Source organism: Ambystoma mexicanum, chromosome 8 (genome assembly GCF_040938575.1).
Source record: "Ambystoma mexicanum isolate Mex_15411 chromosome 8, UKY_AmexF1_1, whole genome shotgun sequence".
Lineage (NCBI taxonomy): Eukaryota > Metazoa > Chordata > Amphibia > Caudata > Ambystomatidae > Ambystoma > Ambystoma mexicanum.
In genome coordinates this window covers 1068190930-1068447956 of record NC_090929.1, presented here as the reverse complement: position 1 = coordinate 1068447956, position 257027 = coordinate 1068190930, and the positions used below count along the sequence as shown (strand labels likewise).

The 257027-nt window shown below is 46.0% G+C and overlaps 1 protein-coding gene across 1 annotated transcript; it reads left to right on the top strand.

The window, feature by feature from the left end:
- The first annotated feature begins 21154 nt into the window (after positions 1-21154).
- LOC138472731 (uncharacterized) lies at positions 21155-167618 on the top strand. The gene is made up of 6 exons (XM_069611049.1): positions 21155-21329; positions 91208-91260; positions 146327-146438; positions 148625-148737; positions 156114-156228; positions 166906-167618. Exons 1-6 carry the CDS (start codon positions 21176-21178, stop codon positions 167088-167090), a joined length of 732 nt encoding a protein of 243 aa, XP_069467150.1. The 5' UTR covers positions 21155-21175; the 3' UTR covers positions 167091-167618.
- Positions 167619-257027: the final 89409 nt, after the last annotated feature.

Below are 257027 nucleotides of genomic sequence, written 5' to 3'. Positions count from 1 at the left end.
CATTAGTTTGGGGCCAGGGGGAAGCGCTTTCACCAGCTCAGAGGAGCCATCAGCGTTGTCCAGCCAAAAGGAGATGCACCCCCCCTGACCTTACAGTGGTGCACCTGGGAGGAAATGATTTGGCGTCTGTGGGAGGGGAAGGGATACAGGAGCTGCTCATGGAGGAACTGGAATGGATTGCACAGAGGTTTCCAAACACTGGTGGCTTGGTCCCAGATGATTTCCAGGAGTTTTTTTGTTGTGCTGGGGGATGCCATAGACCCACTGGTCTTATTTCCATTTCCAATCAGTGTGCAGTCCAGCCTTCCATGGTGGTAGATGACTGAGAAGTGTCATGTATCTGGTGGAAGGAACTGAAAAATGTACAGATAGCTGCCAGACAGTTTGGATGTGTTATTGGTAGGCAAAACACTGAATGTAATTTTTTTATGTTTCTTTTGCAGTTGCGGCTACTGAAAAGTTATCGTTGACCTATGTAAGTACTACATATATTACTTGGTAATGTGGGGGTGGAGGGCTACTGTGGTGGGAGGAATTGTGGCTGCAGTGTCAGTGGTATGGGTGGGAAAGGGTAGTGGGGTGGTTCGGGGGCCAGTAATGGGTGTGCCTTGCATTGAGGAAGGTGGCTGATTTGCAGAAGGAAAAGTTTGGCCGACATAAGTAGCAGCAAACTTTCAAAAATGTTTCCGGTAGTTATGCAGATGGTAATTTTTTCTTAGCATGCTATGCACACTTGGTACAGAGCGCATTCCTTTTACTGCAATGGCCACCATTTCTGTGGTCCAATTTGAGCAGTGGTCCCAGTGAGCCCCACCATGGTCCCCATCCTTTTGCAGGGCTAAAAGCTGTAACACAGGGTAGCTAGAGGGGCGGGACGTTGGAGGGGTGATGTCATTGGCCTTGGGCATCCGTCTCCCAGGTGGATATTTTGTCCCCCAAATTCAGCAGTGGGTGCAGGGTGCCCCGGCAGGGTCCCCATCCCTTCCTGGAGGGGAAAGCTGTAGTGCTGGCCAGGCAGAGATGTAGGGAGGTGGTGTTTGATGTGTGTGACCTTGGCCGCCTCTCTGTCTTGGTAGTCGAGTGCCCCCAAGTTTACCAGTGGTCCTGGAGCTGTGGCTGAATCACTCCCAATCAAAGTGTCTAAAGTTGCATCCATTTGTCGTAAATGGGGCACATTCTGTCTGGGTACCTATACTCAGAGAGTGTACAAAGCACACTTGCTGTGGACTTCCTCTGGCAGAGTAGTCACCCAGCCAAAGTATAGTGGTGTAACATGTGCAAGTCACCTTACCACCGTTCAGTGCAGTTGGTGGCCCACAGCAGTTGAAACCTTCACTGATTACGATTGCGCCAGCACAACTATGTTATTGGCACAAGGTGACATACTGTCTTCTTCACCTCTTTCCCCTGAAAATAATGTGCCAATTACTTATCGACCTACTGTTATCTCACATGGGAGGTGCATGTCCGATTGGGCGAAGTATGTGTCTGGGATTGTTACAAGAGCCATGTGTTGACGCACTTGTTGTGCTAATTGGTAAACTGTATGTATGGCCATATTCATGGGGGTTTTCCTGTTTCCATTTCCTAGTGAGGATGAGGGTTGTATGGATTTTCGGCCACTCTTTCATCAAAAGGGCAGCACGACTTGTTCTAGGGCCAACCACATCTGGGTCTGGAAGGGATGCCCTCGCGGTGCATTGCTTTAGGGTCGGGGGGATGCGCCTTCATCAGCTTCGAGGCACCATCAGCGATGTCGAGGCCAAAGGAGATGTCCCCCCCCCTGGCCTTATAGTGGTGCACTTGGGAGGAAATGATTTGGCGTCTGTGGGACAAAAGGGGGTACGGGAGCAGCTCATGACGAAACTGGAATGGAAAGCACAGAGGTTCGCAAACACTGTGGTGCCCTGGTCCCAGATGATTCCCAGGAGGGATTGGAGAACTCCAGGGAATGCAAGAGCTATCAACTCCTCGGTGAGGAAACTCAATGGGGAGCTTGCCAGACTGGCCAAGGGGAATGACAGAATTTGAACTATACACCATGGCTTCATCAAAGGGGAAGTGATGTTTCACAGAGATAGGGTTCACCTTTACAAAAGAGGCATGGACCTTTTCATTGAAGACATTTTGACCTTTGCCCAGCCGCTATTGTGCATGAGGGAGGCCAGTAACTGATGGACTAAAAATGCCAGTAAGTATGATGACTGCGATACTCCCACTTCCTTGCAATTGATTTCTGTGCATGGCATGTCAATGTATTTTGTATATGTCGATGCTGCTTATTTCTTTGCTACCCATCATCACTTTGATCAACCTAATTCCAGTTGCTTGCCCTTGCATTAATTCCGTCCTTGTGACTTTCCCCTTTCCAACACAGAACCCTATGTGAATGTGCAGGTGTTTTTGTCATAAGTGTGCAAGCAATTGACTGGAAGGGCCTGCCATGTAATTTTTTTATCTTCCCTGCCTGTGTCTTGATTGCCTCTGGCTTTTCAACTCACCCAATCACTTATATGTTGCATGGTTGCTTCTCACCTCCATTTCCCATCCACCAGCATCCCATGGAGGAGGGCATGGTGCAACGCACGTTGGCTGTTTGTGCATTGGCAATGTGGGTGCAATCTTCGTTCCTACACTTTTATTTGTGTAATGTATAGCGCAAGAGTACATTGTCCGTAGCTTTTTTGTTGTCTTTGTTTTAGGTGCAGGTGTGTTGTAGCTGTCTACCCACTTGTAGGAAAGCAGTCAGCTGGTCTTTAGCATTTCACGTGAGTGTTTGCAAAATAGTACTCCATTTCTTGTACGGTGTTGAGAGTACCTCATATTGCAGAGGGCTACTACAGTTTCTGAGCAAAGTCTGGACCTTTTGGCGTACTTGTGTGGTGTAGGTTTGTGGCACTGAATACCACTAACTGCACTACGTTCCATACTTTGAGAAGCACACATACTTATTGTTTCAGTCTTCATCTGGTCTTTGGGCAGTGAAGGGTTCCATAGCGACAGCACTCATGGCTTCTTGTCGATCAATGTCTGATGAAGAGGCTTTAGCTGCAGTGATGGAGTCTGCCTCGGGCACAGAGGTGGATATGCAATCTGAAACAGATAGTGCTTCTGAGGGTCAGCAGCAAAGTGATTGGGGAAGTGAGTTTTCAATGGATGAAGGTTCCGGCGCCGCCTCCTCCTCCTCATCATCATCATCTGATGACGAAGAGGATGACAGAGTACATGTACCTTTGCACACACTTCCCACGCGCAGGGGATCAGGAAGGGGGAGGGGACGTGCAGGAAGTCCATGCAATGTGCCAGTTCCTGACATGGCTGAGGAGTCGCAGTGGGTGCCTCCAGCAATGGCTCAGCCTGTTGTGCCCCATTTTACTGGGTGCACAGTGAATACAGATGGGTTTCAGCCTATTGATTTTTTCAACCTTTTTGTTGATGATGGTTTTATTGCAGATGTGGTTGAGCAAACCAATTTATACGCTGCACAGTTCTTGAGGTCAAGGGGTCCCACTCTGAAACCCCAGTCGAGAGCACATGCATGGGTTCCCACAACCGATATTGAGTTGAGAAAATTTTGGGCTCTCATTCTGCTCATGGGAATATCGCAGAAGCCAAATGTCTCAATGTACTGATTTACTATAGCGGCGCATTCTAGCCCCTTTTTTCCAGCTATAATGAGTAGAAATCGGTTTTAAGCACTGCACCATATGTTGCATTTCAATGACAACTCGGCAGCATTACCCAGAACTGACCCAAACTTTGATAGGCTCTTCAAACTGAAGCCATTTCTGGACCACTTCACCCACTGATTTGCAGAGGTGTATGTTCCTAGCCAGAACATATCCATTGATGAATCGTTGGTGTTGTTCAAAGGTCGCCTAGTGTTCAGGCAATACATTCCTAGCAAGAGAGCACGATACAGGATCAAAATGTACATGTTGTGTGAAAGACCCACTGGGTATGTCAGCAGCATGAGAGTCTACACTGGCAAAGACTCCACCCTAAACCCTCCGGGCTGCCGAGCCCATTTAGGGACATGTGAGAAGATAGTTTGGGATCTTCTCACACCATTGCTCAACAAGGGTCACCATTTGTATGTAGACAATTTCTACACTGGAATTCCACTGTTCAAGGAATTGTTGAATGTGGGCACACTGGCATGTGGTACAATCTGCAGTAACCGGAAAGGCTTCCCCAGACAACTTCTGTGTAATAAGTTGGCCAAGGGAGAATGTATAGCATTGCGGCGGGATGAACCGTTAGCAGTGAAATTCTGTGACAAAAGGGATGTGTACATGCTAAGTACTATTCATGATGAAAGTACTTCAGCAGTCACTCCGCGCGGGCAGACCCAGCAAGTGTGGAAGCCCAACTGCATTCTGGACTACAACAAGTACATGGGTGGAGTAGATAAAACTGACCAAGTGCTTGAGTCGTACTGTGCTGAGCGCAAGTCGCGCTTCTGGTACAAAAAGCTGGCCACACGCATTGTGCATATTGCAATGTACAATGCGTATGTGGTGTACCGGGCAGCTACTCCACAAAACAAACTTTCTTTTCTGAACTTTGAAACAGAAGTTGTTAATTCTCTGACTATGGGCCATGTGGAAATTCCCTCCTTTCAAGAGGTAGAAGATTCTGGCCAGAGAGCGACACTTTGTTGATTATGTTCCTCCCACAGCCACAAAGTCACAACCTTACAGAAAATGTAAGGTTTGTACAAAACAAGGAAAGAGGAAGGTTACTCGGGTGTACTGTCACCAATGCCCTTCCCACCCAGCCCTCTGCTTTCAGCCTTGTTTCCTTTTGTATCATACAAAGGAAAAATATTGGGAAATCGACTGATTTCCGGAAATGCCCATTATTCCTTGAAGGGGACCCTTAGGCTCTGAATTCGTGCATGCCTTATAAAGGAATGGCACTCCTGCTCCCTGGACTAGAGGTGTACCTTCAATACAAATGCAACAGGATTTTAACTCACTTCACTAGATTTAGCGTGCTTTCACAAGCATTGCTAGTCCTGCTCCCTCTACTTGAGGCCTGCTTTGGAAAGGCACACCACTGCCGTAGCTTTCCCTTGAGCCGTGCCTACGAAATAAACGTCAGTCCAGCTCCCTCACCTCAAGGCGTGACTTGCAAAGGAACGCAAATCAGGCTCCTTCCATTACAGGCCTGCCTCTCAAAGAACATTCATTATGGATCCCTCCACTTGAGGCGTGCCATGAACAAGAAAGGAACTCCATTGTGGTTCATTCCCCTTTGGTATGCTTTGGCAAGCAATGCTAGTCCTGCTCCCTCCACTTGAGGCCTGCCTTGGAAAGGCACTCCATCCCGGTACCTTTCACTACAGGTCTGCCTCAGAAGGAAACGTCAGTCTAGCTCCCACTGCACGAGGTGTGACTTGAAAGTAATGCCAATCAGGCTCCTTCCACTTCACATGCTTCTTGGAAAGGAATGGCACTTCAGCTCCCTCCACTTGAGGCGTGCCATGGAGAAGAAGGGAACACCGCTCTGATTCAGTACCCTTTGGCGTGCTTTGGCAAGCTATGCTAGTCCTGCTCCCTCCACTTGAGGCCTGCCTTGGAAAGGCATTCCATCCCGGTACCTTTCACTCCAGGTCTGCCTCAGAAGGAAACGTCAGTCTAGCTCCCTCTGTGCGAGGTGTGACTTGCAAAGTAACGCCATTCAGGCTCCTTCCACTTCAGGCGCATCTTGGAAAGTAATGCCACTCCAGCTCCCTCCACTTGAGGCGGGCCTTGGATAAGAAGGCAACAGAACTCTGGGTCACTTCCCTTTGGGGTGTCTTGGCAAGGCACGCTAGTGCAGCTTGCTGCACTTCGGGATTACCGTAGAAAAAAACGTCAGGGAAGCCCCCTTTGTTTCCGCCGTACATTGGAAAGGAACCCGATTCCGGCTCCTTCCACCTAACGTTGGGCATTCAAAGAAATGCCAGTCCCGCTCCCTTCACTCGAGGGGTGCATTGGGGAAGACCCGAACACCATTCAGGTTCCCTCCACTCAAGGGGTGTCTTTTGAAAATAGTACACGCCACTTTGGCTTCCTCCCTTGAGGTCTAACTGTCATGAAAGTGGTACTTGGACACAAACTGTATGGCGGTGGTGTCTTGCATACCTTGTAACATCCTGCCATGTTTATTGTTTTACTGTAAGTAATGTTATGTGTGGTGTGAGTGACATGTCTTCTGTAGGAATTAATTGAATACGATTGGTGTGTGAATGAGGTAAAGCTAGGTAGAACGTGCAGACGTCATTTCTGTGAATGCACTTTCCCAGCACTGCAGAAATGATTGCCATGTTTCAGGGTTTGTGTTTTGTGTGGGTACGGTTGAACATATGAATGTTTGAACTGAGTGGCTAAGGCCATACTTGAAGTTGGTGTGCAAGACAGCGCCTGTAGGGCAGGTAGCAAGTGAGCCAATATGCACTTGCTATAAGTGTCCACATACCATTGGAGGCACATAGAGATTGAATGCAGACACAGTTGCTATGCAATTGCTGACAAATGATGTACAAGGTATTGCTAGAGACACAGTTGCATTGTGAGTAGATGTGCACGTGCTATAAGTGTGTAGATATGCTCAAGTGTAGATACGCTTGCTCTGGCACAAGTGATTTGGTAGAAGTGCAACTGCTGAAATTAATGCCTACTGACTGCAGACACGAAAGGGGTACGAATGGCCAGTGATCCGGTGGGTGCCTTGTCGTGGCATCACTGCTCACAACGACGATCCTCCTTGTGCTACACAAGGAGCTTCGTCCTTGTGCTAAATCCCACCTTGCATGTGCAATAGCATTGTGACTGGTATGTATGAGAAGTGTGAGGAAAGGTGCATGTGAACTGGCTTTCTGACAGTACTTTACTGTTTCCTGCACGCACTCAAGAGAACTTACTGTACAAATGATGTTCCCATTGTCACTGAGGAACGACACCAGCGCATGAGAGGTCTCCCTCTCTTTGGGACACCTGTGGGAATGCAGGAAGGTAGGATATGTGTTGTTGGCAGCCTATTTCGATGGGTGCCGAGAGTGAAATATCTGAGAATTGTCTACATTTCCAGCCAATTTCAGAGACATTTCCCTGTGTCCACTCACTGAAAGACATCGCTAACAACAGATGTCATGCCTTCTGGCGTTCCCACAGGTGTCCCGATGAAAACGGTACCTCACAGGTATGGGTGCACCAACCGGGGGCGCAAAAGGAAAAGGGTACCCCGATGGTAACCCCAGCCTTTCGCCACAGCACATTTTGTTCATGTGGGCAACGTACAGATTTGGGCCTAGGGTGTCGAAGCCAGCAAGCAAAACAGGGAACCCCATGCATTTCCCAAAAGAGGACACCCGTGGGAATGCACAGAGGTCTGACCTGTGCGAAGCGGCCCAGAATTTATTACCCAGAACCCTAGACAAAGTGAACATTGTGTTTTTTCCCAACCAAATATCACACTTTGTCGGGTATTGTGCTAATAAAAACTGGGGCAATTTGCGCAAGGCAGACCTCTGTGTATTCCCACAGGTGTCCTCTTTTGGGAAATGCATGGGGTTCCCTGTTTTCCTTGCTGGTTTCGACACCCTAGGCCCAAATCTGTAGGTTGCCCACATGAACAAACTGGGCAGTGGCGAAAGGCTTGGGGTTACTAGTGGGTTACCCGTTTCCTTTTGCGCCCCCGGTAGGTACACCCACACATGTGAGGTACCGTTTTCATCGGGACATGTGTGGGGATGCGCGAAGGTAGGCCATGTGTTGTTGGCGGTGTGTTTTGGTGGGTGGCCAGAGCGAAATGTCTGAGAATTGTCTTAATTTCCAGCCAATTTCAGAGACATTTCCCTGTGTCCACTCACCGAAACACGTCGCCAACAACAGATGTCATACCTTCTCACATTCCCACAGGTGTCCCGAAGAAAAGGTACCTCACATGTTTGGGTGCACCTACCAGGGGCGCAAAAGGAAAAGGGTAACCCGCTGGTATCCACAAGCCTTTTGGCGCAGCCCATTTTGTTCATGTGGGCAACCTACATATTTGGGCCTAGGGTGTCGGAGCCAGCAAGGAAAACAGGGAACCCCATACATTTCCCAAAAGAGGACACCCGTCGGAATCCACAGAGGTCTGACTTGCGCAAATCGGGCCAGAATCTACTACCCAGAAACCCGGCAAATTCCAAATTTGGGGGTAAAAAACAGAATTTCCAGATATTTCACTCTGCTCAACCACCGAAACATGCCGCCAACAACAGATGTCATACCTTCCCGCGTTCCCACAGGTGTCCCAACGAAAACGGTACCTCACATGTGTGGGTTCACCAATCTAGCCGCAAAGGGAAAAGGCTAACCCACTGGTAACCACAAAAGGGTTTGGGGAGATAACCTACAGATTTGGGCATAGGGTGTCCAAGCCACCAAGGAAAACTGGGAACCCCATGCATTTCTGAAAAGAGGGCACCAGTAAGAATCCACAGAGGTCCAACTTGCACGTAGCGGACCAGAATGTTTTACCCAGAACCCCCGACAAATTGAAAAATGTGTTTTTTTCAGCACATTTCAGACTTTGCCAGGGCTTCTGAGTAATACATTCTGGGCCGATTTACGCAAATCATACCTTTGTGGATTCCCACGGGTGTCCTCTTTTCGGAAATGCATGGGGTTTCCTGTTTTCCTTGGTGGCTTGGACACCCGAGGCCCATATCTGTATGATGTGCCCGTCTGCAGAGAGTGTGAAATTCAGGTGTGAAAACAGATTTGGGGTTACTTGTGTTTTAGGATTTCCCCTTGGCGCCCAGGTAGGTGCACCCACACATGTGATGTACCATTTTCATCGGGGCACCTGTGGGAACGCGGGACAGTAGGCCATGTGTTGTTGGCGGCGTGTTTCGATGGGTGAGCCGAGTGAAATGTGCGGACAATGCAGTTTTTTTCCCACATTTCGGACGTTGCGGGGGTGTCTGGGTAATAAATTCTGGGCCGATTTGCGCAAATCATACCTCTGTGGATTCCCACGGGTGTCCTCTTTTCGGAAATGCATGGGATTCCCTGTTTCCCTTGGTGGCTTAGACACCCGATGCCCATATCTGTATGATGTGCCCGTCTGCAGAGAGTGTGAAATTCAGGTGTGAAAACAGACTTGGGGTTACTTGTGTTTTAGGCTTTCCCCTTGGCGCCCAAGTAGGTGCACCCACACATGTGAGGTACCATTTTCATCGGGACACCTGTGGGAACGGGGGACGGTAGGCCATGTGTTGTTGGCAACGTGTTTCAATGGGTGAGCCAAGTGAAATGTGAGGAAAATGCGTTTCTTTCATCACATTTCGGACTTCGCGGGGGTGTCTGGGTAATAAATTCTGGGCCGAATTGCGCAAATAATACATATGCGGATTCCCACGGGTGTCCTCTTTTCGGAAATGCATAGGGTTCCCTGTTTTTCTTGGTGGCTTGGACACCCGAGACCCATATCTGTATGATGTGCCCGTCTGCAGAGAGTGTGAAATTCAGATGTGAAAACAGACTTGGGGTTACTTGTGTTTTAGGCTTTCCCCTTGGCGCCCAGGTAGGTGCACCCACACATGTGAGGTACCGTTTTCATTGGGACACCTGTGGGAATGCAGGATGGTAGGCCATGTGTTGTTTGCAGTGTTTTTCGATGGGTGAGCTGAGTGAAATGTGCGGAAAATGAGTTTTTTCCCCACATTTCGGACTTTGCGGCAGTGTCTGGGTAATACATTCTGGCCCGATTTGCGCAAATAATACCTCTGCGGATTCCCACGGGTGTCCTCTTTTCGGAATTGCATGGGGTTCCCTGTTTTCCTTGGTGGCTTGGACACCCAAAGCCCATATCTGTATGATGTGCCCGTCTGCAGAGAGTGTGAAATTCAGGTGTGAAAACAGACTTGGGGTTACTTGTGTTTTAGGCTTTCCCCTTGGCGCCCAAGTAGGTGCACCTTCACATGTGAGGTACCGTTTTCATCGGGACACCTGTGGGAACGGGGGACGGTCGGCCATGTGTTGTTGGCGATGCGTTTCAATGGGTGAGCCAAGTGAAATTTGAGGAAAATGCATTTTTTTCCCCACATTTCGGACTTTGTGGGGGTGTCTGGGTAATAAATTCTGGGCCGATTTGCGTAAATAATACATCTGCGGATTCCCACGGGTGTCCTCTTTTCAGAAATGCATGGGGTTCCTGTTTTCCTTGGTGGCTTGGACACCCGAGGCCCATATCTGTATGATGTGCCAGTCTGCAGAGAATGTGAAATTCAGGTGTGAAAACAGACTTGGGGTTACTTGTGTTTTAGGCTTTCCCCTTGGCGCCCAAGTAGGTGCACCCACACATGTGAGGTACCGTTTTCATCGGGACACCTGTGGGAACGGGGGACGGTAGGCCATGTTTTGTTGGCGACGTGTTTCAATGGGTGAGCCAAGACAAATATGAGGAAAATGTGTTTTTTTCCCCACATTTCGGACTTTGCAGGGGTGTCTGGGTAATAAATTCTGGGCCGATTTGTGCAAATAATACATCTGCGGATTACCACGGGTTTCCTCTTTTCGGAAATGCATGGGGTTTCTGGTTTTCCTTGGTGGCTTGGACACCCGAGGCCCATATCTGTATGATGTGCCCATCTGCAGAGAATGTGAAATTCAGGTGTGAAAACAGATTTGGGGTTACTTGTGTTTTAGGCTTTCCCCTTGGCGCCCAGGTAGGTGCACCCACACATTTGAGGTACCATTTTCATCGGGACTCCTGTGGGAACGCGGGACGGTAGGCCATGTGTTTCGATGGGTGAGCCGAGTGAAATGTGCAGAAAATGCATTTTTTTTGCCACATTTCGGACTTTGCAGGGTTGTCTGGATAATAAATTCTGGCCCGATTTGCACAAATCATACCTCTGCGGATACCCACGGGTGTCCTCTTTTCAGAAATGCATGGGGTTCCCTGTTTTCCTTGGTGGCTTGGACACCCGAGACCCATATCTGTATGATGTGCCCGTCTGCAGAGAGTGTGAAATTCAGGTGTAAGAACAGACTTGTGGTTACTTGTGTTTTCGGATTTCCCCTTGGCGCCCAGGTAGGTGCACCCAGACATGTGAGGTACCGTTTTCATCGGGACACCTGTGGGAATGCGGGCCGGTTGGCCATGTTTTGTTGGCAGAGTGTTTCGATCAGTGAGCCGAGTGAAATGTGCGGAAAATGTGTTTTTTACCACATTTAGGACTTTGCGGGGTATCTGGGTAATAAATTCTGGCCCGATTTGCGCAAATAATACCTCTGCGGATTCCCACGGGGTGTCCTCCTTTTGGAAATGCATGGGGTTGCCTGCTTACTTGGTGGCTTGGACACCCGAGGCCCATATCTGTATGATGTGCCCATCTGCAGAGCGTGTGAAATTCAGGTGTGTAAACAGACTTGGGGTTACTTGTGTTTTAGGCTTTCCCCTTGGCGCCCAGGTAGGTGCATCCACACATGTGAGGTACCATTTTCATCGGGACACTTGTGGGAACGCGGGATGATAGGCCATGTGTTGTTGGCGGCGTGTTTCGATGGGTGAGCCGAGTCAAATGTGCGGAAAATGCGTTTTTTTCCCACATTTCGGACTTTGCGGGGGTGTCTGGGTAATAAATTCTGGGACGATTTGCGCAAACTATACCTCTGTGGATTCCCACACATGTCCTCTTTTCGGAAATGCATGGGGTTCCCTGTTTTCCTTGGTGGCTTGGACACCCGAGGCCCATATCTGTATGATGTGCCCGTCTGCAGAGAATGTGAAATTCAGGTGTGTAAACAGACTTGGGGTTACTTGTGTTTCAGGCTTTCCCCTTGGCACCCAGGTAGGTGCACCCACACATGTGAGGTACTGTTTTCACTGAGATACCTGTGGGAATGCGGGACGGTAGGCCATTTGTTGTTGGCGGCGTGTTTCAATTGGTGAGCCGAGTGAAATCTGCGGAAAATGCGTTTTTTCCCCACATTTTGGACTTTGCGGGTGTGTCTGTCTGGGTAATAAATTCTGGCCAATTTGCACAAATCATACCTCTGCGGATTCCCACGGGTGTCCTCTTTTCAGAAATGCATGGGGTTCCCTGTTTTCCTTGGTGGCTTGGACACCCGAGGCCCATATCTGTATGATGTGCCCGTCTGCAGAGAGTGTGAAATTCAGGTGTGAAAACAGACTTGGGAATACTTGTATTTCAGGCTTTCCCCTTGGCGCCCAGGTAAGTGCACCCACGCATGTGAGGTACTGTTTTCATCGGGACACCTGTGGGAACGCGGGACGGTAGGCCATGGGCCTCATTCCGAGATTGGAGGTAGTCATGGCGCTATTTGCGCCAGGACTGCCTCCAATAATGGCACCGGCACTGGTATGGTTCAATGGGGATTTACCGGTGTAGTCAGACCTTTACGGGACAGGTAAGTCCCCAATGAAAAAGCCATTCCCCATTCCCATTTGAGTCCCCATAGGGCTCAATGGGAATGGGGAAGGTGCTAATAACGGTACCGCAAATTGCGGTACCGTTATTAGCTCTGAAGTCCCTTAACGGGTCCCGTCCATAACACCTGGTCAGACCAGGCGTTAAAGGAGGGACCTGCTAAGGGACCTCGTAGTAGGGCGGTAAGGGATTACCGGCACCGGTCTACTTACCGGGTCCCTTCATTACGGGACCGGCCCCCTTCATTACGGGAGCGCCGATTACGAGCTTCCCTTTGCGGGACCCGGATAAGACGCCTGGTAAAACCAGGCGTCCTTTCCGGGTCCCGCGAGGGGAAGAGGAAGGTAATAACAGGCCAGATGTAATCTGCCCGTTATGGGGATGGGTTCCTGCAAGGAGGACTTACCGGGTCCTCCTATGTCAGAGTAACCTGGTAAGTCCCCATTGCAGGAACCCAGTAATGGAGCCCGGTACGGAGGCAGCCATGGAGCTGATAGCTCCATGGCTACCTCCATACTCGTAATGAGGCCCATGGTGTTTCTTTTGCTGGGTGCATTTAAATCTTTAAAATACAGTTGCAAAACCCAGATGAGATATTTTAGGTTCACATAAATTAGGATTCTGTTACTCCACTTATCATGGAGAAAATAAAGTTACGATAATGCTGCCTTCAGTCCACATATTTCCATAAGGATTTTTTGTTAATATTGTCACATTGGTTTATCATGTTATTTGTGCTCTTTCCACGTCAGTTCTTAAAAATTGAAGATTATTTTAGTTCTTTAAAGTCAAATGCTCACGAACAGATGTTGTTAGGGCAGAATTCGAATTTGGGGTTTTCTGGGCTCGTTTTGTGGGTCCCCTAAACAGGCTACTTTCGTTTTGCTGGCCCCCCTGCCACTGACATCCATTTTGGCATATGCTTCCCTCTGAGGTCAGGGGTGCATTTCAGCATGTCATGTTGGTCGCAGCAGGGTGATTGTATCACCCTACATGTTTGCTGGGAGCAGGCTGGTGGCAGCTGTAATTTAGGATTGGCGTCATAAGGGCTGCAGTCATTGTTACTGCATTAGTAGCCCAATGCTTCAGTGTGGTAGACTTTGGGATATTAGTGCATTCTTAAGCCCTAATATGGGCCATTATGTTTTGGGATATGCTTTTACCTGTTTAAATCATGAGGCAGGCCTAAAATGGCTATTGTGCTGATGTGGTTTCACTCGAGCCCATCCCTGACTGCAACCGAACAACCAATAGAGTGGATTAAACTGACCTAACCTAGTTTTCTACCCCAGTCATGAAAAAAAAATGCACCCGCTGTGGGAAGGGCTGAGTGTTTAGAAGTTTTTGGGCCAGTCTGATGGGCTGGCTGTCAAACCTTTGTGTGTCTGTCTAGTGAGTGATTGGAGGGTTGATGTTGTCCAGCCCCTGAGTGAATGTGCTTATCTAGGGTAGACCCTACACATTCATGAGCTCAGATCATTCATATCTGAATTGGTGGAGGACTTCTGTGAGGATGAGCAGATGCACAAGAGAACCTAGCTTGGGCATGTGGGCTAGACCCTGGCTCTAGCCCTTGGCCACAGTTTCATCTTCAGTGTTAGACTCTCCCTGGGCTTTTCTGCATCTTCCATTCAGTCCGCTCTTCTGGTTGCACTCAATGCTCCATGCTTGGACCATTTCTGGGTCATTGCCATGCTGCATCCCTGCAAAATCCCCTTAAACCAAATGCTTAACAGGGGAATTTATCTTCCGGGCATGGAACAGTGGTGCATCACCACCACTCCATCCTGGTTTAGCTCCATGCATTGCCTTAGTTATCAAACAATTATTTGCTGGCTCATTGCCTTGTCCTGCCCCTCAAGCTAACCAGATCCCCTTGGTCGTGTTCCTCCGCCTTCGTGGTGCCTTTTCCAACATTGTTGCTGCTTGGAAGGCCATCATCATGGATACCCATAGTTTTCTTCTTTTCATCCCTCTGGGTCGTCACTGGTATAGGGTTCAGGTACCTGAATCCGAGGCCCTTACACCAGGCATTTAAAAAACAAAAACTCTATGCGTATTAGGGTCTCCTGCTGTTTTTGTACCAAACCTTCAGTGACTCCCGCCATGATTGTCTCCAGGTCCTGGGGTCTTGATATATTCCTTAGGTTTGACATCTGGGTTCCCATGGATGAGGGAGTAGTGGAGTTTTGCAGACCGACCCCCCCTCTTCCATATATTACCATTGACCTCCATTGGTCCAAATACTGCTTGGCATTCTTGCTTCTCTGGCTGACTGGGTCTTGAACCTGGAGCTGGAGTTCTTGAAGAGGAGTCTCCTACAGTGTTTCTTGGGGTTGCTTGTTTCTTTGGCTGCATGTGGAGGGTAGAACTACTACTTACAATGCTATAACTCATAACCATGGCTTGCCTGGGGGAATGCATCCCTTTTGCTTTCTATGTACAAAATATTTACAAAGTACTGTAAATGGGTGCTTACCTGGACTTTGGTATTTTTCATGTCTCCTCTCTGGGTCCCTGGTTTTCTCAGCCAAAAACAGCGACAGTGACCTAAAAGGGAATTTAACACATGAATCACTGCAGCTCGCTGTACCCTACAGGATATCATTGGGCAATTTGTGCATTTTTGTGAATGAGTTTCTAGATGTATCTAGGGTTGAACATGGATCTAGATAGCCTTATTACATGTCACCTAATTTTACTGTCTGTGTTTTTGGGTGACCCTCTTGGGGTCTTGTTTGCACTTTGTGGAACACTTTCATTCCCTCTTTGGACATGTGTCTAACGTGTGTTTTTAGGCATGTATGTTTTAGAGGTTGTTGGGAACAACTGTTAAACCCTTCAGCTGGCTTTGTGGTTGCAGGATATATGAATGTATTTGCTTGTCTGTGTACAAATCCATTTTCTTTTCACTCCTTGGCATTAATATGCCCTGAGTTTGCCACCATATATAGGTCTAGGATTATTTATTAGACAGGAAGGATCTGACCAAAGGCCATTTACTGTGTTTTTTAATCTACACTGTGTGTGGTGTGTCCCAGGCCTATAGCACGTATTTGAACTTCTAGTGGCATTTGCGGAATTGTGCAATTCAGTATAATATTGTTCATTATACCTATGTTGTGTCATTTCATGGGATGTCTATTGGGGCAAACCGTATTTAGCCACCACCCTTCTACCCTTCCCTGAGTGAAACCAACACTACTCTCCTACATATAACAAAAGAGAGAGAGTGGGTTATGTGTGTGGTTTCCCTGTCTTACCCTTAGGCTAGGTGGCATCATACCCCTCGCCAGAGGTTGTGTAAAAACCCCCATAACAGGTGCACCTTGTTTAACAACACCAACTTGAGAAGAATGTGGTCAAGTGCCAAAATCACAGACTGGGCGGAAACGCCAGCATTACCACAACGGTGACGGTGGGTTTACTGCTACCGTTATTTCCAGACCGGGTGACTCGTAATGAGGCCCACTGACTTTGGTCACTCCCATAGTACTGCCGTGGCAATTACAAAAGCAAAAGCTGCAAAGTTAGAAAACTGTGAACTGTTTACTTTGTCATTTCAAAACCAGCAACAAAACTGCGTAGTGAGCAGGAAAGAAGATCAGCACGGCTGGAGCATTGCTTTAACTGCTCGAGATTCACAGATCCTATGTCCTGCGTGTCTGTCAACCATACACTTTAAAATGTAACTATTTTCCACTGATTAAACACTGAGCCTTGCACCTACATCGCCAGCCATTGCTGCGTTGCCTCCGAAACAGTAGTTCTGGCTAGATATTTGTCTCATTTAAATCAGAGACCCTAGAACCAGGGACGGCATTTCGCCAAAATGCTAGGGTTAGTGGATGTGACGTCACATAACCATTGACCTCTGATGGCATTTAAAAAAATATATATTGTGCATTTGTAAGGCGCTTATACAGCAAGAATTGTGTTTCAAAGCATCCAAAAGGCAAAAGGAAAGAGAACAAGGTAACAATACAAGACAATGGAATAAAAAATGACAATGAAAAGCAAATGACAACAGAGGTCCTACTGGGCCTCGTGACATTCAGAGCATGCAAGTGCAGAGAGCAAGAGGGGACAGGGGTCAGGGGATGGGGTAAGTGCTGGAGGGTCCCGCATCGGGGGAAGTGCCAGGGAGCCAGTTGCAAGGCAACAGATAAGTGTGAGGCAGTGACCACCAGGTATGAAGAAGATCTGAGAAACACCACCGGTCAGTGTGGGCCAGAAGGCAAGTGCAAGGGAAGGGTGGATGCTGTAGGCAATTGGACAGAAGGCCAGGACCCAGTAGGACTCATAAGGGCCAAGGCAGCCGATGTCAGCTACTATGGGGTTTACCACGGGAGGGAAAGAGGGTAGGAGAAGGAAAAAATGAAAGTCTTGAGATGCTTGCGGAACTTGAGTGGATACGGCTAAAGACAAAGAGAAAAGAGAGGCTGTTCCAGAGGAGGGAGCCAGCTGAAGAAAGAGAACGGCCGCCCGCTCTCTGCTTAGAGAAGCACTTAACAAGCAGACAGTTGGAGCCAGAGGATAATAGGTATCTGGAGGGAGAGTATTTGGTGACAGCGATTTCCAGATAGAGTGGACCCCAGCTCCAGACAGCCTTATGGATGATGCAGAGGGATTTAAATTTGATCCTTGCAGCAATCGAGAGCCAGTGCAGAGATTTTAGGGCTGGAGAGATACGGTCACGCGGCCTATTCTGGATTAGTTTGAGGGGATGGAGAGAAGAGGAAGGTAGATTAAGGAAGAGGCTGTTGCAATAGTCCAGCCTGGTGAGTACCAGAGCTCTGGAGACATTGAGCTTCTGGGGAAAGGTGAGGAAAGGGAGAATGCCTCTGAGGAGGTGAAGTTGGAAATGGGCCTTCTTGGCAAGGTCCAAGATGTGAGGAATGAAAGAGAGAGAAGAGTCGAAAATGACTCCAAGGTTTCTGGCTTCAGAGGAAGGAGAGGAGGGAAAGCCCATAGAGGGTGGACAGAGTGAAGAGAGGAAAGAGGGAACAGGAGTCCCGATAGGAAGGATCTCAGTCTTGCTGGCATTGAGCCAGAGATCATTAGTGGTGCACCAAGACTGGATAGTGGAAAGGCAATCAGGAATGACAGAAGAAGTAGGAAGAGAGGCAGTAGGGAGTTTGAAGAAGAGTTGGGTGCCATCTGCAAAACACTGGAAGTGCAGGAAAAAGATGGAGATCAGGGAAGCAAGAAGGGAAAGATAGATGTTAAAGAGCCAAGGCAAGAGGATAGAGCCCTGGCGAATGCCACAAGTGGAGATCGAGATGGGGGAGGAGAAGGAACCCAGGATCACCTGGGAGGGATGGTGAGTGAGGAAGGAGGTCAACCAGTCCAGTGGCAGGCCAGAGATACCAATGGTATCATGGAGTCACTTTATGAGGATGGAGTGGTCCACCGTGTCAAAGTCAAAGTAGAGATCGAATAGAATGAGAACAGTGGGTGAGTTAGAATCAAGAGTTTCAAGCAATTCTACACAGGTGTTCAGGAGAGCAGTTTCCATGCCTCTGGATGCTTGGAATCCAGATTGATGGTTGTGCAAGCAACCAACGAGCTCAGTATGCTGGGTCAGTTGGGGGAAGACCAACTTCATCATGGGTTTCCCACAGAAGGGAGTGATAGAGATGGGGCGGTAGTTAGCCAGATATGAGGGGTCGACAAAAGGCTTTTTCAGGAGGGGGTGCACAAGGGAGTCATTGAGAGAAAAGGGGAAAGACCCAGATGCAAGAGAATAGTTGCAGAAAACAGCAAGTGTTGGGGCAAGGGAACAGATGTTGTCCTTAATAGTTCTGGAAAAACATAGGGAGACCTGTTTGGAAGAGACTTTCATAGAGAGGACAACTCTAGTGACCTCATCCAATGTGGTAGAAGAGAAGAAGGAGAGAGTGGATGGGGAGGAGGAGAGGCAAGGGTGGCAGGGGGTTGGGAGTAGGGGTCGGGGAAGGGGAGGAAGAGAGAGAAGCCAGGATATCCTGAGTTTTAGCAGTGAAGTGGGTGGCAGTGCAGTGCAGAGGTCCTGGGAAGGAATATGCAAGGTAGTGTCTGCATATAGATTGGCTAGTTCCTTGCAGATTTTGAAGAGTTCATCCATGTTGTTAGAAGCTCCAGAAACACGGGCCTGGATGTGAGCCCTCTTCTTGGAGCGACTAGAGAGACAATCACAGGAAGTGATGTTATTTAACCCCACCCGAGTGACATCACAGGAATTGATGTCACATAACCTTTCATCCCTTTTTAAAACAGGAAGTGGTATCACATAGCATTGTTCCTCAGTACACTTAGAAAAATATGGTTATGATATCACTGTAATATGATATACATTTTATACAAGAATAGATCACCATATGTAGCGTTAATATCAGTGTGTATAGGCCCATATTACCAAATTACTGTGAATGTAAGCAGACGTCCAGCACCACAACCTGGACTATTGTACATCACTTGGGCTAAATTGTAAACAGACAGAACATCTCGAAGAGGCCACAACCCCAAAGCATAGACATTCAGCCTGGTCAAAGACTGGAAACAGCAACTGACCACCACAAGATCAACCAGAAAACCGATGATCTGGAGGGTTGTCCAGATCTGTGTCAGTGGTTATGAATGATTTGAAAACTTCCAACCATCACCTTTCTGCTTTGCTTATTTGGAAAATACCCAGAGTTGTTTCTGTTAGAAGGTAGATAGAGGGAGAGGATGTGTTGCAGGTCACAGTAATTGCAGGGTTTTTGTGTTTTAAAATGTAAACAGCAGCTGCAGCTCCATGACATCACACCTAGAAAAGGGCCATTTGATAATTTTCTTTGGTCCTTTATATCTTGCTTAAAGCCAGCCTCCTCCAGCTTCTAAGCACTGGAACAGGAACTGAACCCATGTTGACCGGCATCCTCTTGTTCCCAAATCAAGTCTGTTGTCCTTGAGCTATCCTTCCAAACATATATTTTTTGGTTTGAGGAAGCAACAGATGGTTTACTCCAAATGCAAGGGCAACATCATGGAAATTAATGATCTCATCTTGCGTCTATCTACAGTGTGCCTGTGATGTAGGTCTTTCATATCTGGGTCAGGTCCAACAGTGCTCAGGCAGGATTGGTGGCAGATGCCACTGGGGTCCACCCCTCTGATCACAGGCCCAGTGTCTCACTGCATGTGCAAAGCACACTAGAAACACTGATAAGATTTGTGTTCATGCTGTGCTGTCACTGAGTCCTGCAGGCTGCTCTTACCCATTCCCAGCTAGCTAGACCTAGCCCCACACCCTCCCTGTTGCTACAGTACTGGGCATGAGCTGCACAGACAGCCCCACCCTGAGCCCAACCATTCACTAATGGACGGCCAACCTGTTAGTGAGGGCGGCTTCGTGGTTTTTCCTGCATCCCTGTTATTTCGTCAGCTAGCGAGATGGAGATTCAAGGTGAAAAAAGCTGTGGCACATTTAGCTGCCTTTACAACTGCCTTTTTCAGGTGCAATACAGATATCTGCTCTTGGCACTGCCTCTTTCTCCAGAGGCCCATGAGTAGCAAGGGCTTGTCTAGGGGCTGCAGAGGGGGAGCTAGGGGTAGGAGCTGCCTAGAGCCTGGAGTTTGTCGAAATCCCCAGTTTGTGTGTCACACGTTCAATCGTGTGTACTCCCAGATGCCTTTATTGCTGCAGGTCCCGTGGGTTCTGCGGGGGCAGAGACCAAATGAGCACCAGCAAAGCGAAATAGGTGAACTTCGCCTCCTATTTTGCTGTGCCGTTGGAGTGGATTTATCTCTGATATGCTATTTTAGGGCACTCAAAATGTTGACCCAGTCGAAATTTTATTTTTGGAGAATTTCTTACCCCAAATCTGGAGGAATGAGGAGGCCGAAACATTTTTCAGCCTCCTAATTTGCCAACATTTTGCAAAGGAAACACCCGAAAGGTGAAATTTCTGGGGGGAAATGGCCAATTTCGTTCTGCAAACGCCTAGAATTCTGCCATTTTTGCATAGTGAATGTGCGAGTGCAGCTGTCCATTATACACATGACACTAGCGCACACGAGCGCACGCACACACAGATGCAAGGGGTACTTATCACCCCACCCCACTTCCCTTCCCCAACTCCCACCCCACTCTCACCAATTAGGCCTGAGCATAAACCACCATTTATAATTTGGTGTTAAAAAAAATGTTAATCAATTAAAGCAAATTTGACCAGTTTGGAGGTGGGTGGTGGAGCAATAGACCTATTACCCATATACAAATTGGCTCAGCCAACTGTCCCTGCCGGAGGATAGCTCAGCGGCAACATGCTCGCCTTGAAAACAAGCCGACACGAAGCAACACAGGTTCCATCCCCGGCTCCTAGAAACCTCTGGTTAATAAGCACGTTATAAATACGCAACTAAAAAATCCTGTAACAGCGCCTCGATGCCCCCGGGCTGTGTGAGCGCTTTAAAAATGCAAGTAAATAAAAATAAGTAAACTGCTGCACAATAACAAAATGCATGTGAACGGCCATCCTCCTCTGTAACTTGAGTGCTTTGGCGTCCATCACTGCAGGAATGTAGGCCAAATTCCTCACTGCTCTCCCCTGACAAATTGGACGTCCCGTTCTGAGCTGCCTTTTTTTCCATAATTACAAATAATTTACTGGTAGCCCTGGCTAAACAAACTCAGAAATTCCCAGGCGGGCTTAAGTTCTGCAAGAATGTTCTTTTCTCCAGAATGCAAAGTACGCAGCTGCACTGACTCCAGATATAAATATGGCAGCACGCCTGGGTTGGTTTCACAACGTGGAAGAGTGGACAGTGGTTTTCTTCTTTTTTACTTCCAATCCTGGAGCAGCGATGCAGTCCCTTTTCAGGCCCTTGTGTGTGCTTATTTTGCTGACAGGCGCAGTATGGAACCTAACTGAAGGTAATTCAAAACAGATGTCATTTGGGGGTAGCTATAGGAAGCAAGGGTGAGCTGTTGCTAACTTGGCAATTTCGGATTTCTGACATACAACGCCTCCCAAATGTTGTTGGGGGCGCTTAGAGAAGTATGTAGAAGGGCTTTGACGTCTGTGTTTTCTTGGGCATGGCTTCAACATGCCAAGGCTCACCATGAGGTGAGTACATTCCAGACACTCCCTGGCGCAGTGTACACCTCCAGGTTTCTCTCCTCTGGGCGCTGCACGCCCCATAGAATACAGCTGAGTCCCAGAATACATTTGGTCCAATTGTGCACAAAGCTCCTTTTCCTTTTCCTTCTCATGCCTTCCTGAGTTTCTTATCTATCCTCCGCCCTTATCCCAACTATCTACCGTACTGTACTGCTTCCTACCACTACTGCATGCTCTGTCATACTCCTCCTTTGCCTCTCTGCCATGCACAGTGCTTCAATGCCGTAACGTGTGGCAGGAGACGCTATCTATACGAATGCAAGATAATATAACATAACTTTGATAATACGTTTGCATTCAGTTTTTTTCTACTATTAATGGCTGGTTATTTGTGCCGGTTTTCAGTGCTTGCAATCTACTACTGTTCAATAACACACAGCAGATATTCGCTTTCAGTGAACAGTGTCAACACTCAATATATAATTGTCGGCCATTGGGGACAGAAAGGTAGGTACCGAAAGAACATTTTTATTTCACCTGCCGAAATGCCATGGGGAGGCTGGAGCATTTAGAATTTAAGGTTGTCATGTCTTTAAGAAGGGTTTCAGGTAAATGCAGTGCGTGCAGTGGTCGGGAGCGGTTTGGAGCGGTGCTCTACTGCTTTTTTTAATGAGGTTTTACTGTTCCCATACTTTTATTTGAAAAAGAATCCGTTCCAGAATGGTTTTGTTTTAAAATAAAAGTGTAGGAAGCAGTTGAAACTTGCACTTCAGTGCACTGCACTAAACGTTCTCTTAAACAACAGGTGCATGTGTGGGTTTGTTTTGTGCGTGGGAGGGGCGTGGCAATGTTTTTTTTCTCGGTAACAGCGGCAGGCCAGCAGGAAACATAGTTCCACTACTTCTTTTCATGCACTTCGACCACTGAGTGCCTGCCTATTGTACTCCCTAAACTCAGGCCAATAGTTCTAACGAAAGAAGGTGGAGAGTAAGGAACACACCAGTGTCTGCTTCTTTATGCCCCCTGCACTGCTCAGGTGATGTGTTTAGGCCAGTGACATGAGCAGCATATTCGTCAAAGAAGAACTCTGCTACAGTGCTCCCTGACAGGAAGATGGCCTCCATGATACAAATGTATCTTTTCATTTACAGGGATTGCTTGCTACAAAATAATGTTTGGATTTCGTTTTATAATTGAAATATATGTTTACTCGTTTCGAAGAACACCAGCCACGAATGAGAACTATGTTTTACTTCTAAATTCCCAAAATACTCTTAACACACATTTAGCGCTCATTGCGAGTTTAGCGGTAATTCTGCAGTATTTGCATGGAATTAATGCCATAATCATTTACGATTACCACTACTTCGTCTTGTGGATTTATCGAAGTATTATGAAGGGTAAAAAGTGGTGTTAATCCCCATTTTGGGGTTCCATAGGGCTCCATCCGGGACGTCATTTGAGAGTCGCAGTTACAACCACTGTGGGACTCATTTGCGACCCCAATTGGTCCCCAAAAACTAATTAAAAGAAAAAAGAAAAAGAAAAGGCACCTCCTGCTGTAGCAGGAGCCCCTACAGTGTGGGGGCCATGCCACAGCAGGTCTGGTGGGTCGCATACCAAGTCCTCACATGTCAGAATGACGGCTGGGCCAGGGAGGTGGGGGGGTTGGTGTTGGAGCTGCTTGTGACATGTGGCACATGTCACATGCCACATTTAGCTCCAACCCCTTCTTCCTTCGCTTCCTTGCAGCTCACATACAGGAACCAGGACTCTCTCGAAGCTTCCTGGTTCCTGTTTGTTAGAGCACGGAGGAGCCGAGGGTGGCCTGGAAGGATGGACTGAAGCAGCAAGAAAAAGGTAAGAAGGCTTTAAAAACATATGAGGTGTATTTTGCATGTGTGAAGTGCGTATCAGATGTATTTGAATGGTAGGTAAATGAGGAGTAACATGATGTGATGTGTTTTTGAATGTTCTGGGTGGGTGTGTGCCTGTGTGGCGAATGGAATGGGTGGAGGTAAGAATAGGTGTATGAGTGAGTGCAGAGGCGTTGCTGGGGGTGGGGGGCTTAAGGGGCTTTAGCCCCGTGTCTTTTGGTCGTAGCCCGAGATAGAAGCTCAGGGTCTACAACCAAAAGGCTAGCTAGCCCTGAGTCCCGACAATCCCGACATTAGTGTAGCCCCGGATCTTTTCCAGACCTAGGAAACCCCTGAGTGAGTGACAGGTGAATGAATGAATATGACTGTGATGGTGTGTTTTTGTATGTCCTGGGTGGGTGTGTGCCTGTGTAGAGGATGCAATGAGTGGATGTAGTGAAGGTGTAAGTGACTGGTGGGTGAATGAGTATGAATGTGATGGTATGTTTTTGAAAGTTCTGGGTACCGTGTGTGTGCCGGTGTAGAAAATGCAATGAGTGGATGTAAGACAAGGTGTGAGTGAGTGACTGGTGGGTGAATGAGTATGAATGTGATGGTGTGTTTTTGAATGTTCTGGGTGCGTGTGTGCCTGTGTAGAGAATGCAATGAGTGGATGTAAGAGAAGGTGTGAGTGACTGGTGCGTGAATGAGTATGAATGAGATGTTTTTTTATGTTCTGGGTGGGTGTGTGCCTGTGTAGAGAATGCTATGAGTGGATTTAAGAGAAGGTGTGAGTGAGTGACAGGTGGGTGAATGAGTATGAATGTGATGGTGTGTTTTTGAATGATCTGGGTGGGTGTGTGCCTGTGTAGAGAATGCAATGCATCCATTTTTGCCTTTTGCCACATTCTTTATTGACTTTGCATGTTTTACTGGTATTTTCGGGAAGAGCCAAGTTCATGTGTGTCATTACCCGGCTACACTGGCAATTTGGTGCAGTCAGTCTAGCCATTGCTTACTGTGGCATGACATTTATTATTCTGCATCTTTAAAAAAGCAAGTATGATAAATAGTGTTACTTCGCTAGACTAATGTTTTGGTATAGCGGCGTGTATATTCTTTTACTGTAGTATGACCTTTCATTAACTGAGCATCTATAATGAATGAAGCATGATAAGTGTTCTTATGGGTCTAGACTGGCTTAACTTGAAACCATTATGGACAGGATTTCATATTGTGACATGGCATTTTTAGTGTCCAAACCAACGGGAGTATGTTCTTACATAGGAGTACTGGCATATATTGGCAGAGACAGTTTTGTGCCCAGTGCCAGTGATGATACTATAAAAAAAATCTTAAAGCTAACATGAGTATGGTCTTATATGGGAATACTAGCATATGTTGGTGGAGACAGCATGGAAATGTATGGGCACAGCCAGCATGACAATGTTTTTTATACTGGCATATAATGCAGGGACATGCATGATAATGCATTGGGAAATGTCCTGTGCACTTTTGGGGACTTGCATCTATTGTGATTTTTTTCATGATTTACCCTACACCCTACAAAGTCGATTGTTGACCTTTTACCCAAATTATTGGCCTTTTACCCACATTTTCTCAGAAAGTGTGCTCTGTAATGCACATTTTTAACCCATTATTCAAAACATGTTCTCAGGGAGGGAGACAAATCCCCCTTGAGCCCCTCAAAAACCATTTTCGTTAGTTCGGGTACCCTCGCTACGCTCGGTCGCAATGACATACTTGTGTCAAATATTACACCCCCCAAAAAAATATCAGCAGCCACCACTGGTAGCTGCCATAGTTGTGGACCAGGCACCGCCCCCTTCTTTCTATGCTACGTAAAATATTTAATCTTTGATTAAAAAACATACTTCTTTCACTTGCAGTAGTGCATGCCCCTACAGCGGCATAATCATCATGGACATTATGCACATGTGGCGGTCCGGGCCCGGCACAGGGTGTGGCTTGTCCTCTGCTTTGTTAAGGTGTTTACGGGGGTCCCCACAGAGTGGCTGTCAAATGTAATGGAAGGTGTGAGTGACTGGTGCGTGAATGAATATGAATGTGATGGTGTGTTTTTGAATGTTCTCGGTGAGTGGGTGTGTGCCTGTGTAGAGAATGCCATGAGTGGATTTAAGGGAAGGTGTGAGTGAGTGCCTGTTGGAGGAATGAGTCTGAATGTGATGGTGTGTTTTTGAATGTTCTGGGTGGGTGGGTGTGTGCCTGTGTAGAGAATGCTATGAGTGGGTTTAAGAGAAGGTATGAGTGAGTGACTGCTGGGTGAATGAGTATGAATGTTATGGTGTGTTTCTGAATGGTGTGGGTGGGCGAGTGTGTGCCTGTGCAGAGAATGGAATGGGTAGAGGTAAGAAAAGGTGTATGAGTGTGCGACTGGTGGATGAATAAGTATGAATATGATGGTGTGTTTTTGAATGTTGTCGGTTTGTGTGTGCCTCTCTAGAGAATGCAATGAGTGGATACAAGAGAAGGTGTGAGTGACTGATGGGTGAATGAGTATGAATGTGATGGTGTGTTTTTGAATTTTCTGGGTGGGTGGGTGTGTGCCTCTGTGGAGAATGCAATGCGTGGATGTAAGTGAAGGTGTGACTGAGTGACTGGTGGGTGAATGAGTATGAATGTGATGGTGTGTTTTTGAATGTTCTGGGTGGGTGGGTGTGGGCCTGTGTTGTGAATCCAATGAGTCGATGTAAGTGAAGGTGTGACTGAGTGACTGGTGGGTGAATGAGTATGAATGTGGTAGTGTGTGTTTGAATGCTCTGGGTGGGGGTTGGGTATGTGCCTGTGTGGTGAATGCAGTGTGAAAGAATGTCAGAGGGGATGTGTGGGTGAGTGACCGGGGGGGGTGAAAGGGGATGCATGAGTGGGTAAGGCCCTGGGAGACTGGGGATCACTTGAGCATTTTTGCCACATCCTTTAGTGACTTTGCATGTTTTACTGGTATTTTCGGGAAGAGCCAAGTTAATGTGTGTCATTAGCCAACTAGACTGGCATTTTGGTACAGTCAGCCTAGCCATTGCTTGCTGTGGCATGACATTTATTATTCTGCATCTTTAAAAAAGCAAGTATGATAAGTAGTGTTACTTCGCTAGACTGATGTTTTAGTGTAGCGGCCTGTATATTTTTTACTGTAGCATGAACTTTTATTAACTGAGCATCTATGATGAAGCAAGGATGATAAGTGTTGAAATGGGTTTATAATGGCTTACATTGGAACCAGTATGAACAGGTTTTCATATTGTGACATGCCACTTTTAGTGGCCAAACCAACGGGAGTATGTTCTTACATAGGGGTACTGGCATATATTGGCAGAGCCAGTTTTGTGCCCAGTGCCAGTAATGATACTATAATAAAAATCTTAAAACTAACATGGGTATGTTCTTATATGGGAATACTAGCATATGTTGGTGCAGCCAGTATGGAAATGTATGGGCACAGCCAGCATGAAAATGTTTTTTATACTGGCATAATTTGCAGGGACCTGCATGATAATGATTTGGGAAATGCCCTGTGCACTTTTGGGGACTTGCATCTATTGTAATTCTTTTCATGATTTACCATACACCCTACAAAGTCAATTGTTGGCCTTTTAGCCAAATTGTTGGCCTTTTACCAAAATGTTCACAGAAATTGCAGTAGTGCATGCTCCTGCAGCGGCATAATCATCATGGACATTATACACATGTGGAGGACCGGGCCAGCACGGGGTGTGACATGCCCTCTGCTTTGTTAAGGGGCTTAGTGGGGGGGAGTTCCAACAGGGTGGCTCCCAAATATTGTGCTACACCATTGGGCACCACTGGGTCTGACAAAGGGGTAGTGTGCAGTGTGCGCCTTGAAGTCTCTGGATGAGAAGCAACAAGTGGTTGTTTTCAATTTAAAATGACTGTGTGGTGTCATGGATTTATGTGTGCAGCAATTATATTACATGAAATGGTGAGGACTTTTTAAGTCCTCTGGCACCCAATATTACACTTATATAATAAAAACTATGGGGGTCTTGGGTATATTTAAAGAACCTTTCCCAGGTTATACTCCAGCAAAGATAATGTTATCAGGTGAACTCACCTGTGTGCACGCAGACCAGTCTAATAGTTTTCTCTTTTATAACCAGGGAATTTTGTTAATACTAAATCCTGTTCAATGATTTAATTTTCAGGCCTTGCTCGAGCAGCATTTTGCTCTTCGGTAAACAGCAGCGCACACCTCCCCAGGTCAGTGCTTTTTTTGGCTTGTTTACCACAGCAACACCACAGATAACTAGTACTTCTGTGTCCATTGAGCTATAGATGCTGGAGGATAGCAAAGGGGCAACGTGCAGGTCTTGGAAGCAAGACCACACAGAGCAACTGAGATTCAAATCCCAGATCAGCGCTTAGAAATTGAACTCAGGTATTAACTGCATTATAAAAAATAATTCAATTAAATAAATAAATACAACAGCTGTAGACTGTATTATTGATTTCGATTACCCTGTAACAAGTACTGCATTATGTATGTTTTACATATAGTCCCCACGTCGAATCTGGAAAATGACATTCCCTCAATGTGTGATCATGGGCAATTCACATCTCCTCTGTGCCTCAGTTTTTGTATGTGGCTGAAATGGGAGCACCTGGAAACACGGGAGCTAGACGCATCTGAAAAATTCGAAGGTCGTTTGCCATCACTTCCCATGATGTCACTTGGGGGTGGGGTCAAATGACATCACTTCCTGTGATGTCACCAGGGGGCAATAGTTGTGTCATGCCACTTCCTACACCTGGCATTTTGGTGAAATTACGTGCCTGGGCTCCATCAGAAGTTTTGGGGATTTACTGCCAGCAATAATTTTGCAGCAGTAAATAACCCAATTTTTAAAAGTAAAGTGGAAGATTACCCCTAAGTAAGTGGAGGTGAATCCTCCATTCACATCAAAACTTGGAGTCGGATTTGCAATACAGCTGGTGGAATTCTATTATTGGCAAAAAAATGGCAGTAACAGAGTTAGTGCCCAAAATGTACCACACCTCCAAACTTGTAATGAGATCCATTGTTATCTGGGGCCCTGCTTGATATGTAATAGAAGGAATACTGTGTGTGAGAGAATTTAGGATGTTGATCTGATGCTTTAGGAAGGGGTGGCATTGAGAACACCGGGTGCTGAAACCCTCCACGTCAATGCAAGCTTCTCACATTACTTGCAGACGAGGATTAAATGTACTCAAGTGGTTGAGGAGGAAATTCAGACACCATGCCAACTCAGCCTTTGGCTTCTGAGCTGGGATTTCCAACCGGACTGCAAGCTCTGTGACAACTGCAGTGGAGGTATTTGTGAGCCAATCTGTGGGAAAGGGGGGTATTGGCAAAGGGCCATCCTGTCTCTGCAATTGTGGACGTTAATCAGCCCCAGCAAACCAAGCAGCAACTCCTAAGTAGAAACCAACGCTGGAAGAAGGTGCATGCCATGCCATTGCACAGACCGGTGGCACTGAAGTGAAGGAGTGTTGCCATTTTGGTAGTGCAAAGTGAGGTGGGACATGTTGCAGCAGGACGCGAGGCGAAGACTGGCCCGACGCAGATTACAGATCCTGGGTGTCGTGCAGTGAATTGTGGAGCTCCTGTAATCTGAGCTCCGGGGACATGGAGTTTCAAAGCCACATGTCCATGCCTCAACCAGCTCCTGGTTTGTAGTCCCCACATGGTGTGTGTGCACAATCCATTGGAGGTGATGTTTGCCTCCCCACCTCCACAAGCATGAACACGTCCAACAGGTGTCCCAGAGAGAGGGAGAGACTGGAACAGTAAGTGGCCCTGACACCTGGCCATGAGTGTAGCCCGAAAGGGCCCTTCATCTATGGCCCAGACAAATATCGCCCTGGGCGCAATTCCTGCCAGCCCTGAGCTCGGAGGTCACCAGCTCAACTGTCCGGCATGGAAGAAGGACTGGTCATTAGTGCTGCTCCATCAACAGCAGTGGTTCCTGCCTCGGGGAGGAAAAGGAATGGCCCAGGCACCCCGTCACCTGTGCTTGGCCAACCAACGTCATGCAGCCCTGACACCCACCATCGGGAAGAAGGGCAACGAGCAAGTAAGGGTTCCAGCTCTGCAAGAGTGCTTTTGCACCCTACTGTACCATTGCAGTAGTGCCACTCCTGCCTGCGAGAGTGTGACAAATGGCAAGGGGGGTATGTATAACAGGCTGTCACACCACGCCCTGTCAGCATCATGTGGCACAGACTAGATGCCCTGCTGTCAGCGTCCAGCAGCATGCCATAACATCAAGGGACTAAGCCGATGTGCCTCCTAGTATCCCCAGGTGCAGCGTTGTAACACCAACAGACCTGGACCCATGGAAATAAACATACTGAACGGACGTTGGTGGAAAGTGAACTGGTCTCCAGCAGTCCTGCAATTGCTCAACAAGGACTCAACAAACACATGTTTTGATGCTGTGAGCCTGCGTATTAGCTATATGCTTAAAGTGGTTTTGGTAAAGTACAGCTATGTGAAGCGGTGATCCGCTGTTTGTAGGTGTGGGCTATATGGTGCCAGCAGCTAACAATGGTGTCATTCAGTGGTTGTAGTCCCCACACCCCAGGTTAATAAAGTGTTTTGAAACATGTGGTTGGACTGCCAACATTTCACTGGCGGTTCACCAATCACGACTGTCACCCGCGAGTTATGTGTATAGTGTGTTAGTATGTATATTATGTCCTCAAACATGTGAGCTCTGTGTGTGTAGCCGTGGCATATCCTACTTGTTGTTGATCCTATGATTCGGAAGTAGCATAAGTAATGTTCTGTAATGGGGAGGGGATCGTATAGGTTTAGGAATAGTTATTTGTTTGTTATGAAAAAGGAGGAGTGTGGTGTGTGACCCTCCCAAGAGTGTTTCCCCTTTAAGGGAATGTGTCCCTCCGCTGTGTATTACCCTTCCATGATTGTGTCATGGCCCAAGCTAATAAAAGGAGGCGCTGCACACACATGAAGAGAACAGCTGCAGACTCCAGAAGAGGAATTACTGAGTCCGTGTCTCATTCCATGTAGGCTGCAGGCCTACACATGGAGGCACAGGCCTGCATGCCCTGATGCCGTGGGACTGTCGTGCCAGGACGGTGCCAGAGGTCCGCATGGTCAGGGGCATGGCAGGCTGTGCCCCCACCCCCATTGATGCTGGTGTCCTGTAGCACTGGGCCTGTGGGACCTGCCGGATGTCGATGGCAGGCCCCCCACAACAATGTGCAACTGGGAAACCAGTTACCGCACAAGATAGCTGTGGATGTTTGAGCCCACCCGCATGAGGGGGCATCACTATTTTGTGTTCAAAAAAGGTCTGTGAGAGACAGATTTATTCACCAAAATAGGTGGGAACACAAAAATTGAACGATTGTCTGGGAATGTAGTTAGAAACAGCCAAACGAATGAGAAAATTCAGCACCAAAAATAAATACTAAAATAAAATGTATGCAATCTATGCATTCACGTAGTTTGCAAAGGTTTGGTGAGGTACCCAGCAATGGGACTGTTCCCCCATGCATATGTCTTTTGAAGCGTGCTTCTTGATGAAGCAGTTTTCATTTTCAATTAACAAGTAGACAATAAAATGCAAACACATACATGCCAGCAAGCCCCATGTTTTTCGGGAAAGGCACATTCAGTCTTCTTTTATTCTTTGCATTGAGAGACTTGTAGTTTTGCATTTACCATTACAAAACTGGTGCTACAAGAAAAAACATTGATGACAAAGCCAATAGGTCCAGATTGATTTGATGCCACTTACCGTCTCATATTCTCAGCCACAGCCATCATATAACGAGGGACAGCTTCGCCTGCAGTTTTACCATTTGCTAGGTGCAGCCTTATATGGTGTAGTCTTTCCATCGTATAATGGGTGCAGCCTCGCCTTGGCTTGGCACAGCCTTGCGTGGCTTGTTGCAGACACATGCACCCATTCGCAGTTAGCCCAGGTCCAGACTTGGGTGAAAGGTAAAGCCATTGTATACTGAAGTGCAGCTCATATTCCAAATACAGCCTTGATGATCACGTAGAGCATCCCATGCTTATTATGCCTATATGGTTGCACAGCAATCATCAAAAAGTACATTATGGGACTCAGACCAAGTCTGGTGGCATCCTGCGGGTAAATCCAGCGGGATACCACCAGATGGTAATACCGTTACTGGCACCTGGTCTACCAGAATTACCAACAGATAACAGGTGCTGGCAAGTGTAGGTAAATCCCCATTCCATGGAGTCCCATGGGACTCCATGGGGGATTGCCGGTATTACCAGCACTGGTAATACCTGTGCCGATAATACCAGCTGTTTTTTGCTGATTGGGAGACTGACTTACCTCCAGCTTCTGGCTGGAGGTAAATTAGGCCACCCCACTGGCAAACCTGTAGTTTGGCTAAGCGGGAAAAGTGGCCGTAACAGTATTACTAATACTTTTTTCCCTCACTGGCAATCTTGGAATGAGCCCCATTGGCCCTTGTTATGAGTTTGGTGTTAAATCGCAGTAAATCCACTGCTTACTGTCAAAATAATTTACTGTTATTGCCACTCAGTGCCATGGGCTTATCATGGAAATACAAGTGGTGGTATGGCAGTGTAAATCACCATTTCTGGGCTCAATAGGAGTCCATGTGGATGTTTGCCAGATGTACTGTGAGCAGAAATTCCATGTGGAAAATCCACTGACTTTTGGCCTTGAAGTTGAGGATGTACTTCTAGCATCATACTGAGGTTAATCCACCACTTCAAGGTAAACTTGGAATTGTGTTGTGCGGTTCAAGTCACAGTAGCTCTGTTACTTCCAAAAAATGGTGGTAGTGGAAGTAGCAGCACTTTGTCACCGGTCTGCCGAACTTGTAATGAGGCTCATTGTTTCTAGTACTAATAGTTATGATGTGATGATAGCAAGTCAAAGGGGTTACATGTGGGGCAAAGGAAAAGTAATACGTACAGATGAAATTCTAATCTGACAAGTTTAACAAGAGAGCAAAGGGCAAACAGAGCTAGGCTCTCCTACAATTATCTTTTCTCTGTTACCCTCTTTGTCTCCTGTTAGCTTCTGTTTGCCACTGGGAGCCACAAAACACGCTTCAAATAAAGCATACAAACAACATTTAAATAAAACTCCAGCACAGCCCTCCACTGAAACAACTAAGCACATACACTGCATTCTGCTTAACTGGCACATTGAAATGCGCGCGCGCACGCGCGTTCACACACACACACGCACTCACACACACCCACACACACCACACACACACACACTTATCTAATTAGCACACACTCCCCAGACATACTAGTTCTAACAGAAACCTGACTCTAGCCCCACCACACACCTATTGTCATTGACATGCTTTCACCACGTTATCTTATCCACCACAAAGACCGCCCCCACAAACAGAACAGTGGCATTGCCATCATTTACAAAGACTCACTCACACAATCTGCTCACCGCATACACCTCTTTCGAAGTGCTCACTCTCACTGGCTACCCTCCATTGGACCCACGCTATACATGTATCCACTTCATTTACTGCCCCAAAATGCCAATCCCAACTTCCACACTGACTGGACTGACTTCACAACTAACCCCTCAGATCCCAAACCAGCCACAACTACCACTGTAATCCATAGTTCAACAGTTTCCTCCTATCTATTAAGCAGCAAACCTGATGCCCAGATGAGCCTGGCTAAATAACCCATTCCCCACCACCAGGACACCCCCCAAACACTTGCATGGCAAATACAAACCAGACATATGCCATGCCAAAGCCACCCGCTACTTCCAAGAACTCTGATCTGCCACCATTCGTACACAGAAACTTTTCATCATTGTCAAGTCCCTCACCAAGCCACCATTCATACCTTCCACAACCCCATCCACTTCAGTATGCAACTCCCTTAAGGACTACTTCAACTTAGTGACGGCTGGTAACATTTTTAATTGGAGGGGCGTAACTCTTTCACATGAAAATATGTAATCAACAGAGCATAGTGAGAGAGCCTGAACCAACCAAGTGGAGCTCTTGGGGGTTGTCCTTCCGAGAACATTTTTAAAATAATGGGTTAAAATCGTGCATTTTACAGCATATTTTCTGTAAAAATGTGGATCCAAAGCCACACAGTTTACATTTGGTTTTGTACGTTAACACATGAACAAATCCAGTAGATGCAAGTCACCAACAGCGTACAGAGCATTTTCCAACTCATTTTATTGATTACTATGCCCACATAAGATGCCAGTTTAAAAAAAAAAATCATTCTTGCTGTGCCTATACATGCCATGCAGGCTGCACAAATACATGCCAGAATTACCATCCAAGAACATGCTGCTGTTGAAAAGTAATAAATGCCATGCCGCAGTTAGTAAACACATCCAGACCAGCTGCACCAATGTAGGCCAGTCTTGCCAGGTAATACCACAGATCACATTTAGTTTACTGTTAATGCCCAGTAAAATACGCAATGCAACAAAAATAAAATTTAACCAGACTGGCTGCTGCAAAGTAGGCCCATCTAGCCTCATAGCAACAATTATGTTTGCTTTAACCATGAAGCCCAGTGAAAATGCCATGCTAGTGCCAAAGTAAAGACATGTAACTAGGCTGGCTGAAGAAATGTAGACCAGTCTAGCCAAATGAATACACTTTTCATGTTTGCTTTAACCATGATGCCCAGTTAAAAATGCAATGGTACAGTAACCAGATTAGATGCAGTAATGTAGTCCTGTTTAGCCATGTTATATCACATGAAACGTTTTGTTACATGGCTAGACTGGTCTGCATTGCTTCAGGCAGTCTGGTTACATTTTATGCTTCTGGCATGGCATGTTTTACTGGACATCAAGGTTAATGCAAACGTGGCTAGAGTGGCTTACGTGGCTGCAGCCAGTCTGGTTAGGCTTTCTTACTGTGGCATGGAATTTTCGCTAGGCATCAAACAAAGTTATAGCAAAGATGACACGCATGGCATTTATTTTTTAACTGGGAATTAGAGTTAAAGCAAACATGATAAGCAAACATTGTTTGCTTTACATTTGATGCCCAGTAAAATAAATCTCATGCCAGAAGCATAAAACGTAACCAGACGGGTTGCAGCAATGACAGTTCCACGTAACAACACTTATCATGTTTGCTTTAACCTTGATGCCCAGTCATGGCCACTAAGGTTGAAGCAAACGTAATAAGCAAACATGTACCTCTTTAAATTTGATGCCCAGTGAAATGATGCCATGCCAGAAGCATAAAATGTAACCAGACTAGTGGCAGTAATGCAGTCCAGTTTAGCCACGTAGCAAAACCTATCATGCTTGCTTTAATATTGATGGCTAGAAAAAATGTGGCATTGCATTGAAAGCAAACAGGATAAGAAGATCTGTGATATGCCTAGACTGTCCGTTGTTGCTGCAGCCATACTGATTATGTTTTCTGACTCTGGCATGGCATTTTTACTGAGCAGAACAGTTAAAGCAAACATTGTTTGCTTTACATTTGATGTCCAGTAAAAGATGCCATGCCAGAGGCACAATATGTAACCAGATTGGCTGCAACAATGCTGTCCAGTCTAGCCATGTAACAACATGCATTATGTTTGCTTTATGATTGGTTTCCAGTACAAAATGCACCCCCTCCTTCAGCACTCCCAAATCAGAGGCCTGCAGCAGTGTGAGCAAGCCTCTGATTTGGGCTTGCAGGGGAGGGGGTGCATTTTTCACACAATCATTCAACACATACATTAATTTAGCATTCATACACATTGCACACCCATACACATTTATAGCATTCATGCCTCTTTCACCCATGCAACCATAGCATACACTCTCTCAGTCATACATGCACCCACACAGCATACACTCTTTCATTCATGTGTGCACCCAAGCAGACACTCATTCCTACACATGCAGCCACACACACATTCACATACACATTTCTTTTTCCTAGCTGCAGCTGCACAGTCAAAGGTATCTATGATGGCTCTATGGCTTGTTCATACACAACATGAACAGGAACTATAGAGAGTTACCTGGTTCCTGCACATGCTGCAGGAGCCAGAGTGCCCCCCTGGAGTATTGCCCATGCAGCTCTGAACATGCGTGGAGGTGCAGGAGCACATCCTACGTGCATTCAGAACTGCAGTATACCAGTCTGCATACCAAACTGGCCATTCAAGGATGGGGGAGCAAAATGCCTCTGGCCTTGCATGTCTTATTGGGCATCTGTACTAGGGGGCAAACTGTGACAGGGAAACCTAGTTTCTCTTTGAAATTTCAAGCCAGACCAGGAGCCCTTCCAATGCTGCATGTTGCAACTGAGGGAGCACTCATCATTTTTAATGAGCTGGCTAGGCAGCTTGTTCAAAATGGGTAGGTCGACACCCCATTACCCATTATGGATGAGCCACCTCAGCTTTAACTGGAAAACACACAACATCAGACAAGTCCTCCCCTCTTTCCTCTCACTCCAATCCCCCACTCTCAAACATTCCAACACATGGGAAACCTTCAACCCCATCAACAGAGACAGCCTCATCACCCTTACTGCCAAAACAAAACCTGCACACTTCCTGGATGATGCATGCCCACTTCAGGCAGCATCCAATTAAATGGCTCAACATATTCATTCCTGCCTCTCAAGTAGTACTAGCTACTCTGACTCAAAAACTGGACATCTCCCTCCCCTTAAAAAAACATTTCTCCACCCCACGCTTCCTAAAAGCTATTGCATCAGTATTATACTGCCATGCCTCATAAGAATCATGGAACGCTTCGTCACAACCCAACTGAAGCAAAACATCACCATAAACAACCACCTCAACCCCTTCCAATCTGGCTTTCAACTTGGACACAGGCCTGAGACCACTACAGTCCACATCCTTAATGACCTACACAACAACACTGACGGACAACATACAACATTACTCATACTCCTCGACCTATGAGCAGCCTTTAACATCTTCCACAATATTCTACTCAACATCTTCAGCTCCAGGATTACAGAATGAAACTCCAGGGTACTGTCCTTGTGTGTAGTCAGCTCCTTCCACAGCACAATGTTTCTCTATGCCCCTTATCATTCTGACCCCACCCCAGTCAAGTAGGGCTCCCCCCAAGGTTCCTCCCTATCTGCACTCCTTTTCAACCTATATGTAGAATCCCTTGGACAGTACCTTAGCAAACACAATGCCCCTTTCGATCAATACACAGATGACATCCAAATATACTTTTGAATTCTTTGCCCCTGCCCCCCCCGCCCGACATCTCCACATATTCACAATCTATCTCTCCATCATAAACACCTGGATGGTCACTTACTTCTTCAAGCTCAACACTTCCAAGTCAGAATTCCTCCTCATCTGCCCCCCCCCAACCCAGCTCAAACCTGACCTCACGCCCTGCATCAAGGTACTCTCCATAACTGTAAATCCTTTGGCTTCACCATCAAACCACACCTTTTGTTCACATGCCACATAGCTGCTGTTACCAAAACATGCAATCTACAGGTACACCTCCTACGCAAGATAAGACACATCCTTCCCCCGATGACTTCCACACTGCAGCCTAAGCACTGGACAACAGTAATGCTCTCCTTACTGACCCCCCCTTCAGCCCTCTTGCACCCCTGCAAGCCATACAAAACGCAGCAGCGAGACACATCCTCCACTTACCCAAACATTCACACATCACTCCAGCCCTGGCCCAGCTCCAATGGCCCACTGTATCCCAAAGAATTGCCTTTAAAGGACTCTTCATAGTATTCAAAACCATCCAACACAAAACACCATATTACGGTCATGACAAAATGAAGCCCATCACCCACACAAACAACTGACAAGCGAGCCAGCATCTTCTACACATTAAACTCTGCAAACTAACACGCACACAAACACAAGCATTTACCCAGTGGGCAGCCAGAGCACGCAGCACCGTCTCACTTCACAACTGTGCTGCTCCGTCCATTGCCACTTTCCGAAAGAGCCTCAAAACATAGCTGTACCCCCACACGTAATCCACCCCCTCCAACTCTCCTGCTCCCACTTATCTATCCTAATCTTCCTGTTGTGAAAAGATTTCGCAATTTCCCTCTGTGTAGGGCCAGCGCTGAACAAAAATTAAAATATAATATTAAGACGGTTCAACTAATTGTTGCACAAGGCTGTACCTTCTTTCATTATGTTATTAAACATGTTCTGTCTCCCGCAGTTATATTTTATGCATGTATAGGCAAATTAATAATGTTGAGTCCTGCAAGAAAATAACATGGCTTTTCCAATTCATCGCGCAATAGCTCAGAAACGTTCAAAATTAACTCAAGAACTTCAAAAGAAAACGGCAACAGTGACATCTAGCGGTCACATATTAACATTAAAAGCTGAAATCAAATTTTCATTCAGCCCCGTGATATATCTTTAAATTACAGGTGGGCGGAAAGAAAAATAACTTGCACCACTTAGCCACAGGTAAAAGAATACAATGTGCTATTCAGTCACAAACCAGATGTGGCCAATGATATAAGACGTAAAATCCATCCGCATTCTGCCCTTCGACAAAAAACGAGTTAGCTGTTGCCCACTCTCGGGTCCAGTTTCACCAATAGCAACATAGTTTACTTTTTATCTAAATTATTTTGAAACATGTTGGCTTTTCTCTTTAGCGCTTCAGTTAAGACATTATCCTGTAGTCACGTTGTTAAGTCGCCATACAGCAACTCGGATTGGTTACTATGTTCTGTTAGTATCACACTCTAGATTCAGACGGAAAGTCCTCACCTGGCTATGGACCAACGACGCCTAACCTGACCTCCTCACTTCCTAACTGATCCCTCCCCCCTACTTACTCCTGAATGCCCTCTTAAGGATTACTATGCCTGACTATTGCCAACGGTATATCCTCTTGGTATCATTTGTCTGTATCTTGGTATATCTATTGGGACCACTTGGTCGCTGCTAACTTGTGGTTGTATCAATGTTATCACTGCCTATAACTTTGTTTATCATTCATTGCATGTACCCACCTACCTATGTAACTATGCTTCTTAAGTATCCTTGTAATGCTCTGTAACTAAGCTTCTTAAATATCCTTGTAATGCTTGCGCCCAGCTACCTGAGGGTTTTGGTCTGCGCTATATTAAATAAACAAACAAACATCAAACAAACAAACAAACACTAACAGTATATGAATTAAGTTCTGCGATCTACGGTAATTAACTCAGTGTATGCCTTGCAAAACAATAACAAAACCATCCGTGTATCTGATCCTCAAAATCCTATATTCTGTACGTTTAGATAATTAAATCTTAAACTAATCTACTGCCCTGAGCAGTGCAGTGCCTGTCAAGTGGAGAAAGTACTCCGAAAGCAGAGATGTGTGAACACAAAAAGAAGCATTTCAAATAACATTTGTGTGTGCTCTTAAAGACTGGATGATGTGGAAATATAGAATACTTTACTCGCAGCAGACCCATATCATAGTCAAGCAATGCGGATAGAGGCACAACATAAGCAACTTATGTGCTTTCCAAGTAATATCTTACCCTCACATAAGAAGGAAGTTTAGTGACAAAAGTCATGAGAAACGAAGTACAGCTCGCCGGTTTGGGTCTGCTTGACCTAAAACATCTGATCTAATCACAATTGATCGAATTTATTTGACCTTTTTTCAGTCTAAAATGTGGGGGGAGACCCCGACTTCCCCCCAACCTAATCTATACCTTTACCTTCCCTATATATATATATATATATATATATATATATATATATATATGGAAGTCCGCACATGTGTTGAGCTAGGTATTAGCATAAATGACCAAAAAACATTTGACCTAAAACATTTGACTTTTTTTTGGTCACATTTAATTATATATATATTATATATATATATAATTAAATGTGACCAAAAAAACATTTGACCTAAAACATTTGATCAAATTTGTTTGACATTTTTTTTGGTCACATTTAATTATATATATATATATATATATATATATATATATATATATATATATATATATATATATATATATATATATAATTAAATTATATATATATAATTAAATGTGACCAAAAAAAATGTCAAACAAATTCGATCAAATGTTTTAGGTCAAATGTTTTTAGGTCATTTTTGCTAATAGCTAGCTCAACACATGTGCAGACTACACACATTACTATGCGCTCATCATCACTTGGGTTAGATAGATACACTGGTTCAGTATGGAGGGCCTCATGCAGGGCTGCATCCTTTAAATCGCTCCTTCTGCACAGTACATGGGTCAGGCTTTAGATTTTAGTCTTTATCCTCATAAAGTGCACATACTGCATCGCACAGGCGCAAGATTTAGACAGTAGCATCATGCACCTAAATCAAGCTTTAGGCAGCAGAGCTATACCTCCAATCGAAGTGCCCACAGCCACAAGAAGATAGAACATGACCGGGCACTAAAGGGAGCACACTTGGCCAAAACATATGTCTTTTGTTGGCTTGTCAAACCAGCTTCAAAAATATGCAAACACAATTCCTTGGCGTTCAGCCTCAGGAATCATACCACGTTTTGTAAAAGTTGTAAATATTAGAGCACACATCAGTTAGCCTCGCCTTAGTTCGTAAATGCAGCCTCTGCCCTTTCCTCTCTTTTGTAGTCTAAATAGCTGTTAAGGGGTGAGGCGGTACCTTCCAAGCTCCAGGATACCCTCTGCAGGGACAGCTCACACATTGTGCATATGCTCATCCTTTGCAGGCCCTCCCTACCCCTGGATGGACAGCCCTAAATCTGGATGAATAGAGAAGCCTGTTTATGTCTAGTTTCATCATTTAGCAATTGCATAAATCTTTGAAAGGAACTGGGGCCGATATCCTTTTCTAGAAATGGGCCAGAGACTGCAATCTCGAGATTGCTCTGTTATTGCACTGTCCCTTGCATCCCCTCTTCCTTTCACTGCCAGCATGCTTCTCTTCACCTTCATGCTACCACTGCACCACCATTAGATGAAAAGATGCTGCACTCAGCTTTGTCAGGCACTTTGAAAACCTGCACTTCACCTTCTATCTTTTCTGCTCCTTGTTTCATTGTGAAAAAACATGTTGCAGCTTCATTCTGACACCAAAGTCCTTGTATGACCTCAACACCTGGTGAGTTGTGGCCGTTGGGCTGGGGCGATTTAATTGAGGACTGGGCCTGTGTGCCTGTGTGCCCTAGATGAGAAGAGTTTTGAGGCTTGTTGGAGACAGCAGGGTAGGCCTCTGGGAGAAATTAGCAGGGAATCTGGACCTGCTGCGACTGCCTGACAAATGCTGGCTCTGTCCTTATGGGCACACGTCCCAGCAGGCTAGGAAACACAGCACCTGCACATGTTAGAGAGAGGCTTAAATTGGCATGCAGTCTGCCAGCCACCAAACTATGGAAAGTGAAATGGGTGGCTGAAGCCATCACATTTCAAGCAGTCCTTTCTCCGAAGTAAATGCTCTTGCCTCTCATGAGAGCGAGAGAGAGAGACAGACAGAGAGAGAGATAGTAGAGAGCGAGAGAGAGTGATTGACAGTGTAAAGGTGAGCTAGTAAAATTGGACCTGTCTGCAAGAGGCCAGTAGTAGATATGCCGAGGTTCAGGTTGTTTACCCTTGTAAGGCCTACTCTCCTCTTCCCCTGACTACCCAACTCTACTCTAAGATGTCCTCCCAATTCCACTACACACAAATCCCCCACAGATGTCTGCCACAGGCTTTGCTATTAACATATCAAACGAATTAAGCCATGACAAGCCATGAAAAATAAATGTTCAAATATGCTTAGTGTACTTCATAGTAACATAGCAAATATAGTTATGCTATATTTACACATTTAGAATGATAGAATGTTCGTATATGACTACACATGAGCTTGCTGCATCTTCAAAAGTAATGATAAAAGCTTCAAAATAGAAAGGATGAAAGACTACCCTGCCTTAGGAATTATGCTGCTATTTCCTGATCTGTAAAACAATTTTACATTTCTTAATGAATCTGCTAATTGATGAAGAGTGAGGGACCTATTGCAATACCAGAAGAGGAAGAGCCTAGCATGGAAGGTGGTAGGAGAGATAATCAACAGAAGTGACATCAAGGAAGTGGGGAGGCATTGAAGTGATGATTTGTGTTGGTTACAGTATTCTATGTTTTCTCATGCAATCGCACTTTAGTGCATAATGAGAATGTTAGTGATGTCTAACGAATATGTGTCTTTCTTAAATGTATGTGTGAAATGTTCAGCATCTGCCCTTTATTTGCATGACATATTTATGTATTGTTGTTTAATTTGTTTCTATAGTTATTGTACTGTATTACCGTGAAATAATTTACAATTGTGCATAAGATGTTGAAATAATACAAAGAACTGAATTGGAATTATGACCTGCACATTGGAGGTTTCTATGTAAAAATGCATGTTTTGTCACAGATGGCTCAACGAATACTCTGGATCTCAGGAAGGGTTCAAGTGTTTTTATTTGAGTTCTCAAGGCCCTGTGCCCCCCCTCCTCTCCCTCATCTAGAAAGCACCAATCCTCCGAAACCCAGGGGTACCTACTCTCCAGGTTAGTGTATACTGAATATTGACCCCTCCCCCTGTATATGTTCTGCCTTATGCTAGAGGCGATGGCCTAATGTCAGAATGCTTTATCTATCTAACCTCCCAGCGACTTCCTGGACTGGGCCTGCTCTATCCAGGTGTTAGATATCTAATCAGTGATATTGGATTGCGCCTTTTAGATACTCTACTCTATTCGGTCTCCTTTCTATTGTGCCCATGTTTCCTCTCCCTTCCTGAAGCTCCCTTCTTACTACTCCCCTTCCTCCAACCTCACCCACCTTCTCTATCCCTTGTGTTTACCTCCTCTACCCCTCCGATGTCTCTCACTCCACTCAAGTCTTGCCGCCAACATGTGATAATATTCCTTCCTCCACAGTACTGCTACTCCATCCCACGCACTACTACTCCCGCCTCTATACTACTACTCTATCCTCCACACTACTACTCTCCTCCACACTACTATTCCCTCCCCATACTACTACTACTCCACACGACCTTCTAAACAAGCAACCTCCTTTCCCTCATACAGGCACTTCACATTCACTCACTTTACTCCTTCTCCTAAGCACACTTGTCCCTCTTACACTCACACTCACAACACAGTACCACTTGCACTCAGTAACCAATGTTTCATCTCCTCCAAAAATCTCCTCTACAATCTGCACCACCACCCTTCCTCCTTCTTGTCTCTTGTTATGCCACCTCCTCTGCATACTTCCTGTTTTCCAGGGTCTCTTTTAACCCCCTCCCTATCCTCTGGTTGGTCTGTTCTTTGTCTTGCCCACCCCGGAGGTGTTACATACAACAGAATCATCATTTGGTGCTTTAACCTCTGACCCCTTGCTCTGCATGGGGCTGCCACGAATCCACAATGGTGTTTGTACCCTATCCCAGTTCATGTTGGGGGACTCTGGCCTGGCTGCCCCTAAGGTAAGCCCAATCTTTGGTTGGGGGGGGCAGGTCATTTCCTATCCCTGGTGGTCTGGGGGTTCTTCCCAGGTCTCTTCATTGAGTGGACTCAGGCTGGTATGCGGTTCACATTTTGATTGACTGCTGTGTAGGAGCTCCAACACTCCTCCTGTTAGCTCTCTGACATCGCTTAACTTTCTAAAGTCCTTGCGTGGGCTGCTGCTGGCTCTCTGTCGCACGTGTGTTTGTCTCTAGACTCTGCGGTTTATCTAGGAAACAAATAAAAAACATGGCCAGTCTATATGGCCATAGGCATGGGAATGCAATTTGGTATTTCACATAAGCAAATTCGAACATGGGGAGATGACAGATATTGGGGTCCTGCCAACTGCCACTGTTTCCCTCTGGAGTAGGTCTGGCTCTGGATCCCTCCCTGGCAGGCCTCCCACCCCAGGCTAAGAGGGGTTCTCAACCCCTAGTGAGGAGGTCAGGTTTCTAAGAAGGTGTAGATGCTGCCCTCATGACAAGGTAACTGCAGCCCAGGTGGAGAAGGCTATACTAAGAATGGATTATGCAGATTCACTCCCATAAGCAGCCATACACAGCGTAAGAGGAGTCTTGCCTCACGCACCACTAAAACCATTGTCTAAAGTCCTTAGCAGGCCTCAAGGAAGCTTATTTGGAGCTTTGGTCGCAGAGGAGTCGGGACTCTTACCTCTCCCTTCTGCAACAGTACCTACACTTTCTTCCAGCTTTCCGTTTGCTAGAACCTGGTTATTTGTGGTCATTCAAGACCCATTGCAGTAAGTAGAATGGCTTTGCTTGTCTGGTTTATTGGAATTGGTTTCAACATGCCCAGGCTCACAATAGCATCCTGGCACTGTGGAAAGCCTAGAGGCCTGAACACTGCTGAGACAATGCACTGGTGTTGTTAAACCTTATCCACAAACAGACACATCTAGATGCTTCGAGACCATTGTGGTGGTGCCGTTTTTGTGCCGAATAAACACCTTGTTGCATAGAAGGGGGGAAACAAAAAAGATAGATTTTTTCTCATTTTTCAAGGAGTTTCAAGCATCACAAACCTGAATTTCTGACATACAATCCCTCCTGAATATTTTCATTGAAAGTGTTCACAGGTGTACAAGCTGCACTGATCACAGTTTTTCTTGCATGTGAGTCTGATTAAGAGCCCATTCACGTCTGTTGAGCACATATTCACTCCACTTTGGCTTAATAGATGATTGGCTGGCTTGCTGGGGATCCCTTCTGTGCTGATCTCTGGGCACTGGTGTTCACATTGTTGGCTTGAAACCTGAAAGATTCCCTTCCTGCACCTAAATTCTCTGCACTGGCCTTTCTGCGACATAAGGTGCTGTAAGGCAACAATGAAAGCATGGTAACATTGCATAACTAAAGATGTTTTTTTCACTATGTGCAACAGCGCCACACTATATTTGTATCCAATAGAACAACTTTCTACTGCATTAACTTGTTCAACACTGCAATGCTATGTTCAATATACATTCAACACAAGCACAACGCCAGTTGCCTGAGTGGGAGGAATCTGGGAAAACCAGGAAAACTCAAAGGTAGTCAAAGTTCCTCTGGATGCAAAGTGCCTCTCAGTTCCCTATTGATTATCTTGTGTTTTTTCTGTGTCACTCAGTCTCAACTTGAAATGTCTTTACTTTGATCAGCTTCCATTGTACTTGTAGCTGGTGGGTGGGTCATTCCCTACACTCCAACCATACCGACAATCTCTGCCAAACATCTGGTGCCCTCCAGTTTTCCTCAAGCTTTTTCACCTCCTTGCTTCGGGGTCCTGACCCTAAGTGTCCATGAGCACCTCTTACTTTCTCTTTCAAGTCTTTCCTCCTGCCTGCTCCTAAGGGACTCTTTCCAAATTAATTTCTCCCCTAACTGCTATTCATAGGCTCCTCCCATGTCTCCTCAATGCCGAACCACAAGCTCACTCCGTTTCCTGTCCCTCTCGCACAAACCTTCTTCATGCTGAAGATTTCTATCAAATGCCCACTAACATGCCCCACTGCCATCAAATACCTAAGGACCTTCCCCATTCCCAAGGAAATGCACAGATACTTGCCACATGGCCATGGATTGCTATCAACTGCTTAGGTACTTACCCTTTTGGCAGGCATTCTCATTCCATTTCCAAGTACTCACCTCATTGTTAAGAATTACCATGAAATCCCCAGGTACCCACTGCACTACTAACAGTACTCTTAAAATGGCTATGACTTTGTTTCACTGCTAAGGTTCCCCATTAACTGCCCAGATACTTCCCCCACTGTTAGGATTTTCATCAATTTCCCAAAACCCTGCCTCCCTGCCAATAATTACCAACAACTACCTAGATACTTGCCTGACTGCCAAATATTGCCATCATGTCCCCAACTACTTGTCCGATTGCAAATAATTGCCTCCAATTGCCCAGGTACTCAACCAATTACAAGAGCTTCCCAGTAGATACCTAGCTACTTATCCCACTTCCGAGTATTGACACCAACTACCAGGTACACACCTGATTGCTAGAAATTCCCACTAAAGGCATAGGCAATCATCTATTGGCCAAACATTGAGACCACATGACCAGTTACTGTCTATATTGCCAAGGTGTGCAATACAATGCTGATGTACTATCCCTGTAATCAATCAAAGGCCCAGGTACTTACTCTGTTGCAGGGATTTCCACAGTATTTGCACAGCGCTAGGGGACCACTCAGCTTGTGATAGTGCATGGTACAAATGTCCTTTAACATTAACATTAACATATCCACACCATATGCCATAACATTCTCAGGTACATACTATATTAGCAGGGATAGCCAACACAAGCTCAGCAATATGTACTGTTGTCAAACATTGTCAGCAAATTCCCTTGTGGTTGCCCCATTGTCAAAGATTGGCATCAAAGGCCTTGATACTTTTCATATTGCGATTTTCATTAACTAGTGTGACAGTCAATTATGGGGGTCATGAAGAAGGACAGTGGTACTCTGGAGGCCAAGGCAACCCACCTGCTGCATGTTTCCCGTGGAGGTGGTGTATAGGGGTTCCCTCAGTGGCTATCCAACATTCTCCATCACCTTTTGCAGGGAACCCCAAAATTCCTCTGTGAGAACCCTTTGACCCAGAGAGACACCAATTTCCTGTACTACTCAAAAGGCACTGCAAGGGTCCTCCTTCTTGAGTCCTGGGAAAATAATACAACACAGGTCAGGCACACAGAACAACATAGCACAGGGATGTGAGCCTCATAGGGACAGAGCAGCCTGTGAGTCCATGTCCTCTTCCAAGTATTGATTGTGAGCCAAATTGTTCCTGACTGGCGCTATTTCTATGAGGGAAGTTCCCTACCTATCAAAACTAAAGCTAAGTGTGCTCATCAAAGTCCAAGATAAAAGTCTTCCACCCAAATCCTAACAACTAACTGGCCCTACCATTTTAGAAAAATCAACAAAGGGAAGGCGACCAGGAGACGGCATCTGGGTTAGACTTCTACCTAGCCCAGCACTTGGATATTCCCAATAGTTCATAAAGTTTGAGAACAGTTCACCTCTTTCTTGCAGATGTTTGCTTGACAGAAAGGTTTCTCAATGTATTTCCTGTTACCCCAAGTCTCTTGATAACAAGTCTGTGGCTCTTGGACTCCCGGAAGTCCTATGGCTCTCTGGCAGACTTGTTCAGTCTCAGCATTGTGTTTCCATAGGGCGTTGGCCCGCTCAGGTTTCTTGGGTTCATGGAACCTCTCAGGTTTCCCTAGCTTAGATGCACACAATGTTTGTATTCAACTGGATTACATTTACATAGGGCACTTCCCGTTTGGGTTTTTCAGGCTCCCATAACTTTGTTGGTTCTCCCAACTTGTATGCAAGAGGTCATATCTCTTTCTATTCTGCTCACAAGGGCACTTGACCGTTCTGGTTTCTCAGGTTCCCAGAACCCAGTAGGCTCTCTCAACCTTGATTCAAAGTGTTTTTTATCTCTCTTGCTTGGATTCATATAGGACGCTTGCCCACTCGGGTTTCTCTTACTCCTGTAACCTTGCAGGCTTCCCCAGTCTTGGGACCACCTCACTAGCCTCAAAGGGGATGACTCACCTCTGGGGAGAAGGGACAAATGTCCAGATTTGTCACAGAGCCCACTCACAAGGAAGAAGAACCCCAAAACTACATAGCTGGAAAGTCTGGACATCAGCTGTTGGTTCCATTAAGTGGCATCCACTAGGAGGATTAAACAAGTCAGAGGATCACACTAAATGAGCAGAGAAGACTAGCCAGGAAAATTGGTCACCAGATGAGGAGGGGTATTGGGCCATGGAGCAGCGTGACCACCATAATCGCTATTCCTGATTCCAAGAAGATGTCAACCTAGATAAAACCTCAGTCCACAGAGTCCAAGCAATAAGTGATCTTGAGACCTTACAACACAAGAGGAGACCAAAACAATAACTTTGAACACCTGAAAGGCAGGCGGGATCACACTGCCCAGACATATACGGTAGCCCAAAATCAAAAGGGCGAGCAACCCACTAATCATAAACTTGATTGAGACTAATGAGGTGGTGCAGACTACATACCATGAGGTAAAAAGACCCCAGAATGAGGGGAATTAAGACCAAATTCCACAGAGTTGGTGTTTTGGCAGAGATAGCGAGAGAAGTAAGTGTGAGGAGCAGATGGTTGAACCAGATGAGATCGTCTTCGAAAGAGTGTGAGGAGAAGGAGGATTTGGTGCAATGAGCAGACTGGGTGCTGTAACCTAGAAGATAGCAAGAGCCAGAGACAATTGAGGAGGTGCAGCATTTCATTCACCTTTTGGGGGGCTATATTCCAGATCCCAGTGGGTATCCCGAAACCACCAGTGTAGAGAAAATAGCTAACCCACTTGGGCTGGAGCCTGGCAGGAGATGGAGACCTTGAAAACCTTGCACTGTTACTCTACATCCTTGCTATGAATGTTAGGTATTTTCACCCTTAGCTCCTGTAAGTATTCCTCCGACATACCCTGCAAGGAAAAACAATGGTGCTGAATTGTTCCTTGCATTTCCGCTTGTCTGTTGCATCCTCACTGTGCCACAGCCCAGGTTCATGCCCGGGCCGTTGACTGCCATCCAATTCCAGCGATGTGTTTTGTTGCCAACAGCTGGCATCAACTGCATGTATGTTCTCCCTTACCAAAGATTGCCATCAAATGCCGAAAATATGTTCGACTGCTAAGAACTGCATCAATGCCCAAGTATTGTCCCCACTGCCAAGGAGATTGTTATCAGAGGCCCAGCTATAGGCCCCACTGACAAATATCACCATCAACTGCCTCAGTTCTTGCCCTGTTGCTAAGGGTTTTCATCAATTGCCCAGGCACTTACCCTATTACCAAGCAGTGCCATCAACTGCTCAGGTACTCACCCTATTGCGGAGCATTGACATCAAATACTAAGTATTTACCTGATTGCCTGCGATTTCCCAAAGCTGCCTAGGTAGTCACTGCAATTGCAGGTATTGTCCACTGATAGCCAGATATTCACCCCATTGCCGGAGGTGGCCATTGAATGTCCAGATAACTAATCTGTTGCCAAAGATTGCCATGAAATGGCCAGGTATTCATCCCATTGCCAGGCACCACTATCAAATTCACAGGTACTCACCTCCTTGGCATGGATCACAGCCATATAGCTAGGTGCTCACTACTGTCAGGGATATACTTCAAAGTGCTAGATCTTCTCCCATTTCCAACCAGTGGTATCAACTGCTAAGGTACTTTCCCCATTGCTAAGGATTGCCATCCAATATACAGGTGCTTGTCCGATTGTCAAGAATTTCTATGAAATACCCAGGAACTATCCCTATTACCAATGGTTGCAACAGAATGTCCAGGATGCTCATCTACACTGATTGCCTTTAGCTATCTGTCATGGTTTTATTACATGGCACACTCCAACCAGGTACTCCTTCCCCGATAATGAATGTGGAATACAATAAGGAACTTTTTATTTTTAATAAACCATGGGTTCTTTTTTTTAAACAGGCCTCCAACCCGTCTCGCACCCAAAATCTACAAACACCCTGGGCCTCATTACGAACCTGGCGCTAATGGGTTAACGGCGCCGTAAAAGGCTACGCCGCCGTTAACCCATTAGCGCCTGATTACGAGGTCCCTTTGCGGGACCCGACCTTAACGGCTGGTCTACACCAGCCGTTAAAGTAGGGACCCGCAAAGGGACCTTGGTGCTAAGTACGGTACCGCAATTTGCGGTACCGTACTTAGCGCCTTCCCCATTCCCATAGAGCCCTATGGGGCGAAAATGGGAATGGGGAAGGGCCATGGTTCAATGGGGAATTACCGCCCTGCCAACCTTGGAATGGGATGGTAATTTCCCATTGAACCATGGCGGACCTGTTACAACACCGGCACCAACCATGGTGCTAATAGCGCCATGGTTTAGCGCCGGTTTTGTAATGAGGGCCCCTGTGTCACAATGGACCAGGAATCAGGCCAGTGTGTATCAATAAGATATTTATTCATCAAACAATTTCACAGCCACCAATGTTGTGGCAACACAAAATGCACTAGTCTCTACAAAACAATCAGGTTAAGATATCCTATTACAATTCACAGAGTCGTTAATGGCAACACAGAAAAATAACTATTTGATAAAGAGATAACACCAACGGTTTAGCACTCCCCCTCCTGCAACACTCATCCCCTTAACATCGGCTAACTTGATTCCTTTGAATGGAAGGCAGTGGCAAGGAGTAGGAATAGAGAGAGAAAATCAGAGTTGGGGTAAAACCCACCACCCCAAGATAAGAAGCCAGCAAAGAAAGTGAAACCTCGTTTTTGGAGAAAAATGACAGAATGGGATTTTGATTATTACTCACAACTGCTAGATGACGGAATTAAAGGAATTCATATTGCTTACACTTGAGGAGATAGGGAAGCTTAGATAATACTAATCAGCACACCAGGGCAAAGTAAGAATTAAATGTAAAAATTGGTTTTGGGAGAAATCAAATGCAAAAGGGCAAATTCTATGGCAAATGGAAATTCATTTTACGCTGTATTTACAAAGACAGGCAGCTCAGGGAAGGGGTTTTGGTTAAAATAGGGAAATTGGTTTTAAATGGCAAGGAAAGAGGCACATAACAGATAAACGTGTAGGCAAAAGGGATTGCTCTCATTGGGAATACGATTTGGGGTTTTAATAGGACCGATGCAAATAGCAATTTGTGGGGTAATGCACACAAGACACTGACAATTTCGGTTTTCAGTTACAAGGAGACACATTCTTTTGAGGCAATACTTTAATGACTATAATAATTAAAGAAATACACCAGGGACAAGGTGGTTATTTTCGAATATCAACCATCTTGTACCGTGAATTTCAATGGGGGAATTCATTGATTTACTTAAAAATATGCTAAGGATTTACACAGACACTGAGAGATTTACCAAAGCGAATATGCTAACATACACAGGCTAAACACCAACTCTTCTATGGGAAAGTGACTGAATTACACTGGTAATTTGTGGTTTTCAATTTGGGAAATGTGGGTGAAATGCTACAGAAAGGAAGGGCTTATGCAATTTAGGGTGAGGGTTATTTGTTTACTTACACAGTAAGCCTTAGTTTGGGATTCTGGAAAGCCAGCTGGATCTCAGGACACTCTGGACAGCTAGGCAAGGGGTCTGGTCACTGCACTCTGCCTTGGATTGGGATTCTGGAAAGCCAGCTGGATCTCAGGACACTCTGGACAGCTAGGCAAGGGGTCTGGTCTCTGCACTCTGCCTTGGTTTGGGATTCAGCAACCTTCTCTCTGTCCTCCTTCTCCTGTCTCCCCACATTATTTTGTGTGTCTCCTGACCTAGTACAGTACCTCTTTTATAGCACAAATGACATCACTCACTTTACAATCTAGGGGGAGAACTCTGTAATTACTGCTCGGATAGGACAGTTTACCATTCCTCTCTCTGCCCCCTGGCATGATTGGTTCAAGGGAAGAGAGCACCATCTGTCTGTTTGCATTATTGTTTGTCCTCCTTGCCACTTTTTTGACAAAAACCGGTTATGTCTCCTAACTTCATAATTCTACTAGCCGCTGACATATGAACTAGATATGTGGTTTTAGTTTGATCATAGGGAATTAGGTAAGCCAATCGCCAACTCTGTACGATGTAGCATGGCCCAGTGGCACATTTATTTCCTTTTCACAAAATATGTAACAGTTATAACTCTGGAAATGATCTAGCATGTTCATAATTTCATTCCCCATCTTTCCACCAATTATCATATTTGTGCCATATTTAGATCAGCCAGAAAACTATTCTAACTGGCCGTTTCAGTCCCCAAAGTCCTAGGAAAATGCACTTTATCTCTTTTGAACCGCCTGGAAATTACATGAGAAAATAGCATAACATGAAATGAATGCTCATTTTAATTACTGCACATTTTTTTTTATGTCAATTGGGAGGATATGTCCCCCTCTGTGGGAGGGGAGCTTCATTCCCCACAACCAACTGTCTTCCCCTGGCTCAGCCGGTGACCAAAGATTTTTATGACCCTGTTTGAAGTTGTCAGTTTTTTCTTTGTAGGGGGTGCAGGAAGGAGCTCACACCTCCTAGTCAAGCTTTAGCCACACTTGCTTTCTTTGAAGTCCCTGAGCCCCTGCCTTCAAGTCTTGTAGAGCAAGGAATTATGACGCCATCAGTAACATCACAGTTTGCTGCGGAATGGTTCACTGGTAGGTGCAACTTCCAGTGGGAAGCGGGGCTTTTAATTGTGAACTTTCCTGCCTTAGTCAAAACTTGGTTTTCTGGTATTGTGTGCCTCTTCAAAGGTGACTGAAGTCTTGGGGGTAGAAACATAATGGACATTGCTTTAGTCAACCCCCCCACAGCATATTGTAATGCGCCCCTTCTGTGTGCACCTCTGGGATCGATGGAGACGTGGCCGCCATGGCATTGTTCCATCACGTTAGCCTCAACGTACTCTGCGGTCTAGTGTTTCTTCCAACATGGCTGCCGCCGGCTTTTTCTGGTGCTTGACGGTGCTCGCGTTGCAACTGTGCTTTCTTTCTGCTTTGTTGTCAGCGCTCCCTGTGATTTCCCTTGGCTCCGTTGAGCCCTCCTATCCTTCGCCGCTCCCTGGCGCCATTTCCAGGTACTGCTTTCTGTTTCATCTCTCGTCTCTTCTGGCTTGCTATTCTGGCTTTCCCCTCTTGGAATTCCCAGCTTGCTTCCCCTCGCTACAACTGGGTCGTTTCTCTGTTACACCTTTCTTTACCTACCATGGATCTGCTCTCAGGACTCCTGCAGTTATTCCTCTGAATCTTCCCAGAGTATTCTTCCTCAGTCCACTTACCTTACATTGGAAAGACAAGACACCCTTCCGGCGAAAGTGTATAGGGGTTTTTTGCCTTGAAGGCTTTTTCCCCATAGGCGGCTGCGGACCGGTGCCCCTGGTGACCGGGGTTTATTCCGGTAACCAAGGTGGCGTCGTTCTGCGGTCGGCCGTATCTACATAAAAAGAAATCTGCCTTCCGAGACAGAAAGAGGACGGGAACACACCAGCCTGAACCTTCAGGTGAGGAGGTTGCAGTTGGGTCTAATACTGAGATTGATATAGAAGATCCTGACAGTCTTGACACATATTTCCCTGAAGCAGTTCTATCTTTTCACTGTGGCTTTTTAAAGTCATTTTCATTTTCACACGTGCGCAAGCCGTTTTTTGCATCTAATGTTTGAAATCCTGTCTTGTAGGTTACATGATTTTTTGATTCCTCCCTTTTGAGTGAGTCTGCATTTGCTGTTAGTCCATTGACAATGAGGGGTAGGCCCCCTTCCACATGGTTCTTTGATTTGACCTGCACAGGAGAACAAGCCAAGCTGTTTTTCGTTTGCAGTGTTTGAAGGGCTGCTGTTCAGGTGAAATGGAAAGCAAAATCTGTGTCTGGTTCTAGTGTTGAAATTCTTGCCCCTCATGTGAATTAAAAATAAAACAAGACCGTTTTTGGATGCAATGTATAACTTCTTTTCATTCATGTGCAGTAACGCCCAGCAGGGTCGTTTTTTTGGCTTGCAGTGTTCAAACGCTTGCCACTCAGGTAAAATAAATGCAAAGCAGGCAATTTATTGATGCAGTGTATTACTTCTTGTCATTCAGGTGAAATGAAAGTAAAACAAGGCCGTTTTTGATGCAGTGTATAACTTCTTGTCATTATGGTGAAATAAAAGCAAAGCAGGGCTGTTTTTGGATGCAGTGTTCAAATGCTTGCCACTCATGTGACAGGGAAAGCAAAGCATAGCTGCTTTTGGTGACAATGTTTAAAAGCAGCTTTTCAGGTGAAAGGGATTTCTGTTTAGGGCCTTTAAATGTACACTGCATATCCATTTACTTTCCCCATTTCCAAGAATTGCACTTAACTGCCAATTACCTTCTCCACTTTCAAAGGTTGCCATGATATCTCACAGTACTTTTTTTTTTCAAAATATATATTTTATTCAATATTGATCAATAACAGAAACAAAACAAAGGAAGAAAACAAATCAAACAATAGACAACAGAATTAGCACAGGATTGTGATGACACAGTTAATTACAGTGGAAGAATGGATATTAAAAGGTGAAATTTAGTATGCAACTCATTCATAGCGATATTCTGATAGGGAGGCAATAGTGGAGCGGGATGTTTCTGAATTGGGCCGAGCTATAGCCATGCAGAGTTCAGTTCAACCAGCGGACACTGGGCGGCTTCAGTGTGAGGGCAGGGTAACGATCCGCATAGTCTATAAATGGGGCCCAAGTGTTCAGGAAGGGATTGAGGTTGCCCAGGCGGGATGCAGTGACTCTTTCTGCAACGATAATCCCACCAGAGTGGGATGGAGGGGCCCTCGTGGTGCTTCCAGAGACGGGCGAGGGCGATCTTGGCTGCCAATAGTAGATGGGTGCAGAGGCGGGCTGCGTTTCCTGACATTGGCAGGTCCCCTTCCCCCGAGTCTCCTAGTAAAATGATTCCAGGGCCCCATGGGATGTTGAGGCCTGTTATTGCTTGGATATGCGTCAGAACCCCCTTCCAATAATGCGCCGCTTTTGGACAGTCCCATAGAAGATGGAAAAGCGACCCCACTTGCTCACATCCCCTACAGCAGTTCGGTGAGGGCCGCACACCCGCTTTATACAGTTGGGATGGTGTAATATAGTACCTAAAGCATACTTTATATCCTCCTTCCTTATTAGTAACGCACTGGGTGCTCCTGTGAAGTCTTGTCCCAGGCTTCAGGGTCCAGGGGGCGCCCAAGATCGTGCTCCCAGTTCAGCATGTACCTTTCCTTTGATTCGAGGTTGGTTTTTTCTAGGAGTTTATAGAGGGTAGAGATCTTACCTCTTGGAGGGGATGCCGTTAGTGATAGTTCAAGGAGTGTTAAGTCCCTGGAGCCTCGTTCTCTGACGGAGCACTGCGAGATCCAGTGCCTGATTTGAGTATACCGGAATCGTTCCTCTTCGGTGATGTTGAACTTCGCTTTACAGTCCTCAAAGGAGAGCAGCTGGCCTTCATTTAAAAAGTCTGAGATTCTGTGGAGGCCGCCCACTGACCAATTGGCGAAGCTTCGGTGGCAAAGGCCGGGGGAGAAGCCTGGATTGCCCCAGATCGGGGTCAGTGGACCCAACAAGCTTTTGATTCCCCACTTTCTGTTTGCAGCTTTCCAATTGTCCACTGTATTGCAGGTTGCTGGAAGCGGAGATATTGTGGGCGGGGTATTCCGGGACTGGATGTGGGGCAGGTCTGATAAGGGGGACGTGCACCATGCTTCTTCAAGTTGCAGCCAGGCTGGGCGATCCCTGAGCAAGTCCAAGTGAAGGCGTGTGCGAGTTGAGCTGCGCGCCGATATCTAGCAATGTCCGGGGCCCCTAGACCTCCGAGTTGTCGGCTGCGGGTCATGATTTTCCTGGCAATGCGGGGTCTTTTGCCTCCCCAAAAGAATTTCATAATATCGCGCTGCAAGGCTACAAGATCCGTTTCCGCGATATGAGTTGGGAGCGCGTGGCAGTGATAAAGCACTCTGGGGAGCAGGTTCATTTTTACCGCGGCAACCCGACCTAGCCACGAGATCTCCTGTTTGTCCCATCGTTTCAGGTCTGAGCCAAGCGTTTTAAATAACTGAGGGAAGTTGTGTTTGTAGATTAACGGGCTGGATTTGGGGATGTGAACGCCCAGGTACTCCAATGAGGTGTGGGCCCATGGGATTGGCAGATCGGGACCAAGAGTATTTGCCTGGCACCTTGGGAGGTTGATCGGGAGGACGGAGGATTTATAATAGTTCACCCTGAACCCGTAACATGCGCCAAATTCTTCTAATTATTCGAGTAGAGGTTGCAACGAGCTGGTTGGATCGGTGACTGTGAGAAGTACATCGTCGGCGTAGAGCGCCACTTTATGTTCAGTACCGCCCACCGTGACCCCTTTAATATTGGGATTGAGGCAGATTCTCGCGGCGAATGGCTCTATCGATAAGGCAAACACCAAGGGAGATAGCAGACAACCCTGGCGGGTCCCTCTGGATATAGAGATGCTTGTCGATTTCCTCCCATTGACTCGGAGTTGCATTGATGGATGTGTGTAGCATGCCATTAGCCAGGTTGTAAAGTTGTGACCAAGGCCCATGTGAGAGAGAGTGTTCCGAATGAAGTCCAAGATCTGTAGATCAAACGCCTTATGTGCGTCGAGGGAAATTAATAGGAGCGGAATTTTCATTCTGTTCGCGGACTCGATTATGTTGAGTGTGCGCCTGATGTTATCATGAGTCCCTCTGCCAGGAATAAAGCCTGTTTGATCTTTGTGAATTAGCTTGGGGAGAATCCTGGCTAATCTGGCTGCTAGAACCTTGGAGTCGATTTTTCCATCGGTGTTCATTAGGGCAATTGGTCTGTATGAGGCTGCTTGCTCAGGGTCCTTTCCCGGCTTCTGCAGTAGGATGGTAGTTGATTCGGCCATGGAGTGTGTTACCTGTTTTGTAGATAGAAATTAGTTGAATAGTACTGCTAATTGTGGGGTCAGGATGTGAGCAAATGATTTATAAAACTTAGGCGTGAGCCCATCCGGGCCTGGGGCGGTGTTTTTAAGTGATTTGATGGCTTCTAGAATTTCCTCTGAGGATATTGGGGCTTCTAGGGAGTCTAAGGAGGAAGAGATTGTGGGGGCGTGAAAAGATTCCAGATAGCGCTGCTGTTGGGCTCTATCCTTCTGAGATGTGGGTGGTCCTTGCATGACCGCTTTATGGTGGTCCAATAGGGTTTCGATTATGTCTGGGGTAGTACATTTGCTTATTCCATTTGGGCCTTTAAGGCTAACTATATTGTTTCTGGTGTGGGTTTTCCGCAATTTGTAGGCTAGTAACCGGTTCGCCTTATTACTTTTGTTGTAGTAAAATTGTTTCATATATGCCAGAGCCTTCGCTGTGCGGTCGGCCCAGTGCATCTCTAGAGCCCTTTTTGCCTTTTTTAGCTCCATGTCCGCCTTTCTAGAGTATTTGGTCTTGAGGTCATTTTCTAGGGAGGGTAGTTTGGACTCTAGTGTTTGTGTGAGGATTTTGGAGACTCGGAATTGCTCAGAGGCTGCACTAATTAATACTCCGCTTATGACTGGTTTCATGGCCTCCCATAGCAGACCAATTGGGGTTTTGGGGTTCTGATTTTCCTTGAAATAGGTGATCAATGCTTCTTCTGCCTCGCCCCTGATTGCCTGATCTAATAATAAGGTGTCGTTAAGTTTCCAGAACCTAGGAGGGGGGTCGGGGCCTTCCAAGATAGAGAGGTCTGCCGAGACAGGGACGTGGTCGGACACCATTCTAGTGTGGATTTCGATATTACTAAAGCATGGGAATAAGGTGCTGGTGGCAAGTAGTACATCAATTCAGGAGTGGCCTCCGTGTGCGTTTGAGAAGAAAGTGTAATCGTGAGCGTCGGGGTTGGCTACCCTCCATATGTCGACCGTGCCTGACTCTTTAAGAAGTCTGGCAAATGCAAGGGCTCGGGAGAAGTCAGGGAGGGATGGGGGAAGTGACTTGTCCTTCGTGGGGTCGGGGACTAAGTTAAAGTCCTCCCCGACTAGGAGATACCCTGTGGTGAAGGTTAGAAGCGGAGGGAGTAGCTCATCTATGAATTTGTCCTGATTTGCATTCAGGGCATAGGTCCCCGCAATTGTAATTGGCTGTACTGCAATGAGGCCTTGGATAAAAAGGTATCTGCCCGATGGGTCCTTTTTGACTGTGGGGTTGGATAGAGGGAATTTGTCACTTAGTAGGATCGCCACCCCCCGCTTTTTTCTCACCACTAGAGGCAAAGAAGCCCTGTTTAAAGCGCTAAGGTTACAAAGGGCTTTCCTTTTCTGGAGGGTTATGCTTGCAAGGTCTTGGAACAGTGCGATGTTTGCACCTCTGAAAGTGATTTGTTTTGAAGACCTGGCCTCTCTCATTATTTCCTCTTTAACCCTGAAAAAATGAATCCGGGCGAGTACATCCGGTGGAGAGGAAGAGGCTTGCCTAGGCGCTGTGCGGTGGACTCCGTCGATTTCCAGCGGGGCGCTGTTGGGAAGAGTTATAATGAATCTGAGTAGGTCATTAACGAAGCTCTCGAGATCTGCGTTGGTGATCGAAGTGTGGATTCCGCGGATGCAAATATTATTGCGCCGGGAGCGATTCTCACTGTCCTCCTGCTTATTCTCCAGTGCGTCACATCTGGCTTCTAGGGTTGCTATTCTATTCAAGCCGCACTCCAGTTCAAAGGTGTTATCACATAGGCCATTCTCCACCTCCTCGGTGCACTTCTCAACTTCCTCCACTCTTTTGTCTAGAGATGCGATCTTTTTGGTGACCTCCTCTGTGCCTTTATGGATCTCCTTGGTAAGGGCTGCTAGGAGGTCTTTTAAGTCTGTTTTGGTAGCGAAATGCACGACCTGCGGCGGCTCCGGTGAAGGGAGGGCACTGGGAGTTGCTGTGGTGGTAGGGTCGGTTTTGCTTGCCTTGTTTTGGCACGGGTTGCACATCATTGCTGCGATATCTGCTTGTTTCGCTGCTTTCCCACTCTTCGCCATGGTTTTGCCGTGTGGTGGGGGCGGATGAGGGGCGACTGCTGTAGCATTGATTAGTAAATTATGCAAGGATGCCAGGTATAGCCCAGCGGAGCAAGGTTGGTGCCAGGGAGGAATGGCGAGCTCCACCTCATAGAAGGTCAGGTCAGCCAGTGCGGGCGAAGAGGAGGAGCATAGGATGGCTTTGTGGGCTGCTCAGCGGCCCGCCAATCTTTGCAGCGCTAATGGGAGGACCCGGGAGGTCAGGATCCGCTGGTGAGGAGGAGAAGTGATTGGCGTGATAGATGGGGACAAGACCCCCCAGAAGTCCGGCTGGAGGCGGAAGCGTAGGCAAGGGGGATCAGCAGGTTCGGAACAAGCCTGCAGAGCAGGGAGTGGATATGATCCAGGCGAGCTTTAGATTGTCTATCGGAGGATGAGAAGATAGCTATGCCATGCGCTTCCCTATGGATCTCCAAAATAGGGTAGGGTGCGCAAGTGCTGCTGTCCCTGGCTTCAAGGGGATTTTGATGGTGGCTTATGAGTTCGCATGTGAGGGTACTGCCTTAGGTGTTACTATTCCCCCAGGAGTAGGTTTAGGCTCCAGGTGGGCCCCAGCTCCTGCACTGACCCTGGGTACCACTCGGGTGGTGGGCGGAGGGCGCCAACGGAGGGATGCGAGTCCAGAAGGAGGCAGGGGTTAGTAGGGCCATCTCAGTGCCAGGCAACCCACATGTAGGCGAGCTCTCGGGCCGCTGAATCCAAGACCGCCCAAACCGGGGCTAGTCGTGTAGGGAAATGCTGGCGGGTGTTCTCCAGGCCTACACTAGAATTTGTGCAAAAGCTGGAGGCGCAGTGCCAGGTGCACTCACCGCAAGAGCTCAGGGCCACTGTGCTGCTGTGCCTCAGGTTCTGATGGATGTCTCCTGGGGTCCACAGGTTGTGGAGGAGATTCTCCTGGTCCCCGCCTGTGGGGATGGATGTCTGTGAGCTCTTAGGTCTGCGGGCTGCGCTGGGTGCTAGTGATGGGGAGCGGAGGAGCGCCCCTCCCCCACCGGGGCCTCAATGCTGCATGGGTCCGCAGGCCAGTGTTGCATCCGGGCCGCAGCGGAGACCCTGGCCGAAGGGTCCCACAATCCTTTCCAGAAGCCCCAACGCGGTGTATGGTGGGGAGCCGCCGCCGCGTCCGGCTGGGTGAAGATATGGGAGCCGGAGCGAGACCCGGCGCTTCCCGCTCCGCGGGCAGGGGGCACCGCGGGTGTGCTTCGGGAGCTCTCCTGGTGGGTCCCGGCCTCCGGGATCCTTGGGTGGGCTGGACTGAGCGTTCAGACGCAGTCTCCGGGGCCGGTTCTGTGTTTGTTGGGGAGCCGCTGCCGCGTCTGGTTGGGTGGGTCTGGCTGGGTGAAGATGTGGGGGGCGGAGCATGACCCGGCACCTCCCGCTTCGCGGGCAGGGGGTCCCGCGGGTGTGCGTCGGGAGCTCTCCTGGTGGGTCATGGCCTCAGAATCCCCGTTCACTGGGGAGCCGCCGCCGCGTCTGGCTGGGTGGGTCTGGCTGGGTGAAGATGTGGGGAGCCGGAGCGGGACCCGGCGCCTCCCGCTTGTGGGCAGGGGGCACCGCGGGTGTGCGTCGGGAGCTCTCCTGGTGGGTCCCAGCCTCAGGGATCCTTGGGCGGGCTGAGCTGTGCGTTCAGACGCAGTCTCCGGAGCCGGCTCGGTGTTCTCCGGCGATGGCTCAGGCGAGGGGAGGTGCACCCGCGTTTGGCCTCGGCTGTGTGTGGTGGCTGCCAGCTCGCACTTTCCTCCCCTCAGTAGTGCCGGCACGGGATCTCCAACTGCTGCGGTGACAGGCTCCGCTCAGGGTTCACACGCTGGTGCTGCACAATGGGGGTCGGATCAGAGGCCCCACATTGCCCATGGATGGTAGGTGTTGCTGGCGTTAATGGAGGTTTGCCCCTCCCCCAATTCGGCTGCGATCACTTGGGAGCCCGATCGCCATTTTGGCTTTCTTCCTTCTGATCTGTTGGGGAGAGTGCGGGGTTCTCATGGCCACAGGGCTGCTCCATGCCGTCCCCAACCCTGCTTATCAGAAGCAGCAGGCATTCATGGTGCAGTTGAGCAAAAGGGCGGCTCGGCGACAGCTTTAATCTGCGGGAAATTCGCTCCGACGACGGGGCTTTCCAGGAGCACTTAAGGAGCCATGCCGTATGGTCGGCTCCCGGCCACGCCCCCAGCGTCACAGTACTTTTTACACTGGCAAGGAATGATATGAAAGGTTACCTGTACTTACCCCTCATTACCTGGAATAGTGATCAAGCGTTCAGGGACTTTCCCCATTGCCAGGGATCACCATACTATTCCTAGGTACTCACAACACTGGAAAGGATTGCCCTGGAATCCATTTTATTGTCAATGATAGCCAGAAAATGGATACACATTCTCCCTATTGCCATTTACTTAATTCAATTACTTCATTCAACTGATGCTAAAGATGGTCACCAAAGGATCATCTATCCCTGTCATTGTCATGGATTGCCATTACATATCCCCAAACCTGCCCTATCAGCAAGGACTGTCGTCAAATGCCAAATAATGTGGCCAATAGACTAGGATTTCCATTACCTGCCCAGGTATATGCCCCCATTGCTAAGGATAGCCATCCAGAGTCTAGATACTTTCACTATTGCCAAGGATCGTTCGCCATTGCCAAGGATTGCCATCAGCTGCCCACATAATTGCCTCTATCAAATATTGCCATCAGCTTGGATTGCTCAATAACTGCCCATGTTCTTGCATCATTATTCACGTCCAACCCAGAGCCACACTCCTCTAAACAGGCATTGTGTAGCATGGAAATAGCTGCATACTCCAATTGTTCACCAAAATGAAAGATGGGCCAGTTGGCAGAAGAGTACAGGAGCGAGAAGGTAGCATGTCTCTGGAAACATAGGCAGTCTGTGCAGGATCTAGAGGATAGCAATGTCGGCAGGAAATCAAGGCACATGGGGCAGGAGCCCCATGCCTATGTTCCCAGCGGCTGAAACATTCTGGGAGTCCCTTCCTTGCCTCAGCACTGGCAATGCCCTGCTGTGCTATTTTGAGTGCAGGGAGGAAACTTCTACTCAAAAGTGGGTTGAATGCAGCCAAGTGACACCCCAGAACAAAATATGTTCAGTGTTCGCTATGGCTTTGAGGTTTCCTCTCTGTCAATAGTTTGGATTTTGCGATAAAAGGAAGTAGCCCATGGGTCAGCAGTCATGATAATCCCAGTGCTGGATAATGCCAAGGGGTAACGATGAAGGGAAAGGGTTCTTGCACCATTGTTTCTTTTTGACTATTGCATGCTGTTTATTATACCAGAACCAGTGGCGTAACACAAAATGTGGGGGCCCCCCTGCGAGCCATGCTGAGGGGGCCCCCCAACTCGGCAACAAATCACAGGTTGCGCCACACTCTGGGCCGGCCTAGACTGTCACGCTTGCACAATACGCATGAACGTGCTGCTGAAGGGGTATGCCGCACACTGCACTAGAAAAAAGATATAAATATGTGTTTTAATGCAATATACAGCACACTTTCTGAGCTAAATTGTCTATAAAGCCAGAGTGTTTGCAATTGTTTTGTAGGGTAACACAATCCAATACATTCAAGTCACCAACAGTGCACAGGAACATTAATGCTTCCAACTGGCTGCACAATGTAGACCAGTGTAAACACGTAATAACATTATAGTACAGAATGCCAGGCCACATTTAGACATACCTAGACTGTTTTCAGCAAAATGCCAGTCAAAGCAATAACACTCATCAAGAAGAGAGCACACAATAAAGCATGTGTCTCCATGGCCTCGAACAACACGGCCAAACTCTTTAAAATCTGAAAGGAACTGGTCAATCCTGTTGTGGTCTATACCTCTTCTGTTCCCTCCCATGCCCTCTGTACAGCTCTGGCCTCTCATTTCTCTGCTAAATCTCAGGACATCCTGTCCTCTATGTCGTCTTCCTCTCTCGGCCCATTTTGGCCATCTCTTCTCTCCTCCTCCTTTTTCCTCTTTCTCTCTGACAACACCTGACGAGGTTTCTAGACAAGTCCGATCTATGAAAGTGTCGTCCAAACAGGTGCTCCGCTGCTCCTCCAGAACCATCAAAGCCCATATTGACACCCTCGCTCCAGCCTTGGCCGATTTCTGTAATCACTCTTTCGCCACTGCAATGTTCCCCTCTCCCTTTGAGCACTCCCTTGTGCACCCACTCCTCAAGAAGCAGTCTGCTGATCCTACCTGCCCGGAAAACTATCGCCCAATCTCCACCTTTCCTGAGCAAACTCTTGGAAAAGCTTGCTATCTCCCAGCTTACTCTCCACACTGAATCTGTTGGTTGTCTCCATGACCATCAGTCTGGCTTCAGAGCTGCCAGAGGCATGGAAACTGCTCTCCTTAACACCTGTGCCGCTCTCTAACCTTGATTCCAGCATTCCTTCTATTCTCATCCTTCATCTTTCCTCTGCTTTCGACAGGGTCAACATCGCCATCCTGATCAATCGACTCTGTGAGAACCTGGGCATCACAGATCAGACCCTAGAGTGACTGACCTACTTCCACTTGGACCGCCCCTCCGCTCCCAGGTCGATCGTGGTCCCATTCTCTCTGCCACCTCTCTCTACCTGTGGCATTCCCCAGGGCTCTATCCTCTCACGCTGGTTTTTCAACCTCTACTTGGCCACTTTGGCCTCCCTGATCTCTACCTTATCCTCTAACTTTCAGTGTTGTGCGGATGACTCAGCTTTCCTTCAGGCTCCCCTCATCCTCCTCTCCTCTCTTGCTCATTCCTGACTGTCTATCCACGATTCAGGATTGGTGCGCCTCCAATGATCTCTGCCTTAATGCCAGTAAGACAGAGATCCTTCTCATTGGGACCCTTGCCACTGCATTTCCTCTCTCACTATAGCAGACCACCTTGGGCCCTCTTCCTTTGCCTTCCTGCGAGGCAAAAAACCTTTGTGTCATCTTCAACGCCACACTCTCTTTCTCTCCTAACATCTCGGACATCACCAAGAAGTCCCACTACCAGCTGCTCCTCCTCAAAGGGACTCTTCCCTTTCTCACTCTCCACCAGAAGCTCACTGTCTCTAGGCTGGACTACTGCAGCCACTTTCTCAATCTGTCTTCCTCTAGTCTCCGTCATCTGCAAATAATCCAGAACAGGACTGCAAGACTTAGCCTTGGCCTCAAGCCCTGGGATTGTATTTCTCCAGCCATGAAATCTCTCCACTGGCTGCAAGGATCAAGTTCAAGAACCTTTGCATTGCCCACAAGGCTTTCTGGGGCCAGTGCCCACACTAAATCCAGTGCTCTCTTCCAAAATACCTTCTTTCTCTAACCCTTCACTCAGCTACCTCCAACTCTCTAAGGCTTAGACATTTCTCCAGGCAGAGAGTGGGGGTAGACCCCTCTCCTCTGCTAGTGCCTCCAACTGGAATGGCCTCCCTGCCCCTCTCAAACTTGAGGCAGACAACCTGAAGTTTCGGAAGCAGCTAAAAGCTTTCCTGTTCTCTGCTGCTTTCGCTCTCTCTCCCCCCTGCTGACCTACCTGACCTACCTGTCTGCTGTACTGACTGGCTGCTTGGCTACCCTCAGAGTCTCTCTGAGTTCAGGCTCTTTCTTGATTGGTCACCTTTGCACTGCCTCCGTGCCTACCATGCACTTAGGGGCTGTAACTGTAACCCTGCAGTCCATTGTTCTCCTTGCACAACCAATAGCTGCTCTGCCCTGGCTGCACTTACTGAGAGCATTGCTGCCCTGTTTTCCCCTCCCCTCTCACTTGCACTTCCCTGCTCCCTTTTCCCTTGCACTTCTCGTTCTCGCAATGACACAAGGCCTAGTGAGATCGTTTGTCTTGTCCTCCCTCTATCATCCCTCCCTTGTGTGCACTTGTGTACAGGCGCGTTATAAATGACTTGAATTACATCATATCATGTTATCACAGATGCCCAGAAAAATATACAATGCCGCAGTAAGAAATGGCTAGACTGGCAGCACCCAAATGCCAATCTAGCCAGGTAATTAAAGTTAGCAGGACTACTTTATCAGAAATGTCCAGTTAAAAGAAAGTCATACCAAACTGAGGAATGACTAGACTGGCTGCATCAAAATGCCTCTCTAGCCACTAATACCACATATCATGCCTGCTTAGCCTGGACATGGACAACCATTATGATTTATCACACACTCCTGCCCCCCCACACATCCACTCTCCCTCCCACCCACTACCCCAACCTCCACAATCAGCTCCTTGGCCCAGAATTACCTCTGCGTCCCTCTTCCTTGTCCCAGAGCTTACGTATGAGGCTCCTTGCCTCATAGGTAAGTACTGGGATGAGGAACAGTGGGACTAGGAGTGATGAAGATTACAGGTAGCTAAATCAGGCATTACCTCCATGTACCTCTACCTCTTCCCAGTACTTTTGTATGAGGCAGAGTGCCTCAAACACACGTACTGCCTCGTATATAAGTACTGGGACAAGGAAGAATAGAGCTAGGAGTAAGCAAGGCATTAAACACAAGTAGTAGCGCAACACCATTGAGTTAACTGGGCTTCAGCACTACCCCCCCCCTGACATTTTGGGCTATATTGACTCAACTTGGCTAACCTTTAGAGCAGTTGCCAGACCGAACAGGACACAGATTTTAAACGGCACCTGGTTTTTGCTGTTAACAAGAACCCAGCAATTACCAACGTAAAGCATTTCACTGTTACTACCTGCATTCAAATGCCACATTGTTTAGGCAATTGAAATCGTGATGTGGGTTTAGTACTTGCATGCCAGGGGAGTGATTGGAAGGGTAGAGAGGGAACAGGAGACTTATAAGAGAGAGTTAACTGCTTGTAACATTGAATCTGCACTAGAATAGTCTCATTAAAATGCGTAAATAATTTGGATGCGCCCACACAAATAAGTTTCCCCCTCCCCACCGCATGTGAAGTTAGCACCTCTCCCAACATTTGAAGAGTTAGCCCCCCCGAAATGAAGGTTTTCTTGTGCCCCTGTACACAAGCACACACACCATTCACCTTATACACACCCAGTCATCCACACATTTAAGTGTGCACCCTTTCACCATACACTCACACAGGTAGCCACCTATACATTTAAGTGTACACCCTTTCACCTTGCAGGCACACCCACACAGACACCCACACATTTAAGTGTGCACCCTTTCACCATACACACACAGGCAGCCAGCTATACATTTGAGTGTGCACCCTTTAACCATAGACTAATACACGCACACCTCATGGAGTTGAGGGGGGCCCTATTACATAAAAAAGAAATTGGGGCTCATTACGGGTCCAGCGGTAACCGTGCCGGTGCTACCGGCGGGTTGCCGGCGGACCCATAAAAAATTACTATGGCCTGACTTCCCGGTGCCACCGTGCTATTTCAAGTCCGGCGGCTGGGAAATCAGGTGCTGGTAATTTCGTTAAACCCCAGACTCCACGGGAATGGGGACACAGAAGCACCTGCACCATTGTTAACGGTGCCGGTGCTTCCGTGACAGGTCTGCCTACCGTGGCTGCTGTGCCTGGCAGGGTCAGACCTGTCGGGCACGGCAGCCCCACCAGGCAGACCTGTAATATGCTGGTCCGGAAACAACAGTGCCAGTAAGCTTACCAGCACCGTTGTTTCCGGACCGGCATGGTCAGAATGAGCCCCATTGTTTCTTTTTTAAGTCACTATAACTTCATTAAGAAATGATTTCAGTTAAGGACCGAACCATAATCAAAATAATTTCTTTATGATGGCTGAGTGGCTTCAAAAACAAACAATTTCTTTTTGAAGGCATAGGGCTCCTCCCCCACCCCATGACATGGAGGCCTCCAACCTAGGGTCTTCCATGTCATGGGGTACGGGGGCCCTCAGACTTCAAAAAGAAAGTTTCTTTTTGTGGTCACTCTGCCTTCATAAAGAAATTATTTCTGTTACAGAAATGTTCTTGATGAATGCAGAGTGAATTTCAAAAGAAACTTTTTTTTTTTTAGAAAAAAATATTTTCATTTTTTTTTTTTTTTTTTTTTTACTGGGGCCCCCTGCCAGCCATGTGCTGGTGGGGCCCCCCACACCGCGGGCCCCCCCGCACCGCGTGGGCTGCGGGGGCCCCTGTTACGCCAGTGACCAGAACCTGGGGGTGTCAGGAGCCATTAAGAGAACTGAATGAGGCAGTAACTGACAGTATTGACCGCATTCCGAGAGTATCCTTACCATTTGAAAAGAAATTGTTTGAGAAATGAGGTGGTGCTTGAGCCATCATTAAGTCAAAACTATTACATTACAGTACAGAAAGGGAAAATGGCATATGTGGAGGGATTTAAGCTTGTAGGTATTAGATTATTTGCCCACCCATTGACTACCCAAGGCCATGCTAATCGCTTTGGCCATTCTCACCCAGTTCCTGCCTCTACCCGCCCAAAACACCTCCTCATTTAAACTCTTTGAGCTTGCTTTAATCAAGCCTTACCATCGAACTTTTCATTCAAAGTGCCTGCTAGTGTTTTTGTCAAAGCAGTTCATGACTTAATTGGTGCTGTAAATACGCTACTGGTGAAATACAAATGTCTGAATCGGGCCTGCCTTCAGCCACTCGATTTATAAGCACTATGTGTGTCCTTCCCTCAAGTCCTGTTAAAAACAAGCATTGGCACAGTCAGCAGTTTTGGCTTGTGTATAAGTATTAGGCATTTGGCATGCCATTTTGTTCCTGCTACCATTAAGGGCCAGTGAATACCAATACAGCAGTGCCTGGCAAGGGCCTTTCCCATGCCTGTACAAAAGCCCAAACTGTTGGCATTTACTTACATGCTTTTGTTTTGTGCATTGACTCCTTTCCAGTGATTCTTTGCTTGTTTCTTTTGATGGCCTTCATGGAAATCGAAAGTGGGTTCATGAGTTTGTTAAGAAAGGCCATTTCTGTTCCATGGCAGAAATTTTTTCTCTTTTGACCGAATGAAGAAAACGTTCTCGTCCTCTGAACGCTTTGCTCTAGGAGTTCAAACTACGTTCCTTCATTTTGAAAAAAGGAAGCATGCATATACTGGGTTGCAACATCCTCATAGCCTGCCGAGAGTAATGGCACATGAGACCTTGTTAAGGGTCCTTGGTCTTAACAGGGTCTTTCCCTTGATCTCGGGCCTTTAACTACCAATAAATCCAGGCCCGGCTGAAGATATGTAGAGGCCCATTTCAGCAGGCTGCTTGGGGGTCCCCTGCTGAGAGTGAAAACAGTCTGAGGCACCCCTCGGGTGTATACATTACAGTGAAGACACAGATAAGGTTAATAGCCGCCGATTATCAGGAGCGGGCCAGTCAGCAGTTTAAAGTATCCTTGAACAACGCGCCCGGTTACCCTCGGGTCTGGCGCGCGCTATAAATAATAAACAAATACAAATACAAGCAGGGAGCTTAAACACTAAATGCCCACTGCAGAGCTATTAACCCTTCTTTGTCAGCAAGGGGCTGAAGTGGAGGAACCAGTGTTAGAAGGCAATGAGGTGATAACACTTCTGTATATCCCATGGGAAGAGTAAACACAACTTGTAATGCAAGCACTGCAAAGAGCACATTTTGAGCCCCAGAATGAACATAGATAAATTAATATTTTGCTGTGTTACTAGGCTGCTGACTGGCAACATGAGGGTAGTTGCTGGGTCCTCCCTGAGGCTCCAGGCCCATTTCATTTGAAAAGGTTGAAAGGCCCTGGTACCTTCCCCGGATAAATCCCACTCTCTGGAGTACGTATATGGCTGTAATATACTACCAACATGTACACAATAAGGGTTCAATGTCAAGACCGGAGGCAAGCATTCTGCTTTAACTTCCTTTACTTCTGCTCTTCCAGCAGATTTAAATCTCCATATTTATTTAATACATTAAAAAAAAAATCTTCTTCCCAAAAACGTCACACCCCATGAATCCCTGTGTCTCTGGTAGTCCCATGTCCATATCCTGTCTCTGGGCTCCATGAGTTACTTCCTGCCCAGGTATCTTCCTCTTCTTTTTCTGCTCTTTCATGAGATAAGTAGCAGAACTTTTAGCTTTAATGTGAAACGTACTATAATGTGTAACGTTCTGTTGATTCAGTTAGTATGTGTGATATAAAACCTTCATAATACTGCGTTAGATACCTCTTTGAGATAGCATTGCATATACAATGTTTTTTTAGGCAAGGTTCGAAAATTCTGTTTATTGCCTCCACGCAGCGTTCTGTCATGGCGTTTCATGGCGACGTGGGCCATATTGTCATAGCATTCCAGATGAGGTATTTATTTGCGCAACGTTTCAAATTCTGATTGCTGCCTTCACGCAGCGTATTATCGTCGGGAGGTGCAGCACGCACACGGTAACTGCTTGTTGCGAGGAACGTAGCCGGCCCCGTGAGTATCACACTTACGTCAGGGCACCCGGCTGCGCACCACAACCCTGCTCACTCCCCCGGCGTTGCACGGCTGAGCAAAGCCTTCCCCGGCTTCATTACAGCTGCACGAGTGCCTGCAGCATGTACACACTCACGCTCAAGCATGGGTGCTCGCGCGCACACAGGAAGCGCTATAGGGTGCTTTTCTTCGCAATGACAGGAAGAATCACTGGGGCATCAGTGAGACACGACCCGGCACACGGGCGGCGCACACTTTCTGATCCTGCCGCTGGGGAACGAGTATTGAACACGGATATATATACTTAAGCTAACATTAACAAGCACAGAGTGGAGACCCAAGTCCAGGCAACATTCATCCATAGCAGCTGAACATTTCCTTATCAGGCCTGTAAGGCCCAACTCGAGGAGGAACATTGCACAGCTTTTTTATATTGTGCATCTCCGAAAAGGCACAGTAAAGCCTGCACATTCCAGATTGTGGAGGTAACAGTTTTAAACAGCCTGCAGAGGCAGTAGCAATAACTGCTGATCTCCATAGGCAGTACTCCCCTGCCCCCCCACCACCTTCCCAGAGGGCGTGACATACAGCCTGCACTGTCCAGGCACAAAAGCACTAGTATATTAACTATACAATGGTGTCAGAGGAAGGGAGCGTGGGCAGCCAAAATCAGGTGTACTCTGCGGAGGATTCTGAACTAACGCTTAGTTTTAAAAGAGTTTTGGGGGGCTCTCTAGTTAATGCAGTATCTCAAGGGGTGCGTCCACTCCAGGAGAGACTCGAAGATCTGGAATGTCTGATTGGGGATGGCCTTAAGAAAAAAGGACCCGAAGTTGAGACCAGCCCGTCCTCAGAATAGCCTACCACAAAGGCATCTAATATAAGGAGAGACCAGACCCGTAAGAGAAAGCACTCTCCGACTCCCCCGGGTCCTATCAAGGGGGGAACTAGAAAGTCTCCTGGGGCTGTTGATATATTAGAGAAGCTAAAAGATGCCTTTATGATCTGGTAGACAGTGCCAAACCCCCTACCCCCTTCTCCAGGGGTGCAAAATATAGTGGATGATGATGACTCCCCTTCAGAGTCGACAGTGTCGGACTCAAAATCCTCTCAAAAGTCCAAAAGTGGGAAGAGGAGATGCAAGCTGAAGCATTTAGAGAAGCCCAAAGAAGAAGTGTCAGACATGTTCGACCCTGAGTCAATCGTGCACCTGAGATCAAATAACTAGCAGCCTTTGCAAAGAGTGGCTTTGTATATGACTCAAAGGCTCCACAAACCCATGCGCTCGGTGTGCCCCAGGCCAGAGTTACCAGGGAAAGTAGCCGAAACACTGGAATTGGACGCAAAAAATGATCAGCTTCATATCCAAAGCCTCTAGAGATCTTAGAAAGGGCAGATAAGCCGCAGATATTCATGCAAGTGTAGGAAAAGACCGAACTACTAAAGAAAGAGCTGAAGCAATTAGTGAGCAAGGGTGAAATAGAACGCAGCAGCAGTCCAGAGACAGCCTTAATGAGCAATATGTTCCTGGTGCACAGGAAATAGAAAGTGAAACCAGTCATCAACCTGAAAGAACTCAATGGGTGGCTGGTCTACAGGCACTTCACAATGGAAGGGGTGCACCTCCTCATAGACATCCTCCAGAAAGGGGATTGGTTAATGAGGATGGATCTCAAAGATTCCTATCTGATGATTCCAATTGCAAGGGGACACTGCAAGTATCTCAGCTTCCTATGGAACAAGCAGATGTGGCAATTCAAATGTCTTCCATTTGGGCTGGCCTCAGCGCCCTGGGCTTTCACAAACGTCCTGAGACTGGTAGCACCGGCCATGCGAGAAAGAGGTTTCTGCATGATCATTTACCTAGACAATATCCTCTTGCTAGCTGATGACCCCGAGTGCTTATAGACTAGATGCAGTGGACAGTTCAGCTGCTGTCATCCCTAGGATTTAAATCGAGAAAAATCAGAACTAGTCCTCAAGCAACGGTTAGAATTTCTAGGGTTGTAGTAGACACAATGAAGGTGACATTGGAGCTGCCAGCCTCCAAGATGAGAGTGAAAAAGAAAGAACCCCGAGCAGCTTTAGCGAAGTCTGTGATATCTCTCTGAGCTCTAGCGAGAATTGTCGGGCTACTAACAGCATCCATCCAAGCCATCTTTACAGGCCCTCTGGATTACAGAGCCCTTCAGAGACTGAAAATGTGCCACCTGCGTGAAGGGCTCTGGTACCACCAATAAGTGCCTCTAGATCAGCTAGGAAGGTTAGAACTAGAATGGTGGCTTCAGAACATGGAAGCCTGGAATGGCCGTGCGATTTCCAGTGAAGTCCCAGAGCTCGTCATAGAGTCTGACACTTGGTGGTGGCACTCTCAGTTTAAAGTTGTACCCATGCCTGTCTCAATTATTTTTAAATATCCCTTTTTCTCGAAATCAAGGAGCCAACAATTATCTACAAAATGTCTTACCTACACAAGACAACCAGACATCTCTTTGTATTGCCTACTTGTCTTCACATCAAAGACCTATTTTACAGAAGCACCTTCTGTGCAAGTGTGCATGCATTACACTGTTTCAGGCTTATGTGGTATAGCCATTTACTATGGAGAATAGGCAGGTTTGGAATGCTGATGGCCCCTTCCCAGTGAGCTGTAACTTGTCAGGAAAAGGGGCCATTTGCACTCTCCAGTTCACATGTGTCTGCCCCAGCTTAATAATTAAAGATAAGACATCAAAGAAACAAACTTGGAGAATGACCTGGAAGCCTGTGAAGCCCAGCTATGTCTTTTACCAGAGCGTAGCTTTGTTACTTCAAAGCCCTCGTTAGAGCCAACCGGCATTATGCAAAAAAAAACAATCCTTTTGTTAAGATTTCAAGGAGGGAGACCTCTGTGTTTTACACATCAAGAAAGCACCCGCTGTTAGGGAGAATTCTCTCTTTAGACTGAATTTCCTAACCTAGTGAGTCCCCCAGCAGCTTTGCTGGATTTCTGGAATTTGTTTTTTTTTCTCCAGCCAAGAGTGAGACTCTTTTTCTCCCACTCTTGGACATGATTTATGGTGTTCCTTTGACTGTTAATGTGTTTTATGGGCTACGGGGTCCTTTACTCCATAGGGTCTCATGTGTCTTTACTATGTGTGTTACACAGCACCCTCTGTGCAGTGACACAGGGGAGTCATAGTGACACCCCACCATAGACTCCATACCCTGGGACTGACTACTGTCTCCCAGGGCATGTAAAGTCACCATTGGCTTTACTAGTCCCAAATTATTAACAGAAACCGGTACAAACCATCAGATTGTGGACGTACTGGTCGGGGCAATTCGATTGCCCCGGGGTCTGTTAGTCGAGGGGGCACGTCTCCGTCCCCCCTGATCGAGTTTTGGCTGGTGGCAGTGGATACTACTTTTTATATTCAACCGCGAATATATCCCTATGGGATTTTCCCATTGTTCGAGGCTACCAACTTTAATTATTTAATTCTCATAGCCTCGAAACATACCGCCGGTTTATTTAATTAATATTAATTCGCCGGTTGGTATTTTTTGCCAGGTCTCGATTCTAAAATGGCGTTTGTGTTCTCTTCTGTGACTCCAACCCAAGTCGAGCCCTTTGTTCCACTTTTTGGCGGGCTTCTCCACAGAAGCCTCCAAAAGTGGTGCCACTCTGTCTGGGTACCACAGGGGGTGTGGGAGGGGGTTTAGGCACCCTGGACTGAGTTACCTTGGTAACTCAAGTCGCACTCTTGTGTGATTGGCCCAAGTACTTAGCATGTTTGATTGACAGCTAGGCTGAGTGAATGGGGGTATGCTGCATAAAAGCAGGGCTTTGGGGACTGGAACTTCAGAAGTCGGCACAGGACCTGAGAATCCGATGAGGGAGAAGCTGAGCCGACCTACCACGACGACACCACCGGTGGAGCCCTGCGGAACCGACTCACCACTTCCCGACGACAGAGAAGATCTCCCGGCTGGAGAAGCTTCTTCCCCTGACTGGTGGGCACAACCAGTTTACCTTCTTCTCTTCGCACCCCAGACCGGTTTGTGGTCGAATTGCCCGTGCCAAGCACCCCGGCAGCCAGATAGCCACTTACCACTGTTCCGCGAATCAACGGACCGCTCCTTGTACCTGAGAAACTCCGTGGCTGGTTTCTTCCCTGGCAGTGCAACGGATTCCTGTCTTCCTCCCCGACGAAGCACCGACTTGCATCCGCTGCCAGGAACAACTGCCCCCGCTGGAGTATTCTCACCACTTTAAGGTACCGTGTCCGCCAGGCCTCCCTTTCTAAAGATTGCTACAAGGTAATAATAATCCCTTAACCTTCTGGACTGGGTTGGCCGCCTTGACCCTCTAACTGGTCCCTTTCTCTGGTCCAACTCCTTTTTGAACCGTTACAAGACTTTTGTGCATTGCAACCGTGTGACCTTGGACACATTTCGTTTTGATCCTCTTAAAGCGGATCCGGGCTACTGACTCTAAATTCACGGTGTTACTTTGCCTTCCTCTCTTGTTGTGTTTGTGAAAAAGTGTTGGGATCTGTTTCAATTTATTCTCTGCTTTTCTCTCCCTTTTTAAAACAAATTATAAGAGTGCCATCTACGTTAAGCGCTCACCGCTGTCTGAAAATCAGTGGGGCTTTACTTAAGACTTGTCTAATATTCTTTTAAGGGAGTGTATATCTTTTAGTGACCGTGTTTTTGGATTGCTTACTATTAGTGCCTGTGTGTTTTTCTAGATTTGGTTTTAAATAAATAATTATATCTCTTTTACACCAAGCCCTGGTCAGTGTTTACTTGTTCTATTGTGTTCTCTTGACCTATTGTGAATACTCTGTATACTGCCTAACTCTTCTTGAGGGAAGTCTGACTGCTCCGCCACAGCTACCTAGTGAATCTGTGTGGTACAGACTGCTACCAAGTGGGTTTACTGCCAAACACCTGTAGTCTTAAATCTTTTGCAGTGGTCCCAGAGGGAACTGCACAGGTTTCTGCCTAACACCCGCTTCCTTGATTTTGGCGACAAGCATGCATACCACCCAACAGTTTGAGTGCCACCACCAGGGTCCTATGCCAGCAGAGCAGGCTGGGGAGTCCAGTGCAGTCATCTGGAGACAGGAGGCAGAAAGTCGCAGTAATAACTGTCCCTCCACATCAATTGCTTAGAACTGCTTGCAGGCTCTTTTATGATGAAAGCATTCACCAAGGACAAGGCGGAGTGTTGCATCCTGCTCTGGGTGGACATTCCTGCAGTATCATACATAAACCACCTGGGGTGTATGCAGTTGAGGATGCTGGTGGGGCTCACAAAAGACTTCTGGCATTATTGCCTCGATCGGAAGATCTCTTTGACAGCGGAGTATCTCTCAGGCATGAAGAACTTAGTGGCTAACTGGAACTCTCGCTACTGGCATGGTACCAGCGACTGAATGCTGCACAGAGGAGTGTTCGCTCAGATAGCAACTCTGTGGAGTCTTCTGGACACCAACCTATTCATGTCCAGATTGAACAATTACCAACGTTTTTCAGCTGGAGGCTTGACCCAGAAGCACGAGGGGCGGATGCTTTTCTTCTGGCGTGGTCTGAAGAAGTACACTACGCCTTTCCCCCTTCTTGATATTAACCAGGGTTCTAGTGAAGATCAGGAGAGAGAAGGCAGTAGCCATCATAGTAGCCCCAAACTGGAAGTCGCAAGAATGGTTTCCAGTTCTGATGGATCATTTGTCGGATTTCCCGCAAGTGCTTCTTCTCAGGGACGGTTTAATTACCCGTCGGGGAATTATGATTCGCTGGCAACGACAGGACAACTACCAATGCTATTGTGTAGTGTATTGGGAGCAGATATAGCCTTGCAGGCATTAAGGAGCAGCTGCCGAGTTTATCAAACAATCCTGAGCCCCCTCTAAGTTCAAGAGCTATGTAGCAGCATGGGGGAGATGGAGCCTATGGTGAAGCCGGAGCAAGCTTCATCCCGTTTCAGCCTGTTTAGTTCAGGTGCTCAACTTTCTGGCATCGTTAGCAAGATGCAGTAAGGCTTTTCGAACAGTCTTGAGGCTATTTACAAGCTGGCCACTTAACAGGGATTTATTGGACCAGCAGCTTTTGGGGAAATTAACAATGCCGTTTTGCCTAGTATTCTCTAGAACAGTGTCCGACATGAAAGTGCTTGAAGTAGATAGTAAGACCTTCGGTCCAGAGAGGGTGACCTTCTCCGTAGCAAGAAGGACTAAAAATCACTTGTCAGTTATTTTTTATCCCTATTTTCGGGATCAGCCTAAGTGGCAAGGACAGACGAGGTGAGACCGGCAGGAGTGTTGCAGTTTTTCATCATGTGCAGGAAGCCATATAAGGCGGTGGCGGCAGCGACAATAGCCTGATGGGTGTGTGAAATCATATCCCTAGCCGGGATAGATGTCACACAGTTCGAGGCTCACTCAGTGAACGGCACCATGGCTTCCAAAGTCTTTGGTGTGGGCGTGGGTCTGCAGGACATCTTAAAAGCGGCATATTGGTCCAGCGTCTGCACTTTTCAGACTTTTCATTTGAAGCCGATAGTGAGTGTCATACCGGCTGTAATGCATAGCTTTGACCAAGCATAATGCTCGCCTCCGTTCTTGGCATAAAATGAAGATTACCCCTGCTCTAGCACAGAGAGTCATGATTCTATTAAAGACACAAAGGCGAGCATTATCCCGCCTGGTGAGGCAAAAGCATTGATGATCAGTTGCGTGTGCTGCTGTTATGGTTTGGTGATGCATTATGTCGTATGACTCTCCCTAATACATGTCTTCACTGACAGGTGATGACCAGGGATGTCCATGATTAGTTTGAATACGATATGTCAGAGATTGAAAAAATGAAATAAATTTTACAGAAAATAACTAGTTTTTTTCTCCCCTGGACATTTCTTGCAGCCCGCTCCCACCTACCCCTTTTCGTACCTTCCTTCAGCACACAGCACAGTGTGCCGCCACCTCTGACATCCCTCTATGATGGCGGTTCCCTTCACGCACCTGGATGGGAACCGGCACTGCAGGGTCCTTTTCTTTTTTTTTTTTACTTTGCTTGTCCCCCGCTTTCCTTTTTATGGAAGCGAGGGAAACCCCTGCAACCCCCGAAGTCCCAGAATGTCGATTAAAGGGAGTGGGAGACAACCCTGCAACCCCTGCTCCCCTTGATTGACATTTTTGGGATTCGTTTTGTTTTTCAGTGCCGTATTCAGCATTTTCTTCCTTTTGTTTTTTTCAGTATTTTATACGGATACCGATGACCAGAAGGCTGGCTGAGTGCCCAGGACCTGATGTGGCAAGATATTGTGAGGGAAGTGGTCAGCATTGGCTGTGAAAAATTCTCTGGCAAACGGTGGCAGTTCAGTCGCAGGCGAAGGCGGCATGTTGGTTTTTGCAGTTTGGAGTGTTATTTGCATTTCTCTCATGATGTTAGTTGGAAGGCATCAAAGAAGAGGAAGGGACTGGGCAGGAAGTAGCTCATGGAACCCAAGGACAGGACATGGCACTACCAGAGACACTGGGGCTCATGGGAGGTGATGTTTATTGGAATAGTTTCTGTTTTAAGGTTGAAAAAAAATGTATTCAAGAAATATGGAGATTTAAATCTGCTGCAAGAGTAGAATTAAAGGAAGTTAAAGCATAATGCTCACCTCTGTGTCTTTAATAGAATCAAGACTCCCTCTGCAACAGCAGGGGTAATCTTCATTGTCAAACATCATCAAGATACTCTATTGAGCTTTCGCTTCACACTCACATTCCATTATTGCTCGTGTACTTAAACGATTTATTGTAGTTTTGCTTGAGTGGATGTACATTGATACACATCATATCACCAAAAAGCCACTGCACATCTTCCCAGTGCTTTACCATTAATTACAACTCAGATCATTCACAAGAATAATCTAAGTGTTTCAAAGGTGAGGTATAGCACAACCAGACATAAACGGAAGAACTGTACCATTCTTTAATGATCAATGTTCCGGTATTAGAGATTGTCATGAGCGTGTCCTTTCTCGTTTGCAGTGAGTTACTGTAGCCACACCTTTCTGTAGTGTCCCCCCTGTGCACTAAATTATCTACTTTTACTGCTAATGCCTTAGCATGTAATTGACATTTAAAAAGATACACAAAATGCAATTAAAGACACAGTTGAAGAGCGGTGGGATTACCCCAACAGCCAATCAAACGTTACCACTGAACAAAGAATGTCAAACAGGAAAAGCATACACATATCAATACTAACGAGGGGGCCACCGAAGCCCAACGAAAGAGCAGAAGCGAGCTGAGGAGGGGGCACTGGTTGGGACGCTGAAGAGAAACACATCCTTCGTCCTCACTTTATGTGCTTGTTATCAATGCAGTCTAACTTGAGGATGCATCACACATACTTGCCAACATTCTGTGACCAAAAAGATGTAGGATTTTTCAAGTTTCAAAAATAATAATTCGCATAACAATGACATCACAGGAAAATACAAAACATACATTGTTGGCAACACTGGAGCATTCTAAAATGCTCAACCTATCAAACAGCACAACATGGAAAGATGTTCAAATGTTAAACATGTATAATTCTGAATCGTAACACCACATTCAATTACACAGAAGGTAATCACAAAGAGCTGGTAGGCAACGTTTGCCACTGCTCTGTAGCAGCAGCCTGGGCAATACATAAGTATTACTGCAGTGCAAGTTGAACACTGAGTGACATGGAGACTGATACCCGCCCAGCCGGATGGGCAGATGCTCTATGATGGTGTTAGGCTCTGCCACTTGCCTTCACTGGTGGTTCACCTAAGGTTTGTACTGTCACGTAGCTGTCAGGTCAGTGGATTGGTCTGAGCCCAATCAAAGTAATATCCTACCAGCCCACTGTACAGGGAGACTCATTAATGTGTTGCATGCTTTGTCCTGGAGCCTGCCTTAGAGTCCCATAAATTACCTGCCACTGTAAAAAGCAGTAGGATCTGTCACCCAAATCTGTAGGCGGTAGGACTGCTGAAAAAGCAGTAGCCTACTGCCTAAATATGTAGGTTTGGCAAGTATGCATCACATCGATGATTTCTCCATGTGCTCATCAACCCTTCATCATCTCTATGCCAACCAGTGAAGCTCAACAATTAGCCTGACCCAAGGAATATGTATGTTATGTTATTTATTAAAGAAAAAAGTCCATCCTTTACTCTTTTCGTTTGTGTTCATTTCTAAGAATATGGCCCTAGATATTTGCTTTTTTCAAGTGAGAATACACATGTTCTGTAGCTAGGATCTTTAGCACACCCCTTTGAATGGCTACGCTATTAGTGCTTTGAAGTGAGTTTCTTTCATGTAGCACTTTTCACACAAAAAATGCAAATAACTCTTCTAAAGCATATGGCAATCAGACGTCCAGCTGGTCTTGGCCCTATATAAATTAGACCCCATGTCAGATGTCCTCTGCGATTTTAGCTCGCTCCTTGTTATAGGGAGTCATCTTTAAATGGAATAGCTCTCTGGTTACTTTTCTGAATGATTGTTGAGTCTGCCCAGAGTTACCTAGTTGATAATTCTCAACTCGTTTTTCTCAAATAAAAAGGATAGATTTCAGATGGGTCTGGGACAGAAGGTTTTGCACTTACCTAGCACACATACGCCAGAACGACCCTGATAATTACAATGCCATACTCTTACTCATGAGTATGAAAGTCTGGTGCTCTCTTGTATTGAAGACAATGTTTTTCTGGATCCTTTTGAATGTTTTGGCAAAGCGAAGGTGCAAAAGTGGCAAGGGAATACAAGCTGTAAAATATGGAAAGTAAAATAGATTTCTATGCAGACTCTTTCACTCAGTCACCCAGTAACTCACTCACATCAAGGCAACTAATATTTGCACGTCATACAATGTTTTGTAGATGAACTAGCTTACAGCTCTTTTAACCGAGTTCTTGTGCTGACTCTTATTAGAAGTTAGCCTTTAATTTAAGTACACTGCCTCATCCACGTGGGTGATTATATGATACCAATGCTTGGATCACAAATAACGGTTCAGCCTATTACTGGCCTGCATCCTCATCCACCAATTGACTGATTGATAGTTTATTTATTATGCGCTTATACACAAGTGCTTCAAAGCGCAACCATGCATGGGTGGGGAAGACATAGGGAAGACAAGACAAACGATCTTACTAGGCATGGTACATTCGATTATGCAGGTGAACAGAAACGCAAGAGCATGGGGTCAATCGGGATAAGTGCGCCCAGTTCCATCAGAACATGGGCTAAGTGCAAGGAGATACCAATCTCATGGGTCTTAAACGAAGTGCAGTAGTGCTGCGGCAAGTGGAAAGCCCGGGGGAAGTGCAGGAGACTGGCGAGGAAAGCTTGGGACCTGTGAGGCTCTGAAGGTACACAAGCTCGCCAGTCAGCGAAACTGAGCAGAAGGAGAGGAGAGGGAGCGAGAGAGCAGAGAGAGGTGGTTAGCAGTGGAGAATGAGGAGGCGAAGAGACTAACAATCTCCCCCCAAGTCTCCTCTTGGAGAAGCGGCTCACCCGCAGAGAGTTGGAGGAAGGCGAGTATTTAGGAAGAGAGTGTTGCCAATAGAGTGGGAACATGCCCCAGAAAGCCTTGTGGACAATGCAAAGGGTCTTGAACTTAATCCTTGTAGCAACGTGGAGCCACTGAAGGGATTTCAGCACTGGAGAGATGCAGTCCTTGGGCCTGAGACCAAGAATAAGTCTTGCAGTTCTGTTCTGGATGAGTTGAAGGGGACGGAGGGTAGAAGAGGGCAGGTTGTGAAAGAGGCTGTTGCAGTAGTCCAGCCTAGAGAGGACCAGGGCTCTGGAGACGGTGAGCCTCTGGGGGAAGGTGAGAAAAGGTAGAATACCTCTCAGAAGGTGCAGTTAGTAGTGGGACTTTTTAGAGATGTCCGTGATGTGAGACGAGAAAGAGAGAGTGGAGTCGAAGATGACCCGCCCAGGTTTTTTGCCTCGTTGTTAGGTGGAGGTGCAGGGCCAAGGGATTCCGGCCAGAGAGAAAGAGGGAACGTGTGGGCAGGGGTCCTGATGAGGACAATCTCTGTCTTACTGGCATTCAGGCAGGGGTTGTTTGCAGCACACCAGAACTGGATTGCGGCAAGACAGTCAGGTATGAGTGAGGAAGAGGCCGAGGGTAGCCTGAAGGAGTGCTGCGTGTCATCTGCATAACACTGAAAGGGTATCAGGTAATAATATCCCCAACAAAAATATCGCCGTAAATATGGCCGTTTGGTTCGCCATAGGCGATATTTTTATTGGGGATATTATGTGGGAGCCGAATTGCGGGGGTGTCACCTGCACATTAAAAAATGATGCAGGAGTTGCGGGGGTGTCCCCCACAGGGTTCATTGTGAATTTCGCCACAAAAATATGGCGATATTTTTGTATCGCAATATTTTTCAGGCGGAATTATCACATGGAACCATTGAAAGTTGGAGGTGAAGGTGGCTATCATACGGGCAAGAGGGACCATGTAGCCATTGAAAAACCAGGGGGATAGGTTAGATCCCAGGGGGATACTGCAAGTAGAGAGAGTGATAGGGGAGAGGAAAGACCTCAGTTCCACCTGGGATGAGCAGTTGGAGAGAAAGGGGGTTATCCACGCCAGGGCCTTATCAGTGATGCCCATGGTCTCACAGAGACGTGCAATCAGGGTGTTGTGGTTCACCGTATCGAAAGCAGGGTAGAGGTCAAGTAGAATGAGGACAGAGGGAGAGTTAGAATCAAGATTTGAGAGCAGATCTTCACGGGAGTCCACATCCTCTAACTCTGAGTGCTGATGAAGATCCAATCACAATCCAATCACATGTCCTTTACCCATTGATATTAACATACTGGCTCCACGACTGTGTTGCCTCTGGCTGTGCATTGCCGGGTATGGTTGGAGGCCCCAACCTGCTGATGAAAAAGTGAAGAAAGAGGAACAACATCCTAGACACTGCAAAAGCAGCTGGCATGTGTGGTGCAGGTTACGGTTCCATCGGGCATCCCTGCATGCCCTATAGCCAGAATTTGAAAATGTTGTCCTCATCGTCGTGCCCCTCCAGAAGACCCCTGCACCTTTCTGGTGATTATTGCTGCTCTGTTGCTACACCTGGATATCCAGCATGCTCTATCCAAGAGATCTCTTGGATAGAGCACGCTGGTGTGGGGCTTCTGCAGATGCTATGACTCAATGCTGGACAACGCTGAACTTTTATAGAGAAGCCTAGCATCATAGGGACTGACAGCTGTTATTGGTTCTCTGCTTTCAACCGTGGATCTTAGTTACTCCTGGTCACTGCAATGCACCTGTAGACAGCGGGAGAAGCAGCCACAACTGAGAGGCAGAACATCCAGGATGGACAGTGGGAAGGTCTACAGGTGAGGGGGGAAAGACCATTCAAATCAAATCAATGGCACTTCAAAAGAATTGGAGATGGAAGTCTGGATCAGCTGTGGAGTAGCAGAGATCGCAGGTGGCTGAGACCCATCGAAAATATGGAATTGTTGGATGAACTCACCTTATAGGGAGTCTGGCATTAGATAAAGGACAGTATCCATTGGCACTGCAAGGAGAAGCTAAAAGCTCATAATTGAGCAAGACATTAGAATCACGATAGAGTCTGGAAAGCTTAAGTTAAATCAGGTCTGGGCACAGAATAACAAAAAGGTATCTGGGCACCTTGAGGTCAGTTGAGATGCGGTGAAATTGACTAGGCGGTGCTCGAGTCACAGCTGGTCTTACAAGACCAAATAAGTCCAAATACTGAGACCTGCCGGATGGTGTAGATTGCCATCCTCCTCCTCCGTCTCAAAAAACCTTTATTTCTGGCATAACCACTGAAAAATACATACAGTTAAAATACTTAAAAACGTTCACAAATACAAAAATAACAATATATAAGCCAAACAAAATCATTTTACAAATATAGAATAATGCACATATAAAAAAGGAGAAGACTATGAGAGTGTTTGTGCACATTTAGGCCAATAACCCAGGACTGTAACAGGTCCTCTTCAGTGCCATGGCCTAAAATAAGCCCTCCTGAAACCACTGTGATTCCACCAAAGGTAGTCCAACCAGACCTTTGTCCCACTTACTCCTCTGCCCGCGCTCCACTGCATATTGGAATAATGGGATGTCAGACCTCCTGATGACTACACAGGCTTACCTTACCATTCCTACTCACATCCATCTCACTGTGGGTTAAGGCACGTTTTCTGCAACTGCTGTTAACCAGGAGAGAAGAGGAAAAAGTGAACGGGGGTTTCTGGCAATTGATTGTCGCATCCACAACGGGCAGATTTGACCCTCCCTTCAGGGCTCGTCCAATGGGTTGTAAAAGGTATAATAGGTAAACGACCCAGCCTAAGCTGTAAGATAAGACATCTCATCCCATGGGGAGATGTTATCGTTAGCTATGTCTCACTGTGCCAAATTCCCTTGGCTTCAAAATAGAGCTACCCCCTGAAACATACCTCTTGTCTTATCTAACCATAATCTGGAACCCCAAATTAAATTCTTCCAGGTAGGAGAAATCACTCTCGCGATTGCTCTGGGTAACTTCCACATATACACAAGAGGGCTCTTTACCGGGACTCAATGTTCTTAATCGATGTTAAGTTGGGAGAGTTACCTAAAGCTCTGACCTCTCTGACATGAGAGTGGAATCCCTGCCCTTCTTCTATATACCCTTATTGCCTTATTTCTTTTGAAAACCTGCTTTTGTGTGACAATGCAATTTCTTTTTTTTATTTTCTTATTTTCTACTACAAGACTGGCATGGCACTGCTTCGCACAATAAGAACAAGAAGTCATTGTAATTTCGTTTTGTAACGTGCATTTACACTTGATATAACGATGGCACATGGCACTTTTCTGCACAAAGTCCAACCTTCAAATCTGATGTCTTCCCTAATCCAGGGACATTTGTACCCAAGGGACGAGCAGAAGTCACAACTGAGAATAATTTAAATTAGCCAGCAAGCCTGAATACAATTGGCTACTATCCAGTTCTCCAACGTGCTTTTGGTCTCCATACCATCACATGTCCCCTTGTGGTTGTTTCACCCTTAAGTCCTTGATTGGCAACAGACATTTCATGTTCGGGACACCGTTGGAATGTCAGGTCTGATCTTGCAATTTGATAAACAGAGTATCTTCAAGGAATGTTGGAGCCTCCACTAGAGTCATGTATGTCATGGGTGATATCCCTCCATCTCTAGTATTTTCCTTTCTCTCACCTCGCTTCCAGGGTTACTCTATGGCAATAGGAGCTACCATATCATCACACTCTCACCCATAGTTTTCTGAAACAGCTGAGCTGATACTCCCAGTGAACTATGTATGTAATGTAATGTAATTGCATTTACAGAGCGCAAACCCCGGCCAAGAAAGCATCTTGGCACTAGCCACTAAGCAGAAAAGACCCACAGGACCCCCACCCTTCTCAAAACAGAAAAGTCTTAAAAGCTCTAGGGAAACACAAATGATCCGAGATCTCTCACAGAAAAGCCAGAAGGGAGTTTACAATGTCTGGGTAAGCACCAAAAAGGAGCGCCCTGCAGCTTGAGCTTTACAAAAACGAGGGACTTACAACAAATTGGAAGAGGATGACCGCAGAGAGTGTCTAGGAAGGTATTGCATCAGTTTGGATTGAAAGAAAGAAGGCCAGGTGTGAAAGAAAGCGCGATGTGTAATGCAGAGTGCCTTAAAGGTTATCCAGCTTCTGACAGGGAGCCAGTGGAGTTTGGCCAGCAGCAGTGAGGTGGACCGCCGTCTCGGGGCATTCAATGCCAAATGTGCTGCAGCATTTTGCAAGATTTGGAGCAGATGGACCAGAAATCCGGGTTGAATTCCATTGCAGTAGTCCAATGAACCCATGATAGAGGCCATGACTACATTAGCACGGAATTGCAAGGCGACAAACGGCAGAACATTTCTAAGGAGTCTACATTTAAGGAAAACGAGCTGCACACTTCAGCAATCTGCCCTTCTCTAGAACCCAAGGGAAGAAGCTTCACCCCTAAGCTCCTAACAGACAGGCTAGAGGCAGGGCATGGTCCCAGGAACTTAAGCCAGAAATCAGAATGCCAAAAGGAATGAGCATTAGCGGGGGCCAGCTATCATGATCTCCGTTTTGTCGCGGCTAATCGTCAACCAGTTTTGAGACATCCAGCAACAAATATCAGCGAGGCAAGATTTTAGTTTGGAAGGGCGGTCAGATAACGGGGAATTCAATTTAAAAATTAATTACGTGTCATACGCATATGTATGAAAACAAATGCCTTATGACGCAATCAAATTCGCCAAAAACGTAAACATAATGTAGAGGTGATACTCCACACAGAATTGGCATGGCAGATGCACAGATACCTGAAAGGGACACAGCCTGCATGCAGTCCTCCAAGAAAGAAGAAAACCAGGCCCGGACTTGGCCTGCCAGTCCTGCTTGTTCCAGGTGCTGCAGAATAATTTGGTGGTTGATAGTATCAAATGCCAGCGAGAGATCAAAGAGAGTCAGGACTCCGACCTCCACTGCGGTCATGGAGCAAAGCCAAGTCATCCAAGATCTATACCATAAGTGAGCCTAAAACTAGACTGAAAAGGTTGCAGCTGCCCATTTTCTTCCAGGAACCTAGAGAGCTGAGGGATAACAATGACTTCGACCAGCTTCATGATAACTGGGATGAGGGAAATGGGATGGAGGCTGGTAGGGTACAAGGGATCCAGTAACGGCTTCTTCAGCAATGGCGCAACTATTGCATGCTTCAAAGAAGCTGGAATTATCTCACTCTCAAAAGACTGTTGAAGCGTGGTAGTAAAAAGTGCAATCATATCCAGAGTGAGGGCCTGGAGCAGAGGATATGGAATGGGGTCAGAGTGCGATGATGAGTTAAACGTACACATAGCCGCCAATACAATCACATTGGTGACAGGCTCAAAACAAGAAAAAGTCACACTACTAGAGGAGGCGAGGGAAAAAGGGTCCATTATACCCAGTCTGGTAACCATGATTATCATCCTAATCTTGTCTGCAAAAAACAGGCTAATGGCATTACAGGTAGCTTGAGAGTGAGAGGGATCAAAACGGGCAGGACGAGGAGCAAGGAGTTTCTTCGTCACTCTAAACAGTTCCTGAGAAGCATATGATGCAGTAGTTAATGATTTGCATAGTGTTGAGATTTGCCTTCACCTCCAATTTATATTGAGATAAAAGCTATTTACACTCAACTTTAGCTAGTATTTCATGACAAATGCACCATTCGCACTCCACCCAACGGTACTGCTGCTTCATAGCTCTCAGGTCCGGTAATAACCAGGGGGAAGAAGGTTTATGATGACCTACTCCTGTCTTAAGAGGCGGTGCCAACAGGTCAGCTGTAAGAGACATACCTTTTATTAAGGTCCCACACAAATCAGTCTGATTTGCCAGGATCACCTTCTGGGCACTATATTTCAGAACCTCTGTGAGTTGCCCAGAAGACAGTTTAGCCCAGTGACGTTGGCTAGCAAAACATTAGGCAGTACCTGCCTGCGTGTGGTTAGAACAACCAAAAATGGAAGGAAAAAATAGTCTGACCAGATAACTGGCAATGGGTGAAACGTCACAGAAAGCAATATATCTGCAAACACCAAATAAAGAATGAGAAGAGAACTGCACACATCCATGTTACTGCGCCACGGTTTGATTTCAATAACCAGAGTTAGTTCATGTATAAAAGTTATCAATTTAGCCGACGTGCGAGACGAATTCTGATGGGACTCATTCCTCAACTACGTTAATGCATAGCTGAAAATTCAGCCGAAGGAAACATTGCCCTGATCTGAGGAAGGCACATGGTTTGTGCCGAAACACGTGTTAACGCAAAGGGCTATCAATAAATTGATAAGTTTTACACATGAACTAACTCTGGTTATTGAAATCAAACCGTGGCACAGTAACATGGATGTGTGCAGTTCTCTTCTCACTTTTTACTAACGGAGTGGGGGAACTCAGCGTCTCCGTTTCCCTGCACACACCATTGCGACACTGCCAAGTTTGGTTTATGGATTTCCAGTCGCGGAAGTTAAGAGTGAGTTTACCAAAAAGTTCCCTGTACCTTTTCACCAAATAAAGAATATGTCCTCTTATTATGGGTCGGAAGATGTAAATGAAAGTCCGACAACCAGGAAATTAGATCAGCCACATGGGTATCAGTCGAATCATTAGCCCAGATATTAAAGTCACCTAGAATAATCAGAATGTGTGAGCAAGGGCCAGATCAGCTACCAATTGAGAAAAAAACATTAATAAAATCATTGGTCAAATGAGGAGAACGATAAACAAACAGTAAATGCACTGATACATTACTCGAAGGCAGAAACCGAATCAGCAGCATCTCACAGGGTACATCGTGATTTATGGGAATCGCTGAACACTTCAAGGAAGTTAAATGAATAAGTGCAAGGTCACCACCCTTCATGGGGCTAGGTCTGTCAGCTCGAAGTATTAAGTATCAGGGTGGCAGGAGCTGGACTATATCAGAGGCAGAAGAATCTGAAACCCATGTTTCAGTCAGCCTAAGGATGTCTGGTTGATGCTCGATCAGCAGATCAAAAATCCTTTGGCTATGTGCCACTGCTGAGCGTGCATTGATCAGAAGACCTGACAAAATGGGTCACCAAGCTCACCCCTGTGCCCAGGATCAGCCACTTTAACGGGAGTAAAATGTTCAGGGTTACTTTCTTGGAGAGTTACAAGCTCACAATACAAACATATCTTTCTAGAACATTGACGGAAGCAAGATTCACTGTAACCCCACTAGGGAAACTCAATAAACTGGGTACATTCAGGGCAGATTTAGGCAATGTTCAATTTGTACAAGCAGAAAAATCAGTGTATGGGTAAGAGAAAGTTGTTTATGCAATGTAAATAGTATTGGGGGTCTTCTGGGGCCATAATGTATGGGGGGTCCTATATCCCCCAATACCCTAGAGACATCGATGGATTAGCATGCTTCTTATCTTTTAAGCAGAGACAGGGAAAATCAGACACCTGGGAGTTTTAAAACGTGTCTTTAATCACAACGATCAAAAATACAAATGCATTTCTGCCTCCAACCTATCTTTATAGAGTTTTTGGGATTACGCAACACTTAGCACCTTGTAAAATGGTATAAAATGTGGCATATCTGGCATCCACAATTTTCTCAGATGCACAAAATTAATATGCGTATTTTAGACTTGGCTGGACACAACTATGAAAGTGCTGAACTCCTGCCAAGAACATTTTCCAGGAATCAATGTCTGCACCTTTATCTGTATACTGAGGTTATGGCAAGTTTTTTTTGGTACTTAACACTGTTGTAGAATATATATCCTCTTATTGTATGGTGCCAAAATAATACAGCTGGTCTCTCAAATTAGTTTGTATGACACACTTCATACCCTTTTCCATAAGAACATATATGAATGCATCGAAGTTTATATTAATTGCCTGACCTAATCTCATTTTGTCTGATTTCTATGCCAATTCAATTTTTCATCAAACAAACCTCATTATCTCACTACTCGATGCTGCCAAAACCTGTTACCTGTTTCCAAGTGTGTCAGCCCCTCTTGCTTATCTGAAAACCCTTGGCATGGTTTACAATTCCCCCCACTTGGCCTAGGACTGGAAACCATTTTATATCTTCTGAGTATTCATTTCAAAAGAATACATATTTATCTGACAATGTGGTTTCCTTGTAATCGTGGAGCTATATTCTGCATTTATTTAAGCTTTTTCACCTTGTAAACACTTTATTAATAATATATCCTTGTGCACCTATGGAGTGTGTGTAATATTAAAGCACCCTCCATTTACCGTGCTCCCCAACCCAAGTGTGTGAAGTGCATTGTGCACTTTTTACTTTTAATAAAGGCAATCTAATCCTAATTTCTACAATGATGGACAGGAGAGTGAACTATTTAATATGCCTATCATTTTATCTATTTTCAGTTGAAACGGGAGGTGTTGGCACCCCCTGTACAATATTACTTGGTGGCATAATGTTGCTATATCATGTGATCAATAAGGCAGCAGAGGAAGACAGGGGACATTTAGTTGCATGAACAGAAGGGAAATTGCATACAGCTTTTAAATCCCTAACAAATGCTAGACATGTTGGGAGAATTGACCGGGTTCACAGATTACAAAATCATTGTTCAAGGATAGTAGGAAAGACCACCAGCACATTGGAGAAGGGGTACTCCAGCTTACTTGGAGAGGTCAGAGAGCTGATGGAAGTCAAGAGAATAAGATAAAAGGAGTTACAAAATCCACTGTGCAAAATTAAAAAAAGAGATGGAAGCGCAGTGAGGCATTCTCATACAAAAGAGAAGAGAAGATGTACAGCAAAGGAAGACCTGTGGAATTAGAGAAGAAGAGGAAAGAGAGAAAATACCATTGGGAACATGGACCCACCCACATAACAGTGAGGATGGAGACAATTCAGGGAGCGATTTTGTGCAGATGTAAACAGACAAAGATGCCTAAAGGATGCTCTGAAACATGTACATCCAGTACAAGAGACGAGCAACAAGTTTAAATTACACACATTGGACTTAAGCTAAACATGTTTCATGAATCTTCCTTTTATAAGTAAAGGACTACTAGGGGCCTCATTACAATTTTGGCAGTGTGGGAAAAAATGGGTGGTAATTTCATTACTGCCACTTTTGTGGTGATAACATAATTACTGTTGTTTTTCCACAGTGCCGAAATACAAAGTTCACTTTAAAGTGGATGCTGGAGGTAAATTCGATACTTTAAGGTAAAAAATCGGCAGAATTACTGCTGCAGAATTACAGCATCACCACGGAATCCCTTGAGCCCAAGAAATAGAAATAGGGATTAACACTGCTCTTCCAGCACTTGTAATCCCATGGTAAATCCACAGGACAAGGTGGCGGTAATGGTCAGTCTGGTGGTAATTTTACAGTTTTACCACCAAACTCGTAATTAGGCCCTAAGTCTTGATTCCTAGACCTTCAAGCGACACATAGACAACATGCAGTCAGGGAACATTACTACTGAAAAATTGGACACAACTAAAGATGTGACTACTTTTAAAGTACAAAAGCAACACATGGGCCCAGATGTGACTACTTTTAAAGTACAAAAGCAACACATGGGCCCTCATTACGAGTTTGGCGGCAGCATGGAGCTATTAGCTCCATGCTGCCGCCAAACCGGGCTCCTTTACCGGGTTCCCAGAATGGGGAATTACCAGGCCATTCCGAGTTCGGAGGGCCCGGTAATTCCTCCCTCTGGGAACCCGGGCCCGGACCTTCCCCATTCCCATCTGAGCCCCCATAGGGCTCAATGGGAATGGGAGAGGGAGCTAACAATGGGCCGATCACGACCGTCCGTTGTTAGCTCCCTTTTCCCCTCGCGGGACCCATAACGACGCCTGGTTTTACCAGGTGTCCTTACTGGGTCCCGTGAGGGGACCTCGTAATTTCGCGGGACGTGATTAACGGGTCCGCCTCCATTAGCAGAGCCTGTTAACCCGTTACACGAAGGCCGTAATGAGGCCCATAAGGTTCAGATACTTTTTAATATTGTTCTTAAAAAAACAGTAAACATAAAATATGCGTGTCTTTTATGCTTGAACAAGGACACGTTTTTCTCCCCATATTCTGAGTGAAAGTACAATTTGTCCACAAAATGAATCTACATTTTATAACTAATGGGGCCACATCCCTGTTGTTTTGCTCCTTGCTTCAATCCCTGAACACATGGGTGCTCCTTTCCTTTACTGAAACTGGCCTTTAAGGCTTTTGATTGCACACACAGTAGGACGGTATGCCAACTGGAAATGATATCCTGTGGGGGGAAAGCCTAACATAACTGAACTGGAATCAGCAAGGAGAACAAGATGAGGCGAGCAAGAGTCCAACACAGAGTTCTAATAAAAAGCTAGAGGGTCAACATTCCACCAGAAACCGTGTCAGATCAGGGTGCCGTGCTGGTGTTAAAAAACACATCACCATACACTCTAGACTACCTCCCCTTTTTCACCAACATAATGCCGAGCGCTGTCAACTGAAAGACAAACGGCTGCCTCAAATTTTGCACCCAAGAAGCATGGAATGTTAGCCCTGTAGTTCTTTATAAGAACGCTATGGAATCCAGTGACATGGTAACTGCATCGCGTTGTGATGCCCCACCATTCCATCCACTGCCGCCTATGTACAGTCTGCTGGCCAATGACAGAAGGAGTGAGTGAGTGATAGACAGGCTATGATAGAGCATGAAAGAAGCAACACATCTAATACTTCAGCTGCAATAAACCACTAACAACCTGAAAAGTCAGCAGACATCTTGACACACAAACATGTCAATCCTCTTTCTAAATCCAAAAGGATCTTGGCAGCCTTACCTGGCCTCATTTTTTGTAACATCACAAAATGGATTTGCATCTGCTGGTTACAATACGATACTGAGATCCAAACCATCATGTGGGTCTTAACACTTCAAGGAAGTGCTCTGAAACTCATGTACGCAAGCACCACACTGCCGCAGATGCCACAGGCCTTCCTTCTGGTCTCAACATTTTCCAAAAGACCCACTGTTTTAAGTATATACTTTCTTTTTTGATTCTAGATGATCTGTGTTCTTCTATTAATAACTGGTGCCTTTTGTGTGATGAACAGGCTGGTTCTCTCTAGGCTGGACTACTGCAATAGTCTCTTTCTAAATCTGTCAGCCTCTACTCTCCGCCCTCTGCAACTCATCCAAAACAGGATTTCAAGACTTGTCCTTTGCCTCAAGCCCAGGGATCGTATCTCTCCAGGACTGAAATCCATGCACTGGCTCCCAGTGGCAGCGAGGATTAAGTTCAAAACACTCTGCATTGTCCACAAGGCCTTCTAGGGCCTGGGGCTTCAATACCTTCAACTCTCTCTTCCTAAATATCTTCCTTATCAAGCTCTTTGCTCATACACCTCCAACTCCCTCAGGGCCAGTCGCTTCTCCAAGCAAAGAGTTGGTGGTAGATTTCTTTCTTCTGCTGGAACCTCCCTCTGGAACAGCCTCCCTGCCTCTCTGAAACTTGAGGAGAACCATCTCCGGTTCCAGAAGAACCTCAAGTCCTTCCTCTTTGCTTCTGTTTTCTCTCCTCCTCTCCCCTGCTGATCTCCTGCCTGAAATTGAAATTGCACTGGTTACCTGGCTACCCCCTTTCCTCTGGCCCAGGTACCCTCCCCGCCAGTTGCACACCTGCACTGCCCCCCGGTGACCCTTGCACTCAGGGACTGTTCTGTATCCCTACAGCCCCCTACCAGCACTTGTCACCTGATGTCTGCACTTACCCTTGCACTTGCCACCAGCTGGCCACACTTTTTATTTATTGTCTTATTATTTTACTGTTACACCATGTACTGCACTGCCCCTCTCCCTATCCCCCTGCACTTTTCCCCTTCCCCGTCCACTGCACTTGCACAATCTCAATGTCACCTGGCCTAGTAAGATTGTTGTCTCTGTTGGCCCTCTGTTCTCCCTCCCTTGCCTTGTCGCACCTTGAAACACTTGTGTATAGGCGCGTTATAAATGCCATATCATATCACAACATATAGTTCAGCAATGTACGTCACTGAATCATATTAGTCAATTTCATCCATAAATTTCCTGAATAATTTTGACAAAAACTCTTTACAGGGTATGTGGTTAATATCGGCAGGAATTGATGCATTATTTAATATAGAGGTGCCCGTCATGAATTAATTGCACTTTATGCTTTCTGTGCCACTCAAAATTCTACTGCGTAATGCCCACTCTGGTATGTTGCAGATCTCACAGAAGAGCACCAACTACTTCTGAAGAATTTAACTGGTCACATGAAGGTGAGTGTATTGATTTTGCATTCTTAGTGTCTCTTGGCAATTGACTATGTGGAGATCACAGATGAGTGAGGTTTAATGTCACCTGAACCCGATCTGTGGGAATGTGGATCTCCTAGGGATGAAGTCGAATGATGTGGACATGTAAGGGGGATGATGCTGTATGTAGGAATGAATTAGGCTGTTGGCGGCTTTTGTTATTAGGGCCTGGTATATGCGGAAATTGACTTTCTGGGGGATGGGTTTTATGGAATGCATTCCTGGAGGAGATGCACCTTGGGCATGATGTGAGGCATTGGAAGTACCATGAGGCACGATCGAGGTGAAAAGGGTGACACCATGGCCAGAAAGTCAGATACAGGAGAGGCATACTCCATAGAAAGTAATACTCTCGCGCAGAGTTTTCTGAATCAGTCACAGCCTTTGCATATTTGCACGCAGAAGAAATATGTGCACCTATACAATGGTGATAGAATGATCACAGGACAGTTACGGCCCATAGAGGACCTATTCCTTTGCCTCAATACAAGTGCAAGACTCACCTCCTTTCTTATGCATGGAAGAATTGAGTTCCTCTGTTTACGTCCAGGTTGGCCACTTTCACTTTCACAGGCAAATAGTAGAGGATTTCCTCGTGTGAAATGTATGTGTTACTGTGGAGCCTACAGGCTCCTCTGGTTCTGCTTCAGGAAACTCTAAGAGCAATACCGGGAAGGGTCTGTAATTAGAGACAGGCTTACCACCTTTTCCTTTACAAGGCATTCACTCAAGATTCTAAATCGTCCTCAGTATCTCCGAACTGAGTTGCAGTATCGGACCATTAACAATACACACATTACCTTCAGTGGTCTCTTGGTGCAGGTGACCTTTCTCACAAATTTCCAAGAAAGTTAGGCTTTAGGTTTCTATCTAAACAGGGGCAAAGAGGAAATAATGAAAAACTCGGTGAGCAGTGTGTGGAGGTCAAGTAGTGACTCTCTGAGTAGGTAAGAGAAGTTACAAGTAGTTTATTGGGTGAATGCAGAGGGTTCCATGTGTTAATATCCCTGCAAAAATATTGCCATACAAAAATATTGCCATATTTTTGCTGCAACATTAAGGCATGGAATCTGCGGGGGATGCCCCTGCATTATTTTCAAAGGATCGGGGGACACCCCTGCAGCCCCTGCTCCCAAAAACCCCCAAAATTATCCCCCCCCCAAAAATATCGCCTATGGCCGTTCCTGATTACCATATATATGGCAATATTTTTGGTGGGGATAATATGTAGTAATACCACGCAGAGAGCAGCCGGCACCATCCACTTAGGCAACAGAGCTCCCTCACACTAACAAACAGCCGTTCCAGAACATGTACGTGTTCTAGAACACAAGTAAAACATAACATATCTTCCCCGTCATGGAGGAACAGAAAACTGAATAAAGAAAAAGGAAACTAAAGGGAATAACAACCCGAAAGAGAAATAATATTGACTTGCAAAAAACATATTAATCATACATGAAGTCTTTGAACTTGGTGGGGAATCTTTTAGTTCTCTCACTCACACGACCCCCAGCAAAGGTTGCTTCTCCCAAACTCTCACCAGTCACTGCTCTTCCATCACCCTCACCGACCACCACTCCATAGTCACACTCCCTGGAAGGCACCAACATCTCCTTGCATAAGACCAACCTACCCTTAGACCATACTTCTCCTCCATCCACCACCACAACACTGTTCCTTACTGCTGCAATCCTTTGGGGTCCCAAACATTTTCTCTCTAAACATTTGAGCCCATACCTGGGATGCTTGATCAAAACCAAATCTCCGACAAGCCACTCACGCTCTTTACCATTGAAATGTTCATCAAACACATTTCTTCCACCATCCTCAACACCTCTCCACGATCCACATCCACGGTGCATGCCAACCCCATCAATCCTGAACACAATTTCGTCCCTGGTTGGCGGCACACAAATGCGGCTACGTGCGTACGCAAGTTAACGAGGCTGTCTATTTAAGACGGTGGAGGGCAGGTATCATTTGTTCGACCGCTCCGAGACGAGAGCAACGTGTGCGAGCTCTACTGCAAGGACACGACTGAATTGCGAGGTAAGACGGATGCGCAATAAGGGAATACTTACTAATGTACCGTGTAAGGGAATCTAATCATTCCTTTTTTCCTTCTTCTCGTTTCTGGCCATATAGACTTTGCAGCAAGAAAATATCGTTGTCTGCAGTGGGTAATCCCCTATTTCCCGATAATGAGGTTATGGGTGAATGATTAAGAGGTAAGCCCCAAGAGCTAATAAGTACAATTACAGTATTATTCAGGAATAAAACCCTGTTTTTCAAGACGCATTTTCGTTTTGTCACAGTAGATTGGTGAAGGCGTCTAGATAGATGATTCCTCCGCCGTCCCAGCTGTAAAAGCACAGCAGATATCCTTCGAAGCTAGGATCATAGAGGGATATAATCAAAGAGTTCCCAATAGGTAAGCTCTTACTTAGTGTGACCGTTGGGATAGTTGCTTTCTCATTACTCGAGGGGAAACATAGAATAAGAATTGTTCCCTGTAGAATCTATTCATGATAAGGAGAATCGAGATAGCAAATAAGTGCATAGTCTACAAAAAATCTTTGAGAGACAGACATTGGCAATTCCCGTTTTAGGATTAATAAACTAAATGTGTAGAAGAGGTGAATTGGGTAAACACTTTGTCTAAATAATGTTGTAACAAGAAAATTGAAATATGCAAAACTTGCAAACATTTAGTAAAAATGGGAAAAGAAATAGCCCGTTAAAGTCATAATTCCCTGCGGTTTTTATGGAAAATAGAGATGAAGTTGGAATAGGTGCTATGTATGACTTGTGATGCACAAAATAATAGAAACCATGTTTTTAAGTATCAATGTCTGTTTGTCTTTTAGAATTGTTGAGATTTTGGCAAACTGAAATGTGATGGGAGAATACCAGAACATGTATAAAGAGTGCCCTGAGGACAGCACCAACAGAATATACAGAGTGGATGAATTTCTATGTATAATTCACATGTTGAATTCTATGTTGGTTCTAGAAACACATTGTTGAAGTGTTGGCACAGCCCTGGTGCCCATAGAAATTAAGGAGGGCATGAATAATAGTGGTGGCTAAAATATAAAACATAAAAATACCCCACATGGAGGCATAGAAAAGGTTTCTCTGGAAGTATCAGTCTCTATGCCATTTGTTAAATATGTATACACGGATATATGTGGTTCATGATGTGTCTAGACCACAATTATGTGTTACTTTTAAGAAAATTCAGTTGTGAATGTGATGTGTTTTTTGATAGACATTAAAATATGTGTATATTTTTGATAAGTACATGGTTTTTCGCTTGTCTTTTTGGATAAGGGGCGAGCACAAGCAAGTTGACATGCATCTATGGTGACTCATTCTGATCAGCAAGGGAAGGAAGCTGTATTGTGGGACTCTTTGTATTTTGGTTTTCACTGTCCTCACCCACACAGCCCCTAAAAAGAGGACTTTTGTAGCTCTTTGAAGTTGATGTCCTTTCAATGAGACAAAAGGAGACACCTTGGTAACTGAGTGAGGTGTGATGCAGTAACTCCACACCATTTCTTTCAAATCCATATGCCACAATAACCCTGAACGTCGCCCTTAAACAAGCTATTGGCACGCGCCACCAGACCATTTGCCATGGGGTGGTTCAAGGCCATGTGTGTGTGCTTAATTCCAAACTGCAGCAGAAATGTCGTCATTACTTCTGAGTAAAATAACACTATTTCCAGTCACTATTTCCATAGGAAACCTCTCATGATAAAACAGTCTTACAAATATAACACTAGTTCTGCAGTAGTTGCCTCCCTCACAGCCTTCCACTCTATCCGTTTCGAATGGTAATCCACCATGACAAAAATTAACTTGGACCCTCACCCAAACCTTGAATGGGTCCCATTATATCCACTGATACTTTTTGCCAAGGCTCCCTGGGCACCTGCACCGGGAGGATTGGTGTATCATGCACTACTTTACTCTTGTCACTTCTCAAACACTCCTTGCAATTCCTTATTTCTTTTTCTACACCACTATCCATTGCTGACCACCAGCAACTCTGCCTCAGCATCCTTTTGGTGCCATTGGCACCAAAGGTCCCTTGAAGGGCAATTTCTATCGTTTTCCCTCTGATGCCCTCAGAGGGAATCACTTTGTAGCCCCTCCTGAGTTTTCCTCCAACTAACGCCAGCTCATCTTTTACATCATATAATAATTCAAATTTTCTTTCAATATTGTTCCTGCGGGAACAGGCTACCACTGTTCACTCTGCCACTTTGCCGAATACCATATGAGCTCTCTCTGCTACTCTCCATTCCTCGTCACTCACAGCACCTTGCTCAGTGCTGGCAACAATCATTTCCTCTTCCTTATCTTCCTCCTTTTCTCCATTGTCGCCACACTCCACTGGAAGGCAAGAAAGACAATCTGCAACCACATTCTTGTTACCGGGTACATAGCAAATCTGAAAGTCATAGTTCTGCAACCCCAATATCCATTTGGACACCCTGGGTGAGCCCTTAGCCCAGTTGCAACAAGCTAACATTTATACCAGAGGTTTGTGATCAGTTTTCAGGATAAACCGTTGGCCTCACAGGAAGAATATAAAATACATAATGGCCCAAAACACAGCCAGAGCCTCTCTTTCAACCACTGAGCAATTATTCTCAGCACCCCTTAGTGGCCTAGACGCAAGAACTACCACATGTTCCTTCTTCCCACTGTCTTGTTGCGACAATGATGCTCCCAGACCCAAGAAACTGGCATCCGCAGTCAGCAATGTTTTACGCCCACTCACATAACCCCTTAAAGAAGGCACATCAGAAATCCCCTTCTTTATCTATTGAAAAGCCTTCATACATTCATCTGACCACGCAAATGTAAGCCCTTTCTTGAGCAATGCCCTCTGTACATTTTCTGGAACACAAGTAAAACATAACAGAACGCATCCCACACTATAGTGCCTGGACTGCAAACTGTTGTTTTCCTTTAGGTTTGGGCAATCTAGAAGAAATCAGCTACTGCTGTGAAGAGTTTCTGAGGGGATGCGTGTTTTTTAATGCTATTACTTGTGAGATGAGGGCAGTCGGAATTGGTACTTGAATAGCAAAAAGGTGATTCTAAAGCGAATTTATTTCTCCGCTATTAGTGCAGGGTAGCATAAACATGCTCATATTATCTCTTAGGCGCCAGACCCGGCAGATAGCCATGTTCTACACCCTCTGCAGTTCAGAGATCAGACCTGTATTCGCAGTGTTTGTTTAGCATTAATCGCTGCCCCAGCCACCAAATGTCTGTGTGACTGAAAAATAAGGGGGTGGGGAGTGATCAGCAGTTGATAGAGCAGAAAAAAAACAGCGACTTGTGTGTCCCTGATGGCTGATATCTTACGGATTCCACGGAACTATGTAACATGTTATGTTATGTTACGTGGCATTTGTATAGCGCCTTATGTATCATTGGTATGACCCCAAAGCGCTGGTAGGTTGAACGCCCTCGGGAACCGCAGTTCAGGTCAGTAGAGAGAGAGATTGTTGTATGGTGCGTGGGCGTGGGTGCACCGGATATGTGTGCAGATGGTGTGGTTGTTGCATGATAGCTGCTTCTTAGTGGTAGGTGTGGTGCTGAGGAAATCAGTTGGATGTGTTAAGTCTGGAGAGCGGACACTCAGACTGAGTTATGGCTGCGTTAGACCTGTGGAGACGCCTAAGCTAGCCGGACTGTGCCCAGCTAGCTGTGTTTTATTAGGATAATGAGGTGTTTGTGGGGTCATGTTAGTATGAGAACAGCTAGGCCGAATGTGTCATAGCATAGCTGTGTTCTAGTTGAATGATGGTGTATAGGAGAGAGTAAGCGTAGTAGTGTGATAAGGTGGTTTATCAGTGAAGCATTTGCAGTCAGGCACAAGAGCAGGACAGGGGGGTGTATATAGTGGCATATGTATATAAAACGACAGGATGGATAGGGTAACATGGGGATACAGATATATAGCAGTCGTTCCATCCACTTCATCTGTTCCATCCACTTCATCTGTTCCATCCACTTCATCCGTTCCATCCACTTCATCTGTTCCATCCACTTCATTCGTTCCATCCACTTCATCTGTTCGATCCACTTCATCCGTCCCATCCACTTCATCCATTCCATCCACTTCATCTGTTTGATCCCCTTCATTCGTTCCATTCTCTTTGTCTGTTCCATTCTCTTCGTCCGATTCCATTCTCTTCATCTGTACCATCCACTCCACCCGCTTCATCCGTTCCATAAGCAGCACACAGTACCAAGATGTACAGTTTACCTCACTCATATGCAGTGCTAGAAAGAGCTTCAGTTTTGAGGTGCTATGTTATGTTATTTGGATTTTGTAACACACACCACTGCCAATTTCATGGTCTTCACGTGTCCACATTGCTTTGAAATGGAAAAGTGGAGTGGGGTTGTTCAGGCACAAGTGACAAAAGACAATGATGTGCTTAAATGTTGGTGTATGTAGAACTAGGAGTAACTGGTACTCTGCAGGTATGTTTTCGACATTGATTGTGATATGGACCCCAGGGGTGTTTTGTTTCCAGGAGGGTACCTCGGTGGTCTGTGCATTAGATGTTTGTTTTGGCCAGTGGATGGGTTTTATCAGTCTAGTGTAGAGTTGCGACTATATTGGTGTGGGCTGAGGGGTTTGTTTAGCTGTTTTGTGCTGGCGAGTTGGTGAGCATGTGGTGAGAGAATGTGGGAGAAAGTAAGGTTGTTTGTGTTTTAGGTTCTATGCACGAAGCTGTGAGTTCTCAGCTTTTGTGGTGGTCTTATATTGTCTATATTCTTGTATATTTGTTCCTTGTTGTATTCCTGTTCCATGCATGATTCCCGGGTTCTTTGGTGGTTGTGGTGGTGATTCTATTAGGGCTAGGCCAATTTGGCTTGATAGCCTGATTTGGTTGGGTTGCTGTGCAATGGGGAAATGTGTCCTATGGCTCCTTGAAAATAGTTGATCCATGTGTTCATGGTGATGTGCTGTTCGTTGAAAAGGGGCAGGGTTGTGTAATGGAGAAAATGTTGAGGCTCTTTGTATTTCTCAGGATTGTGAATAGTTCTCCATTCTGCTGTGTTGAAAAGCCAGGTTTCTATGTGTTTTCTAAACATTAGATGGTCTCCTGATGCGGGACAGAGTACCAAAGTTTTGCTATGAGGTTGCAGAAGGTTGAGCCTCTACATTTATTTTTCTCGTAGAGCCTGGATTAAATAAGTACGTTGTTACTAGGTGAAAGGGTTCTTTATGGCTAGTAGTAGGTCATTTTTTAAGGAACTTCACTCCTTGCCCATGCTGTGAGAAACTCATGGTGATAACAAGTAAGACAGACACAAGTGGTCACAGTTCAAGAGTGTTTATTGTCAATGAATTCTGTATGCGGGTTGGAAAAATGGCTAATCTAAACCTAAATCTAAGATGGGAGCATGCGTCAACCATCAAATGAAAAATAAGGCAGTCCTAGTGGCGTTGTGTTAAACAAAAGGGCCTTTAATAAGAAACCTATTGCCAAATCTCACAACTAATACAAAAAAGGGTGTGGAATATTTCTCAAGAAAAGAAAGAAGAGTTCTCCAATAATATATCACGATGCAGTAGCTTGGGTCTCCTTTCCCCACGTTTTGACCACAGGGTAAGATGGGAGCTATGAGCACAGTACAGTCTCAGGCTTTCCAGCATGAGATGGCAGTTCAAATGGCAGTTGTCAGGAGCGTCGATGGCCAAGTCTTGTTTCCTGTGTAAGTGTCTTGACTTCGATGCATGATGTGATCAAAGAACAAAATCAAAAGTTCCTTTAATAAATGAAGGTTTGTTTTCAATGTCCACTGGGTGACGAGATCACCCCTGGATCCCCCTCTTCTGGGAGTCGACCCTTCTCAATTGCTTATCACAGTTCCACGTAGGGTGTTGATTTCATCCCTGGATATCACTCTTCAGGGTGCTGACCATTCTTGTATCGTATTCCACAAATATATCAAAGTTCCTTTATCAAACAACTTTGGGTGATATCTTCACCCATGGATCTTCCTCAGTTGGGCTTGGATCTTGCAGGATTTCTCCTGCCTCTTTTTCTTAAGGTATTTTTCTTGGGTGATGGCTTCACCCCTGGATCTCCCTCGGTCGGGCTCAGACCCCTCTTAACTTCATATTCACTTTACTCTCAAGTGTTACAGGATTCACTTCCCTTGTTTTCTCTCGATGTGGTTTTCACGTCCCTTGCTTTCTCTTAATGCGGGATTCACATCCTTGCTTTTAAAGTGCTTGTAGATCAAAGTCCTTCGATTGTACAGGGACTTTGATTGATCTTCTGTATGACCACTTTGACCTATTTTGCTGGCCCTCCTATGGCCTTCTCGTACTTGTAGTTTCTCTTATATGGGGCTCAACCAGAGTCTCTTGAATTAGAGCCCATGTGGTGCCTGTTTCCCTTTGCAGCTGGCCTCCCCTTCCACCTTTTTACAGTTCATTCAAAGTTTGTTAAACTTGGTTCAAACTTGCCACTTTGCGCTTCTCATTCAACACAGCCTGGTTCTTATCGATTCTCCCCTTGACTCATCGGCTGTGATGAACCCGCTTGGTTGTTGCCTCTTTGGAGTCAAGGCTGGTACCACGGGCGCAGGAGCTTCCCTCGCTCCTGCTTTTCGGCATAGGCTTGCCCCGTGTACAGTTGACATCTGCTGCAGGACACTTGTGCTATTGTTCAACGTTTTAGGCTTTCTTCCACAAAGGCTCTGCGGGTTTGGGATGAAATGGGCAAGGTCACTTCTCTCCTCGCCACCTTCTTGATTCCTGCTGCCTTTCTCCTTCTCTTGAACTGCTGTGTGTTAGCCGTCTCATTGTGGTGTCTGCCGTGCTCGCCTTGCTCTTACTGTGCTCGCTTGCTCGACCTTTTATCCCTGTGGAGAAAAGTAAGGGCAGTCAGGTGTGTGTGGTTCAAGTTAAATGCCTGACTTTGCCTGACCCACAGGTTGGGAAATGTCAGGTACACAGTGTTAACATTAGTCAGTTGTTTGTGGTGTGCGCAAGTGTTTGTGTCAGAAAAGGGGAAAGTTTGAATGTCAGAGCATCCTACAGAGTCGGAAGGAAAAGAGGTGTTTTATGGAATCATATCCTTCGTATTTGAGTTTGGGGTGCTCTCGGAAGGTTAGGTTTTGGAGGGTTTGTTAAATGGGCGAGAATGCATGGGAACAGTAGTGTTCTGTTATAGTAGGTTGGGATTTTGGGAATTGACAATCAGGGGGACAGGAATGGTAGAGTTTGGAGGGTAAGCGGGATGGCTAGGGTCATGATATGAACAAAGGGGATTGTGGGGATCGTAGTGTTTTGTCTAATCAAGTAGGGAATGCAGAAAATGATACTCAGACTAATGGAAAGAAGAAGGGTAGGGAGTATTCAAATGGAGACCGGAGAAAAAAAGATTGTGGGAGTTATGTTTTTTGGGTGCAATGGAAATTGGGACTTTGGAGGATTGATTATGCATGGTGGGGTTGTTGGATCTCGGCCAGAGAGATCTAGTGGGAAGAAGGGGGGCAGATGTGGCACAGCCCATGAAGGTCTTGGTGTCTCACTCTCCTCATCTTCTCCCCTGGTAAATTACTGCATCTCACCTGGGGCATTCCCCTAAGCAAAACCCTGGGTACCCCTATCCAGATGATCCTCCCTCACTCGTCCACACCCAGGGTTGGGATCTGAGAGCACCAGCCCTCCCCTGGCCACCTGAATAAGGGTTTCCTGAGGTCTACTTGGGAGAACACCCTCAGGTTTCTCACAATGCTCTATGTGAACTGCAGAGTGCTTTAAAGTGGATTATTTTTTTCACTGGTAACCAGGAGAGGATTCCCAAGGCTGGGGTGATATGTTCCCTCCTTTTTAGTCTTAGTAGAAGTCTTGGTGCCATCGTTTGGATGTGCTGTAATTTTTTGATGTGATAGTCTTGCATTCCTAGGTAGAGTTTGTTTGCCTTGTCTACTCTTGACAGTATAAATAGGAAAATGATGAGGGTCCTATGTGGGTAGCTGAGATATGGAAAAACTCATCTGATTGAATTTAAGCGGTGGAAGCATTTTCATACTTTTGCTTTGACTTGTGGTTCTACTGAGAGCTCACTGTCCATGAGGATTCCCTGATTTTTTATCACTGCTGACGTTTCTGGTCTTGCTCCCATTCCTGTGGCTCGGGGAAGTGGTGCTTGCAGCTCCTTGTTGTTATGTGGGCTGACCAAAATGTTTTTTTTTGTTTTGAGTTTTGGGTTGTTGTAGGCCATCCACATGTTTATCTTTTTGAGGTAGTCTTTATTTTTTATTGACAAAGCTGATTACAATCAACTTTTCAATATTATTTATGAGATATAAAATCAAGGGAAAATAAAATAGAATAGAACAAAAAATACTATTCCAAGATTTCAATTAAATTACATTCCTTTGCCAAATCCATTTTGTTTATAAAATTCATTATTGCATAGCCCAACCTCCTGCTGTCAACTCTTATAAGTCTTTGCCACAATTCAACTTTATCAGATATATATACATTTTTAAACAAGTCTTTCAAGTCTTTCAAGTAAAATATTCTGATTTCTGATAAAGTTAAACATTCTGTCATCAAGTGCTTCATTAATTCATTTGATGATTTGCAGAATCGACAAATTTTCTCTTCATTTTCATCTAGCTCTCAGTTCATTTGTATTGCATAGATTTAGTTGAAATTTCATAATGACTGTTCTATACATTATACTAGGAGATTGTGTTAAATATGCTTGGAGTTCTCCATATTTCCTGATGTTAAATGGATTTGAATCAAAGTCCTTATATATAATGCATTGTTGTCTAGTTGTTATCCAATCTGCTTGCCATATCTTCAGTTTCGTTTCATCCAGATTAGTCACAAGAAGCTCAACAGTTATTCCGGCTTCTTGTAGAATTAGTTCTATTGATTTTTTCCATTGGTTAATGAATTTGTGGGTAGAAGTGTTCAAGTATTTTGCCAAAAAGGAGAGAACGTTGTTTGCTTGTTTTGCTGTTATGCATTTACTGTATAACGCACATTTTCGCCATTTGTACATAGCCAACAGCGATAGTAGGCCCAACTCATATTGCAGTACCGGCATTGGTTGCGAATTAGGCATCTTTAAAACAGCTCTCCAATAGCGTGCTTCAATTCTGCCAATGTGCATCAGATCTTTCAGCTTTTGTCTCTGAGCCATATAGAATGGTGGGTATGACCTTTTGTTTGTAATAGGCATTACCGGAATGATTGAAAATTTCCCATATTTCGCATTTATGATTTTTGATTGTGAAATTGCCGTGGTGATTTTACCTCCTATTCTCTCTTCATATGGTTCATCTTTATGATGATTGTTGATATTTAGACCTAAATATACATATTCATTGGTCATGGGAAGTATTTGTTTTTGTAAATGCCAAGTCCCCAGTTTCTTGTCGCTTTTAACTTGACCATACTGCACTATTTCCGATTTATTTACGTTTATGGTTAGACAGTTTTCTTCTGCATATGCCGCAAGAGCATTCAGTAATAGTTGCATGCCTTGTGGTGTTTTTGAAATTAAAACCAGGTCACCAGCATATAATAACCATTGTATATATTCATTTCCCAGTTTTGGAGAATCACTATTTATTCTTGTAAAACTATTGCCTATGTCACAGATGTAAACATTAAATAAGGCGGAAGCAAAAGTACATCCTTGTTTTAAGCCTTTCCTGGTATCAATAGGGCTTGTGAAGCCCCCTATTTTAGTGATTCGAATTTGGACAGTAGTTCTCGTATGTAATTAATAGATGTATTTTATTAGGAATTCAGGGCATCGTGCATCAATACGTTTTTTTAAAACATTTCTCTTGGTTTGGAGTCAAATGCCATTTTAAAGTCTATGTAAGACATATAAAGCATTTGGTTGTTCTGTTCGGCATTTGCTTTTAAGATATTAATAATTAACAAATTGATGTTTGTACCAGTTCCGCGGATAAAGCCTGTTTGAAAGGGATCGCTTATTTTGTTTTCCTCTGTCCATGAGTTGAATTCCTTTGAATAAGAGACGAGTGAAGATATTGCCTGGCGTATCCAGGAGGGCAATAGGTCTATAAACCGCTGAATCTGCTCTATCTCCCTTCTTTAAGATAGGCATAATTGAGGCTTTTTTCCAAGACAGAGGGATAACTCCCCTCTGCAGAATTTCTTTAAAAATAATATATAGAATATCAGCCCATTGTTCTGGATTAGAGAGGAGCTCAAGGTGCAGATAGATTGTATAATGTCTGCTCAATCAAAGGCAAAAGTATGGGCCATCATAGATGTATTAAGTTTATTCATACAGTTCGGAAATGGAGTTTTATATGTGTTTTCATAATATTTCATCCAACTTCGTACAGTCACTGCGTTTACTTGGACTGATGTTTGTCTTTTGTTTGAGGCTATGTTCAACAGTTGCCATACCGCAGCTGATGACTTGGAGATAATTCTTCTCAGCATTAACTCTCCAACTTGTTGTACAGTTAAATATCTCTGATTTCTTATCCAATTTCTGTAATTACATTTCAAATGCTTAGTTTGCAAGATGCTAGTATCAGAGGGGAATTTCAAAAGTTGTTTTATTTCCTTCCTTAGCACACTCTTTTTCGCTTTAATTTGATTGTCAAAATCATGAGTATGTTTAACTATGATTTCACCATTACTCATACTAGATGCCTTGAATAGTTGCATGGATGAAATATAGATGTCACGGTCAGTATTTCATTGATATATATTTTTTTCTAAATTTGATTGAAGGCCTGTTTGTTTCTCTGATGTCCATCTAATCCTGTTTCTTTGGTTGTTTACCGTTATCATGCCAAAGTTTTTAATATTTTCAGTTAACCTTCTTGATTTAGTAGATGAACATTCAAGACAGAGCTGCTTATGGTCACTTTCTGCATTATATTTTATTTCGAGTTTCTCACATAGATGCTTAAATGAAGTGTCACAGTAGATGAAATCTATTGTGGCTTCTTGAATTCCTCTCTGCCATGTTTTCTTCGCTGGGATGTCTCCTGGCAAGGATCCATTTAGCATTATTAAGGAATGCTCCTTCATTAAGATGTTCCATCTTTCTTTTATTTGATGTTCAATGCCCTTCTCTTTTTTCAACAGATGGAGATTCAAATCGCCCGTTATCATTGTGTGTGTTACATCATTGTCCAATGAAATAGCCTCAAATGCAAATTCAATTTGTTTGAATAATTCAGTTGGAGATAGACTAGCCCGGCCCCAGTATATATTCAATAAAGCAATCACATAATACTCTGCGGTTATTTTTACCAGTTGGACCTGATTCCTTATGGAAAGCCATGATTCAATTGCAAATCCTGTAGTTTTGTTAACCACAACTAACAGTACCAAAGTGGGCCTGCCCTGAGTTGAAGTGTCAGCTGGTATCATGCTTATCTCAAATTTATCCCAAATGGGTATAATGTGTAGCCAAGATTCCTGAATAGCTACAATTTCATATAGCTCCAATTCATGTGTGAAGGAGTTTATCAAATGTCGATGTCCCTTTGAGTTCCATGACACCAGATGATACGTTTCTCGTTCATTTGACAGTTATGCCCGGTAGCAGTAGTCATTCTGTAAATTTTTATAGGTGTCAGTTATCTGATCCAGTTTTTTCTCATTCCTTCTGGGCTGTTCTCTCAGAAAGCTATTCTTCTTAATATTATTCATTTGATTGTCTTGCAAATTCAAAGTTTCTTGATGTATTAGGAAGCCTAATTTATTCAACGTTATCGCTTCTTTTAATAGAACATCCAATACCACTCTAGATTTTAGTGTGATACGAGCAGCTGTCAAGTCTTTGTCATCCAGAAAATCAACTCTATCTATATCATTAGTGTCTATTTTCCTTAAATTGGGGATCTCATGTAGTATATTTAATATACTTGTTCTGTACAGGTCATACTGTGGAAAAGGATGACTTCTACAACATATTATCATCTGAGGTTTATCAAAATTCTGTGGTGAGCTCCTGATCCAGATTGTTTGTGTTTCTTGTCTCTGTTTTGTGACAGTTATTCGATCTGTTGATTTATTATTTTTCATCTCTTTTCGTGGTGTTATCCAGTCTTTTACAGGAACTTGTGTTTTCACTTGTTTTTGCGTATTTTGACTAATGTACGGGATGTATATTTTATTTTTTTCTTCCTGTTCATTAATCCTTTTTTTTAGGAACTCCTGGTTAATTGTATTGTATATCACCATGCATCTTTGTACTTCTTCACGTACGTAGTCCTGATTTATTTTTTTAGTTTGACTTGTCATGTCCACTATATCATCTGAGTTAGGCATTTCTTCTTGAACTAAGTTTATATTAGTTCTATTATCATTTTGTTGTACTTGAATCTCCATCATATTTCTCTCAGATCTTTCGTCGTGGACATTTCCACCAAGATACATGCGTGTTTGTAATATAGGAACTTTCAACAGATATTCTTCATTCGTCATGAATAAATCTCGCTGATGGACTTTTTCCTCATTCAAGTTCTTTTCCATCTCCTCTCGTATTTCCTTTATAGTCAATGGAGTCCTGGATATGGAAAGTTTTTCATATTGGCCACAGGTTAAAGGACTTTCAATTTGTTGATTCAATGGGGGTAATTCATAGAATTTAGCGCACAAGTGGCGCACGCGGCTGGCGCACAGTGTGCGCGTGCGAATCCCTCCGCCAGCCGCGTGCGCTAAAATCCATTTCCGCGCACAGCGTATTCATGGATTCCAGCTACCAAAACCAGCCGTGGCGCACAGTGGCGCAGCGACCCTGCAGCAGCGCCAGATACGCCCCCCCGAACGCCTCTCGCGCAGGGAAAAGCCATCAAAATCCCCAATCCAGCGCAAAGGGCTGCGCTAACCCTGTACCAGCACGGCAAGCGGGCTACGTGTATCACTGGGGTGCGCAGGAAGTACCTCACGTCATTTCAGATGGGTACGTGTATTTCAGGGGTGCGCTGGAAGTTCCACACGCGATTCCATCAGGGTACGTGTACATCAGGGGTGCGCGTGAAGTTTCACATGCGATATCAGCAGGGTATGTGTATTCCAGGGGTGCGCTGGAAGTTCCACACGCGAATGTCCTGGCTATGTGTATCTTGGGGTGCGCGGGAAGTTTCACACGCAATATCAGCAGGGTACGTGTATATCAGGGGTGCGCGGGAAGTTCCACACGCAAATGTCCTGGCTACGTGTATTTCGGGGTGCGTGGGAAGTTTCACACGCAATATCAGCAGGGTACGTGTATTCCAGGGGTGCGCTGGAAGGTCCACATGCGAATGTCCTGGCTACGTGTATCTTGGGGTGCACGGGAAGTTTCACACACAATATCAGCAGGGTACATGTATATCAGGGGTGCGCGGAAAGTTCCACACGCGAATGTCCTGGCTACGTGTATTTCGGGGTGCGCGGGAAGTTTCACACACGATATCAGCAGGGTACGTGTATTCCAGGGGTGCGCTGGAAGTTCCACACGCGAATGTCTTGGCTACGTGTATCTTGGGGTGCGCGGGAAGTTTCACACGCGATTCCATCAGGGTACGTGTATTACAGGGGTGCGCGGGGAGCACCACACGTGAATTGCACGTGTGGGTCCTCCCAGGTGATCCCTCTACACCCTCCACGGCCCCTGCAGGTGGCCCACACCACAGGGGCCTAGCCTGCACATGTCCTGCAGGCACCCCATCCACCATGGCCATGCCCCCCAGCCAACCCACATGTCACCTTGCACTACTGCCCACCAACGCATGTCCCCCTGCACCCCCAGCCACCAGGGGCAGCCTCCACCAGGCCCCCACCCATGTCTCCCATCACCCCCACCCCCCAGCCACCAGGGGCAGCCTCTACCAGGCCCCCACCCATGTCTCCCATCACCCCCACCCCCCAGCCACCAGGGGCAGCCTCCACCAGGCCCCCACTCTTGTCTCCCATCACCCCCACCCCCCAGCAGTGCAGGGGCAGCCTCCACCAGGCCCCCACCCACATCTACCACCACCCCCACCTCCCAGCACTGTGGGGAACCTGCCAGCAGGCCTCCACTCATGTCCAACTCATGTTCCCCTGCACCACCACCCCCAGCACTGTGGGGCACCCTCCACCAGGCCCCAACTCATGTTCCCCAGCCAACATGTCATCACAATCTAGATCCCTGGTCCCTATGGTCAGCCTCCAAATACAAAACACCCACCCGAGTATTGCATCCACCCACTTAGAAATGGCAATAACATGATAGAACACCAATTGCAAGTTTGGAAACTAACACATGTCCCTCACATACACCCAATGGGTGTCAGTGAATCTCAAAACCCATATCATGATATGCATGAAACCAATGAGATGATACTACGCATTGAAGTTTGATAAAAAAATATGTATTAAAGGAATCATAAATTGAATCAAAAATAAACAAACAGAAATGGGAATGTAAAAAAATGAAAAGAAGCATGTCCGTGAAAAAAGGCAAATCCAAAAGTCATAATCCAAAGGAATGGTGTCCAAAGTCACAGTCCACAAAAGAAAATCCAATGGAAAATTATAATTGAAAGCCATTGCTCCATGGGTAAATTGTAAAATAAAAAGAAAATCCAACAGTGAACTATGTACAGATGAACAAGCCAGGGTCCATTATCCCAACAAAAGAAATGAAACCTATCTAACAACACTAACTAATAAAAAAAAACTATATACAAAAATGTGGCCCATTGTCCAAAAGGTCCAAAAAAAATGCAAAAACAAAGGAAACCTAACACTAACTACAGAACTATGTACAAGGGCAGCGGGCTAGTCCGACGGCTCACTTTTGGATGTCCCGGGCCAGGGCATCATCGAACTCCTGCTCAATGTCCCGGAGGCGGTCCTCCTCCATGGCCCCGAGGGTCCGCAGGGCCGTCGACGTGTCCACCTCCAACCCCCTGCGGATTGCCTCGAGGCACTCGGCCCGCCTCAGGGCCCTCCGCATGGAGTTCTCCGGCCTGACCATCGTGAGCCGTGCCTCTTCCGCCCGCTGCCGCTCCGCATCTATGGCGTGGCCCAACCGCCGCGGAAGACACTTTCTGTCCTGGGTCCTCCTGCCCTCCGGCCGATGCCTGCCCCTCCGATGTCGAAGGCCCTGAGCCTTCATGGCTCCCACGACGTTGCTGCTGCTGCTGTGCCTCTGCCCGTGCATTGCCTCCTGCTGCCTGCACATCCTCCGCTGGCTGGGGTGCAGTCGTTGATGTGGCCACCCCTGCTGGACGTCCGACTCCCGACTGTGGCAGGGATGCCTCCTCCACCAGCCTGGCCGCACCGTCAGAGGCAGCTCCACAGGGCACCCAGGTGACTGATGGGTGGGAAGATGGCACGGAGGACGACTGGCGCATAGGGGGTTCAGTTGAGGAGGGGGTCGCAGCAAGCCCCATCAAACGGAGGAATCCGGCTTGGGTGACCTGTCCCAGTAGGCCGACGCGATCAACGAGCCATTCGAGATGACGTGCAGTCTCCTCATGAAAAGACTGCAGGTCACCTCGCATGGCCCGTTGCCGCAACGCCACACCAGTCAGGACAGGCTCAACCCGGACCCGGATAGCCACTTCCGCAGGCAGAGGAAGGCCAGTTGTCGTCAGCTCATCCCCTGCCTGAAAACGGGTCTGGACGTAGGCATCCCTGCTGGTGCAAGATGATGCAGGGACAGGATCAGGGACAGGATTGCACACAGGCACCTCCGCGGCGGCCTGTGCTGCCTCCTGTCCCTGGTCCTGCACTGCACCACTAGCACCAGTGGAATCCCCACCTCCAGACCCCGTCTCTGTTGCTTGCACGGCCTCCTCCTCCACCAAAACCCCCACCAACCTGGATGACTCCGTGCCATCTACCCCCGTTGGGCCCTGTGGGGTCCCAGCTGCCCCTTCTGCTGCCGAGGAGTCCAACTCCAACCTCCGCCTCTTGGACCTCCCCCCGGCAGCTGTGGCCTGGGACGCGGCACCGGACTCCTCACTCCCCGACGAGATAACAACATGGGAGGGTAGCCGGGCCTTGCGTCTCCAGCTGGCGGTGGGATCCCTGCCGCTGTGCTCCACAGCACCTTCTCCGCCCTCTTCATCAGTTGACGCTGCAGACAGGGAGAAATAAAACACAGGCATCAGGGCACTGTACAATGGACACATACACACATGACAGTTGTACATGAGTGGCATTGGCAAACCTCAGACATGCCATCACAATCCCCAACACACATGTCATTTCAACTCGCACACATGAGCCATACCACAGCCATATCGCAACTGCCAGCACCATCCATACACATACAACAGCATGAGCAGGCAAAGCTGAGCCAGACATCACATGCAACACAGGAAGTGCACTACACATGTACACACACCACCACACTTGCATGCATGTGTACACCTCTGCCAAGTGTCGCAGTGTTCAGATGGGCATCCATGTCACATCTGCCAATCAGGCTTCCACATCCCGCTGTCACATGCATCCATGTTGCATCACTGTTGCACCCTTGTCAAATACACACAAATGCACATGTACACAGTGCTGATACATGCAGCCGAAAACAACATACATGCGTGACATCACGAACATGTCTACTTACATACACATTCATCCAAACATGTGTGCCCATACAACTGCATTTGGCATGCAAGCCTACACACACAAGCACCATCCATGTCTCACACATTACAGCCCTCGCATGTGTTAGCCTCACGGTCCTGTACACCCCCACCCATACTCGACCCCATACAAACAGATGTGCAAACTGCACACTACTGAAACATCACCACACGCACAGCTCACAATCAGGATGTATGTACACTTACCGCTCGACTCCAGACGGGTCTGCCTCTCAAGGACCTGGACGTGGAGCGCTGGGGATATGCGTTCCAGGACCCTCATCTGATCTTCCGACAAGTGGCCCTGGTGCCCCTTAGCATCCGCTGCCTTCAAGAGGCGCCTGGCCTTGTTCAGGGTCCTGGACCTGAAGTCCTCCCAGCACTTCTTGACATGTTGTAAGTCGCGGACTGCCACCCCCTCTGCGTTGATGGCAGTCACGATGTCAGTCCAGATCCGAGTCCGTCCTTCCTTGTCGGCGCGGGAACTTCCGAAGAGGGCATCATACTGCCCCAGGACTTGCTCTACCAGGACACCAACTTCCCTGGCACTGAAGCTGGTGCCCCTCTGCCTCTCTGGCCGGCGGTTGTCAGTGGTGCCAGATGTTGCAGTGCCCGACATGACAACCCCAGAGGCAGGAGTGGGTGGGCAACTGGGTCCTGGGGCTGGGCTGTGGAGCGATGGAATCCCCGTCGGGAGTCTTCGGTTCCAGCAGGGGTGGTCACAGCAACAGCACCCCTGGCTGATGTGCAGGCAGCAAATGGCAGGGCACGTGGGCAGCAGGCAGTCAGGCAGCAGCAGATGGCAGGTGGGAGCGTGCTCGGGGCTCTGGGGGGCAGTAATTCGGCCTTCTCGGCAGGAGCGTGGTCTTCCAAGTGCTTACGCGTGGCCAGCTTGATACGGAGTGATTTGGCACGTGAAAATTCTGCACGTCAGCGTGTAATTCGAGGAAAGGCCCTTAGCGCGTAAGCGCGTCTGCACGCATACGCAATTTCATTGGACAGAAGGCCCCTCAAGCGCAAGCGCCCCTGTGACGTGACGCGCACAGGCGTGCATGGGCATTTCAGCGCATGTGAAAAACTGCACGTCCGCGTGTAATCCGAGGAAAGGGCCCATGCGCGTAAGTGACGTGACGCGTGCGGGCTTTTCCCTCAGCACGGGTTAAAGGTGAGCGGGCCCAGCAGTTCGCTGTACGTGCCTTTCGTGGAGACCGATGTGTGTTGCTGCTTCGTGTTGTTTCGCGCGCCATCACAACTTCACAGCTATCAAGGACGTATCTCTTCTTTTGGCGGGGGTATTGGCTATGTGTGTTTTTCTGCATCGTGCTAGTCAGACGGTGAGTCGCACACGCTCTTTTTCCCACTGCGGGTGCCCCTGTGTATCGCACCCATTTTCGATGTCATAGTAGCCTGCGTGTCCCACGCGTACGCGTTATTCGTGTTACTGGGTGCCACCGCGTACTGCAGGAGGTTGAATCCACGCACGTAGGCTGCAGGGTTGCGTGCACAGTTTTACTGCAGTTTTGGGGTGCCTGAGCATTGGGTGACCCGTCACTACATCACCGGGGTCACATACAGCCTTGCAGGTGCAGGGGGGCTGTTAACATCTTGCTTCCCACCCCCTTCACCCCAATTGCCCAGGTCAATTGTGGTGTACACCTCCCATTGGCACTACTCCATCTGTGCCGGCACTACTACATCTGTGCCATGGTTGGGAGGCCATCAAAGGTGAGAGGCGCCTCAGCTGGGCGTCCTCCTCGTGGCGGGCATGGTCGGGGACGTGGCCGTGGTGACCAGGGAGTAGGGGGACTCCAGGGTGTCTAGGGCGGCCACAGAGGGGGAAGAGGCAGGGGTGCGCCACTTGAGCACAATGTTGTGCCATGTGTCGGTGCAGTCATGCCACCACCCCCTGTGGTTCCGGGGGATGCAGCTTCTGCATCTGGCACTGGCGCCCGTGTGACCCGGCAGTCCGTTCCATCGACTGCCACGGGCCCAAGGGTAATGGTAGCTGCAGGTGAAGCTGTGGACACCGCCACCCAGGCTCAGGGTCTGCCAGCGCAGGCTGCGTTGGCACTTGAGGAGCCCTTGGTAGATCTCCAACAGGCCAGGAGGGAAACCATAGGGGCAGGCCGGGCTGCTCAGACCAAGACACGTGTCCCTGGGGCAGATATGTCATCTGCTGCCCCGAACAGCCGGGTGTTGGCAAGTGCAGGGGCAGATGCACCCAACAACACCCCGGTTGTGAGTCTGCCAACCAGGACCGTTGCGGTCAATGACCCTGCCACAGCTGATGTTGCTGCGCAGGGTCCATTAGTGGGCACCCAGCTGCCACTGACACAAGTCAGGCCTTTGGTCGTCCCTCCACCTGCCACTCCCTTGGCTCAATCCACCGAACCCACTGGCCATACTGGTCAGGGCGGCATTAGCCAGCCAGGGTCTGCGCCACAGTCCAAGAGGAGGAAGGTTGCACATGCAGCACAGGCTGCGACCCCACACACAGCCACGACCTCCTGCACGTCGAGGAAGAAGCCTTTCTGCAAGCAGGAACTGGACTTCCTCATGGACTACATGCGGGGCCACAGCCGTGACATGCTAGTGGGTGCCAATAGTCAGACTACGGCTGCCCAACGTGACACCCACTGGAAGCATGTTGCGGAACATGTCAGTTCATTCGGCCATGAGGTGCGCCCGGCGCAAGAGTGCAAAAAGCGTTGGAATGACATTAAACACAGCACTAAGGCTAAGCGTGCCTCTAATTACAACTTGACTCTGGTGACTGGCGGTGGGCCTGCACCAGAGGAGGAAGAGCTCACTCCGCATGAGGCACTCGTTGCGGAGTTCATACCACCTGAATTGGTCGAAGGAGTGGGAGAGATGCTGGACTTTGATGCCCAGTCCAGTGAGTGTTGATGCGTGTTTGTTGAGGACGTGTGTGTTTCACTTGTGGGATGTGTTGTGCATGATTGCCACTACATGTGACGTGTACATGGTTCTGATGTATAAGTAATGCAATGCTTCCGTCATGCATGTCTCCTCTGCCTGCATGCGGGGACTCCATGTAGGCATGCTCCCTTGCCACTCCGCCACTCTGCACCCCAGTTCCACCTTTGCACTGGTGTTCTTCAATCTTGCCAATGTGTACTTTCTTGTTCATGCGTCCTGTGTAGATGCTAACTTCCAGCGTAGAATCTGCCAGACATATGCCGTGTGGTACAGCCTTAGTACTTGATGCAGGGTATCTCACTTGTACTGTGCATAGGTCAGATGTCCCGCAGGGACATGAGTGCCCATTCATGCTCCATGTGCATTGCACGCATGCCCCTATGTGTCCTTGACTGGATGATCACTGTAATACAAGTCCTTGGTTACATACATTGCCTGCCATCTCATCAGCCTTCCCATGTCAACTGTGTCTCAGTCCTGCGTTGCACACATGTTTAGGGTCTGAAAATCTCTGTGGCTCACAGGCCTCAGCCTGTTCAATGGCCAATGACTCTGTCCAACTGTTGTTGTGTCTTCTTCACACATGGGCGGAATCCAGAGTTTTCGTCATGTGTCCTGCTTACTGTCCCAGCATCATTTGCAGTGTTGTCACTTGAATCACATTAAGCTGTTGATGCCAGTCAACACTGCCTGTCAATACACAGGTGTATGGTCAGCCTTTTGATACTGTAAAATAGTAGGCTGTAGTCGGATGTAGGTTTAGCAATTTTAAGATTTATTGCGGTGTTAACTTAAACAACAGCTCTCCTTGTGCACATCAAACAGTATTAGTTTTCATGAGGTTTGGTTTCCGTGAAAGGGTTAATGTAGTCCAGAGTTCAAAAGAAGCTCCACTTGGCTTCTCGCATCTTTAAAAGGGAAAATAAAGTCAACTTAATTCTTTTTCTCCACAGACTGACTCACCCTCTGTTCACTGGGTTAAGAAAACAAAAAAAAGACAAAAATCCACATGGAAGGCACAGTCCTTGATTAATGGTTGACGGCTGGCGCTTCTCCTCAGCGAGTCCGCCTCTGATAGGGATCTCCCCTGTGCCTCTCACTGAGCCTTCTAGTACGCCCAGTCACAATCACCTTTCCATTCCTCTCTGGTCTCCGGCTCGGCTTGCAGCTGTAATCAGAAACACCTGGTGAGCTCTCTGTTGCTGCATTTAAGCCCCTCTCTGCTCCTCCCCTCCCTTCAGTCTCCAGCCAGTTTTCCCTCCCATTCCCCACACCTGCAGGGCGTTTTCTTTCCTCAGTCCACCCAGTTTCATGCACTGTTTGAACCCACCCTGTATGTCTCTGGGGCCACCGATCTACATGCGGGCTGACTGCATTATACCAGTGCCAATCTCTGGTACACCTATTTCCATGCTGTATGATTGGGTTGTACCTATGCCGTTTTCCCTTTTTAATTCGGTCTCTGCCCCCTCCTTGGTTTCGTTTCTCGTGGTGGTTTCTGGGACATGTAGTTTTCTTTTGATTTGCTGTGTAAACCTTTTGTTGGCTGGGTCTCATTACTAGAATAGGATCCTCCCTTGATTCTGTTGCCTCTTTGACCACCTCACAGATACCATGCTAGGCATCCCTGCTTTAGTACTGGGGTGGAGGGGTGCTTGGCTTCTAGATATGGTACACATTGAATGCACAATGCACGTGATGTCTGAATTTGACATTGCCCTGCCTTCACATTTCCTGGCACACACCATGGAGTCCTTGTACATGTAGGTAGTGAGTTGCGTACACATTTTCTGCACTGCATAGACCCACTTCCATGGAAACTGCCACCTTTCAACAGGTCTGATCACAGAAGCAATTCAAAGTTGACCCAGCATGCATGGCAGGTTATATGTTGTGTGTCACATGTCTGCCTGATGTGTTTGCTGTCGGTGTGTGTGTGTGTTGTGTGCTTCTGACATGTGTAGTGACCTTTTTTCTCTCTATTTTTCAGGTGATGATGCAATGGAGGCGGAGGATGGTGTTGTCATGCCAGACACAGGGTTGTTACCACTACATCAACCCGGCACTAGTGGGGGTCGTGGGGTGGTAGGTCACGAAAACCCCCAAGTGCTACAGTCCATCTTGTCTCTGATTGCCTATGAGTCCAGCCTTGATGATGACTCTGACGTCCATGTTGAGTTGGATGAGCATCAAGTCCATGTGTCAGGGGTGAGTGATTCTGATGTGGACACTCCTCTGTCTGCGACACCTGCACTGAGGGATCAGACAGTCTTGGTTCCTCCGCCCGTGGTGGATCGGGACGCAGGGTCACCCTCCACACCAGTCACTGGTGTGCCTGGGACATCACGTCGACGCGGGCATGTAGTCCTGCAGCCGCGGGCGGTGCCAACACAGCGAGGACCCCCGGTCCTTGGGTCCCGCAGGGGTCAAGCCCGGCAACGCGGTCACCGCGCGCAACCGCAGTATACTGAGTGGGAGCAAGACATGATTGCCAATGCCAATTCAGAACGGCAGGGGGCAGCAATGGAGAACATCGCTGAGAGCATGGAGCGTGTGGCCCGATCTGTGCTCCCCCCTGCTAGGCAGGTGCTTCTCCAGCAGGAGGCGGCACGGTCCACGGCCCGCTCGCTCAGGCTGGGCATGGCGGCCTCAGACAGGGCACGCCAGGCTGAAATGTTGTCTATGCGTCAAGCAATTGCTGCTCACGGAGAGGCGCACATGGATGCCCTGAGGGAGGAGTATGCTTCCCTGAGATCCAATCTGGGTGTCCTTATGATGTCCCAGAGGCAGCGGGCAGAGGAGAGGTTTGCACAGCTTGAGCGTACCATCTCGGCTGAGCTACAGGCTTGCCGGGAGGTGCAGCGGTTGGTCCAGCCAGGCCTTGCAGGAGGAACTCCGTGTTACACATGCTACCTTGCAAGAGGAAGCACGTGTATCACGTGAGGTTCTGCATGCAGACCTACGTCACATCGCCACACAGGACCAGGCTCACCCGTCCGGCAGACTTGCTGCAGATGAGGGGCAAGCTGCGGCTAGGCGTGGCCAGGCTACTGTGCCACGTCCTCCTTTCCAGGATGAGCCAGACTCGGACGACCATCCATCTCCCACATTGGTCGGGCTGTGCAGGCGTTGAGCCCATGGAGGTTTTTTTTTTGGCTCAGCATCATCGCATGTGGATGTTGAGCAGCACCCTGTACCTCCCCCCTCCTGGGTGCCTCCCCTCCCCCCCGGGTCGTATGTGGCCATTTTTGATTTTTCTTTTAGTTTAGTTAGTTAAGTTTCTGTTTGATAGTAGGTTTAATTAGGTAATGTAGGTTTTCCATAGTTAGTGTAATTAGTTAATATAGTTTAAAATTGCTTGTCTATTGTGCTTTCATGTGACGGTGCGGTGCTTTGTGGCTTTTGAAGGCATCCACTGTCTGTTCCAGCTGGGCCCTTCAGGCTTGTCTTGTGTATGTGTTTGCTGCTTGGGGTCCTTGACTCACATATGCCACTCCTGCCTCCCTTATCCATGGGCTCGCAAGGATGGTTCGGTGTCACAACCTTTTACACAAGGGCTTTGGACTGTCATATCTGTGGCATGTCTGGTGCTGTGTGACTTGTGTTTACACCCCTAGTGGGGATGATTTTGGTGTTATTGTCCACTGTTCAGCTTTTGCTAGATGGGGTGTTTCATGATTAATGTGTACATTCATTGCTATGCATTGTGTAGTATGTTTCTTATCTTTACTGTACACGTGCTTGTTGCAATTCATGCTGTAGATAGTGTTCCACACTTTGGATGTGAAAGACGGACTGATGGTGTGATTTATGATGTGACTCTCTGACATGGTCAAGTAATGAGATGCCTGAAGAGACACACACAGATGACTTTGAAGCATTTATCATGTGTTTCATGCCCTTTCTGCAGGGGGATGAGCCTCCAGAGCACCTTTGCCAGCAGACATGGCCCATTGGACGACGGAATTCTGGACACGTTTGTTGGTGCCCACATGCACATGTGTGCACAAGCAGAGGCACAGGGATTGCAGACCTACATCCTAGAACTGCTGACGTGTTCCAAGGAACTCCAGGCAAGGTGAGCAGCACAGGGGGGTCACAACACAGCAAAGCTTGCACCAGGCGAGTTGCACATGTAGGCTTAGTCACAGCACTGAGGGTGAGCTTGGACGAATATTGGTGTTGAAGCACACAATGCAGCTCAGATGTGTTGGTGGACTGATGGCTGTTGATTGTAAGGTTGTCTGGGACACCTGTAGGGGCAGTGGCACATACCCTCCGGTACATCAAGGTCCATCGAGGCACTTGTATCAACCATGTAGCCTTCCGAGACATGGAAAGGGACAGCTCACAGGGACATACAGCAAGGGACATACTCGGGTGCAGTGCATTTCATTTCCATGTACATTATGATAAATGCACTGCCAACTTTGTTTCGGTCATGGTGGTAAACAACTTGCTCTGAAGTCATGGCTTGCTATATGGGTATGTCTGCTTACCCAGGGAACATTGCATGTTGTGTGAATTGTGACACATTGGTGTTCCATTTGCCATGCACCCACCGGCGGCTGACTTACTGCATTGACTGTGTATGACCCATCACAGGGGTAATGTTATATATGGGTACGGAGCATCTACACCAGATTGTCTGTTTGTAGAGTAGTTTGTTGCTATGGGGCATGTTTGGTGGTGTGTTTTTGTGTAATTGGCACGTACAGGTTGTTGACTGTGGCTCTCTTTGCAGCATTGCAGTGCTCCTGTAACCGGACCTGAGAGTGCGCAGGCAGGAGGCCAGCACTCAAAACCAGAGCTAAGTGTCTTGTTGTTTTTCTTTCAAACTGCTCTGCTTAGGCTTGCTGGGGGGTGCACTAATGCATGGATGAATGTGTAATTCAATTTGGTATGTTTTTTTCCCCCTAATCACCCGGAATCCTATGCAATTTTGAACCCTGTACCCTCTACCCTGTGTTCCTGCTTCCCGTACCTATCCAAGCAACGTTCCCTAACCCTCTTTCCCCGCTGGGGTTGCGGATGCCTGTATAAGCCCCAAACTTGCAGGCGCCAAAACCCTAGAGGGGGTGGTTGCTTCGTGCCACTCCTAAGCCTGGACTACAGAAGGCCATGACAATGATGTCCAAGTTTGTTTGGATTGTGTATGTGTTCATGCAGGTAGTACATTTTCATGCATTCCCTACTTTCATGTGTCATTCCTCCTCCCCTCTCCTGCCACTCATTCCAGTTATCCAGTGTGCCAACACCTGTCCCGACTGCATATCCCGAACCTCCTTCCCCACCAGGGTCTCAGGGGCCTGTGTGAGTTTGACCTTGCAGGCACCCGGGACACGGTGGGGGTGGTTGTTGTGTGACACTCCTGCACCTGTACACGGGACCTGTGACAGTACACATCCGTTCATGGTGCATCATTCTATGTTATGTACCACACATGGTTCACATCCTGTTGTGACATTGTTTTACTGTGCCACCTTGGTTGTTGCATCATTGTGGTAGTACTTGGCCTTTGTGAGGTACTGCTACGTCAAGTCATCTACTGGAGGGTGTTCTGGTTCGTTTTTATGCCTTAGATTTTGTGATTTTGGAAATGAGTGTGGATTTGTGAGGGTGCAGGCACCTTTTTACACACAAGGTGGGAGATGGTGACGAAGGGTAAAGGTGATCCTGTGGCCAGGTGGAATTGAGGGTTGAAGGCTCCATGACCCAGGTGCAGTTGTTCAGTGGGTCATGGTCATTTGTGAGGGAGGGGGGGTTGTTGTTGATAGTTGCCTTGCCCTGCAGTGTGATGGGAACCCTGACATTGTAATGGTGGTATCCTATGTACATGTTGTGTTCTGCTGATCAATGCCTGTTCATGTGTTGTGTTTACCTTTCAGGTGCGAGGGGATAGTTGTGGTTTGACATGCTGGGGTGTACACATGGTGAATGTTCACATGTGATGTGTAGAGAACACTGATGGTCACTTGATTGCACATGCATATGTTGAGTGCATGTCCTTGCTCACCCACACACTTACACTCTGATGCACTACATGTACTACCACCCTTGCATATCCACGTGTACACTGTTTGCCTTCTGGTGCCCATTGTGTCCCTGCAGCACATGTTCTGTGACCAATTATGGATCCTGTACATGCCTAATTTGCTTTTTGATGTGGTCTGTCGCTTAGATGTGATGCTCAGGGTGTGCATCACACACAATGGCTGTTCACTGTGCTGTGCGCTGAGCAGTGTGTTGCAGGAGTAGGACACAGCACACAGAAGCTGCAGTGTTGATTTTGCAATGCACAATGTGCATGTAGACAGGCATTCATTGTCATGTTCCGTCTACAACTCTTGTAATGCATTTGGAAATGACTTATTTTGGGTGGGAGGTTGTTGGTCAGTCATTTCATCTGATTTCAGGTCAGGCATCACTGTCTGTACATTTTGGACATGGCAATGTGTACCTTATTGTTACTGTGTTGGTGTATGGGTATTGCTTGCCATGTCATGTTGTGGTTTGGGAGGGTTTGAGTGACATAACAGTGATGGCCATGGCCTGATTTGCAGGTGTGTGTGATTCACACCTTGCATGTCAGGGTCATCCGCTTCTCAAAGCAACTAGCTGGGGGTAGATCTCTCTCCGCGGCAGGGCCCTCCCTCTGGAACAGCCTTCCTGCCTCACTGGAACTTGAGGAGAACCATCTCCGGTTCGGGAAGCACCTCAAGACCTTCCTCTTTGCTTCTGCTTTCTCTCTGCCTCTCCCTTGCAAAATTCTTCACTGGAACTGCACTGGATCTGCAACTGGGCCACTCTCACCGACCTCGGTCCCTGGCCCAGCCACTCTCCACTTGCACTGCCTCCCTGGCAACCCCTGCACTGCGGTACTGTCTCTCTATCCCTACAGCCCCCCCTTCCCAGCACTTGTTGGCACTTACCTTTGCAGTTGCCACCAGCTGGCCTATGTATTTGTTTTTTGGTCTACTTACCCTGTACTGCACTCCCCCCCCTCCTCTTCCCCTTGCACTTTTCCCTTCCCCCTACCCCTGCACTTGCACAATCTAAATGACACCTGGCCTAGTAGTACTGTTGTCTGTCTTCCCTTGTTCCCCCCTCCCTGCCTCGTCGCACCTTGAAATACTTGTGTATGGGCCATATCATGTCATGTCATATGTGTGCCTTTTGGTCACACAGGATAGCTTGTATTTAAGTAGCTAGGAATGCAGACAATGTGGCACTTCCATGGCAACTATCTCAGGGTGGTAGGGTTGTGACAGTTGACTGTCTCTTTGTCATCATCGATTGTCACCTGGTATGTGCCAGGCCTGTGTGCACTCCGCAGGGGTGGGAGTTTAGGTGAAAAATGTGGCCACAAGCTGGGTCCGGGCTTCCTCGCCACGTACCCTGTCCCCTCCCATGGGCAGCGCCTGTGCCTGTGGTTGGGGATGTGGGGGCACCACCATGTCCACCGGGACGCCCTGCCGTGTTGCAAGATTGTGCAGGACACATGCTGCCACAATGATCCTGCACATTACTGGTGGTGCATAGAGTAGCTGCCCGCCAGAGCGGTCAAGGGAGCGGAAACGTGACTTGAGCACTCCTAATGTGCGCTCCACTATGGCCCTGGTTGCAATATGGGCGGCGTTGTATCTTACCTGGGGTGGTGTGGTGGGGTTCCGGATTGGCGTCATCATGTGGCTGCTCAGAGGGTAGGCACTGTCCCCTGGGAAGGTGTAAATGGTTGTGATTATTGGGGTTTGTTTATTTGTGTGTGTGTGTGTGACATGCATGCATGTGCAAGGGCATTTGTACTCACCTAGGAGCCATGTGTCGCCATGCTGCCCAGCTTCCAGGGCCCGGCTCAGGGCGGTCATTCTGTATATGAAACTGTCATGGGTGGAGCCAGGGTAGTTTGCATAGACAGAGGTCATGATTCCCTTTGCATCGCATACCACCTGTACATTGATGGAATGCCAGTGCTTGTGGTTTCAGTAGATGTGCTCAGTGGCCCTAGGTGGACGTAGGGCCACATGGGTGCAATCTATGGCACCGAGCACTTTGGGGAAGTGTGCCACCCTGAAAAAATCCAGGACAACGGCCTGCCTTTCTGTGGGTGTTCTGGGCATGTATATGTGCCTGCGGACTGAGGGGCGCGCTGTCATGATTGCCAGTACCTGGTGTAGGCAGCGTGACTGCGTGGCCTGTGAGACCCCCCCCACTATGGCAGTAGTCCGCTGAAATGACCCAGTGGCCAAAAAATGCAGGACATTGAGCAGCTTCTCCGAGGGGCTCAATGCTTGGGAGCAAAGGGTGGGGGATGTAAGGTCATCTTCCCACTCCCTGACCAGGTCTAGGATGATGTGGGGTGGAAACATATACCTGCCATAGACCTGGTCGTCAGGCATCCCAAAAAGGCTTGTCCGTGGTGCGAAAATGCATGCCCTGGCTATTCTCCTCCTCCTGCGGTGTCCCACGATCAGTGCTGCGACAAATGGGGCATTCATCGTAGCTGTATATACGTGTTTGTTGTTTGCGCGCACTTTTATACTGTGCGCGGGGACGCTTCCGCCTGCCTTCGTGTGGCGGACGCGTTGACGCCTGTGAGTGTCTTTTGCCGTGCGCGGTTTCCCGTATTCGAATCCATGAATACGGGTTGTTCACATGCGTGTGCGCGTTCCGTGTAGTTCCCTGCAGTACTTCCCCAGTTACGCCTTCTTTTTCACACGTTATTCCCCATTCCGCGTGTTACGCCCACTGTTCCGCCCACTTTGGTTGTGTGCGCCGCGCTATGTGCGCTTTTGCTGTGCGCGTAGCGGACGCCGTGTATGCCTGTGTGCGCCATGGCTGGATTGGGTGCACGGACAGCGGGAAACACGCGCAGCGTCTTCCATGAATCGCACACGTGCGCGTGCGCTATGTTTCTCGCGCTTGCGCTACCTTGCGCCTGCTTGCGCTGGGATTTTCGGCGCACGTTTGCTCCATGAATCGACCCCAATGTTTTATCACTCGATAAAATATATCCTGTTATTGATTTGCATATCTGTTCTCACAAATCCTCAATCGTTTTTTTTTAAGTGTTGGATGAAACGTTTTCTTGATTTACATTTTTTATTTCAAATATATCTTGATTTATTCCACTATTACATGATCCATCATCTGTCTCTTTTATTTGTAGTTCATTTTGAGCAGTGTTCTTTTCCTTTTGCTTAGTGAAGATTGGGGCAAGTTTGAAGGCTGGTCTCAATGGTTTCAGGAAAATTGGCGCTATTTTAATAGCTGGTGGTTCTGTCTAACTGCCTACAGTAGAACTTGCTACTTTACTCCCAATCATTTTTTTTCTTTTTCTTGTGCTGTCTTCATACTTTGTTTATCAGGATTCTTCCTTTCTTTCTTTTTCTTCATTATTTGTTCAACCTGTTTCTTCTTTAATTTCCGGATTAATTTATTAGACTCTCCTGTTTTCTTTTATTTTTTGTGGTAGGAATGTCATCATTCTGATTTTGTTCATCCTCTGTACAATGCAACTCATCAACAGAGGCAAGGTTTTTGTTGTTTTTCTGATTTCTCTTTTTTATACCTTTGTCATGTTTCGTAGTTTCTCCTTTTTTTAGTTTTCTTATCCTTAGCTATTTCTTGGTTTTGACTATGATCTTTTTCTTTTTTCCTATTATTTTCCTCTTCATTTTCTGCTAATTGAGCAAGTCGTATAAATTCTTGCATCGTTGATTCAGATAGAGGTGTATCAACCACTACCTTGTTTTCATCCATTTTATGGTCACAATTGCATATTTTCCCCTGCTTTACAGGAGAACATTTTTCAAGTTGCTGCATTTTGTCGGTTAAATTTGCCATGATCTACTTTAATTCATCATCTCTCTGTTTAAAAGCCTCAAAATTCTTCATTATTTCTTGGTGATGTAACTGAGTTTCTATTTTGTTTGATATTGTGAAATCATTTATTGCATTCCTTAGGGCAACTAGTGTAGTATTATTGATTTCCAAATCCTTTGTAATCTCTAGTAAATGTCGTGTATGTAAACGCACTTCTGAGCGAATCTCTTCGTAGACTTTTAGCACGGATGGCAATACGTAATTCAGGGCTATGATTGTAGATGGACTTGCGTTTTCTTTTGTTGATTTATCTTCAAGTTTTCCCTTAAGGCCATTCTCATTCCTGTCTTTTTCATTTTCAGAAGGATGCGTGTGCAGACTTTTCTCTGCATTTGTGTCGTCCATAAGAGCTGATATGGCATTTAGCTCAAATGACGACCCCATATTGGGCAAGTTGTCAGAATGAACCAGGGCTTGATCCGACAAATCAATTGTTATGTCCTCTTTTTGATTGATATTCTGATCTTGATGGTCATTGATTTTACCAAGTTTTTTCCCCATAGATTGAGTCTCTTTTATGTTACCACTTTGCATTCCATCTGAGTGTTGATTTCGTGGAAAGTAGTTGAGTATTGTATTTTTAATCGTTGTTGTTGTTAATGTATAATCCCTGTGCAAGGGCACATTATCATGACATCTATCATTCTTTGGAGTAGATGCACCAATATTATCATTAGTGGTGAGATGTGATAAGCCAGAGACTGAAGGTAATTTTTCATCATTCGGATAGACACTTTGTATTCTGAAAAAGGTAGACTTTTTCTTGTTTCGCATGGGTGATTTGAATATTGTTCTGTTTATCATAGGTAAATTCTTATCTCCATTCGATGGTTCATCAAATTCTGGTATGCAAGCTTCAAGTCCAGCTATAGTACTTCGCAGATTGTATCCAGTCATCTTAAATAAATTTTACTTTTTCCTAGGATGCTTTGAGATATATTCGGAGCAGCCAACAAAGGATGTAATTTGTAAAACTGTTGAAGTCGGAATTCCCGGAAGTATATTTGTTGGAATACGTGTAACACGATACGGGTCCAAGGCAATGCCTACAGTCTTTATTTGTATTCACCAGCATTAGGGACGTGTATCATGAGACAGGTCAAAGGCAAAGCCCGCAGTCCCAGCTCTGCGTCACCGGCGCTGGTGACAATTGCTGGAGATTAGTTCAGAGGCAAGGCCCGCAGTCCCCGTTCGTAAATACCGACAAGAAAAGAGGAGGAAGGATTCACACGGGTCGGGTCTGGTAAGGTGCCGAAAATCAAAGGTTTTTGCCCCGCTTTATTCACAAACGCTGACTGCAGTTGGGAGCGGGTCAAGAACCAAACATCCGCAGTTACCACTCAGCTCTAAGCTACCAAAGCGACGTCCCACAGAAATGTAAGTGAAGTTCGTAACAGAGCAACTAGTTCAGTTTGTGGAGTATGTACAGTAAATGCAGTACGATACACTAAGTTATTTAAGGTTAAAAGTGTTCAAGCAAGGACAAAACACAAAGTCTTACCAGTGTAACTGTCAAATGATCATACATTTTTCCTTCGTTGCGTGGTAAGAATTGCGCTCTCAGCTCCTCAGACCCAAAGAGCCCAAGACCCAGCCTCCGACTCTGCGGCCGCTCCGCGGCGGGAGGAGGTTTTTAAAGTCTGCTGATAATAGGGGTAGAAAGAAGACAGGAATCAAAAGAACTCCAGTGAGGAAAGCAGGTAACAGGTTGCAGCCCCAAGACTCAGCCTCCGACTCCGGTAGTCAGTGAAGGAGTTGTTTAAGTCAGTGTCGGTGGTTATCCTGAAAATGAATTCAGTGTTGTCTGCATAGTTGTAACATGTTAGCCTGTGCTTTGTTATTAGTTTCTTGAGGGGTGCCATGAAAGTATTTAGAGATTTGATTGTTGTGGGACATCACAACTGACTGTTCTTGTTCTTGAGATGAAAGGAGATAGATCGATTGGGCTATTTCTGTGAGTAAAGATGTTAACCACTGCAGAGTGAAGTTGTGAATACCAGATTCTTGAGATCTCTTGATTAAGGTTGTGTGGCTGAGGGTGTTGAAAGCTGCTTATATGTCCAGTAAACAAGTGCCTAGGTTATGTTGTTGTCAGCATTCATTTTTATACCATCACAGATGGCAAGAAGTGCTGTTTCTGTCCCTCTCATTGGTTTGCAAGTACATGTGATTGGTCCATTGCTCCGTTTGATTCCACATGTTCTTGTAAATGTAGTTCTCTAGGATTTTGGCAGGATATGGCATGTTGGATATTTACGTTTTGTTAGTTGGGTCATCAGCTTCTTGTAGGGATCTTTCAAAGAGGTTTAATGTAGGAATCTTTGTATGCCTTTGGTACAATACCTCTTTCAAGTGATTACTTCATCAATTAATTTAAGGAGAGGGCTGAGGTTTCTTTGTGGAGTTGTTTTTTTTTTTACATGTATAACGAGCAGGAGTTGTTGAGTGATCCTGCCTTATTACTCTTATTCACTAGTTTGTAGAAGGTTTATCTATACATTGGTATGAATTTGTTAGGTCCTGTTGGTGATGGCTGGTTTTCTCTATCTGGTATGTTAGTTGTATCTGAGGTAGTTGTGTCGATGACTTCCTGGAATTTGTTGATTTTGCTTCTCAAGTGGTCTGCGATGCTGTTGCAGAGCTCTTGGGAAGGTATGGATGTCTTGTTGCATGAGATGGGTTTCTCGTATGGTTATTGATTTTGTACATTTCCTTGTGTGGGTTTACTGCTGTTCTGATTCTTTCAGTGAAGTGGAACCTTTTGCCACAGCTGCTTTGTATAGATGCATATGCTCTTGCAATGTGTCTTTGTCGTGTTGGTTGTAGTGTTTCTTCCAAGCTTTCCCCAACTTTCGGTTGTTTCTTAGTGTTCTGAGTTCAGGAGTGAACAATCTCTCTGCTGCTTTTTTGTTCTGGAGTGAACGGTTGTAGGGGCATCACGGAATCCAGGATTTTTGTAATCTAGGTATGGAGTTCATTTGCAAAATTATCTTGCATCATTTGTTTCAGTTGGTGGTTATTGGGCTCCATGTTCTCGATTAGTTGTTCTAGATTTTCTAGGTTACGTTTCTTCCAGTTTTTTCTGGCTATGAATGCTAGGTTTTATGTGAAGTTGGCCTGTTGGTTGAGATGTTGGTTGTGAATGGGATCATGTGGTGGTGGCTCTGTGTGACTGGTAGGGAGGGAGGTAGTGGTGAGTCCTTCCCTTCTGATGATTGCATCCATTGTATGTCAGCCAGATGAGGGGCTTTGTTGGCGGTGGCCACTTGCTTGAGATGAAGTCTTGCCAGGAAGACACTGAGGGAGTTTACTGATGTTTCTTTTATTCTCAGACCAAATGTACAATCCCTCAGTATGACGATGTTCTTGTTTTTCACTGTTTGCTCGCTATTGTGTCTGTAAATTTCCCTGAGAAGCTCTGAACTTGTATGTGGGTGGTCTCTACATGACTAGGAAGACTATGTTTATTTGGTTGCTGAGTTTGAAGTTGACAAGAGGGGATACTCATTCTTCGATGCTGGTTCAGAGTAGAGAAGAAACTATAATATGAGTTTTGTGTGCCAAAGCACAACCTCCCTTGCACCTTCCTTCTCTATTTCCTTGTGTAATTTGAAAGTTATTTGAGAGGGTTTTCTAGAGTACTACCTTGTAGTCCTCTGAGAGCCATGTTTCTGTTAGGTACTCTATCTGATTTCCTCGAGATATTTTCATTGACGCAGAACTAATCACATTTTTATTTTATGTAGTACATTCTACTGCAAATGTATGCAGGGAGAGCCCCACACTCCCCCAAATCCCATGCCCATGTAGCTTCTGTATTACCTTAACCCACCACCATATACAGTTGCAGTAAAATGTGTCGACAAACATTCAATGTGTTCTCCCTCGATGGAAAAAACCTACAATGGAGTCCATCTATGCCTCTGTTAGGAATAGTTGGCTTGCGCCACCTTTGGTTAGAACATCATTGATGTCTGTTTTGTGTTTTGCCATTGAGCATACGTTGACCAGTCTGCAGTATATTGTGTTCTTTTATGTGGGAGGAGAGTGTTTGGAGTTTGTGGTTCTGGTGTTTGTGCAGTAGTGCATGTTGTAGTGATTGCAGAGTTTTCTCTGTTACATTGCTGAGAAGTTCTATATGATCTATGGTATAACCGTTCCAGTCTTTTGTTATGAATGTAGTGCATTATGTACCCCCTTTTGAGCTCTGGGTTACCAGCATGGCACTATCCCACAACATGGAGTAAATGTCGCTGTGAGAGCTGTTGTTGCCCTAAATGATTTAACTTTGTCTCAACTTTGAACAATAGATCATGTGGAGGCTCAAATTGCTGCTAGTGGGGTCAGGCTGATGGGGAAGTTGCTGACAGTGTCAATCTTTAGGATTATGCACCCCCTGTAATCCCATACCCATATGAGCTAGACATATTGGGTGTTTTGGGTCTTAACATTCACTTGATGTGACTGGGAACCCCATGCTTGTTTTCCCCCACACAGTTGCTTGCACTATTCCACTTCAGACCCATCACCCTTTTTACTCATTGGTGGGGCTTCTCTTGAAAGATATCAGGAGTCTGCTTGACCCCTTCATGAACTATCAAGTTCTTGAACTACTTGACATTCTGACATCAACCTTTACTGATACTCAGCGGAGTGCCCCCTCTTGCTTCCAGTCATGTCTTATGATTCCTTATGCAAGAAGTCAATTTTGCTCTGCTATAGAACTATGTAGTATAAACAATGGGTGCACAAAGGTCTCAGCTACTTGGCTAGTAGACAGAAGTGTTATTCTCAGTGTAGATTTTAGGCATCCCTGACTGGTGTCTTCCTCAAAGAAGAGCACAATACACAACCAGCATCATTCAGAAGACAATGTACCTCTGACTTGATCATTATTGCCGTACCTTCCCTGGTGCTCGAGGTAAAATCATATCTCAATGCTGGTTTTATAACAGGGGTAATCTTTGGGTCAGGCAATCTTGCTCATACACTTGAGACACTGGCCCTTTGTCTTCTTCTTTCTGGTGCCTCAACTTTCATATACAGTGCCACACTCCTATCTAAGTAAATACTTGCTCTCTTACATTAGGCATCACCACTGACATTAGCCACCTTTCTTTTTTTCTAGGGGAGGCTTCCTCAGGATGTACATTTCTCTCATGTTCACTCAAACAATTCTCTTTGTACTTATTTCCTTAGAATCTCGATGCAGGGGTGAGAGGTTGTGAGTGTTGGTGTGATTTGTGGCTGTGGAGCTTTGGTAAGGAGAAGAATGCCCCTTTAATCACCCATGCCACCATATTGTGACCGCACCCAGAGTCGTGTCGGGCTAGTATTCATTTACGCTTTGTGAAGATCCTTGAGATGGCATGACGTCTCCCCCTTCCCAGCGGGAGCCCTTATCCATGAGGCTAGGGATGTGCATCCGATAACCAATAGAGCCCTTAGGGGTGATTATATGAAGGAGGACGTCATGGGGAGCAACTCCCCTCCTGGATAGAAAGACGCAGGTTGAGGATATGGCCCCTTTAACTCCAAACTCTGTGAGCTGAAATCAGGGTAAAACATTCCTGCACTTAGGATTATGTCTGAAACAATGTGTTATGGTAATACATGCAAACCTACTGGTGTGCCAAAGTGTTATGGTTGTTACTAGGGAACCAGCCTATGTAAATGGCGTCCCTCAACTGGAGGGAATCGCCGACAATCACCTTCTCAAAATTACACGAGTATAAGAACAAGGCATCTCCTACCTGGTCTTCGGAGGGTATTTGGAGGAAAGGAGTGATTCACCTGACACCCTCTCTCGGCGCTGATTGATCGGCGCAGAGTGAAGACGCCAGGGAAACCCTCAAGGGGGAGAAAACCCTCGCTGGTGGAATCCAACGGAGAAGAGGCTGGACGGGACGGGATGCAGATGCGTTTCCCCGTAGGGTCGGTTTGGCGTTTTACTCCTTTATGTTAAATTCAACGTCTCCTTCCCTCAGCTGTCCGCGTTGACTGAAATAAGAGGGGAGAGATTAAACCTGATAGAAAAGTAAGTGAAAAAAGGAAAAGAGGTTCAAGCAAGTGGAACCTACCCTTGGATTGAGAATGTATGGAGATGCTGAGAGATCGGATCCCACGTGCGGGAGGAAGGGTAATATCTAGGTGGAAACAGACACTTTGGTATGAATGTAGCTTCTAAGAGAGAAGGAATGATGATGACGGAAGTCTACTTTCCTTCCCGTACCGTAATCCCGACTGAGTGCTGGAACTAGTATCTGGAGGCCAGGACTTGGTTTCCAACCGCAGTGGCAGTCGGGAGGTGTAGTCCGTGTGCGTGTAAGATGTGGGTTGAGCTGTACAGAGAGAACAGAGGAGAGGGTTAACAAGCGCAGGTGGAGGGAATATATTATGGAGGACTGATGAGGAATGCTGCCTACCTAATGTGGAAGGGTCCCGGAGGTTTCCGTGTTGAGTTGAGCTACGAAAGGGATGGCTCAAGAGTTCCGGGGAGTGGATGTGAGGATTCCTAACGGAAGGGAGTAGAGAAAAATGGCAGTGAGATAAAGTCCTATTGAGGTTCGGGATCGGGTTCCGAGAAATCTAGAAGCGATACTCACGAAGCGTGACTTCTGTGTACAGTAGCAACGCGATGCTGTGATGGATTCGGAACCGGAAATACGTTCCTGTGATGAATGGGAGGAGCTTGTTCTGCGGTCTCCCGAAACACTGCACTGTTCACTGGTAAAACCCCGGCCATCTTGGATTGGGGGAATTGTATATTCGATATACGTCGCCAACGGCGCCAGAATGACCATTTGCCAAGAACACTATGATTGTTCGTAACAGTATGCCCCCTTTTATGTGCAACAAAGCCGGGTTTACCTGGATGAAAGCGATAAAATGATCGCACCAGTCTAGGGGCGTGAACTGCAGAAGCCGGTTCCCAAGATCGTTCTGCCAGGGAATAACCCTTCCAGTCCACTAAAAACTGTAACCTCCCTCTATTGTAGCGGGAATCGCAGATTCCGGACACCTCATATTCAGGGCCGGTGTCCGTAAGCACGGGAAGAGGATTTTTAGTGGTTTGTAAATGGAATTCATTCCGTTTGTCTGGTTTTAACTGAGAAACATGAAATGTGGGATGTATACGTTTCCATGAGTATGGAAGTTTCAATTGAAAGGCTGCCTGACCCTTTTGTTTGACAACTATAAAAGGGCCAAAATACTTGGGGGATAACTTGGAGGTGACCAGTCTCTTAGGGAGAAATTTATTCGATAGCCACACTTTATCTCCCACTTGTATTGGGGGGGCTGGAGTTCGATGCTTATCTACTTGTATCTTGCCTTTGAGTCGTGCCTCTATCAAGGCTTCCCTTGCCTCTTTCTGTCCTTTCTGAATGATGTCTATCATCCCGTTGATGTCCGGAAAGGATGACGGAGAATAGGAAAGCGGTGTGAATACCGAAGGGTGAAATCCGTAGGTACAAAAAAATGGGCTGAGACGTATTGCTGAATGTGGGGCATTGTTATAAGCAAATTCAGCTAGAGGTAATAGGCTCTTCCAATTATCTTGTGCGGCTGATATATAACATCTGAGGTAGGCTTCCAGGGTTTGGTTGAGTCTTTCTGTCTGTCCATTTGTCTGGGGATGGTACCCAGAGCTTAGAGCTCTGGAGATTCCGAGTATATGACATAACTGTTTCCAGTATTTGGATGTGTACTGCGAGCCTCGATCTGATATGATGACTTCCGGAAGTCCATGCAGAGAGAATATGCGATCCAAGAATACCCTAGCCATCACAGCAGCGGATGGAATATTTTGGAGTGGAATAAAATGAGCCATCTTAGTAAGCGAGTCTACTGTCACCATGATGGTATTACATCCTTCCGAGATCGGGAGGTCCACTATAAAATCAGTGGATATGATTTGCCAAGGTTTGGAAGGTATCTGCATTTGTACCTGTTCTCCCAATGGAGGTCGTCTAGGGCTCTTGGTTTGAAGACAGATAGGACATGATGCTATGTATTCCCGGACGTCCTCTTTGACATTTGGCCACCAGAACTGTCTTTGAATAAGATCTAACGTACCTGCCCAGCCTCGATGACCTGCCGAGTTAGAATCGTGACAGAGACGTAATACTTCTAGATGCAAATCTCTGCGAGGGATAAAGATTCTTTGGTCTTTGAGGAACAGGCCTTGGCGGGGAATCAAGTGGTATTTCCCAATTAAGTCTGACTGTGAGGCTTCCCATTCTCTTGACGCATCTATGATCTTTTGCAGGAAGTCTCGGATCACTGTTACCCTCATGGGTTTAGGGAACATAGGTTCGGACCTGAATGGAGTCTCCTCCACCGGGTCTCTCCGAGATAATGCATCTGCCTTCAGATTTGTTGAACCTGGGATGAAAGTAAACTTGATGCGGAAAGGAGAAAAAAAATGTGCCCACCGGGCTTGGCGACTGTTACAAGTTTGAGCATACTGTAATATGCGGAGATTGTGGTGATCCGTTCTCACCTCAACTGGGAATCGGGCTCCCAACAACAGATGTCGCCATTCCTCAAAGGCACGTTTGATGGCCAGTAATTCTTTTTCCAGGACGGTATAATTAAGTTCAGCTGGAGTAAGGGTCTTTGATAGATAGGCTATGGGTTGTTCCACGTTATTAGTCCCTGGTTGGAGGAGGACAGCTCCCAGAGCCTGATGTGATGCATCCGATTCTACAATATACCTCTTCTGTTGGTCAGGCATGGATAGTATCGGAGCTTTGGTAAAGAGTTCTTTCAGTTCCCTGAATGAGAGTTGTACTTCTGATGACCAATGGAAGGGCACCCCTTTCTTTAGGAGATGAGTCAAAGGATGTGTAAGAGAGGAAAAATGGGGAATGAAACGCCTATAAAAATTGGCGAATCCCAGGAATCTTTGGATGTCTTTGACTGATTTCGGAATTGGCCATTCTGTGATTGCTGAGATTTTTGAAGGGTCCATCGCAATGCCTTCCCCTGAAAGTATGTATCCTAGATAAGCGACAGAAGGTTTATGGAACTCGCACTTCTCTATTTTACAAAAAAGGTGGTTTTGTTGTAAGCGGGAGAGCACTTCCTGTACATGGTGGATATGTTCAGACAATGAGGGGGAAAAGACCAGGATATCGTCTAGATAGATTATTACATAGTGTAGGGAGATATCTGCAAATAGGTGATCCATAAACCGCTGAAACACGGCTGGGGCGTTGGATAAACCAAAAGGCATAACTCTGTATTGGTAATGGCCAAATGGAGTGCGGAAGGCCGTTTTCCATTCGTCTCCTGGCTTAATTCGGATAAGGTGGTAAGCCCCCCGCAGATCGAGTTTGGTGTAAATGCGAGCGCCCCTTACGGCCTCCAATATGTCTGGGATGAGTGGCATTGGATACTTGTCTGGCACCGTAATCTTGTTCAAGCCGCGATAGTCAATGCACGGGCGGAGCTCTGAGGTGTTCTTTTTAGGTATAAAAAAGAGGGAAGCTGCCGCCGGGGAAGTTGATTCCATGATTAGACCATTTTTGATATGGGTTCGGATATACTCCTTCAGCACCTCCTTCTCTTTGGCTGAGAGTATATACATGCGTCCGAATGGGAGAGGACTGTTGGGTACTAAATCTATGGCACAGTCATCTCTTCGGTGAGGAGGTAATTCCGTGTATTCAGAGTGGGTAAAGACAGGTTGGAATTGCTGGTATTCTGGAGGTATAATGGAGATTTGGTTTAGTAGGGTTCCAGGAGGCTTCAAGTTTCCTGCTTCACAGGTTCCAGAATCGGTCTTTCTTCCCGTAAGGCAATGCTGGACGCACCTCTCGGAACCCAAGAATAAAGTCCCTGCTGCCCAATTAATGTACGGGTTATGTTTTTTTAACCACGGAATCCCCAATATGATGGGATAGTGAGCTGTCCGTATGAGGTCTAACACAATTGGTTCTTGGTGTGTCGCAATTGTCAAGACCAGGGAACCCGTATGATCTTTAATGGGGCCAGAAATGAGGGGACTACCGTCTACACTCTCTACAGGGATGGAAACAGTTTTTGCGGTTCTTGGAATGTTATGCCTTTGAGCCCAAGAATCATCTATAAAATTACCCGCGGCTCCACTATCTACCAGAGCAAGAACGTTTTCCAGTCGGATGTTATTCCAGGCGATGGATACTCCCAAAACTACCATACCGTTCTCGGGATTTGGGCTCTGGGGATCAGAAAAAGCACTAAAGAGGGAACTATTTGAATGGAATGGGCCCTGTACCGTCGTTCCCCTTATGGCCGGGCACTGGCGTTTCCCGCCTTTTTGCTGGGGATTAGAAGACATTCTTTGACTGTATGAGTGTTTGCCCCGCAATACATGCAGAGCCCAAGAGACTTTCTTCTAAATCGTTCTTCGGGGGTAAGCGGTCCGCGTGAGGCCCCCAACTGCATGGGTTCTTCTGTGGAAACGGATTTGTGTGGCATAACGTTTCCCTCCAAGTGGTGTCTACTGTTCCTTCCCTTTCTTTTCTCTCTGTTTCTCTCCTGGAGTCTATAGTCCAACTGCATTACCAGGGCTATGAATTCACTCATGTTGTATGGTCGATGTACCCTTGAGACCTCATCCTTTAATTCCTCAGATAGACCTCTACGGAACAACGTTATTAAGGCATCATCTGCCCAGGCCGTATCCGCCGCCATCTGTTTGAAACGGGTGATATATGTCAGGATATCTTGAGAGCCTTGTTTTAGGTCCAAAAGACGTTCTTGAGATGCTATAGTCACCTCTTGTCTGCCAAACATGTTCTTTACGCTATTACAAAAGGCAGTGTAAGAATCCAAAATAGGGTTGTTACTGGTCACTAACGGAGTGGCCCAGGCTAAGGCTGCTCCGGTCATTTGAGAAATCATATGACCTACTTTATCACGGTCTGTTGGGAAAAAGGCTGCCTTAAAGGCAAATTGAACAGTGCATGATTCCAGGAACTCTTTCACAAGATGGGGGTTTCCATCGAACCTGCCAGAGGAAAGTGGACCTGGGGGTACCTCTGAGCATTGAGCCGATCTACCCACTTGACTCTTTAAAGAGGCATTTTCCTGTTTGAGATTCTGTACCTCGGCGGACAAGGCCTGCATGGCTGCCGCGAGTTGTTGGATCTGTTGATCCATGGTTCGTAGAGATTTCCTGCCCGGATACTCGTGGGGAAGGTGATCGAGCTTTTCTTTTATGGGCGTTGCTAACTGTTATGGTTGTTACTAGGGAGATGCTGAGAGATCGGATCCCACGTGCGGGAGGAAGGGTAATATCTAGGTGGAAACAGACACTTTGGTATGAATGTAGCTTCTAAGAGAGAAGGAATGATGATGACGGAAGTCTACTTCCCTTCCCGTACCGTAATCCCGACTGAGTGCTGGAACTAGTATCTGGAGGCCAGGACTTGGTTTCCAACCGCAGTGGCAGTCGGGAGGTGTAGTCCGTGTGCGTGTAAGATGTGGGTTGAGCTGTACAGAGAGAACAGAGGAGAGGGTTAACAAGCGCAGGTGGAGGGAATATATTATGGAGGACTGATGAGGAATGCTGCCTACCTAATGTGGAAGGGTCCCGGAGGTTTCCGTGTTGAGTTGAGCTACGAAAGGGATGGCTCAAGAGTTCCGGGGAGTGGATGTGAGGATTCCTAACGGAAGGGAGTAGAGAAAAATGGCAGTGAGATAAAGTCCTATTGATGTTCGGGTTCGGGTTCCGAGAAATCTAGAAGCGATACTCACGAAGCGTGACTTCTGTGTACAGTAGCAACGCGATGCTGTGATGGATTCGGAACCGGAAATACGTTCCTGTGATGAATGGGAGGAGCTTGTTCTGCGGTCTCCCGAAACACTGCACTGTTCACCGGTAAAACCCCGGCCATCTTGGATTGGGGGAATTGTATATTCGATATACGTCGCCAACGGCGCCAGAATGACCATTTGCCAAGAACACTATGATTGTTCGTAACACAAAGGTGGAAATGAATCAGAATGTAAAACCACTGCTGCTGAATGGGAAATGCACTCAAACAACTGTAGTTCATTTGATTGTTTTCTATGTCATTCCTTCACCTATCCAGCTTGGGACTGTGTGGTACTGGGTTTATGAGAGCCATTACAGAACCAGAAGGAGAAACTGGCATGCAAGGAGACCACTTGGGAGCACTCAAGACTGAACTTGTGCTCCGGGAGACTGTCGCAAAGCCAGTCTCAAAACTTCCCGAGACGAGCACCTTGCGAGTCTACCTGAGGTTGGCACATCAGAAGCAGGGAGAAGGAAAGGTGGTGGCATGACCGGTACTGGGTGGGCCGAGTGGTCCAACAATATGGCAAGACCATCAGCAGCGAAGGGCGGCAGAGAAAAACTGGCCACCCAAAAAAGCAGCCCAGGCAGTGGCTGGAAGAAGAAGCAGTAGTAACAGGAGTTGATCCGCCCTGCTGTGGCCGAGCGAAGAAGAAACTGTTAGGAGAATTGACCCACCACCCCCAGCGAAGCCGGTAAAGCATTCCCTAAGAGGAGGTAAAAGGAATAAGCCTAAGTACGGGAGGGGGCAGGGAGGAATGAACAATAATGAGAACAACAAAATCATGAACCACTTTGTTGAACAGATCCCTGGGCAGTTCCACAAGAGTGTGATCCTAATAAGTCAAAAGGAACTCAGGAACATCGTCTGCATCCCAGTGGGGACCAGCTAAGATAAATATGAAAAGTTGACTGTTTGGAACCTTGTCTAGAGAAATACCAACTGTGTTAAAGTCTGCACCAAACTTTGGGGAATCTGCTAGGAGAAGGGAATCATTCTCCTAGCCCCTTGGAAATCCTACAGAATCTTGTGACCCAACACTTTTGGCCTCATTACACGGATGGCGGTAAGGATTTACCGGTACCGGTAAAATACCGGTACCGGTAAATCCTTACCGCCTTACTACGAGGTCCCTTTGTGGGTTGGGGGATTTAATGCCTGCTTTTTGCAGGCGTTAAAAACCAACCCGCAAAGGGACCCATGGAGCTAATTACGGTACCGCAATTTGCGGTACCGTAATTAGCGCCTTCCCCATTCCCATTGAGCCCTATGGGGCAAAAATGGGAATGGGGAAGGGCAATGGTGGAAGGGGGAATTACCGCCCTGCCAACCTTGGAATGGGGCGGTAATTCCCCTTTCCGCCAAGGCGGTGCCGGTATTTTACCGGCATGAACCATGGCGCTAATAGCGCCATGGTTCACCGCCATCCGTGTAATGAGGCCCTTTGTCTTGTACTTTTATGAACTATCAGTTTTGTTGAAAGACTTTGCATCCAGGGCAAGGGAGTAATTCTCCTGGATTGGAAGAAGACTGTGTTCATTTTGGACTTTGGCTATTGTAGCAATAGGAATAGAGTAGTACCCCTGACCAAGATGGTGCCTTCTTGTTTGACTTCCCTGAACTTTCTGACACTTCACTGATAAGGGCCTACTGCAGAGGAAACGGTCCGAATGTAAAGCACTGGTTAAGCTTAAGAAAGATCTCTATCGTAGGAGCAAATGGGAGATACTGGCATCTGCACTAGACTCCAGAGATTATGTTGCCTTCTGGAAGTTGGTTTCGGCCACTGAGGTAAGGGGAAATGTAGAAATCTAGTGCAGCATAACCTCAGAAACATGATTGGCCCATTACTCACAACTATACGAGGATGAGAGGTTTCAGGATTTGGTAAGGGCTGATATGGCCAACCAAGAAGAACAAAAAGCGGGGAAGGCAGCAGGCCCAGATAAAGTACTGCGTTAGTTCTTACTCTGTCCCTGATTCATGGAGAATGGCAGAAATCGTGCCTATTTACAAAAAAGGGGGCCAAGAGAGTCCCACAAATTACTGTCCCCATCTCGCTGTTGGGCAGCACAGGAAATTAGTTTTGCCAAGGTACTTTTGGGGCAAGTACAGGTATGGATGTCAGATAACGGGAAAATAGGAAAAAAGGCACGCTTCAGGCAGTCTTCCAGTGTGGGAAGGGAACAGTTGATCAGAATTTCCACCTTTACAACATCACCCACAAATACATTGTTCTCAATAACATGAGATTGTATGCCACATTTGTAAACCTACGGATGGCATTCGATTGTGTGCCACGAAATTTGCTATGGCAAGTTTTGGAAAAAAGAGGAATGCCAATGGGGATATTAAGGGCAATCAAATCCCTTTATAAGTATAATAAGCCTGTAATGAGAGTGGGCTTGGGGTGAGGTCACAGATGAATTCAGCGTAACCAAAGGAGTAAGGCATGGTTGCCCCCTGGTTCCGCTGCTTTTCTGTATTTACATAGAAGAGGTGGCTAAAGACCCGCCAAAGTTGGGCAACATGAGATACCCAGGCCTCTTCTTTGCCGACGATGCCGTCATTCTGGCAAGTACCCCTCAGAGCTTAAAGTGGCCATTGTCTGTATTCCTGAAAAAAGGGGATGAATTAAGATTGATCTGGAATACAGAGAAAATAAAATCAATGGTCTTTAAACCAACTTTTGGGAATAATTTGAACCTGGATGTCAGAGCAGGGGGCTTCCATGCGAACAAGTAAGGTATTTTGATTATTTGGGTATACGTTTTAGCGACAGTGGTTCCTGGATCAATCAAATTGCAAAGTCCACTGTCATGTTAGAAATATATAGCGGCGGCACCCATGCCTTATTTAATAGCCTTGGCAGGGGGGCGTTATCCCCAGCCTTGGATCTATATAAAAAGCAGGTGACGGTGGCCGCCGTGCACGGGACAGAGTTATGGGGGTTTGCAAACCTGAAATCACTGAGATTGGTAGAAAATAAGTTCCTTAAGAAAATATTAGGACTCCCTGTATCTATGCCTAATGCCCTGTTGCATCTCGAACGTGATGTATGCCCTATAAAATCATATGCTGCCGCGAAACCAATTCTTTATTGGTTACGGCTCTGGGCAATGCCCGAATTAGAGCCCTTTAGGGTGGACATGATCCATGTGATGAACCTCGAGGGAGCTAAGAGTTTGCCATGTTTGGCACATGTCAGAAAATGCTCTGGTGACGTAGACGAGCATGAAGCTTGGCTCCATCCTCTGTTGATTAGCAAGTCCAAGGTCAACGATAGTAAGGCTAACTTAAGGGATGAGTTGTTCAGAGGACGCACGGTATCAGCCTGTATGAACCTAAAACTGGCGACCGAATATATTTTACTCAAGCCAGATTTTGGGTTCGAGAAATATTTGGATTTGATCAAGCCCCTGTTTGCCCGGGCCCCGTTCATTAATTTTAGATTAGGCTCTTTGAAGGTGGCAAAATTTATGGTTGTATACTAATTGACCTTTTCACAATGGACCTTGGGAGAATTGACCTGGGGAAAATTGACTTAATTTAGAAGGTCAATTAGGACACACATGAAACCCCCTGCAACCCCCCCACCCAAGCCAAAACCCCCAGCAACCCCCTACCCGATACCCTTATATTATTTATAATCCAAAACCAACCCAATACATATATAAAATAACTAAAATAATATAAAGGTCAATTGTGCAGAAGGTCAATTAGGACCACTATAATTAGGTCAATTGTCCAAAAGGTCAATTGTAAAAGGTCAATTTGGGCAATACCTAAATTTACCACCTCTTGGAGAACAGCAAACACGAGTGCTTTGTCCCTTGTGCAATGCAAGTGAGGAGACTGTTCTGCATTTCATGTTCCTTTGCCACTCTACTCAGGGACTGAGAAAGTTGTATCTAAATCCTTTTTTTGAGATCAGCTAGTGTGTCCACAGCGAACAAAGCTCTAGAGTTATGTAAGAATACTGACATTCAAGGAAGAGTCTATAAAGTTTAAAATGTATATACCGGGCTTGGCTGCTGAGGCCTATATTGTGAGATGCTGTCCCATCAATACCACTCAAATTGGAGCCAGCTCTATTGAGAATTGCTGAATCTGTATTGTGACCATTGCGGGCCTGCAAGATTTTAAAAGTATGATACGAATTAGATACTCTTCTCCCTTGTTTCATCAGATAGGTTTTTATAAGATTTTAGAAATTGATATGCTGCTGTTATTTTTATGATTTTGAATCCTTTGAATTTTATCCTTTTGAAAAATGCATTTTAAATTAATGTTGTGTTTTTAAATGAAATGAAGCTCTATGGTGATGTTCTTTTATGGCCTAAAAGCCGAATAAAAAATTATAAATCAAACAATGCAGCTTCCTAACATTACTGGAAGATAAAAGAAATAGGAGTAAAGCATGGTAAAAGAGGCTCCTTGAAAAGAGACTGGATCTTATTACATTTATTTAATTGTTTTTTATAACACGCCTAATACCTTACCTGAGTTCGGTTTCTAAGCACGGATCCGGGATTTGAACCACTGTTGCTCTGTGTGGTCTTGCTTCCAAGACCAGCGCATCCATTCACTTACATTACATTATCTTGCACAAGGGGAAGAGGTTTATGCCACATCTGCACTAGAAACAGAACCCAATTACTATGCCAGGTACAACAGTTTCTGCAGAGACAGCAACAGGAAGTGTTGGGGAAGAGGGTGCACTTCATACATCATGTAGGCCAAGGGAATTAGGACACATTCTGGATTTTTCTTGCTGCACAAGCGATTGTATGTCTTGGAGTCTGAAACACCACATTTCATAAGGACTGTGATAAAGAGGAAGTTGGGCTGCATTGGCAAGCAATGGGGCTGATAGCATGGAGGTTCAAACAAAGACAGGCAGAGATCCAGTAACAGAAGGACCAGAGGTACAGACAGTATAACAGCACAGGGTCCTGATCAGCGCCCCATCTGCATCAGTCTTCCAAGTATGGTTCAGGGAAAATCTCTCTCTCTCTTTCTCTCTCCCTCTCTCTCTCAATCTATCTCTTTTCTCGCCTCAAGTTCAAATGTGTGTAACTAATTCTTTTTGGATTAAGTAACTTGTTTTAAGTCAATTACAAGGGTCAGAAGAACCAGGGTCACTTTTTTCACTAGTCTTAAACTTTTCTTCAGTGTTGAAGTCCATCATGTGCAGGCTAAGGAACCTACTACGACAACCAGTATTTTTATTTTCTTTCTAGAAGCGGTTCTGTTCCAAAGTACCTTAAATAGAGGATATCTTGCCTGAGCCCACAACAAGATTTTTTACGAGCATTTCAGTAGGGAGACCTAACTATCCAAAGGGTTCTCCACACCCTTGCCCCCCCCCTGTAGGAACCCTACCTTCCTCCCCAATAGGGCAACCTGGAAGCCTAGGGCAAGATAGTTGTCTAATTTTTACTTTTGGATTTGGCTGGCTTTTTATGCTTTGAAGTTACCATCTTGGCCTGCTGGGCCTGGGAAGGAATGCAGTTTTGGCTCACAGCTCCTGTACTTCTAATGATGCCCTCACTTCTAAAAGCTGAAAGCTTTGCCTGTCACATTTTCTGGACAAAGCCATCCTTAATGTAGACTTCTGAAGGGAATACTAGGTACATTGGTGGCCTGAAAGAGTAGCCTGGCCCAACCAACTGAAGCAATGCTACAACAATAATATCAGCAGCAGGGTCTCTTAAGCCAGCAGATACAAATAGGGTGTGCAGATATCTTGTATTGGAGCAATTACTATTTCCCCACTGGAACCTTATTCCTCTACCTGAACAGAGGCTGAACCAATCTCTGGGATGTCTGTAAAATAGTTAATCTTCTCAGTGTGAGAAGACGGGCTTAATTATTATTACTATATTTTACTGTACACCGTTTAAATAAACCTTTACAATTAATCAGCTAAAAATAAGACATTTAGAATAATAGTAAAATCTTAAAACCAACATGAACAAATTCATCAGGTTAAAAAGTAAGCCCTCACAACCGCAAGAGACAGTGCTACTGATCTACCCCCCCCCACACTCCCTCTGCATTGCTAACCATACATTCTCTATGCCCACCAGAGCCAGATTATGGACGAATTTACCAAACAAAGTAATACGATGGGACATCAGGTCGGGCAGGTTAATAATAAATGCTTCAGATTTTCTACCTCATGCTGGTTTTTTCAAAACCTGCAAAAAGCCAATCACTCAAACGCTCCAGTTCGTATGCATATTATTTCATTTGTTAACAAAACATTAAACCGAAACCTCATGAAGGCATTCCTGTAATTCCTATCAGGGAATCCAATCAGGGAATCTCTGCAAAAAGCCAACTTTCTTGTGGACACTTCTTTCATGTGCATACAAAGTGAATTCTCCCAAGGTTTCTCCTGTGGCTTCCCAATCCCTCAATAAAACTGCTGTTTTTGCACCTTAAAATGATTTGAAACCAATCTGTCCCTGGACATATCCTGTCCATTTAGCTGGGCCAAACATTGTTCCATAAAATCTTTGCAAGGGTCCCCAGCTTGCATAGATAGAAGAGCCGATTTTCAAATTTCAGCATACATAGAAGACGGCGGGGAGCACAAAAATCTCCGATATAAGGACAAATGCCTCCACAAAATCCTACTGCTGAGCAGTTGTATACCCAACTCATGGTGGATTGACACTAATGGTACACATTTTGGAATGTAGTAAAATACCTTGCTCCACAGCAAGGCTTCATAATAATCAAGCACCTCCACCAACCAATTTGGGAGAATTTCAAGACATAAAGTAACGTTTGCACCATCTTACCAGTGTAAAACTTCAAAAATGGGTCCAGCAAGATGATTCCATATTTATTGCTGATCTTCATCATTTGCGCTGCTAAAATAGTGACTTTCTTTTAAAAAAGATCTCTATAATAGGGGCCTCATTACGACCCTGGCGGAACGGGTTAAACGGCGCCGTAAAAGGTGACGGCGCTGTTCAACCCGTTCCGCCACATTACGAGGTCCCCTCGCGGGACACGTTAAGCACACCTGGGAAAACCAGGCGTGCTTACCGGGTCCCGCGAGGGGAAGAGGGAGCAAACAATGGCGTTATGGCCCGTTGTTTGCTCCCTCTCCTATTCCCATTCAGCCCTATGGGGGCTGAAATGGGAATGGGGAAGTACCGTGTCCGGGTCCTTGAGGGAGGAATTACCGGGCCATCTGAACTCGGAATGGCCCGGTAAGTCCTCATTCCGAGGACCCGGACACGGATGCGATTTCGGCGGCAACCATGCCGCCAATAGCGGCATGGCTACCGGCCGAACTCGTAATGAAGGCCTAGATGTTATTAGGTTGTGCCAATATTAGGAAAACCATTTACACTAGGTTGTCTATAATCTCCAAACAGACCTTATCAACAGAGCAAGCATTTTTACACCTCATCCCCTTTCTACGACAGGCTTAAGGCCTGTATCCTCACTGCTCTTATGTGACACATGGGGCATTCTATGAGAAGATCAGACTTTCCACAGTTTTAGCAAATGCATGGGATCCTGGAATTACTGAGGCTCCACTATTTACCTGACTGGATGTAAGACCACCACTACTTACCATGAGGTACATAGTGCCACCAATCTTACCTCACGCAAGTGGCGTATACCTCTGTTTTAGGGCCCTGCATGGAAGGAGAAATGTCCTCAATAGAACTCGTATTCTACACCACTTTACAAGGAGAAAGGGGTTCTCTTTGTGGCTATTCACCTAACAATGCAAAGGTTTAGAAGACCCATTTTCTCAGTGTACACAATGCACGCCATACTGTTTTCAGCTCCCTACAATTCTTCAGTATTGAGTGGGAGTCTTGTCAAGTTTGAGACTTATAGCCTCCATTTAACTCTGATAGTACACTTGTTTCGGCTCAATCAGCTAAAAAATTGTTTTACATGCACGCTTAGGGCGCCTACTCACATGACACATGGGTTGACATTTACCAGTCAAACCATGTAACTTACATGTCATTACAGACGAGGTATGCCAGGAAAAAATATAAAGCCCTGGCACATACACACTGACATAGTCCTCAGGAAACGTAGGACAAGCAGGAGAGAGACAGCCATTCCTAGATCCAGAACCATTGGTATTGGCCACCCGAGGAGCCTCACCCTAAAATGTGTGTTCTCGCTGTAGATCTATGTCCTTCTTTGTTGTAGCCAATTCTTACAGTCCATTGATGAAGTCACTCTAAGTCATATATTTTAGGTTCTAATTCTAATTTTCTAATTACAAGATCTCTATCTCTTTCTTTAGCAGCTAGCTCGGATTTTTGTAAGTCCAGCTCTCTGTAGTTCAGCCTTTTGGTCTCCAGTTGCTATTCTAAAAGGTTATCCCTTGAAAATGAACCAGATGCAGTGGTACATGGGGGAGAGTTGGTCTCCTCCTCCTGATAAGCTAGGTGCAGGGTGGTAGATGGGGGAGAGTTGGTCTCCTTCTCCTGATAAGCTAGGTGCAGTGGTAGATGGGGGAGAGCTGGTCTCCTCCTTCTGATAAGCTATGTGCAGTGGTAGATGGGGGGAGAGCTGGTCTCCTCCTCCTGATAAGCTATGTGCAGTGGTAGATGGGGGGAGAGCTGGTCTCCTCCTCCTGATAAACTAGGTGCAGTGGTAGATGGGGGAGAGCTGGTCCCCTCCTCCTGATAAGCTAGGTGCAGTGGTAGATGGGGGAGAGCTCGTCTCCTCCTCCTGATAAGCTAGGTGCAGTGGTAGATGGGGGGACAGCTGGTCTGCTCCTCCTGATAAACTAGGTGCAGTGGTAGATGGGGAGAGCTGGTCTCCTCCCCCTGATAATCTAGGTGCAGTGGTAGATGGGGGAGAGCTGGTCTCCTCCTCCTGATAAGCTAGGTCCAGTGGTAGATGGGGGGAGAGCTGGTCTCCTCCTTCTGATAAGCTAGGTGCAGTGGTAGATGGGGGAGAGCTGGTCTCCTCCTCCTGATAAGCTAGGTGCAGTGGTAGATGGGGGAGAGCTGGTCTCCTCCTCCCGATAAGCTAGGTGCAGTGGTAGATGGGGGAGAGCTGGTCCCCTCCTCCCGATAAGCTAGGTTCAGTGGTAGATGGGGGAGAGCTCAGTGGTAGATGGGGGAGAGGTGGTCGCCTCCTCCTGATAAGATAGGTGCAGTGGTAGATGGGGGAGAGCTGGTCTCCTCCTCCTGATAAGCTAGGTGCAGTGGTAGATGGGTGAGAGCTGGTCTCCTCCTCCTGATAAGATAGGTGCAGTGGTAGATGGGGGAGAGCTGGTCTCCTCCTCCTGATAAGCTAGGTGCAGTGGTAGATGGGGGAGAGCTGGTCTCCTCCTCCTGATAAGCTAGGTGCAGTGGTAGATGGGTGAGAGCTGGTCTCCTCCTACTGTGGTACATGGGTGAGAGCTGGTCTCCTCCTACTGATAAGCTAGGTCTCTGGAGATGTGTTAAAGAAAACACTCCAATAAAATAGATATTTCTCATCCAGGGACCTCTGCCGTACCCTCTACACTAATGGCTACCCCAGTGCGGGATGGACTGTTAAAGTGTTTGTAGTTGAAGGTAAGGTTGGGAGAGCAGGGATATGGCTGAAGGCTGTGCTTAGGGTATGACTAGTCTTGCTGAGCCCTAAGTACTAGTCTTAAAACATCACAGTAAGCTTGTGATCCTACATCCAAGATGGTGGTGACAAGTTGTTTGGCAGTGATACAATGATTTCCTTTTAGCAAGGACATTTCAGTAGACTCGAAAGGATCACAGGGCTAGAGACCTCTGCCGACACTGGCATCAGAAGAACATGGGCAGAATGTATGGGGGTAATTGGGATTGTCTGCACTTCTATTTTCCTTTCCATAATTGTGATAGTTGATGCTTTAGGCGAGTGTGTATTGCTTTACCTCTGCAGACAAGAGTGCCTTTGCCTGCTTTTCCCTGAGTATTAGGTCCGACTGCGCTAGCAAGTCTGTGGTGTCCGCTTTGATCCAGGATAGGACTGCAAGTGGTCGTGTACTTGTTATCATGTTAGACTGACCATAAGCAGCTCATGAATGACTCTCACCAACTGCGTGTGAAATCGTGTACTTTGCGTGACCTCCTCGCGAGTAGCAGCCTTGATCACATCTGGAACAGCAGCAGGTAATGCATGTGTCCATTCGAGCACTCTTCAAGGTTGCACATTACAGCAACAGGAATCACTGTCTTTGAAGCTGTGTCCATTGAATCGACCACTCGAATAGGGGATCCCAGTATGAAGGATCAATTGACAATGCATAAGCTATTCCGCTCAGGAGCAATCAAGAGCCATGTTGAGTGTATTGATGTGTGGATTTCACTGGGGTTTGCATGTGTGCAGCCCACATCTGGAGCTCTTTGGAGATTTTCCATTATCTAGTCACATTGTTTCCATTAACATTCTGAAACCATTATAGCTCTGGAGTCGCATTTAGAGTTTATACACCAGACAAGTTGTTAAAGCAGTGTTTTGCCACAACAGTGTAGACCTAGGGCGAGGGGAAATATGTTTGATGATTGCATTGATATGTGAAACGAGGAATACTTATCCTTGTCTGGTGCACTGCCGCAGTTTATGCACAGTTTAGGGCAGGCCTTTGATTCAGCAGATGTATTAGACTACAACTCCCAATATCTCTAGCCACATAGTCTGTAATGAGAGATCATGGGAGCTGGAGTCTATGACATTCAGCGAGCTGCAAGTTGCAGACCTTTGGGTTATGTGCTGAAGGATTACAAGCTAACAAGCAATTGCCAGAGTGAGCCAGAGAAGAAGAACGGAAGGCCTATGGAGTTGCAGTGACTCAGTCAGAGGAAGTGTTTGGTTAGCATGCAAAAACCTTAGCAAATATCCATTGTATTCCAGGAAGTAAGGAGATCCTGAATCTGTTGAAGAGTGTGTGGGAATTTTAAATGTTGTGGCTGCTCCACGTGGACTCAAGACAATAAGGAGCAGGTTTAGGGACCATAGTCTTTTTTCACAGTTACAATAGGATGCTGCAAGGGAGGCCATGGGTTTCCAGGAATCCAGAATTTCAAGGGACTGTTTCCATTGTGCTGTTCCTCTAGCAGTGAAAATAAGAATAATAGTAATGGTAATGATAATAATACACATTGTAATAATGGCAATATTGATATCAACAAAACACATGCATGTAGCCAATAATATAATCTTGAAAGCAAACATGTTTTCATCCATTTTGCTGCACACTTACTGCCCATGGTCCGCTTTGCCCCTGACATACCCTTTCCCCAGAAGGACTCTCTCGTCAGAGACCTCTTTCCTGACATCACCCCCACTCTGAAGCAATGATGATGTTCATTATCATCCTAGACATTCTCTCTATTTTCTGCTTGGTGTCAAGTGGGCAAGACAGGGTGCATTATGCTTTTGTTATGGCGTTGGTTTGCGTGTAGTACCAGTTGGGCATAGTCATCGTGTGTGTTTGGTCTGTCGAGTGAGCGGGTAAACACTCTTGAAACGTCTAATGGTGTCATGTTCAAGCATGTGTGGACAGAGTTAAAGTGGAGTGTGGAGTTGATGGTGTGGGAACCGGCACAGGACCTTGTTCAAGGCTGTGCTTAGAATATGTTGCATGTTGCTGAAGCTCTGAATAAAGTTGTATTCAAGTTACTTGGGGGCTGTGAACTTCCCCTGCACTTTGTGGGCTAAAGGCAAGGCTAACCTACCATGTCCTACGGGCTAATCACTTACCTTCCTTTTTGGACTCGTTCCAGGATTTCTCAAAGCACTCAGAAGACCTAAAAAGTATGAATCGCACTCACATAAACTTACTAGTGTGGTCAGTCCAGGAGGTTCTGGATACCCTGAAGGATTACCAACGAGAAGGTAAGGACGTTCTCTTGTGCTTTTATTTTTTTTTATTTTGAAGTTTACAAGCTTTACACAGTGCTCATCTGCAAAGGGCCAGGATGGATCAAAGACAGACAGAGAAACAAGAGAGTACAGTTCTCACTAAAGACACACACACAGTAAACAGGAAGTAGGCCAAAATATGGGGTTGCACTCTTTCAGATGGACTTCAGTTGATTATTGGGCACTGGAGTATAACAAACACAGAACAGCAATGTTTCTTCCAATGGTGTCTTTTTGGGGAAACATGCAAAACAAAGCAACAGGCAAACCAGCAACAGCAAATCTGCCTTCCTCTTCAACGTCGTATTCCAATGAATCCCACTGGACTTTGCCATTCCATCTCCTGGATTCGTAAGTCTATGCTCTCCTGCATTTCCTCTTGCCAGTCACTTACTAGAGATTGTGAGAAGTTCACTGGATACTACACACCTCTATGTCATTGGTGGACTTCTTTGTTGACTGTAAATCAATGTAAGGCAACTAGGCCTTGTATGTTGCCACTTCTGATATAATGCAGGCCTCATGGCACAAGACTCGGCAAAAAAGGGTGCAGAGGAAAGAAATGGGATAGGTGGGAACAGTAGGATAGATACGGTGTGAAACCTAATGAATGCTAATGTGTTATTGAGGGCAGTTGTGGAATTACCCACTATCTGGGTGCTGTTGAGTCTACTCTAGGCGAATTTGACATGTGGGTTTTCTGCTGCCATATGGTCCCAAGATGTGATGTTGTGGTAACAAAATTCACCTGACCAGCATGGAAAGGTGTGGAAATGATAAAACAGAGAACACCAACTACTGCGTGTGTGTGTGTGTCAGTTGGTTGATGAATTCCGTGTAAACTGGATAAAGCAGCAGGAACACTGAGTTGGCTAGTTGGATGTGTGACTGGTTATTCAAGTCCATGTCTGTGCTGGGAGGCTCCTAGGCACCATGTACGGTGCAGCGGCTCTTGCATTCCTCCAGGTGTCCTTGGGTTACCACCAATTGTTGTATTTGATTGTGTATCAGGTGTATATTCTGGTTTCCAAGGAATGATCACTATCATGTCCTCATGATTGTTTCTCCATTGTATGGGTAAGAGCAGAATGAACCTTCCAAGTTGCAAATGTTTCTGTTTTGCAAACACAAGGCCATTTTGGTCCCTCATAATGGTTAAAATAAGAGCCAACTGCAATGGAATAGTGCCTAGAAAGACGGTGCTGTGTGCCCCCTCAAGAGAACAGTTCTACCCTGAAGAACCTTCCTGGTGTGGTCCGGGGCCCACACAGGATACACAATTAACTGGCCACGATGTGAGTTTTATGTGAGGCTAAATATGTAGTGAACATAAAGCATTACTAGATTTGCATTAAGTAAACAGCTGAATCATTACATACAAATGATTGTAAATAACAAAGAATCGACAACTATGGAGTAGCAATATTTAATGTGTCAATCAGGGAATGGTTAAACAGATCCCCCTCGATCCCCCGCACTGAACTATAGCCTCTTCTTCTGCGCCACCTCTGCAAACCCGCCCATTCCTAACCCTTTGATCTTGCCATGTCCAGGACCCATCATTCCTTCCCCTAATTCTCAACAAGAAATCTGGTTTTAGCAGTGGCCTGCTGAGCGGGCCCCACCCAACACCCCTGCCCCCCCCCCCGCTGGGCATGGGCACCATGGGGCCCCCTGCACAACATGGGCTTGCGGAGGCCCCCGTTATGCCAGTGGGCTTTAGGCAGGGTCAGACAGGGATGGAAAATAGCTGCCAGCACCCAAAAGAAAGTGGTCCTCTTTTGAGAATGCCAATTGGTGACTGTTCATAACAAACTCATTGAGTAGTACCTGGGGCAGTGGCGGAGACAGGGGTAGGGAAAGGTGGGCGGCCGATCCCCTTATGTCCCCCCCGCGCCCAGTGCGCCCCCCAGCCTCCCTCTGGCTCCCAATTACCCGATCCACGGCACGAAAAGCTGCCTCTGCTACTGACCTGGGGCAAACAGTGCATTTTAAAGGCCATTGACCCAGCAAGAGTGGTAAAAAATATCAGCTGCCCAGTGTATTAAGCAATCAAGCTAGCCCCCAATTACCCTTTGAAGTGGTCCACACTGGCTAGTCGAGCTGGCCTTACTCTGGCTCTGACTCTGTTCTCGTTTTGTCTCCCTCTCATTATAAAGCATATAAGGCAGTACATCCACAAACGTGTCCCCTCCCAGAGGCTCCAAGCAATGGCGGCGTGGTGTGCACGAGCATGGACAATGTCCACTATTGCAAGCCAATGTGCAACCAGGTATGTATACAGCAGTGGTGCTTTCACGGTGCACTTTTTAATTGGGAGAGTGGAGGTAGCCATGGCCTCAAAGAAATAGTGAGATTTTGCAATGGGTAAACCGCTTGAAAGCTGTCAGAGATCAGGAGCGCTGATCGCGTGGATGGTCTGCCTAACGTGAGTTTGACTCTGTTTCAGACGTAATCACTGCTCAGAGGCAGAGAGCATTTGGGAAATCCCACCAATTTCTCTGTTAGTCAGACTGTCCGAGTCAGACGGTTTCTGGTTCTACCTGAGCAGCCAAAGTTTGATTTTATACTGCTTTGTACTTTTGTAAAATCATATTATCCATTTGGGTGAATGCCATATACGTGGGCATTAGTATAATTGACTTAAACACATTTGACCTAAAACATTTGATCACCTTTTTTGGTCAACTTTAATTAAATATATACATGGGGTTGGTAAGGGTATGGATTAGGTTGAGGGGAAGTGGGGGGCGGAGTTGCAGGGGTTCTCCCGCTGCATTTTAGACCGATAAAAAGGTCAAATAAATTCGATCAAATGTGAGTAGGTCAAATGTTTTAGGACAAATAGACCCATGCCCTATATGTGGACTAATGTAGATGTTTATGAGTGATTCATGGCCTCATTTCTATTGTTCTTGAACTCCAGTAAGAATGTTTTGCATTTTTGATTTTTTTTAAGTCTGCATTTTTTTTAATATAAAAAGACTGTGAAAATGTCGAAAATTGCATAATTCCTTAGCAATTCCATTAAGAATGCAATAGATTCTGTAGAGGTAATGTAAGTAAATAATTATGTAATGCAATGAAATGAAATGTAAAGTAATTTAATGTAAAGCTGTCTAGCAAAACACACCTCTGCCATTTTGTCTGCCTGTGGCTCTAGTTGAAAAAGGATGGGTAGGGATTGTGATTCAGAAGGCGAAATTACTGCCAGCGGAGCAAAACAGAGAAATACACCTCTATTTTCACTTCACCCGCAGAGCAGATTTTTTCTCTGCTTTTCCACTTTTGGGTGCATTTTTTATGTGTGGAGTTGGGGGCCAATTCGGCAGCTGCAATTTTTGCGGCCTCCAATTCAATTGAAATGGCAGTTGCCAGAAGCAAAACCACCCAAAAATGAAACTACTTGCAGGAAAACGAGCAAAGTGGCTAATTATGTTCTGTGGGCGAAATGAATGAAACTGGCCGATTTTGCCGATTTCTCATTGGAGTGAATTTTGGCCATTTCGCACACCTCTGGCTGCTCGGAGTAGAGGAGAAGGCAGCTGCCAAGCCTGTGCTGTTGATGAGTGCAGGCCGGATGTACTTGGGTGCCAACTGGCACATACGTATGTGTTTTATTAGGTGAGGGAGAGCCCAAGATCTGCTAAATCGCAGCACTGCGTGACTGGGTTAGCCTCTGACTTGTGGGTGTGTGTGATACAGCTAAGGATATGAGTTTTGGCATAGCCTCCTCCATAATCAATGTGGTATGGGTAGGCATAAAGTTTCTTTGTGTAAAATGTGTTTTGTGTGTAGTCGAAGATGATGACAGACATAATTTGGTTAGTTAGGGAGTGAGGAGAGATTTGGGATTATTGCAGACTCCATGTCAATTTTCTGTAGAAAACTAAAGTACTCTGCACAGGTTTTATCCTCTACGGATTGTCTTGATCATGCTCCTAAATTGGCAACTATATATTTATGGATTAAAAATGAAAGGCATATGTTATACGGATGGCAATAGCCTGCCAGCTAGCAGGTGAGAGCTGCCTTGTCATAGCAGGTGGTGATATATTCAATAGTATTCTTTCCCAAGAACACAAGTTACACTCCAAAACCTGCTCTTTGCTAACTTTGCATCCAGCAACGATGTATACAGTACAATGGATGCACTAGGAGACTTGTCGCAATCATTATTGTGTTTGTGAACACTTTTAATTCTGGGCAGCAAGGCTTTCACGGTAGAGCAGTTTTCTTTTTTCCTAGTCAACATGTTTTCACAGTAATATTTAAGCTAGAAAAAGAAATACATCCACAGGGTTAGTGCTAGAGAAAAGGGCGCCAGGTGAGACTTGTAAGTGAAAGTAATTTACTCCCCATTTCCTTTAAGTAAGTTGACATTTCCGCGAGTAAAAAGGTAATTCTCATTGACAAATGAGGGCATTTTCTTCAGGTAAATGAACATTTATTTTCACTGTAAAACCTTTCTTTCTGTTATTTGTACGTCTTTGCCTCTAGAAATACTTGCACATTTAAAAAAATGATTGTTTCCATTAGGTTCCTCTTCAGATCAAACAGTGAAATAAGTGAATAAGTAAATCTCCTCCCTGTGCTGCTGCTCTGCTGTGAGCACTCTTTCGACCTGTGGAGCTGTGTGGAGCTGTGTGGAGCTGTGTGGCTGAAAGCTGGGGCACAGTCTCCTATTTGTCCATTGTTTACTATTCTTTGATGGGAATATGTGTACACCCTATTATTTGTTATTGGGACAATTTGCCTGTTTTTAGGGAGTTAAAGTGGCTCACATTACACTTATCTGTAGCTCTGTTCATAAACCGACCTCAGGGTCCTTCTTTTTACTGATGAGACCCCACACAGCGTGATATCAGGAATTAAGTTGCAGGTAACACAAGTAATTACAGTAGCATTTCCACAAGGAACTGTGCAGGGTCTGGAGGTTTTTGTCTTTTCTTGCCTTTTAAAGTCAGGGGTTGTGAGCTGTGCCTCTCCTAAGCTCCTTAGAGCTGTCCCGTGGGGATCAAGTGTTGCACTCCAAGATACCTGTTAAATGGCCTTAGTTCATGGGTGACGTCTGCAGCCAGACCCGGTTTTGTACCTTGCATGCTTTGACATGTAGGCCAATATTGTCACTGCGAACATTAAACTGAAGATACCAGCATGCAATGAGCGATACCAGTGCTGGCTGAAGGCATCACGCATGACATGGAACCACTATAAAGCTAAGCACAAAGTTTGACGTTAAGCTGAGCAGTCGATTACCCCACTCTGCCTATTTTGAACATTATTTTATTGGACAATGAAGCAGATGTACCAGGATCTGTTTTGTGCATTAGGAGTGGGATGAGTAAATCGTTCTATGCGAAATTCCTGCATTTTGAAGGTTGAACACAAAAAATATGGAATTATTTCAGTCGATTTTGTATGGCCTCCAAAATGGCAAGATATCACACTCCGAACCCCTCCTACCCGCCCCTCGGGAAGACGATCCACCCAACACCGTGACTCCCACCCTCTTCTCTGCTACCTGGATTTCAATTAATTTCAGGGGTTTCACCCGCCAAACCTCCCCTTTCATTCCCTACCACCCCCTTCCCAGCCCAAAACATTCACCCTCACTTTCCACCGCTCACACATGCAAACACACTTTTACCCACCCCTCCCTTCCACACCATAAGCATTCCCCTCCTCTCCCACACCGACAGATACACACATACACACACAAACACACAAAATAACACTTACTTTGCTCCTGCAACTTCCCACGCATGGCCGCGCCTGTCACCCCTGCCTGCAGCTGTGTGTGACAGGGGAATGACAGTTTGATTTAGAAACACCACTCGGAGTGGCCTCAGTGCAGTCTTTATAAATCGATTTTTTTGTCCGGTTCACAGAACATTTTTTTTTCACTCCATACGGAGTAAATATGCTTCTCAAAACAAACATCTAAAAAAAAACCTAGCTTATTGCTCTGTTTGTGGCTGATTTCATGTACACAAAAAAGATTGAAATACCAAGTTTAACGTTTTTATTAAACCTTATAAAGCCATCTAGAGTATCTCATGACAACTATTTGGGTGTTTTTGTGGGATTAAACATTTTAGAAACATCATGTAAAAAACCACCCTTTTATTCCTGTGCCAAGCAATGAGAATGAGCAGGGCACTTCATTGCATGAGTATAACCCAGAGGAGAGTTTACAGAGCTCGCACGTGTTCCCATGTCAGGCGCGAGATGCTCAGGCAGTCTTCAGGTGCAGGCTCCCATCACTTAGCTTTCAGGTGCTTATATTCATGCAGTCATAACAGGACATCACAACTACATGTACAGAACAAAAGTGCAAAATAACATGAACCGATACATATGGAATTTTGTAACATCTCAAACCTGCAGGGGAGAACCTGAAGGCTTTGCTCCTGAATGTTTTCCTAAAGAATGGGTGTACATGAGCAGCCTTTTCAGTGGCGTAGGCCTACCTTCATGCATATTGATTGTTTGGGATTGACAGGTTAGGGAGTACATAGCTTTTTGTTTATCAAGGATCGATAGTGAGGAACAGAAAAGAGGGTCTTCAGAAGTGGCACCTGGAGGCCTGTCAGAGCATGATATCGACTCTAATCGGGCCCAGGGACTGTAACCTGCGCCTCTGCTCCAGGGACGCTATAGGAGAGACCACACACAATTATTCAGCAATGAATTGCTGTGGCATGACTTTAGATGCTTACAGTAAGACACAGAAAGCTCTCAATTAATGGGAGAGAAGGAGAAAACACTGCCAATGAGTAAGTTGCTGCCTATTAGCCCCCAAAGGTCTATCGTGGGTACAGGCAGCTGGGACTGGCATTTACAATGAAGTGTCTGCAGTGTGGCTGGTGATTTTTTTAAGTGGAGGGGCATACCTTTTTGAAACAAATATGCCCTAGCGACCGGGCGTAGCGGGGAGCTTGAACCTATCAAGGGGGAAGATGGGTAATCGGGGTGGTTTCACACCCCCAGAATATTTTTTAAATAATGGGTTAAATGGTGCAATTTACAGCACACTTTCTGAATAATTCACTAGAAACCCAAACAATTTGCTATTGGTTTTGTAGTATGACTCACGAAAAAATCTAACAGATGCAAGCCATCTACAGGGCACAGGAGAATTTCTCCCACACATTTTATGATGCCTTTGCCCACAATACGTGCCACTATGACAAATAAATTCAAGCTGCCTGTGCCCATACATTTCCGTGCTGGCTGCATCATTGTATGCCAGTATTCCCATATGAACATGCTCCTGTTTGCTTTGCGCATAATTCCAGTAATTATACTATAAGAAAACATTTCTATGCTTGTTCTGCCAATATATAGCAGTATTCCCTTGTAAGGACATACACCAGTTGGCTTTACCATTAAAAAAGCATGCCACAGTATGAAAGCATGTCCAAACTGGCTGCACCAAAATGCCAATCCAGCTACTTAATAACACTAATAACACTTATGATGCTTGCTTTATCAAAGATGCCCAATACAAAATGTCATGCCACAGTAAAAAAAGCGCTAGACTGTTTGCATCAAAATGCCCGCCTAGCCACGTAGTAACACCTATAATGCTTGCTTTACCAAAGATTCCTAATACAAAATGCCATGCCACAGTTAGAAATGGCTAGACTGGCTGCACCAAAATGCCAGTCTAGTCACATAATAACACTTATCATACTTACTTATTTTATCCTAGATGCCCAGTAAAATCTTCCATGCCTGCCTCGTGGTGTCTCATAATCACAAGTAATCACATTCACTATGGCATACCAAGTAAAACATACCATGCCTCCCCCAGGACCCCCTAGTGCCTCACACGCACACAATCAATGTGATTATGTGTCTATGTGAGTGCTGGGGGGCCCAGTGGGCAGGCATGGTATTTTATATCAGGCATCCATCATAGATGGCCAGTAAACAAATGACATGCCTGTCCCATCGGCCACTCGGCTTCTCTCTCTCACACACTCAGTGTAATTATGTGTGTATTTGAGGTACTTGGGGAGCCTATCATACATACCAAGTAAAACACATTTTATCTCTATCCCATGGGCCCCCCAGAACCTCAGAAAGGGAGCTGATTTTCCCTTTGGGGAGGGGGGTTGTGCGACAAAGGTATTTTTAAAATGCAATTGTTGTACAACTCCCTCACCTCCACTCGCCAAAATCAGCTCACTGGCCAAGCACAAATGCACACATACACTCACATTTACACAACATTCACATGCAGAATACACTTGCTCATTCACACGTGCACCCATTATCATACACTCACTCTTAACACAAACATAGAGGCATCCATACACATATTTAAATTAGCATTAAGTACCTTCTGCCCTGGTAGTGAAGTTTCCTCCCAGCACTCCAGCTCTCGCATAGCACGAACAGCAATCAGGAAGGAAGCGCTTCCGGGTTGCTGCATATGTGCACAAGAGCCAGGGTGCTGATGACAAAGCAACCCTCTCAGTTTGTATGTGCGGGGATGCGCAGGAGCACCCACTCGCACATACACATATGCAATTCCCAAGCCAGCATTCCAAATGGGCTATGCATCGTTGGGGAAGCAAAACGCCCCAACCTTGCATTGCTTATTGAGCATGCCCAGCAGGGGAAGAGAACTTTCAAAGGAAAACCGGTTTCCCTTTGACAATTCAAGCCAGCCCACAAGCTCTCAGTGTTTACAATGTTCTGGCTCCTCCGCTCATCCATAATGGGCCGGGATGCTGGTGGGTCGGCGACCCCTCGCCCATTATGGAGGAAACACCACTGAGTGTTAGGCTGTAGAAGATTGGCCAGACTTAAACTAAAATTGAGAAAGCGGAGTCAAACGTTACTCTTAAGCAATACTGAGTGGAGTTAATACAAAAAGATAGTCCTTTTTATGTGGGCATTTGTTTAAGTGAGTCTGGAGATGTGAATTCGCACATGCAAAAAAATGCATAGTTTGTACCCCAGGGGTGCTCAGTGTGTAATGGCCTAAGGCCAGCACTAAGAGATGTGTTACAATTGAACTCCCATACATCCCAAGTGAACTTGTGGCAGCTCCAGGCTGGCAAGAGTGAATTGTACAGATCACCTTGGTCAATCTGAAATCCCGTGTTCTGTAGAACATCAATGAGGAGTGGGACTTGTGTTCACATCATCACAGCTTCTTAGTTTGTGTTTATCCCTTGAAAATATGGATATATATTATGAATGCAACAACAACTCCTGCAGCTGGCCCCTTTAAGGTCCAGAGTGTGGCTATCGGCCTGTGCACAACTGGAGCCGTGATCTACTGTCTGCAAACACCCTTTCTTGCACTGGGCGGTGCCAGCAATTTCGCCAAAGGTTTAATTTGAAAATAATGTCATAAAAATGCAATTTGCAGAATTAAATAGTTCTGAATTGTACCCAGTTACATCAGAAGAGTGCACCCTAATGTTTATGAAATATGCACCTCTACACCATTCGCTACATCTAGCCCAATGTTTGTATTCTGGTAGGATGAATTATCCCTTATTTGTGTTTGGCTGTGGTGAGGGACAGAGTGCCAGCAAGTGTTCATTTCCTCTTTTATTCAATCTTCAATGCTCAACCATGCTGCCGCCAACTGACTGCATGTTGTCCCTTTTCTGCTTCACAAAGGGATATGACTTTTCTTTCCTGAGAAGAACCCGTTTATATGAAGAATGCGGGAATCACACCGGCAACACTTGGACAACCCAGTTCATTGGGGGGAAACGTCTGGCAAACTGCATAGGTGAGTGCAACTCTACCTTTTTAACGATCTAGAACAAGTGTGTTCAACATAAACGGTCGACTAAAATCTGAGAGGAACATTGGAAAATCCAGGCACTCAAGGATGTCAACACGTGATTAACCCCATTGCCTTCCCTGGCTAGCTGACTTGTGGCATCTGACAGAGGAAGTGCATGGGGGCTGTTGCTAGTCCAAACTATCTGCAGAGCAAAAGATTGTAGACCCCAGTGCTAGGCGAAAGGGGCTGGAGATGGCAGTGTATGCATTGCAGACCCCTCGCAAACACCATTCACCCTGACCTGGAAGTGTAAGGGGGATACTGCATCCTATCCTTGTTTCCTTCTTCTTCATCCTTCTCCTGCATGGAGGAACCACAATGGTGTGCCTGTGGCCCAGCCACACCCCAGAAATGGGTCTAAGTAGGACATCTAATCAACCCACTATTATGCCCGATAAGTGACACGGCCTTTTCCAGGGGGTGGGTAGTCGGATGAGGGGAGTCAAAGTCTAAGGGGTGCTGATTCTATTTTTTTTAATTGTATTACTGAAAATGAACTGATTGTACGGCAGACAATAAAATAAACAATGTTGCATCACATTATCAGGAAACAACGATCGTCCATTTTCTTACCCCCTTCCCTGGGGATATTCCAAATCTTATTTTCTTTGGAATGTTACTGTTTGGATCATATTGGGATAATAAACCTGAAAGGCAGTATGCAGCAGCATTCATGTTGGCTTCTGATTACTTAATTGATTGGTTATATTAGGGGTCTGCAACCTTTTGCTCTCCAAATTATTTTGAATACATTTCCCATTATCCTTAGCCAGCATAGTCAATGGTGATGTATCACTGGAGTCGTTGTGTAAAACATCTGGAGAGCTGCAAGTCACAGAATGCTGGATTATGCAATGCGTGAGCATCCATGCTAGTTGCATTAGTTACCATAGATGAAGAGATGAGCAAACTTTGCACAATCGACACCATCATTGACAGTTTGCATAACTGAGGGCTCGCTTGTGGCACAATTTCTTTTTACAGTTGCAAACAATTATTTGTCATTTAAACTACACAATCAACTATTAGTTTAACCCTAGAAAGTCATTAGCAAGTGCTATTGGTCTTGAGACATGTGCTCCCATCATTCAAGCTCCTTTAACGATAGAAGCTGCCCAATCCACCATTTCAATTCTTTCCTATCTGTGAAAGGATCCTGTGTGATCCTAAACGCTTATGAGTATGTTTATACCTCTTCTGTCCAATGAAAGATATCCCTAATGCAGAATACGTCCAGTCTCACAATACCACCTTCCTTGTTCTTACGTTTATTTCCTAACTCGGCCAGCCAATCAGAGAACAACTAATTGAAACCTGCCCCCATCCTGTTCTCTGGCACATGTTCAGCGAAGAGATACTGGTATGTCTTAAAAATTGGTGATGAATGTCATGTTGCGGACGCAACCATTAAACCGCTCCACATCATTATGTGGGACGGCCCAGGTTGGGGCCGCTTCCCAAGGGAAGTGACGTTGGGGGTAGGGAGGCGGGTAGAGGGGGGCAAGGGGCAGTTCCTGTTGTTCCAGTTAATAAAGAAGACGTATACCACAGCCGCTTCACCTGCCGCATATTATTAAGGTCCCTGTGAGCCCCCCCAATGTGCAACATCAGGTCGGGTGTCGGGTAGCCCCTGCACACCCTGGACCTCACATTGGCGACAAGGCCACTCAAGGACACGCGCAGTTCTGGACATCCGCAGCGCAGCAGAGGTCCTGCTGCAACATCGAGCTGAGAACTGCGGGCCTAGGGAGGATGCCGTTGAGCATAGACCTTGTGCGTCGGCGCGCCTCCCCGCGGTGAGCCGTCCTCATCCTGGACGGCGCCTGCAGTTCCCTGTCCTCAAAACTAGGTACTGAGGCAAGGGAAGCACCCTGCCTCCTCGTGCATCGCGGGAGGCCGCACTAGGCCAGCTGGGCCGGCGGAGGAGCCCCGGCCTTGTGGAAAGGGCGAGAAGCAGCTTCCGGCCCCCAAAGCACTCAATAAAAGGCACACACGGCCCCTGTGCCACCGCCTGAAAAGGGGAGGGGCACACAGTACCAAAGATAGGCCCATGAGGCCAGCAGCCCATTAGGAGAAGGGACATTTTCCTTGCTGCAGAGGGGAGCCCCACAGTGATGAATACAGACATTTCCCCCATTTCGGAGTAAAGGCCCCGTGAGGCCAGCAGCCTGCTGGGGAGAAGGGATGCTTTCCTTGCTGAATAGGGCCACGCCTGGCCTGGGGACCACACGCTCAACTCGAATGCAGGCTGGGTGCAACGGTACAGGGCCTCAGCACAATGGCTAGACCTCCACAGGCGAAAAGACGTCAAGATCTGCGAAATAACCCAACAAACCACAAGAGTCACCGACACAAACGCTCCCAAAGCCTAAAAGGGGGTCGCCTACAACACTCACCATGTCTGATCAGGAGGCTTCCTCCATGTCGGCCGATGGTGTGCCAGATGGTGCGGCTGGACCAGCAAATCCACCAGGGGGCGCTGCGCAAGTACTACACCTACCTCATGCCTTTGACTTACGAGATACCAGTAATCTGGGGCCCCGAGGGCAATATGGCTGAGGGACTTCAAATTGTACGTGGGAGTCATCAGTCTCACAGACACACGCCTGAACAACACCCTGTCCATGGCAGTAGGACCAGCTGTGCGGGACATCGCGGGAGAGCTACTTGACCTGGACACCGCGTCATACCGCGACCTCCATGGGAAACTGTCAGAATACTTCGCCCCCCACACCAAAATTGATTATGAGAGACACATCTTATATACAACACGTCAGGAGAAAGGGGAGTCCCTTGACAACTATGTCATGGGGCTCTGCATCAAGCTCAAGTACCGTGAATTCCATCGGTACTCGAATGAAGAGGCCCTGCAGTCTCAAGTTATCGCAGGTTGCGAGTCACAAGCATTCAGAAAAAAGGTATTGCAAAAGCAGCGCTCACTGGAAGACATCCTAGCGCTGGCCCAAATGGAAGCGTCTGTAGAGTCCCAGCTGGACAACTTAGGGAAGATCACAATACAACACAAGCCGGCAGATGCAGACACCATCAACAGACTGTCCATAACACTGAATCAACCATGCAGAAGATCGAAAGCCACATGCTTTCGATGCGGATATGAGTATCCCCACACGGGTGAATGTCCTGCCCTAGGGCAGCCGTGTGCCGCATGCGGAGGAGATGACCACTTCCCGGCTGTCTGCCCCAGACAATACACCTAGCAGACAGATTCCAGGAACAACGGAGAAGCTCCCGGGCGAGCCCCCCAACCAATAGATCGGAAGGTGAGCCCAGGGGCCCGAAGGTTGAAGGTCGCGAACGTCGGAACACATACACCCGAGAAGATCGCCAGGCTCCAGAGGGCAGCAGGCGCACTGGCAGAAGAAGATTTATCTGTTACATAGAAATGAGATCTCCATCGAGCAGTGAATCCCCGTCATCAGGAGATGACCAGCGAAAGAAAGGCTACGTGTGGGCCCTAAACAACAGTACGGCCACCGAACACAGCCCCATACTCATGTTACATGTCAACAACACCCTGCTGGAGTTCCTCATTGGTACAGTAGTAACAGTAAATATCATCAGCGAAGAGGCTTACAATGCCCTCGCCCAGCCTCCAAAACTCAAACAGCCAACTATCGACATTTACCCTTATAGATCAACCACGCATCTACCCTGCAAGGGCATGATAACGGCCTGGTGCACCCACAAGACCTATGCAGCGAAGATACCCGTACACGTTCTAAAAACAGAAGCCAAGAGTGGCTGCATCCTCAGCTTTCGGACGGTGGTCGACATGGGGCTGGTAAAACATTCTATATCAGCTGATGGCGCATAAGTACTTTGCCATTTCAGAGGATATGAAAGTGACATTCCCGAAGCTGTTCTAGTAACTGGGAAAACTGAAACACAGGAAGATACAACTGCATATAAATCCCGATGTTCGGCCGGTCGCCCAACACTACTCGGGCATCCCGGTGAATATACAGAGGCAAGGGGAGGAGGAACTTGATAAACTCCTACAGCAGCAGGTGATAGAGCCTGTCAATGGTCCTACCCCATGGGTGTCCCCCATAATCCCAGTGCCAAAGAAGTCGCCAGATGGGTCCATACGATTGTGCGTGGACATGAGGAGGTCTAATGAAGCGATCAAGCGTGAACGTCTCCAAGTGCCATGGATCACTGACATGACCACTCCACGGAGCGAAGGTATTTTCCAAGCTTGACCTCAGAAAAGGGTATCACCAGATGGAGATTGCACAGGAATCCCGATACATTACCACATTTGTGACACACCTGAGGTTGTTCCAATAAAAAAAGACTCAGTTTCGGCATCTCCTCAGCTGCCGAGGTCTTTCAGGAGGAGATACATAAGGTCATAAGGCACATACCCAACTGCCTCAACTACTCGTACAATGTTCTGAAAGTCCAAAGAAGAACATGATCTGGCCCTGCACACAGTGTGTGCCGCACTTGAGGCGGCTGGCCTCACCCTCAACAAGTCCAAGTGTGAATTTGGAAAAGGTCGCTGCGGTTCTTCGGGCATATCTTTTCAGAAAAGGGTATGCGGCCTGAACCAGACAAAGTGGCGGCACTCAATAAGGCACTGCCCCCTCAGAACGCGTCCAAACTATGATCATTCCTGGGTTTGGTGAGCTATTGCTCCAGATATTTCAAGGGATATGCCACCGTAAGCAATCCGCTTTGACTACTCACCGGCAAAGACCAGCCGTTTCAGTGGTCAAGAGACTGCCAGAGCGCATTTGAAACAATTCTTAACAACATCCCCAGGGCCGACGATATGGCGTACTTTGACACGCAAAGGAAGACCAAATTAATCGTAGATGCCAGCCCGGTGGGGCTTGGTGCAATTTTGACGCAGAGAGACCCCGCCAACCGGTCCAACGTGTTCGTCATCGCCTATGTCAGCAGAAGCCTCACGGCCACAGGACAATTGTATTCTCAGGTGGAGAAGTAGAGTCTGGCCGTATTATGGGCCTGTGAATTCTTCCATCTATTCCTTTATGGGAAGGTGTTTACGATCATAACGGACCATCAGGCCCTCCTGACAATCTATGGAGACCCAAAGGCCAGAATGCCCCCCCAGGGTCGCCAGATGGGGACTGCGCCTACAAGACTACAAGTTCGACATCCAACATCGCCCGGGCAAAGAGGATAATCCGGCAGACTACCTCTCCCACCACCCGACAGGCCCAGCTCTTGTAGGGCTTTCCATCACTGACGCATACATCAATTATGTGGTACACCATCTCCAACCACTCCCAGTCGACTGAGCTGACCTGGCGGCCGCCTTTGAGCAGGACAAAGCTCTCAGCATCTTCGCTCACTGCATCCGATCTAACAAACCATAATTCTTTAAACATCAAGCCAGGAATGAGGCGAGGACGTGAGAGATGACATTCAGTGCTTGGATCTGGTACGGGGTGAATTGTCCATGGTGGATGACCATGTTGTCCTCAAAGGCTGCAAGGTGGTCATCCCAGGGGCTCTACGGGTGCAGATATTCGAGCTAGCACATGAAGGCCACTGAGGCGTGGTGCCAACAAAGCGCCTTCTTAGACAAAAGGTGTGGGATCCCAAGATGGACACAATGGTGGAGGACATAGTAGGGGGATGCTCCCACTTGCGCGCAAGTAGCCCCACCACCACAACCAAACCCATTACAAATGTCTCCACTCCCTGAACACGTCGGGGACAAGCTGGCAGTGGATTTCTTTGGTCCCTTTCGGAATGGCACCTATGTTCTCATATTAATCGATAAACACTCCAGCTTCCCGGAGGCCCAGCTGGTGGAGAGCACGTCAGCCACGTGCGTGGTCCTAGTGCTGGACCACATGCTATCAGTCTACGGAATCCCAAGAGTTATCAAGTCAGACAATGGCCCGCCATTCGCTAGTCAAGATTTTCAAAACTTTGCAAAGTACATGGGGTTTCAGCATAGGAAAGTGACCCTGCGATGGCCACAAGCCAACGGCATTGTTGAGAGGTTCATGGCAAGTGTCAAGAGGACTCTGCAGATAGCCTCTATCATCAACAAGCCTTTCGAGCAAGCCCTCTATCAGCTGCTAAGAGAATATCACCACACACCTCATAGCACAACAGGAGTGTGCCCGGCGGATCTAATATTTCGGCGTCCCAACAAAACATGGTTAATAGAAGGACCCACTCCGTCATCACCAACAGCACTTGAACAGCAAGCGAGAGACAAAGATCAGGAAGAGAAAAATAAGATGAAGGACAGAGCAGATACCCACAGGCAGGCTAAGGACTGCATGATTGAGCTGGGGGATCAAGTCTTAGTGCAGCAGACAATGGTCTGTGACGAGAGACTAATCTAATTTCAGGAAAGTCTGCGACTCTCCGGCACTCAGGTATGAAAGGGCGTATGACAGCCCGGATGAAAGACATTCAGATGAACCTTATCTCGGAGATGGGGAATCGTAAGAAGAAGATGACAGCAGAGAGAGAGAGAGAGAAGATTCACCCCCGTCGGTGAGTCGCCAGACCCCAAGGCCTCAGCGATGTCGCATGAAGCCACCGAGACTGATTGAGGAAATGGACTAATAACTGGGGGTGGTTCTCGGCTTAAAAAGGGGGAGATATCATGTCGGACGCGACCGTGAAACCGCACCACATCATTATGTGGGACAGCCCGTGTTGGGGCCACATCCCAAGGGAAGTGATGCTGGGGCTAAGAAGGCGGGCGAAGGGGGGCAAGGGGCAGTTCCTGTTGTTCCACTTAATAAAAAAAGACGTATACCACAGCCGCTCCACCTGCCACGTATTAAGGTCCCTGTGAGCCCCCCCAGTGTGCAACATTAGGTCAGGTGTCAGGCCCCACACACCCTGGACCTCACAATGAAGTGTACAACATGTGCCTTTAAGCGTTGTTTGGATATTTGTAGGTCAGACATAGTAAAACAAACTAAAAACAAAGAGATGATGGCTGGAAGGTTTAGAATTAATCTTAACCACTGGCAATGCTCTGGGCAACCCTCCAGACCACCGTTCTTCGCCTGCCAAGCCATTACAGAAGGGAAAGACCATATGCAAATCAGGCTTGGCCCCACCCCAAAAGGGGCGGTCCAGCCCGAACTGCTAGGCCACATCCCTTCTGCACGAAACCACAAGCATCCCCAAACATGTTTCGCCCTTGTTGGGGCTCATCAGTGAGGAGTAGCTTGGGTCTCTAGGCCCAGCAGGCACGGGACCCACGTCTGGGCATACCCGTCCCACTCGGGGTGACATAGCAAAAACGAAGAGGTGATGGCTGGAAGGTTTAGAATTAATCTTAACCACTGGCAATGCTCTGGGCAACCCTCCAGACCACCGTTCTTCGCCTGCCAAGCCATTACAGAAGGGAAAGACCATATGCAAATCAGGCTTGGCCCCACCCCAAAAGGGGCGGTCCAGCCCGAACTGCTAGGCCACATCCCTTCTGCACGAAACCACAAGCATCCCCAAACATGTTTCGCCCTTGTTGGGGCTCATCAGTGAGGAGTAGCTTGGGTCTCTAGGCCCAGCAGGCACGGGACCCACGTCTGGGCATACCCGTCCCACTCGGGGTGACATAGCAAAAACAAAGAGGTGATGGCTGGAAGGTTTAGAATTAATCTTAACCACTGGCAATGCTCTGGGCAACCCTCCAGACCACCGTTCTTCGCCTGCCAAGCCATTACAGAAGGGAAAGACCATATGCAAATCAGGCTTGGCCCCACCCCAAAAGGGGCGGTCCAGCCCGAACTGCTAGGCCACATCCCTTCTGCACGAAACCACAAGCATCCCCAAACATGTTTCGCCCTTGTTGGGGCTCATCAGTGAGGAGTAGCTTGGGTCTCTAGGCCCAGCAGGCACGGGACCCACGTCTGGGCATACCCGTCCCACTCGGGGTGACATAGCAAAAACAAAGAGGTGATGGCTGGAAGGTTTAGAATTAATCTTAACCACTGGCAATGCTCTGGGCAACCCTCCAGACCACTGTTCTTCGCCTGCCAAGCCATTACAGAAGGGAAAGACCATATGCAAATCAGGCTTGGCCCCACCCCAAAAGGGGCGGTCCAGCCCGAACTGCTAGGCCACATCCCTTCTGCACGAAACCACAAGCATCCCCAAACATGTTTCGCCCTTGTTGGGGCTCATCAGTGAGGAGTAGCTTGGGTCTCTAGGCCCAGCAAGCACGGGACCCACGTCTGGGCATACCCGTCCCACTCGGGGTGACATAGCAAAAACAAAGAGGTGATGGCTGGAAGGTTTAGAATTAATCTTAACCACTGGCAATGCTCTGGGCAACCCTCCAGACCACCGTTCTTCGCCTGCCAAGCCATTACAGAAGGGAAAGACCATATGCAAATCAGGCTTGGCCCCACCCCAAAAGGGGCGGTCCAGCCCAAACTGCTAGGCCACATCCCTTCTGCACGAAACCACAAGCATCCCCAAACATGTTTCGCCCTTGTTGGCGCTCATCAGTGAGGAGTAGCTTGGGTCTCTAGGCCCAGCAAGCACGGGACCCACGTCTGGGCATACCCGTCCCACTCGGGGTGACATAGCAAAAACAAAGAGGTGATGGCTGGAAGGTTTAGAATTAATCTTAACCACTGGCAATGCTCTGGGCAACCCTCCAGACCACCGTTCTTCGCCTGCCAAGCCATTACAGAAGGGAAAGACCATATGCAAATCAGGCTTGGCCCCACCCCAAAAGGGGCGGTCCAGCCCAAACTGCTAGGCCACATCCCTTCTGCACGAAACCACAAGCATCCCCAAACATGTTTCGCCCTTGTTGGGGCTCATCAGTGAGGAGTAGCTTGGGTATCTAGGCCCAGCAGGCACGGGACCCACGTCTGGGCATACCCATCCCACAGGTTTTTCCCCTTTTGTAATGGCTTGGCAGGCGAAGAACGATGGTCTGGAGGGTTGCCCAGAGCAATGCCAGAGGTCAAGATTTATTCTAAACCTTCCAGCCATCAACTCTTTTGTTTTGCTATAGTAAAACAAACTGCCAACGTTTGGAGCTATGAAGTAAAAGACTCATATGCATGGTTGTGTTGTTAAAATATGATATGATAAGGCATTCATAATGCGCCTATACACAAGTGTTTCAAGGCGCGAATATCCCTTCCAACTGCAGAATCTTAGATGTTAGAATCTCAAACACAGTGATGGATAGTTTTCTTTTCCATTGAACATCGTCTTGAGATAGTGGGCCTCATTACACGGAAGGCGGTAAGGGTTAACGGTCACCGGTAATGGTACCGGTGACTGTTAACCCTTACCGCCTTACTACGAGGTCCCTTTGCGGGTTGGTACTTTAACGCCTGCTTTTTAGCAGGCGTTAAAAACCAACCCGCAAAGGGACTAGGGTGCTAATTACGGTACCGCAATTTGCGGTACCGTAATTAGCACCTTCCCCATTCCCATTATGCCCTATGGGGCAAAAATGGGAATGGGGAAGGGCAATGGGGGAAGGGGGAATTACCGCCCCACCAACCTTGGAATAGGGCGGTAATTCCCCTTTCCTCCAAGGCCGTGCCGGTATTTTACCGGCATGGACCAAGGTGCTAGTAGCACCTTGGTCCTCTGCCTACCGTGTAATGAGGCCAAGTGTCTCTTATTTATTTTCTAATAATAGACTTTTTCTGATAGTATATACTGTAACTTAAGGCAATAGGGCATATGGTATGTGAATTAGGAATGCAGGCTATGATAAAACCATATAAACTCCAATTATGTAAGATATCTACTGCTTGAATACGTAAAGCAAAGAGGTTTCACCTTCTCAACCACAAACTTCCTTTTTTATGCCAAGCAAGTTATTTATTTCAAAACTTTTAAGTCTGAAAGTGTTTACATTTTCAATAAAATGTAATGATTTCAAATGAGTTTGTATGGAATTGCATCACCTTCTATCTGCAAAGGATAAGTGATGCCCCGTCTACATAAAATCAAAAGCCAGATGCTAATCTGACGGGGCAGCCTTTACCACGAGAACACGGGGCCTCATCACTAGTGTGGCAGTATCCCAGAACTAAATCTGCCAAAATACTGCCAAACGGAAATACTGTTACCGCCACATGGTCCGCAGATTTACTGCAGATTACAAGTGGTTATAGGGTGTTGTAAATCCCGCTTTCTGGAGTCCATAGGACTTCATGGGGTTCCGCGGAATTACCACTGATGGTAATTCCTAAGCAGTACCGCTGCCGATTTCTGGAGGTAGAGAGGAAGTTTTACCTCCAACTTTTAGTTGGCGTTAATACTTCCACCGTACCATCAAACTCCTACTTCGGTTGTGGGATAATTTGGCAGTAATGGAGCGGTAACGGAATTACCTCCACGTTGTTGCCGTTTTAACTGCACCACTGTACTTGTAATGAGCTCCTCTCTGATCTTTTTTTTTTTAATCATCCCCAAGGATGTTTGTTTTGAGGAGATACATATTCATGTTTTTAGGTGAATTGGGGTTACATTGAGATCATTGAATCCATGTTGTGCTTCTTCAAGTTGATGAAAATGTACTTAAAGGGCAAAAGGCCATTTTCTGATCCGATCCAGGGGACGACGTCTGATGAAATCGGATGGTTACACCCTTTCTTTGTGTTGTTGCAGCCTCAAAGATTGCAGTTAGCGGTGCCCCTTCTGCCTACTTTCCTGCTGACATGAAGTGCCAGAAGACCATCGTCGATTCAACAATTGAAGACCAGCAGATACACATCTTCCTTACTGAGCTGAGAGCCAAGAATATTACGCAGAACCATGACATGAAGACGGACTGCATCATATGTGGCGATTAGTGCTAGTACTAGTGTTATGATATGAAACTCACCGTTATATGTTATCAAGAGCTATGAGTTGGCCCTCTTCGTTTCAGTAATCTACAACCCTATTGTCCTTCCTGCACCATTAGATGCAGCTCTTTCCTCTTGATAAAGTTACCCTGTTTCTGGAGTCAAAGACACAACGACACAGCCTTCTGGATTCTACCCCCAAAGATCCGGAATATCCTCCCATTTAGATTGATTGTGCACTATCACAGAAAGGCAGTCTTCAGGAAGCTGCAGAGGAACCAGCTGTTCTTGCTTTCTTTTCTCTAGGGCCGCAGGCTTTTCTCTTATTCGCCCTAGGTCCATCTGCTGGCTTCTTATAAAATAGAGACCTTCTGGCGAACACACACTCTATAAAACAAGTTGTATAGTACACTAACATAACATTCATTTAGAATGCTATCTCTTACAAATTATAAACTAGCAAGCACTATGACTAATGTGAATTATGCTTTAAGAAATGTCATGTGATGGTGCATTAAAATACTCTACAAAGATCCCCTCTATGTTTTCCGAGATGCCTTCTTTTGTTGGCTATACATAAGTTATTAAGAACTGTAATTGATGTGTCCTTTGCTAATTGAAAAAAACATTTGATGCCATGTATATCTTAATAGTTTGTGTGAAGGATTTTGGCATTTGACTCTGTCAATAGTCCTTTTTCTATATCACCTGATGCTGGATCTTTGCTGTGGATCTTTGTTAGTAGGCCAAGAGAATAATATCCCTTGTACTATGTAAGAACAATTCTCCTGAGGATTGTCTGTGCCAAATCTCTATCTGAGGACCACTCAACCAGCTCCCACTCCACAGCCACTTGGTCCATGCAGGTGCTGATAGCGAGCTGAGCATCACATTAACAGTCTGATCAGGCCCACTTGACTCACCCCCTGCTCTGCCACCAGCCATTGCAATATATCACTGAATAGGGGAGAAACCAATTGAGAGGTAATCCATCACTGGATACACCTGCCCATCAAGCAACCGAGATCTATTTCGATCCAGTAAGTCTTAGAACTCCCATCCAACCATAATGGGACTGCTAAAAGGACAACAATTCTCTAAAGTAAAACGAGCCATGCAGGGCATGAAAGAGCTTAGTTACCATGTGATACAATGGCAAGGAATATAATACCTTAAGCATCATTCAGTCCAGGTGACTGCTAAATTTATGAACCCAGACTCTGCGTGGGCCTAATGTAGAGTAGAGTGGACTCAAATAGGGGATGGTTTGTTGTTATTTGTTTACTGCAGATTTCTAGCCGTAGTACACTATTGCATTACAACAGAAAGCAATACCATTTAATAAAACCACCAAATGGAGTACAATTACTGACAATTCACAATATCTAGCTATCCAGCCCTCATATAACAATAACCGTTATCATAATGATCTTAATATATCAAATCAGTTATATATAATTACCTTTTATAATATTGTCAAAACTAATTTAGGTCCCAAAAATTCAGTTTAATTAATATCACTCTATTTGCAAAACAAATGCAAAATGTTATAAAACTGCTATTGTATCATAACACAGACACAAATCCAACATATGCAATCAATATGTAGCTTGCTTACTTGAAGTATTTCGCCCTTCTAACTGAAGCTCCATTTAAGAAGCTGGTGGCAGATGATACCATGCTTTCAGCTGATGTTCACTTACAGAGATAAAGGGCCCTCAATGAGGGTCTAACCTCTCTGTGTTTAAGAATTGTAGTTAGCTATGCATGTCTATAATTGCTGAGAAAGAGGAATACTACTAGAAAGTGGTATTCGTCTTCACTATGTCACTGACACATGAGGCAAGACTTTTGTTATTCTTTTTTCAGGGAGAAGTGAAACTCATTAAGGGGAGAGTTCCTAATCACAATTTTACAAACAGGTACTTGGCAATCGAATCCAGATGGTCCGTAACTCATGAATGGTTTAAACATAAGGTATTTAGTCACAAGGGGGTTACCCTTAGATTTCCCACGATAATACACGAGCACCCAATCCCTGATATACATTTCGTTACAATGCAAAGTTATATTGATGGTTCCAGGGTTATCCCATAAATGGTCCATGGCAATTTGTTGCAGTGTTTTCCTCACCTGAAGAATCCCTGCAGAAGGTATCCCGCCATTTGATTGTGGCACATCAAGCACAGCAGCCTTATAGTCAACAAGAGTTCTACCACAATTTTAGCCACATCCTTAGAGGTTTGAGTTGTGCTATGCATTTAATCCCCAACTGTCATAATTCCATTCATAAAGGGATTTTTGGGGTTCTGATGGGAGAGCTAAAAGTTTCTTAAAGAATGGGTTCTCGCTTATAGTGAAACACAAAGGGCCTCATTACAACCCTGGCGTTGGACCATGGTGCAATTATGGATGGCGGATTTACCGCCCCATTCCAAGGTTGGTGGGGCGGTAAATCCCCATTCACCGTGGCCCCTTCCCCATTCCCATTTTTGGCCCATAGGGCTCAATGGGAATGGGGAAGGCGCTAATTACGGCACCGTAAATTACAGTGCCATAATTAGCACCAAGGTCGCTTAGCGCCTTGGACTTTAACGCCTGCAAAAAGAAAGAAAGAAAAAGAAGAAAAATCGATATGTATTGTAATCGGCTTTTTCGAGTGTCAGACCATAACTTCTCTAAACAGTATTTTAAGACTCACGGAAGGGTTTGTTGATAAAAGAACAGTGTCCTCCACAATCAGTAATACACTTAATTTCATAATATGAATGCACAGAGTGTCTTTCCCCTTTTGCAATGGCTTGGCAGGTGAAGAACGATGGTCTGGACGGTTGCCCACATTAACAGCAGAGGTTAAGATTAATTCTAAACCTTTCAGCCATCACCTCATTTGTTTTGCTCTTGCACTGGTATACATTGCCTTACAATAGCCGAACCATATATGTTCTGGAATAGACATTACTGGTGACCATGGATTTTTAATGCATCCATGTGACACAATTTTCAAAACATTGCCTGGTTCCATTCTTAAGACGATGCCTGCAGTTGGTCCATTCATGATTTCATTGTATCCCTTTTTTAGACCTTACCATCAATATGTAATTGCATCTAAGTTGTCGGACTTGCAAGATCTTAACATCCACAAAACTTTTCGCAACAGACCGTAATTGGCTCTTACAATTCCTGCACTCTCCATCAAACCATGAAGGATCTCCCCCCCCAGGAAAACTCCTTAAGGAGCTCTATGGGTGTGAAACAAATGGCCTTAAAAGCTCAGCTAGGCCTGCATTAAGCGTTAACACCTGATCGTGTGGACCGGGGTCAGAGTAAAATACTATTAGCACCACAGGTTGCCAATCTGGTAACCAGGAGTGCTGAGAGGAGTGTATTTGGTTTGAATGATTGTGACGCTGAGCGGCGTCCCCTTCATTCAAACAAAATACTGTCCTAAAATGGCCGCAACAGAGAAGGAAGGTGGGGCTCCTTTTGGAGACCCTCTTCCATTTCTGTGGTGGTCTGGAGGGAGTGCGAAGGCAACAGTAGATGCAGTGGTACCCTGCTGCCGCTGCTGCCAACACAAAACGTAAGTGGGGTGGTGGGGAATGGGGAAGGGGAGGGATGATGTTAAAAAAATGGAAGGGAACGGAGAAGGGAGGGTGAGGGGCAAGATGGCAGTGCAGGTGGGGGAAGCAGCCAGCAGGCTGTACGGTACATGGGCAGAGATTAGCAGTTTCAGCCCGCGTCCCGAGCAACCTGATTGGTTGGCTCCCCTGCCCCGCGTGCTAATAAATATTACACTGATCTGAATTGCACAAAATGTCACTATTTTCAGAGTGCAGAAGTACTAGTCTGACACAGTGGTGGTGTGTTTGTTGGCAAAGACTTCTACTTATATAAAAGTAAAGAAAAGGAAACCTATCTTGCCCGAAGTCTAAGAGGGGTTCTCCTATTTGAACAAAAAGACTAAGGAATCTGTCAGGATGTCCAATAAAGTAAATTGTCAACTGTCCTTTATCCAAACCTATTAGTGTCCTTTACACTCTAGATTACCTAAGGAAAAATAGGGTGTCTTCTTGATCCAGAAGGAGGTTTCCCTCATTTTGGAATTTTGGATGTCAATTCAATGTTCAGATTTGATGAGGAAACAGAAAAGTTCTTGAAGTCGGATACTCCTGCAAACGTATTAAAAAAAATAGGATGATGGGGATTTGTCTTACTTCCCAGTGTCTTTCTTAATTAACAAAAACACAGGTCCCAAGTATCAGAGGGAGTGTCTCCTTTCCCCTGTTCTTTCTCAGTTCACAAGTGTAATACCAAGTCTGGCTCACTATCCTGCCAGACCTGTCTGTAGATCCCTTTATTCAAGTAATTCTCTTGTTTTGGCAAAGAGTTCTCGACCCCTTATTTTCACTTAACATCTCTCTCTCTCTCTCTCTCTCTCTCTCTCTCTCTCTCTCTCTCTCTCTCTCTCTCTCTCTCTCTCTCTCTCTCTCTCTCTCTCCCTCTCTCTCTCTCCCCCTCTCTCTCTCTCTTTCTCTCTCTCTCTCTCTCTCTCTCTCTCTTTCTCTCTCTCTCTCTCTCTCTCTCTCTCTCTCTCTCTCTTTGTGTGAGTCCCAGACCCTTCTCTCAGGTTTGTATTATGTAGTAATCAGGCCCAGTTCACTAACCTTCCAAGCACTGTTTCACTGTTTCTCATATGTCTCTTTCTTGGCTCCTTCGAAGTACTGGTATGAGGGAGATGGGTTTTTTCAGCCTTCCCCAACATCCTCCTTCGTTCTGCTTTATCTCTACCACCCGCTACGGTAACTCATGTACCTTTTATGGCATTACCAGCTGTGCAGGCATCTTAGCAGAGCTGCTTCCTCCTGCTACAGGCTTCCACATGCCTTCCAGTGGTCTCTGTGTGCCCTTGTAGTATTCCCAGGTCGGGTCCCTCTCGCGTGTGCTTATCGGTCTGACCACATTGTCCGACTCCCGGTCTCTTGCAGGCCTCTGATTCTCCTTCCTAGATGATGGCAAACACTGTGTGTGTCCGGTGAGGCTCTGTCAGCCTTTCCTTTTCTCTGCGGCGAGCCTCCAGCCGGATCTCAGTTCCTCTAGTGAGGATCTGACAAAATACACAATCCTTGTTCCCTTTTTATCTTTAGCTCTTGCTCTTGTTGACTACAACCTATGTTGGTTCTGCGGTAGGCTTTTCCCTCCTTGCCTCTTCTTTTTGTGTCAGTGGTTGGATGAACACAATCTGTGTAGCACTCACTCTTTCCTGTCCCAGTACGGTGTGTGTGTATGGGGTCTTCTACTCTACACAGATATATAGGCATGTGGGGGACCACAGAGGACTGAGTGGGGCAAGAGGAAAGAGAGGACTGAAATGGCTGGGGAGCATACCGCGCTCTCCCAAGATAATCATCACTGGTCCCATATATGGTTTGCCTCTCTTTGAGATCTGCCTGCTGAGTACCACCCCCTGGGGGACTATCGGGTAGCGCCCTTTGTTAGGCAGAATTATATGCAGTACTCTCTGGGAACACCACACACAATTAAGACTACAAGTGACAGTACAAATTCACCTTTGGTACATGCCTGCACTACACAGTAAAGTGGTAGTAATGGCTGAGAAGCCAGACTTATCTCAAGAGCAAGTGAGCAAGTGAGCAGTATCAATAGTTACACCAAGGACAGCAATTACTATGATTCAAACAAACACTGACTCAAGGAATATACATTTATTTACACATCGGTTATATAACATTTCACTAAAGTAAAGCAGTTTAAAAATCACACTCTTAATACACCACACCACTCCCAATACGTTCCAGACAAGTTAGGCTCACAAAATGAAGTGGGAGCAAAATGGCACTCCAGAAATTCACAAGAGAGGGAAGACAAAGTTAGGCAGAAATTGAACCACACCGACATGTAAGTACTCAGGGCAATTGAGCAAGAGGAACTACAGTGATAGAATCAGGGTAAAAAGACTTAAGGCCAAAGTCACTAGGTCAAAAGTCTTTTGCTCAAGATCACATGGTTCAGGGTAGATTGCGGTAAAGTTCATGCCCCAGGTTCTGGACGAGGTTGGTTGGCAGAAAAGTTAGTTCAAAGAGAAGAGAAGGACAAGCCCTCGGATTGGAGAAAGATTTCATACACTTTCACCGCGGCTGAACGAAACGAACAACTGGTTTTGCACAGTACCTTAAAACGGAGAGGAAACTGTAGCTGAGGCGGACGTTCCTGGTAGTTCCTGCAGGCTTACGGTTCCTGAAGCGAATGTCGGGCTGACACGAAGTAGGAAGACTGGAGGAGCCTGCACCACCCAGGGAAGAAACCAGCTGCAGAGCAAAGCAACGAACAAAAGGTGCGCTCCTTAAAACCCAAGCAGGGTCCGACCTTTCCTGGCTATCCGGCCCACTGTAGCTCTGCACAGCGAATTCGACCAGAGGATGGGTCCTGACTTGAAGTTTGGGCGAACTGGTTGGTCCCACCAGATCAAGGGAAGAAGATTCCTGGAGGATCTTCTCTGTCGCTGGAGTTCGAGAATTCGGACCTGCAGCAGGGCTTCACCGGGCGGCTCAGTCATGGTAGGGGTCCTCTTCCATCAGCTCCTCGTCGGTTCTTTCGTTATAGTGCCGACTCTGCCTTTCCAGTCCCTGATTTTTATGTAGTTTTCCCACATTCACACAGCCTGGCTGCCAATCACGCAGCAGGGTGGCTGTTCTGGCAAGGACAGTCACCCAGCCAATCAAACAGGAGTGCGACTTGGGTTACCAAGGGAACTCATGGCAGGGGTCCTAGACCCCTCCCTCACATCCTGCCTACCCAGACTTTCAGGTGCCTTAAGGAGGACATCTGTGCAGAAGCCTGCGAAAAGACGGTGAACAAAGGGACCAAACCTGGTTTGGCACGCAGAGTAAAACACGAAAAAGACTTTTACAAAAAGAAATGGTGAATAAACCCATCCGGAGCCGAAATAATATATATTTGGTCAAGCAGGTTTATGTTCGAGGCTACTAAAATAGCCTAAAACAATACCATGGTTATTTAAGATAACCGCTGTAGGAAAAATAGGGTAGTTACCACTGCCACCAGCCAAGCCTTGATGAAAAGGGAGCGAAACAGTGCTCCAAGCGAAACAGATAAAAAGGGATAAGAATTAACCCTTTCCAATACTCCATGTAAAATGGGGTGTACTGGGTCTGTGATTTAAAGAGACTAGATAAAGTTAATGGCAACTTTACATGTTTCTGGGAGACAGTAAGTCCCAGAAAAATGGAGTCAGTGGGAAGTCTAAAAGACAACCCTGTGTCACTGCACTGAAGGTGGTGTGTAACACACACAAAAAAAGGATGCTAATGGAGTAGGTGAGGCTCCAGAGACCAAGATCACACAAATGGTAAAAACACACACAGCAAAACACATGTAAGAGTGGGAAAAAGGCTCACACTCTTACCAGGTGACAAGAAAAACCTAGAAATCCAGCAAAGCTGCTGAGGGACTCAGTAGGTAAGGGAAATTAGACGATTATGAGAATTCTCCCTAACAGCCTTACCACCATGGCCTCATGTGAAGGGGTTTATCCCATGGGAGCAGTGACAATACCCTGGGATTCGTCACAATATCCAGAAAAACATCTGTTAGCTGGTTGATGACATTTGTAGCACAAGTTCCTGATCAATTTGGCCATATTTAAGGTTATGAGAACTATCACTTTTCATGACATATGTGCATCAATTTAATCTGTGAGATCCCACTACAGGGGATACATCCACATGCAGAAGTAGTACTCTTGATCGTGGCCACTTTCCACACGTGGTTCCACCTGAAGGCATTTCGTTTTAACCCAATCAGCAATATCAATGAGGATGTTGTCGAGATGGCTCGACATATTTACCACTATGGATGTCGGATTTGTGGGCATGGATGAAGTTCATTGCAAGACCTCAAGCCCAGAATTACAAAAGGGGAACCCAACAATTGAGCATTACCAGAAGTGTAAAGCTCGAGAATCCCCCATATGAGATCCTCACCCTCAAGAATTAATGTTAAACGGCAGGGGATGGGCAACTTGTAGATCAAAGGAACACACAGATAGATGGCAAGCAGCCAGGTCTTTGCATGGCAGTCAGTGAGTGACGGAGGGGTGTTTTTTGCATTTTTTCAAAATGCTTTCCTGCTTGGGCTGCGTGGTGCCTGTCTAAGACTTGCATTGCAAAGACTGTGCTGATTAAGAGGGAGCTGAGGCGTGGGACTATGCTTTTACTCATGACAATCTGTTTGCTTTAATTCTTCCACAGTTGACCTGTGCCCTGTGTAATTATGGAAACGGAACCATTGTTTTATATGAAGAGTAGGTTACCAGGTGTCTTTCTCTTCTTTCACAGCAGTACTCCCAAAGTGTGCATCTTCATGCCCATAGTGTAAAGTACACTGGGCCTGTCCATTTATCCAGCAACCACTGGACAATGTCAGTTGGTGTGTGCCAACGTCAATGTTTTGGTTCCATTTGTTAATATCCCAGCAAAAATATCGCCATACAAATATATCGCCATATTTTTGCGGCAATATTAAGGCATGGAACCTAAGGGGGACACCCCCGCAACCCCTGCTCTCAAAACCCTCCAAATGCCCCCCCCCCAAAAAAAAATATCACCTATGGCCATTCCAGACGACCATATATCCCGCGATCATTTGGGTGGGGATAATATGTAGTGATACCAATGTTTTGTGTCGATGTATTGTTGTGTTTCTAGTTGCATACAGTGAAGTGAGAGGGATGTTTGTGAGCTTTGCATTTAATGTGAGGGAAGGGCACGTATTTTGGAGAGATTTGTGTGTACGGGAGTGAGGTGGAGAGGAGGGAGGATTTGGGGTAAAGAGGCTTGTGTAAGAAATGTATGGGGAGATAAAACAGAGTGCCTAAGGTAAGAAGCAGTGTGTAGTGCTGTTGGTGCTTGCCAATATGCTACACTGGGCTAGGAGGTTTCTGCTCAATAACCTCATAACGACACTCCCTTTCATACATGCAGGTTGCACACAATCCACTCGGAGAACTTGGAGTGCAGGATCATGCTGTTTAATTCTCTTTAATAAATCTTGCTTGGTGCAACAGCGCCACAGTAGTGGTGCTGGACCAACGTTTGGAGTGGGGAGGCAGGACAGTGATGCCAATTCACCAAACTGATGTGGGCTGTGAACAATTACTGTGCCCCTGAGTCCTGATGCTATGTGACAAGGGTAGGCCCGGCTTGAAGACAGTGCGACCTTGGGTGGCTGGTATCGGATTTGCAGAGGCTGTCAGCGCGTCAGGTATGGCTGCCCACAAAAGAGGCTGCGTGCCATAGGGCTAGATGGCAGCACCTAACCAACTTGACCAGCAGGTGGACGAGGACCTCCCTCGCTTCACCCTTAGTGGGAGTTGCGACCCTTCTTCAGTTGCATGTTGTTCTTGTGCTCAAATGCCTTTGGCACAGACTTGAGCAACTGCTTCCTGCTGAGCTCCAATGCTTCCGGCAGGGGAGCCAAGTATTTATTTCCTGTGTAAATGATCAACGCTGGTGATGTGTTACAGTGTGGATAAGGCCTGTCGACACAAAGGAGTCTGCACAGAGCACAACATTCTCACAGGCTGTGGATCCTACCATAACAGCCAAGTCCAACATTTGTTTTCCTCCTCCTATGGAACATTCTCGGCACAGCCCAAGATGGAGCCCAGGAAAAAACAATACCATTTCGAAATAAGCATATTTAACTTGTTGCTGCACAGCCCCTGCAGTTTCCACCTTTATCAATATTTACAGATACATATCACAATTTCTTACATGGAGTAACCCAATACCGAGGCACAGTGAGATCTTGAGTCACAACTAAATATACATGTTATATGCACCTAAGAAATAGTCATTGCCTTACATGTTTAATATCCTGTGCTTTTGCTAGCAATGTGAGAGCATCCCCATCATACTGCCATAACTTTAGAACTGAACAGGGGGTTACATATGTATTGTGCACATGACCCACCACCACATTTTCATTGGTAACATCCTACCCCTCAGCCACCCCAGAATGCGGTACCTGCTTCTCCCTACTTTTCACTGCCTCTCCCTTAATCACCTTCTTTACCTTGCCTCCCAAGTCTCTCTCCAGCCCCTCATCTCTTTCTCTCCCCGGGTTCCTGGGTGTACCTGCCTCTAGCCTCCTCAGTCTGCCTTGCACCCTGACTCCTGAGTCTACCCGTGCCCCATCCTGCCGGATCCCTCCTCCAGCTTCCTATATTCTCCTAACCCCAGCTTCCTGGGTCTTACATTCCTCCTCCTCCTGGGATTCTCCTCTGGCTGTCTGACTCGTGCTCCACGCCCTCTGCACTTTACGCCTACCACCTCCAAACATGCTCCAGACTTCTACAGCCTTCCTCCACAGGCCTTTTCTTTTAGAGGGACTTGACCTTACCTTCCAACCTCTCTCTGGCCTAAAGGATCTCAAATCATATCTGTCTTCGAACTTATTTAATATCGTTTATTACTAAGCCACGTATAAAAAAGGGGGAAAACAGCTTAAATCATCAAACAATATATGTAGTGATACAAATTCAGGGGAATAGAAAAGATGTATGGGAGAATGGAGTGAGTGCTGTGCCTAAACAATAAATATGCTAAGTGCCCAGAAAAAACTTGGTCGGAGATCACAGACGAATTCCACAACTGTTAGAAATACATTAAATATGTTACACAAATAGGTTATTTCGAAATCAACTCGGCAGAGTCAACACAGATGTTTCCACCCTTGTGCATGTTATTTGTCTTGTCTTTGTCCAGACGCAACATCCCTCCTTGTACAATTGTTGATTTACAGTTGTATGTGTGAAGTAGAACCCATACAGGTCAATGCCATACACGAGCCAGTAAAAATTATGCTAGTTCTTAATTGTTTTTCTTTGTTTTTTATTGATATGGCTGATTGTTAACAAATTCAACCTTTCAATAACAAGTTACACAATTTGATGTACAGCATAAATAAAAGGAACATTCTCAGAAAAAAATAGACAATTCCAAATGTCCAGAGATGATTAAGATATTCTAATACAAGACAATTCATAGCATGCTAAAATCAAACATAACATACAAAATAAATGATATCAACATCCTCTAAGTTATATCTAAAAGAAACGTGATTATCGGATCTGCAGTGAATATTCAACCATCCATCCTTGTGTCATCTATGCTTAAAATAGAAAGAAAGATTGGCTTTCAGTGCAAAATAATCTCTGCCAAATTACATCTGCGGTCATAATTATAAAATCTTTGAAATGAGTGCCAAATTCAAACATTCTTGCAGATAATAGTTTCCGACAGTCAGCAATAAAATGTCTTAAAGTTTCACAATCTTGAAAACAAAATTGACAAGTATCAGAATGCGCAATCAGTTGCCACTTCGCAAAACTGTCCTTAGTACGCCACAGATTAAATCTGAAATGCATGAATGCGCATCTGTCACAAACTTGAGTGGTGGATGGTATAACGCACCACTTGGTATAAAGCGACACTTCACTCGAAAGTCCTGGAACGTATAATAGACTTTCCCCACAAGAGCACAGCCTGTAGGATAGTAAATCACCTGACAGGCCAGGAGCGGAGCTTGAGTGAAAAGGCAGGAGCAGCAACAACAGAGCTGAGGGAATAAAGAACAATACAACAGTTCAGAACAGCAGTCCAATATGCCGGACCTTGGTTACAACCACCCTCAATTTCCCACTCTTACCTGCTGAGTAAAGGAGAAGGCCAAAAACCTACTTGGTGCCAAAGGAAAGTGAGTGATGTGTTTGATGTCTTGTTGGTGCTTCAAAATCCCAAAATCCAAAGAAAAGTCTGTGTAGAACCACCTAACCTGAACGGCACGAGGGTGCACACTAACGCAGAGTCCAAAGCAAGTCCTGTGGTAATCAGCAGAGTGTCCACAAGTAATCAGAAGAGCGTCCACAAGTAACCAGCAAAGAGGGAAAACAAATCCACAAAAGTGACCAATAGTGAAGTCAGGAGAGCGTCCAGGAGGTCACCTGCTTTCCAGGGTAGAGTTCCTTGTGGGATCAGCAGAGCGTCCTTGAAGGGTGCAGAAAAAAGAAATCCTTACAGAATGCGGCATGACGTGTTTGAAAGAGAATAAGACAAAAGGGGTTTATGCACGTGAAAGGAATGCTTGTCAGATGAGTGTCGAGCACTTCAAAGATAAGCGTTGACACACAGAATGGAACCAGGAAGCCAAATAACGTCAATACAATAGAGCTGAGCAGGAAGAACACCGTAGATGCGATGGTCAAGTGTCCAGTAACCAGGGGAACCAGTTTAGGGAGCCAAGCGTCGGAGGACAAAAGGGCAAATCCAAAATGCAGACATCCGTATGAGCAAGCAGGTTCAGATAGCCGGAATCACACCAAAGGGAGCAGGATAAAGCGCACTTGAAAACTAGGTGGCAAGAACTCAGTTAAGGAGCACCCAGGCTGCGAAAGCACATTATGTGCACGTCACGTGAACGCTATGGGTGAGGATTGCTGGGAATTGTGGTCTGATCACGACCGCGGATCGTGTGGCACAGAGAGAGACGCCAGGGTAGCCTCCAGATGATGTGAGGTATGCCCAGGTGCCGCCACACAGGAACCCGAGGTGCGACAGCATCTGTAGCTAGGATCAGGGGATTTGACCATGTTTGAAGCCAGTGTGCCACACTTCTTTTGCAAGAATGGATTTTGTTTAATATCTTTAAATAGTAAACACTTCTCCCTTATGTTAATCCAGTCCCGATGCCATCATTTCTCTTTGGCACGGTCTGGATTTGTCAATAGGAGATTAAGCGTTATATTAGCCTCATCTATGATGTATTGTATTTTGAATTTCCATTGGGTGATAAACTGATGGATTGAGGTTTTTACATACACAGACAGCAGGGACAATAGAGAGGTGGTGTTAGTTGAAAGTAAACATTTTCGATATAGGGAACAAAGCTTCCAAGCATACATGCCATATAGAGAGAGCCAACCTAATTCATATCTAATGATTGGCATGGGTTGACTCAATGGAAGTTTTAAAATGCTCTTCCAATATTTCCATTCGAGTTTCAGCCAAAAAGGTTCAGGCTTCTATGACTTGGTCTCAGCCCTGTATAATAAAATGGGAGTAACCTTCTGTTTATAAAATGTAATAATTGGAGTAGTTGGAAATTTGCCATATCTAGCGTTGATTATTCGCGCTATGGCTGTAGACATTTTAAAATTAAGATCTTCCAGGTAGGGTAGATCATAAGGATGGTCATTTATATTGAGTGCCAAGTATATATATTCGTGAACCACCTGAATTTCAGCATTCTGTAAAAAAAACTTGTATAGGTCTTTTTTGTTCTACTTGCTTGCATATTGCACTATCTGTGTTTTAGTTGTGCTATTAGTGAGATGGTTTTCTGGGGCCTACTTATCCAATGCTGTAAAGCAGTGTTTATATGCCTATCAGGGTCTTAGATAGCAGGACTAAATCGTCTTCATATAGGAAACATTTGACTATTTGAGAGCCCAATTTAGGAGAGTCTGCGATTAGACCTAGGAATTTCTTGTTGAGGTCTGGGATAAAGAAGTTTAAGAGGGCAGAAGAAAGTATGCATCCTTGCTTCAGCCTTCGATAGGTGAAAATTGAAAGTGAGAGCTGGCCGTCCAAAGGAAGATGAATTTGAATTGAGGTACCAGTGTGAAATTGATGCATTAGGTTGAAAATGGAAGAGATGGAAGAGGAACAGTGATGAGCGAGCAATTTACGGAACACTATCTCTCTAGGAACTGAAATAAATGCCATTTTAAAATCCACGAAAGCCATGTAAAGTGGTTGCTTCTGTTGCTTTTCATGTGCTTTAATGGCATTGATGGTGAGTAAGTTAACGGCAGTGCCAAGACCACGGATAACACCTGTCTGGAAAGGATCTTGCAATTTCTTGTCCCTTACCCACAAGTTGTAGTCTCTTAAGAGAATGTTTGCGACGATCTTTCCCGGGGTGTCAAGGAGAGCAATGGGTCTGTAACTCCCTTTTTGAAAATAGGCGGAGTCTGCTGCAGAGTCTTTGTATCGGGGACTATGGGTGTTACTGCTGGTTTTGGAGCCGTGTGGACCCAAGTTTGCAGTCCTACCTTTCTTTTCAGTGCACTTTTCCATAAAGAGACTGACCCCACAGAGTCTGCTGCAGAGTCTGCTGCAGAGTCTTTGTGTCTTTGCGACTTCAAGCGGAGACGAAGGGAGGTCTGCGTCCTGATTCTTGGGGGAACAGCTGTGGAGTCACTAAAACAATATCACGTGGACGGACATTATGAGCGGTAAGCGAGAAGCGGGAAGCCGGGGGATCTTTGTATCTCATCTGTGGTGTCAGGACAGCATCCATACTTCGGCCCACACATGCCTCCATACCGCTTCATTTTTTTTCTCATAGCCCTGTCAAAAAGCGCGGCTGGGGATTGTTGTATTCGATTTTGCTTACGTGTCTGGAAGCCTTTAGAACTGAGGCGCCTTTTTATTGTCTCCAGCAAGGCTCCGGAAGGTATTGTAGTACTACACGGCTCTTTTGTAGAATCCAGACCTCGTGTCGTCATCGGGTCGAGCTGGGCGCCCTGGGAACTGCCATCCGTACTCATTCAATTTTGTAGTGAATTGATGCGAATGCAATCTGACATAAACTCAATCCCAGTTCTGTTGCAGTGAAGTACTGAAATTGGCAAAACAGAATGAAGAAGCCGGAAATGAAACTGAGAAGCACATTGTTGTTAGAGGATAAAAGGGCCGCTGAATGGGAAGACTCCATTATTGAACGGGGACCCTTAAGTGAATTGCAAGTTCCAGTGGCACATGAGAACTCTATGGCGCTGAACTCAACATTCCTAAACCAAGCACAAAAAGAAAAGGCCCCTCAAACACCACAGGGGCGGTTAGCAGGAAATGAATATCAGCAACAAATTAGGGGGTCATGGCAACGGGACCTGGAGATCACAGTGACTACTGAGAAAATCACCAAAAAATCCAAGCCCATTTTGGAAGAAAACGGAGCAAGAGTGCTAATGATAGGGAAGACATGCTCTCTGTTTTTTCACCACGAATGAGACAAGAGGGAATCGGAGGAATTATAACGCCCCTTCTTCAGAGGGACTCTCCGACAGAATGGGTCAAAAATATAAGAATGAACAAACAGTCAAGGTTAGTCCAACCTGTCCAGTGGGGTCTGAGTGAGGTAAAGGGCTGCGAAGAGTCCCGACAAATCTAATCATAATCTTACCCATAGGAGCCTCTCAGCTGGCTGACACCTCAAGTGAAGCAAGTGACAAAACACTCTCGGCCATCCACTTTGTTCTAAACTCTCGTCTCTGTTTTTGAACTGCTAAAAACAGAAGTTCAATCACAAGCAGGGGCACTGATTGAATTTCCTAAGGAAATTGGCAACTGTGATTCAACGTTAGTTGGTGTAACCAACATTATTAATTCTGTTTTAGTCCCAGCTGGAAAGAAGTGAGACTGGAAGTCACAAAGCAAGGACTGGATATAGCTGCAATCCAAACATCTCTGTTAAAGGAAAGAAAATAAGAACTCAATACTGCACCTTGTGGGATGTCTCAACCCACTGGTCCAGGCCCTGCAACATTACTGTGCATTGCTGGCAGCAGACACCTCAGATATTGCCACTGGAAAGCATGCTGCTTGCTAAAAATCACCCAAAGGTGCGCAGTAAAAATCTGAAAAATAGGCCGCCATCCACTTTTGCCTATGTCAGTGGTAACACAGGAGAGCACTGCCAAAACCCAACATTGGGCAACCCACAAAGTAGCCTGAGATCACTTGAAAAAGCAATGCTGATTGCCAAAAAGAAACACAGAGCTGTTTGGAAATCCGTTTTCTTGATTGTCAAAAATGTGCAAAAATCATGGCTCACAAACCACCTAAAAGATCCAACCTCCTTGTTGGGTGTTCCGCATTATTCTACTGCAACAATCCAGATAAATACAATGTCCGCAAGAATCATATGTTATCAGAACAAAATCCTCTTTTAAAGATACTTGATGGAAAGTGAGCTGTCAAAAATGGGTGTAGTACCGTTACTCACCTCTGTCAGAAGCCGGCGATTTAAAACCTATTATGTGTAAAGTGAACATTGAACTCAAACTATGCCAAAGAAGAGAGTTCCATCAAAATGCCATATAAGAGTGCCACACATGGATTTTCATGTTGAAAAAGGACTGGAAGTAAAGATGGGTTTGCTTATTTTAAATTTATAAATGTATTTTTTTCACAAGGAACTATGTTACAATTGACCACAAGGTAACCTGATTCAGTTAAAACTTCCAAGAGGCCTTCTTCCCCTGGGAAACTCACACCTTGTTCATTCCCACCAAAAGGAGGATATCGCATCAGCATGTTAATCAGGAGGGGAGGAGATTTCCCCTGCTGCCAGGAAAAAGAAACAATGGGTTCCTTGGGCTGAATAGGAATGCTAATTAGGGTGTAACTGACAACAAACTGCTCTGGCAGGAAGGCAGGCCATGTGACCCTCTGACTCAGCCCAGCTCTTGAGGTGGGCCAGACTGAAATTATTGATTGAAGTTGGTGTAAATGTATGTTTTAGAGAAATGCTTACAGCAAAGTGTTTTGAACTGACAAAAATATGAAAACTTAAGAGTTAAAAGGGAAAATGCACTCACAGTTTAAGACTAAAATGCAATCTGTGCCATGTTCTGAGACTGAACCCCAGAAATTATTCATATTGTAGCCATGGTGTTTATGTTGGGAACATGAAAAATTACAAAAATGTGCCCAGATGGGATGTGCATGCATGTATAAAGATTGGTGCAGAACTAACATTGAGAAACCCACCAAAAGCGTGAAAAGGTTGTCATTTATGAACCATAGCTCGCAGGAAGATGGGAGTTGAACAGAAATGTACCTTAGGCAATCTGTCATGTAATTATGTATTATGAACAACTTGTGTATCTTGGAAATATGTTTTTTGAGGAAAATAGATTTCCTAAGAAAAAGCAAAGGGGAGGGATTTCCTTTGGGCCATAAACGCAGCATCACTCTGACACCTGATGACACACTGCTCCTGTCTCAAATCAGGGGACAGGGAATTCTCTGACCTATCAGATCCTTAGAGGGTTGGGCATAGATAATCAGCCTCCCCACCCACTTGGGAAATACATAAATAGGGACTGCTGAGGACAGGCAGGGACACAGACTTTCCACTCCTCAACTGATTTCTTGGCAAAGCATCCTGCAGGAAGATCCAGGCTCTAGACATAAATCCAGAGACCAGACTCTAGAACCAGACCCTAGAACTTTGAAGCAGAGATGCCTAACCCAAAAAGCTGAACTCTTCTCAGCTGGCGTTCAGAATATTTTGCAACCTGATTCTAACCCCTAAACTTCCATGGAGCCTAATTAAACCATTCAACAGCCTGGCTGAGCTGTTTTGCTTCTGTCCAAGAAGCCTGTGCTAGAACCAAGATTCAGATCCTTCCAGCAGAGCTGTAATCCAGAACCCGTCAGATACAGTCCAAGAGGCCGCGCAGACCAGAGTGCCGTGCTGAGAGCAGAACCCAGTGCCTGAGACCTGTCCAGTGGCAAGCGAATCCCAGCCAAACCCTTGACCAGCAGATCCGTGATGGACCCATTCCATTCTAAAGCCAAAGGAGTGAGTATTTAGTCTAGAACTGTCGATAGTCATCTCTTAATTTAAAGTAATCCTATTCAATCCATTTCAACCTGTCGAGAACTGCATTATAGAATCTTGTTTCTATCCTGAATTCTTCTCATTATATGGTCTGCGATAATTGTAGTGATAAGCATCTGTGTGCTGATATTTTCTGAAGAAAGTCAAGTGTCCTGGCGCACAACAATCAGAGCGGAAGGCGCACTGGTCTGGTGGTTGTCCCGTTGGGTATCTTGTACTTTCATAGCCCCTTAGTATAAGTCCTTATTGGTTACGAATCTTTAAAGCGCAATCTTGAAATCTTGACTCTGTTTCTGAAAAATCTTCCTTCACAAAAACCTCTGTAACCTTTGAAACGTACATCCTAGAGACGAAATTTAAATGTAATTTTGAAGCTAATATCCTCACCATTTCAATTCCTTGTAGTTTGTCTGTAATCACGTTTCCTGCATGCAGAAAAGTTGCCGCAATTTGCAATTTGGCTACATTTCACTCCATAGAAAAACAGCTATTTCTTGCTTTCAACTTCTTAATTTCGTTTTCCACTTGCTAATCATTCTACAATCATTGCTAGTGTTGACCTGAACCAATCCAAAGTAACTTTCACTAATTCTGAATCTTCTTTAGTGAATTAAAGTCATTTTAGCATTTTCCCATTTATTGCAAATCACATTCAAAAGCGATTGACCTGTTTTAAAATCATACCTGTTCTCTTTAGCTTGCTGGGGGAAGTGGGATTGAAACTGCAATTGTGGATTGTTATTCCTGATACCTGTGTGCCCTCATTCTATCTCTTCATATTGCATAGTGGGGGGAGTGAGTAGTCACAGGGAAAGAGTGATCACATTGTCTTTGATTGAAGTCATATCAAGTTTTATTTCTGTATTGCATTTCTTCCTATCATTGCAATCTCTTGAACCCATACAAAGTATTCTCTGCTAGATTAATCCTCCTATTCCTACTCCTAATTGATTAAAGAGATTGTTGATATTGTAATATTACCCATTGCTGATCATTGTTCATATTCATAAGTGTGATATTCAGATATTATTCATATTCATAAAAGTATAATCTCTATTTTGTTCAATTCTTCAAATAAATCTTTTAATTTGCAAAACAAACCTATTTCTTGGTTCAGTGAGACCGGGGGAATTCAAAGAGAGGGGCGTTATATAAGGGTACATCATCCAGAATTAAACAAACTTTTGACATAAAAATATATAAATAAGGGTTTCCAATGGGCATCCCATACTAGGCATTGACTTAGTTGGAGTGCCGGATTGAAGTCACTTACAGATTGGGGGCTCGTAGCGGACTTCTGGATTAGAACTACCACTTGTGCAGCTTAATACAGTGTGCTAACAGACAGGATACATAAATCCTGTTGGGCTACTACGCTGTGTTACACTGTAAAAGCACCCCTCAAAAGGGAACGCTCTAAGGAAACGGTGTGTTTTGCAAAGATAAAATAATAAACTTCTCTAAGTCAGGAAGGAAATCAATTTCCAAAATGGCGACATTGGTCGACATCAAGATAGCTAGAGAACACCTTTTACATAAGTTATTTGTGAGAGGTGAGTGGACTGAGCAGGACCAGAATGTGTGGTTGCAGGCAATCACACAACCGGTCACTGCAACTGGGTTAGATAGCTGGAGAGATCAGGGTCCCTTACATGTGGCCCTGAGTGAACTATATATGGCCCCTGAGGCCAAGGATGAGCAAAATAAGATTGCCAAGATAGCGGCGTATTTATATTTATCTATGGGAGCCATACAGGACAAATATGCTGATGGCCAAGATCCGGCAAGTAGGCAACTGATGGCATTAGAAAAGGCCCAATCTGATCTGGACTCTTCTGAGCAGAGGCTGCAGAAGAGCCAGAAGTCAGAAAATGAAAGCAGGCAGTACATAATTAAAATAGAAAAAGATATGGGTATCCTGCAGCAGGAAAAGGCAGACCAGGATACCAGAATTCTGGCGTTGCAGAAGGAGTACCAAGAAGTTTTGGACTCTCTACTGCAGAGCCAGAAAAGGCTGGAGCAACAACTGGATTTCAACAGGGCATGCGCAGAGCAGGTAGTCACCCTGCAAAGCCACCTACTTAGAGAGAAGGCAGAGAGCAATACATTGATTTTGAAAGACCTGGACACCCAGGCAGAGTTTGATGAAGAGCGCCAGAAAGCTGGTGCCCTTCAAAGAAAGAGGGATGACCTGGCTGCACAGAGGCAGGCTCTTGCTCAGGAAAGGAGCACCTTAGGATAGGAAGTCTGTCACTTAAAAGTGAAGCTGGAAGAAATTCACATGGCCCTCCAGGGACTGGATGACCTCCAAAAAGAGCATGATAGATTGTTAGAGCACACCAGGAGGGTGGAAGATGCTCTGGCAAGAAAGGAGCAGGCCAGTAGGGATGGGACTCAGGAGGTAACCCTCCTGCAGCAAAGATTTGCCCAGTATTCAAAGACAAACCAGGACGCACAGAGAGAAAATGAGGCTCTCTGTGAGAACAATGATAGGCTCCTCAGACAGATAGCCATGCAAGAGAGACTGATAGAGACTAGTAAGGCTTTGATTGAGGAACAGAAAGCTCATGTTCTTGCATGGCAACAGGGAGCAGGGGCTGATAGAGATGAGGTTCACTGGGAAAGGGAAACACCTGAGCATAACCTCAGGAACCCTAGTACCAGAGGCCTTCATCTCTCCCAGTCCCTGGACTCTGCCACCCCATGTCCCCTGGCGCACATGAGCCCAGGGCCACGGGGATGGCAGATTACTATCCAGTTAGAAGTATGGGGCTCATGGACCAGCACCTCCCAGGTATGGATGGGCGGGCATCTATTAGGACAGTGGGGGGTACCCATCAAACCCTGGGAGCAAGGAGGAATCAGAAGACTCCTCTGAGCAACCCAGGACACAGGAGACTAGGTCCCCACATTCTGCCAGCCATTACCAGGCTTGCAGAATCCGAGAAAACCTGGAAGACCAGACGGACACCTCTGAGAGCAGTGCCTCTGAGTCAGAGGATGATTGGACCAGGGTTACCCGAAACAAGAAGACCAATAAGGCAAAAAGGGCCTTGCTTAAGGGCCCTTCAAAACATATCAAGGCAATAACGAGCGTCATACGCCTTATCATAAGAACACTAAGTATTCTGTTGGGAACACTTTCAGCAAATGATGGAGACTTTCCATTTGAAAGACAGCAGTAGCTGCATGCAGTATGTTAAATGGACATTCTCCCCAGAATACTCCAGTTTCTTTGCGGGGCTGGAGGACCAAAATCATTCAAGATGGTCCACATATAGGGCGGGCATCTTGAAGCATTTCTCTGTTCACAGAAATCCCCAAGAGGCTCGCAAGGCAGCCTACAACTTGCAATGTCAGGAGGATCAGGCCCCACAAGAATTTGTGCAGGAGTTAAAGCATGCCTTTGCGCAGACTACCAGAAGGGTGCACACAGACAGCAAAGAATTTGTTAATACTTTTTTCCATGCTTTACCAAAATACATCATGACCCAGCTAGTGAGAGATTTTCATGAGAAAAGATCACTAGACTGGGTCATTGAACAGGCCACCCGAATCTATGAGGTGCAGAAGCCCAAGGAAAACAAAAATAATGCTCAGAAAAGCCCCAAACCAACCAACATGCCTGCTGCTGCTAAGGTGGCAGAGGTAAAGGTTGCCCCCATTTTGGATTTGAAGATGGGGGGGCCTAAAAACCCGCCTGCACAACAGAATAATTCCAAGCCCAGAAGGCCCTCGGGCCAGTCACAGACAGGGAGCCAAGGAGGTAGTCCCACCAATGGGGTCCCTCACTCCCCTGACTATGTAAGTCCCCAATACAAGGGGAACAGACCCATCCTGGGTTATGTGTGGACTCCTCCAGCCCAAGGGGGGATCCAACAAGGTACCTAACCCAGGGAACTTCCCTCCTAACCTCCCCCAGGAGGGCAGAAACTCCCCAAATCCTGGACAGAACTTCTTCCCCAGGTATCCACAAAACTTTCAACCCTGAAATCATCCACCCTTATTTTCCCAATTTCCTGAGTCCAGACAACCTAATCCGGGAGAGGGGAGGCCAAGGTTGGAGGGGTACCCAAATCTTCCCAACCCGGGGTATTACCAGAGAAGGGATAGCTACCCTTCCCGGGATCAGCCTAGGGGAGAAAACAGAACCCTGTATCAGCCTGAGCGGGTTTCACAGCTAGAGCGCCAGGTCCAAAATATGGCACAGGATCTGGGTCGCATGCTGAGGGCTCAACAGAACCCTCAGATGGGCATGTTGGCACAGAATGCCCCAAACTCTGGACCTTGTGCTCCAGAACAATGACGGGGGCAGCACCCCGACAACCCACCGGTTCCCAGGGAGGAGGCACAAGGGGAAGGGGGATGTAAAGTCTTGGAGGAAGCTTCCTTCCCCACTTGTAAACCGCCCCTGGAAACCCAGGAACCGGAAACAAAATCTCCTGCCCCTGAAAGTCTGCCACCGAAGGAGTATAGAGGGGGTAGGAGAAACAAAGGATCCAAACAGACCCATTTTGAGGAGGAGGTACAGATCTTCCAATTTGAAGGAGAGGCATCCCCAGAGGATCCTGGGAAAAGGATCTTCTCCTTCAGAGATGGGGGAACTCCTCCCAAAGAAAAATGGGTCCCAAAGGATTCAAATCCAGACTGGGTAGATGTGGGGACTGAGCTAGCGCCACCATCATCCCATCCCAGAACCAACAACATGAAAATCCCCTGGTGCAAACCCATTCTGGTGAGTGCATCCAAAATGGGGGGGAAGGGGTGGAGTGGCGCAGAACTAGAACCAGGGGAACTCAAAACTTCTCCCATCTCTAGTTGCCAACTTTTCTTTTCAGATTCCCAAGACTCCCCACAGAATTCTGCCCAAATCTCTTCTCTCTCAATGCCAAAACTAAAAAACTCACCCACCAGTTGTCCAAAAATGTACATTATCTGTGCCCCCTTGCAGAGAAGGAGGGAAGATACTATGCCCTGGTACAAATGCAGGGGCAGGGTACAATTTTGGCACTGGTGGACACTGGATCCCAAGCTACCCTTCTGTCCAAAAAGCCCTTTGATGAACTGAAATCAGGAAGGGGGAGGATTACCAAATTCCTCTCACCTCTCTTCCTGGACAACTTCAGAACTTTGACGGGAAGGAAATTCCTGTCGAGGGGACTGCGGATTTGGACATTAAAATTGGGCGACACAAGGTGAAGCACCCGGTCATAGTTGTGACTCCAGAGGGCACCCCTTGTTTACTGGGGAATGACCTCCTGAGAAGGTTGTCACCCCTAATAGACTGTGTAAACAAGGTCCTCTGGACCCAGACTAGCCGACCAATAAAATTGAAACAGAGCATCAACCATGTTAGTTTAAACGGCACATGCCACATGGTTGGACAAAAATCTGACCAAGTAGAATTTCACTTCCAGAACAACCAAATTCCAGACGTGACAGTAATAGCAGTAGGACAACAGACTGGTGATGGGGGGGTCCTCTCTATTTCTGAAAATCAACCTTCCTTCCAGTCTAAGGTGGCATTCCACACTGGAAGGAAACACTCTGAAATTCTTTGCCAATCCACAATCAGACATTCCCACTCCTATAGTCCAGAAAGATGTGAAATCAGCTCAGAGCCTGGCTGATATTCAGCAAATTGGAGAGCAGTTGTTGATCCCTGTACAGTTAAATGAAGGGAAGGACCCTGTTCTCGCCGGGTGTGTGTGAACAGCGGTAAGAGCTTCATCAGTGAAGCCATGTTCCGCCAACTCCCAAAAGATCCAGCCATTCCCACATTTAGACTGATAGACAAATGGGAAATGGATCTGGAACCATCCAATTCCAAACATCTCCTGCCAAGCAGGTGTATGCTCTAAATCTCCATAGGCAACAAGAGGATAGTCCATAATTGTTGGGTCGTGCGAGACGTCACTGCTGCCTTTTACTTAGGCAGTGACATTCTCAATCGCTTTGCCATTAGTTTGGACCTAATAAACTTCAAAGCTTGGTCCCGTTTAGCGGATAATCCAATGGGCTTTGATGACCCAGAGAAAGCATTTAGGTCAGCTCAACTGCTGCCTTATGCAGTTGAAATTCAGATTGGAGAGGAAGTCACCATCCCAGAAAGGACCCGACAATTCTCCCTGGAAGTTAAAGTTAAAAGAGGACAGAAATTGAAAAACCCTGATGCTTATATTCATCTAAATGCTTCTCTCCAACAGCAAGGGTTGGGGTAAACCCAACAACACTAGTCAATGTAGAACATGACACCATTCCAATAGAGGTGGATAAGAGCGACTTAAAGAGTATCACTCTAGCCACAGGCACCATTATTGGAATGGCGGTTGATGACCGACATTTTTCCATTGATTTAGGAAATGAACTGTTAGGACCAATCCCCAAGGACTGTTTTGACAGTAATGACAACACAACACCAGACAGGAACTTTACCCGGCAAGGGGGGAACTTCCTGGTGTACACTTCCTGCCCTTATGTTAAGGAAGATGTGACCTGTGACTTCAGGAGGGATGAGGTGATTTTCCAGGTCCATGAGGGCTGCCTTTCCCACCTGAAGCCACCAGTCCAAATCAGCACTCTGACCAGGGACTTCTCCACCCAGCTGGAGGAGGCCGCTGAGATAGAAAAACCAGAAGTCTTTCCAGTCTTCAGGCAGATGGTTGAAGAGAGAGTCAACCTAGCTGATGCCTGTGAGACTCTGGAGAAGAAGCAAAAGTTGAAACATGTTTTCTTGGATTTTCAAGATCTCTTTGCGGTGGATTCATATGACTGTGTTCGCACCGACATCCACACAACAACAATTCCCACAGACCCTGGCATGACTCCAGTGTTTGTGAAGCAATATCACTTGCCTCTCGCATCAATGGAGTCCCTTACTGAAATAATTAAGAACCTTGAGTCCCGTGGGATAATCCGTCCAGTCCACAGCACCTTCAATAATCCGGTGCTGGGGATATTGAAGCCAAACGGACAGTGGAGACTCTGCGCCGACCTTAGGGAGCTCAACAAACGGGTCCATACTTCCCGATGGCCTCTTCCCTACATTGACCAAGGGCTGGCCCAGATACAGGGGTCACCGGTATTCACTGCAATAGACCTGACCAATGGATACTGGACTGTGCCTGTCAGTAGGGAGGACCAATACAAGCTGGCTTTTACCTTTGGGGGCCAGCAGTACACATGGACCCGGACTCCCTTCGGATAAATCAACTCCGGCAATGAGTTCAACATTTTTCTACATAAGGCCATGCCCGACCTGGGTGAAAGGGGTAACCTGGCTTATGTAGATGATGTCCTCATCAAAAGCTCAACTGTGGAGGAACACATAGCGGAGATCTGTTATGTTCTGACACAGTTGAGGGCTGCCGGAGCAAAACTTTCCTTTCAAAAAGTACAGTGGTGTAGAACCCGTGTAAATTTCTTGGGGCATGAGATTACTCCTCAGGGTCTCTGTCCCCAAGAAAAGAAAGTGGAAGCACTCCAGAAACTGAAAGACCCCACAGCTCTGAAGGAACTAAGGAGCCTCCTTGGACTGACTAATTACAGTAGAAAGTTCATTGAGGGCTATGCAGAGATCACCAGACCCCTGATTCATCTTTTGAAGGGGGGGGTCAAGTGGGAGTGGGGTCCAGAACAAGCCGAGGCAGTAAGACAACTCAAAAGAAGCCTCTCACAAGCGCCTTGCCTAGCTTACCCTGTCAGAAACAAGGAGTTCTTCTTGGAGACAGGGTTCTCTAATACATGCTTGACTGCAGTATTATACCAAAAGCATGACAAGGTCAATAAAGTAATCTCCTATGTGAGTAACACTTTATCCTCTGTGGAGTAAAAATTCAACGATTGTGAGAAGGCACTCATGCCAACGGTGTGGGCATTGAAGAATTACTGCCCGTTTATCCAGGGGGAAGACATCATAGTGGAGACTCCACACCAGCCTCTGCAATATCTCCAAAGCGACAGAATCCCGGGCCGGAAATGTGAGTAATTCCCGAATTACTTCCTGGATTCTGTCAATGCAAGGCTTTCCTGTGGAGGTCAGATATGGCTAAAACAAGAAGAGTCCCCTCGCGCAAGGTCGGGCTGACTTGCATGATTGTGCCAGAGAAAACTGTCTCGAGGACGAGAGTCTAAAAATCAAGGACAACATGGATGCATACCTCAATTCCCCACACAAAGTCTTTGAAGAAGACAAGTGTGAGGGAATGCCCACTGTCTATGTGAATGGATGCTCTTACCATGTTGACAACAACGGGGAAAAAGAACTTGTGGCCGGCGTAGGGAATGCATGGGTGAATGAGATCCCAGAACCCTCCGCTGTGTACAAGATTGGTCCCCGAAGTAGTCAAGTGGTAGAGTTGATGGCTGTGCATCACGAACTGGTCATAATCACTGATTCGGATTATGTACGGAACGGGTTTGTGGTGCACCTGGCTAATTGGAAAACCAGAGACATGCTATGTGCTAATAACAAACCCTTGAAACATGGGAAATTGATTCAACATATTGATGATCTGGTCACCTCGAATGGGATGACCATCTACTGGAAAAAGATCAAGGGTCATTCCAAAGTAGAGGGACCAGACAAATCTGGAAATGACTTAGCTGATCAGCTGGCCAAAACCGGAGCCATCCAAGGGGATCTAATTGAGATCGAGTCCCTGTTGGGGAAAATCCAGGTCACTGCTATCACTAGGTCCCGGACAAATGCTCACAATGATCTCTCAACTGCACAATGGAGTAAGGAGACCCCAGATGCTGATTTGATTACGGCTCAAAAATGGGATCCAATAATTGGTAAGTTTTATCAACACATTGAGGACCCATAGAACTATCCCCTGATGGATGCCGATTACATTGGGAAAGAGGACCTCAGAGTGTTGATGAAATGTCCAAAAATGTTCCGAATCCAAGATGGTTTGTTGGTAAGGAGATCCCTAGCTGCCCATGATCAGTGGGTGGTCCCTACCTCATTCCGAAGTCTGATGTTAAGTCACGCCCATGATGTGGCCACAGACGGTCATAGGGGGTTTCATACAACACTTGAACTCTTAAGAGAGGTTGCATACTGGCCACACATGAGACAGGACCTCGACCAATACTTGAAGGGGAGTCTTGTGTGTGCACAATTTCAGCCAACATCCCTCACACACCGTGCGCCTCTCCAAAAGAGGGGGATGAGACTGCCATGGTCAGATTTGCAAGTAGATTTCATTGGGCCCGTGATTCGTTCCTCATGGGGAAACAAGTACATGTTGACCGTGACATGCTGGTTTACTAATTGGGTGGAATGTCTCCCAGCCCCAAACTGCAAGGCAGAAACAGCAGCTGCCCTGATGATCAATCACATCTTTTTGCGTTTTGGACTACCCCAAAGGATCGAGTCAGACAGAGGTAGCCACTTCACCAGCGAAGTAATGACAAAGATGTGGGAGATACTTGGGGTTAAAAGGAAGGTACATATTGCTTACCGGCCAGCCTCTAGTGGTGCAATAGAGATATATAATAGAACAATTGTGAGCATATTCTGGGCCAAGTTGGATATTCGATTACCTCTTGTCCTAATGGCCATCAGATCTACCCCTTCATCTGCAACTAATATGTCACCGTTTGAGCTGATGACTGGATGCAGGATGGTGCTTCCCCAGCATCTGCTCTACACAACCCAAGAGCACACATTGATCAATGCCTCCACAACTCATGAGTATGTTGAAAATCTAAGAAAACACCTTCAACTTGCTTTTGCCTATGCTCAGCGAAATCTAGAAAGATCAGCCGACAGCATGAAGACCCACTATGACTTAAAGACTACCAGAAAGGAATACAATGTAGGAGACCGGGTCTACTTATACAAGTAACAAAGGAACCAGGCCAAACAATGCACATTTTTGCCTACTTGGAGGGGACCTTTTGAAATTGTAGACAAGATCTCACCAGTCGCCTACAAGATCCGCATCCCCAAAGGCAGTTTGGCAGAGGGGGAAGATAAGTGGGTCCATTTAAATCAGCTAAAGTGTTGCCATCCTAGGCACACTCTGCAGCAACTGGAGGAGTCTTCTGGAACCCCAGAGGGGGCCACACCAGATCCATAATATTCCAACTCTAAAATATTCCACATATAGCCTATAAAATATAATAATAAAAATATCTCCTGATTTATAAAATGTATATGTCCGCCCCACTACATTAATAGTGTTGGGGAAATGTCTACAAATATGTTTTTGCTTTGTCATCCTAGGAGAGATAACCTATAATTGATTGGAAACCATGGAGACTAACCAAGGACGACTACCCGGGGACCGGAAGCAAAGATCCGAGGGGCCCAGAGTATCGCTAAATACTCCCATCAGAACTGGCGAGGAGAACCAATCGATCCACATATGATTGAGGAAAAGATGCTGAACTTTGCCATTTGTGGAATCAGAAGAGATGAGGCTGACATCTCAGTCTTGCGAATTTCCATTGATGGACTCATCCCACTGGTCCAGGCCCTGCAACATTACTGTGCATTGCTGGCAGCAGAAACCTCAGAAATGGCCACTGGAAAGCATGCTGCTCGCTAAAAATCACCCAAAATTGCGCAGTAAAAATCTGAAAAATAGGCCGCCATCCACTTTTGCCTATGTCAGTGGTAACACATGAGACCACTGCCAAAACCCACCATTGGGCTACCCACAAAGTAGCCTGAGATCACTTGAAAAAGCAATGCTGATTGCCAAAAAGAAACACAGAGCTGTTTGGAAATCCATTTTCTTGATTGTCAAAAATTTGCAAAAATCATTGCTCACAAACCACCTAAAAGATCCAACCTCCTTGTTGGGTGTTCCACATTATTCTACTGCAAGAATCCACATAAATACAATGTCAGCAAGAATCAATCCTCTTTTAAAGATACTTGATGGAAAGAAAGCTGTCAAAAATGGGTGTAGTACCGTTACTCTCCTCTGTCAGAAGCCAGCGATTTAAAACCTATCATGTGTAGAGTGAACATTGGACTCAAACTATGCCAAAGAAGAGAGTTCCATCAAAATGCCATATAAGAGTGCCACACATTTATTTTCATGTTGAACAAGGACTGGAAGTAAAGATGGCTTTGCTTATTTTAAATGTATAATTGTATTTTTTTCACAAGGAACTATGTTACAATTGACCAGAAGGTAACCTGATTCAGTTAAAACTTCCAAGAGGCCTTCTTCCCCAGGGAAACTTACACCTTGTTCATTCCCACCAAAAGGAGGATATCGCATTGGCATGTTAATCAGGAGGGGAGGAGATTTCCCCTGCTGCCAGGCGAAAGAAACAATGGGTTCCTTGGGCTGAATAGGAATGCTAATTCGGGTGTAACTGACAACAAACTGCTCTGGCAGGAAGGCAGGCCATGTGACCCTCTGACTCAGCCCAGCTCTGGAGGCGGAAATTATTGATTGAAGTTGGTGTAAAAGTATGTTTTAGAGAAATGCTTATAGCAAAGTGTACTGAACTGACAAATTGTTAAAATGGAAAATTCACTCACAGTTTAAGACTAAGATGGAATCTGTTAGATGTTCTGAGACTGAACCCCAGAAATGATTCATATTGTAGCCATGGTGTTTATGTTAGGAACATCAAAAATTACAAAAATGTGCCCAGATGGGATGTGCATGCATCTATAAAAATTGGTGCAGAACTAACATTGAGAAACCCACCAAAAGCGCTAAAAAGTTGTCATTTTTGAACCATAGCTCGCAGGAAGATGGGAGTTGAACAGAAATGTACCTTTCCTAAGAAAAAGCAAAGGGGAGGGATTTCCTTTGGGCCATAAACACAGCATCACTCTGATACCCGATGACACACTGCTCCTGTTTCAAATCAGGGGACAGGGAATTCTCTGACCTATCAGATCCTTAGAGGGTTGAGCATAGATAATCAGCCTCCCCACTCACTTTGGAAATACATAAATAGGGACTGCTGAGGACAGGCAGGGACACAGACTTTCCACTCCTGAACTGATTTCTTGGCGAAGCACCCTGCAGGAAGATCCAGGCTCCAGACATAGATCCAGAGACCAGACTCTAGAACCAGATCCTAGAACTTTGAAGCAGAGAGGCCTAACCCAAAAAGCTGAACTCTTCTCAGCTGGCCTTCAGAATCTTTTGCAACCTGATTCTAACCCCTAAACTTCCACGGGGCCTAACTAAACCATTCAACAGCCTGGCTGAGCTGTTTTGCTTCTGGCCAAGAACCCCACGCTAAAACCAAGATTCAGATCCGTCCAGCAGAGCTGTAATCCAGAACCCATCAGATCCAGTCCAAGAGGCTGATCTGTTTTGCTTCTGGCCGAGAACCCTGTGCTAGAACCAAGATTCAGATCCGTCCAGCAGAGCTGTAATCCAGAACCCATCAGATCCAGTCCAAGAGGCCGCGCAGACCAGAGTGCCGTGCTGAAAGCAGAACCCAATGCTTGAGACCTGTCCGGTGGCAAGCGAATCCCAGCCAAACCCTTGACCAGATCTGTGACGGGCCAATTCCATTCTAAAGCCATAGGAGTGAGTATTTAGTCTAGAACTGTCCATAATCATCTCAGTTTAAAGTAATCCTATTCAATCCATTTCAACCTGTCCAGAACTGCATTATAGAATCTTGTGTCTATCCTGAATTCTTCTCATTATATAGTCTGTGATAATTGTAGTGATAAGCACCTGTGCGCTGATATTTTCCGAAGAAAGTCAAGTGTCCTGGCGCACAACAATCAGAGCAGAAGTCGCCCTGGTCCGTAGGTTATTCTGTTGGTTATCTTGTACTTTCATAGTCCCTTAGTATAAGTCCTTATTGTTTCCAAATCTTTAAAGCGCAATCTTTCATTTTGAACTCTTGACTGTGTTTCACAAAAACCTCTGTAACTTTTGAACTGTACATCCTAAAGACAAAATTTAAATGTAATTCTGAAGCTAATATCCTCTGCTTTCAAACAAACTAAATTTCACTCCATAGAAAAAACAGCTATTCCTTGCTTTCAACTTCTGAATTTCGTTTTCCATCTGCTAATCATTCTACAATCATTGCTAATGTTGACCTGAACCAATCCAAAGTAACTTTCACTAATTCTGAATCTTCTTTAGTGAATTAAAGTCATTTTAGCATTTTCCCATTTATTGCAAATCACATTCAAAAGTGATTGACCTGTTTTAAAAACATACCTGTTCTCTCTAGCTTGCTGGGGGAAGTGGGATTGAAACTGCAATTGTGGATTGTTATTCCTGATACCTGTGTGCCCTCATTCCATCTCTTCATATTGCATAGTGGAGAGAGTGAGTAGTCACAGAGGAAAGAGTGATCACATTGTCTTTGATTGAAGTCATATCAAGTTTTATTTCTGTGTTGCATTTCTTCCTATCATTTCAATCTCTTGAACCCATACAAAGTATTATCTGCTAGATTAATCCTCCTATTCCTACTCCTAATTGATTAAAGAGATTGTCGATATTGTAATATTACCCATTGCTGATCATTGTTCATATTAAAAAGTGTGATATTCAAATATTATTCATATTCATAAAAGTATAATCTCTATATTGTTCAATTCTTCAAATAAATCTTTTAATTTGCAAAACAAACCTATTTCTTGGTTCAGTGAGACCGGGGGAATTCAAAGAGAGGGGCGTTATAAAAGGGTACATCATCCAGAATTAAACAAACTTTTGACATAAAAATATATAAATAAGGGTTTCCATTGGGCATCCCATACTAGACATTGACTTAGTTGGAGTGCCGGATTGAAGTCACTTACAACTTCTGCAAGAACGCCTACTTTATTGGAAACCAGAGAGTCGGGTGGGCAAATCTCTAGAGGAGGGGAAGGGAGTGCCAGACCCAGGGTCTCTGTTTGATGATACATCCCTATCGGACTCAGTCTTGGAGGAATTCAGAAGGCTGGCGAATGTGATGGAGGGATCACCGGAGGGAAAGAGAGACCCACATCAGAATGTGCAAGCAGTTGTGGACCATATGGTCGAGGGCCCAGCACACGCATGGCCAGAGTCGGGCATTCAAAACTCCTGGGGAAGGAGGAAGATAAGGAGGAAAGAAGCCAGAGAGAAGAATCAACACACGACAAGAGAAAGTTCAATGAAATAACCAAAAAAGAAAACAAAGAATCAAAAGAGTGGCAAAGTGAAAAAATCTGACACAAATGCCTTTTTTAGGGCCCTATCTAAAACAGGGTGAAAGGGGGATATGTCGAAGGATGAAATCTCCAGTTTCTCTGCTTCCCTTCCAGAAGGTCCTTCAGATTGCATGATTGGGGAGCAAACGCAGGTTCCAAGATTCAAAGTCCAGAAGGAGAAAAGCAAGTCTGAAGTAGCTAGACCTGGACAAGAGGCGTGGATCAGCAGGAAAGGAAAGTGCAGCCCATGACAAAAAATGAGAAAAGACAAGACAATACATCAATGGAAAATATAAACTCTTTGGGGGGGAGTGGCCTAGCAGCAAAAAAAGCAGTGTTGCCATTAGCACCAATCTTCCTATTTAATAAACGACCCAATCAATCCTATAGTTCAAAAGAAACTCTGGATATTAAAGATTCAGGAGGTCTGAAGGGCAATATTGCACCAATGTTCCTAAAACAACTGAACAAGGATGTTAAAGAGAAAAAACTGGAAGAAGTTGTGAAGAAGGGCGAGGGGAAACAAACTGCACTTGAATACTATTCAAATGGGTCTGGCAAATCATCTGAGTTAAAGGAAACTACTCAGGTGAACCTGCCCCTCCAGCTATTGCCTCACCTACAGGGGAAAAAAGATGAAGTCATCTCAGCCTTCACAGTGCCAAATGTTTGGCTAACCTCAGTTGCTAAAAAACAGAACTATAAGTCTCTCTGTAGAACTGCAATCTTATCACACTTTAAAAAGGTGTTGAATCTGTATCTGTTTGAATCTTCAGATATTGAGTTTGTCAGATTTCCATTTAGTCAGAATCTGTTTTTGGTGGAAGTCGGTATAACCTCACTAAAAGTGTTGGATGCCATCTTGGGAGCATCAAGGGAACTGATGGACCAAGGTCTATTGGTGTCCCATATGCGCCCTCCGAATTGTAGGAAATCTGCAAGGGGGCAGAGGCGGCCCTCTTTACTCCCTTCCTGAAAGGGTGAGCACATCCAGTAGATGTTTTGTGGGAACCAGCAGAAAGGATAACTAGTCAAAGCCCCAAGATGAGACTATTGCCCTGACACCAGAAATTATCACGCAGGTCCTTCAGAAATTGGGTATGGGGATTCAGTCCCTTTAGTCAGACAGGCCTCCACCTAGTGAGTTGGAATACACAGAGTTCTAACACATTCACATCAAAGAAATTTAAATCAATACTTTTCAAAGAAATGGATGTGTTTATACTTCAAGAAACCTGTTTAGTGAACCCCGTAGCAGTGGAAGAATATGCCATATTTGTACAACCGGCACTCCAAAAATCTAGAGGTAGACCAGCAGGGGGACTCCTTATGGCTTTTAAAAATGCAACCATTGGGAAGGTGAAAGAGATTGCCTCTGACAACATGGGCCTTCAAGCATGTGTTTTTTCACTCAAGGGGCAGCAAAAAGCATTTGAGGTGGTTGTGATAAACATATACTGGAACCCTGCCTGTGCCAAAATTCAACCCTTTCAGGAAGTTCTTTCTATTATTTTGGAAAAGATCAAACTTTCATTTGGGGGAGCACACTTAATTGTGGCAGGGGATTTAAACTCACAGTGTATTCCACTCACCAAAGATCATATAATCCAGAAAGCTTGTAACATATCCAAAAATGGAAAAAGGTGGGTTGAGTTTTTGAGTAGCTGGGGCCTGAAAATGGCGAATGATGCACTAACGGGGAAACACCAATCTGCCACAACATGGTCTTGAGGGAATTCTAGGTCAACATTAGATTATATCTTCATGTCAGCTGATTTATTTACCAGAAAGGTAAATTTGAGGATAGAGGAGGAGGGAGGGAGCGACCATTCCCATTTAGAATTGACAGTCTCAGATATTACCCAAAGTCAAAGACAGTCAGTCAAATATGCCTCTAAAGTAATGGCTAGAAAAGGGAAACTGAGATTTGTAAAGTACATTCGGGAGGGTAGTGATTTGAATGATGCCCTGGCATAGATTCGAGAATCAACCTGGCAATTGAATTGCAAATCTGAAAATGTCAGATATATTTGGTCCATCTGTCCGCCAAGGAGTGTAGGAAGGTCGGAAAAGAGTTTGTAAAGCCATGTCTTTGATGGGGAGACATGGCTGAAGAATAAACTCTTGAACCAACAGAAGAGAAAGATAAAGTCCTCCACTCTAAGCATGGAAGAACAGGGGATAGCGTTGAGAGCTTTGAGTCAGGCCCATAAATATTGGTCATCCAGTAGAAGAGCTTATCGCCTTCAGCAGGACGGCGAATCAATGTTAAAAAAAATTGGGAAGGGGACTCGAGAAATTTTTGGTCCATCATCCATCAACTTGAAGAGCATCCTAGTAAATCTCAACGTAATTTGGTGGCAGAGGACGTGTGGGTTAATTACTTTAGAGCCAATTTTGCATCCGTGGAGGGGAGGATTGATGATATAACAAAAAAAGATACTGGATGGGACCTACTAATTGAGGAACAGACTGTGGAAGATCTGATCCTATCTTCCTCAAGTTCAAAAGCGGCAGGCCCAAATGGTCTTACTTATCAAGTGCTGAAGAACTACAGTACACTTTGTGCCAAAGGGCTTTGCTGGCTTTTCAGAGACATCCTCACTAAACGTACATTTCCACCATCATGGAGATCAGCAATAATCATTCCTCTGTTCAAGGGGGGGCGATCAGTCTTCTCCTGAGAGTTATCGGCTGATCGCCCTCCTTGACATAGATAGCAAGATTTTTATGAGAATTCTCCTTGAAGAATTGGAGGGATGGGCCAAATCTAACAATATCCTTTCCAAATACCAAACGGGTTTCAGAAGAGGCATGTCGACTGAAGTAAATGGGGTAACTCTGAATATTCTGAGTGAAAATACTAGGAACAAAGGGGAGCTACATCTCTATGGGACATGGGTAGACTTCTCAAAGGCCTTCGACCAAGTCAACAGTGGTCATCTTTGGGCCAAATTTAAGAAGTGGGGCATCCCTGACGGTCTCCTCTCTATGTTAATGGAGCTGCAAAATAACACAACCATCAGGGTGAGATTGGACAATGCAGGTAATCTTTCTGATTCCATCAAAGTTGAATGTGGAGTTCGCCAAGGTTGTCTAGGAGCCCCACTATTTTTCAACCTCTACCTGGCTGATATGGGGAACTTCCTAGCCGGGGCAGCTTTAGCCAGTTCGTCAATCAATGGCAACAAAGTTTTTTTGGTTGGCATATGCTGATAACGTGGTCCTACTGGATAACACCGCAGTGGGACTGCATTGTCTCCTAGACAATTTGGGAGAATAAGCAAAAGTGAATGGGCTAATAGTAAACCCCTCAAAATCATCAATTATGATTTTCAAATGTGCAAATAAGAGGGTAGTACGCTCCAATTGGGAACTGTCAGGCCGAAGTATCCCAAGGGTGGAAGAACTTAAGTACTTGGGATATAAGGTCCTGTCAGCTCCTTGTATTAGAAAAATGGATAACTCAAAAGGAAAACATTGCAACTAGTGGCACAAATGAGGAAAGTTCTCTTGAAGTTTTGCAGTTTTTCACTCATCCCTCTAATCAAATTCTACCTAGCCAAGGTTGTTCCAATCATCCTTTATGGTCTGGAGACCAAATCAGTACTGGTCGTTGGAATGTGAAAAACTTGAGGGAAACATTTGGAAGAGTGTCCTTATCTTCCGTTGTGTCTCCCAATAGCAGGTGTAATATTCGAACTGGGCCTGAAGTCATTGAGAATCCAGGCCAAGTGGAAACTTATATCATTATACCGGCTTATAATCACAAGTCAGGAGCCGTCTTTGTACAGTGACATTAGAAGCCACCTTTTTTCGGAGCGATCCATGATGCTGGGAGCACTGGAAAAAAGAACGAAAAGTGCCCTCGCGGGAGTGGAAACAACTGTTGAGACTTTGATCCAGAATCCTCTGAAGGTAAAAAGGGATTTGGAGACAAAGGTTGGATCGACACTATTCAGTCGATGCGATCCTGAACTCTCCAAAACTCATTTATGCAAGTAGATAAGAAGCTAGGGACACTCCCAAGATATTTGGTGAAGTTTCCGAACTGGAAAGTTCGATGTGACTTCATGCGAATAAGACTAAATGTAGTCTACACCGGGGAGATTCTGCACAGTAGGGGCCAGGGCACAATGCAGTGAGATTGTGTAAGGTATGTTCAGATCCGGGAAAGCAAACCCTTAAGAATCTTCTGACAGAATGTGAAGGCACATGGCCCATTAGATTAATGTTTTTTGCTAGGTTTGGATTGGGTCAGAGGGTTTTCTGCTTGACCATTTTTAGGACAGGTTGATTTAATGCTATGAAACATCCTTAACAATAGCTATAGTTCAGGTATTGATCAAATGTGAAATTATGACTGGATTGGACTGATTTGTGTACACAGAAGTTATGTCGTTAATTGCACTCCTTCGTCATAAGTCTATTTTATATGCCTAATAGGTTTTACCATATGTGATTTTTTTTATCTCTTCTTCTTCTTTTATTTTCTTCTCTTTTTCTCCTTTTCTTTTTGAGTTAAGAGTAATGTTGAGCGCTAAGTGTTGTTTATTGAATGGGCAATCCTTTTTATGGTGTGTAATTGAAGTTTTAAGATTGTTTTGTAAAAGGTTCCAGTAACCATATACAATAAAAAAAAGAAAAAAAAGAAAATAGGTATGATTATCGATTTCAACCATGAAGAAGGGATACGCTCCGAGATTGAAACCTGCTTGAATATTAGTATTCAATGAAAAAATTAGGCTCTTATCTTAAAGCTGGTCTGTTTGGCGACACCTCTTTACTTGTTCCTTTTCTTACGTGTATGGAGTATTTGATTGGTAATGTGAATTTTGTTGCCTGTCACGTCTTACTGGAGTATGGTGGTGAAAAGCCAAAAATCGCTCAAAAGGTAAAAGAAAGAAATACTCCTGCAAATCTGTGCCAGTTAGTTTGATATTTTTAGAGTTTAATCACACAATTAGTATATTAGTTCAAGGATGTTGGGCCAGGCATCAGGATGCTGCTTCAGCATGTAGTTATTAAGACCATCGGGCCTGGCACTCTGCAAAAGCTCAATTTAGAGATATATAATAGAATATCATCCTTGTCAAATTGCAGTTGAGCATTAGATGTTATATATTTAGTGTCTACTTGCGCATCAGGTAAGGGAGAGTGATATAAAAAATCTAGAATTGATGCCATTGCTGCTCAGAGTTCGCATTTATTTGAATCGGAAGTTGGGTTTTATAAATAGCCCTAATAAGTAGGGACCAAATCCCTGCACAGGTTTAAGTGGCTATCGCCTTCAGCATGGATTCCCCATCTCTTAGTAAAAAAAGAGCTTTCCTAGCTCATATCCAGTTCTTATAATTCGAATTTAGGTGTCTAACATAAGTACATCTTAAGTAGTTGGATAGTTTAGATGCTCTTCTAAGCCATCTACTTAGCCTTCACTTCATAGTCATATGTGTGTAAATGCTTATAACGGACCTGCCTGAATACGGATTTAATTTGCGTGTATCTCTGAAGGGCTGATACGTAACTGCCTTCCTGTAAAGGCTGGAGGGGGGTAACTGTACTTCTGCCCTCTATATGGCAGAGTAGAGACACAGAGCACCTCAGCCAAGATTCTCTATTTGGTAAATGTGGACGAGCAATCAAGGCTTAAGCTCTCAGGGGGTGATGCAGGCTGGTTCTTAAGTACAGTGCAGTCCTCAAGCACCCACAAAGGAATGTCCACACACTATGTTAGGGAAAACACAGTTTCTATTATATACACAATCACAATAACACACTTTGTGCTGAAGTTAATCTAAAATGGTAAATATATACAGTTTCTATGTGCTACCACAATTACTCTGATTCCATTAAAATACATCAACTGTAGACAGTTGAAATAGCATACAAATCAATTAATAATGTGAACCAACAATACACAGAGGAGGAAAGCAGGTTGGTTAAAACAATAGGCAGAATACTAGGCCCCTACCACCAAGCACAGTTCTGTATGAGGATCCCCCCACTTGGGCAACCTGCAAATAAAGATATAATGCAAGCCCAGTCCATATATTGTTCAATATGAGTCTGAATTCCTTCTAAATAGTACTACCAACCCAATGAACCTGGAAAAGCAGCGTTTGATGTCGGGTCGTCGACAAATTCTTCTTGAGCGGCTCCCTTTAAGGCAGGATCCACAGATCGTCGAGATCCCACGAGGAAAAAGGGTGAACACTGTCGTTGCGGCAGCAGCTTCGGTTTGTGCGGTGCTCTTTGATGATCTGTTGAAAACGTCCTGCAAACTGAGGCGTGCGGTGCACCTCGCCGATGAGTGTTCGTTGCTGCAAGGAGTCAATGAAGAGCTTTGGCCCAGCAAGGGCGTTGAGTCGTCAGTGTCTCTGCGGTCTTCGGGTGGCGGGATTCTCCTCAGTCGTCGGCTGCCTTGACATTCTCTGGCAGGGCAAAAGCGGTCGAGGGTGAGCAAGGGAGTGTTAGGGAGATTTCTCACACAAGTGCTAAATTCCCTCTACCTTAGAGCCCTCCAGCGCTTTTGCTATATTTTGGGGCTTTGAACTTTTCATTTTCAATGGCCCTCATTACAACACCGGCGCTAAATCATGGCGCTATTAGCACCATGGTTGGTGCCGGTGTTGTAACGGGTCCGCCATGGTTCAATGGGGAATTACCACCCCATTCCCCATTGAATCATGGCCCTTCCCCATTCCCATTTTCGCCCCATAGGGGCAAATTGCGGTACCATACTTAGCACCAAGGTCCCTTTGCGGGTCCCTACTTTAACGGCTGGTGTAGACCAGCCGTTAAGGTCAGGTCCTGCAAAGGGACCTCATAATCAGGCGTTAAGGGTTTAACGGCGCCGACACCTTTTACGGCACTGTTAAACCCTTAACGCCAGGGTCGTAATGACCCCCAATGTGTTTTACTTTTGTGGTCTTTGGATATGGAGTTTTAAAACAACTCCAATGGCATCATCTTTTGCTGTGTGTCACACAGCACCTTCAGTGCAGTGGCACAAGGATGTCTTTTAGACTTCCCAAGGTTTAAATACCTTCTCTGGGACTGACTACTGTCTCCCAGAGCATGTAAAGCTAAATTGACTTTACTAGTCTCTTTAAATTTACTGACCCAGCACCCACTATCATTCTATAGAGTACTGGAGGGATTGCCTAGCTTCCCTTGAGTCAAAACACTCATGTAACAGTCAAATGTTACCTTTTCCTACTTTAAATGGCTGGTGGCAGTGGTTTAGATCAAACTACCATGACTTTTCCCGACCGCGAACAACGGTAGCGAAAAACCGTGTCAGCCATGTTTTTCAATAAGGAGCCAAAGTCCTATCTGTAAAAACAGACTCCGGTCAACCTTTTTTGCAATTTCTTTTAGGAAAGGTCCTTCTTGTGTTTCTCTCTGCGCGCCAAACCAGGTTTGGTCCCTTTGTTCATTGGCCTTTGGCGGGCTTCAGTGCTGAAGCCTTCCTCTGGCGCCTGAGTGTCTGGGGTGGACAGAATGTGAAGGAGGTGGCCGAAACTCAATTAATAATGTGAACCAACAATAGACAGAGGAGGAAAGCAGGTTGGTTAAAACAATAGGCAGAATACTAGGCCCCTACCACCAAGAACAGTTCTGTATGAGGATCCCGTAACCTGGGCAACCTGCAAATAAAGATATTATACAAGCCCAGTCCATATATTGTTCAATATGAGTCTGATTTCCTTCTAAATAGTTCTACCACCCCAATGTACCTGGAAAAGCAGAGTTCGATGTCGGGCCGTCGACGGATCCTTCTTGAGCGGCTCCCTTTAAGGCAGGAGCCACGGATCGTCGAGATCCCACGAGGAAAAAGGGTGAACACTGTGGTTGCGGCAGCAGCTTCGGTCTCTGTGCTTGGTCTCCTAGGAGACCTGAATGCACTCTGGCGTGATTGGCCGGCTGTCTGTCCGGCAAGGACAGCCACCCTGCTGTGTGAGTGACAGCCAGGCTGGAATGAATGGGGGAAAACTGTTTAAAAGCAGGTCTCTGGGACTTGGAAAGTCGACCACTGGAATGAAAGAACCGAAGACAAGCTGAAGGAAGAGGACTGCTGCAACTCCTGGATGACCAGTGAAGCCCTGCTGCAGGTTTGAATTGCCTTAAACTCCATCGACAGAGAAGCCCTTCAATTTTAACTTCTTCCCTTATGTTTGGTGAGAACAACCAACTCGCAAGCCACCTGGACACCGTCCCCAGCTGGTCGAATTTTCATCAGAGTGCTGTTGAAAACCGGATAGCCAGAGGGAAGGAAACCAGCTTGTGGACTTTAAGACACTCACACCTTAATCCAACGTCCTGCTAAAGCTTTTGGCCTCATCCCAGGGACTGAAGCTCGGGAACAGCGAGATCTGCTCGAACTGCCAGGAACAACTGCCTCAGCTACAGCTCTTCTTCATTGACAAAGTACTGTGCAAACACGGTCTGGAAATCTTTTCGTCCATCAAGAAAGTGCATGAACCTGTTCTCAACTACGAAGGCTTGTCCTTCCCTTAACATTCGTCAAACCTTTCGCCTAGCCAAATTCTTCTAAACTCTGTGGCAAAGACTTAACCGTTACTTACCAGAACTGTGCTATCCTATACAAAAGATTCTGAACCATTGTTTCTGGCCCAGGCCTATTGAGAAGACTTGCTGGTTGTATTTAACTGAAACCCTTTGCCCTGCCTATGAATCTATTTGGGTTGTCTATTCTTATAACCTTGTCTTTTTACCCCTTCAATAAGTATCTGAAGTGCCATTTTGCTCCCACTTCATTTGGAGCTAAACTTGTTCATTTACTTACCGGTTGTATTTTTGTGGTTTATTAGTGTGTGATATTGAGCTGCTTATGCTAGTGTAATGTTTTCTAACTGACTGAGTAAATAAATGTATATTCTTTTACCAAGAAACCTTGAGTAAGTTTATATTTGAATCACTGTATTGGTTGGTCCTTTGTGTAACTTGTTCTACTGCTCACTTAAACTCTTGAGATAAGTCTGGCTGCTCAGCCATCACTGCCATTTTACTGTGTAGTACAGGCTTGTACCAAAGGTGAAATTGTGTTTACACTTGTAGTCCTAATTGCCTGTAGTGTTCCCAAAGGGTACTGCAGGTGATTCTGCCTAACAGGGAGTCCTTGTTTCAATGTTCTTAGGCAAAGGAGCACTGCGGCTCCGGTCAGCGGCGGCGGTCGTCGATGGTGATGGACTTCAATGACTGGGCGCTTCTCTTCGTGATTCCGCGGTGGTCCCTGTCTAGGGTCGGCAGCCTTTCGAGGGTCTGAAGTCCATGGAGCTTTGGCAAAGACCAGCTGGTGCATGATTGTCCCTCGTAGCTTGGGAAGAGGTCTCGTAGCCAGGTCCTCTCTTGAATCAGTTCCTTGAAGGCACAACAGCTTTCAGATTAGTGAAGGACAGCAGCAGCAGTTCTTCTTCTTCCAGTGGGCTTCAAAGTTAAGCATCAGTTTCGACTTCAACTTCTGAACGATTTCTATCTGAGAGGCCCCCAGATATAATGTTTGGACTCTCATTCATTCTGCTGGGTCACACTCAGGCAACCAATCACTCAGAATGGCATTCAGCAGTCAGGAAGCCAATCAGGTTTACAGTGCATTCAGGCCCTCCTCCTCCCTCTCAGACACTCACAACAAGGAATGTGTATTGGGACAAGTACCCAGCCATTCAGCACTCCACACTGCATTCATACCAGTTTCGGGCAGGGCTGTCTCAGTGTTTGTGTCACAAACCAGAAACTAGAGTGCATATTGGTCATCAACTCCATTCACCCAGGTCCCACCCCAAGGGTGTACCCACAGCATACAGTCACTGGGAAGGTTCCAGCCAGTCTGGCCTGGACTTCCCCACAATACTATATATGGAACTTCCACCCAGCAGCCGGTCAGGTGGAAGGACCAGAGTCAGGACTTCCCAGGACTTTGGGAAAAACAAGGTAACAGGCAATAGAAAGCAAGAGGCCACATGGGTCATTTCGTCTCCTATCAGGAATTGATTCCAATGGCAGGGTCTTGGTATCCCAAAATGGAGGATACTCAGAGCATCTGTCAGATTCAACATGGAGCTGCCACCAGTCCATACCCTGCTCTGTGGGCCACACATAGGTGCCCAAAACATACAGTAGGGGTACAGGGTTGTACCCCCATCCATGGGTTCCATAAGGTTATCCCAAGGGTCTGTACACCAAACCAAAAGGAGGAAGAGCTGCACTGCCAGGAGTCCCACATGGACTCCTGTGCAGAAAATAACACAGAAAATAAACGAAAAAGGACTACAGAACAAGGACAGGGAGGCCCTGTCCCTCCAATGCATTTCCAGCATCACACTTCCTCATTTGGAGTAGTTGCCATGCCCTGAAGTGTCAAGCTGTTCTCTAGCTGCTTCAAGGAGCTATCTGTCCATTTAAAATGATTTCTTCCATTAGCGACTACAAGATTGCCACGATAATATTTTGGAATTTGATCACTAGACTGGCTGGGCCAGGACCAGGTTAGGCATAGTTGCTCATGATCACTTACTCGTTGGCCCTTATTTTTAAAGATTCTGCTATTGCCATGAAGTTTTTGCCACTGTATATATAGTCAATAATAGCTTCTTGTGCTCTGCACCAGGTGCTCTGCGGAGGAATGTCACCCGGGACTGCACCATTAAGCATCACTAATTGTATTTCACTCATGAAGCGGGACCAGTTCTGTTTTATAATTTGCTCCACACCCGTTACCTGCAAAAGACAATGTAGATTGAAATCCCCTAAGAGTATTGTGTAGCTGATAATAGGGTCTAGACTAAGAAGATCTAGGTGGCTTCTAACTGTTGGAAGAAGACATCAGTTTCAAGATCAGCTTGACTCCAGTAGATATTAATTAACGGAATCACAAGTGCATGTCTTTTGATCTTGACTAGCTGGATGTATGGACCTGGGGCTGACCATGGTTCGAGAACTACATTTTTTGATGTTTTCATAGCAACTAAAAGTCCTGCCGTTGGGTGACCTCTAGGAAGTATTTGTGCTGGTACAATCACTAAATCGAGCCCCTCCCAAACTGGAGGGGAGAAAAGCCACGTTTCCTGAAGTGCAATAATGGCAAATGTATGCAGGTTGCTAGTAGGCGAGTTCATCAGGTGAATAAAGCCCTGAGTATTCCAGCTTATCAGTTGGAAAGGTTCAAGATTGATGGATTGTTATGCCTGGGTCAATCTGGAGTTTCCAACAAAGTCAGAATTGAGCATTGGTTTCAGAGGGTCATGGATGAAATGACGGTTAGAGGAACTCGTGATTTTAAGTGGAAAGTCTGGCGAGGAGTGTTGAACATCAGGAGAGAAGGCCAAATGGTCTTGCAATAATAGAAAGCTTAAGTCGTAGAAAGAAGCTCTAGCTTTCCACAGAGTATTAAGAACTACGCCAGAGCAAATAAATAACCTTGCACTCGTTAAATCAGAATCATGTGTAAACTCTACCGTCTCAATATCTGATCAAGTTATATCTTCTAGGCTAGGTGCATCCATGAATATTGTAAGAATGCTTGATATGTTTAGGTCATATGCTGGATATGGTGAGCGTCGAATAAGTAAATGGTGAAAACTTTTATATTGCATTAGCTTTTGCCCTTGTGATGTGTGCGTACATTTATTTTGAGAAGTAGCCACTGATGAGAGTTTCACATTTAGCTATCTCAGTTTGTCTATTCGGGACAGTTAGTGATCAAATGAATCGCTTAGAGCTGGAATGCGATTGTGTAGAGGTCCCCGGTACATTTTTGGACTTTTTGGTAGAGGCCAATGCTTTTGATAATTTTTTCCTTGCAGATGAACATTCTTCAAAGGTCAGCTTCAGAAGAATAGATTCAGCCGGTGGTAATTGTTTGGCTCTAATGGTCAGTTCTTGCATAGATTGTAATAAATCAGATGGAAGATTAATGTCAGGAGACTCACCCACTAAAGGATGAGTATCTCTGATTAACGGTTGTTGTGCCAGGTCTGCAGGACCATTCACATGGTTACATGTATCCCGAAAATTCTCTGTACTCATACTTATACTCATACTCATTGGGCCTCATTACGAGTTTGGAGGCAGCCATGGTGCTATTAGCACCATGGCTGCCTCCAAACCGGGCTTCATTACCAGGTTCCTGCAATGGGGACTTACTGGGTCATTCCGACATAGGAGGACCCAGTAAGTCTTCCTTGCACAAACCATTCCCCATTCCCATTTGAGCCCCCATGGGGCTGTCTGGTGATTTATCTTTTGATCTAGACTCTCAAATAGCTTTATTTCGGATAACAAGGATGTGTTCATGGCCGTGAGGGTGATATCTAAGAAGGAAGTGGTTATGAGGGGAGAGCAATGTAATTGCTGACCTGTAGACGGAACATTTGGTCTTCTGGGATTAGGGTGGGTAAAAGATAACGACAAGGCAAATGCCTGATGAGTCGATAGGGCAAAAATAATAGGAGATTGGGATAAATTGGGTCCATTAGGCATGGTAGGTGATCTTGAACTTGGAGGCACATTTTGGGCTCTTTCAATATATCTGGCATGAGTAATATCGCCTGTTGGCGATATCTCCAACAAGGACGATCTGGAACCAAACTTATCCCCAGAATTGGATCTTCAGAATATCCTGCTGGGGCAGTTGTGAATGAAGCAGTGGCGGATTCTGCATGCATTGTGGCCGTAGCCAGACCATGTGCTAAACAAAGGTCCCAGTGAGAAGTGACTGAAGCCAGCCATCATTCATTATTGAGTCCGGTATGGATTGTGGGTCAAATGCAGGCAGTGTCACCGACCAGGACTCAACAGGATCCTGAGCTGCAGCAGGTTGCATTTGGCCCTTGTTTGATTGTTTTGGGCTGACAAGAGGCGAGGAGTCGCTGACACAAAAAGAACAAATGTTTGCGCCCAGTGACTGAGGCTGGGGCAGGCCATTAAGCAGCAGGTTTTCACAATTGCTGAGACTGAGTTCTTTCTCGGAGGAGTTTGCTTGTCTAAGCAGGCAGTGGAGGATAAGTCCTTCGGTAGTGGTATGCCGTTTTCAACTAATACAAACCCAGTGGAATGGTTACAAGTGTGTATTATTGTCAGATGTTGATGACGGAGCAAACAAATAAAGGCAGAGGAATAACATGCTATAGTCACATGAAATACCTTTCGAACCTGGAGGAATTACACTGAGGAAGAGGCTCCCTGCTCCTGGCTCAGCCGCGAAGCAGCACCTTGCAAGCACTTTCTGGTGCACTTCCTCGGATGCACGCAAGCAGATGCGTGCGAGCTTTGCTAATATATGAAGTTGTAATTGGGGGCGGGGCGTCACAAGCACTGCAGTATTATGTTGCAAAACTATAGTTATTTAACCAGCAGACAAAGCACAAGCAACCAACATGCATCCTTCGGCTGACTGGGCCCACCGGGACATGCAGGAACACGTGGAAACACTTCTGGACACTTTGCTGTTGGCTTCCGAAGTCGTTCGGAAGCTAAAGCAGATTAAATCAGGCTCCTAAACTGAAGCACTCAATAATACGCGGGAGCCGGGGGCTGCAATGTACTTCTCTTTATTAACTGCGCCAGAACTGGCATCCGAGGCGGTAACCCCGCCTCTTCGTACTTCCCGTGGCCACGCCACAACCTTTCATAAACAGGGAAGAAGGACTTCCCACAACTCGATAACTCTTAACAAACATGTCCATGGAAATAGGACACAACATCTCCCCCCCACTTAAGTGAGGAGCTCATATTCTTACATTTCTTCTATCCACCGAGAGGGTCGGCGAATCGTCCTTTTGGATGGGCTTTTCCGTGGTGTCTTCTCCCACCGCACTGGTGTGTCGCTGTCGCTGTCGTCCGCATCTCGCACTTCGATCTGATATTCCGACTCCACTTCTGAGGATTCCTGGTCAGTCATCGAGTGGTCAGTGATCGGTTCCGAGTGTCCCTTGAAGTTCTTGAAGAATGACGAGTTTCTCGTAATGGTCCCTGTGGGGCTGGCTGCTGTTATCATGGAGCCATTAACGTGCGTCACTTCTAATGGTTCAGGCCTGAATGCCGGAGTGTCCTTGGTGCTTTGTTCTTGCCTCACCAACACTACGTCGCCCACTTGAATGTGGCAGGGCTTGGCCTGTCTCTTTCGATCAGTGTAGGTCTTTGTTAACTCTTTGCTCCTCGTGTCTCTTGTGATGGTGTCATCAATGGCCGTTGGTGACGGACGGGCGTGAGGATTGTGGGGCAGTTGGGTTCGTAGGATGCGCCCGAACATTAATGTGGACGGGCACACCCCTGTGGTGCTATGTGGGGTGTTCCGGTACTCACGTAGGAGGGTGCAAATGGCCTGCATGAATGATCGATTTGTGATGGAACATACTTGGAGGGTTCTCTTGAGAGAGCTCATGAATTTTTCCGCCATTCCGTTCGCTTGCGGCCACAGCGGGGTGATTGTTCTGTGTTGAAAGCCAAGGTGTTCCGCGAACATTGCGAAATCATGCCCGCTGAATGGGGGGCCATTGTCTGACTTGACTATCGATGGAATACCGTAGTCAGCAAACGTCTTGTCCAGGGCGGGTATGACCGCTTGAGCACTTGTTGAGTGAATGAGGTGCACCTCCGGGAATCGTGACATTTCGTCTACAATTACCAGCACGTATTTCCCGTTTGCCAGGGGTCCAAACATGTCTACAGCCACTCGGTCCCACACTTGCGGAGGCATCTCTGACGGTTGTAGGGGTGCCGGGAATGTTCGGGGACCCACCGCTTGGCAGGTGAGGCACTTGCCTAGGATCTGTTCTACCTGTTCGTCCAGTTTGGGGAACCAGACCTTTGTTCTCAATTGTCTCTTGGTGGACACTATTCCGCGGTGACCGGCGTGTGCTATGTCCAGTATTTGTTTCTGCAGGCTGGAGGGTATTACAATTCGGTTCTCTTTGAGCAGCAGGCCTTCTGGGGACACGGATAATGTGTGTCGTATCAGTTTGAAAGCGCGGAGTTGAGCCTGTTCTGCTTCGGTCAGTTCTTTGACATGCCACCGGTCTGTTCGCAGACACTCTTTTATGAGGGGCAGCATCTTGTCAGTAGAGGTGGCTTCCACGAGTTGAGCAACGGAGACATGTTTGGGGAGTGCATTATTGACTAGAAAGTTTAGGTATTGGTTTGCTTTCATGGATTGTCGTTCTACTTGAGCCGGTAGTGGGTATCTGGAGAGAAAGTCAGCTGGGTTGTTCTCTTTTCCCGGGCGATGTATGATCTTGAAGGAATATTCCTGTAAGCGTAGACCCCATCTGGCGATTCGGGGTGGCATTTTGGCCGTGGGTTTGCCATATATCGTTGTTAGCGCTTGGTGATCAGTCACGACCGTGAATGGGCGGCCATATAGGAAGAGGTGGTAGTGCTCGCACGCCCATACAACGGCAAGACTCTCCTTTTCGGGTTGCGAGTATGCGCACTCTGCCTTTGATAGACTCCGACTGGCGTAGGCTACTATGCGCTTGGGTGCATTGGGTGGCGCTCCCGGTCTGGATTGAGCTAGAATGGCCCCTAGGCCTACCGGACTGGCGTCCACAGTGAGTTCCGTGTCATAATTAGGGTCATAGTAGGCCATGCATGACGCAGAGGATATGCGCCTTTTGATTTCCTGAAATGCTGCGTCGCATTCTGTTGTCCACTCAAATACCTGGTCCTTCCCGGTGAGGGCTCTTAGCGGGGTGCTCACAGACGCAAAGTCTTGAATGTATCTCGTGCAATAGCTGGCCATGCCCAGGAATGATCGTATGCCGGATGAAGAAATGGGAGTGGGGGCATCCACCAGGGCTTGTACTTTCTCAGGGTCTGGGCGCATGCCTTTGTTTGAAAAGATGTGGCCAAAGAATTTCAGGGTGGTCTTGTTGATCTCACACTTTTCCGGGTTGAGCGTGAGGTTGGCGTTTTCTAGCGCCATGCAGACCCTTCGTAGCGTGTCATCGTGGCTTTCTTGGGAGGTGCCGAAGATGAGAATGTCATCGCTGTAATTCAAGCAGTGCGGGATGTGCTTGATTATTTGGTGTATCTCATTCTGAAAGATCTCGGCTGCAGATGATACGCCAAAGCTTAGTCTCTTGTATCTGAAGAGTCCTAGATGAGTTGAGAAGGTGGTTATGTATCGAGAAGACGGGTGAAGTTCCAGTTGGTGGTAGCCCTTGTTTAGATCAAGCTTCGAAAAGACGGTGGCCCCATGTAGAAGGTGTATCATGTCCGTCATGCGTGGAGCCAGGTGTCGTTCTCTTTCAATGGCTACGTTTGGGGCCCGCATGTCTACGCAGATGCGTATTTTGGAGGTGCCGTCTTTCTTGGGTACCGGTACTATGGGTGAGACCCATGGGGTCGGGCCCGACGCTGGTTCAATTATGCCTTGTTGGAGAAGTGAGTGAATCTCATCTTCAACTTGTCGTTGTATGTTGAGGGGAATGCCCCTGTAGTGTTGAGCGATGGGTTTTACTTGCTGATTAATGTGCAGCTTGATTTGTTTGTCCTTTAAGCACCCTAGTCCTTTGAAGAGTGACGGGAATATCTTTTGTATCATGTCTTTGGCGCCGGAGGTGTATGCAGACATGATCTGATACATGATGCTGATGAGGCCCATTTGTATCGCTATGCGGAAACTCAGGATGCTTCCTCCCGGGACTTCACCTTTGATTACATATATCTTTACTTTCTGGCTCTGCTCCTTGTAGCTGCAGCGTGCGGTGAACATTCCGATACAATCTAGTGGCCTGTTGGATCCGTAGGGGTATATTAGCGTGTCGGCTGTCTTCAGGTCTTTCTTGACTTCCAACGATTTGTATATTATGTCATTGATGACATTCACAGTGGCGCCTGTGTCTATCAGGAATTCTAGATTTTGGCCATTCAGTTGGAGTAGTAGGGTCGGACTGTATTCAGCCGCTGTGGCATTTCCGATGGCATGTACATATGCTCGCTTTCTTTCTCCACTGGATGAGGATGACCTTATTGTCTGTCTGTCCTGAGGCGAGTCATCCACGTACCTGATCCTGTGTCTTGGTCTGCGGTGTGGAGAGTGGCGTCTGCTCTCTCGGTGGGTGGACGTCTCTCTCTCTCTCCTCTCTTCTCGCCTCCTTGACGAAGGCGCTTGTTCTTTGGATGAGCTGTGAGAGCGCCTCCTTCCATGTGCGGAGCCTCGATGTGAGTTTCTGCGCGGGCTTTCCTTTCTCGAGCGTCCGCCTTCTCTGCTGCTTCCCGTGGTTTGAAGGAATTTGATGTTCCTGCAGACGGACTGGAAGTGGTTGTCCCCTCCGCATTTGTCACACTGATGTCCAATCGCAGGGCACGGACCTGTGGGGAAAGCGGAAACCACATCGATAGCATTTCTTTTGGTCCGACGGGCTGACAGGCGTACGGATGGGGCAGAGGGAGGCTGCTTTGGCATTATGTGTGATGGAAATGTTGCCTAGAGATTCCGTTTGCAGGGTTAGTGCAGCATCAGCTCTTGCAATTTGAAGGATCTCCTCTAGTGTTCTGCTCTTTTGTAGCAATTTTTTGCGAAAATCAGGAGAGCCGCACCCTGCTATGGCTTGAGATTTCAGGGCCTCTTCGGTAGAGTATTTGTCAAAGTCACAGTACTTGGCTCTTTTCCTCAGTCTCATGATGAAGTTGTCCATGGTTTCATCTTTGTCTTGCGTCGTGGTGTGGAACACGTGTCTCTCGTAGTCGACGTTCCGTAGGGGTGCGAAATATGCATTCAATGAGTCAATTATGCCTTGAAAAGAGTTGGTGTTGTCCTCGGGCATTTCAAACACGATGTCTCTCACCACAGGGCCCAGCGAGTGAAGCAGAATGCCCCTCAAACGGCGTTCTTCACGCACGCCCGAGGCGTCGATGTAGATGTGGAGTTCCTTTAGCCACCGAGCCCATCTGGGCGCCAGGCTGTTGGTGTCCGTCATGTCAAAGTGAGGGACTGCTTGTAGCTGCAAGGATTCAGAGGAAGTGTCCTCACCATTACTGGCTGGCCTCGGAGTGGAGCTGGCTTGGGGGCTCTGTAAGCCACTGTCAATATTGTCAGTTGACATGTTGGTGGATGATGTAACCAGGCTGCTCTGTTGTGGCACTGTACTCACGGGTGTGGCATGTGCTGAGGGACCTGCGCCACTTCTTGCATCGGCCCGGCCACGCCCGCTGAACGTAGGGGCTAGCGGTGACTTGGGCAGCATGGAGGCGTCATGAGTAGGAGGAGGCCCTTGGATGCTGGGCTGCAGAGTTCCCTTCTTGGTAAATTAGGCAGGTTGACAGGGGGGCTGCCGTGTCCAGGCAGCAGCTATGGTTAATGGGCCACACGTGACACTGTGTCTGCCAGCTGATGTGTGCAGCCGACGGTCGCGGCGCTGCTTCACAGCCCCCTTGCGATGCTGGAGCGCCCCGCGAGCGAGCGTGGGCGGGCCGACGACGTGCAGCAAACGCCGGAGGCAGAGGCGATGCAGCGCGGCCCACACGCGACGCTGGGGTTGCCTGCAGGGGGGGCGTGGGTTGATGATCCTCGTCGCCAGTGTTGGCTTCCGAAGTCGTTCGGAAGCTAAAGCAGATTAAATCAGGCTCCTAAACTGAAGCACTCAATAATACGCGGGAGCCGGGGGCTGCAATGTACTTCTCTTTATTAACTCCGCCAGAACTGGCGTCCGAGGCGGTAACCCCGCCTCTGCCTACTTCCCGTGGCCACGCCACAACCTTTCATAAACAGGGAAGAAGGACTTCCCACAACTCGATAACTCTTAACAAACATGTCCATGGAAATAGGACACAACATTTGCGATGCTTCACGAGGTCCGGGTCTTTTTCAAAGGAAATTACTTACAGAGATAGTGTAACGCTAGGAGAGAACACGTCTACACACAGCAAAAGTCAAGCCTAGTTCTTAATACAATGTCACGGCATGATTTCCTATGATGTGAAGCTGTTTAACTCCAAAGTGGGCTCAAAAATGACCATTCTTGGTTAATGCCCTCTTGAAGATGATCAATGCATTTATGATTTCTTAAGTGTGCTGCATCAGGTTACTAGTGGTCGTCTGTCACGGTTTATGGTTTGGGTATTCGGGTCGTGCTCCAAAAAACCAAACCATATGCGCTGACTGGCGGCACTTATGGATCAAATGCGTAAATGAGGAGAGGAGAAGTTGCTTCACAATGTTCTTACTCATTACAAAAAGAAAACAAACAAAAACAATATACATTGTTCCTGCCCATGCAGAAGGTAACGGGCAAAGCCAGTTGGTCTGTGCCTATGCCACTGTGTTCTTTCCTTGCTAGTTTTTTGAGACACGTGACAGGTGCGTTTGTAAGCAAAAACGTTTTATGCAAGTGAATGTGTTTAAAGGTAGAGTCATGAGTGTACACATGTTCGTGTTCCGTTGTGCATGTGTAGTATGTGTGTGTGCTGGTATTTTAAGGCTCCGGCCTTGAGCACTCTTAGCAAAGGCGTTGTGTGAACCCTATGTTTTGGGAAATCCAAGTTAATGCACATCCCCAGGTTCCATGGAGCGAAGAGTAGAACATAGTAAATTAGACTGCATCACGGTCAACACACGTTCTCAGAAAGGACAACATTGAGTCTTCTCTCAGACAGGGAGAGACTTGGGCCGGAACAAGACCGAGCTGCGCTCTAGCAACAAATAGCTTTCCGGTGCACGTGTAGACCAGAGTCTCTCAGTTGATTGAGTAAGCTCTCTGCCCCTGACTACTGCCAGCCTCAGCAGTGAGTGGCGATATGCAACAACTTCATAAACCATCTGAAAGTTGTCTTTTGCTCGCCAGAAAAGCAACTCAAACACTGAAATGGTCCAAAGCTGCCTATATGTCTCATCCTTTGCACACATTTTACTGTCATGGTGAGTATTTTGGCAGATGAAAGGAGCACCATACTCACGGGGCATTGCATGCTGAGAAGGAATGCACGTTTGAATTGCTATCACAGACATATTTGATAAATTGGCGGTCATTCTTATGTTCTCAAATTGCACTTTGTTTTTTTTTTTGCAAAGCAGCCAGCATCCTATATTCAGTGCCCCCACGTTATTTGCACCTAGCTCTGCCCCTAAGTCCCACCCACACAATTGACAATCCCCCCACCTGATACCCCCTCCACCGCACGCAAAGGGGGTGAGGGGTGGGAGTTCCCCGAGTACATTTTGTCACTTTCCAGCACTGCTATGGTAGGGTTTGCGATAACTATGTCCTCATAAGTATAATAAAGTAAAAAACAAGTCCCCACTTTTCACTTTGGGTCACCAATACTAAAGCAGGTTCTTGCTGCAACGGTGAACATCCTTGTGTTTGTGTGTGTGTGTGTGTGTGTGTGTGTACAAATGTAGGCGAGTGATCATGCTTAGTGATGAGAATATTGGGGGGGAAATGTGTGTGAGAGATGTGTTGCTGTGAGAGCATGTGCGTGGTAAGAAGAGGAGTTATTTGGCAGTGGGCTGCCCTAGCAGCTATTAGTTCTGGGTAATCAAGCTTTACACATCACCCATTGGGGGCCTGGACTGTCCTCTGGTGATGGCGCCAGGAGATGAAATCCCTTACCCCTTACATTGCATTTTAAATGTTGCCAAGATAGCAAATGATCCTTTACCAGCGAGACATTTATCAAGTTGTGTTTATGTTTGCATCATACAATGCATTGCTTTGAATGTATAATGTCAAAGTCAAAGCAACTCGATGTGCAACTCATAATGGACCTGGTATAATTCCATCTTGTTGTACTTCAGAGCAGGTTCCACTTGTCTATACATTTAAATTCTTCTGAGAAGTATAGATGTTATCTTGCGTACTACGACTAGAATCTGTTTAAACCTTTTCAGGACTGCATCAAGAGTGTTCTACTGTTGTTGCAGAGTGTGCACTGTCATTAATGGTATCCTGGGCAGTGCACGTGGAATCCTGCTCCTTTGGGCCCAAGTAAGATTTAAGTTACATCTTGCTGTGCCAACCACGCCCTCATTTGGGGATGGTCAGTACTGGCAGATGAGCTATACCTCACTGCTCCTTTCTTCCGCATACCTTGGAGCAGATTCTCCCCAAAAAGTGCGCACCAGAAATGCGGAAGAAATACTCTGCTAAAGATGCGCATTATCCACATACCTGCACATCTCAGAGATGCGCCATTTCCAAGAAGGTGCACAAAACATTTCAAAACATGCACAAAGTGGGCGGAAAACGTGTAAACTGAACACATTAAGTTTACAAGAGGGGAGTGCCCACCCAAACAAGAGCAAAATGCCAATCCACAAAACATGAGCGTGTGACTTGTCCCAAAAAATACCTTCCAAAAAAGAACACTTACAATCACAGAGTGAGCAACTGATTCCCCACCAGAACAACTGACTATGTCCCCTCTAATTATGCTATGTAACAGAGTAGATAATGCCACCACATAGCAGCATAAACACTTCAGCAAAACTGCTGATCCACTTGGCTTGATGCTGCTGCGATCAGTGATGATGAGGAGGGAAAGGATATATAGGAGAAGGATATCTCTCTTTCAAGTGGCATAAGAAAAGGTCATCCAGTGGTATAGGTTCCCCCGGCATGCTACGCTGGAGATGGTAAGAGAGTGGGAGTGGAGTCTGACATCACCTACCATGTGAGGACATGCCTTACTTCCAATAGTCAAGCCATCTTCTTCCTTACCTTCCTTTTCCACATGCTCCTTTCAGAGGACCAGTGGCATGACACTGGGGATTGGCCAGTCCACCCAGTCAAGGGCACTACACCAGGTCATCATCATGATCCTTTTAAATGCTATTCTCAACACATAGCCATGCCCCATGATGCCCCCACAAGGGCAGTCATGGCAAGGACATTTTCTGACTTTGCCAGCTTCCCTGGGTTATGTGGTGCCATAGATTGCATCCAAGTGGCACTGCCACCACTGCCACACACACATACACAACACCTGTACATGAACAGGTGACACAGGCATTCTGTGAATGTAGAGCTGTCGTGTGATGCTTCCAATGTCATCCTGAATGTCAATGCCATTTTCCCTCGTTCAACACATGACAGCTACATTTAGCGACACTCTGCCATTGCATGCCAATTTTAAGCTTAGAGATTATGGTTACACCTGGTTGCGTGGTACATTGTGATACACAACCTCCCACACAGATGTCCATGTAACATGATTGGACAACTCCCATGATTCTTCTCTCATCCACAGCTAACAGTGGTTACCAAAAAGGTGTGCATTTACTTATTCCCTACAGTAACCTAGTGACTAGAGGACAGCAAAGGTACGTCACAGCAGATATATGTAAAAGAAATTCAATTGCTCAAGTCATGCTTCAGGCAACTCAACCACTCAGGGGGAGCTCTGACAGTCTGCAACATAGTTTTAACCTGTGCTGTGCTACACAATATAGCACTCAGAAGTGGCATGTTAATAAAGATGTTTAGATGTTTTCCAGATATGGGGCTTGCACCACCTATCCCGCAGGATGCAATTGGTGGTCCTGTGGGTGTGGGATCAGCTCTACTAGATGAGCTTGTTGCTAAATATTTCCCCTGCGTCTCCTTGCATGGTGTATGGTTCCCGTGCCACATGTTCAGTTGCATGAATGATGAAGATAATCATGGCAAAGGCTATTGCCTGTTTCGGACAGGCACAGGACCTTATGGACAATACACAAATGCAGCATGATTATCAACAACCTCTTCCCTCAACAGCAATCTGACACATTAGCTATCTCGCTTTTTGGTGCTGCGCCCCATAGAATACAGTTGAGTCCCAAAATAAACTCCATTCAATTGTACACAGACCTCTTCCAATTTTTCCTTCTCATGCCGTCCTGAGCGCCTTATTTATCCTTCAACCAATCTACTTTGGCATTGCTCTGCCCTGTAATTACTAAATTTTCTGCCATGCTCCTCACTTACCTCTCTTTTTTTACCATATCTGTTAATTTATTGCTTTTCCTGTGTATTTTCCATGATTAGGACGTCATTCTAATTTGACTTGAGTAGATAGGAGATCTACCGCCCTCTATCTCTATGACGCACTACTAACTTCCGATGACTGATGGAAACCAAGTCATAGGTAATGGTTTTTTGAATACTGACATGCCCTCATCTTGACAATAGTTACTTAATTGATAATTGGGGTCAACATAACATACAAAATTGATATATCTTATGTGATTCAACTATTGATGAATTTCTCGTTCACATGGGAGACAGTTGGTCTATGACAATTAGCAAGGAATGCATTATGATGTCAACGTGCACAGTATTAGATTATCTATTTTGACCTATGTCCACAAATTAGGCTTTAGGATAAGACTAAAATGAGCAGTCTTTGCAGGAGACACCCAGGCTGCCTCTCTCTCTGTGCTCCAGTCTACAGCCACCATTTTGTGGGAGGACCTACAAAAACTTACCCAGCACCGCAGAGCGGTCGCGGAGTTCGAGCAGAGTTGAGAAGTCTTTGCAGGAGACACCCAGGCTACCTCTCTCTCTGTGCTCCAGTCTACAGCCACCATTTTGTGGGAGGACCTACAAAAACTTACCCAGCACCGCGGAGCGGTCGCAGAGTTCGAGCAGATTTGAGCAGTCTTTGCAGTCCTTGTCAGGACTGTCAGGACTGAAAGGCTGTCAGGCTGCAAAAGAAATGAACCCAGAACTCACGTACCCCCCGCATTCTTTGCAGGGGAGAGCAACAACAGAGGTAGAAGAACTGGAAAAAAGACATCTGAGGAGTACGGGTCCGGCTCCACCAATACTCCAAACTTCTCAACCAATAAACCAACTAGCTACAAAACAAGCACCTAAAGCCCGCCTACCAGTTCAAGCAAATCCTGGCCCTAAATCCCCCCCCCCACACTCAACCACCCCAAGTGGGACCCCCAGCGGACGTTCAAACTGCATCTTTCACCCTGCAGTACCAAAAAAACCCATATCACTGGCTAAAGACTTTCAAAGCAATCATCCGTCGTCTGGGACCGAAGTCTGCGTGACAATGCATCACAATTCGGCCTCTCGGCCGCAAATTCCAAAAAAACAAATGCGGAGCCGAACGAAGACCCGACCTCATGCCAACTCCCTCCCGCCGAGAGCAGCCCATTGCAGCATGTCGGAGGACAGGCCGCGAGGGGCTTTGCCCCAGTGGGGGGAGCAACCGCGGATGAGCCCGCTCACAATAATAACACGAGCACCACAGGAAACCGAGAAACCTCACCGGCTCCTAGCACCACCTGTGAAGGACGAGCGCAGAGGCTCTCTACCAGGTCACCGGCGGCTCCAGCTCCCGCGGAGAGACTGGCTCGCAGCACTGTTGCAGCTATGGTTCACGTGTCGGAGACCGCAGAGGAAGCAGCAGAAGCTGAGGGCTGGAAGAATTACAGCACGCCTCCCAGGCTCCTCGCTCCAACGCCCCCGCAGTCTGGAAGAGCACCTCTAGTGGTGATCGACGGAACTCAACCAAACAGTGTTTGGGAAGAGTTCGCTCCAGGCAAAAAAGTACACCTGAAACAGACTCAGCACCCGGCACAGGAACAAACAAAACAAAAAAAGGTCTGACACAGCCTGCACAAAAAACACAGAAAACTAAGCAGGCTAATGGCAGCCAGACAAAAAGAAAAACTAACAAAAACCGCAATCAGCAAAAAACGAAAAAAGGGAAACAGGACCCCCCAAATGAAGCACTACTAAAAACCACCTTCTGCAATTCCCTGAAAGACTTTTTCTCCAGACAGGGGAAGCGTAAACACGATATTCTCAACGAATTAACTGACAATGAGATACTGGGGGCTCTAATAGACCCAGTGCTGGCACCAAAAGCTCACAAAATGATCCCCAAGGTCCTAGACTCAGAGGGAAAAACGTGAGACATCGCCAAGCAAGGAGACCAGCCTATTCAAAACTCAAACAGCATAACACAGGACCCAACAACACCAATTGGCAAACTCATGGACAAATTACCACCAAAAGCGGCAATCATAGACGAAAAACCAACAGTACCGTATTGACCCTCTGCCTCAAAAGGAAACCAAGTCACAGCTGGATGAAGATGCAGCCTCCCTAGCCAACGGAACCCACTCAGAAGCAGAAACAAACATCGGCTCCCAAAACAAGCTGCCGGAATCCCATACTCCCAAAACAGCAACACACAAAATCATAGATCAAAGACAAGACCCATCAGCTCCAGCAGTTGGAGCGGACTGGGAAATTTCGCTGACGCGCAGACCCACGAGAACAAGCACCCTAACAAGGGACCAAAGAGGAAGTTACCTGCCACACAACCAGACACAAGAAAGATCAAGATCTGAGTAGCCCCAAACATTACCGGCTAGACCCGGCAGAATAAGCCTCCCTCAAACAACAGAAACTCTGTTGAGGAAACCAGACATGATGACCATAATGTCAGCGATAACCATAGCTCTAGCTCCTTTTGGAAAACTTTACGAGACCCTGAGTGACACGCTAAAAGACAATACAACCTTAATTGCTCTCATGCATACGAAACTAATTTTTCTAGAAGGCTTCATCACGGCCAAGGAACAAGAAATAAAAACTAAAGACCATACTCCGAGAGCTGAAAAGGGAGAACAAAAACATTACTCGACTGCAGAAACCCAAACAGAGCAACCATTATGCTCCTAGATCTTCAGTTTCCGAAACACACTACCAGAAGAGCCCAAAATAAAGAAAATTCTGGGAACCAAAGGAAAAGAAACACGCAAGAAGAATCAGCCACCCAACCAACTCTATACAACAACAGATACATCTACTTGAATCTCAGAAAAGAACACATTGGTAGAAAATCGCAGTTACCAAAGACTCAATTACTGATTGTGGCAGACCAGAAAAAACACCTCCCAAACAAACTACTTTTACCAACCAGCAACCAAAATCACCCCCCACTCATCAACCGGGACAACAATATATTCAAAAATCGCCAAGAACAACGGAAGACTTCTTGGCGGATACAAACTTAATGAACCTGTCCATACATTTAATGCCAGATCAAGATGCTGAAGAGGTCTCAACAATCAGCATTGACTCGACCCCACCAAAACCAAAGCAACAAACAAAAAGAAGACGAAACAGCATAACACCACATCGCTACACCCCCAGAGTGAGCTTAAGATATCCGAAAGGACCGAATGTCACCTCCCAACCAAAGTCAACCCTGCCAGTATCTCAAAAAATTCAAGCCCAATTCTTGGATGAAAAATGCAACGTCAACAATAAAGAAATCCATCACCTCGAAAGAAATAAAACCAGGAGGTCAAGGGAAAGAACCCCTCGACGCAGACCAATAAGCCGATCCCGATCAGAAAAAAAGGCCCTGGGAATAAGCCCAGAAAAGAATGGACCTCCCGAACATTAAAGAAAAGGAATGATGAAAACCACCAGACAATAATCCTCAAAATGGAACAAACAGATCACAACTCTGAAGCAGTAACTCTAAAAAGAGGAACGATAATGAAAATTTTCAGAAACATCAAGTCCCTTAGACACCTGATACCAGAAGACATCCCTGTAGTAGAACCATACCACAAAGCCCGCAAAGCAAAAGCATACATACACATAAAAAAGAATGCAGGAATCACTCAGTCTAAAGAAACTGACATGGATCTACGACAAATAGGCTATCTTCTGACGGAACACAGGGCCGACAATCAAACACCCAACCAGCAGAGCCGGTCCAGCCCAGACAACCTCCAGTCGCACCGCCTCGGAGCTAACAGAAAAGGTGATAACATCACCGGAAACACCCCGCAAAAAACTTGTCATCCGACGCTGAAAACCAGTCGAGAAGGCAAGAAAGAAACACCCCATCCACTGAAACAAAGAGAACCCAGAAAGAGAAACAACCACGCTGGTAACGAAACAACAGCAGAAAAGCTCCCAACACCAAGAATAAACCTCAAAGACAAAGAACAGAAAAAGACAACCAGACTCTCCCTTGGACCGATAAAACAGCTATGGTCTTGGTTTCCTAAAACAACCCCAAACAGGTCTACTAAATAGCAACGACCAACGAGAGCAGAGAAATATTCACCCTTAGGAAAAGCAACAAACTTGCTCTCAACGACAACAACTCTGAAAATGGCATCGTGGAACACCCGAGGATTCAAACACCTGATGAAAACAGGAAAAACAAATCTAGGAGACTTCGACATTCTAGCACTACAAGAAACCTGGCACACAACCTCGTCGGCTTTAGATGGCTACGAACTGACAACCTCAAAAGCTGTAAGAGGAAAAACGGGCCGCCCATCTGCAGGCCTCCTGATCGCAGTTCGAACAGGCAGCGGTCTGGAAATAGATAAAGAGCTATCTTCCTCACAGAACCATCTATCAATTAAGGTGAGGTTGACTTGACAAAACACGATCACGAACAAAAGCTGGGAAACCCCGATTGTAATAATAACAACATACTGGAACCCAGACAAAATCTCAGATGACGATTTTCTTCGTATAATCGAAACAGAAATAGACGAGACACAAATAAACTCCAAAACCACCGAATTAATTATCTGCAGGGACATGAACGCTAAATGCCCCCACAAAAGTTCTCACCCAACAGCACCCAACAGCGAGACAAGAGGAGACTCAAGAGGCAAAAAATGGCTAAAATTAATGGACTCCAGAAACCTCCACAACACGGCACTGTTGTCAACAACAAAACCCCAAATTCCAACCTGGGAAAGAGCATCTCAAGCGGGAACAATTGACTATATATTCGCTTCATAAGGCATGCTAGAACTCATAACCTCATTTGAGGTTCTACGCACAGATGAAAGCGATCATAACATCCTCCAAATATCATGCACCACACAACGCCCAGTCAAACACTTAATGTCGGAAGAAGTGGAAGTAGCAACTCAAGGCAATCGCCTAAGACTGAACCCTAAAAGGATAAAAGATCTGGCACAAAATTACAAAAAGAAACTTGCCAAAGAGCCAAACAGGTGCAAAACGGAACCAGACTACCAACCCCTGTTAATTCAATACCAGTTAAACCCCACAATGTGCCAGAAAAAATACAAACCCCAAGGACACCACAAGTACGACAAACTTTTGGTACTCAGGCACCGTGCACTAAGGAAACTAAAACGCCTTGCAGCAAAATCAAAATCGATACTCATGGAAAAAAACTAAGAGAAGAAACAGCAAAATACAAAGCTTGGTTAAAATCTTACCGCATCCTACTATACCAACACGACTCTGAAGAAATGCTCAAAAAGGTAATGGGAAGAAACTCCAGGGACTTCTGGTCACTCATAAAAAAGATAGACAGCAACCAGGCCAACAACCTAGCTAACACAGTGAGTGAAGAAAGATGGACGACCCACTTTTCCACCCTATTCCAAAGCCCCAACGGATCACAAATCCTAAACACCGCTAATGATAATTCAAACTGGGAAGATATCTCCGACACTGAAGATATAGAAGATGCAATCCGCAAGCTAAAGCCAAGTCGTGCACCCGGACCAGATGGAATAAAAAAAGTAGACTTGAAAAACAACCCAAAAGAATGGGCCGAGTTTATAAGTCTTGTTTTCGAAAATGACAGATTTTGAAGGAACTTTTGGGTTGATATCACTTAGAACCCCCGCGACCTGATTAAATGCAAAAATTTGCACTGTCGCATTGGTGTGCCATAGAACGGAGACTTCAAGTTCCTCAACTCTGTTTGTTTAATTAGGAAACCAGGCTGCTGTGGTCACACCTTATTACTGCGCCAGAAAAAAATTATGCTGGAGACTACGTCCAATTACATGTGTTTCGGCAAGGTGCATTTCTCAAATCAGGGCTTATCCGCGGGATGCGGCAATGATATTTGCAGTTGGGATTGATCCCGTTATTACACTTCCAGTAATGATCAAGAGAAATAAAGTTGGATAAGCCCTGATTTGAGAAAGGCACCTTGCCGAAACACGTGTAATCCATAGGGCAGATCAATTAAACTTCCTTATCACACAACAGCAATTGGACTTAGTCTCCAGCATAATTTTTTTCTGGCGCAGTAATAAGGTGTGACCACAGCAGCCTGGTTTCCTTATTTTCGAAACGGTAACAACCTCAAAATTGATACCCCGCTCATGGACAAAGGCCAAGGTGGTCCCGATCTTTAAAAAGGGCGACGGAACTGAACCCACTAACTACCGCCCAATTGCACTACCAGATACCATCGGGAACATTTTTGGCTCATTGTTGCTAAAAGGCTTCCAAAGGTGGGCTTCAACCTCACCCAGCTGGGATGCCCTCCAATCAGGCTTTACGAAGAAAACTGGCACACAAGTAAACATCATGATACTCAATATCATAAAGAACAAAACACGAGCACAGCAACGTAAGGTTTTCATAGCCTTTGTGGACTTAACACAGGCCTTTGACAAAATCGACCGAAGCAGGCTATGGGCCAAACTAGAACAATGGAAATGCTCACCCCAATTACTAAAGCCTATAAAGGCACTTCATCAAGACACATCAATGAGGGTAACACTAAACCACGCTGGAACTCTATCAAAAGAAATTGCAATCAACAGAGGCATGAAGCAAGGATGCCCGTTGGCTCCAGCACTTTTTACGGCCTTCATTGGGGATTACAAAGACTCTGGTAAAGATCTCAGAACCTTCGCACCAAAACTGGGTGACATCCCAATTCCAAGGCTTCTCTATGCAGACGATATTATACTCCTTGATCAAACCCCTGTTGGGCTGCAACGCCAACTAAACAATTTAGCAAACTACATTTCAGAAAACAACCTTGAAATAAACAAGGAGAAAACAAAAATTCTGATTCTCGAGAAATCAACTGCTAGAAAAAAAACATTCCACTGGTCAATCGAGAAAACCAAAATTGAAGTGGTAAAAGAGTTAAAATATCTTGGAGTACTAATTGACAGTTCAGGCAATGAAGTAAGAATGCAACACAATCTTTGGGAAAAGACCAGAAAACTTACAGCTCAGGGTCGAGCAATGGACAGGAAATTTGGCCGCTTCTCTCTGCTCCCAATCATAAAGTTCTTCAAAGGCAAAGTGGTCCCAGCCCTGACATATGGAGCGGAAGCCTTCCTGACAATCACAAAAACCATCTGGGAGAAGCTGGAGGGCTACTTTTGGGGAGAAGTAATGCAATTCCCAAAATCAACAGCGATAGCGGCAATCCGAAGAGAACTAGGACTAGCTTCATTGAAAGCGACAGTGGATGCAAATGAAATGTTGTTATACAGGAAAATAATCATGCCAGATGCTCCAAGTCAGTACAAATTGATCAATCAAGAAATTCAAAGAGGAAACTGCAAATCGTTATCCGCCTGGGCGACAAAAAAGGAAAATACTCTGACAGAATTCGGTTTCACCAAAGAAGAACTCTTCCTCACCCCCAACAAAATCAAAAAGAAAATGGATCTACAAGACTGGATACTTACGCAAGAAAAAGCAGCATCAAACAAACTTCTCACCCATTTGCCGCAACACACAAAAAAACTAAACAATCACCCACTAATCGTGAGAAGATTTCCAGACAAAAAAACAAGACAACTTTTTTTAAGGGCACGACTAAACCTCTTACCAACAAATGAAATTAGAGCTTTGAGAGGTCTGTCCAACGTGAGTACTTGCAGACTGTGCAAAGATTCCACACAAACCGAAACAATACGCCATCTTTTAATATCCTGCACAAAAACAATCGATCTAAGGCAAGCCTTTTTACTCCCGCTACTAAAGCCCTCTGATTTACGAGAAGAAGAAGTCTGGTGGAACCGACTCATAAGTGGAAACAAAACCTCTTGGACGATTGCAGCAACAAAGATCATAGACTTATCCTTAGCAAAATGCCTCAAAGATAACCTTCAGGAAAATCGTCAAGGAAACTTAACAGATGACTGACTTCAAACCGACACACAGCATCTGTAAACCAAACGTTTATACTCGCAGAGTATCTTAGTCCCAACACAAAAGACGAAGATCTTTCCTGTACAGATCTAACAGCATTTTGTAAAATCAAAGACATTTGATAAACACAAAATTAAAATAAAAAATGATTACCTTGGAAATGGTATATAATATACTCTGTATTGAGATGATTGGTTCTAATAAGTATTTATTTGAATGTTATGTTTTTCAGATATTATTGAAAAAAATGTTTGAAAATTATGAAAATTGCCCCTGAAGAAGTGAATTATTTCACGAAATGCGTTGGGCTTCTAAATAAATCATTGGATTTAAATTAATGTATATTGTGTCATTGTGTATATATATGCATATGCAATTTAACAATTATTTTTGATTATTCTTTTGTAAACCTCATTTGAACACATTTCTAAATGATCTATTTAATAGAAAATTAACAACAGGACTCGATATCGAGCCACCCATAGAGTGCAGAGGACGGGAGTTCCCACATTTGGGAACTTGATCTATGTTTTTTGAATTGATATCCATCTCCAGATCCTCATCATCACCCTCAAGTAGCAGCATCTCAGGGTCATCAGCGGTTGCCTGGTATCCTGGGGCATCTTCATCTGTGGGTGGGGTTAGAAGACATGGAATGTCAGGAGATTTTTCAATGCAGCTCATTTATGCATCAGGTATATGTCAAAACATCTTTGTGGGAGTATGCACATGCTACTGGGATGGATTCATCACGGATTCAGCTGTGGAGCGGTGGATCATGTTGTCTGCATGGCTTTCATTGACCAAAATACACATGAGGGCTCCTCACATTTTCTAATTTGGGAGACTTGCGCGTGGGCCATTGCATGCATTTCCACAGTACCATGCGTCAGCTGTATATGTTTTGGTGGTATTGGAAAGGGTATTTTTACATGCTGCAAAACACATGCCATGTGATGTAGGCACGTTTTCCTACCACTGTTGCTGTGAAGTGCCCTGCACATTCCCTTTAACTGCACATCCAAAGGCACTTTGACAACATGACTACTGCTGTGCGGAATTACGAGGGTGAGTAGTAGCTAAACAGCCTACTCAGCCCCACACTCTACAAAACAACAGTGATCCCAATCATGAAGGTGCAATAGGCTCAGTCTAGCGATGCAGCTCCTTTCGCTGTTTGTGGTATTGTGGGCAGAGGCGAAGGCTATATACTTAAGAGGGGTGTGAATATGATCACAGTAGCAACCCAAAAAGCAATAGTAAAATAGTCCAAAATAAAGAAATGTCCATTCATGGGTCTATAAAATATATATACTTCAATTGAACACACTATATGCAACTATAACTCTATAAAGCACTACAAAAACCCACTCCTGCGGAAAGAACACTGCATGGGTTGGGATCTCCCAACAGTACCTCTCTCAGTGCTTTGCAGTTTGATAGCATCGAACCACGCTTCTCAACATTGTGCAAATGGTTTGAATCAGGTTTCGATGCGGTAAGTAGCAGTGATCCAGATGGGGAGTTTGAGATGAGTTGGGTTTAAGATGAGCTCAGTGAGGTTTGATGCAGCATTTGAATGATGTGGGTTGATGGGGCCACAAAAGTCTTTTTGACAGTCGTGCTTGGGTCAATGGCGAAGGTGATTATGGTTTGAGGTGCCGTTTGTAATGTGGTGGTTCGAAGTCTTCCGCAGTGACAAGCTCCTTGTTTGAACCAGAGCAGGTGATACACTGAGTGGGTGCTGCAGCAAACTGCTTCAAGGAATGCAGCCACAGTGGTTCAAAGAGCTTTGAAGAAGTGCCAAAGGCAGCACCCTGTGTCCTGGTGGCTCAGAGGCAATCAAATGTGGTTGATAATGGTCCCAGTATTGACATATGCCTGCTACAAGTTAAATGTGGCTTTAATAAATATGTGAACTACCAGCCACCACACCAAATCCTAGGGATGGCTTGCATTTCAAGATTACTCTGTCACCACGTGATAGCTTATCATAATTATTATAGTTTTGGATCACCGGTGCAGATATCAATGTAACCTCTGGTCTGCAGTTACTTTGCTGCCATCTGCAACTGTCAAAAGAAAAACAATGTTAGGTTGTACCCTACCCAGGGAAAATTAAGATATGATACGATTTAAGAAAGTTAGTGTCATACTAGATGAATACATTTGATGAAATGTTATGCTATGTTATGTTATGTTGACTTGTACCATGCACCGCTACCACGACTGAAGCGGTCTCCAGGCGATCAAGTGGCTCTGCAGGAAAGATGAAAGGGGTGGGTTTGTGAGGGTAGAATGATAGGATAGGTCCAGAACCAGGAGAAACTGGCATCTGTGTGTGTTGGCTTGCAGATGGGTTGGTTGCATACACTGGCTTGTTGTATCCATAAGGGTGAGGCCCAATGCCTGGGTTATTGCTTGTACGCATTTGTGTTTTTTATGTTGGGTGTGTGTTTGTGTGTTTCATGTGTAGTTTTGCCAGTAGTTTGATTGTTCGCACTTGCTTTTTGTATCCATAAGGGGAAGATCCAGTGTCTGGGTTGTTTTTGTTGTTTGTGGGTATTTGTTATGTTGGCTGCGTGCTTTGCTTGTTTCATGTGTAGTATAGCTGGTAGTTATGCTTGTGTGCACTGGTTTGTTGTTTCCATAGGGTTAAGGAGTTGGTCATGTTGGGGGGGGGGCAATGGTGTGTGTGTGTGTGTGTGTGTGTGTGTGTGTGTGTGTGTGTGTGTGTGTGTGTGTGTGTGTGTGTGTGTGTGTGTGTGTGTGTGTGTGTGTGTGTGTGTGTGTGTGTGTGTGTGTGTGTGTGTGTGTGTGTGTGTGTGTGTGTGTGTGTGTGTGTGTGTGTGTGTGTGTGTGTGTGTGTGTGTGTGTGTGTGTGTGTGTGTGTGTGTGTGTGTGTGTGTGTGTGTGTGTGTGTGTGTGTGTGTGTGTGTGTGTGTGTGTGTGTGTGTGTGTGTGTGTGTGTGTGTGTGTGTGTGTGTATATATAGTTTGGCTAGCCCTTAGGGTGTGTATATTAAATGGGAGTTAAGTTGGAGGGGAGCAGGGAGGTTAGTGCATTGGCTGCTAGCAAAGTTCTTCCAAGTGTGGCCGCAGAGCTTATCTAGTTGGAACCCATTGGTACCCTCCAATTTTCAGAATGCTGGCCGCCCCACCACCCCTCCGAGCACATCACACTAGGCACGTCCACAAATTCCTCCAAATGCAAAAATCACATTGTTTCCATAGCTATCTTAGATGCTTCAGTCCAGCGGAGATAGCATATGATGAATAAAAAATATATCTAGCTGTAAAAATATTTTTTAATTCATAACATTGTGTAAGAAAAACACAGCAAAAAAGTCCCAGTGCTTATACAAATTTCTTAAATGTATCTGATAGCAAAGATTATTTGTTGTAAAAGAGACACATACAGAAACATAAAACATCTCAAAATTCAACGTGTAAAACTCGTGAAACATCGAGTTAATCACAACAAATCAATGCCTTTTTGAAAAATATGACTATCAAAAATTCAATATTATATAAATCACAAAAACATATCTTTTATAAATTACAAAATGTCAATTAGCTGAGACCATAGATAGACTGTCGCTCTCTCACAAAGTTAGTAAAAGGCTGTTTCATGTTGTCTGGATTCCAACCTTAGCTAGTTTTGACATTTGTCTTCCTAAGGACCAACTAATCTACAAATAAACAGAGAAATAATTTGTTGAGTGCAGTCAGATGTTATATCTACATGATCTGAGCAATATATATAAAAACATTATAAATACCTCCAATCTTATCTATTCGGGTTGAACTGTATTCTGCTAGCAATCGCACAAAGTTGCCTAAACGGTGATACAAATTAGTTTAGCCTACCACGCTAAAACAAAACGGTGTTGCAGAACTAAATTAATTGCACTAGCTGTCACTTAAAGCTTGGATAATCAAAGGAAATTAAACTCAGCCTCCAAATGTGGTCCTCAGAGGTTCTTAAGCACGTACAATCAGAAGGTAAGTCGATTATTTGCACGTACCGATTTTTTAGCATGGAAACTTATCCTTTTTAATGAATTAATTACTAATTTACATTGTTTAATGGGAAAATCGACTCCTCGGACTCGCAGTAAATATTGAAGCTAAGTATAAGTATTTCTCAATGTATCCAACATATGACATTTTACATGGATAAAGTAATTTTCTTTTCTGCACCTGGGGGACTTATTTTTTATCTGCGTCTTTTGCTTCACTGGCTAAATCTGCAGTGATTGAATTCCTTCTATCAGCCCCCTGGCAGAGATTTTAATATTGCATCAGGGTGACAAAAAGATGTCTCCTGAAATAGTTCTTGTCAGAAGTGGTAATCCTTACTGCCGTCATCTACTTGCCCCAGTGGGTAGAGTTACAAGATGACACTATGTTGCCGGGGACAGTTTGTTTGCGAGCCTAGATTCGGCTTTTAGAAACCATTGCACATTGCAATGTGTTGCTTTTGTCAAATTATATCAATTTAGGTGACGCAATTTTAGATCTCATAAAATGCATGAGTCTATGAAATGATGTCCCATGACTCCAAGCGCTATGTAACATGGTGTCATCTGTTTAAATGTCTTTTTTTTAATTGATAAGCATTTTTAGTTTGGGCTATTAGGTGGCGATTTAGCGCCCCCTTGTAACTGAATCTATTGCATTATAGTACAGATCGGAAAAAATGGCATATGAGGTGGGACACAGGCGTGTAAGTGTTGTTCGGTTATTTTTCCACCCATTGACTGCCCATGGCCATGCTAATTCCTATGACATCCCCACCAAGTCCATGTCCCTCCCTGCCAAAAACACCCCTTCATGGGAACCATTTGAGATTGCTTTAATCAAGCTTTACTATCAAACTTTGCACTGAAAGTGCCTGCCAGTCTTTTTTCAAAGCAATCTTCTGAGAGTTAATGACTTGATTGTAGTTGTAAGCAGGTTATTCCTGTTTTAAAAATGTCTCAACCAGGTCTGCCTTCAGCCACTCGATTTAAAAGCATTAGGCGTGTCCTTCACTGAAGTTCTGTTAAAAACAAGCATTTGCAAAGCCAACAGTTTTGGCTTGTGTATAAGTACACACAAGCCCAAACGCTTCACATTGCCAATGCTTGTTGATACTTTCGGTTTTTCTTTGTTGGAAAACACTTCTTAACCTGCCTACTTCACCTATCTGTAGTCTCCAACCAAAAAGTTGCGTGGTGATAGCAGAAACAGGGTTCATTTAATCGGTTTTGTTTCCGCTCCTGACACTACAATAGAAATTTGCACCATTTCCAGCATCGGAGGTTTCTTTCTGTGACTATAAGTATTGTGCAATTTCTCTATAGTTCTTCGCAGGTGTCTTCATTTCCTAAGATGTCATATGCTTGTTGCACACGTCCCTTATGCTACAGAGTGGGGAGGACCTCTCTGTGCACTTCTATGCAACACATTGAAACAATGGGGGTCATTCTGAGGTTCGAGGTAAGGTAAAAATGATGCCGGTAAAGGATTACCGGCATCGCTTACCGCTACGGGCTATTCTGACCAACCAGACCGCTTTTTTCGGGAATCGTAATTTATGATGCCGTAAATAGCGGTCCAGGCGAATGCGCGCCACACAACATGCCAGCATTACCGGCATGCCGTAAACTGGAGCTGATCACAAGCCATGTGGACATGCAAATAACGGCCTACTGAAGGCCGAAAAGTACCTTACCGCATGGAGTAAATACCGGCATCTCCGAGAAGGTGTTAAGAACCCTGAGCAGATTTTCCAAGAGCCACAGCTGCACACAATCAGCACAGGTGGAGGCAATGGAGTTTGGCACAGCACAAAAGGAGCACAACCACACTCCACACCCCCTCCCACACCAAGATGATACCAATAGTAGCAGCATTACTGGAGCTGTAGGCCCTGCTTGCAAGGCAGCTACAACAACAACAGCACAACAACAACCACAGCCCCCACCACAGAGGATACACAGGAGGAGAAGGAGGGTGAGACAGGCCCAGCATGCCCCACTTTTGCAGCCACCGTTACCACGCCGGCAGCCCCCAATCCCTCGCATCAGAGCCACCCCCTTCAACCTAACACCAGAGCAGATCCACACCCTGTACCGGCTTGACCGTGACACCATCACCACCATGGTGGACCTGATACATGACGACATAGTGAGCCTCATAGAAATACACACCACCGCCCCCCACCCCCATCTACTGAAGGTAGTGTCTGTGCTCCACTTCCTTGCCACAGGCACCTACCAGCACACAGAGGGGCACATGCATGGCATATCACAACCCTTATTTTCCCTGATACTGACCCAAGTTCTGGATGCCCTCCTCAAGCACACACGGGACTACATATCCCTACCAGGGACTTCCCAGGAGATATTCGATAGAAAAGTTGCCTTCCATGCACTGGCAGAGATGCCAATTGTATAGGTGCCCTCGACTGCACCCACGTGGAGTTGGTGGTCCCGCATGCCATGGAGGTGGCGTATCGCAACCGCAAGCAATACCACTCCATCAACGTGCAGATAGTATGTAATGCCAGCAAGATCATCACACATTGCTGTGCCCGATATCCAGGATCAACTCATGACTCCTTGGTCCTGCGGAACTCCACACTACCACGCTATATGGAGCGACATGCTGGACGACGTGTCTGGCTGCTTGGTGAGTTGCCTGACTGGGCTATGGTAGTGCATCAGGGTTGTGAGGTGGGTGGCTGCATACTCCACCTGGGTGGGAAGGGGGGGAGATGCATACTCCACCTGGGTGGGAAGGGGGGGAGATGCATACTCCACCTGGGTGGGAAGGGGGGGGAGATGCATACTCCACCTGGGTGGAAATGTTGACGCCAGTGCACGATGTGCACCCCATCGAACACTGTGCCCCAAAGCAAGTGATACGGCACATGACTACCAAATCACACAGTGATGAAATAAGGCCGACACCTAACACTACATGAGTAACAGGTAACCAGGCCACATCCCACAACACATGCACCACTCATCAGCGGCCCTCACACACCGTAAGTGCATCCTGCACTATGCACTGAATATACACTACCGCAGCCTCCGGCATATCACCACACAGGACAGGCATCCCTGGGAGTGCATTGAAGTGAGCCTAACAGGGATTCCACAGCGTGTCACTGGTTCCGCACACCCATAGGAGTGCTGCAAGTCACCATGGCACTGATCAGAGCAGAATGACGAATATGCTACTGACTACAGACAACACTCCCTGCTACCAAATCTCACAGAACACAACAGATCAATGATTTTAGTCCAACACTGCTGCATGCATATACAATGCACGTGCAACAAGATGTGAGTGCACACCATAACCCATCTTGAAGATGCTACCCCCTCCATCATTCCATTGCATAGGACACATAGCGGAGCCAGAAATGGGGTCAATGCATCCAGGGACATGTGTGTATGGCACAAATCACCTGCTGCCATGTAAGACTAGTACAGTTGTCCGCCATGAATGTACGAACACTTACCTTCATTCCCCTCTCATACAGGTGATGGTGGCTAACCCTTCAAGCCGTGGCTCATGACCCCTGTCCGAAACCCACAGAACAGGCACGAGGATGGCTACAATCGTTCCCATACCGTACACGTGTGGTGATTGAGCAGACCTTTGGCCTGTTGAAGGCACAATTTCGTTGCCTCAGCCGGTCGAGTGGGGCACTCATCTACAGCCATGAGAAGGTTTCCAAGATCACCATGGCATGTGTAATGCTGCACAATATGTGCATCAGTCAGAACATGCCCCTGACCCCTGACATGGAACTGCTACCACCTGATGATGAAGAAGGGGAGGAGGAGGAAGAAGTGGCAGGGCAGCATCAAGGTGCCGATGCACAGGAGGGACGTGCCGTGCGGCAATCATTGATTGGACAATATTTCTGACACACAAGTCAGCAGAGGGTGTGAGGATGTCAGGACATCGGGCACTGGGTGTGGGGATACATGTACACTATGCACTGTGCAATATCAAATGACACATGCGTTATGATGCATGTCCACTCTGTTTTTTTTAGATGAACAACCAGCGTATTCAAAGTGAAAATTTAAACATGAATAACAAACCCTCCACCACCCTCCCCCCGTCTCCCTCCCACCACAACTCCCAACCACACCCTCACCCCCTTCCCACCAAAACTCCCAAACACACCTTCACCCCCTCCCCCTCCCACCAAAACTCCCAAACACACCCTCACCCCCCCACCAAAACTCCCAAACACACCCTCACCCCCCTCCAACCAAAACTCCCAAACACACCCTCACCCCCCTCACACTCCCACCACAACAACCCCACACTAGTCCCATAGGGTCCACATAGCCCACATGTGGATGGCAGTATTGTCAGTGTGCGCTCTCAGAGCCAGGGGGAGGCATGTCCTGGCGGTGCATCACACGGAGGGACAGACGGAGCGGGCTGGTCTGGGTTGAGTTGCTAGTTGAGGGGGTGTCCTCATGCTGGGGCTGTTGTGCAGGATGTGCAGCCTCCAGAGCATCTGCTATCCGTCCAAGGACCTCACAGAGCTGGTTGGTGCTGTCCATAATGACCTGGCCCAGTGCCCTCAGTTCAACCTGCCACTCCTCCCAGGCCTGCCGATTGTCCTGCATGAAGTCAGTGATCAGGCCTGTGAGCTGCTCAGCCCGCTTTGCATCACTGGCTGATGTTGTTGCCCTGCTGGGGATCGGGCTCACATGTGTTTCCGGCACTTCCACAAGGGAACTGGCCACAGGACTGGCATGCCCCTGTGTTGCACCTTGCCCAGATAGCTCAGGTGTGTCAGTCTCAACCGAGTCACTATAGGAGACCTGGGGGTTGGTTTGGGCATCTGGGGTGTGGACGACTTCAAATGTGTCCTCCTCAGTCGCTCCACAAATGGAAATGGGACTGTTGGCAACATCGAGGGGGGCCGTGGCTGCCACCTCCCCAGCCACACTCGACTCCTCTGACTGCAGCGTAGGGCATGTGTCTGCCGCCAGTGCAGGGTGGGGTGGGGGTGGGGGTGGTGCACTCTCCACGAGCCTTGCTGGAGCCGGTGGTGTGCCTCCAGGTGTTCTCTTGCTCGCAGGGAGACGGCGGCCTCTGCCTTGGCCCCTGGAGGTGCTGGGCCGGTTGCACTCCTGCTCCTCGCTGTCATGCTCACTGCCTGTGGGGGTGGAAGAGAGGGACGGCATGAGTGATGATTTGAGAGCCAGCATTTGGACATGGCTACAATAGCATATTCAGATATTTGTGGGTTATCGGCATTTGGGTGGGGAACGGCACATTATTCAATACTTGGGTGGTAAATGCATGCATATGTCTGTGTCACTCATGTTGGCCGGGTACTGTGCTGGCTCACATGCACACTGTTTACATCAACTTCCCTGTGTGCCTCACGGAATGGGCCACTTTGTGTGGTATGTGTCATATAGGTTACGGCGTCGCACCTGACACTAGCCTGGGTCTCACTTGCTTCGGCATGTTTTAAAAGGGGGGGGTGTGGCCTACCATGCCGTGACTCCTTGGCCAGACCTTAGCAGTGACTTTCATAACATTGGCGTTGGCAGTATTGACTTTGGACACTCACCTCCATCAGCGGATGACGTTGCCCCGCGCTCCATTTCTCCAACCTCTTCGATGGCTTCTGGGCCTATCATGGGCGCACATGTCTCCTCCCACAGCATTAGTTTCATGGGCGAACCTGGGCCTCCTCCTGTCTTCAAGGCCTGGCTTCTATTAGCAGATAGTATGCTCCGCACCCTCAGCCGCAGGTCGTCCCACCTTTTTCTGCAAACCTTTGTGGTGCAGGGGGTGTTGCCCATGGCACTCACCTTCTGCACCACTAGTGCCCAGATGTCTTTTTTTTATCAACGCCACCCTCCGCATGTCATTGCTGAAAACAGTGTCAGCATGCTCGTGGAGGGTATCCACCAGCATTTGGAGTTCGTCAGGGCTGAACCGCTCCTTTCGGAGGCAGGCAGCTCCCTTTTTTGGCGCTTTGGGCATTCCTAGTTGATGATCTTATCTTTCCGGTATGTCGAAAGTGTACCAGGGGTCCTATCTGGTAAGGATGGCAATGGATTGTGTTTTTAAAGATGGCCGCCGTGCTCCTTCCAGTTCCTGTGCGATGATGCTGTTTCCGGTTCCTCATTTTAACGGTGACCGTAAATAACGGTGACCGCTATTTACAGTCACCGATAATGCCGCATTACTCTAAGGCGGTAGTGTTTGCTACGGTGCGGTTCATGCCGGTAAGGGGTTTTTCGGCCGCTTTTGCGGCATGCCGCTACATTCATTACCGGCATGGCGCAAAGCTCGTGCCCACGAACTCGTAATAGTGCGCTTTTAGCGGTCTATTGGCAACTCGAACATGCTATTTGCGCCAGGCCGGTAATGGACAGAACTTACCTCCAATCTCGGAATGAGGGCCAATGTGATCTAAAACGACTCACCGGAACAAATGGCACTGCTGCCTTGACAGTGATGGTGGCTCATCTGCCCTGACTTATATGGCATGAACCAAACAGACACCCAAAACAGACACGTATTGCAATTGTTCCCGACAGACCTTTGAAGACAGCGAATGACAAATAAACTCACTGATCCATCTCCAATACTCGATGTCTGATAAAATGCACGTGAAATTCTTTGATCAAGGGGATCATAACATGAACGCTCTCTGATACACTTTCTTTTGCTTCTTTTATTTAACCTTTTTATTTAAGGAGTTGTTCTCACTGTAGTATATTTTTGAGGGCACATGCATTGGTAAACAGCCAATATTGTGCTTGTCTATCTAGAAAAGACAGCTTTATTATGACAGATTCGAAATCAAAAAGTACTGATAACATATGCCCCCATCAATGCACAAACCTAGTCTGTCACACAATACATATTCTACTACTGCTCTTCCGTTCAGTACAACAATACACTTTATTTTTATTTTTTATTTTTTTTAACATTTGTAAAGCGCCCAAGCCCAAGGGCATCAGGGCGCTGTTGCATCCAGTTACACTGTGATTAGAAACAATAGGGAAAAGTATTGGGTGTCATGAAACAAGAGAGGACCCTTTTTAGGTGAATAGCTAGGTCTTGAGGGCTTTCCGGAAGGGTAAGTAGGTGGTCCCACCAGCCTCGCCTCCCCAACTCTTGTCCTCAAGGTTACTCATTGAGGACAAGTGTGCTCACACCAAGGCTCACCGAAACACTAGCGCAATTTTTCTTTCAAATGGCTGCTGCTTTGGCCTTTTAAAAAATGATTTCATTTTGTTTTAAGTATTCAAATAACATTACATAGCAGGGGTTTTACTATATATCTCTTTAACTGTACCTCTCATGTCGATCGAATACGCAAGACACCTGGCACTGATGGGAATCACATCGTAAATGTTAAAGACAAAGGGCCTCATTACGACCCAGGCGGTAAGGGGTTAACGGCGCCGTAAAAGGTGTCGGCGCCGTTAACCCCTTACCGCCTAATTACGAGGTCCCTTTGCGGGTCCTGACCTTAACGGCTGGTTTTCCCAGCCGTTCAGGAAGGAACCTGCAAAGGGACTTTTGAGGTAATTACAGTACCGCAATTTGAGGTACCGTAATTACCGCCTTCCCCATTCCCATTGAGCCCTATGGGGGCAAAAATGGGAATGGGAAAGGGCCAATGGTGAATGGAGAATTACCGCCCCGCCAACCTTGGAATGGGGCGGTAATTCCGCCATCCACCATGGCGTAATCGTAAAAATACCGGCGTCAACCATGGCGCTAATAGTGCTATGGTTAACACCTGGCTCGTAATGACCCCCAAACTCTTTCTAGCTGAGTAAAATGCCAAATCAAATGGTTCACTTTCCATCTCCTCCTATTTTACTTATATGTTCTAGGATCTCATTCTAATGAGGGCATAGACTAATAGCGCTGCCAATGTTGGGCAACTCCCGCCTCATTCTGAGCTGTGTCCCAGCCCAGTGCAGATGTTAATGTTAAAATAATGTATTAAGCACAGCTACGACCCGGAGGTATCTTGGCGCTAAAGGAATCCAAGGGTTATAGAAGGTCAATCATAATTTTAAAAAAGCATAACTCAACCTAGTTTGTGGTATCACTCATCCTAGATGGTTGAGTTAATCTCTGCATGAGTGCTGAGAACCAAGGGATCCTTCAAATGCCTCCTTTCAAGATTCACTACTTGCGTGCTGCGTGCATGGTTACCAAGGAAGTGCGTATGTTCCTGTGCCGTTCAGCACATGCAAGCTATCCATCTGGCAGTGCTATTAGTCAGGAACATCCACATCAGAACGAGGACCTCTGGAGAATCGGCAAATGTAGGAAGAGAATGTGGAAAGCCATATTTCATGTTCCCTCTCCCCGCACCTGCCAGTGTTAGAATGACCTTGTGAGGCACTCATTGTTATGGAGAGATAAACCTGCCCAACTAGTAGGACTGGTATCATTTGGGTGCTTCTAGACCCATTCTGGCACATCTCCAGACATAGCAGGACTAGCTCAGTGATTCTCTCTATAAGCACAGAGGCCCTTTCTTTCCCTTTCTTCTCCTCTTTGTGAGTTTTTGTATCTCCCCTATTACTCCACCTCCACCCCTCTGTAAACCATTTGTCACTGCTTGTCAAAAGATTTTTCTTGGTGGTGATACAGGATACCCCCTGGAATCCCACACAATCATGATGGTACAGCTTTCGGCATAATCACCAGGAATTTCTGGTATGAAATATTCTGGTACAGGTGAGTCCCCATGTCACTGTGAATCTGCAGCATACAGCAACACTCTTGCCAGCATCCTGCTTAGAAGAATCAGTAGAAATGAGAAACAAATGCAGAAAGCCTTTCCTGGCATGTTGCTGGTTTCAGGTCCGTAGAGCGCATTTCCCAGACCATTATGCCGGTCCGATTGCACAGCGACTAGAGCGCTCGCTTTCACATCTCTGCAGAGACTGCTGATGCAGGTTCGAATACCAGCAGGGCCAAACTCAGCCTTTCATCCTTCTGAGGTCAATAAATGAGCACCACACACCGTGGGTAATAATAAGCAGCGCTCAGATACCTTAGGGTTTGTAGGGCTATATAAATGCTAAATTATTATTATTATTTATTTAAGAGACTGCAAGGAAATACAGCCCAGAGAAGTCTGTACCACAAAAGAAGGAGCATGCAGCGGAACAAAAAGAGGGACATACCAGTGAAGATGAGGGGTTTCATTTGGGCCAGAGGAGCTAGAGAAGGGGCACGGGATCTGGAGGAGGAGGCAGATAATAAGGGGACTTTCAGGTGGGTTGTGGGAACGAGCAGACAAGGAAGACAGGAGGCAGAGGTCGGGGATGCGGGTTCAGGGGTTTCTACCGCCCCATGCTGTCAGGATTATGCTCATTGGATGCTTTACCTATGTGGTCTAAAAAAGCAGTCATTTATGGGAGTGGCTTACAATGGGCTGGACAATTACATAAAACCATGTCCCCACATCCGCCAGTATCAGAATGAGCATCTTAGTGACTCTGTATGCATACACTCTTACACCTCGGCTCCAGGTACAAGTTCTCGACCTTCTTGTTGATATTTGTGCAAAGATAATTCTTATTTGAGGAAAGATTGCATTATATGGACAGCTGATATACATTATTTGACCCAATTCCCTCCAACTTCCCAGAATGTATTCAGTCAGTAGAACATAGTGGAGGGTGTCATTGTATCAGTCTATGTTCCTCATTTGTTGAGTGAGTGTTCCTTGAATGGCATAGTCTTCTGATCTTTCCTGAATCACAGGAGGGAGGGAGCCAGCCGAATGTTGAGGAAGAGTGTTACAGAGCATGGGAGCATCGCAGGAGAATGCTTGGCAGCAAGGTATGTGCGTGGAAGGAGGTTGGGTAGTTGGAGGTATAAGAACATGGACACATTCAGGTATTCATTTCTGGTCATTAGTGAGGCTACCATTTTAGTCAAGATGTTCCATGCGGCCTAAGGTAAGGGGGGATTGGTGGGGGGACAAGCCAAGAGGCAATAATGAAGCAAGGGAAGGGATACACATGACTTGGAAAGCAAATGGAGCAGGGTGCGAGCGTCATAAGTGATCACAGTAATTGGTATTACATTCTAGGTGACGTAAGAAACCAAACTCGCTTTCAGTATGCTCCGAGCTGATGCCTAGAATCCTTGGATTGTTGAGAAGGTTTTAGTTATCATATGTTCCATTGCACAATTCTGTTTGAGTGTTCATATTGAATTGCACATGGTTCCCCTACATCCTCATCTTCATTGTTAGATTGTTTGGGTTCTGTGACAGCCAGCGAAATTCAGTACTGGAAGACCCTTTTAAATGGATTCAGATAAAGACTCAACTTTGAAGAGAATCTGACGTTCCTGGGAGGGGAGTATTTGTTTTTTCTTAGTAGAAAAGTAGATGTGGCTCATGTCATGCTTGATAATGCATATTATTTCTGGATGGTCGGGTAACTAAGAGAGATCTTTTACCTTGAAGACACATGTTTTGCTTAAGACCGGGCATCGGTCTAACTGTTCTATTAAAGTGTAAATTGAAGTCAAATGTATCACCTTCTTCAGCAAACCCATTTAAAGACTTCGCAATAGTCGAATTGTGATTAAAACGATTTCCCTGATTACTTTGACCTTGTGGGGCATGCACTGGAATGGTAAGATGCATTGAAGTGGAGTTGGACATGAGTCTTACTTGGAATTGCATTGACCAATCAAAGAAAGTTAAGTTCCTGTTGAACATTACCCTCAAATGCCTCACCCCGTTAACTGTAGGGTGGCAGTTAGGGGATGCGGCGGTGCAGCCGTTAAGATGGCATCATTTCACTGATGCTCAGAGCCGCACGGGTGTAACCCAGTGCTGCGACAAGGCTTTGTTTGCTCCCAGGTGGTGTTACATGTGGCTGGGGTAGCCTGACACCAGTGTGAGGTGCTGGGATCCATTAGTGTCCTTGGGGTGCGACATCCGGAGAGTGCAGGCCTAGTGGAGGCAAAGGCCTGCCCAAGTGGACGGCCGACAGGTGCTGCCAAGAGGTTCAGAGATAGAAGCCGAAGTGGCAGAGGGCAGCAGGCAATGAAAACGAAATGAAACAAACGGCTGTAAGCTGTCCGGAGAGACCCTCTCGGGAGCAGTGTGTGACCATCCAGCCACTGCGGCGGATGAATCACTGGGGGGCACAGCGCCGAGTGAAGATGGCAGCCATGTGAGTGCATGGACTGGTGTGGCCCATTCAGTGCTGAATAAGCGGGATCCCTGGTTGCTGCCAGAAGACGAAGATGGGTTTGCTGTGGCTGTGATCCAAGAGCCCATGGGAGCGGTGCTGAAGGGAGGTACCCTCACATTTGCTGAAGAAATGAGAGTGCAGTAAGGCAGCCAGTGGAGTGGAGCTGGAGGAGAGCTGCAAACAACATGGAGATACCAGTGCTGGGGGTGCAGCCACTGGAATCTGGCTTCTATTAATCGATATTGAACACGGTTGGAGAGGGTAAACTAAGCTGGGTCCCTCTATTTTTACACTCCTGTTGACAAGCTGGCCTAGTTTTGGTGATCGCACAGAAAATCTGGTGATTACTGTTCTGGGCTCGAGGTGAGGCTATGGTATGCCAAAAGGAGCCAGTAGGAAGAAGGCTGGCACTATGGATCGGTTTGCTAAAGCAGCCCCTAAGTCAGATGGGGAACAATCCAATGCTTCTAGTGGGGACTCTTGGAAATCAGTGCCAGATAACTGGAAAAAATGCAGAAAGGGTTCACTGCTGTCCTTGAGAAGCTGGAGGGTATTACGATGAATGTGGCGATGATCCAGGCACAGCCGGAGAAGGAAGTGCATAGGTTGAACGAAGCTGGAGAAAGGATCAGCTCCACAGAAGAAAACATGCAGGAACTCCAGAGAGCAGTTGCTGACCAAGAGAAATATGTTAAGAGCATTAAAGCAAAGTGTGAGGACTTGGAATCCAGGTCACACAGAAATAATGTCTGCATACTAGGGATTAATGAGGATGCTCTGAAAGGAAACATGAAGCAGGTGGTGGAATCACTACTAAAGCAACTACTTGGCAACCCAGTACTGTCACTGCACTTCACTGTGGAAAGAGCTCACAGGACTCTGGCCTCACAACCAAAGCCTGGAGACTAATTCTCACCATAATACTAAACTGTAGAGACAGGGATTTACTTCTGAAATATGCGCACGAGAGGAAAGAGCCTGCCTGTAATCCAATCTTATTAGGCTATGCCTGGACTTTTAGGTGGCTGTCCAGCAGGAGAAGCACCTGTTTGTGGGAGTGAAGAAAATGCTGCAGGCGTGGACAATGCAATATGCCAAGATGCATCCAGTGAGACAAAAAATTCAGCATGACCATAAGACTTATTTTTGTAACAGTGCACACTAAAGCGTCCGCCATCATTGAAGTAAAGATCCTACTCCTGTGTCAGCCACAGAAGAACATCTTGTCGGCAGTTTCAGCATCTCATGCTCTTTTAAAAGCTCTATGGGTGTGTTATTATTTGACCATAGCAATGTACTTTCCTTAAAGCCTTGTCTATGCATGTAAGCTGGTAAACCTTGTTTTTCTCTACGGATTACGCCTGTGGCAGAAGCAGGCTAACCCATTGCAAATGCAACAGTTTGTTGGGGAAGGTTGGGGTTGGGGGTTCCACTGCAGTTTGGGGTGGGCTGTGAGGGTGCGGTTGGTGGCAGCTAATATGTGCAATGGAAAAGGTGCAGCTATGCTTGGTTGTTAAGGCAAAATTAAACAGGATTACTGTTGGGTACGCAAAGCAGAATGGAAAGCATTAAACCAATGAATTGGAATGTGAGGGGCTTGGGCAATCATATGATGGTCCTGGCATATGCGTATAGACAAGGGGCCCAAATATTATTCTTGCAGGAGACCCAAATACTGGAACAACACCATATGGGTAGAGTGGTGGCAAGGTGGGGAGGACAGAAGTTGTATACTACTTACTCATCGCATGTGAGTGGTGTGATGATACTGATGCACTGCTCACTGCAATTTATCACATTGGGTCAACTATAGATCCAGAAGGTAAGCAATTATTGGGTCATGGGTCACTAAGTCGGAGGGATGTTTTCCTGATTAACAGCTTTGTGCCCAATATCGATGATCGCGCTTACTATGACAAAGTAATTGCTCTCACAGTAGCATACCCTACTGCAGAGATCATACGGGGAGGAGACTTCATCACTATCATTGACAATACCAGGGACCAGACAGCTTGGCGAGGCATACATTAACTAAGGCAGCAGAGGCAGTGATTAAGGGAATGCATGAACAGAAGTTGTTTGATGTGTGTGGACTACTTCATGGAGAAGAGCTTGAATGTACTGTGCATGACATGCACTCGAGGATTGATCTGTAGTTGGTGTACGAGCCTCTGCGGAGGGGGATCAGGCCATGTGATATTTTACCTCAGACAATATTAGATCACTCGCCAATAGTGCTGGATGTATACTTGCCATTAGAAGGGAGCAGCAGGGCTCCATGGAGGTTTAAACCAACGGGACATCAAGGTCTGGCATTTGCTCACGAACTTCATGAATGCATAACTGCTTATTTTGAGTACAATGCAGGATCTGTTTCATCTATTGGGATCTTGGACGATCAGGGGTGACTTGACAAGTTCAGAGGTGAGGTTATGGGAACTTCAGGAGCAATTTGCTGTGGGTCCATCTCTTGAGCTGCAAACGAAAATTCAAACCGAACTAGAGGATTTTAGGAAACATGCACAGAAGAGGTTACATTTCTCGATAGGCCACAGATGGTTAGACGGTATGGAGAGGTGGATAGCCAGGGCAATTGTTGGCATGGTTGCTCAGACTAGAAGGTGGTCGGGAGCCGCCAATTACATATGTGAAGTCAGAGGATGGTTTGTTACACAGATAAGGATAGTAATGCTGCATTTCATGCATTTTACTCTACACTATATCAACCCAAAGGTAGCACATTTCAATCCGCGATTCCAACTTAATTATTTGTTTATTTATTTATGTTGACACATGTAAAGCGCACCTAACCCTGAGGCATCTGGGCACTGGTTCTTGACAGTAAAGCAAACAGTACATACATCATGCATAATAATGTTACAGTTAAACAGTTCTGATTCAGAGTCATGCATATGGTTAATGGTACTGGGCAGGGTATATGTTGGGGCAGAATTGTGATAGAGAGTTACTTTAACAGTTCTTGTGTGAAAAGCCATGTTTTCAAGCTTTTACAGAAGGACCAAAAGGAAGATTCTGATTTTAAGGGGGATGGTAGAGTGTTCCATTGTTTGACAGCTACCACTGGGAATCTACTGCCTCCTGCTGTCTGTAGTTTGGATCTACGAATGATGATTAAATGCGAGTGGGTTGAGCGTGTGGGTCTGTGGATTGGTTTTTGGAAAATGTGTTGGATAAGTACTTGGTCGCTGAGTTGGACAGACATTTGTAAGTCAAGGAGAGGGTTTTGAATGGGATTCAATCATGGACCGGCAACTAGTGGGCATTCCGTCTCATCATGGTAATGTGTATATTTTTTGGGATGTTAAGGGCTGCCCTTAGAGCATTATTTTGAATCACCTGCAGTTTTTTGATATTGCGGCTGTTAGTACTTGCAGAAAGGGTGTTACAGTAGTCTCATCTGGATAAGAGCTCTAGCCAGCATAATACAGCTGTCGGTAGACCGGAAAGCTCTATAGGCTTTGATGAGCTTTGAAGTGTAAGCTGCCGCCAATGCTGTGGCGTTGACTTGTCTGGCTAAGATGAGAGCTGAGTCAAGGGGAATGCTTAAGGTTTTTACATCCTTGGAGACATTGATGGTGATGCCATCGAGAGAGAAGGATTTTAAGGAATCGCCTAGTTTGTTTAGACGGTTTGATGAGCCTATGAGGAGTAATACAGTTTTTTCATCGTTCATGCACAGGCCATTCCTCTCCAGAAAGGCAAGTGAGTCACTAGAAGCTTCCATGATGCTTGAAGAAATAAACCTGGCACTAGGTGGTTTACCGAGCGGGAAGGAACCTTGGTCAGATGGGTTAGTATCTGAATTCTACAAAGAATATTGTGAGCTATCAGGACCATATCTACTCAAATTGTGGTAGGGGCCTCTGTTGAAGGGGGTATTGCTATTGCCAGAAATAGTGTGGGGGCAGTTATAACTCTATTATTGAAGCCTGGAAAGATGGCGTGTGAATGTAGCTCATAACCCACCCTGTCGCCTATCAATGTTGACTCCAAGATATATGCAAAGGAATAGTCAACAAGCTTTTGCCATTGATGCCCCACCTTGTGCATCCGGACCAATCTCTTTTTTTTCCCCGGAGCGTTCTACAGCCCTAATTCTTCATAGATTGTTCAATGTTATGGCAGGGGTGGACCTGTGTGCTAAAGCAGTAGCCATCTCTCTGGACATGCAGAAAGCCTTTGATACCTTTTTCTGTTTCAGGTGTTGGCTAACTATGGGTTTGGCCCCAATTTAGGATGGATTAAACTACTGTATACTGGCCCAGTGGTGAGGGTGTGCATGAATGGTAAGTTGTCTCAGAGGATGGATATGAAGGGTGGTATGTGGCAGGGTTGCCCGCAATCACCACTGTTATTTTGCCATGTTTATAGAGCCACTGGCTGACCTAATATGGGATAGATACAGGGGCACAGGGCTTAGGCTGAATGGTACGCCGGATGTAATCACCCTCTGTGCAGATGGTATTTTGCTATATGTACGAGTTCCGGTTGCGAATAGGTCTACAATTGTGGATGCAGTGGAGGAATTTGGTAGATACTCTGGCCTACATCTATATAGAGATACATCTGACATATTCCCCTAGTCTGATGAAGACATAACTGTGGAGGATATGGGCTTAAACTAGCACTAGATTCAGTGAAATATCTGGGGATAGTGGTATCCCACTTGCCAAGGAATACACCGGAACACAATTATTTAGCTTATATGATGCAGCTGACATCCAAACTACAGATGTTCACTCCTCAAGATGGTAATACTACCAAAGCTTTCGTATATGTTCCATAATATCCCTATATGGCTGTGGTGACGTTTTTGTAAAGAACTTCAATCAGTCTGTACATCCTTTGTCTAGATAATACATTGGCCACATTAAAGGGATCGACGATGACCCACCCATGGGAGGAAGGTGGGATCACGGCACCTCACAGTTTTATTACTTGGTAGACCATATAATGTATGCCTCCTACTAGGGTGATCAGGCAGGGTCCCCGCCACATGTCAGACTGGAAAAACCTGCAGCTGGTAGGATTCCCCTGGAGACATTGTTGCTGAGCGAGGCGGAATGACTCAGAAGGCTAGATGGACCCAGTCGGAGCAACGTTGAGGGTGTGGAAGCGGCCCCTTAAACTGTAGGGAGTAGGCAAGCCATATGCCAAGCAGGCTCCGCTATGCATGGTATCGGGCCTGCCACTCGCACTTGTTGTGACCACAGAGAGAAGTGGAAGAGCTGTGGATATACGACAGCTGTGGGACTTTTTGTAGGTGGGAAGTTTGTAGACTGGAATATCATTAAAATGTTGGTGGGTGATACACCTTTGCACTTGCTATATTACAAGGGTATGTGATCAGCCTTTCGGGCACATTGGCCCTCCTTCCCCGAGGAACACCTGGGACATGCATGTACTTTATATCTTTGCAAAAACTTGGGGGAGAAAAAAAGTATTTTCACACTATATCAGTGGGTGTAAGGGGACATACAGCTAGGAGGACTGTTTAGAAAGGATATATGGGAAAGAGATTTTAAGTCAGAACTCTCTGCAGGTCAGTGGTCTAAGAGAATTTCATTTAATTCAAAATTTTCCTTGCTACAATTTAAGATTCTTAACAGGCTGAATTACCCACCATCCCGGATTAGCCTATTTAAAATAGATTGTGATGGCAGCTGCCCCAGATGTAGTGCAAGGGAGGCGGATCTACTGCATATGTTCTGTGTCTCCTCTAAGTTAGAACAGTTCTGGTCAGAGTCATGTCAAATATTGCCTGCTAAAGGTGATCCAATTGCAGCTGAGTTTGTCCCCGCTGGAAGTGATGTGAGGGTATATGGGGAAGTTGGCGAAGTTAAGCGTAGATTTCTGAATTTCGGACTGCTGTTGGCTGAAAGGTGAAAATTGATACAATGGAAGAATAAACAGCCCCCAACTCTGGCTGAGTGGTTAAGTAATATGGTTTGGGCGAATGACATGGAAGACATGGAAGAGGTATATATAACTCTGCTCCCAGCGAAATATAGCTCTGATGACATATGGGCAGGCTTCTGCGGTATCTCAGTGAATCTGTAAACCTGCGGACAGTGAAGTTAGTGAACATAATGGTAGAACTGGTGAATCCTGAGATTAAGGAAATTGTGTATGAAATTTAGCCTGATGGTGCTATATGCGAATGATACTTGCAACCCATGTTATTTCAATTCCACGTGTATAAATTAAATAATAATAAAAAATAAAAAATAAAAATAAACTATAGGAGGACAGTGTGAGTCCTTCATTGTCCCTAGCCAGAATGAAAGGTAGGGTCTTTGATATGTTATTTGCTAAAAACAAATGATTTGAGATTTGGTAACTTGAAAAGACAGGTTATTGTCTGTAATCTGGGACGTGATGTGCAAGAGATAAGTGGTGATTAGTTATCACAAGCGAAACTACATAGATTGTAAACTGTATATACTATATATAGTTGTCAGCATACAGATGGAATGTCAAGGACAATTTATTTTTTTTAATTGATGCCAAGTTTCAAGCAAATGCTGAAAAGAGAAGAAGCTGTGGCATATCCTTAGGAGATCCCACAAGTAGTATTTCACGGGAGTTGACAGAACATGGCCTGCCGTCATTGGTGCAGAGCGTTTTAATAGAATGGATGACAAAAGTTCTGACCCAGCAATCCCTGTCAAAAGGGGGAGTCCACACAGGAGGCTACCATGTTTCACTGCCTTGCAGAAAGGGATCAACGATGCACACCTAAAGTTAACACACATCACAAATATTTTGTAACTCAAGAGAGATAAGGGTAGATAAAGGTTTAGGTGCAGGGGAGGAAAAAAGGGCCCTGGCACAGAGCCACAAAAATACAAGTATACCAAAAGAAGAGGATCCAAAATGGAACCCTCTCGTCCCTTGCACACCTTTCATTCCCATCGCTTGATGGTTAAATAATTGTTCAATTAAGCATTTTTCAAGGCTTTATAGTTATCAGCAAAAAAAAAATTATTTAATAAATGAAGGTAACGTTTTCTGTATTACAATCAGTAATTTAATTCAAAAACATATGCATCAGAGAAAATCCAGTTCAAATGGATGGCTGACACGTTTCACAATATGGTCTCTCTTCTTCTTGAGCAAAAAGAGTTTTGAACTGCAGATAGATAGGTATGGAGAGAAAGAAGCTAGATCAGAAAAGTGTGTATAAACCCAATATACAACATTCGATCATAATTCAAAGTGTTTGGAGTCAATTCAAAAAGTTAAACACAATGTATATAGACCTATTCAAAGTCACTCGAATACAGGTGTAAAATCACCAACTGGCTCTATGAACTTTTACCTTTGTATCTCCACACATAGCTGCTCTTTGAATTTTATTCAGATACATCAATAATGGCTGAGTAGCTCTATTAATGTTAAGACTTGACCTATATTAGGTATCCACTAGCATTGAGTCCTGATGACTCTCCTTATATGACAGGGCAGTTTTTGAACTTTCCGTTATATGCCAAGATGTTATTCCCCTTAATTTTCAAACATGGATATATGAACAATTAAGAATGCCTAATCAATGAGTGTGGTTGTACGGGATTGCAAATTGGTTTTGGAAAGGTGGTCATTGCTTAATCTTTCACTATGGGGTAAAGTCAATGCCCTGAAAATGGATTTGGCTCCCAGGATTAACTTTGTAACTAGCATGCTTCCTCTGAGAATAAAGTGTAGTTATTGGAAAGACCTAGACCGCCTTGTTCAGGATTTTTTATGGGACAAAAAACCACCCAGACTTAGTCTGTGAAAATTGCAGCGTCCGATTTATTTGGGTGGTCTAGGAGTTCCGAATTTTAAGGTCTACCATTTGGAATTTTCTGCTCATTCTTTTGTTCCGTTTTTGGATGGTAAACTGGACAGATGGGCTGTAGTGGAGTCGAATGCATATGGGCCACTGGGCCCGGAAGCACTGTTGACCACTAACACAAAGATTCCGGGAGGTAGTCTGTTAACCACAACCTTTTTGCGCTACTCTTGGATTGAGGTCTTGTCATTACTAGGTAGGGATGCGTTTAAGTGTAAGAATGCCTCTATCTGGCTGAATCCTAGGATTAGAGATAACTCCAGGACGGTTTTTTGGCCCGAATGGTTCCTGATGAATGTTAAAAGGGTTTCTGATTTGGGGAATGATGTTCGGTGGCTGACTGCTGCTGAGCTGAGAGAGAGATGGAGTTTTGAGGATTTGTCGGACTCGGCTTATAGACGACTCAAGAGGTCTGTCGGTGAGGTGGACTGGTCTGACTCTTTTGACATAACTATTTTTCTGACGGATTCTAATAGACAGCGAGGTGGTTTAGCCAGTAGGTTATACAAACGTTTTGTGTCGTATTTTCGGAGCGATGACATTTTACGGGAAGTGTGGAGCGAGAGGATTGGGTCTGATATTGATCTTGAAGCCTGGCAGAATATATGCGGAAATGTCTCCTTATGTTCGCTGAATCTGGGCGAAAGGTCTAGACAAATTAAGATTCTGAACCGTGTGTATTGGTGTCCGGACACATTACATAAAAGGGGCATGGCTGACAATGCTGATTATTGGGGTTGTACTCAGGAAGTTGGATCATTGGAACACATGCTATGGAGCTGTGTGCGGGTCAGGGATTTCTGGATCGACATTTGTGATGTATGTGTCAGAATTTTGGGTGAAGGGTGTGTCCTGGACTTTAAGACAATGATCCTGGGGGATGATTCTGAGCTAGCTGATGTCAGCTCTGCCCTCAAGAAATGGCTTTTTAGAGCAACCATTGTTGCGAAAAGGCTGATCCTTCGAGGATGGAAAAGTCGGATTCCTCCGTCATTTGAGGAATGGGTTCTGGAAATGCATGGTCTATCGAGAACAGAAAAATTGATCTACAAATTGAAATGTAAGTTGTCTTCATATGAAAAGATATGGAATATGTTCAATGACTTTGTTTGATCCGGTTTTTTTTCTTCTGTACTTTGATGTTGTTTTTTTTGTATATACTTGTAAATAAATAAATAATAATAAAAAAAGAATGCCTAATCAATGCTTGTATAATATCTGTAAACATACCCGGTATATTTATATCATGATTACATTTAGCTACTATCTGTGACCCATGATGAAACTACACAGGACCCGTGTGTGTAGACCCTGTTTTGACCACCTGTAAATTCTAAGTCAACTTGAACACGTTATCACCTTTATAAATAACTGGTTATTTTGCATTTTCTCCATTAAACATATGCTATCTCTAGATCATCGTATGATCAATTATGTCACTTAACATGAGAGGTCCTTTATCCAATCTGCCCACGCTCAATTGACAATGCTAGCCTCCCTTTCTGTTCCAAAATGGATGCCGTTCTTGTGACTCTTGCAGAATGACTTCTTACCCATAGCAATCACAGTCCGTCCTTTGTGCCCATCTATGACGAGTACTTTGTATAATGGCTACGAGGGGCGTGCGCTGTAGTACCAGCATCTCCCCCGTAGCAACCGTAACCCCTGGTTACCTGTAAGGCAGACTCTGCATTAATCCCACCATACAGAGACGAGCACATTGCGATTCCCTGCTAAACTCGAGAGGGCCTTCAATCCAATCTGCCGTTTGCAGTACGTGACAGTAAGTGTACACTTAGATAACTTTCAGCGAACTCCAGAATAACTAATCATTTGCCATCCTCATTTTCATTCACACTTACCTTCACTATCACGTTACTTATTCACCGTATGAAGAAGCTGCAGTGCAGCGATCCGTTGCGCGGCTCTCTTTGAAGCCCCTTGACTGACACCAGCGTGATTCTGGAAATTGTTTTCACTTTGACTCTACCTGATTCCTTAAGGTGAGTCGCCTGCTACAACCAATTGCATACCCCTATGACATTATTTTTGAAAGCCATGCACTAATACTGGACCCTGCTCCATAGGTTCTCGGTATAGTTGACGGATAGAAACACGGTTATTCGCCATTAGTAACCGTTCTATGAATGGACACATTCACTTTCTAATTGATTAATTGTCTGATCTACACATTGTAGATGTCCATCAATCTGAAATATTATGGTGAGTGCACCATTTTCTATCTGTATTGACTGCACGTTTTCAACTAGTCTCTCTGCTTATAGACACCCTGTGAATTTGTCAAATTTATCTAAATCTCACAATGGGTGAGCCAGACATCTTTTTGTCTAAGATGTCTGCATAACCTGTTATTTACGTGATTTTACAAGTGTATTCGACTGAATTTGAATAGGTCTATATACATTGTGTTTAACTTATTGAATTGTCTCCAAACAGTTTGAATTATGATCGAATGTTGTACATTGGGTTTATACACACGTTTCTGATCTAGCTTCTTTCTCTCCATACCTATCTATCTGCAGTTCAAAACTCTTTTGGCTCAAGAAGAAGAGAGACCATATCGTGAAACGTGTCAGCCACCCATTTGAACTGAATTTTCTCTGATGTATATGTTTTTGAATGAAATTACTGATTGTAATACAGAAAAACGTTACCTTCATTTATTTAATTTTTTTTTTTTTGCTGATAACTATAAAGCCTTGAAAAATGCTTAATTGAACAATTATTTAACCGTCAAGTGACGGGATTGTAAGGTGTGCATGGGACGGGAGGGTTCCGTTTTGGATCCTCTTCTTTCTGAATCACTGTGTGGCATCCCATGAGGACATCGGGAAGGATTAGTCCAGTTGGTATATTCCCACACCACACCATTAGATGTTCCTCTCTAGTGTACAGTGGGGTAGATGCAGTGGCTTGAGTGTCTGAACCCTGGCAGGCGCTCCTGCAGCATTGTTTGTTCCTCGCTATGTGAATGGAGTTGATTTTTCACAATCCCTTTTAGACTCTTTGCAGTTTAGTGGATTTTGAAATTGGGTTGAAATTTAGCTGCGTCAGTGGGGTCTGAATTCAATTTCATTAGCAAGTGTGCAATGCCACCTTTCTGCTGCAATTGTGTTGTTCCTCTCTCAAACCAATAATTGCAGAATTCTCTGAATGCCGGTGCAAGTGTATCTATATTCTCCTTGATGGTAATAGTCGGACATGGGGATCATTTTTAAGATCAAGATTTCACTATTCTAAACACATATATCAGGTCATCACTAGTGGCTGGAGTAAACATGCAAACAATAGAAGTGTTCCCAATATCTTTAGGTCCATCCAGAGAGACTTTTAAATGGCCCTGAATCATTATATGTTACTCATGGAAGTGACTGGCTAAAACATCTGCCAGCTTTTGGAAAGAGAGTGGCTTATTAACTGTTTGCCGGAGACTAGTGAGCTCTTTGATGGTCCTCAAGACGTCCACCGTTTTGTTAGGGGCCTCAACTGCATGGTGATAGTAGGCTTCCTTTTCACTTTGTTGGAAGCCTGTTGTGAAAAGGCATGAATTATGCAAGCCCAATTATTTTCGTATTGTAGGGATTTTTTGTAGACATGTGGGATATTGCTTCCACCAAAAACACTGCACAATAGGAGTAATACAGAACACACGGCAGTCCCATAACTATGGTCTTTGCAGTCGTACGTTTTGAGCCGCTATGACAAGAGCATCAGTAGAGCCAAGAAATATACAATGCCATACCACAGGACGTGAGCATGGATTGTTGGGGGCAAGGGAATGTAACAAGACAAAAAGACTCTCCCTTTCTGGTAGCATATCTGTTTTTGGACAGTCAATTTGAATGCTTGCGGGTGGTAATGTTTTTAATTATTGGGGGTAAGGAGTTCAAGTGGAAGAGCGCCAGCAGATAAAAGGAGCAGAAATGGGAATCTTTGAAGGGTGGGTGGTCTTCTGACTCCAGGGTGCCTGAAGGAGAGAAGAGGGAGATGGAATTTGCCAGGTGGGGGAGCAATCCTGGGCAGATCTAAAGTCCAGGAGAATACATATGAAAAA

What these genes read in the sequence shown, in the direction of transcription:
- LOC138472731 (XM_069611049.1), top strand. Translation starts at nt 21,176, where the DNA reads ATGGCAGCACGCCTGGGTTGGTTTCACAACGTGGAAGAGTGGACAGTG. An exon ending in ATTTAACTGGTCACATGAAG is followed by an intron (nt 91,261 to 146,326) that starts GTGAGTGTATTG and finishes GACTCGTTCCAG; the next exon opens with GATTTCTCAAAGCACTCAGA. An exon ending in GCAAGCCAATGTGCAACCAG is followed by an intron (nt 148,738 to 156,113) that starts GTATGTATACAG and finishes TGCTTCACAAAG; the next exon opens with GGATATGACTTTTCTTTCCT.